This window comes from Struthio camelus, chromosome W (genome assembly GCF_040807025.1).
Source record: "Struthio camelus isolate bStrCam1 chromosome W, bStrCam1.hap1, whole genome shotgun sequence".
In the NCBI taxonomy this organism is placed as follows: Eukaryota; Metazoa; Chordata; class Aves; order Struthioniformes; family Struthionidae; genus Struthio; species Struthio camelus.
This window is the reverse complement of record NC_090981.1, coordinates 41,721,679-42,010,036: the sequence shown is the minus strand read 5'-3', so window position 1 is coordinate 42,010,036 and position 288,358 is coordinate 41,721,679. Positions and strand designations below refer to the sequence as shown.

Here is a 288,358-nt window from a genome sequence, read left to right as displayed (position 1 = left end):
TCTTTGTTATAGGTTCTAGTCATGTAAGTCTAGGAGAGTAAATATATTTATTTAAATAAATTAATAAAGATGATGCACATCTTTTGAGGCTCTTTATGCTCTTCTGTCATCTCGTTTGAGGATGGGTGATACTGTTTTCTTATGAAAGGCGTGAAATGTGGGAAGAGTTGTACAGTTCTGTACTGCTTAAATATGCTCAAGAACATGAAAATGTTTGCGTCTGTGAGAGTGAAATAGATCCACATTAAAAACCTCAAGTGGCCCCAGGTCATGCACTCACTGAGAACTGGGAGCTTCCCAAGTAGGCTTTTACATTGTTCCTTATTTGAAGGTACCGTAGAAGGAACTCTGGGCAAAAGAATATCATAGAAATGAGGAAAGCTCGGTTCTTTCCTTTCTCCAAGTTTCCTCTAAAGTCTGCAGCAGCAGCAGTCACAGCCATAGGTTGCACTGGCTTTGTATGCTTCATCTCCTCTTACTTGCACTGTGGCTTCTTGGCCATTAGCTTTATGTGGTTGCCAGTGTTCTTCTCTTTCCCAGTGCTCCACGCTGTCTTGGCTTGTCTCCTAATTATCCCTGAAAACTTGCTCCTGTAATAGTACATAGACCTGCATATCATGGCATAAAATAGTAACATCACCTCCAAATAGGGACTGAGCAGCATTACGTTTGAGAGAAATAAGGTAGCAGTGTAGGATGTCTTATGTTTTTTTTTACCTCTCCAAACCCCCAAAGTAACCTGTAGCTGCTCATGGCTTGTACTCTGAGTACCTGACTCCTGAGGTGGCTTCAGAATAGTAATGCTTTGACTTGAGCTAATTGTCAAAACACATCTTCCTGCTGATTCTGTCAGTGTATATACTGTATCCCTTCATAGGAGGCAACTGCTGGCAAAGATCAAGATATAATCTCTACAGTTTAGCTATAGCATTTTTTTTAAAGTTCAGGAACTAAAATTATGGTGCTTGCGAGGTTTTCATTTTAATGTTCCCCTTTTTATTCTCTGATGTTGCATATGGAATCAGTATACCAAAGAGAAGCTTCCTAATGGGATTAGTAGGTTTTTGTTCCCCATGCAGCTTTTGACATTCCTTAGGTATTCTGTCTGGTAGCTCTTCCTGCTATGATTCAGTACAGGAGAATGTTTCAAGCATGTGCATGTGTACATATGTAATGAATCAGCTGGACTAGACTGGGGAAGGGTGAGAAAATCAGTTCTAGCTCTCTTCCTTTCCCATCCAACTTACTTGCTTACTATACTGTTATGAAAGTTGGAGATCAGGTTTCCCAAGATAAACCTGCTCTTGGGCAACAAGTTTAGAGTATGCCACTTATGAGATTTGTCTTACAAAAAATAAACAAATGCCAAAGGTAGATGCAAGTCTTTGTCCGCTCATCTCTAACTTAAGGCTTTTTTTTTCTTCTTCTTCTTCCAGTGAATAACAGCTATCTTCATTATTATTTTTACATAACAAAAAGTGTAACTGTCTCATTAATCTTATTACATTTTTCTTTGTTTATAGGTGTGGAAGAAAATGTCAGTCAGCATGCATGAGAATCGCAAATCTAGGGCCAGTACTGGCTCCATAAACATATATTTATTCCACAAATCATCCTATGCCGATAGTGTCCTTACTCACCTGAACCTTCTGCGTCAACAGCGTCTCTTTACAGATGTGCTTCTCCATGCTGGGAACAGGTCATTCCCCTGCCATAGAGCTGTTCTAGCTGCTTGTAGCCGCTATTTTGAAGCAATGTTCAGTGGAGGACTCAAAGAGAGCCAGGATAGTGAAGTCAACTTCCATAATTCCATTCACCCGGAAGTCTTAGAGCTTCTTCTGGACTATGCATATTCCTCCAGGGTTATCATCAATGAGGAGAACGCGGAGTCGCTGCTGGAGGCTGGCGACATGCTAGAGTTCCAGGACATTCGGGATGCTTGTGCAGAATTTCTAGAAAAAAACCTTCATCCCACCAACTGTCTTGGCATGCTGCTGCTGTCAGATGCTCACCAGTGCACCAAGCTTTATGAACTCTCTTGGAGGATGTGCCTTAGCAACTTCCAGAGCATCAGTAAAAGTGAAGACTTCCTCCAGCTGCCAAAAGACATGGTAGTGCAGCTGCTTTCCAGTGAAGAATTAGAAACTGAAGACGAAAGGCTGGTATATGAGTCAGCTATCAACTGGGTCAACTATGACCTGAGTAAGCGTCACTGTTATCTGCCTGAGCTATTGCAGACAGTCAGACTGGCTCTCTTGCCAGCCATATACCTTATGGAGAATGTAGCAATGGAAGAACTTATCACCAAGCAAAGGAAAAGCAAAGAGATTGTAGAAGAGTCAATAAGATGCAAGTTAAAGATCTTACAGAATGATGGAGTGGTCACTAGTTTGTGTGCCAGACCCCGTAAAACTGGCCATTCACTCTTTCTTTTGGGTGGCCAAACCTTTATGTGTGACAAGCTGTACCTGGTGGACCAAAAGGCAAAGGAGATCATTCCGAAGGCTGACATCCCAAGCCCACGGAAAGAGTTCAGCGCTTGTGCCATAGGTTGCAAAGTGTATATCACAGGAGGACGGGGATCAGAAAATGGAGTCTCCAAAGATGTGTGGGTGTATGACACTCTTCACGAGGAGTGGTCAAAGGCTGCTCCCATGCTGGTAGCTAGATTTGGGCATGGCTCTGCTGAACTCAAGCACTGTTTGTATGTAGTAGGAGGACACACTGCAGCAACTGGTTGCCTTCCAGCTTCCCCTTCAGTATCCTTAAAGCAAGTAGAACAATATGACCCTGTGACCAATAAATGGACCATGGTTGCCCCACTCCGAGAGGGAGTAAGCAATGCAGCTGTAGTCAGTGCAAAGCTGAAGCTATTTGCTTTTGGGGGTACCAGTGTTAGCCATGACAAGCTGCCCAAAGTTCAATGTTATGATCAGTGTGAAAACAGATGGACAGTACCAGCCACCTGCCCCCAGCCCTGGCGTTACACGGCTGCAGCTGTTCTGGGTAACCAGATTTTTATTATGGGTGGAGATACTGAATTCTCTGCGTGCTCTGCTTATAAATTCAACAGTGAGACATACCAGTGGACTAAGGTGGGAGATGTGACAGCTAAGCGAATGAGCTGCCATGCAGTGGCATCTGGAAACAAATTATATGTTGTTGGAGGCTACTTTGGCATTCAGAGATGCAAAACATTAGACTGCTATGATCCCACGTTAGATGTATGGAACAGCATAACAACTGTGCCCTATTCATTAATTCCCACGGCATTTGTCAGCACATGGAAGCACCTCCCCTCATAATTGTGTGTATGTTGCAATTACAAATTATCAGGTAAGAAACAGCACCTTTGAATTCCACTGTAATCATGCTTTTCACAATGCTTTCCAGCAGCAGCTCTCAAGAGGAGGGTGAGTATATTCAATCCAATCTTATAGCTGGAGCAACTGAGACACACACATTCAGGGGCTGTTGCAAGTCAGATGTCAAATCTGTGACAGAGCCAAGAGCTGAAACTAGTTTGCCATGCCTCCTGCATGAAATTCTCCTTATGGGCCCTTTTTCTGCATGATTTAGATGTTGAAAATGTTCTTCTTGCTAGGCCCTATACTTGTGGGGAAATACAGTTAAACTATTGGAAATTGAATCCTGCTCTGCATTTAAATACTATATGCCTTCTGAAAAAGGGTCGGGTGCTATTTTCCTGATCATGCAGGACAGGTCACTCTATATATGCAGTATCAGTGCCCAAAAACGACATTGTAAATTCCAACTTGAGGCCTGATGGTGAATTCACTTGAATTTCCAGGCAGACAGCCTTCCACCTTAGGGGAAGGTTGCTGTCCTCCATCCATGAAAGATGTTTGTTAGTGCCTCGGGCCTAATTTGCTATCTCACCCAGACTGCAAGGGTTGCTTGCACCTGCTTCGACTAAGGTTGAATTTGGCCCACTGACATGCTTCAAAATACAGATTTTTTTTTTTTCAAAACAGTTACGGTCATATATGTTGAACTAGATGTAGTGTCAGGAAGACATACAATCAATATTGCTGGCTGACATAATTACCCAGTCTATAGCACGCACTGTTCCAAAACAATTTAATTATATGTAATGGGCCAAGCTCTCACCAGATGCAACTTGAGCGTTGTATCTCCTCACAAGCAAGTCTGAATTTGGCCTTGCTTGTTTGGTTATTGCACATTCCTGATCTTTAGGAGGGGAGAAAAGGTTAATGAGAAAACAATAAAAAAGCTGGGTATCTGCAAGTATTGCCAATATTTTTCAGATCTGTTTTGTCATGCTAGACGACTAACCATTGCTTCAGCTGTTTCTAATTTTTCATAATTTTTCATCTTTTTCAGAATCACATCACTTAAAACAAGTCATTGACATTTTCCAGAGCTATTAATCTAGTTATTTTGCAACAAATCTGGCAGACTTCCTTCAGTATTGTATTCTTTCGCCACCTCAAACTACTTGAGACTTCAGTACAGAATCATGGTTACAACTAGCCAACCAAACAAACATAGTGGCATGCTTAATCCTAAGTAATCCATGCCCTGTGAGTGGTAACTTCTTTTTGAATTTGAACAGTGTGTAATGTAACCATGAATCTAGGCAGGTTAGAAGGAACAAGCCAAATAAATGCAGTTGAAGTAATTAAATGAGCTCCGCATTTGCTCTGCAAATCCAGACTGATGTAGCTTCTCTGGAAAAAAGCAAGAGCAGCTTGTGTTTAAAGACTCCCTAGACTCTTCTTTTTGGGACACATCCTATTTTCTTCTGGGTGTCTTTAGCAGCTAGAGACATGTGCCTGACTGCTGCAGTAAATATATGAAACCCAAATGTATATGAAGCAGTGTAGGTATAAGTATATATCTAGACATATAGTAGTAGTTGTGAAAGACCTCTCTGGGGGGGATTCGTCTTGTAATCTGACTTTCAGCTGATCAGGAGCCTTGATTCAGAAAGGAATACATGGGCCATGCGAAGTAACAGGTCAGAGTAGAAATCTAGTGTGAAACTGGGCAGTATTGTGCCCCTTACCTTTCTCTTCAAGCTGAATAACCATCTGAGACATTGCTATCGCTCCTCTTTGTTTTGTTTTTTCCCAGACTTGCTCTTGTGAAAGCAGGGCTGTGGATTCCATACAACCTTAACAGTCCCTTGAGACTTACCATATCCGGAGCGCTGGGGAGTAATCACGTCCCCCTGATAGAGGGCAAATAGAAGCCTTGATTTCTTTGAGATGACTTCCTCACTAGTTGGGAACGACATCTTTAAATCTTCAGTAAATTTCTATTATTACTCGCTCGCCAGTGTTATCAGAACAGTAGTATTGAATGCTCAGACTCAGGTCTGTGCCAAAAAAAATATTGACTTATTCTTCTGAGACTGACTTAATTGTTTTAAAGCTTACAGTACATGAGACAGAGTTTTTTATTTTGAAAAATAGTCCTCAGAGTATAACGGTGTAAAAAACTTCCATTTGCTTTGCAGTATCTTGTTAAATGGCATTATTTTAGCTTCATTAACAGACTAGATAACTGGATGAACGCAACTGTAAACTGAAGTCTCTCCAGCGCTGTGTGCTCATCCAGAAAGTAGTGTTTTTTGTTTTTTTTTTTTTTTCCCTGACTCCTGCTGCTTTGTCAGTGGGTGGGAGGGACAAAAAGGAAATTACTTCTGATTACCCTCTGTTTTCAAGGCGCTGTGTGGCCCCAGTCTGACAGCTTTTAGGAAGATTTTAGTCTGCTTTGTCCCCTTTCTCAAACTTGAGGTTTTGAGTAGGCTGGAGATTTTTTTTTTTTCCCCCTCCTCCTTGGAATTGTTTATAACTTTTTTCAAGTTCATCCCATGACAGGAAACATTGTTTTGGCTTCAGTGTTGATATGTACATTTCAGTGGGAAAAATGACACGCTACCCTGAAGAATGTCTAGAAAAGACTAATCAACACTAAGTACAGAAGACTTTTTTGGAAGTAATGACGATGGTCTGTTTTCAAACCCGCAATTGCAGAGACTTGATGCTTTAGGCTGTTATGTAGGCTGCTGTGTTTCCTGTGAGTGTTCCCTGTTGTTCTTAGGCATCACAGCTTGAAAGATATTTGGTATGTTCAAATGAACTGTGAGTTCATTGGAGCTCCTTTGCATTGTAATGATGTAGGATTTGCCCCCCAAAATTCTTGTAGCGCTGTCAGAAATGATCCTTATAAGCTGATGATGGTTTGGAAGTGGACATTTTAATACAGCTTCATAATGAAAGAAGAAAGCACAATCTCGGCATCAAAGGGCTGAATTTTTCATTGAATAATCGTATTTTTGTAATTCAGGGTGGAATTGTTGGTGCATGGTGCATTGCTATATGAAAAGAAATGGAGCAGACTTCTGCTGTAACGAATAGCAGAGAAGTTTTAAGTAAGGGGATTAGTATGTCCCTTTCTATATGATGAATAAATTAAATTCAGAGTTCTTAATGGTGAGTGTAGGCATTGGTGTGAGACACCTTTCCCTCCCTTCTGCTTTACTCCAACCAGGTTTACCTTGGTCCAGGGATAGAAAAAACTCTTTACGCTATATGTTCAAGTGGAAGAGAAGTTGTACAAGGTTATTTTCAGTTAAACCAAACAATTCCACAAACCTTTAACATTTTTGGGGAGCACAGAGTAGTAGGATGCAGAATCTATCAGACTGAGCTGTATTGAGCCAATGTGATTTAGCTTCCAAATGACTTCCATATCCAAAAAATCAAGTAGTCTTTCAGGGTTGATGGGATGGCTTGCTAGTTGAATAATAGAGGCAGAATCTGACCCTAAATAACTATGTGCTGGGCTGGCTTATTTATCAGTAGTTGGCTATTAAAACAGGAACGCTAAGCTGGGTTGGGGGCAAGGGGAGAAGCCCATCAACTGGGTAGTATCCTAAGCCTAGCTTTTAGCTTTTCTCTGACATCTAACAAAAACCTTATGGAATACTGTCTCAGCAAAACTCCTGAAGCCTTTTCTTTTTCTTTTTTTCCCTCCCTATGCTTTTAGTTGTACTCCATTATTTAGAGAAGAAAATTGGAACCTCAGATCTGGAGAAACGGTTTTAATGAAGAAAAATCGTTCAGTGTCTTTTGCATTTGAAGAAAATCATCTGCACCTTTTAAATTATCTAATCTAGACATGAAGGAACGGGAGGAAAAAACTGCCTTCGGTGCTTCAGCACATGGTTTAAATATGAATGAATGAACCTGTGATCTGGTCCTTGTGCTAGTAATTGTGGATTAATGCCAATGTTAATCAATCCTTCAAAGGAGAAAAAAAGAGACAGAACTTCTCTGAGCTGTGCAGCACACAACTCGTGATTTTCATGGACTCCACTGTTTGTGTGTGAAATTTGAAATGGTTGTCACCTCTCTTTGTGATGGTTTGAAGTGCCAGCACCAGCTGCAGAGGAAGCAGGCCAGGTCTGAAGCAGTGAGATGTTGCTGTGAATGAAGATGCAGCAGAATTGCTGCAGAACTCTGCTACTGGAGCGAGCTTGTCTGTGGGCAATGCCTACAGCAGCTTTTAGGTGCCTGTGTTGTGTTGTCCTGTGTGCAGTGAGTAACCTTCTGTTTGATAAGGAATGGCACAGTGGTGAAATGTTTTTGCAACAGTGGAGAGCAAAACTGATGTCCCGCAAATGCTTATTGTTCCCTTTCCTCCCTGTATTTATAAGTAATTCAGACTGTCCCATTCCTGTTACGTTACTTGTTGTAGATACAGTTATTTATTGTTCAGTGTTTGCATGCTGAAACAATGCCTGCAATTGTCTTCATGTGGTCAGGGCTTGTGTGAATTGTTGTATGTTTTGCACATTTTGTGATCGCTGACTTGCTCTGCTGCACAAAGAAAGAAAATTGTTGAGTAACAGTTGGAGGTGGGAGGGAGGGGTGGCTTCCCCGTCAGAACTGGAACGATTACAAGGCAGGATCTTAAATTACACATGTACTAAAGGAAGAAGCCATGGAGGTCACTTTCTCAGGCCACCAGCTCCCCAGGTTGCATGTGGTGTGTCTTGTAGATGATGTCCCTGCTACATTTCATTTGCTGGTCATACCTTTGAATTTCTAGTCTGAAAACAGCACAAATCACTTACAACTCTCTCTTTGTGCAGCTTCCCGATTGCAACGCAGATACTGTGGAATAGCTTCTGGATACCAAGCCCAGATGAAGTCGTTGTCCAAAGTTATTTATTTATTTATTGGGTTAGAGGGTGGGGTACTTAGTATAGCCACACTGACCTGAATGAGTAGAGTACGGCTGATTCAAGAATAAAAACAAAACATTCAAGGTAGGTTAGTGATGAAGTCTTAAAAAAAGAAAAAGAAGCAGAACAGCAATTTTGCACTGACTGGGTTGGCTCATCCCTCTGGATTTCAGAGGGGGCAGCTGAGTGGGCAGGTGTCGAAGACCCGAGCTCTCTAGCAAAATTCCTATTAGGATAGAAAATGAATTTCAGAACTCTTAACCTTAAAAATAGCCCTCAAGCTCTGCTGTCTCTTATTCTCCATAGCCAGGTATGTCTTTAAACATTTGGCTGCTCAGAAGTGTCAGGTACAATCCTGAGAAGCCAAACTTTAATTTTATAAATAAACTTGTTTCTTTTTATCAGTCTGGTCTTGAGACAGATAGGAAGCTACTTTCTCCTCTGAATTTCAGAAGCTTATGTTTCACAGATGCTTTCTTTGCCAGATTCTGTTATGAAGCATGTATTGTATTGTGTTTTTTTCCTAAGTGTTTATAGAGCCCAGTTTAACTGGCACATTCAGTACCATGGTTGATGTGTGCCACAGGATAAGTAAAAAGTTTGCATGCATGCATGCAAAACAGAAATAATCACATTGGTGATGCTTGCTTTTCTCTGTGTGACAGTGGTGTAGCTGTATTTGTGAAAATTTTATCATCTGAAAGTATTAACACTGGTCACTGAAAATTTCTCTGTGCTGCCTTATGTTTGACTTGCTGTTTGGAGTAGATAGACCCTTACATTTGAGAAGTAGGATGTTTGGAGTTCTGCGAGTACTGAAAGAACATTGCTTAATTATTGAAGGCAATGGCTTTTTTGGGGGGAGGGGGAGGAAGGCCCAGCTAGATGTGAACGGTTACAGTTCCTCTGGTTAAGTTGATCTGTTGAAAGAACAGATTTTTTTTTTTTTGAAGTGTTTAAGCTCACAGCCTTCCCCTCTGAATTGATTCTTTTCTCTTATATGTCTTTTAAGCAATAGAAAAACACCTTAGATAGGATAGGTCTTCCTATAACCCTTTACTTGCACAGGTTGTCCTGTTGAAGTAAACAGAATTGAATTGCTGTTGCCTTTCATCTTGTGGATCACTCCTGTGAATTGGAAGTGAGCCGTAAAATCAGATTTCCTATGTTTTGCATGTCCTCTCCCCAGGCATTAGTCACTACATGAGGTGCAAGGAAGTGAAGAACCAGGTTCCTAGGGGACCCCTTGCTTGAATAAGGACATAAAGGTTCAAGACCTGTTTTCTCCATCAAATTGCTTAGAGTCCAGACGTGAAGCTGCACTGCGTCCATTTAGCTTACAACACAATTCTGTTTTGTAGCACCATGCAACTTCCGGAAGTGAGATGAATTTTCTGCAGCTGTTTCCAAAGTTGTGGTCTGCTTTCAAGTACTCGATTAATTTCTGTGTGTAGGCTGAAGGAAGCTGAAGTCAGGGTGGGCCTCTGGCTCTGCAGGGAATACGCTGGGCTCTTGCTTTTTGAATTGATGTGGGAATCCTGGCTAGCTACTTGACCATTCTAGTCCTGCAAAACACCCCACACTTTGAAGCAAATGCAATTTACAGCGGAGTGCACACAAAAACCTTGGCATAAGACAAGAAGGTTCCTCTTATTTTGCAGGCTGGTTGCTGTAGAAACATATAACAAAGGACAGCCTTCCTCTTCTGGTATAATTGTGTAGCCCCTTTTCTCTAGGTCTGACACCTGTCTGAATAAGAGTGATTAGAGCAGAATAATGTTCCCTTTCCTGGCTATTGAAGATGTGGTTCACGTACTAAAAGAAAATCGTACAAGTGAAGAAGTAAAATGTCTGTGTTGTGTCTTTTTGTTTGCTACTACATCTTAAGGTTTTGTAAAACTTGCATTTTTTTTTTTTTTTTCACAATGTGAAACTGAAGGTCAATAAATTATTAGAGATTTTCTCTTTGGATCATTTCTTTTAAAGGTTGACTCTCTTTCTCCCCTCCACTCCCCCCTGCAGAAATGTTTTAAATCCTTTATAATGTCCTTTTCATGTCCTTTTCATGTCCTTTTAATAAAAAGACATCAACAACATGCAGTTTGCTGCTTTGGTTTAAGCTTCTGCTTCAGCTGCACTTCCCTTCCCTTTGTTCTGTTCTGCTGCTGTTCCTATGATCTATATCTCAAAGTTCAGTAGTTAAAACTCTGAGAGCCTCAAAATCTTTGAGAACAGGAAACGCAAGTTTGTTGGTGCTTGCAGTACAGTTTAGTGCCTGATATGACTTGGAAGCATAATTAGGCCTCTCAAATCCTTCATAATTATTCTCAAGGAAAAAAAAATGCTGGCTGTGTATAAAACATTCCAGTTGTTTTATATAATGCACACGTATAGCCAAACTCTTTGATCTTTTAAGCTCATTTACGTTTTTTATTTTGTTTTTTTTTAAAAAAAAAAAAGCGCTATTGATTTTCTTTGTTGGCTTAGCACCTGTCTGGCTTTAAGGTGTCCCTAGTTGCTGTCCAGATCTAAAATCAAGTTCTGTAGTGGTATTTGTACACCACCCTGGTAGCCCAGTTGCCCAAGTCTGCTTAATATTGGCCTGTTGTCCTGCCTCAAAAAGGCTGTTCCACAGATGTCAGTCCATGCCAGTACTTTGGAGTACAGGAATAAGGCATTTCTTCCTTACTTGGGTTGTCTCCCTGCCTGACATCTCATCCCTTTGCCTATACAGCTCTGAAGAAGGAAGTAAAAGCAACAAGTCTTAGGAGGTGTCTGCAGGTCACAGCCCAGTGCAATGAAGATATCGATACTTCAGTTGCCATCACTAGTCTGTACAGCACGGCTTCGGGCACTGAGTGCACAGCTTTCTGAGCCTGGCCCTGGCAATGAAATTGTAGTGCTTATTTAGCAGAGATAAGAGAAAGGTAAGGCAATAGCAGGAGGAAGTATTGTTTCCTGCAAGAATGAAGATTTCTAAAATCTCCTAATCTTCCTATCAGTTTTAAAATTCCTGTAGCTGCCCCCTGAAAGCCACAGGCTTTTTCAGGGTGGTTATCTGCCCAAAAGAGTAAAGGTCATAATATTAAGTGACTTAATTGCCTAACCACTGCTCAGTTACCCTGTGTTTGAGGTGTCTGCAATCATCCTTGGATGGGGGTGGAACGCTTATTTTAGAGAATTTTGAAATGCAAAAGATACTGGTAGAAATCAGCCTTCTCCCAGAGTACGAGAAGGTTAAATCAGTCACAGTGCTCATTGCAAACTCTTTGCTTAAAAATAACCTGGGTCTTATCGGATTTGCATTTTACCAGGGCCTAGGATGCTTATAGTAGCACTGGGCATGAACAGGCTGCTGTAGCCCGACTCACTGGTGTCCTTTTAGGGTGTCAGGACTTCTGCGGATTCAAACTCCCCTTTCTTGGCTTTGAACGTGGAAGGCTTCTTGTACTGGCGTCTGATATGTATGGTGAGAATTTAAAATAGATAATTTGCATTTAAATTTAAAATAGATTGCTGACAATCTGTAAAATAGACACCTCCAAGGCATCAGTGCTATTAATGGTAAGTATGAATACTAAATGCTTTGAATGAGTAGAAAGGAATCAGTTCATTAGCACTGAATAAGGCTCCATCCAGCATACCTGGGTGATCAGCCCTGACCTGAGAAAATCTCAAAGGCTTTGTCTGTGCTAGTAAATTGAATGTGCCTGGGAACAGCCTCTGGTACTGAGGCCAGCTGGCCAGCCAACATCTCTTTGAGCAACCCCTCTTCCCTGCAAGACAGGGTACCTGCATGCGAGCTGTTTGGGGTGGCCACTGGACTGCTCTGACTTCTGAACCCTGCCCAGGAATGCTTTGAATGAGTTCAACTTTGCACGGGCCAAAAACATGCCAGGGACCGTTCAAACAATGTAGCAGAACCAACCATCGTGCTCCATGGCCTGGGAACATTTCTGAGCATGGTTTAATTTATTGCTATAGCGGTAGTCAGGATGTCCAAGTAACATCATGTTTAGATCCTGGATAACTGGGCAGAAGCTGTCTGACATAGCATTAGTGACTTAAAATGCTGCTGAAGGTGAGGGAAGGAATGCTGTCTTGGAGTCACCAGGACCTTGATAAATGGAAAAGAAAGGATGGAGAGATACTGCTTCCTCCAGCACTGTGACATGAACCTTAGAACCTTTAGAAGTGCTGAGAGAAGAGAACCACCCATGTGTATATGAAGAACAGCTTGTGCACCTGAAGGTAAGAGGTGGAAGGATCTTTAGGGCTTTGCAGCAGCAGGTGTAGTATTTTCATGTTCTGGTTTAAAAAAAACCAAAATGCAGTGAAGCTTTGTCACGAAGAGACAGCTTAAATGTCCATGCGGGTATGCATATATGTGCTTGTATCTTGACTAGCAAATACTGAGGAGCAGAATGAGACAAGCTAAGGCTCTTTCATCTTAAAGGATCACTAGTCCCCACCTGAACTGTCATATCATTCCTTTTGGCACTTACACCTCTAAAACCTGCAAAATGTACTCCCCTCCATGGTATGGTACGGCTGAGATCTGGGATGATAATGTGGCCTGTAGTGTGTGTGTGTGCATATGAAACATACAGAAACATGCACAGCTGTCATAGAAAATATGCAGTTTATTCAAATCTTTACATTTGTGTATAGGTGTGGCACGAAATAAAACAAAAATTCCCTCAATGGTTAACTTGCACATGCACAACAGGACCATCTGTCCTGTATGCGCCTTTAATAATGGTCTGTGAATTTTAAAGTATCAGTATTTGTTAACAACTGTGTGTTTAAATATGAGAGTTAGCCTTAAGACTAAAAATGTGCATAAAGCATGACCGTGAATTAAAATGAGTGTTTAAATAAATTACAAATCTCTTTCATAATCATGTTTAGGCTATGCTTCTGGCTTGACAATGCTCTGACAGACTCAGGAAACCAAATTAGACAATGTGTCCTTTTGTGTGTGTGTGTCTAGTTACCCTAGAAACCATAATCTTTATCTCTGAAGCGATGGGGAGCTGTGAAGGAGGCGAAGCAACTGGAATTTCTGCAAAGATCCTTCCTAATCCTACTCCTGTGTTGTCAGATATTTAGTAAATTATTTCACATGCGTGCTGGATGAAATTCATTAGATATTTTCTAATTGCTGTGAGCAATTTGTGGGTCATATCCAGTGCTTGGATTTAGAGGTGAAGTTCATGGTTTTGACTCTGACTCATTTCAGTGAAACAGATATTGAAATAAGCCCAAGTCACAAATACAAGGTATAAGATTTAATGAAACTGCAGTTTCTTCCATGAGATTTCAATGCATCTCATCACATTTCATCACAACAGTTTCATGAGGGAGTAACAAATATTTAGTCCCAGCACAAGGCAGGGAAGCTGATGTGTGCTGGATTTTTCAAAGCATGCAACAGGAGTCATTGTAGCAGAGCTTCCCTGGATATTTTCAGCACCTTATCATAGAGCCACGGTAGGCACTATTCCAGTGAATGATATTCCAGGTTTCGCTGTAAGGCTGTCTGTGAAAACCGTTTTTTTATTCACATGGTTCATTGACTTGAGAAACAGTTAAACTGTTTACAGAGTTGATGTCTCCCGGGATTAGCAGAAATAGAGGGGACTTGTCACAAGGTAAACATAAATGGGCTGATATTTTATACAGTGGTCTCACATAAAGAACAATAGTTTTCTCAGGAAAATGGTTACTCTTTAGCTAAAAACAACTGATAGGAAGTAGACAGGTTTAGAGAGCTGTTGGTAGCAGAGTATTTACTTAGAATCAAAATGTTATTATGCTCTTTAGTATTCCTTAAAATTTTGAGAGGTACTGAGCAAAAGAAAGAAAGATTCAGGTCTGCTTTTTTTTCTTAAAATGATAGATTTTCTTCTCAGTTCAAAAATATAACCATCTCATCTTAAAAATATTTTAGAGTAGTTTAAAGTCTGGGGATCACTGTGAAGTGACTCATGCAACTCAAATTTTCTTCTAGGCTGAACTGTTGGCTGGAATGGATGGATCGAAGTACTCAAACTGGCTGAAGGGACAAAAGATTAGTGAGTGGATTGGTAAAAGTTTCCCTGGGCACACAGAATACTGCTTCAGCTCCCATTTACAAACAGACTTGGTCCATATTTTCTTTCATTTCTGTCTTTGCTCTTCCTGCCCGTTCCTGCATAGACTACTGCCCAAGCTCGTCTGGTTAGTAGGCAAGAGCAGTAAACCTAGCAAAAATAAGGAAGAAGAGAATTAACATAGATGAAAAGCAAACTGGTCTGAAGTCATGAGTGCTTGTGGTCCAAAGAGGCTCAAACATCGCCCTGGGAGACATGCCTTGTCTGCAGGCCCTCGTTGCCAGTGCTGCCCATTCACCTTGCCCAGGAGCAAGGCCTGCATAGATCAGAATATACAAAAAGTGAGACTGGGGCAATGCGATGCTCCTGGTCTTCCCTGAGAGCCCTGCTGCCTGTCGTGAAAGCTAGCACAGTTCAGACAGTGATCTCATCGAGGCAGGACAAAATAAGGGAGAGAGAAGCTGTCTTCTACGTGCTGCTGTGCCTAGCGCAACTTGAGTTCACAGGTAAATTGCTTTTGATGCATTCTCTTGCACATTGCCATTGAATATGGTCCAGCAGCCGTATCCCATGGCCTGATAATCCTGCAGAGGATCAGCCTTTGTCTCACTCTTCCTGTATGGAAGAGCTTTTGCCCCATTTTCTTATGGCTCACAGCTGTTTGAAACTGTGTTTGGTGCAGGCCTGTATCTAGCTGTTTCTGGTTAACTTTGCAAACCCTGAAAATACCCGTGTCATAAGGTAAGAGCTGATGTGTTGTGTTAGCTAATGTTTTGTTAGCTTTAAAAGGGTTAGTCATCAGTGCTGATGTATGTCCTCTTCTATCTAGCTGAAACATGCCTTTCATCTTTGTTCCTGAATAAAAAGTTCTGGAACAGTTCGATGCATATGCTCTTGGTAAAAGTTTCAACAACCACTTTGCTGTGCTTTCAGGCTTGAAACGTTTTCTGCAGGTGTTTCATATTGGAATTTATTTGCTATCTTGTATTTTCAGCACATAGATTAGAGTTGATAGAAACAACCCCCTTCTCCCCGTCCCCCAACTCAAATGAAGTTGTCATGGTTTTAGTAACAAAGTAGGTAAGTCTTTCTGGCACCAAAATGGTTAAGGACAAATCACTATTCTACTCACTGATATCTCTTCCCACTCGTTTAATTGTTTTCTCCCATGTATCTTTCCTCACATGGTGCATTTTTCAGATATTTTTTGCAAATCTCCTTGTGATGGATGTTTGATTTACTTGGTTTGCCATACATAGACGTTGAATTTTTAAGGGTGTGACTTGGCAGCAGACAGAAAATCCGCCTATTTTTGTTCTCTTGGCTGCGGCATTGCTGTTAGGTGGAAACTTTTGGAAGGAGGGAGAGTTGCTGAGGTAAAAAGCTACTGCATATGGGAGATGCTCTGGGTATGCAGGGTGGGCAGGCAGGGAGAGAACACAAGTTTGTAGCACAAGTGATGACTGGGAAACCTTGAGAAAAACAGGACTTTTTTGCAGTTGGAGCAGACCTAAAGCAAAGCCTCCAAGATGCTGAAAGACGAGAGTTTCCTTGGGATCCAGAAGGGATCGTATGGGACTTGTTCAACTGCAGGAGTTGCTGGACTAGAGGGAAAGACTGGAGGAAAATATATGTATTTTTTTGTCTCATTCCTTCTCCAGAAAAAAGGTAGCATTTGTTTCCAAATATCTTTACTTAGATCACCTCATGCAGGCGATTTGCATTTTTCCTGTCTAAAAGGTTACCTTATTTGAAGTTGTAATGAGATATGACTTAGTGATCAAAAACCTGTGAGTATCAACTGGCAGGCTGGCTTTCAAGAACAGGTAGGGCTGTATCACCTTAAGGCTCTGCTTCATTTCGGGGTCACGTCACACAGCCACTTGGCATTGTTTGCCGGGGCCACAAACAAGGAGCGTGGAGAAAAGGCGTTGCTGTAACCGGCCAGCCCTCACGGGCAGATGGTACAGAGCAGCATTTGCTGCTGCGTCGCTCTCCGATACCTGCTGGGAGTTCCCGGCTGCCAGAAGGTTCTGATAAAGCCAAACAGGCTTCCCAGGCCCACCTGCAGCCGCGGTGGGAGACAGTCAAAAGCCCTCGCGAATACTCCTAGTTCAGTCTGCTGGGGTTTAATCCCTTTTTGAACAAGGCACTCAGTCATTCAGGCTGGCCCCCTGGCTATGCAAGGCTGGGTTTCTCTGAAGGCTTTCTACCACAAACATAGCTCTCCTGCTTTCAGAGGTCAAGGACTGATTGCAGCTCCAGGAAATGGACAGGTAGACTTGGATCCTGACTCTAGACCTACATTCAACTGTAGATAACTACAAATACAGCTGCTAATAAGCACAGGCACATTTTCTTACTCCTTGCGGCTTGTTCAGTTCTTAGAAGAACAAGTCACTTCATTCGTCTGCTCTGATATATTTCAAAGTCATAAGAAGGAAAAATATTCATGATTAAAAAAGCCACCAAAAACTGTGAATATTTGTATTTATATAAGCTTTATAAATTCAGAGGTAAACTAAATGGATTTTTAGATAATTCTACAGTCATGACGAATAACAAGAATATTTAAATAAGAAGGCATGAGAACAATTTTTAACTTAGTTAGAATAGCAGAAAAAGATTCATTTTGATCTCTAAACCAAAGATTTTTTTCCTATTTTTGTTGAGCTATTCTAGCTAATAATTCTTGAACACTTGGCCTATAAAACACATAAGCTTTCTTCCTTCCAGCTCAGATGTAGCCTTTTCCCTGCAAGCATGTCTCTGTGTTCCTAACTACACAACCTGAGTACTCCTATTGAATTCTGTGGATTAATTCAGAGTACAGAGCACTAGCGTTTGTAAGTTGCATGATTGAGGCCCATGTTAATAAGAATAATTTCACAATGTAGCACTGCGGGGTACTGGTTTTAAGGGTTAATGAATGGCCAAACTGTTTAATTCTACTATTGAGGGCATCAAAAAGATAGCTACTGTGAAAAACAGAGATTACGTCTCCTGAGGGCACTTGAACTGCAGTAGATAACCACTAAGACAGCCTGGGAAATCCTAATTTAATAATAATACCAAAAATATAGACAACATAATTTTAATAGTTTCTGTAAAGTATAAAATGCAAAAACATAAACATAGGCATTCACTGAAATTTCCCCTGTCTGAACAGTGGTGTGTGCATTAAAAAGAAATGTATAAAATATTTTCCAGCAGGTAGCCAAAAATATAGTAGCAGAGAGGGAATGGCATTACTTTTTCTTCCCTGAGTAGACAGAAATAGACTAGCTACTTACTGATTCGGCGAGCTCAGTCTTGAGTGTTCACAATACATATGAAGAATCAGATGTGCAAAAGTCTTAAATTTACTTCTGTCCATTCTTACAGCCATGACAATTAGTTAGCAATCTCTCATTAGTGATTCATCCATTCTCTGGTGCTGTTGAATACCAGCAAGCACCTCTGCTGTACATGTGCTCAGTGAATGCACTGTCAGAACTGAGCATGTCTCGGGATCAGGTTTACAGACTGGGGCTATGGTCAGGTGTGGGTAGACAATTTTTCCTCTAGTTCAGCATGCTATATGGATTTATTGCATTACGAAACCCTGCAACAGGCAGCTGTGGCATAACTAACCTTCCTGAGAAATTTTTCTTTGAAAGCTTTCCTGGATATAAAAGGGTTCCCTTGAAATCATCTAGATTGATGCCTCCCCAATGGCAGACTGTGAATACTCTCAGAGTTATCCAGTCTGCAAGAACTCATAATTCAGGGAAATGCTCTACCTGCAAGTCATTTATCACCTGAACCTGCAACAGCAGACTGAAGATCTCAACTCGGGATCCTTGGGCATGCAGGGCCTGGAGAGTGGTGGATATAGTCTTGTCCTAAAACATGCATGCATTTGCTTCTTTATCTCAGTTTACCAAAACAGATTTGTGATGGGTTAGAAACCACAACCAATACAAGCTATTAACCTTTGGACCTTCAGCCATTCCAGTGGTAGCAGCAGATAGCCATGAAAAGGACAGCAACTGGAGATATTTAAAGAGTGGTATCTAGAAACACATCCTGTGACCTGTCTTCATACCTTTTGCCCCAGGGTCTGCTTACTTTAAGTTCTGTGGCTGGGAGGGATCAACTCTGGTCGGTGCTCTCTGTTTTGGATGTCCCCAGAATAAAGCACCAAGACTGTCATGCGTAGGTGTAAAATACAGGTATGGCTAACTGAATGTTTGCGAGGCTTGAGTACAAATATGGGACATGCAAAGTGGAATGGGTATATGTAACGTGGCATTCTCTGTAACTCCAGTTAGTGTAAATCAAATAACTTTACTATTTATAATACAGATTTTTGACTGTAATCCTTCTATTACCATCTCTTTGCTACAACAAGGATTTTTTTCTACATATGAAGATAAGCTGAAAATGAGTGGATATCCAACACTTTTATATGAAAGCGTCATAGCATCATAGGATCACAGAATAGTTGAGGTTGGAAGGAACCTCTGGAGGTCATCTAGTCCAACCTCCCTGCTCAAGCAGGGTCAGCTAGAGCAGGTTGCTCCGGATCCTGTCCAGTCAGTTTTTGAATATCTCCAAGGACAGAGACTCCATGATGTCTCTGGGCAACCTGTTTCAGTGTTAGATCACGCTGACAGTAAAAAAGTTTTTTTTTCTGATTTTATGTGGAATTTCTTGTAGTTCAATTTGTGCCCGTTGCCTCTTGACCTATCACTGGATACCATGGAGAAGAGTTTGACTCTGTCTTCTCTATACCATCCCATCAGGTCATTGACTATATCTTTCCCATTCACCTTTGCTTTTAAAATTGATCCAGGTAGCCAAGATTTGGTACTAATGTGAAATGAGGATGATGTATGCTAAACGAGCTGCTCAGTTTAGACCCTTTTTTGGGACAGGCAGAATTTATTAAATTACAAACTCTGTGTATTGTGTCTTGTCATGTATTATCACCAAGACAGGGTGAAATGGGTCCTGAATTTGGGTTCTGAATATATTAACCATGTATATGGGTTTCAGAGATACAGTCTGCTTCTGCTCCACTTAAAATGTATTTTCAGAATGTAATAAAATAAGGATCAATCATTTTATGACCAGGCATAAACCTAAAAATCAATGTTATTTTATGGATAGGCTATATCTTTCTATCGACAGGGCAGATAATGCAATATCTTTTTTTTTTTTTAATTAGGCTGGCAAATACATCAAAGTGTGCAAGATTTGGAACAAAAATATTTCCTGTCATTAGTTTGTAAGAGTCCTCTTCTGCCAGTAGCCAAGATCTTGATTCTGTATCTTTTTTGTAATGTAGTGCTCCAGAGATATTGGTAGGAAGTTGGTGTGTGAAACAGTGCTGAACCTACATAGACCTACAGTCAGTAAGGTCTAAAACTTGCTAATACTGTGTTGTTGTGGCGTTGAGATATTGCAGGCAGAGAAGATGCAATTGTTACAGCCTATAAAATGATGATATGAGAGGCTTTGTTAGGGAGCAGAAGGATACCAGCAGGTGAGTAAATACTGTATTGTGTTTGACACAGAGAGTAGAAGATGTGGCTTATTCACCCAGCCCAGTGTGTGGAGATAAAATGCAAATCACCAAGGAAGACATGAGCCTTTACGCAAATAATGCTTTCTGACCTAAACCTTCCTCTTGTGTTTCAGGCCCCCATAGCTCCTATTTGGAGTTGCTTGCGAAAAATACGTACTCACTGTTTGGTAGCTAGAGTGTGGGAAAGCAAATACTTGGACTATGCAGGAGCCTTCTTCTGGGGAAACTGCAATGATGGTTCTGTTGGGATTTTTAAGACTTGGAAGACTGGTTTTATTTAACTGGATGACTACAGTCAAATACCTTGTATTTCTGTGAGGATCTGGAAGTGTCGTTCAGCTTCTGTATGATATTAGCTAAATCATCAAACCAAAGCTAAAAAAGCAATTTCCCATGAAGGCGGAATAGTCAGATGGTTAACTGCTGGCATACTGGTAAATTAAAAAGTAGATTAGTTAACCTGTATTGTAGATCAGAAAGAGAGAAATTGTTGTTTGTGTTTGATCTTGACTGTGCTACTAGCACTGAGTGAATACTTCCAACAGTACTCTTGCAAAAAATCACTGGGAAAAATGTGGGGTTGACTATGGCCATTTTCCACAGATATTCTCTCAAACAGATCTGTTGGTGGGTAAGGAGATATCCGGAGCAGGAGAATATTCTAGGAAATAGCCTTTGCAGATTCAAGACTGAGATATGTATTTGCTCTCCTCTTCCATAAACTGTAGCCACAACTTTCCACTTTGGGGATTTTTCCTCCATGGTTTTCAAAAGTAATTATTTTCCTTTAAAGAGCTGAATGCAGTTTCTGCCAGATATCCACCATTCCACAAACATACTTAATAACATGCTTAACAATAATCTTAGATATTCCCTTTTTTCTTTTTGGGTTAAAAACATGATTGTAATGATATAGGCAGTAGCTACGAAATGGTTAATCAACTGTAGGAAGTTGCTAGGAGTGTCTGATCAGTGAACATCCATCCCAGTTTGCTCTGTTCATACACAGTTTCTGTGCATACTTGCTTCAGTCTTTACTGCTAAGGCCAGTCCTGAGGAATTCCAGACCCTGGGGACAAGAGAGGAAGGCTGGAGAAAGGAAGACTCTCCCTTGGTTGAGGAGGATCAGGTTAGAGATCTTTTGTCCAAACTGGACATCCATAAATCCATGGGCCCCGATGGGATGCACCCACGAGTGCTGAGGGAGCTGGCGGATGTTATCGCTAGGCCACTCTCCATCATCTTGGAAAGGTCCTGGAGATCAGGAGAGGTGCCTGAGGACTGGAAGAAAGCCAATGTCACGCCAGTCTTCAAAAAGGGTAAGAAGGAGGAGCCAGGAAACTACAGGCCTGTCCGCCTCACCTCCATCCCGGGAAAGGTGATGGAACAGCTCCTCCTGAAGGTCCTCACTAAGCATGTGGAGGACAAGAAGGTGATCCGGAGTAGTCAGCATGGATTCACCAAAGGGAAATCATGCTTGACCAATCTGATAGCCTTCTATGACGGAATGACTGGCTGGGTAGATGAGGGCAGAGCAGTGGATGTTGTCTTTCTGGACTTCAGCAAGGCTTTTGACCCTGTCTCCCATCACATCCTCATAGGCAAGCTCAGGAAGTGCGGGCTGGATGAGTGGACAGCGAGGTGGCTTGAGAACTGGCTGGATGGCCGAGCTCAGAGGGTTGTGGTGAATGGCACAGAGCCTAGTTGGAGGCCTGGAGCCTAGCGGTGTCCCCCAGGGGTCAGTCCTGGGTCCAGTCTTGTTCAGTGTATTCATCAATGACCTGGAGGAAGGGACAGAGTGCACCCTCAGCAAGTTTGCTGATGATACTAAACTGGGGGGAGTGGCTGACACAGCAGAAGGCTGTGCTGCCATTCAGAGGGACCTGGGCAGGCTGGAGAGATGGTCAGAGAGGAACCTCCTGAAGTTCAACATAGGCAAGTTGCAGGGTCCTGCACCTGGGGAAGGATAACCCCATGCACAGTACAGGCTGGGGGTTGACCTGCTGGAAGGCAGCTCTGCAGAGAAGGACCTGGGTGGGAGTCCTGGTGGACAACGAGTTAAGCATGAGCCAGCCGTGTGCCCTTGTGGCCAAGAAGGCCAAGGGTATCCTGGGGTGCATGAGGCAGAGTGTTGCCAGCAGGTCGAGGGAGGTGATTGATCCTGCCCCTCTCCTCAGCCCTGGGGAGGCCTCACCTGGAGTGCTGTGTCCAATTCTGGGCTCCCCAGTACAAGAGAGACATGGCACTCCTGGAGAGGGTCCAGCAGAGAGCTACAAAGATGATGCGGGGACTGGAGCATCTCTCCTATGAGGAAGGCCTGAGGGAGCTGGGCCTGTTCAGTCTGGAGAAGAGGAGACTGAGAGGCGATCTCATCAATGTGTACAAGTATCCGAAGGGGGGGTGTCGAGAGGATGAGGCCAGTCTCTTCTCTGTGGTGCTCAGAGCGACAGGACAAGAGGCAACGGGCAGAAACTGAACCACAGGAAGTTCCATCTAAACCTGAGAAAAAACTTCTTTCCTGGGAGGGTGACAGAGCACTGGACCAGGTTGCCCGGAGAGGTAGTGGAGTCTCCTTCCCTGGAGACATTCAAAACCCGTCTGGATGTGATTCTGGGCAATATGCTCTAGATGACCCTGCTTCAGCAGGGGGGTTGGACTAGATGATCTCCAGAGGTCCCTTCCAACCTCAACCATTCTGTGATTCCCCACAGTCTGCATTTTGTTCAAATGTCCTGCCTGAGGTGTTGAGGAAGTGGAATCTCACTACTTGTGATGGAATAATCTCCAACTTCCTGGAGATATTGAATTTGACATTTAAGTTAAATTTAAAATTAATGTGTATTAACTTGAGAAACTTCAAAAGCTCTCATTCTGCTATTCATCCTCGTAATATTATATTAAAATCTACAGAATGTCAGTACATTCTCTATGAAAGTCTAACATTATATAAACTCATGTTCTGTGGTCGGGACTGGCTACTGACTTCATCACCAGTGAGATTCAAGCTCTAACTGTAATGTTAAAAATCTTAAAGTGTAAATTCAGTAGAATCAAGTGAAACTTTTCAGAGTGGGAGCAACTGACTCTTCTTATCATGTAATCTCTAAGGGACAAGAAACAGCTCTCTCTCCCATCTGGAGGCAACCATAACTGTATTTAATTTAATCTAATTATCTTGTTTGTATCACACTATTGCCTTTATACTTTAATTGTTGACAATGTTACAGAAAACATGTCTTCTTTTGCGCTGTATTTCCAGGGAGATGGAGTTACTTGGGAAACACCAAATGATGGCCGAGTATGTCTGAAAACTGAAATACAGAGTTTAAGAGACCCATCCGAGGATATATAACAGTTAGTGGCGGAGCTGAACAGTCTTGACTGAAGAGTGGTTTGTTAGTACTGCTTGACCGTACCTGCTGTCGGCAAGGAGAAGTTTGGGAAATATGTGACTACTGCTTCAAAACATCCCCCAGGAGTGCACAGGGATGCTCTGCAACCTCCTTATGCCTTGTCCTGTGACTAGTGGAAAGGTGAAGTTACGTAACTTTTTGATTGCTTTGGCCAGGAGAAGTTGACAGGGAACGGTGATGTGCTCTAAAGGGAAGACAGGACTTTGTTAAGCGCCACTGGAAAATGCACATTTTGGAAGAATTTAGGGGAAAAGCAAAAAGGCTGCTTGTTTACTTGAGCAAAAGAAAAGGGCCAAGAAAGTAACGGAATGAGGAAAGGTTATGAAAGGTGGCCTTGTCAGCATCTTTCACTTCTTTGACTGATGCTGGGCATAGAATAATTTACACAGAGGACACTGCCTCCTGTAAGGGAGCTGCGTGGCATAGCACTTGGCCAACTTTTACCACTGCAGGATCTGCCTTTTGCAGGATGTGAGTAGTTTTTCATGCAACAGATCGTTACCATAGGAAAGTGTGCAACAGAAAGTTAAAACTTCAATCACATTACAAGAATAGAATCTGCTAATCAATCAATAACGTACATAAATCAGTACTATTTGGGAGAATGCTAGTTGGCCCTGGCAGATAGTATGCCAAGACCTGTTGTAACAGTTAAACACTACAGATTAATGGTTTAAACTACTGGCAAACCTGTAGCCCATGGGTTCTAGCTGGCTTCGCTGTGGGAAAAGGTCTTGCTGTCCGTCCCTCTTCCCACCGGGTTGGGAGCTGAAGGTTTACAGCTGAAGGTTTACTTTTCTGTCACACTTCCCAGCTATGGATGTGAAGGGTGTCCAAAGGGAGGATTAAGTAAGAAGAATGACTGAAAGGAGATATATAGTGAGGGCTGAGGAGACTGAGGAAGGGCTTTCCAAAAGCTAACCTTGCTAGTAGAGTTGGAAACTTCATAACAGCAGGGACTGTGAGGAGGACAGGGAGACTTCAGTATAGGAGGTCCTATGAGTATAACTATGTCAGCTGAAATTCGCACCTCGTCTTACACCATGATAAAACAAGGGGTCACAAAAGAAGCTTGTGGCACAGGATGGAACCCAATCCTGATCTTTCGGAGCTCTAAATAGGACCTAGACTGCCAGACCGCTCTTATTCTGAAAATTAATGACTTCAATGGCTGGAATGAAACATAGGAAAACCTGTTTAAAGTGAAATAATTTTGACATCAAAAGGTATCAAACAAATATGTTTTCCTTGATTGATCTGACAGTCATGAAGTTGTGCTACTATTGCACAATTACTATTGTGCTAATCTGTCCCCTCCCTCTTCCCCCCTTCTTTCGTACAATATGTTCCTAGACATTTGGACTCTCCTACCGCATCGGTAACAGAATGACCTTCCGCACAGCCTGCGCATGCGAGAGCGCAGGCATGTTGGCACCTCAGCCGATCATCCACACCAGGTGTGGTGTGTGGGTCTCTGGTAATTTCAGTTGTGCTTGTGAAGCCATTAAGAAATACGCACTTTCTTTCTCACCCTCAGCTATATATCAAAGAAACAAGACATTTCAAAACACAGACATACATGAGGTAGTGGATAAATACAAATCTTTGCTTTTGGTTAGAGCCTAACCAGTAATTTCAGCCTTGCATTCTCAGTATTTTTTTTTTCCCCTGTTCTGGAAGAGCTTAGGAATCAGTCTTTAATTAACTAGTAAACAGAGTCTCTTGCCACTGAGGAGGAGATTTAAAAGTTCCCTTTAATTACTGGAACCAGATTTATATTTGATTCCAAATACCGATTTGCTCCTTGTTTAAGCTAGGCCTTTATTCAGTGAAGTGAGGTGCTCTCAAAGTGTTACAAAAAGCTTTAATTTGCATTCTCCTTCCATCCCAACTGAAGCTGGTGTTATGTAAAGGGAGGACTTTTTAAAATCTATATATGCTATTAGCTCTGTTGCTTGAACTGGAAAGACAGGTGAAATTGGTTTCATATGATCATGAAATTTAGAGAGGTCTTCTTTTCATGGCTGATTTCTCCTTGTTATGTGATTAATACCTTGCAGTGTGTCTTTAGAGTCCAACGATATAAGTCAGAACTGGACTAAGAACATTGTTATAATAAATGGATGCTGTAGGTCATTGTTTATAAGTAGTTCCAAAAACTTCCTAACTAATCACATTTTTCTAGGACTCCAGACGGAGAGCTGCTTGTCTTGACTTCCAAGTAAGCACTGAAGTTTGTCATTGCATTGCTATTTTCCTCTCATGTTTTGGGCCTCCTGCTTAGATATATAAAATTATTTTAATCCTGCTTTTCTCAACGCCCTTCCTTTTTGGAACCATCTGTTTTAAATTTTGCTTACCTGCTTAGTGTGAAACAAGTCTTCTCTGCCTGACTGCATAAGGAAGTTGCAAGTCATTAACAGCTTATGTTAAAATACCTAGTGGGAATATGCGCTCTGCCTACAGTGATGTTTACCTAAGATGGGAAAATTTATATAAAATGCAGCAAACTAAGAATAAGGATTGAGTTGGGAAGATAGCTGTAGGACTGTGCCTGTCCCAGAAATCATTTATAGTTTTCTAGAAAAAGTCCAAATTGGTGCAAAATACTTCCATTTGAAACACCAGTTCCTCTCTAGTAGCAGCTACCTTGGTTTGAGTTGCTTGCTCTCAAAGCCAGAAGCTGCTGTTAGAACAGGTTTGACCGGTTACTGCAATTCAGAGAACAGTTTAAATAGTTATATACTAACACTGCTGGAGGAATCTGTGTGAAAATACCCCCATTGCTCCAGTACCACCACAATTCATGAGGGTGAAACTATACCTTTGTTTCAAGAGTTACTGAGCAGAATTGATGCCTGCGGTTGGCCCAGTTACCGTGTCAGCAACATTAGTGCCCAAATCCCAACCCTACAAACATGAGACTGAGAAAAGCTAAGAGGAAAATGTTTAACTGACACAGCTGTGGAAGAATATGATGAGGGCTTGTGGGCCTTTGTTTAGCGGAAGGCTGTCTCTCTTTGGTGCTTCAGGGTACATCTCAGCCAGCTCTGCTTTTAGATGTGATATGAAAACAACTAGTAAATAAGGAGTGGAGGAGGAAAAGGCTTTCAGCCCTTGGTAGTGGCCAAATTATGGAACAAAAAGTGAGGATCAGTGGATGTTGTGGGACAGGAAAGGAATGGAGGGGCCAGAGAAACTGTTGAGTAGGAAGATATGTGCATTCAGTAGTAAATGGTAGAGAACAATAGAGTCTTTTGCTATTGTGACAGGTTATTTGTTATTGCTAGGATGCTATGAAATTCAAACCATCTTTATTCATTCTCTCTGTGTCATATCTTCAGCTGTTAATGTTTGATGTTAGGTAGAAACGTTTCCTTGAGGCAACTTATTCTGTAGGAGTCCTTATGGTTTCCTTAACCTTCCTCTCAAGCAAGTGGCTCTTTTCACTGTCAGAGAGAGAAGAGAACACAGGATTAGTACTAGCGTGATGGGAGTTCCTCTCTTCAGTGCTTTTGTTATTATGCTATAAATTGTCATAATCAAAAGACAATATTAGCAATATTTCCAGCTTTTGCTGTATGGTGTTGGGTTATTCCTGATACCATTATAATATAATAGTATCATGCAGGCTGATTCTTCAACTGCTTTTCCTCTTTCACTTGCGTATAGAGGGTGCCAGTCAGGTCAGAATGGTAATAGGCAGCTCTCTCCACAAGTGAATAAGTAAAGGTAAAACAGGAGATATCCAGGCCTGCTGGTTTCAGATCATAGCTGGGATTAATAGTTACAGTATCTCTATCTCATTTCTTTAATATGAGAAAAGTAAAATGTCATTTCTTTTTTCTGTAATACCATGTGTCTAGATGTCCCACCCCACAGAACAAGATTTTCTAAATCTCTGGTGCATGGTAGTGTTCCAAGTGTGGAACAAAAGATGATTCCTAACCCCAAGGAAAATGTCTAGGACGAGAAACAAAAGAAGAGTTTTGTCAGATGTCAGAGTATAAGGAAACAATTGAAAGATTAGGTGAAGATACATTTTGGAGGCTCTGCCTCTACTCTGCTGGGGAGGAGTTATGGTCATCAGTCCGGGGCTCCAAAAGCTCATTTTGAGACCTATTGCTACATTTCCAGAAGTCTGAATTCTTTTCTTCCCCTTAGCAAGACACAATAGGAGTGTGCTCTTCTCCTTGCTTCTCCAAAATCTGGTCAGAACATGCTAGAGTAAAATCAGGTCAGAAAATATAAATCAGCCTCTGCTTTGGCCTACCAGCCAGACTGCTGCAATGGCATGTGATGCCAATGACAAGGCTTATGACAATGACTTTGTCTCAGAGATCTCAACAACATCTTTTGACATTTGAATATAGTATTCTAGGATTCATATCACAAATGCTGATGCAAAATTTCAAAGAAATTAGGATTAAGTATTTTGGAGGAAGAAAGAAGGAGAGTAGGTGAAACTGATTTTCTTGGATAGATCAATAGCAGGAAACTGGATGGCTTAGGCTGAGGGTTCATAGATTCCTGGTTAGAATTGACTGAAGAGTCTTACTTCTCATATATGATTTGAAAATTGTTTTCCCAGTAGACTAGTATCCATATTGCAGAACCTAGTTAAAGTTCTCAATCTATGGGTATGTGAAGAAGTCACTCGAGATTAAAGGTTAGTGTACCTCAGCTGGTCTGTTGGTCCCTATGCCTGTGCTTCCTCTATGGTAAGCGAGAGGTAGTTTGCAATGGTTTATCCATTTTTCAGCAAAGGATACACAACTTCACATTTGCCAGGCAATACTGTGGGATTAAAAACATGTGCAGGGGCAGTTTCTGTGGGGAAAAATTGATGACTGCTAGCTTGTTATCCAATGGTAACTTGTTATGCCTCCTTGCATTCATATCCTCGAAAGTGTGTAATGGAGTGGAGAAAGTGTTAATGGGTATGGCAGCTGCATTGCTTTTCCCTCATATGTGAAGAAATCCAGAGCAGTGAGACCTGAAGGAGTTACTGCTTAAGATGTTCATCTCTTGGATAGAGGAAAGATGAGCGCTTCCAGGGCTATTGATCTAGTTTGTTTTGAGAATATCATAAGAACAACAGTCACCCCTATGCCTGCTTCTGTCTCATTAATATATTGGCTGCTAATAGCTTTTAAACATAAACTTCATATGGCAAAAAACACAAAGAATTCCTCAGATCTTTGAATCTTTTAAATAATTGCAACCATTTCCATTTAAGAAATTTGCTCTTGCTCAGCTCTATCCTAGTAGTCACCATGCTGTCTAGGTAAGCTATTAGTCTGTCATCTATATAATACACTTGTGGCCTGAAGCAAAACAGAGTTGCACAGGGATGTCAGGAGAACCGCATTAAAACAAACATCCACTTCTGATCTCATTTCTCCAAGGCTTCCATTTGTGTGTGAAATAGTCAATGTCCAGTTGAAAGCTGGCATAACTTCTTGAGGCAGTGGCTTTTGCTTTTCTATTAGGAGAGAAGGTTACAAGGATCATCACTTGAAGGGACAAGGCCCTGCTTCTTCTCTCATTTCCATCAGCCTGAATTAGGACTAATTCTACTGACTTCAAGGATTTAGGCACTGTGAGGGAAGAATCTGCGTGCAAAGGTGTTCATAAAGCTGCGGCAGCATTTTGGTGCTGCTTAGCACTGTTAAACGCTAGCAATCTGCTGTTGCCAGCGAGTGGCTTTCTGGAATTAGCGAGGGTGCTTTGAGCACAGCAACAATCAAGAGTTCACTTGCAACATGGCCAGGCTTTTAAAGGGATATTTGATAAAATTTACACCTGCCTCTATCCCTGCTTGTTCTGTATTGTCTTTTGAAAATCCACTTTTTCTATTCTTTTTTGCTCACATGTTCTTAAAGCATTGATCTTTATAGTGGCGTTTAACATTTCATTTCCTATCTTACTTCCATCCTGTCAAATACACTTTCAAATAACTGGAACCACTTGTCTTTCATGATCAAAGTGATACAGAGATTTGTGTTCTCAAGCTTTCTTGGCAACATGTCAAGAACAGCCTCTTCTTGTGTGTAATATATAATAATCTGATTTGCTGCATGGACCATATTTGTTGGAAGAAAGGGTAACTGCATAGATTTTAGGGAGCTTGCAAGAGATACAGTTTAAGGAATAGAAGGAAAACTAAAATCAGATCCAGAGGGACAGCCATGCCACTGGGGCACAACATAGATTCATTGACTGTAAAGTCGGATAGGACCTTTATGATCTTATATTTGACTGGCTATATAATTTAGGCTGTAGAATGTCATTCAGTAATTCCTGCAGTGAGGAGAATTACTGTTGCCCTTCATGAGCTTTCCTGATTAGTGATAATTACTTAGTAATGTATTTAAATTCAATGGCAATCAAATAAAATGCGGAGTAAATTTACCAGTCGTTTTCCTGATTTCATATGCTGTGGGGTCAGTGACCTGCAAACTCCTTTATGATCCCTGTGTTGTGAGAAGAACTCTAGGGCTGAAGTCATAGTGCCCTCTGAGTCTCAAGAAAATCTACAGGTCAATAACCTTTTATTTCTGACCTTTTAACTGGCTCTAGTGGTCCATGAAGACACAAATGCCAGCTCTTTCAGATTCCTGGGAAGCTTCAAGCCTCTTGAATCTAATTCTCTCTGAGAGTTTTGCTCTCATATATTCAGGTCACTGATATTGCAAAAGCAACTCGCAGCCATGTGTGAGGGGGAAGCTTTGGGGCATTGAGTGTTATGCAGCTAGTGCTACATGACAAATTCAGGGCAGTCATGTAACTCAGGAATTACATTTCTCCCCAGGAATAACTCTTAACTATGTCTCACCTAACTATGGCTTTCCAGGGAGAAGACAGTGATGCAGATTCCTCACATACTTTATCCGGATGAGGCCAATGAATCCATCAGTCATACAGGAGCGTCTCTCCCTCTCTGCTGTGTACTCCGTAATAAACTCTACTACTTGCTTTTTAGTCTTCCTCTCTTTTCCCTTCTTTCTAAGAATGGCTTGTCTAATTATACTAAAATCAACTGGCTCTTCTCCTAAGTGTTGTATCAATTTCTATCCTGCAGGCTTCCAAAAATTTCATAAATTACCTCAAACCCATTTTGAAGCCAATGACAAACTCATGCTAACTTTGAGGGAAACAGATTGAAACTCTAACTGCTTCAGCTCCACCAGTGTGCAGCAGCTTTACTCATGGAGAGAAAGGCTACATGAAAGAATAAACGTTATCCTTTTCTGGCCAACAATATCAAGGGACAACCCTCTTTTTTAGGAAAAGTGTTTTGAAATCACATAGGAGTGGTGTTTTAAGATCTCCTCCACCTGAGTATACTCGGGTAGACCACAGGTACTTTCTAAAAGGCCTGCAAAGCAGTAGTGTTGGTGGGGAGGAAATGGAGTAGTACAGAGTTTTGGCTATTATTTCAAAGCAGATCAGCTCTGGCCTACACTCCTTTGTTGGCTGGTCTGGAAGTCCTCTTTCTCTTTCAGTAAAAGCATGTGAAAGATACTGTGTTGTCAGTCTTGTATCCATGAGGACCTTCCTTGAATTCAAGAAGTGAAATCACATTCATATATCTAAAACTAGACACCCCCCCATCTTTGTACTTCAAGTAAGTGGATACATCTGTTGATCTGAGTTGTGGGAAATTAGAGAGAGTTATTATTTTCACTGCCTAGGGAGGCTGTGGAATCCCTGTCACCGTATGTTTTCAAGAACAGGTTAGACAAACATCTGTCAGGAATGGTTTAGGTAGAGTTGAGCTTGCCTTGGGGCAGGGGGATGGATGAGATGACCCCTTGCAGTCCCTTTCAGCCCTGTTTTGTATGATTCTTTGATTCTCTATGGAAATGCAGGCAATGTCCAGTCTGGGCAGAGCAATTCATGTATTCAGCGTGGCAGAAAAGCTTGAGTTCCATGAGCACCTGAGAGCTGTATGTGTTTTAATGCACTGTGAAATGCTGCCGCCGATACTGCTCTACCACAAGGTTCATTCAGTGTGACTACTGTCTTCAGTGCAGTTGTTCCTGATGGCTTGTAAGTAAAAAAGAAGTCAGCTTTACTAGAGCTGTAAGAAGCCTGAGTCAGAATGACAATTCTACATACTGTGAAATTGCCTGTTGTAGTTATTCAAGGACTCTCTGGTCATGAGTTTCGAGCAGAACAAATTTCTAGGGTCACCGTTTTGAGTTCTGGGTCACTAGAGAATGTATTAGAGGAATTAATTGATCTTTTCAGGTTTGGCTATTTGGGTCACTGAAAAGCAGTTAGTTTCTAAGGACTGTTTCAGGGCCATGGGATCCTGAAGCATCTATGGCCCTTTTGTGACAGTCCATTGCTCTAGAAGCCTGGAGAAGTCTCAGATATGACAGCTCTACCCTGACTTTCCTTCCTATTCTGAACCAGGGACAAGCTAGCAAAGGCTTGAAGTTTGGCCTGCGCAGCAGTCTCTCTGTTTCTGTCCAGACTTACGGTTGCAATTCTTGGGGCAACTCCAGGATTGGAAGATGAAGGAAGAGTTACTATCTTTATCCATCCTCTCTGTATAGGTGCACAGAGTACCACATTTAATTCCCACGAGGAACAAGTCTATTTTATATTCAATGTAATCGCAAGGGCTGGATCTTGGGAACACTCCTGAAGCAAGCTGGATCCCTTCAAGGGAGCTACATAGGTATCAAAGTAGGATAATCACTAAGTACCATTTGTTTTTGAATGTTAATACACTATGATTTTTAAATGATTTTTTTTTTTAATGCAAGTAGGTGTATATCTTATACTGGCCTAGTCTGATGGTTATGCAGAGAGAGTCTAAACCGAAGCCTGCTGAAATCCATAGCAATCGCTTCATGGACTTTGGAGGGACACCAGGAACATTGCTGCTTGAGACAGACTGTTGCTGTATAAGAGAAAGCCAGGGATTTAACTTCAAGACTTACATACCCAGTCAATGAGACTTTATGTGCATGACAAGCTAAATGGGTATCAGTAGAGTGTAAGGATATACTGCTTTTCTCAGAGAGAGTTCCTGCTAAGACTGGGTTGGAAAATCTGCTTGTCATGCAAATGTTTTAATTATAAAATGCTGATTTGTTGAAAAGAAAACTTTCTTGAGAAACCTATCAGCTTTGTTGAAGCTATGGCTAGGAAAGGCTCCTCACATGAGGAGTGGGACTTTGGGAGAGGGAACAGGGAAAGGGGGAGAATTAAATGAGGTAGAACATAAATCTAACTCTATTGGATCAGACCAAAGATCTTATTTGGTGCCCGTAGCTGGGACCAGATGCCAATGGAAAGAATTTAAGAATATGCATATGGTGATGCTTTTCTTTGCATACACCCCATTGAAAGGTGACAGGAAGAGAGGGAAGTTGAGCACCTAAGAGAGAAAGCACACTCAAGCCAGCCAGCAGCCCAGTGGTAAGAGCTTGCACTCAGAGACCTGGAGACTGGCCTCAGATCAGGTATAACAAAAACTGCAGTCTGGACTTCCTGGGTGAGTGCCCCGAAGAGTGTCACTGGCAGCATGTATGTGCAGCTGTGGCCTTTCATCAAAAATTCATTCTGGTTTTAAAAGAAAACAATTTCTAAAACCATGAAGTTTCCCAGGAAGTAGAATTTGCATATTGTGGCCAGTTTGAGTCTTGTTCCACCACTGGTGTCACATGCTGTCTCGCAGTCAGTCAGTGGTGTCCTTCCCACTCTGGTGGCAGGGTGCTTTGTACAGCAGTGCTGTCTCTACCATCTCTCTCTTTTCTCTTCTCATCAGATCATCAGATAAGTTTCTTCCTCATTGCTCTTGGGTGTGGTAGTGCCCTATCAAAAGAGACTAGTAGAGTCTTTGATACAAGGGCGGTGCAGTGGTGTGATCTACCTGGTTAAGAAAATAGTGCCTTATAATAATGGCCAAGTGCTAAAAGCGACACTTCTCACAGTCTGGGAAAATTAGTCTCATAGTTATTTGATAAATGGGAACATATTAAATCTGGAATTCACTTCCAAGTTCTGAGGTGAGCATAATTCTGTGGCTACCTCCCATTCAGACATTCGTCTAGCAAACTGTCCATTTCTCATCCCAGATTTTGGTCCATTTCCTGCAGGGTCAGAGAAGACATCTCACTGGCCTCATGACATATGCTGATCTTGACAAGAAATGGAAGATTTTTGGAACACAGGATTTATGTGAAACAATAGCCATGCCATTTTGTTATGGTAGGCGAATTATCCGATATTCTTGAGGATGTACGAACCTCATTAATACTTCTGTGCTCCATTTTGTATAACTGAAGGACACAACAAGAAAAGAGATTATCCCTTGTTCCACTGTACCCCCTTTTTTTTTTGCTAACTTGCACGAAAATCAGATGTGTATGAGTTTGGAGTGCAAAACTGAAAAGTGATGTTTTGCTAATCATCCAACAGTATGAATGAATATGTCTTTGGTTTCTAGCTGGCTTTAGACTGGCACCTTGACACACAGTATTGATGGGCCTATAGCTAATGATTCGTAGTTCCCACATGCATTTTTTTTGTCTAATATCATATAATACAGTAAAAAACTGTAACGGGAAAGGTTACAGTCAAAGGTATCCTTGACTTGTTTCTGCACATGTTTTTTCTCTTGATAAAATACTTTATTTACCCAGGAGACTTCTCCCTCACTCCAGAAATGGAATACTCAGGTTTAACTTAAAGTGACAAGCAAAGTATCATGAGGAAAACACAGGCTCATCAATACAAGAGAAGCCATGAGAAATGCACACTCTTGCGTGAGAGATCTTATGTGTGATATACGTGTTCACACTGTACGGATGACCTGCCAAAGCATTGCAGGCCTGGAGGGAGCAGGGGGATTTAAAACAGGATCAAGAGAGCTGATGCCTGGGTCTGGCACTTTGACAGTTTAATATGACCAGGTTAGGAATTTAACCTCAAGTTAAGTCCCACAAATTATATTTGCTAAATTGGGTCCAAATGAGAGTGGGAATAAAATACACATGAAAGGGGCTGATGTGGTGTAGGGAAAAAGGAAATTGCTTGCTTAGGTCTCTGAGCCTTTGTTGCTGTCCGTTTTGTTGTAGTGGCTAAAGAGATTACTGTCCCCACCTCTCCAGCTGCCTGCTTGGCAAAGGGTACCACTCTCTGGCTCCACATTTCACAGCCAGGCCTACTAAGCTAAAGCATTATCCATTTGGATTTTTGTTGACAGCTGGTCTATGGGCTCTTCTGTCTCTTCTGAAGTGGTAACTTTTGACTGAAGGCTGGCAGACAGTGGAGGTTTTAAACCCCCTCAACCACTGACATCATTAAAAACAGCAGAGAAGGAAAGTAAAAGCTCTACATCTTCAGGCTGGCAAAACAAAGCTAACAGAGCTACCCCTTTTCTAAACAAAAGGATAAATAAAATGCTACCATTTTCCTCTAGGCTTTGACTCATCAAAATTGGCAAAGTGGATCTTTACGCAATTCCGTAATTGTCTATCTTATTCTCTCCAGGTAAACCTGAGAAATTCCAACCCAAATTTCTTACTCACAGACTTTCTTTCCTGCAAAAATCATACTGTAGATTCACTAGAAGTGACTTTAAATGACAAACTATTGTTGTTCTTGTAAACATCCAACATATTCCATAGTCTGCCCTTTCTTCCAAATCACCTGATATAGTTCAATATGTCACCCTGAAAAATGTATTTTTAGTGACAACGATAGTACATTGTCATTATCTATGGAATGCAGGAAACACAATACTTAATCCTTTGGCCAGTGATTCTTTCACAAATTCTCCAAATATGTAACAATTTCCCATTATGTCATTCTTACTAAGATAGATGTGGTTGAGAGATAAGCCTTGGGGGAGAAGTTAAAGCTGCAAAATGAACCCTGCTAAATGCACGGAGTAACCTATGGTTGTTGCCTCTTATTCACAATTTCTCTGATTTATAATAATGGATTTTATACATTAGATCCCATATCCTTAAGACATGAGGAATGAAAGAAATGAAGATGTCATTTGTTTCGTACGCTGGTGACTTATGTTTTTTTAAGTGGGTTTTGCTGCTCAGTGAAACAAGTTTTCTGTGACAGATTGCTCTGCTACTGTATTTGATTTCAATTTCCCACTGAATAGTGCCAAGTGAAATCTGTAATGCTTTAGGTTAGTATGACTTTCTCCAGTACTATCCTCATATTGATCATCACAAATCTTTTTTCAGCTAGATGCTTAAAAATGAAAAGTATGCAGGGCACCTATTTTAATCACTTTCAGGCTGAACTCTGCACAAGTAGCCTTTTGCCCTTCATGATCACCAAGAAGAAGAAATCAAAGAATGCTGGTAAAAGCAGTTTCACCATGGGAATCCAATTTTGTTGTTTATCACAGAGATACCCTGCTTGTTCCCAGTGAAATACCTTGTTAGGCATCTGATCATGTTTACCTCATTGAAATTGAAACCATCCTCTCTTCAAAATAGAAGCCTACTGCCTAGAGGAACTTGTCTGGTAGACTGCCAGACTTTCTGTTTGTTTTGTTCGGATTTATTTGTGCACTGTTTTGGAGAAAACTCAGATGACTCTTTAGTAGTAAAAAGCAGCAGGAAAACATCAGGAAAACATTCACTTATCACAGACTTTTGAATTTTTTAGCCATGGATTATTCTAAAGCTGCCACTGGGTGATCTGGGACCTTTTAAAATGTTTCCTGCAAGTGGCTTATCTGGTCAGCAGTCATTACCTTCAGCCATGTTTCTTTCTCTATACTCTCTTTCCATTACCATATATTTTTATTTTACCGTATCTCACCCCTTCAGTGTTAGTATAAGAATTGCTTACTTTGGAGAGGACCCCTGGTTATCCTGTGTTCAGAGATGGTTAATATAAAGCTTATGTTCCACACGTCCTTTGTTCCCCTTCTGGGCCTATCACCTCATTGTCCATTGAGTGAGATTATTTCCCTATTATTTGCTTATCCACCTGATTGCTTCCCCTGAAGGTTTCCTGGAAAAACTTGTTCTATCTATATTGCCTCCCACTATGTTCTATCATTTCAATGTGAGTTCCTTCCTTTCTTGTATTGGTCAATAATTGCCTACTATCTTGAAATACTCTCTTTTTCTTTCTTTGTGTAGCTCTAGATCGAAACAGGCAGGCAGCTCTCAGAAGACTCATGTATTAATCCCTAAAAATTTAGGTAGTTCTACAAAGAGCCAGTCAAGAGCCAAAGGCTTGTAACAATTCCTGGCTTTTATATCACTGTGCTGTCTCAGCTCCTTCTGATGTCAAAGAAATCTGTTGTCATGTCCCTGTCAATTCCTTTCACAATAGAGGGTTTTTCTCTGGGCATTTTTTACACAGTACTTCTTGCAATGCAGCATTTTCATGCTTATAAATCAGATTATCTGCCAGTAAACATGTGATTCAGCAGCAGTTAGGGTTATGCAGGTAACATAAAGAGAAGTTTACTGTTAATTTTGTTCTGGTTTTCTGAAGTATAATTCTCTTTTACTTTTTAATGATGCAAATTTTGTAATGCATGGGTTTCATGCACAGAAAGACAGTATTACTCCGAGAGCTGTTCAGTCCATCTAGAATTTTAGTACTCAACAGTTTAGTACTGTTGTGTCCTTAGCTTGCCTGTCCCACATAGCTTGGGTCATGTAGCTTTGGGTCCAACCAAAGTCTGAGGAAAAGCAAGCTGTTTTTAAGGAATGGGTAATATCCTGACTCCACTGAAATCAATAGAAGCTTTGCCACTGGTTCCCCGGAATTAAGCTTTCATTCAGTATGCTCAGCTGAACTGTCTACTTAAAGAGATAACATGGCTGACCAAAATATAGCTCTCCTTGTATGCCATTTCTGTCTCAAGAATGGCACAGAATGTTTCATTCTCTTTCTATGCATTTTGCTTTCTCCATACTGTGACTGTGGTCTCTTGATCTGGTTAGCATGTTACTTATGCGGGACTGCAGTACTTCTGTGCTGTAATCCTCAGACACAAATATAAAAGCAGGGGCATTGTACCACCTGAGACTGCAGCTGGTGTTGCACATGTTCTACACAGTTGGTTAATGCAAGCATAGTAAGTTTGATGTGTTTGGGAGATGTTGGCTTTATATGCATGCCCAAATCCACTGCACAACATATCTGCTAGAGGCCTAGTGCCTTCTGGGTGTACTTGAACACACTGTATCAAATTATGTGTTCAAATGGACTTTTATTAGGCGCTTTAGGACATTAGCTGACTAAGATTTGCTGTTCTAATGGGGCTGAGGGACATGCAGGCATCCTGAACAAAGGCACTGTGCTTGTTTTTCAGTCAGTTTGAGGTTTGCCATTAGTCAATTGTGAACTGATTTGGTGATACCATCTGATTGGGTTTGGCTGTGTTGGTACAATTCCTTTGCCCAGAACAGAGCTCATGCATCATGCCAGTCTTTGTGGCTGTAGTACAGCTTGAAGGTAGATATAAAAGCCCTTTGTCCTGAGAAGTCAGACTGTTCAAACTAGATGCCTGGCAATGGTAGTTTGGAAAGAACCGTACAGTCTCTTCTCTTATCGAACAGATTTCCTAAGAACTGATCTGATCTGAGGCCTCTAGCAGTAGTTAAACTGATTATTCTGCGATCTCCTGCATGTTTGTGTAGCTGTGCTGGCTCATGTTATGGATATGGGAGGGGTGATAATCGGCAGGAGAGCAGATAAGGGAAAAAAAGCAGAAGTGCTTTCCTATCTGAGCGAGTCGTTCCATGATATGTTTTCTTCAACAACAAAGTCAGCTGAAGAATCTCTCTTCCTCCTCCCCCAGTCAGTCATTCCCATCCTGCTCTGCAGCCACCACCCTTTCAGTGGTGTTGGCAGAACTGCTTGTGGGTTTGCTGCAAACCAGGTTGCTGAAATGGCTCCATGGACTGTTAACGTGGCACAATTGAGGGCATGCAAAACTGTGGCATGGCAGAGAAATGAACAGCTCTGGAGAGTGGCAAATTAGAACTTCCCAACCAGCTTCGCCAAGAAGAAAATATGTTGTGAACTACATCCTTAAGCATTGCTAAGATAAGCATTCCCATGTGCACACGGCTGCCTAAGTCATGAAAAAAGCTTTTGTCCAAGGAGCACACAGCCAAAGAGATATTTTCAGGGGCCAAGAGAGGTGAAGCAAGTTGCATATAGACTTGGAGAGATGACAAGGCAGAATACTGACTAGTTTGGCTGCCATGGGGTAGGGCTTGGGATTTATGTGAAAAAGAAGTACTTGGGAGGGATTTGATTCATTAGAAAGCCAGGTCTGGTGCTTGGTCGATTACATAGAGAGTCATGGCAGAATGACGGAAGGGAGTCAGTGAGCTGGTATGATAGGACAGATAAGAGAGCTATTGCAGTCAATCAGGCAGTATTAACGCACCCAAATGAGACTTGCTTTATGACAGGTCCTGTACAGCAGACCATCATGATCCTGGAATATTTGCATGGTAAGATATAAGATCCAATCTGCATTGGGTCACGTGAGGGGTTATGCAGGGCCTTGAAGATGAGAAGTTTAAAGAGAACCGTGCAGTGATGGCTATCCCAGCAACAAATATAAACAATTTAATGAATTCACTTTAAATGCCTCCTCTTTAGAGAATTCATTTGCAAACCTCTGAGGTATGAGAGAGCTTGCTCTCGGAGTAGCTGTTAGATGCGTATTGGGCAATAGTCTCTCTAGCTTACTCAGAGTTTGGCAGGTAACTTTTTTTCATGGGTACCTGAGCTATTTTTAGATTATGCAGCTGGCACATTTCTAAAGGCCCATTAATGAGTTAGGAATCCTCATCTCAAGAATGTGTATTTGTTCCCTCTTTTAGGCAAGCAAAACTGTCAGGAATCACAGAAAGATTTATGAGCCTCCCTGAGAGTGGTGGGTTTCCCTGGTATTGTTCTCAGTAGGGAGGGTATAGGAAGGGACACACTCCCGCCTTGTGAGACCCCTGAGGGGACTTTTACAGATAGTGACTATGGGAACCCGTTCCTTAGTACTTGCCTGTCAATGAAATATTCAGTATCCCCTTTGGAATGTGCCTGCAGACCATTCCTTGGGATTTAGAAGTTCAGAAGATGATAACAGGAAATAAAAAAGCCATCACATTTTGGCAAGGGCAGCATGCATTCACCTCTAGGGAGATTTTTTTTTTTAATTTTTCCACACACTTTATAGAAAGTCTGGAATCAAAACTTCCTATCAGCAACTGGAAAAAGGTCTCGTTCCCTGTTCTGACTGAATGGCCTTTCTTCCCTGTAAGCAGTCCAAGCGAAGGAAGTGTAAATCCACAGATTTCAAGTTGAGTGTATGGTGGCAAAGCCTCTCCTTTCTAATTTCAAGCACTCATATGTTTGCAAACTGAATGTCTGGCAAGACTTTATTGGATTATTTACTATTTTGGTGACTATGAGCCACAGTCAGGAGACTGGGACCTCACTGTTTTTGATGCAGTACGAGAACTGGTTTAAAAGACAACCCTGGCCGCTAGAAGTGTGCACTCTGAATATTAGACAGACAACAGATGCATACAGACAGGCAAAAGAGCACAGTGGAGACCTTGTGGAAGCAATCTCAGAATGGGAAACAGAGGACTAAGCCCCTCCACATCCTGAGGTCGGGATTTTTGTATACAACTTGACAAGAAAGAGTTTTTTAAAAAAAAAAAAGTGGCAGCTCTGCAGCTGTGCACCGGGCATCTTCCAAGCGTGAGGGGCTGCAGGGGAGAGCAGGAAGGTGGCCATTATAAAGTGGCAGTCACAGCACACGACAGTAGCACCGTGGGAGGAGGAAGCTGGTATTGATTCTGCCCTTCAGGATCTGATTCCCTTTTCATTCAAATGCATGGCAAAACTCCCTCTGAACTGAACAGGACCAGATTGAAAGAGCTAAGGCCTGGGGACCAGATGCCATCCTTGAAGCCATTTGTTGGGTCTTCCAGGCATCTGGTAGGCAGTGTTTCAAGACTGGTTGCCTGACAGGCAGCAGCTGGCAGGCTTGTTGGGACACACCTCATTCCCATTCCTGAATTCCTGGGTGGTCGGGCCTATTGCCATATGCATACCAGCTAGGACCTGGGTGGCTCCATACCAGCTATAACGCATACCTACTGTTCCTTGGCAAAAGTAGTTGTGGCATTGGGGAAGGGATTGAGGCTTTAGGAGGATGGTGGGGACGGATCTTGAAGATACTCTAGGGAGTACAGGAGAGAGAGGGATAACTGAGGCTATGGGCTGAGCATACTGCCTATGGGAGGCAGGGGATATGGGGAGGTACTGAGGTGTTACGGTATTGTTGGGAAGCTAGGGGACCCTGGGATGCTGCAGTAGGGATATAGGTGAGGTGGGTCTAGTGCAGGATGAGGGTGACCTATAGTATTGGGTGGGAAAAAAGAATCAATAAAAGGACAGGGGCAGGCCAAGGACATTGCAACAAAGCAGAAAGGGGCAAGATGTGTATAAATGGGCAAGATGTGTATAAAAAAGATGAGGAAGTGATTATGAAGGATATGAGGATATTGTGGAGCGTAGGAGACAGGGAGGGAAAAGTCTCCTTTGTATTATGCCAAGGATTATACGTTGGCAAATCATGGCCCTTAATGGCCTATGGTGTACCTTTAACTGGAGATTCTTTGAGCATTGTCCATAGAGATTCTATTCAATCTTGGATCGGATGCTGCCTCCCAAGTAAAGTAGGGTTTCTCTCCTCATTTTGAAATAATAGTATGCAGACTACTAGCCGTGGCACAAGCCATAGGCTTTAAGGGAATGGATAAAGTATGCCAGTCAGAACTAATCCAATTATCACTTAAAGATTTGTTTCAATTTATCAAAAATGGTATATGCCTACGCTCCCCAACTCCCAGCTCCATCCTTTTCATTTGTACTTTATGAGAAACGCTAAGTTTCCACAAGGCAATCTGTTCTGACTCCAGTCTGGCAGGCACCTGGAAGTACGAGGACACTTGAAAGGAGAGAGCCTGTCCTTACAGATTTTCAGCTGATCATAACAGATTTCTGTGCGTATCTCCCTAAAAATATGAACACTAGATGATTATTTTTTAATATTTAGTAATTTTGTTCGCATTCTTTTGAGGAAGGATGCCTTGGAAGACATAGCTGCTTCTTCACTCAAGGAATGGGGCAGTGACTAGCAGATCACAGAGAAAGGGCGGTGCTCTGTCTCCTGAGCTATCTGCTGTGCCTGTCACTGTAGTCTCTAAATAACATATACTGCACCAAAAGTACTAGGAATTTGAAAGCAGTCTTTTGTTGTTGTGCACTGGTTATGCACTTGTTTACTAGTGACTCAGATCTAGAAAGTATTGCTCCAGATTGACTTAGAAAACAAACTACCAATAATTAAAGCGAAAGTTAGGACAAACATTTTTCTACAAAGAAATACCAGTACTGCAAAGGCTGAAGGAGCTGCAAAGAAGGATCAGAATATGGTCTGGTTCAAGTGTGTTTTTGATGCTGAATAGATCCTGTACAAGGATTGTTTTCCCACTACCTTCAGGAGTGACCCTAAACTATTGTTTCTTTGGTCCCCAAGTTTCCTGCCTCAAATTCCTACCTTTGTACATGTCCTAGGAGGATGAACATATCAAAGATTGCGAGGTTCTTTATTATGTTACAGGCAGCCACAAAACATATCACTTCCTTGGACTATTTTCCATCAGTTAGAGTAAAACGAGTAAACTGAGGATGGAGCATTGCTACCAAAAGCCCTGTTCTTCAGCAAAGAAAACCCACTGGTCCTGAGCCCCAGACACAACTGAAATTCTTTGCTGACTTTGTCTTTCACAGAGTGACGAGAGCAGAGAACTTGTCTCAGTCTCTTCCACTCTACTCCAGGTAATCACAGAATTTTAATTCCCTTCCTTTATTTTCATGCTTTAATATGAGCTGTGGACTTGAAGTATGTACCTTGAAGTGCCCAGGTGAAAAAAAATGCTATCACTGAGTTTTTGTAGACACTTGCCTTGCAAGGGGATGTCTATGTAAAATACATTATGAACCTCTTCTCCCAGGTTAAGAATTGCACTATGAAATCAAAGGCATTAAACTCTGGCTTGTCATCTGTCATAGCAAGATTTTATACTTTTTAGCAGCCAGGCTCATTGCTAAACATACATAATCCTGAAATATAATCCTTAACTGTGATTTATGATCATGCTTAGATTTATTGTATCAAGTTGCTGTTGTAAAATCCCTTGTTTTCCTAAGAAGGTGGGGCTGTAAATATCCTGAGAAGAGGAGAAATGAGATGAAATTTCATAGTTTCTTCTAAAAGCTTTTTCGTTTCAAAGCCAATTACAAGAAATAATAATAAAAAAAAAATCCACACCAATCTTCACATAACCAAATCCCATGTAATGTTTAGTTATCTAATGGCAGGAGATAATAAAAGGAAGAAAGCTGAGCGAAAAACAGCCTGTAGAAGCCAGAAAAAGAAGGCACAGATTCAAGTTTTAACTGTGAGAACAAACAAGTTTTCAGAGTGACTGTCAGCTTCCCTAGATAAGAAATGCATAGACTGTAAATGTTAACAACGCTGGGAAGTCGAATGGATCTTTCACCCCTTCCCCTCACTCACAGAGGGCATTGTGATAAAATGAGATTACTACAGATATTTTACAAAATAAATTTTTCAACGCCTCAGCCTGTGGTTTGCAGCTGCCGAAGGTCTAGATCGTATTCAGGAGATCATAGGAAGTCATGCAAAACATACAAAACAAATGTTTTCCCAACATAAACCCTTGTAGTGATGTTTTCACTTCAGAGCTGCCATCTTGCTATAGCCCTGGGATAGTAGCTTGTAACCGAGTGTGTGTGCATGTGTGGAGCAATTTGCTGCAGCCTTACGGAAAGAAAACTATTAGTAAGTATTCCTGGATTGAGCATGCAGAGCACTGGGGAGCAAATTCCTAACTTGCAGCGGAGGAAGAAAAAGTGCTGCATTTCTCCCAGCCTGGATTCTGTACATAGGTCACCTCGTTCACATCCAACTTTCTGGACACAGCTTCCTCTCTCATACCTGATATTCCCTCTTTGAATTCTCATGCTTATGAGGCAGTTTGAAATGGGGTCATAATAATAGAACTTTGTCTGCTCTTCCACAGGTTTTGAGTGAGCAGGAGAGCAACAGAGCAGCGTTTTGTAGTATGGAACGTCTACAGACATTACATGGGGAATGAAGATTTAGCTTATTTCTCTAGGGGAGAGAGAGAAGGCAGCCCTTCGACTGCAGACCACGTGGGGCCAGGGGGGAAGATGGGCCCTCCGAGGGGAGGCCGCACAGTCTCCTCAGCTCCTCCAAGAGCACCCTTGTGGGGATGTACCTTGACAGTGATCGTGCTGCAATAAATTTACAGCCCTATTCACTAGGAGGAATGAAAAGTTCAACCAGGGTTCAAGAGATGTCCTCAGTCAGCCAGGGCTCTCCTGGCCTTTTTAACAGACTTTTTGAAGAGTGTTTGACTCTGAAGTGCTCTAATCACAGGAAAAGGACAACAGGAAACGTTACCTCAGGAGCAGTGGTAAGTGGGAAGGCCTGGCCTAGCAAAAGTAAACAAAAATATTTTAATTACCTGTGAGAATACCAAACACGCAGTGGGAGGCAGATTTGGGCAGTTTGGCGGTCACTGAGAATGCTGAAGTCTCAAAGAGGTCAGAATAGCATAGCTGGATTTTGGTGTCCTGTGCCATTTTCATGCTTAACTTTTGGGTTAAAAGAAGGCGTAATCTTTTGTTGAACAGCTGCATGCTCTGCACTCTAGCAATACGTGAACTGAGCCCCGAAATTACAGTTCTGTCTGGTCCTTTTGTCATTCCACTGAGAAACAGCCCGAGGGCCTGACATAATCATTTCCCAATGTCTTTACTTACAAAAGCAAATACATCACTTTTTTTTTTTTTTTAGAGCCAGATATTTGATTGTGACCAGGATTCACCTTACTTTTAAAAGGATTCACATTACTTTTAAAAGTAAGGACCCTATTTGTGTAAGGCAAAAAAAGCAACAAGTCTAATTTTCCATTGGGTAACATCATAGACTTGTTTGCACACTGAGTGTTTAAAAGCATACTATGATTTTTATACTATAGACAAATAAAATATGTGGCTGTGCCTTGAGGAGTCAAGACTGCAATTTGTTTTTCTGCTGGAAAGGTGTTAAGCAATCTATTTCACAATAAAAAAGCTCTTGAAACTCTAACAGTGCAGTCCAAAACGATGAGCAATTTTCTTCAGCTTGAGCTACAGTCTTTAAACATTTTTAAGGCAGTTTTAAAGCAGTTTAAATTTCTTGGACTGCTGAGCAGGACAGGGGTCCAGAAATGAAACAGAGCAATGCTCCTCTCCAGTTCCATGAAATCTCTGTCAGGGCCAAAGGTTTGAGTGAATGTATTATATGAAGAAACAGCTTTCATCTCGTACAGAGGCTTTATTGTGCTTCAGAAAGAGTTTTGGAGCCATCTGAATTTTTACGTTTTCTTACCCAGGAGTACACAGCCTCAAACAGCTTGTTGTGAAGTTAGGAGTCTTTAATCACATCTGGTCAGGACAGAATTGCTCCTCCAGTATTGGTATGAATTATATTTTTACCTTAAACTGTAACATAATCTGAAAAGACTAGAAGCCTGCCTAAAAGGTTATCAGATCTAATGCACTTTTACTGGGATGCGGAGGAAATACAGCAGTGGTAAACAAATATAAGAACCTATTGTAACTGCGGCTTAGAATCACCAGGAGACCAATTAACACCTTTTTGTTAGGATTAACCATTATGATGTTTGCAGCAAGAGCTTTAAATTGGTACTTTCTTGTAGTTCAAAGTGTGACTACATTGCAGTTACAAGGGAAGTAGAGATCAAAGCTTCCAGAACAAATAATTACATGAAGGTAAATTCCATCTGATGTAGGAAGCTGCAGAAGCCTCCAAAGAATAGCAAATAGTTTGGCACAGAGTGGCATGTAGGAGTGTGAGCAATACAAAAGACAGGCTTTCAAAGGGAAAACGCCTCTCCTCAAATGATCGAGTGAATCGGCTGGTCTAAAACCATTTAGTTATATGGGGCTGCTCTTTGCTGTGTCAGCAGCTCCATTATGAAGCTTTATTTTCTGAGGTTCATCACTCAGATGAACCAGTGCTAATACGTAGCACAGAAAGTCTGTGTGGGGTCTTTTTATTCGTCTGGGAATTTTAAAGGTAATTAAGGAGGAAAAAGCCCATTGTGCTATATTTGGTGACTGTTTTATTTTCTTGAGGTTGGTTCTATGCCTAGGAGAGGAGGTTGGGGGGTGAGAATAATGGAGTTCCCCTTACTGCCTCCACGTTCCTCTTGAGGCCTTTCAGTGGTAGTTTGCCAATGAGGAACTTAAATGTAAATAAATAACTCTAGAATTAATTGAAGTCTCCGCTTTGATGTAGTGCGTGCTTAGGCCATATAGTCCCTAATTTAGACTAAGCCTAAAGTAGAGGGGACTTTCTTTTTCACCAGAAGAAACAAACACCAAACGAGCTCCAAGCTCCAGGCCCGCAGTGACAGTTGTGGTATCTTAGTGGTTTTTTGAATTAATCGTTGCTGTTGTTGCTGTTTTACTGAAAAGTGCCAATGAATTGGGAAAATGACAGTTGAAGAATTCATAAATTTGCATTACTTTAAAGAATAATGGGTTATGTGAGGAGGAAAAAAAAACAAAAGCAAAATCATATTTTCCATTCTGACACTTTCAAAGCTTAATATTTCTTTGTTATTTATTTTTCCCCAATTTGACAGGTGCCAAAATGTACTTTTAAATACAGAGTTAAACTGACAGAAAATGTGTAGCGCAAATGAAAAAAGGTCTCATTTTGGCTAGCATATGAATGAAAATTATATAGCACAGATGTACCTGTCCTGAAAATGAAATAAATTATTAAGACCTCTATAAATGACCCTGCAATTTCTCTCCTTCTAATTAGAAGCTGGGAACATTTAATTTCATGAACAGCCTCCTCCTTATTCTGTTAGGTTATAAAAGATGTATTCCTTCAAAGACTAGGTGTCATGGAATAACAAGTTAACACTTCAGCATGGAGTTGACTCACCTGTTTTCTCTCAGCTTGCACGAAGTTGATCACCTGTGTTCCTGTCAGCCTCCTGAGGTAGATAAAATATTTGTCATACAATTAAATATTTATTGTGTCCTAAGGGTGTTCTGGGTGAGATCTGCACTGGGTTAGGAAAAACTATGCGTTAGCTGAACCGGTCCAAAAAACTGTGCTGGCCATCTTAGCACAGCTTGGTTCAGGCTCCTTTCAATTTAACTTAAACTGACAGGAATTAGTTTAAATACAACTAAATAAATTGTATTTTTAATGGTAGAGGTTTGAAGCTATTTAATTAACATAGTTTAATTAATACACCAGTTAAGATGCTGCAACTTTTTTTCCTAGGACATCTTTTAAAAGAAAAGAATTTAGGCCTAGATACCTTTCCTTCCCTCTCATGGGCAATGCAGGGATTGGCTGTCACCTTGAAACAGAGATGAGTAGTGGAGCCCACTGATTTTATATATGTGTATATATGTATGTGTGTGGGTGTGTACATATACACATATATAACATCCAGACTGGAACAAGAAAAGCCATTCCTACAAAAGTAAACAAATTTCTAGGCAAGTTCTACTTCCCCTTCCAAATCCTCCATTTTCCCATTGGGAAAATCTAATTACAGTATTGCCTGGCAAGTCGACCTTCATCAAAATACTTTGATTTTTAGCATCAAACGGATGTTTTTCAAGCCGTTCACCTTTGGTCTGTCTCCTGGAGGGAGCGGAGAGCTTCCTGGGGCGGTTGCTGGGGCGGCTGCGGTGCCGCTCGCCCCGGGGCCGGGCGTCACGGCCGACCGGCGCTGCCCGGGGCCTGCCCGGAGCTGGGCGGCTGCGCTCCAGCCGGAGGACCCAGCGCTGGCCTCATCCCTCCCTCTCGGGAAAAATGGGGGCTCAGAGCACCTGGGATCTCGTGCGGCCCGGGGATGCCTGAAGGTGTGTGTAAATTCATGTCACGCCAACTTAGACTAATCATTTCAAGTAGGGTCTGAATCTCCAAACCGAATTATTTAAACAACTGTCCGTTTTTCCAAAAAGCTCTCTTTTTCTGCTCACGGCGTAGCAGAGACATGTTGTCAGTCAAGCAAGTAGCACTAACCCGCCATTTCTGTGCTCTGCCACGTACAAGGGAAGGGAGCGCGCGCGGCCGCGTGCTGGGGCGGCATTCGCCCGGCGCAAACACGCCGTCGTCCCTCCCGCCTCGGCCCCACCGGCCTGGGCTCGCCCGCCTGCCCCGACATCCCCCCTGCTCAACGGGAGACCTCCGCTTCACAGGGCAGCGCAGTGTAGCCCTTAAAAGCTTGTACGCATATAGTTACCTCCTGCCCAAAAGAGCCAGCGATGTTCGTGAGGTGAAGATGGGGCAAACTTTGGCATGTCTCTAGAGGCGCTGAAGCTCTTGATTTTCTCCCTTAAGGACAAGCTAAACAAGCGACACAGGGGAAGCATGTCCGTGTGTGCGCTAGGAGAAGCCTCGGGGGGTGGCGGAGGCGCTGCGGAGAGCCCCGGACCCGCGCGGAGCGGCGAGGCCCCGCTGCCGTCGCCTGGCCACGGCTGCCGAGGGCCGCCACGGCGGCGGGGCGGCCCCGCGGGGGTGCTGCCCCCCAGGCACGTCCCTCGCAGGGGCCTGTTGGGCCCTAGCAAGGGCCGCTGGCGCGTAAAGCCAGTCCCAGGCAAAACCGGGTTTCCTGAGAGCACCTGAAGAGCAAAGAGCCGATGTAAATCCTGAGGGTGAAGGCTCAGCGCGGCCTAAGGCCGGGGCGCTCCTGGGCAGGGGCCAGGCCCAGCCGCCACCCAGGGAGCTCCTCAGCACAGCTCTGCCCCTCCGGCCTTTCACAAGGGGGTGAGTATTTGTTCCTAAACGCGCTGGGAGAAAAGGAAGCGCTCCCTGAGAGCCTGGCAGGGCACCTGGGCCGCACCTCGCACTCGCCAGCCGGGCCCCACGCTGTGTCCCTGGGTGCCAGCCGCGGTGCCGTCCCCAGGGTGAGCCCGGCTGCGAGCCCCGGGGTGAACCTGGGTGCCAGCCGCAGCGCGAGCCCGGCTGCGAGCCCCGCGGTGAACCTGGGTGCCAGCCGCGGTGCCGTCCCCAGGGTGAGCCCGGCTGCGAGCCCCGGGGTGAGCCCGGGCGCCAGGCACGGTGCTGGCTCCCACCGCTTTGCCCCACAGCCCGCCGCACCTCTCTAGCAGGCAGGAGGGCTTGCGTCCCACCGCTGATTTCGGGGGGGGGGGGGGAAGTGCTTTCTACAGGTTTGTTGGAGCAGGCAACAAATGAAGGGCACTTGTGTCTTCCCCTCTTCCCTGTAGGCAAGGTCATTTTTAAAACCGGCAAATCTTGTGTTTGGGTAAGGTTGATGTTTTGACATCAGCTGACAAAAGCCAGGAAACTAACACTTCGTGCTGACCCTGGGCAACTCACTAACTCCCAAATGTTTGTTTTCACAACAGTGTGAGTTAAGGACTGAATGTAACTTATGAATTTCCTGGCTTTTGTCAGTTTGCCTTACAGCCATAACCTGGTTTGAACATATTTCTTTCTGTATTTAATATTAATGCTGGAAGTGCTATTTACAATAGCCATCGTCTAATGAGTGGGAAAGCGTACAAAGCATTTCTAGAGGGGGAACATAAAGTGTTTGAAATTGGTAACAGGCATAGAGGCTGTTGGCAAAGGATCACTTATAATAAATGATCCTTTTGTTTTTACTCGTTAAGAGGTCAGTTCCATAGAAAAGGAACATTTTTTACTCTTTTAGATGCTCTTATCACAAAAAAGACTATTATTTTACTTGCTATCTTGCAGAGGCAGAAAGGGAATTGTTTGTGTGAAAGAAACTGATTATGGAGCATGTCTTAAAAGATCATTTACAAATAAAGAATACATTTACTGAAACCCTTAAAGGAGGGACTCTTGCTTGGTTCACTTTGATGAATTTGACTGCAGCATCTCTTGATGGCTCTTTTTTCCTCTGTTTGAGGTCCAAGTATAAAAGCTTGCAATCCCCTTGGAAGTTAATGGGAGGTTCATTCCTGTATAAATTGGGCCAAATTCATCCTTCTCTTGAAGCCAATAGAGTTACTCACAGGAGATGAATTCCCAGCAATGAATTATCACAGAACTCAGCTTGCACGTAGAACATAATTTTATACACAATAAATAGTACTGACTTACTTGATTGCTCATTCCATTGTCTTTTGTTACATATGTGGTTCTCCAGGAATTAGAAAAATGAAAAGGGACCAGGCAGAAAGAATCAGATACATGTCATTAAAAAAATACTGAAACAAGACAACTCAGAACAGCTCTGAATTATGGTTTCTCAGAAGGAGTACTGAATTCCATGGCTGCTGAATCACCGGCACTGCGACCTTCCTCTGCGCCTCTCAACCGGTTCTTGTAATAGTGAGTGCTGTGCATTCACTTCCTTATGGCCTTTGCTCTCATGTGATGCATCCATGGGACACAGGATGGCCCATGTGCTGGAGGTGCTTCCTCTGCAATTCTTCCACCTTTTGATTTCATTAGCTCTTTTCTATATATATGTTTTTAGTGGGAGAAGGTTCCTTCTTGCCTTTACTGAGATGGATTTAATAGAGCTGCTTTGCAGAAAAATGACTTCTGCCTCTCCTCCCAGTCAATCAAGAGGAGTTGCTTAGAAAGCTTAGAGAAATGGCCCCCCTGTGGCTCACTTACTTTCTGATGCTAAGTGACTTGCCCTAGAGCAGCCATCCAAGTTCCCTGACCTTCTCTGGGCTTGTTACATGCTGCACAAATTCTAGTCATGCTTTTATCTGGCACAAGCCTTACATTATTTTACAATATAATGACTATTAATGCAAAACATTAAATGATGAACAGGACTACATGGCATGTCCTAATGTGCTGATACTGCCATTATTGGTGCTTGATTGTTTCAACACAGCTATAATTTGCTGTTATTTAGGCCATCAGCCAGCCTCAGTGGTGCTGAGAGGCACCACGCTGAATAGCCCACGCTAGGGAACATTGTGCCTGGGAGCTGGGTGAGCTGCTTTCCCGGAGGAGGAAGCTTGTGTTCTCCCAAGCAGACATCCTGGCCCATTGTGGAAGGCTGGCAGGGCAGCAAGCTGACACAGGGCTTGACATTGCCTACAGAGATTGTGCTCAGGCCCTAGAGATAGAAATTGTCATTTGCTTGTTAGCCTCCTGCTGGCAGAAACTCTATTTCCCTTTGTTTTGAGCTAAAGGCTCCCTTTCCCTCTCTCCGCTCTTAAAGGTTTCTCCCTAAGAACAAAATAAGGGGTCTCTCCATAGAAGAAAAGGTTTTTCTAACAATGAGTAGAGTTACAAAGGAGTGAATGACAGGCCTCGTCTGCCTGACAAGCAGCTGGAGTGAGGAGCTTTTGAGTGTGCAAATAGAAATCATTGTGCTGGGTGTTTGTGGAGTTACTTATTCATTAGATCTCTTTTCACTAAGTTAATGAACTTATGCAGCCTGATCCTGCTTCTCCTTTAGTTGGTGCCAGTCATAGTTCTGTGGAGTTTGAGGCAGAAGAGATCACTGGATTTCTGAGCTAATCCTGACTGTTACAGGCCACTACATTTTACTTGCATGCGGGTGTTTGGCTGAGGTGAATATCTTTCAAAGATTCTTTCAGGAAGGCATTTGGTCTTGATTTAAAAAGGCTGAGATGGGAGAATCTACCCTTGCTTTGGTAGCTTGTTCCAGAGGTTAACAACCCATGTTGGCAGACACTCTATTTTGAGTGTATCTGTTTTCGTCTTTTAGCTACTGCTTCTTGCTTTGCCTTTTCCCATTAGATTAAAAGGTGTTTCAGTGCCCAACACTACTCACTCTAATGGAGTCTTTTTCAATTGCACCTTTTTTCAAATTAATTTTGTGATTCTTTGCTGCAGCTCCTCTGTTTTTATAATGCCCCTCTAAAAATAAAGGTACTAGAGGACTGTGCAATATTCTAGTATATTGCTCTCAGCAATGCTTCACTCTCAAGGACAATTTTTTTTTCTATTTACTAGCCCCTGTTTATGGGATTGCACTAACACTGTTTGCTGCTAGGGTAAAGCAAAATCCTATTTATTTCTGAAGGCCTGTATATTTGGCACTTGGGGTTGCTTCAGTGTTGAAAGCTGAGGGTTTGAACAAGCGTCCCTCCCTCCCACTTTCCTATCCAGAGCAGTGTCTTCAGAGCCTGGGACTGGCAGGGGTCAGAGGTTGGTAAGTTAAACAAGACCGAAATAAGGTTTCTCTTCTCCAGTTCCACAGAGCAAGAAAGTGATTTTGAATATACAGAAATGATCATAGTATTGAAATAACCTGGGCAGAGGTAATAGATACCTCTGCACAAAAGGCTTGTGTAATTGCAAAGTGCTGCTAGTTTTGAGAAGGCCAAAATTTTGGCACCCTCATTAGTCTAATTTTCTTAGTGTTCATGTATCTTCAGCTGGGGATTTCCACTTCAAAAATGTGTAGGTACTATGAAACTTGTGTGTTAACCTAGATAAAAGTGATGGAAAGCTTTAAAGTGATCAAGAGTAATTCTCATGGGATGGGCGTTCATCCAGGACCCTGCAGACCTAGCCTGATAATGGCTGTTTGCTGCTTCACCTCTCTGGCTCTCTGTCTTGTTTTCCTCTTGCATCGTTTGTTTGCCTTGTCCTATCATTTCAAGAAAAACCTGTATACAGGGCCTGCTAGTCAGTCAGGGTCTGCCTGTAGTGGCATTGTGGCCATGTGGGAGGAGGTTGTGGGCTCTCTCTGGCCTTCGGGCTGCTCACAGAGCCGTCAGATCTGGGATGTGTGGGGCCGAGCGCATCAGATGGATGTTTTGAGGTGAGGACGTGGGTTCTGCTCCAGAAAGGCACCAGAAAAGAAACCTGTCAGGGCAGCTTAGGCTTTGTGTGCACTGGAAGGCCTTACCAATTACACTTGAGGTGGTTAAAATGCTGTAGTCACATAGGTATAAAGAATGCCTCCCTCCAGTTCCTCCATCTGAGTTTATTTCCAAAATAACATAAACTAACTAAGAAAGAAAAGATGTGCTTATGAGAATAGGGCTGTCCAACTCCTACATAAGTCTATATTGAAATCCAGCTTAAACTCATACAAGTTTCCAGTGTAGACAAGTTATGTGGTACAAAAGGTGCTGGAAAACAATCACCAGACATGAGGATCAGTTCTTCACTCGATTTTCTTAATATTTCAAATGTTGAGAAATACAAAAAAATATTCATTGTGGAACTGGAGGAAATGCAATAGTCTCTCTGAAGTAACACAGAAGGAATACTATCAATGGTGTCTTGACAGTGGTTGGATCAGCACATTGTGGATAAAATCTTCTTAGTAGTAGAAATGTCCAAGCTGATCATGAAATGCTTAAGCTCTTGTATTTTGGCATATTAATTGATCCATTAATTGAAATGAGTATGTTTTGATCTCTGTGGTGTCAGGAAGGCAATGATTACAATGTGTAGATGACAGAGGGGTCATAGCATCTAAAGGTATGGTGTGTACAAGCTCTGTGCTGGCCAGGGAAGGGTTAGCCAGAGCCAGTGAATAAGGTGAGAATGCAGCTCAGCTGAGAGCTGATTGATATGGGGGACAGAGCAGCTTGCGGCTTTTGGTGGGAGAAACTGGTCTTAGGAAGCTGAGGTGGGCCATGACTTATTGGATCCTTCCTGAGACAACATAGTCCTGAAGCAGGGGAATCCTGTTTGCAACAGCTTGCTTGTGAGTGCTGTGAGATATTGCTGCCAGTCATGAAAGTGTCTGCAGGGTATGGTGGTTGTGTAATTGGGGGTGAAGTTGAGTGTTACAGGTTACCCCATGGGAGAACTCACTGTCTGTGGAAAAAGGAGGACTTGCTTCTTCCTCTCTACCTCCCTCATGGCTGTATATTTTCTGTCCTCACTTTGCTTTGGTCCCTTGGGTTCCCTGTCAGGTGGTTTACCTGACTCAGCCTGCAGAGCATTAACTGAGTCATCCCTCCCCCCGACCCCCTGGAAACAAAAAAGTAAACATGTTTCCACTGGATTAGCAAGGTGAATCAGCTCAGGAAGGACTCTGACAAGTACTGGAGGAGTGGGAAAAAGTGGACTTAAGTAGGAGTGAGAGGAGGGGGGAGAAAGCAACTAGGTGGTGTAGGGCTCAGAGATTCACTCAGCTGGAATACCTACCCTAAATCTGAGAGCTGTGGTGAGTGCTCTCTGGGAAACATATATGCTGAGTAAAAGGATGGTGTCCAGCTCTGATTTGCATTATGTTTTATTTCAGAAGGTGGGGAACTGAGGCAGGAGCCAACCAGAGACCTGCATCTATGGATATGGTTGCTGGTGGCTGCTTATTTCAGAAGGAAAACTGAGGTAAGTGACTAAAGCCATGGAATCACAATGGGAAGCTGCAGAGGCTAAGCTTGTTGTTTGTGAGTTCCTGAGCTCTCTTTCCAGATACTTGATGGAGGTCTTGTCTCTTGGAGAGTTAGGGGAATTGAGTTGGATAGGTTCTGCTGAGGATCTTGCATGTGCCTGAAACCTTCTGTCTAGAGTTTTAACCTTGTTAAAATGCTACTGCTCCTCTTATTGAAGAAATGAACATGGCTGAGTAACTTTCAAATAATTTATAATATAAATATAGGATCTCTCCTAATGTCTATAGTGAAAAGTGGTATAATGAAGTAGAGAGTGTACCAAAATGTTGATATCGAAGGCCCAGTGCATTTATTTATTTATAAGTGCACTGTAAGTGCATTTTAAACTGATTATTTTAAGTACATTTTGTTTATTTATTTATTTTTACTTCAGAGTAGCTCCAGTCTGCTCCTGTGAGCTGAAAGCCCATTGGTGCTTGAATTGTACTGGGTGTGCTCTCAGAGTGTATCTTCTGGTTTATTTTCATCCAAAAGGAAATCAGTTTGTACGCTCTGAGACAATCTGTGATGCAAACCAAAGTGCTGTTAAGGGTGGACTATTGGGATATTTGCTTCAGAAGTGTATTTCTGATCCACACTAAAATGGTGATGTAGGCACACTCTTCTTTTCTTGACGAAGATGTAATTTTGAAGATGAGAGTATACAGTTAAAATAAAATGGCTTTATTTTCCTGATACGCTACAACGTTGTGTGTCTGGAGACTGGTCAGGAGCCCTAACTGTGTTTTGCAAAATGATCGTGGCTATGGAGGATTATCATTTGCTTCTGCAACTTCAGGCAACGTTTGGGATTTGTTCTAGTACATGGTAACCAACAACACAGAAGTGAAAAGGTCTCAAGGCGTGGCTACTGATAGATAAAACTAGACCTAAAGGTGGGCAAAATGCGAGTCTGAAGTGCAGACCTCAGTGATCTAAACTCAGTTCGGAAATCTGCAGCAAAGTAGGTGGATCATCCTAAGAACCCAGAACAATCGTCCTGTTACCTGTGCATGTAATCCCTGGCAAAATATAGTAGGATACTTTGCCATGACTTGAATCACACTATGGGCTCATGAACTAGCCTAGAGCCAGGAGCAAAGAGGGACCTCATAGTAATAAAGCAGTTTCTATAAAAGAACTCCATTTATTGTCTTTACAAGCAAATCCTGTTTGTTTGTTTGTTTTTTTTAATTAAAGTCCTCAAGGAAGGAAATGAGAAGATCACACAGGAATTTATGAGATTTCTAAAATCAGTGTGTACTCTGCTAATTTTGAGTTGTAGCTCTACTGACCTTACTACTTGTGCTGGAAATATATTTGGATCAGCTATTTAACTATAAACCTTAATGTATTCTTAATCTAGAACACCATCATAAGAATACAATCGTATAATCTATTTACCATCTTGGCATAAACGGTTAGCTTACCAGCCTTTTTCTTTTTCCTTTTTTTTTTTCTCCTCCTCCTTTTTTTTGGTATCTTCAGGGTATCTCATAAATTCATCATCACTGGCATTAGTGCAACTAACTGAGTTTCATTTTGTTACTTTCTGTTCTAATTTTAAGTGGTACACTGTTTTCTCTCTGCTCAGGCTGACATTAATCACTTCAGGAAACACTTTGCTTTGTAGCCGGAGGCCCTCAGTCTTGCAAGTGTTCAGCCAGTAGTGATCTGATAAGCTTAGTGCTGAAAGTACTTTGTGAAAAGAGATTTCATTCATCTTGAATATTGGGTAACAAACTGTCAAGATTTCTCTTTCTGTTTAATACATCATTTCTATACAGCTTAGACATCAGACAGAACAAATATCCAGACCAAAAAAGTGAAAAGATACAATTGAATCAAACACACTACTGAACTCTTATTTTGTGCCTGGAAAGGAAATTCTATATAATTAGCTTATCGTGTTTGACTTGTATCATCCAGTTTACACATCAAATAATACAAACGAAGCATTATTGCGTGACTTCTTCAATCTGCAGTTCTACACACCAAAACACTAGGACTGAACTCAGTTGTCAGGTGTGAAATCAAAGTGGGAGGACAGGTGTGAAAAAGATGAATGGCTTGAATTCAAGCCATGCTTGAATTTGGACAAAACTAACAACCCAAAGACGAATGAAATGGAAAACAGATTATGAAAGAATTAAAAATACAAACAGCCTTTGCCAACCGGGCATATCAAAATCTATGAATTTCCTTCAGAGTCCTGTTTTGTTCAAAGCTAGTAATGATTTGGGCTCCCAAACCTTGAAGCTATTTAGAAGGCTCAGACTCTGTGATGATGGCTCCTTCCTTAAGGAGTTCCAAATTAGGCACCTAAAGCTCTGGTTTGCATTGAAATAAGCAACCTTGGTATGTGTGTGTGTGGTGTTTTGTTTTTTGTTTTATTTATTTATTATTTATTCACTTCTACATTAAATGTGCTCACTGGCAGGTACTTCACTAATTTTTGGGACCCTATCCTTGCCCAACAGAAACCTTACTGTGAACTGGTGGACAGGCAGTTGCGTGACTCAACCTAGAGCAATGGGGAACTCAGGGCTATAATCTGCCTTAGTCAGAGATGTTCCCATGAAGCCTAGTTTAATTAATTTAACTAGACTAATTTTTAAATGGGATTAATTAAGTGGGTCAAAACTCCTAAAGCTTGCTGAATGTGAAAAATAATGTGGTGGGTTATGAGAAATGCACTGGTGGGCAGTAGGTTAGGATGTTCATGAGCCTTTTTCTGGGCTGCAAAGCAACTCTTGTCTGAGAAATGCTACCATTGCACTGTGCAGCTCCATTTATGTCTTAGTTTATCCGTAGAATGGTCTGGCTTGTTCCGCCCTTTATTTTCAGTCTAGAGTCTGATGCTTCCTATTTGCATATCGATAGGAATAGTTGGAAACACTCATTGTGGAATTGGCAGCCATATGGGTGGAAATCATGAAATACAAATGTGAGGCACAAAATATCAGCTGTATAGTATACTTTCCAAATAAAACCTCAATTTGAGATCTGTGGCAGGGATGAGCTTGGTGGGCTTTTGACTTTCATGTTAACAGGGGTCCAGATCTCAGCACATTTGTTCGCTGGAAGCTTGTTCTGAAAGGGATTTAGATAATCAGGCTATCTCATTAAGGCAACCATAAATCAAGATGTGGTAATAGGTGTCCCCGGAGTGTTTCACACCTCTTGTACCATGTTATCAGATTTAACTTATTTTACTGTACACGTTCTCTGTGGTGTCCTATCTCAATTTGTATTATAGCATTTTACCAGTTGTTGTGCAATTAGTATTCAGTTCTTGTCTTGATTTTTTTTTTTTTTTTGCTAATGTGTTAACTGTTAATCAAGAGGAACATTAAACAAACAGCATCATAAACGTGACCATTGCGTTGCTTATTTAGCCTCTCTGTTGTAGGCTTTAATGCTGGTTGCAACAGCTGTTGACAAGCTATGGTTCAGTCCTCTGATGATAGTAAACATAGGACCTGTAAAGTATGTGCTGACGATAGTACAATATGCTACAGAGATGAGGAGGAAATTGAAACAGTCTTTTAGGATTTTTCCAAACAAAGTGTCTTATATGGGATAAGGAAATTTGTAATTAGCAGTGTACTGTCATTCTCTTTCATTTCATTTCTGCAATTATATTGACACTGGGGAACTATAGAGACAACTCAAAAAAAAAAAAAAGTGAAAATCTTAATATTTAAATTGATTTCTTCTTTCTTCTTCTACAGTAAGATATGTGGCTATAGATTCCAGGTCATTCTTGAAAGAGCTCTCTTTCCCATGCATGAGAAAATGCAGCATTTAGAAAAACAGGTCCTAATCCCTAGATGATACCTTTAAGTGTTACTGCAATACAAACAAACAATACCTCTGGGCATACAGTTTACAAACCTTGCTCTCACCTGGGCCAGCTGAGGGATTACTAGCCTACTGATGCTGAAAGAGCTGTGTATTGCAGGCTTTTATTAAAAGCTTTCTTCACTTTGTGAAGCAATCTCTGCGCAATTGGTTCATGATCTTGCAAAGCAGGCAGCTGGTTGACAGTATTTCATTGAGCTTTAAAGGAGAAAAGCCAGGTCTGAAGAAAAATAGCGTAGTAGTTTCAAAGGTTTCAGTGAGATACAGCCCTTTTATGAACTCAGACTTACTAGGTTTAAAACTTATTTTTGAAAAAGAAATGTTGAAGAAAACACCCAACTGTCTGGAGGAAAAAAAAAAAAGAACAAAAACAAATAAAAAAACATTGAGTGAGACAGGCTGTGATCTTGTTTTAGTCTAAACTCAAATATGACGTAACTTAGGAAGTTATTTGTTGTGGCCAAATGGTCACAAAGCTAAAGCTCACAGGATATGCAACTAGTGCTGATCCTTTTTATTAATTTCTCTAAGTGAATAGATATATAAGGATGTTCCACTAATAAAAATGATCCATCAACCTTTTGCAATTCAAATGTCTACTGTCTTTGCCGTCACTTGGTGCTGCATCAGAGACTAGACTTGCTCTAGGGAAAATGCTCTTATTTTGAACTAATAAAACCTGTCCGGTCTGTACTTGATTTACATTAAGCTGATATTGGGCAATGGTTCTTTACCTGTATTATATTGACATTTTTCTGCTTCTGTTTCAGACCTCAGAAGTGACTTTTGTGTTTGAAAGCTTGTCCATTTTTCCCAAACAGTAGTAGCTAGTCTAATAAGTTATTACTTCTTCTTATAAAACTTTTGTAAATGATCTGCTTTAGGAATGTAAAACTGTAACAGAGTATAAAAGAATCGGGTTTTGAAGTATTGCTTTGGGGCAATAGGCTTAGGTTCAGTGTTTTTATTGTTTGATTTGAACTAGGGGAAACAGATTTGCCAGAACGCAAATCTTGCCTACCAAAGAAGCTGGTTGTTTTCAGTGAGCAGAGCACCATCCCAAGGCTTTGACCTTTAAGACCCATTTATTTGCTCTAGGAAAAGTGCTTTTCTTGTGATTGCTGCGCTATGCTGTATTTTGTTCAGTCTGTGAGAAAGGCACAAACAGATGGGTTAGACTATTTCTGAACTCAGGGGCTTAGCTGAACTGCAGTCTAGATGCATTTGTGTATATTTTGAACCATTACAAATCTTCTCAGCTTGCAAGTCAGTGAATGCCAGCAATACATTCTGAACTCTACATATATTTGGTTTGTGCACATATGTATTTCTGCATTGATTCCTGCATATATTTATTTTTAAGTTTAAAAGCTGTAATTTAGCAGTACAACTATATCCAGCTGAGAAAATGACTCTTTAGTTTACAAAGAAGTTTTCTGGCTGTCTGACAGAGTCTGGCACTGAGGGAACGTCATGGCTGGCATGTCTGCCCGCAATGCACAGCTCAGACATAACCAGCAGAGGGTCAGTCTGTCTCAGGGCCAAAAATGTGGTGTGCCTGAAATTGCTGGTCAGGACAAAGAAATACAGCATCCAGGGAAATGATGAGCGGGAAGAGTTTACTGTGAATGTGTTTATGGAAACAGCGCACACAATTTGCAAACAAGCTTAATTTCCCTAATCTGTTTACATACCCTTCTAGAGCCCAACTCAGTTTGGTGCTGGCAAAAGACATTGAGAGTGACACCGCCCATAATCCTTCCTCCTGGGAAGGATTTCACTTCATTTCTGACTTCAAAAAAAAGCAGAAACTGACAGTCATCTCTGAGTTATGTTGATACCAACTTTTGCGTTCCACAGTGTTCAAGTTATCAATTTGTATTAATGTTTGCAAGCATCTCTGAAAGAAGACCAGAACAACTTCTTGGCGCTTAAATGGACTTTGTATATGGCAGGTTTTCTTGGCTGCACTGAGCTGTTAACTTGCATAGCTTTCACTTTTAACTGAAATACTTTTGTACTATAAAGAGGTACATTTTTGTCTTGCTCTTCTGAATGCTCTGTTGGCTGCTCCTTAACTAGCAAAGAATTCATGAGGAAAAATGTCTTAAGTATACATGAAATTCCCATTGCCTTTCTCAACTTTAATATTTCTGTAGGGCAGAGAGATGCTTACCTCCCTATGTAGCTGGTAAGAATACAGGACCCAAAGAGTAAGTGACTTGCCTGAGGTTATCTGTGGTGGTGTGAGGCTGTGAATCTGAGTCTTCCAAGTCTTAGACAGACGTTCTAATCACTGGACTGCCTTCGTCTTTCCTACTGCTTTTCAAGGTTAACATTAGTTCAGCTCTGCTTGAATTGGCAATGCTGGGCTATAACATAAACAAGAGAATAGCTACTTCTTTTAATCATCTGAACCAGTCCTTTTAATCTGTTAAATCTATTAAAATTGGACCCAATGGCCAAGTTGTTAGAAACAGCTCTGGGAACCATAAGTCTTCCTATGGGGAGAGGGGCCCCTTCTGTGCAACACTGAAATTGAAAATGGTCATTGTGAAGCCTAGGATAAAGTATCTCTCCTCCTCTCACCGACCCTGGTACTTGTATTACACTGTTCAGTGTAGAAGCCAGGTACTCAGCTCAGTCATTCATCTTACCTGTGTGTTCTAGGTTATGCCTTGGCTCTGTGGACTTTAAGTAGACTGTACTATGACTTCACTTTTATGATTTGTGTTATTATTGTGTGTAGTGAGTAGGCAATGGACTACTTGGTCTTTTTAAGTGTCTTATCTGAGTCAAAAATATTCTGTAAAGCCCTTGCCCACAATGGCAAAGGAAGAGCTAGTTCCAGAATATGGAAGTGTCAAGATTTTCCTTAACTAAAGACCACCTACCCTTTTAGCAATATGCTTCCAAAATGTCAGGGTACGGTCAGACGGTATTGCTAAATATAATTTAGGTTTCAATTAAATGTTGGTAGGCATGGATATTCTTTAACAGCAAATCAGTACATCTGCTTTGTTTAAAATATTGAACTATCAGGCCAAACCATTCTCAGCAAAACCAGGTCTGGATAATGGTTTTCCTCTACAGACTGGAGTTAGAAGCAAGTCTGGATCCAGAAAGAGCTTTTCCAGTGTTGCCACATCTGCTGCCTTACTGCAGAAAATGCAGAAATGATGTGGATAAGAATTTGTCTGGATTTCAGGACACGGTAGTATTTTGAGTTATGCAAGTTATGCCAATTAGAAGCAGCAGTCTTCACAGAATTTAATTTTAATAGATCTATGCTAGTATTTGTGATTTCATAAAATTTTAGGTTACTATTCATAGTTTGCATGAAACATTTTTTTTTTTGAGAGTGGTATATACTCTCAAAATAAGCATCCTGAAAAAGAAAAATGTAAAATCCTTCTTGGACAGGGTACCTAAAGAAGGAGGAAAAAAAGTTATTTTACATCTTGGGGAATAGCTGAAAGTTTAGCGGTGTTAGACAAAGTGGATGAGGTACTGAACGTTTAACTTTTATATACAAAGGCCCTCTTTCTCAAGGCCCTCTAGAACGAGTAACACTGCAATGATGGACTTTGATCTACATCCACACCAGGCTCAGACTTTGCTTAGCCATTGACATGTTATTGTCTCCTGTGAGTCTGGGGGAGATCTTCCATTTCTGAGCAGTCTGTTGAGGAGCAGCAGTAGGCTGCTGATGGCATACAATGCTTGGCTGATCTAATGGCTGGCCTTCAAATGAGCAAACTTTGAAGAAAACTAACTATTCTAGATTCCTTGTAAGCCTTTACCCTGGCTGAGGTCAGTGGTTCTGTTCACTTGGAATTCACTGTGAATCTTCACTAGTCCAAAAAACCAAACCAAACCAAACAAACAAAAAAACAAAAAAATGATGATGATTGGGAGCTGACAGTGCAGGAGACAGATTTACCAACAATTCATGCTTCAGAGATCCTGAATTCTTGCTAATTTTGAAGGCGAAGTTGACTTCTAGTTGTAGAGAACAGAGCAGGGTTCACTATCAACTCAGACATTTGAACACTCCAGTTAGGAGGTTTGTCTGGAGGTTGTGAAGTCCTCATTAAATTCCTGGCTGTGGGTGGTGACTTCTTTAATGAGCTGAGTCTGCTCAGACTGTCTAGACGAAGACTATTTTCATAGGATGACATGGTGTTGTGCTTTGATCAGTATTCATACTGTCACTTCTTTTTAATATGGCAGAGAATTAAAATGTATTTCTATTGCATCAGCGTACCACAAAGGGTGTACTTTGAGTCTCTCCCCACTGTCTATGTGTATGGGTGCTGTGCAATTCTGCAAGTCATAATCCATGAAACTCATGTAGTTCATAATCCGTGAAACTAATGAAGCCTGGTTTCCCAAAGGGTTTCTGTTGTTTGTGCCCTAAACACTACTGGCATCTCAGCTTCTTTCCATGCGCTTGATGTTACTGTCTGCAGTGCGCTTCCACCGCCCCAGTGCCTTCCCAGTTCCCCTCATGCTGGTCTGGACGTGTACTGGCATGCATTGTTGCTGGCTGGAAGCTGGGAATGTTCTGACCAGCTGCCCAGGACTTGTGTGCTTATTGGCCAGCTGGAGGATGTTTCTCAGACTAGATAAGGGAAAAGAGGTTTTAGTTCAGCTTCCCAAAAGGTGATTTGATCAGTCTCCCGGGCATGAATTCTCACAACATTTCTTGGAGCTCTTTATTTTCAGTCTTCATCCAAATCTGACAGAGGGGTACAAGCTGGTCAGACTTCAGAAGTTATTATGGGTGAAGGGAAGGGTCAGACAGATGGACAAACAGAAGGATTGTGTAGGTCCCAGGTTCCCGGGGAAGTTTGTGTTGAAGCAAAAATATACTTGCGCGTGTTCCTTGAATCGTGATTACTGAAAGTCATTGAAGTCGTACCATGGGAGTGGGATGGGACAGTGAAGGGTGGACTCTGGCTGTGTCAAATACCTCTCAAACACCAAGGAGCGCTAAGGTGTGCTAAGCAAGAAGTGCTAAGTGCTAAGAATTTGGAATTCAAAGTGCTTCTCTGAATCTACAAGCAACCAATGCAGGCAAAAAGGAAGGCGGTTGAATATTTCTAATAATTCTTGATTAACTTCTCTCTTTTGAGTTATCAAAGAAACTTGAGGAGAACTGCATTTTTCCCTAAGTGACATTTAGAAACTGTGATTTTAAATGGGCTACAGAAAAGATGATGAAAGCATAAGGCATAGTGCTGCTGTAGTTGTGAGATATCCGAAAGAGTAACTTGTTACAGTGCAGCACAGACAGACACGTTAATTCTAGTCCCAAAAGCTGTACTGGTGTGTCATCATGGCACTGGGCATGAGATAATTAGTGTGGCTTCCCAAGCTGTTGCAGCCAGTTTGTGCATCTTCAGAGCTGCTTCATGGTGTGCTCAAGAGTAGGTGAGCCCAAGTCCTGATGGATTCTTATCCCTGGTAAAGCAACAGGCATTTGCCTAAACAAAAGATGCTGCCTAACCCTGAAGGTGCTTGAACGTCAGGCTTGATTGAGAAGCCAAAAGTTGACAAGAGACCTGAAGCAGAAAGGCCTCTGGCTTCTGCAGCTGCTCCTTTCCTTTTCTTTGGAGCTTTCTGGCCCATTCCTCTCTTTCAGTCTTTCCCCAAGGTGATAATTTTGTGTGGCAGATTGAATCCCTGCCCTGCCCCCAGATTGAATCTACTGGGCTGCACTCCAGCAGTTCAAACTTGAAATCAAGGTAAATATCAGCTGAAGGCATGGCTTCACACTCGACCTGGGCAGCTGAATCCCACCTGCATGTGCAAGATGCAGCTGTAGCTGGTTAAGAAAGGTTCTAGTCATAGTAGAGCACCTATGCCCACACCTGAGGGGTTGCTGATGACCTCAGCCACCTTCCAGACCTCTGACAACTTCTCACAGCCAAAGCATGCTAATAATCTACTCTCAAGATCTCTTTCTTTTGTTCACTTATTTTGCCCACCTACTAAGTTGCATGATCAGGATAGGCAGTATTTCAGTCTACTCATTTCGTTATCTGCAAGGACAGAAACTGGAGGGATATCCCCATGGAGACAGAAGCACATCCTCTATCTTTAGACTGTACTAAAATGCTAGGCTTTAGATTTGTGAAAAAATGTTTTGTTTTTTTTTTAATGTACAGACCATATGTCAGGCCTGTTTTGCAGGTTTTTTTAAAAATACCTCTTAGGAGAAGTGCACTAGTATTGTCAAGTCTTAGCATTGCAAATCCATACTGCTCCAGTTGAGATTACTTTAAAAAATTCAGTGGAGTGATTGTGTGTGGATTTTTTTTGTTTCTTTTTTGTTTGTTTTGGTGGTGGTGTTTTGGGGCTTGGTGGGGGGGAGGTTGGACCAATCACCAGTACAGAGGGGGGAAAAAAAAAAACCACACAAAGAAATTAGTCATATTTAAGAGCCCAGGAATTTGCTTGCAAGAGAAATATCTGATACTGTGGCAGATAGCATTTTTTTGCATCCTTTAAGAGAGCTGCTTGGCAGGTGAAAGAACATAAGACCTAGTACCAATGTAGTTCTCAAACACTACCTAGCTCATCAGTGGCATCATCGTTATTGCAAATGTCACTTCAAACTCATGCCATAAAATGCTTATTTCATGGTGTGCTTTTATAACATACAATATAGCATACAATTTATAGCATATATCTGTATATTGAAGATATCTGTGCAAGTATAATTAGAACTGGTTGTAATTTCCCATATGGTAAAAATGCTGTTTTCTACTGCTGAATAAAGGCAAAATTCTGATTTTTTTTTTCATAGCTTGCAAGATTTTGAGCATTTCAGTTTGGAATCACTGAAACTTACTGATACTTTTCCCAAGGAAGATGCTTAGATTAAAGAATTTTTTAGAAAAGGAAGTAGAGCACTGAATGGCTCCCTAGAATAACATACGTGCCCAGTAAGTGTGATTTATAGCAGAGTGAATAAAAACTTTATAATTAATCTTTCAACATCTTTTTGAGTGACAGGTTAATAAATGTTATTTCCATCAATGTAGCGTCTGACTAGCTCCAACAGTAAAAAAAAAACAACCACAATGTACATTGTCTTTTCCTGCCAAAAGAGACCAGCTTGTAAACCTAGAAGACTGGGAGATCTGGTACTAAGATACCATTGTGTGGGTGTTTGCCTGAACTGGGTGGGGATGTGTATTTAATTCTAAAGATAGCAATGGAACATTACCTAGTAAAAAGTAAAACTAATTTTTTATTTTTTTATTTATTTTTACTGCCAAACCTTGTCTCAGTAGTAGAGTTTCTATGGATTTCACAAATTAGCATATTGCTGTGTAGGTATAAGGAATGCCTAGAACAGGACAAACGCTCCTGAATGATATGTTCCCCAAAAAAAGGGTGGTGGCTATTGCTACGCGGCTCGGTTAGAACAGCAGGCTGTTACAGGTCAAACAAACGTGAGAAAATGACAGCTGACTCCAAAAATTGACCTGATGGCGTCCTGTAGCAGAAGCAGATGTGAAACATTTGAGCTCTACACCTTTTTTATATTGCGCATTATTTACCTAAACTGACAAGCCTCACCGGGGCTGGGTGCGATCGTGGGTGGCTGGGAGGTTTCTGGCAGCCCGGTGGGGTGTCCGTGCCATGTGCTGGCGAGCTGAGACAACGGAGAACAATTCTGAGGAAGTGCCGTAAGAGAATAATTTCAGACAAATTCAAACCCTTTTCTAGCTCATTCATTATGATTTCTATGGCTTCCCCCGCTCTTAGGGCAACAGATAGTGCCACACACTTATCTGAAGTTAGTGAAACGTAAGACCTTTTAAATATTAATACTTCTTGGCCTCTGGGTAGGTTCACCATCTGCTGTCTTATATAGCAGCTGTCTGAAGCGGTTTTAGTCTCTTAGTTTTCCTATTTTAAAACTTTCATTTTGCTGAACTCCTGCTCATAGACTGATAAGACTTCCAAAGACTGAAAACTATGCAGCTACCTCACTACAAGTGTTGTGACCCCCTAGGCTGTACTAGTGGATATACTTTATATTCACTTGTGCAGTTTTAAACTGGACAGTTAAACAATACATCTGCACATGGGCCTCAGAGTCCCAGATTACGTTGCAGTGACACACAACATCCACTTCTCTCTGCCTGTATCTACAAATGGTTTCAAAACATCCACGTTTCACAGTAATTTTCTGTTGTCACAAAGTTAAAGGCGTCCTGCTGCCCCGAACTTACGTGTGGGCAGTTGGACACTAGCAAAGAGCAACCCGAGGTCACACAAGGATGTGGTGGTGGTGGTGGATGGCTCTGAACTCAGACCCTGAGTCCTAGACTAATAGTTTAGCCATGCTGGTTGTGAAATTTTGGGTAATAAACATGCAAGATATTATGCAATAAAAGCAAAGCCAGAAGCTGTGACAGTTTTTCCTTCTTTGTCCATTACTCAGAAAGATTCAGATGTGACCTTTTAAAACACTTGTATAGTTCAATTTTGTGAAGATTTGTCCAGTTTCATTGGCTTCCTTTGAGTTAATTCCCTATTATAGATGTCCACGATGGTACGCGGACATCCCTTCCAGAACACTTAATTTAAAGAACTGAAATATAAACAGTTCCGTCTACTAATTAAACCACATCCAAGTTGTTGCATTAAATAGCTGCCTGACCCTACTGTATCAGCTCCTGTTAGCTGTGGCCTGAAACAGTATTCTTAATATGTAACTTTAGAATAATTCCAGCTTTGCTGCTGGCATCGCTATAAAGTAGAAATTCTTAGCCTGGGTCGTAATTCTATTTCATACAAGAAATACCATTCAACTAGTTCAACTGTTGTTCCATGTACAAGCCTTGGCTAAATCATCGTTAACGTATTAGTCGTGAGAGCTCCGTTAGCCTTGTGAAGACTGGGTGTAAACCTGTGTAATAGCTAAATGACACCTTCCAAAAGATGGAGGCATTGGCTCGTGTATTGCTTCCCAGGTGCTTTCTTGGTATATAAAGTCATTGACTATTGCTCACACAGCTGTAATTTTAAAACGGCATTCTCACGTTGTTAAAAATCATCATGAGGAAAGAGATTTTTCTTTGGGCATCAGCTTCTAACTTACTGAAGATCATATAAGAAGAGTAGAGAGTTAAAGGGAAATCTCAAGTCTCACTCTTAAAAGAGACCAGGTGGCTGTGTGGTTATGGAAAATAGGGCTGGGGGCGCGCGCAGCACAGCACAGCTTTGAAATGCTGAGGGTGGTCTGGAGAGAGACTCTCATCAATGCATAACTTTCCTTCTACGCCTCAGTGACTTATCACCAGCGTAACTGAGAGTTTCTAGTTAAAAACAGGCTTCCCTTCATATTAAGAAGTATAACTGAAAAATTGCTTATGGACAGACCAATAAGAAGGACAAATAGCTAGACTAACATCACTGTACTCTGAAAACGAATGTAAATGGAGCCCTTCAGAGCACCACATGAAACCACAGATGACAAGTCTTTCTAAAACATCCCAGGCAGTGCTTCTGTAAGAGCCTGGGAAACCGTTGCCGTCTCTCTAGTACCCAGTCCTCTTTTCAGAAAAACAAAAACTGGCACTCCTAATTCTACAGGAAACTAACACCTTTTGATAAAATGCCTACCAAAGCCCTGGGCAATTTGGGGGATTTACCACAACTAGTCAAAAGTATTTATTCATCTTTTTGAATGCTGACTCTAACTTTATTTTGTTGGGTAAGTGTTTTTTTCCTGTGGCCTCAAGATATGGTCCTAATGAAGCAGGCTGAGGGTATTGAGTGAGAAGCCCATAAATGAAACCATTGCTTTCTTTCAAGGCATTGCACTGCTCTTGCTCCATAATAACTGTGAATGGGGGTGTGGCAGCACAAAGCATTGTTTGCTGTTTCTTATGATGACCCCCAAAATATTCTGAATATCTGTGAACTTAAGAGGATCTAGCTTCTTTCTTAATACAGGCTTGATAATTTGAAGACATGGTTAAGAATCGTTACTTTGCTTAGCTTAAGCGTTAAAGGCACCTAACCTGATTCATGACTAAAATCACTGAGGTTGTGAAAGGTGAAAGTCAGCCCACTGGGCTGCCTGAGTACAACAGAACCTTCTCTTAAGGGCTAGAGATATTGTTCTTCTACTTCAATGCTGTCACTGCACTGTATTTTTTTGTTGTTGAAAAATTTAAAATAAAAACCTGCTTTGAACTGACATCTAGTTTCCAGCTTAAACAAAAATGGTGGGGCAGAGACAGGGAACTGAAGTCTCAACCTATTTTTATGATGTCAGTTTAACAAAAAAGTAACTCTAAAATTCTTTGGAATATAAAGGGAATCAATTGCAATTGAACTATATTTAATAGAACATGACCCCTGAAATATTTGGATTCTGATTCAACTCCCAATTGTAGGGGATGTTCAGAGACATAGGTCTTGGTTCTGTTCTTGGTCTTGGTTTTCTTTTGTGTGAATAAAACATGAATATGCTTTTCTTTCTTTTAGAATCTCTTACAGGTTTTGATGGCTTTTCAATCAAATCTTTGTATCTTTTGTTAGCAGAAGCAAAGCCATATTCCTGGGCAGCCAGTTACCTGTGAAAGATCATGTATCCAATGCTACTGAAATTTGATAGATGAAAAGAGAATTTGATGGCTTCCAGGCACATTTTGAAATCTCCATATTTTCATTACTTTTGGCTTTAAAAAGGTACCAAGTCCATAATCAAAGGAATCCAGAGGCAGATGGACAAGGCAAACACAACACATGCATTTGGGGACTTCTGTCAAAGGCATTCAGAGTCAATTTACTTAAACGTCCTCTAGTGTTAATTTCATCTGATTTCCAAATTTATGAACAAGAATTGTACTTTAGGACAAAAGTAATGTACATGCTGAACAATCAAAGGCGGCCATCCAGTTGGTAGCCAGGCAAGATTAACTAATTTATCTTTTTAACATTAGATATTTAAAAAGAATAGTATTCCTTTTAAAGGTGACTGCTGAAGAGAGGGTGTATTCTGAATTGGTTTTAGGTGAACTATTTCTCTTTTCTGCCTAAAGCAGGTGCTGTAACTACCAAGCCTCCACACTTTGGCTTTCTAATGAATTGTGTGATAGAGGTAGGTGACTAAGAAGGATGCATTTGCTTTTGTTGTGGCCTTGAAGTAAGATCAAGAGGCAAGTTGCAAAGAGGTGTCAGACAGTTTAAGAATAAGAACAGCAAGCCTGTAGAAATCTAGTACTGTTTGTAATAAACCAGAAAGGCAAAAGAGTCTTCTAGTACTGCCTAAGGGGTAATTTAACAGATTTTTTTCTTTTCCCCAAAAAGGATTTGCTTTTCCTATGAGGTGTTAGATAATATCCGTTGTTCTGAAGCATACCTTAATCCTAGTGGTTTTTAGAACTGGACCTCAATTTTTCTTTTCAATCAGTTTGTTATATCTATAAAAATCCAAAAGTTAACTGAGCAAAACAATTATAGGGAGGATATATAGTATGTCATGTACATTTTCTTTGCATAATTGGTTCACATTTTTATTTTTCTTACCCAAATATTAAGAGATATTCAACACCAAATCAGTATCAACTTTAGTAAGAAAATCAATGCTAGGGCTTTTCCTGCTCTAATTCTAAAAAGAATCAGTTGATCACCAGAATTAAGATGGCAAAAATCCAGCAGCAGGATTAATTGCGTTACTAATTGAAAATTTCCTATGTAGATGTTTTATTACAATTATTTTTGTTGCTGTGTGGAGAAGCGAACTGAAAGTTAAGGATAACAAAACTGAGGACTTTTAATCTTTCTTTGCCATCCAAAGGAGACCAAGCACATTGCAAAGCTGAGTGGTGTCATCTATACTTTTTACAAAGGAGAAAATTCAGATAAAGCTGAAATGAAGGGAAATATACAGTGAACTTTCCCCAAGTTATACAATGTGGGGGGAACTCTGGGGTTTTACGTGGACTTGAGGAGATGAGATTATTTCCAGGTGCCTGGATCCATCTCTGTGCTAAGGTTTTTTTCCTGACACTATGTCAGATGAAACCTGGCATGCATCAGGCCCTTGCCTTGCCACATGGTTTCCATCGGGGTACGTGGAGGTGCCTCCGACAGGAGCTCGGTATGCTCTCACAGATCATCAGTGTGCAGTGTGGGGCAGGGAAGCCTAACAGAAGTGGACGTGGCTTAAGCAGTAGTCACAGCAAAGTGGGCTGTTACCAGCAGATCATTAACAGCCCACAGTGATGCTGAGGGGAACTTTTACCCGTTTAAAACACCCATTTAGGGAGGATTACTGCTATTAAGAATAGTGATCAGTGGCAGCAGCGTGTTTTATATAAATACTGGGAGCTATAGTCACGAGTGGCACTCTCTACTGTAGCCATATTATGTCTGCTGAGATGCAAAACACTTTTCCCTGATCAGTGTAGTGCATAGTTTGATACTTACCATATTTTCAGAATAAAAAAAGCCAACAAAACTGCTAGCTCTTTGCAAATTAAAGTTGCAGAAAACAGGGGCAAATATCCAAAGGCAGAAAATATTTGAAATGTGGTATAAGTCATAGTTCTAAAAATGCTCATTTTTTAGTTCTATTGACCTGCCCCTGTCTGCTTGGAGTCATAGCTAGCAATTCCTGCAAGAAGTCTTTGCGGCTTTCTTATGAGGCCCAGCACCCAAGAGTAAGCTGAGTTACATACCTTCTTGCAAGCTCTCTGCAGGCACGCTCCAGTCTCGGGCTGCTGCTAGGCTGCCAACCAAAGTCCCCTGAGGCCTGGGCTGCCTGTGTACGCGGAGAACCGCTTCAAATGATGGAGTAGATTACTTCTGTAAATGATAATTTTACAGATGTAGAGTTTCATTGGTCAGGAGTTATTCTTGAGGTGTATATTGGTATGAGAGAAGAAACTTCTCTGCTAGGTCAATGTAGTTGAGCAGGGGCTCATTCATGTTATGGAGCTCCAGAGCTTGCGTTGCTGCTGATGCAACAAAATGAAATCCTTTCTTCCCTTTCACAGGATATTGACTCTGAATCTTAGATGTGCTTTTAGGAGGGAGTATATTTGATTTGGGGTCACTAAAGTGTAATAAAAACCGAACATGTAAAATAATTTTTGCAGAGTGGAGCCATACATTAAGAGTAATTATCATTCTCACTCATTGAAAAAAGGCATGTGTGTGTGTATTGCAAAGAAGTACAGAGCAACTCCCAGCTCTCCTTCTCATCGTGCCCTTCAGTTCTTACAACATTCACTATGTTCTAGCAGTTAAGTCTTTGTCAAGCAGAGCTTCCACTCAGAAGAATCTTCCAAGAGATACGCAAAGAGGGAACAAAATGGTTTTATAGTTCATTCAAAAAGGTCTTTCTGCAGGATCACTTTTTCAATAAACCTGCACAGAACCAACAAATTACGTAAATATTACTAAACAATTGGCCTCTGGCATCTTGCATGAACACTGAGGCACTGACTCTTGCTCAAAGCAAATATGTGAACTTGTTGCTGCAAAACAGTGACAAAAGCTCAGCAGTGTCTTGTTATGTCTCCCAAGGGCTGCCTTACACATACAGGCATTGTTAATTTTCAGTTCCACTTGAATCTCACCAGCCTAACTGCTGCGACTGAGAATTATGCTTGTTGATTGCAAAACCAGCAGTTAAGCCTGTGTTTTGGAAATCCCACTGCTGTCTCTGATAAAAGTCTAGTCCCTACTTGGATGGAGAGAGCTCCTCCTCTCCAAGCCCTGTCAAGAAGGATCAGAGCCCTGTTGCAGCCTCCTCTGGAAGCCAGAGATTCCTTGGGTTCAACATGGCAACTGATGCTAGGCTGTGTAAGAGACATTATAGATTTAAACTGAACATCTGTAAAACTTTGCAGTACAGTTGCTTACTGAGCGCCAAAAGCCGCATTCCTGTCTCTGACTCTCTTTCCTCATTCCCAAACATAAGCTGTATCATTGAAGTTGGAGTCTATTCTTGTTTGTGGAGAAGCAGAGATATGTGGTCAGGTTACAGTGTGATGCAAGACTGTCATTAGCAAGCCTACAGAAGCTGGAGAGCCTGCCAAGCTCTTATTACCTTATGACTGTTCCAATAGAAAATGCAGCTTCTCTTTTGTGACTTTGTCTCATTTTAGTCATTTCTTGTGCTGGTACAAAGCACTGTGAAGTCATACAACATGCCTTTGTCCTGCAAATAACTATGTTCCAGCAACATTCAGCTTCTAGAAATGAAATGTGAAGAGCACTAGCACTCTGTGAAGAGCCCTCAAGGTAGACAGGCAGGGAGCTCTTCTCATTGCCATCTCTCCCCTTCTGTTCTTTTCTGAAAGCTACTGGCATTCTGCTGGGATCCCCATAGGTTAGAAACCAGCACTCGGTGATATGCCATTGAGTATCGCTGATCTGCCAGGCCAACAGCATGAGTAGAGGAAGGTTTGCAGACTTTTATTTCTGTGCAAATCTACTGTCAAAAAACTTATCAAAATTTCACTTAAGTATCAACAGCCAAATTTTGCTTTCTTAACCATGTCAAACCCTTGTTAAAGGAAGCAGGATTGCTAACTGATCAAGAACAGGTATTTGACTCAAAGATATCAAGAAAATTAAATAACATTTCTGTATTGTGCCTCAGAAATTGCCATTCTTGAGCTTGGTATGAAACAATGATGGATTCTGGCAAGACATGGGCTGTACTCTGCCTTATTTCAGTTTTATTGCTCTCCATCAGTCAGAGTAGATACTCTAGCTATCGCAAGTTTGGGCTTCAGTTGCCTGTATTTATGTCCTGGTTTCATGGGAGCATGTTTTTATCTGAAATGTTGATATAAATGTAGCTGAAAGAGCCTGTTTATGCTTGTTTTGCCTGTCTTTTTGACTGATGATTATGTTTTCCATGCCTGTCACTATGTTCCATTGTTGTGACCCCTGGAAGACTCATTTTGTTCAACTTCATATTCATCCTGTTACCGCAGCAACCAGGGGAGGCCACTGTTTGCAGAGCTGATTTTAGGTACTTGTAGTGGAAAGTTCACACCTGAAATAATAACATGCCAACACCATGCCATCAAATAAACAATATAGGAAAAAAAGGCTTTTTTTAGTGCAGAGGCTCATCTGTTTTTGAAGTTCTCTGGGCTGTTGATAGATCCCTTCTGCCATCTCTTCAGTGTTACCTGACATGATATATTTAATATGGCATAAGCCTGTTGCATCTACTTAGAGCTTCACATTCCAAAGCATACTCAAACGAAAAATAAATCTGAGTTAGAAGCAAGCAAAGCTCTGTCTTATCTTGTTTTCCAGTTTGCAGCCCAAGAAAGAAGCTGATTTGGTGAAGTGCAGTGTTCTGGGTTATAATAGTGTCCCCCCTGAAATACAAAATGAATGCCATTAGTCATGGAAAGTTATGGAATAACTTTCTTCTATGTGTTCAAGGCATTTGCTGTTCAGCACCTAATACAGTTTGCTTTTGGGAAAAATATTGGGACAACTTTATTATTTTTGTCAAAGTATGAAAGCCGTGTCTGAGTAGCCAGTGAAATGGCCTGGTTACTTAGAATATGCTCTTCAGCAGCTCGATATGGAAAACCAGGGATTGCTTAGATAACTTCTTGGATAGCTTTTCTGCCTCTCCTGTCTTGGTCTGAAAAAGAGACTGTTAATTATGAGAATTCAAAAGGGTGAGAAGGATTCTCTGCTGTGGATTTAGCCTGTGTAAACACCCTCCTAAATTCAGATAAGGAGCCTAGGCGTCCTCTGTAGTCCGTGGGCTCCTGTTCTCAGTGCCAGGGTCTCTCTTCATGCTCATAGCGGGAGCATGAGGAGATGGTGTACCTGGAGTTGTTGTGAGGTGCCTTAGCTTTCACTAGCTTTGGTGAAAGCTGATATCTGAATTTCTCTTGTGTTCTCTTTGGGGTTATGCCCTGAAAGGACAGCAGCCTAAATCACAGGACAGCTGGGACTCTCAATGCCAGGGAGTTGTGCTGGGAAGCTCAGGCTGCTGGAGGTATTTAAATGCAGTGTAATAGGAAGGCAGAGATCGGCTAGTGTCAAAAGCTGGTGCTCCTTGTCTTTCTAGAAGCTGGTTTGCACTGAATGAATGTCCCTTTCTGCTCCAAGAGAGGACGCAAAAGAAGCAGCTTACAAAAATGTGAAGGGGAAACGTAGTGCTTGATGACACATGACAAAGCATGCCACAAAGTCAGCTGTGTAACTCCTTTCTTGTCCAGTGAGGCTGTTCAGCTGAGCTGATGTGACAACCACACCTACCACAGCTACTGATGTGCCTCCAGCTTCACTGGTGCTGTGGTACTTCCTACAGTGTGCTGCCTCCCTGATGCTACAGTGCCTATTAAATTGCACGTGGTGCAGGGCTATTTCATCCATTGTGGTTACTGTACATGTGTGGCTAGGTTCAGTAAGAAAAAATGGGGACTGGTTTAATCTCGTAGTGACTGTCCTGCCCATGCACGTTAACCCTGGAGCCTGCTGTTTTTCCTGTATCTCACACTGACATATCCTACACTTGATGACATTAACGGGAGTTTTGGCATTGACATCAAACACCAGAGGCAAAGAATATATTGCAAAACAAACAAACAAAAAAAAGATTGTTTTGGGACAGAATAAATATCTCTGGCCTAGAGAAAAGAGTAGTCTTTGGCTACACTAGAAAAGGTGGTTGTAAATCATACTTGCTCTTTGGTGCTGCTGGCCAGAGACAGATTAGACCTTGATATAAATAAGAGCAACTCCAAGGTAGCTCTTGGATTTATGCCAGCTGCTCATGGCCTCAGCCAGAGACTGCTGGGGGTCTGTGTCTTTTAACCAGGCTCAGAATACCATGAGCTTCCGGCAATGGAGGGAGCATGCCTTATTTTGTCCCAGTCCTTGGAGCAGCGAAACTCTTTTGTGGTGGCAGTGACTGGGTCCTTTGTGGGAGGCAGCAGGCAGAGGGTTGAGAGAGGGGAGGAATGAAGTGCCAAGGGGACTCTGGTTGAAGAAGAAGAGTGAGGAAGAGTCAGTGGGGAGCTGGGAGGAGAGGGGCAGTGATCTCTCCTTTGTTTCTCTCACAAAGCCTTCCCTTATCTGAACTGATCTTAACAGCTCTAACTTCCAGACTCTTTCCAGCTCTCTCCTTTCAGCTCCAGCTTCTCCCGCTTCCTTCCCTCTGCCCAAAAAATGGCAATCAATTCACCCTTCTGGGCTCTGTGAGTGGATGCAGTGTGATGAGCCTGGGATGCCTGGACTGCCAGGCTATTTTTCCTGTAACTTGTGTAGAAGGGCAGCAAGTGCCCTCAGGAATGACTCACTGCTTCGCGCACTGCCCCACTGCAGTGGTCTTTACCCCATCCACGTCAGCCCCAGCACCTCTGGCTCTCCAGAGCTCTGGCAGGAGCAAAATATTCAGAGGGATCTTGTCTGTCAGTGACTAGGAGGCCTTCGTTGCTCTGGTCAGTGCTGCTTATGCCTCCACCTCAAGTAGCTCCTGAGCGTATTCCTTTCTTTGTCCATGTGCTACAGACACACACATGCATATGTATAGACACACATAAACACACACCCACGCACAAGTCCTGAGGCTAGTAAGAGGGGCACAGTCTAGGAGTCAATACATAGATGAAAAACTTAAGGGATTTGCTCCACCATTTTCATAGCTCTTTTATGTTGTTAGAGTGACATCCCTTTCCTGAGGGAGCTTTAAAATCTCATGCATAAGGAACCTCTGGAAGACCTTGGGGCTCAAATCTTTGAATCTGAAGTCGTCTTACCTGCTGAGGGCAGAGTAGGCAAATTCCTACAATACCTTTCCCACCCAATCTGGAAATCCTTGTGTGGAAGGAGATGGTGTTTCACAGATGTCTCCAGGCAGTCCTGAGGCCCTAGCATATATTCTAACAAAACTGTGATCATGATCCAGTTAAACACACACAGTCAGGGCATACTACACAGAAGCATGTTACCTGTAGAAAGAGTGTGTGCTAGTTTTTTTTCCTATGTAAGTTTTAAGTAAGCATCATATTCTAAGAGCAACATCGTTGTGTTTGTTACAAACATGTAAAAGCACATGTATTGTTTTCTTTTAACTTTCTACAAAGCTTACAAGAGAGTGCTAAGGGGAAGGAATTGTCTCATAATCTGTTTTAATGTTTTTTGCTCCTGCCTGTGATCTAACAGTGAGGATGTTTCAATCAATGAGCATGGATATTCTGGGGGTCGTCCTCTGGAAAACGTTTATCTCCTTATATTATTCTATTTTAATTTTGCAAAGACATTTTAGGAACTAGGTAGTTTTTTTCAAAGAAAGCACACAGAGACCAGAGATGACTAGTGTAGAAATCCAGAGTCACTCTCACATGCTAAGCATAGGTTGCTGGATTACCAGAAGCATCAGTTACCTCAAGGAGTTGTATTTTCAACAACCCTGAAACCAAACAGCTTAAAACACAAAAAGCAAGGCTGGCCTGGACTCAGTGCTAGCATCTCATTATCAGAACCATTGCTAACTTGAAGTGTATGTGACCAAAGTGGGAGGGAAAGAAGGGAAACAGCCTGAACAGCAGTGAAGTAAAAGGAGAAAAATATCCAGAGCGGGCTCGATGTGCTGCATATGCTCAATGACTTCCTTCTGCTGAGATAACGGAGGTCCATGCTTGCAGTGGTGCCAGCAGAGAAACATCATCTGGCAACTGAGGCTGCAGTACTCAGGCACGTGCGCCTGTTCTCATCTCACTGGTCAGCCAGGCCGTCACTAAGACTTCGGGATGTAATGCAGATGGTTTGTGCAGAAGGAAAATGAATTTTCCTCTGCCCTTCAGAGGTAATTCTCATAGTCTCATCCTACTGTATAAATCAGAAGGGCAGATATAGGCTGTATTTTTCATCTGGAAATGAAGCCTTTGCATCTCCAGAACACTTCAAGGGTCTGATGTGCTGGAGAGTTACACTGGTGTTGGTCAGCTGCTTGCTAAAATGGAGGTAAACTTCCAAGTTTCCTGGTGACTTCCAGGGGAGGCGGATGCAGGTACACATGTGAGAGCAAGGTTGTAAAGACTGGAGAGCAAAATGTTATGCCTAGGGGAAAGCCGCTCTGATTTTTGGTTTTCCTTCCTGTCGTTCTGTTTACATTTAAAAAAATAATTTGGAATGGCTCTGGTTTTAAAACAGGTGGGAGCAAGTCTGAAACCCCGCCATTATCAACACTTTTAAAGATCTTTTAAAAACTTGGTGAGGTGTCTAGGTCCAGCCAAATGCTTATTTGTCTAAGTAGTTCCCTCAGTAAAGATCTGTCAGATAGAAATAAGCATAATGGGAGGAAATAATTAACCGCATCTCAGAAGATTTACTGCCCTTGGGAATTACTCTGTTTTTGCAGAGAAGGGTGGATCCAGTTAACAAGAGAGATGCCCTCAAATGCAATTACGTGTTACAAACATTTCTTCTGTCTGTCCTGAAATGTTACTTTATTAAGCTCAAATACATATATTTTTTCTGCTTTCCACTGCAGAACACATTAAGAATGAAATTCGTCATAGGAAACTAAGGAAATTAGTTTCCTAATGTTGGATACTTCCTGACTATAATAATGTCCACAAATGAATAGTCTGCTTAGCTGGACAAAAGAGGATTCTATCAAGTAGAGAGAGACCCCTGCCAAATCCTCTGCCTAGCATTTAAAGAAAAGTGAAATATGCATTTGGGAAGGGGAGTATATTTTGTCAGTCAAGATAAGATAGGATGGCTGAACTTCTCAGACATACGTGACTTCCAAATTCTGCCACAGATTTCACCTTATCTTGGCCTTTTTACTATGGGCGAGGTAATGTTTCACCTTTCCCCTACTCTCTGGATTATTTGAACAATAGCAAAAATTTTGGGTTTGCTTTGAACAAAATATATTTTTGACAAAAATATGTATATAATTTCAGCACATTGCTTCAAATAAGGAAACAAGTCTTTAAAGAAGGAGGAAAAGTGGAAACGATTTGTTTTGGCACATTAAAATATAGATATTTTGAAATGAAAATGTCGGTACTTCTATTTTAAAAAATTAAGACCTTCAAGGGAAACAGTGTTTCATATTGGATCAAAATAAATGTTCTAGCCTGTAACATTAATTCATTCTCTCTCTAATCAAAATTTTCAAAAAATATTTCAAGTTGGCTTGAAACAAATTTCTATTAGAACTCTAAGCAGTTACTGACCTAACTGAGCCTGTCATGGATCAATATGAGATTCATACTAATTTTGTCTGGCTCTCTTCAGTCTTTCTAGTCAAATGAGAATAAACATAGAAAGAACACTCATGCGATCTATTATAAAGTCTTCATCAAGCATCCTCTTCACTGTTTCTTTTGTATTTGGACCCTTCTGTCCTTCATTTTGCCTGTTTGCTTCATTAACTCTGCAGTGTGACATCTCTACCTTGCTTGTTTGCACAGTCTGGAAAGGCTCTCCCATCTCTGCGTGCCTCTAACTCCCGTGGAAGTCTCTTCCTGAGGAAGTCACTCCTGCTTTAGCATGTAACAAACTGACGCAAAGAGTTGTTTTTGACATTCAAATTCCATTTGAATCAGGGAAAGTCACTGATGACATGTATGAGGATACGTGGTTGTATGCACTAGTTGGTTTGTTTCCAATAGTATGAAAATAACCTCTGGTAGGTTGCTGGGCTTTGGTATTTTCCTTTATTTATTTATACTTTATGACATTCTAGAGCTATCTTGCGTTAAAAGATGTTCTTCTGGCTAACGAGCAGGACTGGGACCAAAACCTGGCTTCTCATAGCGGTGCTATAACAGATCTCCTGTGCTGCCTTGAGGAAATAATTTAAAGACTTCATTCTCTTCGTTAGTTTCTCAGACGTTTAATCCCAGTGAAGAAAATCATAAAGTAAGTTAAATTTCTCACTCTGTAAAATAGTTTGATATCTATAAATACGGTGTTAAACTTAATAGAGGGGAAAAAAGGAGCAGATATGCATCTGTTGCCAAATACTGCTCTTGGCTATAGACCTGCACTCCTTTTAAAGACATTTCACTTCTTGAAGTGTTATAGAACAGATGTTAGGGCATTTCTTGTGATTGTTCTTGACTGTAGGAGAATTTGTATAAACCTGTCATCCTTATCTTGAATAAGACTTTAAATAGAGCTCTTCACAATTTCTTCTGTGGTTTCCAAATCACTTTCTTATTTGGAAGCCCAGGCATATTTGAAGGCCAATAGTTCTCAGGCATTGCACAATGCAGCAAAGAGTACTCGGGGAAAAGCATCAGTAGATAGATAGTGTGACAGTCTATATGAATGCTCATACTTTCTGACAGCTCCGTTTTCTCCTGCCATCTGTGTCCTCGGTCTTTCTGGAAATTATGGTGCATCAGCAGTTCTGTTTTATTACCCAAAGCTAAATCCATTTAGAAGGATATTTGATATGGCAGCAATTTCTTGAGCTTTCACAGAAAATCTAGAATATTTAACACTTAAATAAAAGCAAGTTATACACTGTAGAATCAAATTTACTACTATGTATATGCTTAGTATCAGAAAATAATTTCCATATTTCTAAGCCTTCAAATCCTTTTGCCAAATTACTCTGAGCCTTTTTAATGGGCTTTGGAGCAAAAAATTAGAAATTCTAGCTGTTTTATCCTCAGAGGAAAAAAGCAGAGAGCCATGTTTAAGCCTTGCAGAGTCCTGGGAAAATCCTTGGGACTCCTTGCAAAATCCTGGGGAAGAAACCACTGCTGTCCTGTTTCCTGCTATGCTAGGCTGTGCTTGTAGCGCCTCCTGACCAGCAGTAGGCTTATCCCGTGGTCTGACCCCATGGATTTTCTATCTGAATCAGGATGAAATTCGTCTTGGTGGGAAGGTCAGAGATAAATATTGTGATTTCTGTGGACACAACACTTATATTGGGATATTCAGACCCTGCTTTATTCAATAGGTGGGTGTTAGCAGTGTGGGGAGCTAGAACTGCCTTTCACGGCATTTCCTAAGCTCTCTTCTAAAGGTTGTCTCTACTTATTGAATCTTTGTGATTTCGTATTCCTCCCATTACACCTTACCTTCTTCCCAAGTGATCGTGTTTTTCCTGTTACGGGGCTATAATGTAGAAAACTCATCTCCCATTTCTCTTCATTTAGTTAAAAACAATATAAAACACCCGCTGGCTCAATGTTCTCAGACCATCTGCAGACAAAGTCTTTGTTACCTTTCCTCCCTTTGTTGCTTTTCATTGGACCTTTTTGTTCCATCTTTGTGGACGTCAGCATGCGATTAGAGGCACCTGCATTAATGCTATTGGTTGTGAACTCCAGGGTTTAAAAAATGTGGATGACAGATCCTCAGGGTTTATAAATCAGCATAACTCCACTAGCTTGCACTACCTGAACAGGTGATGCAGGAACAGGTAAGGTAAAGTTGGCAGTTTTTTTTGTTTATGAAATATGGTGAAATATAAAAAAGAGAATTGTGGCTCATTTTTCTAACAGAATGATTTTTTTCTCTTTTCTGTTATTTTCATGCAGCTTTTAAATATAATCTGCAAATGATTTATCTCTAGTTATTGTAAATTTTGGTTAGAACTGCCCACCTAAGCTGTTTCAAAACCTATTGCAACCTCATGAGATGAGAATAAACGAAACCCTCCTCCCACTTGTTTGTATGTTCCAGCTGCAGCTGCTACCGCACCCCCTGCTAGAAGTGGGCTGCTGTAGCACATGCGTGCTGTCAGCCTGGCTCTGCTGCTGGGCTGTGTAGCGTGTGCTGGAGCGTGTGCTGGCGTCACTCCTCTGTCTCTTCCCGTGGATGGGCTGGCCCGCAGAAAGGTGCTTGCTTCTCTGAGCCCTGTGACAGAGCTGTGCGTGGGAAAGTAAAGGTTACAAGACTCTGTTAGCTATGATAGCTATGACAGGTGAAAACTGAGCCCCCCGGGGCTTGAGTGGGAAGCTCCTACAGACTTTGAGGTTAGGTGATAATTCATGCTTGTAGATTCATTTGGGATTTCAAAGCATTGTTATTTTGTATGGTATCATCAAGAGGCCTGGTGGCTTATGCACAGTGTGGAAGTGGGTTCTCTCCGAGGGAGCACTTGTTCCTACTAACTCTTCCCAGGTCCTCCTCTGGGACCTGGAATCAGCCTTTCAAACTTGTGAGAGGCCAAAAACTGCAGTCCCAAAGGAACCGTTTTGTGAGTAGCTTCCACTTGCTATATTTTACTCATCTGACTTGTCAGTGTTTTTGCTCCACTGTGTTTTCCCTTTATTATTGCTGAGGAGATGATGCAGTCTCCTTGGACTGCAAACAGAATGTGCCGCTTCCAGGTTAAACACCCTATTGTTTTGAAGTAGATTCCCTAGCATCTTTGAGATATGCTTTTGTCATGTTAAGATTATTCTGATAACAGGTGAAGGATAGTTTTTCTTTTTGGAGCTGACTGTCTCACTCTAGAAAGTCTTTGTGCTCCTTGAGTTTGCTTTGACACCTTGCTTTCATAAGGCTGGGGAAAAACAAACTGACCAGTCTGAAAGAAGACTTGGAGCAGGGGTTGAATTGAAAGAGAATAAGCTTTAAAAAGTTTGGGAGATGGAAAAAGAAGTTTCTCCAAGTCAGAGATGACAAGGGACACAGCACATGTTTTATAGCCCATAGAGTATCTAACTGAAAAATTATCTTTGTTCACCAAGACAGGCACATCTGACAAAAGTGTAACTTCTCAGTAAAGTCCCCTTTATACTAGTATTTTGATAACAAATCTCTATTAGCAGGTTCTAAAGGGTGCAACTTTCTGGAATGACTCTGAAGATTTGCAGGGTCATCTTATGATGCTGAATGATGAACTGGCAAATGACATTCAGTGTAATGTGCTAAGACATATATGCAGGACAGAGGGAGAAAGAGGGCATTAGTTATATACATACATATGCATGTGTATATACATGTACACACACACTGAAGTCCTGCAAAATGTCAGCTTAACAGTTGGCTGTGGTCAAAGGGACAAAGAGAGCACTGGGAATTCTTATGCAAGTCATAAAGAACAAAGCAGAAAATGTTGTTAATGTGTGACACAACTGTCTAGCACATCCACTTTTTGAATACTGCGGGCAGTTTTGGTCACCCCACCCCTAGAAGAACAGATTGAACTAGAAATGTCACAGAGAAGGGAAACAATGCTGAGCAAATGGTCTCAAATACATGGAAGGACTAAAGAGAAGTCTGTACTTTGGAGGAAGGGGGTCTGAGAAAATTTGGAGAAGCATATTCCTAAGCATCTGCTACTGGGCATTGCTGGAAATGGGACACTGGCTGAGATAAACTTGTTTGACCCAGAAGGGATCTTTCTTTATATCATGATCCTAAAGACTAGTTTTGAAGCGGCTGCCAATTTATATTGAATCTGATTCAGAGAATACAAAACGGCGTACCTTACCATGCGGGAAGGTATTCCTTTCCTATGAATGCAGTGAGGCCAAAGAGCTCAGAGGTCTGCTGCGTATGTGAGGGCGCAAGGGAGGGAGGCAGCACATCGTGACGGTTGCTTAGGCAGGGGCATCGCAGCCAGGAACCCTGGCTGAGGGCTGTCCCTGAGAGGTGCCAGCGTAGTCACTCCCACAAACCACCAGAGAAGTGTTTTAGAATCTAAAAATCTTTTGGATTTCAATTTGTAACTATATTTTCATATGTGAAGCATTCTGGTTTTATGGAAAATCTTTTGTTTTCTTACCAGCCTTTTCCCCCAACGCTAAAAGAGAAGACAATTTTTCATTACATATTTCTTCATCCCCACTTTTCCCGTCAGCCAGTCAAGTTTTTCTGGAGGCCAGAATCCTGTTCTGGTGAACATCAGAAATGTCTTTTGATACCTGTCTTAAAATAGAGTTTTGAGGTGTCTTGATGGTAATTCTAAATAGAATATTTGGAATGGCTTTGTTTACTTTAGTGACACTGGTGAGCTCTAATTTTATAAAGACACGTAATATATTTAGGCATGACTGTCTAATAATATTTGCTATGAGGCTTTGCAGCAGACATTTAAGTGTAATTTAAGGCAATACTTGAGTAAATTAAATAACAGTATCCCCCTTACTGAAGGCTACAGTCTACTGCTGAAAAACAGTCATTTAGCTTCTTGTTTTTGTTAACCTTTTAACATCCAGATGCAACATCATCCATCAAGGAACAAAGAATGTACATCCCACTTGTAGCATACAGCCCAGAGGTTGCATTTCGCAGAGCACTGGCTCTGACAGGCTGGAGGGTTCTGGTGGATAATCACCAGAACGTGAACTTACAACGCGAGAGTGCATGCAAGCGAGTTTGTTTCTTGAGGATGTGTACAAAATGACAGGGTGTAGAAACAGGGAAGCTGAGCAGGCCTTATATATGGCATTAGTGTAGCGTTAGGAGTGCTCTCTGTCCAATCTTTTTAAAAATGAATCAGACAATGGGAAACAAACTTCACGAAAATTAGTGTTTTGGAAGAGCTTTTGGATGGTGAGAGATTTATGTATGTGGAGGATTATGTCATTCCTGAACAGGTAAGGAGATGACTTGATCTGGGTACCCTTGTTTTAGTTCTTGTGCTGTGGCCACTAAGAACAATTCATTTGGGCCATGGACCATTCTGAGGTACTGTCTTTATCCAGTATCAGGCAGATGCAGGCAGACGAGCTGTTTAACAGCCACAGCCACCTCCTAGCTTTTCTCCCCCTCAGATGTGGGAAGAAGGTGGGTATCTCCTGCACATTTGTGAATTTTGAGTGCTCTGTAAAATAATACAGTCAGGACTCACTCTGCATTGCTGATGATATATGTTCTGTGCATTCAGCCAACAAGTGCAAGGCAGCCTGAAGGTTGTCAGTGCAGCTTGCCACAGCCAGGAGACTCCGCCCATGTGATCTAAAAACATCTAGCTATGGAAAGGAGTATTTATGATTGAAGAGGACTCTCTAAGGGATTCAGTCAGTGGCTAGAGACTGAGGCTATATTAGAAACAAGGATGATTATCCAGTGAACAATACGCTTAGGGATGCTATGGATTTTGTATTGATTGATGTTTTCAAATCGAGGCTGGATATCTTTCCACAGAACCATATTCTAACCCCACCAGGAGGTACTTGACTTGACAAAGGAGCTACTTAATGACATTCTACAGCCTGTGTTATGCACAAAGTCAGGCTAGATGATTACAGTAGTTCTTAAAATCTGTGACTTTAATGAGGTGCTTTGTCTTCATAGTCAATTATTTTAATTATTCAAATACTGGAACAAAATAAGGTATCCTTGGGATGCTTCAAAGGAAATTGCATCCTTTCTTTGCTGCTTAATTTTGACATACAGTCTGCAAAATTCTAACCATGTCTATCCTTGTGTGTTGTAAGACCATGCCAATAGCTATAATAGCTTTCTGTTCTGCCAGTGCTCATTTGGTTGTGAACTGCTTCCGATCAGGCTTTGTTTCTGGTCCATTGGCAGCAGCATGAATGACTTAATTCTTTATCCAGAGAAATATTAAAGTTTCAGGCTTAATTGCACATTCTCTTCACTGTGGAGTACACACAGTAAAGTCCCTCTACTGAGTTCAGTAGAATTCCCCTTGTGCAAAGTGGGTGTGACAAGGATCAAAACTGATGTCATATGGTTTGTATTTTTAAATTATTTTTACACACAGCTCAATAAACTGCTTTACTTTGATTCCTGTAAAAAGCAGGCATTTGGGTGAAATGTAATTTAGGGGCGAGTTCTTTGATGAATGATCTGCTTTGGAGTAGAGCTCATCTGTGCACTCATCATTTTGTGTGAAGAAGTCTAAGCAACTCTACTTACAGAAGAGTCATTTTAGGCCCAGTGTCTGAATTAGCTGCTCTTCAAGGCAAAAGTTTTGGCATTGTCTTCCACTCTGAATCACAGCTTATTCAGACATATCTAGAGTCAGAAGCCAAAGTGCCTCAGAGGCATACTGGAAGGGAGGAAGATTTAGTCTTTGTAATGGATCTTCTCTACTACTTTCCTGTCTGAGCAAAAAAATGGGAAACCCTTATCCCCTTTCATGCACTATTCCCCTATCCTGTCCCCACCCTTCTTACTGATCTCAGCTTGCCTCCCTCAGCCCATTACCCATAGATGACCACACTCTTGTCTCTCATCTTGTTGCTTTGTTCTAGCAAACCACTGATGCCTCCACACAGTCTTGTCCACATGGTCACAGTCTTGTACTGGTGCAAAGAATCTAGCATTGCTCTCTAGAGTGACAATCTGCGAAATGATGTGCGTCTCATCAGTCTCAGATTTTACATATGTAAGCACATGATGAAGAACCTGTTGAGCGCTTGACCAACTTTTTGCTGTCTGTACGCTCAGATTGGGGGAGAAAGTACAAGAAATGATACTGAAAGGAACATGAAGTTAGGTTTAAAATCAAATAAGTCGCTGACTTAATTTCCTAACTTTTACAGAAAGGCTTGAGAATAAACCGCTATGATTCCGTTAGAAATCTCTTGGGAGAAACTTCAAAACCTTTAAAATTTGTAAGTATGTATATGTTCTGATCTGTAGAAGATTGTTTTGAAACCTTTTGGTATATTTGAAATTCAGCATATTTCAAGCAGGCTTTGATTCTACAGCAATTTTAAAAGTAATTTATTATTGTTCTAGAATTTTTTTTTAGTGTTAGCTGAGAATAATACCCCTTTGACATAATTTTAAACCAGAAATTACTTTTTTCATACATAACTATGTCCCTGGCAACAAATGCCATGGCTTCATTAAAATGCTCCATATAGTTCTATGAAATTGAGTATGATTCATAGAGTATGATTTTTTCCAAACAGAGCAAGGGTATCCAAACAGTGATAGGTTTCGGGTAATCGATCCATACATGAGATTCTTTTTTGAGAACTTTTCTTATACATATTTCTACAAGAGATTGGTCAGATTTTTGCTATGGATCAGTACATCAGATTACTGTATAGACTGGTATGGAAACTCTTTCAAAGAATATTGAAAAGACCACTATAGGGATGCCCTGTCTGCTGTTGACAAGACATGGAGAGTAAGGTCATATTTTAAAAGCAGAAAAGAGAATTACAGCTCTCTCTCTTTGTTAAATAAAACTGTTACGGGAGTGTAACATAAGCCATTGTTTCACAGCTTGGACTTGCAGAATTTAGTGTTTGTAATGCTTGCTTTATAGAAGCTTCTACAAAATAGTTCTAGCTTAAGGTTTTGTTTTTTTTCTTTCTCCTTGACCTAACAAACTACTCTATTGGGAAAATTTAGCCACAGCTGGATTGCTCATTAATCAGTGGTAAATTAAGAAAATGACCTAGGACTGGTTATCAGCGGGATTTTGCAGTATGTAGAAAAAGTTACATCAGCCTCCAGACACCGCAACATAAGGTAGTATAACACAGATATCCCCAATTAGGGATCTCCTGGGGAGAAGGGAATAGAGAAGAGATTGATGGCTCCATGTTTAGTTAAATGTTGTCCATAAGGAGTTCACATAGTAGCAGTCTAATTTATGGCTAGATGGCTGTAAATTTAATTCCCGTGCTGGCACCTGAGTAGCTGTACCATGTTGACATCATAACTTTGTACTGGTGGAAAGATTCTAGCATTGCTTGCTAGAGTGATAAAATCCTAGCTCCACAAAACACACTCTATGAGATGACAGATCTCTCATCAGTTTTTAAAAAATGTAAGTGCACAATTCTGTCCTGTAGACCTACAATGACTGCCTTCCTGCTGACAAGGAGCACCTTGAATAGGTTGTGTAGAGCCCTTTCCTAGAAATTCCTGCAGGGGTGCCTACATAAAACTGCCATAAACATTGTACAATAACTTTGATTTATCATTTATTTCCTTAAACTTTAACTATGAATTGCTTAATTTTCTAAAATCTTTTTTTGATAACTGTAATGTTCATGTATCAACTTTTAGCCTGGTTTCCTAAGGAACTGAGGTTTCTGTGGTAACACTGTGTGATGCTGCAGTTGTGTATCAGTTCTCTCTCCTGCTAACTCTGCAACCTGCTGGCCGAGCTTTGAGGGAGATGATAGAACTCTTAACATGAAATATGTCCCAGTGGGTTTTTTGAAAATTAGTAGCTGGATAGAGGAAGGAGATATGAATTATTGCCTCAGAGAAAAAGGTGGGTATAACTCAGCTGCTTGACAATCTGTTTGGCAGCAGCCAGCCAATCTTCATGCATGTACATGCAGACTAGTCATGGCATACCGGTGATGTGAAGGAGGGGTGTGACCACAGTTACTGTGTTGGGAGAAGATAAAGGGATGCTGTAGGAAATCTGACTTTTATTAGTTCTGCCGTTCACTGGAGAACGTATATTCTTTTTATTTCGTGTTACGTTCTTTTAACTTCAACACAGTGACTGCCTGTGGAACTTAAATTCACTCAGTGTTGGAAGTTTATGCAATTTTCATTTTAGAACTAATCAGTATATTAATCTCAAGTAGTTTTCATGGTTGGAATCTCTTCTCCCTTTGTTATCTTAAGACTTGCTTTTTAAAAAAACAAGAAAAGTGACAGCACTCACTAGGACGATGCATCAATGGAACTGAGATAGTTCTTCTTCACTTCCGATCTTGAATTGAAGCCTATGTAAAAGATACAGCCCTTGACTTGCTGGCTTTCAACCTTTTTTTGATATGCACATCCCTTAACATTTTTTCCCGTGGACATGTAGTAATTTAAGCTTACTGATGATAGGTTTGTTTTTATTAGTTAGCTTTGTAGGCCTCTGAGAAGTGGTCCATGGACCTGCAGAGGTCTGTGCACTAAAGGTTGCATATCTGTGCATATGTCAGCAGTGAGTGTTAGGGCACAGCAGCGGGGTTACTGGATGAATTGGCGTGGCCCATGCTACCTGGGAGCTCTGAGGAGGACCACAGTGATTCTCTCAGGTTTACTATCTATTGCGTTTATTTTTGCTTTCTTTCTCTCCAAATCCCAAGCTGCTGTAACGCCTGAATAGCGCATCCCTTCCTGTTTGCCTGTTGATATCCAAACAGCATTTGAAGGAATGTCAAAAATTTCACCCACAGGCAAGCCACTTCTGCTCTGGTATCTTCTCCTCTTTCCTGCTGCTCCATGGGGATGCAGGAAGAGAGCTGGAGCAAGACCAGTGGAGGAACTGGGTCCTAAGGAAAAACAAACCATCAGGCTCCAGTGTTTGGGGAAAGTGGTTGATATTTTAAGGGACTTGGTCCTACCTGAAGGTGAGTGTTTGGAATAGGTCCCAGCGTTGCTCTGGAGGCTGTGGCTGGCAGAGATGTGAGGAGATGACCTGCGGTACTGCTGAGCCCGAGGGCAGGGGGGGCACTGAGGGAAGTGTGCGGGAGACATAGGGGCAGCTCAGCTGCCTGCGTTGGAGGGCAGCCTGTGCTCCCCTGCTGTCAGCATGGGGTAGTCAGCTGGTGAACAGGAAAAAACAGGCTCTTCCAAATGACCCATGCTGCCGGCTGCCGAGCTATTTTGGGTTTGTGTAGGTCAGCAGCATGTCGTGACCCCTCGATGTCAGGTCTGGGGCAGGCCAGGGGGTAGTGGTGTGGCTGCCAGGTGAGCACGCCTAGAGAGAAAGGGCAGAGGACACGGATATCTCTCACATGTGTTTCCTCAGGGAAACTACAGTGCAGCCTGTGAAGATGCATCCTCCACTTTGGACCAGTGCATGAGTTTGAATAAATCTTTTCCCTGAGGAAAAGCTCAAATCTTTGTATGAAGCTTTGTGACAGTAGAGAAAGCTATTGGAAGGAAAAATAATGCTGCATAATTTGCTTGCTCGTCCAAGTTCTATAAACTCCTTTGTATACAGTTATTGCTTTTGCACAAAATAAACATCTCTAACAGTAAAATAGGTTATTGGAGACTAATCTGCTTTCTTTGATTGTTTCTTAGCAACAACTGTGAATTAGTTGCCAAGCAGCCTAGCTGGATGCTTTGCAATGAAACAAGGAGCAAAAAAATGAATAAGTGAAGTAAAAAACGACAAGACTGAATTGTGAAGTTAAGTGCAAGCTAATAAGCAAATATTTGTTCTTTGTTGTGCAAGTCATCAACCATTAGTTTTTCCTCATCTTTTCTTAAGATGTGCTTAGCTGTGACTGGAAGCTTGCGTGTCGTCCCCGGGCATTGGGTGCAGCCTGCGCTGGCTGGCAGAGAGGTGCTGCCAGGTTGTGAGCTTCACCTGCCTGGGCAGGGGCTGAAAGCTGAGGAGGTCGGCGCTGGGGCCTCCTGAGACTCTGGTATGAGAAGCGTATGCTGGAAGTGCCACCAGATGTGGTCTCTGTACTGGTGATGGGCAGCATTTACATCACAAACACAAATGATTCCATTTTTGGTGGAAGGCTAAGGTTTTTGGCAGAGGCAAAGGTCCTACCTTTCTCCATGGTGAAAAGGTTTCATCTGCATCCATCCTCTCCTCCTCAGAGGACTAGAGGTTATTTTTCAGGCAAGTCTATGTGGCGAGGGAACGAGGTGAGGCAGGCCTCGGTCCCTGGTAGCACAGTGGGGACGGAGACCTGCTGAGGGGTGGGCAAGCCCACTTAACTAGGGCTAAGAAACTGTGGAGTTAAGCTGGGGGAGGTCACGACAAGAGGAGAGAGAGAAAAGAAAAAGAGTTGTTGCCCACTGAGTTGACCCAATGCCTCTGTTGACCATGTTCTCACTTGGCAGCGCTGCTGGGAAATGCTAGGTGGCTTCGGGGTGGGAGTTCAGTGTTTCCTCCTTCTGCAAGGGGCTGCAGCAGATACCTGCTGGCAGGCTGGGCAGCACCTTTAGCCATGCTGGTTGCTCAGGAACAGGGCACTGCCGAAAGCGCAGGGCTGGGCCCCAGGGTGCCGTGAAGCTGCTGGGCAGCGTGCTGCCAGGCCTGCAGCAGCCAGGCGTCCAGCCCTGTGATGGAGGGAGGAAGAAGCAACGTTATCAGAGATTCGGTAATCTGTCCTCCTCAGCTGGGGCCAGCTGTAGGCCACACTTACACCGTACGTCTAAGGTCTGGTCTTGATATAAATTGGTTTAGGTTGATGCCTTCCTCAGGGCGTTTGCCTCCACGCTCCAGATGGCAAAGTGCCCTTGGTACAGAAACCGTATTGTAGCGCATAGGAAAGGTTCAGAGGGGAGAAGTAACATGTTGCGCTGTTTGTATCTCGTGACAATAGGGTCAATGACGTTTGTCAGCATTAGTTGATGGCACAAATGACACCGAAGTCATGGGCTGGCATAATTAATGATGACAAACCATGAGTACAGTTCACACACAGACTGCAAAAATTGGGCTGCAGCACAGTATTCAAAATAGATTTGCGCTTTAAAGGGCAAGACATTTTCAAGGCAGGACACAGCACCCAGAAACTGTGGAGAGAGCAATTTTATTGCAGTGTATCTCACTTTGAGCATTGACAGGTCTTTGAGCTGGGAAAGCTAGCACCGCTGAATATTAGACCCCAGGAAGCGGTGGGTACAGCAATGTCTGTGTGGCTGTGCAGGGAGAGAAACTGAGGGTATGGATGTGTATGTTGGGAACAGGGGGCCACAGGAAGCAGGGTGGAAATTGCCTCAGGGACTGTCCGCCCAGTACTGTATTTTTCTTTTCTTGTACTAAACTCCAATATGTTGAATAGAGTGTTTTAAAACTCAGTCTGCAAAATGTGTTTTTGTTTTACCACAAAAAAAGGCATTTTTGTTATCTGACCTCACCAGAGCTACATCCTCTTGCTGCTGCTGCTTTTTAATGATCATTTAAAAATGATTAACAATGCCTGGGGCCATGACAGCCTGACTTCCTGTGCTGAACTTCATACATGTCTGGATTTGCAGAAGGGAGTTCCTGACAAGAGAGTTTCCTATAAAACAAGGACACTTGGGTCATTGTTTAGAAAAACTGACTGCATGGAAGAGATATAAGTCACGGACTAGGACAGATGCTCTGGCAGGGAGATTTTTTGCTTGTTTAGGGTTTCTTTTTTTAACACCGGAAACACATTTGTTTGCAGTTTCTAAAGGCATCAGAACAACAGAGTGACTGTCACTGGCTGCATGAATCTAATCTTCAGTTCTATCTTCTTTTTAAAAAAAAAAAAAAAAAAAAAAGGAAAGAAAAGTGATGGGAAAGACTCCTTTAAGATCAGGTGGGATTACTGAAAGATTTCATGCAGCAAGAGGCATGACAAAAGCTCACTTATACCATGGGGAAGAAGGGACTCTGTAGGGTTTCATTTCTGAAGCAGTCTCTTCAATGTGTGGTTAACTGCTATCTCAGTAACAAAAACTCCAGTGTTTACTGTCTGCTCCTATAAGGAGGGATCCGTCTTCCACTGGCTACAGGACTCCTGCACTGTCTGAATCCCTTTTGGTCCCTGTCAGGGGGACAGCGTCGTGTCAGGGTTTTCTCAAAGCTTATTTCAAGGAATCAGTTCAGGATTCAGTCATTTAGGCTTATTTCTAAAACAGTTTGCTCATCTTGAAAGGGAACGTGGCCGCTATTGGTCAGTTTACTTTTATTTTGAATGGAAAGCTGTTTATATATAATGACAGGAAAGAGGAGGAAACACAGTCGTTGCATATTTTCTGCCATCTTTGTCCCTCCTCTCTAGCCAGCATTCTCCTCGCTCTTCTAGAGGGCACTGAATAATGGAGAATCTGATGCTCACACAGGCGCAGCACATTGGGATGGCAGGTCTCTGTACAGGGAGTTATTCTGAAAAATCCTGGCACATCTCCTGGATGCTAACTAGAAGGGCCGATGGAAGGAGGGAGACTTCCCTTCTTGATTCCAAGTGAACAAGACGATGGAAACGGTTCATATCCAACAGTAGAAATAGTGCTGGGCTGCAGTGAGCCACGTGTCATATACGCAGTGCCGTTACAGACACACAAGGGTATCCTGTCTAGCTTTCGACTACTGCTCCAGAAGAGTGTGGGCTTCCCTTAGGTTTCCTGTACAGTCTTCACCAAGATCACGCAGATCTCTCAGATATCTCAAGCCGCTTTAGATGCCTTTAGGCAACTGAATCCTGCTCACAGTGCCTAAAGATAGGCCCTGAGCTTCCCTGGAGGCCCCAAAATATGGATGTTTGGCTTGGCTAGCACATGTGAGGCATCCACACTTAACTCTGATCAGGGTTAATTCCTCTGGGTTTTAGTGAGAGATCTCAGGTGATTTACGTGCATAGGTCTGAAATCTGTATTCAACGCTAAAAGTGTCAGATCTAATTATATCTAATTTTAGATGATTTATTCAGAATTGTTTCTAATTTCAATAGAGATATTAAGGTTGCCAGAGCTCATAACCAAGATTCTTACTGAACTCGCCTAAAAGTGAATTGACAAAACAGGTGGAAGAGGTTATGGGACTGCTGATGACCCAGAATTTGAACATGCTAAATAATGAATGCACGCCAAGAACTGTTTGTGTTTATTAGGTTTAAGATCTCTGTTAATTTGGAGGTGTTGACAATGACTGATTTCAAAACAAGACTGGTAGCATCTGTGAGATAGCACAGAAGTCCGCAATAAGTTCTGAACAAGGAGCATCTCGGTGGTAAAATAGGAAATGAGTTTTGGAGACCATTACACATCTTTCATGATGAGGAAGGTAAGCTTCTCATGTGAAACAAATTTGTTGATGGGAAAACTTCATATAGAAAATCTACTACTGCAGTTAGAACAGAAAGCAGCAAAATCAGCAGAAACAGATCTCCAAGCAGCTTTCAGTAGAATATTATTACAGTTGAGATAGAGCATACCAGTGAAAGATATGAGTTAGTAATAGCCTCCATAGCCTTCAAAGTTGAATGGAGATTCAATCACGTACATCTTTCATTTGCATACTTCACTGCTGGGCTTAAACTCATCAACCAAACTAGAGCAGCCAGTGGACCACTTCAGCCAAAAATCTTTGTTTCTGCAGTCACATGCAGAAAAGAGCGAGGTGTCCTAACAGAGGGACAAGTGGTTACAAAAATTCTGAGAATGGAAGTCGGGCAAAGCAGGAAGATTTATTTGAAAACCAGTTAATTGTTGTCCAGAGCAGAGGACTTCCTCTGGCTGTTGCAGACCTATTGGCATGACTGCTAGGCTCAAATTTCATATACTGACACACAGGGCAGATTGCCATGAAAACTAAACAAGGCAGAAGCCTTGCTGAAAGCAGCCCTCCCAGAGTTTGTTTCTGTTATTCGTGAAAGGAGCCCGGCCCACAGAGAGCATGGTGCTACTAAGACACGAGCAGAGCTCGCAGAAAGGAGCAGGCTATTAGCGTGTGCGCACGCGCACACCCACGCTGAGAAGGACTGACTGCGTGGCTTCCCTATGCCGTGCATGAGCCCCTCTGCTTCAGGCTAACCAAAGGCAGCAAAGGGGACAGCAGACTTATCAAGTAATTTCATGAGGAGGCTAATGTGTGGTGTTTTTGTGACGTCTGTATCTCAATGAGAGGTACAAATCTACTGGTCGTTCCCAGTGTATCAGATAATTGGACTGACATATCATGGTATGCGCTGTTTCATTTAATGCATGCAGAACATTGATTGACCTACAAACCTTTTTAGGGTGTGACATACAGGGACACTTTTCTTAGATATTTTTCAGGAACTGTAGGAATGCATGTGCCATCTGTTTATCCCTAAAACTGCAGTCAGATGAATAAAATCCATTATTGGCTCTTCTGTGTAAGAAAAAGATCAAAATGATTCTAACAACTTTCATCATGCAAAATCTTTCTATTTCAGTATGTACAAACTACCCACCTGCAATTTGGAGACAGTCCCTGCAATGTGAACCCACTGTGCTGGGCCCTGCTAGTTGTTGCTGGATAACTGTTGCCAAGGGGAATTTGGTCATTCATCAATTGAACAGATCAGTGAAGTCTTGGATTCTAAAAAGTGCAGTTTTGCCCGCTGCTGCCAGATCTGTTGAATGGAGATGTATGAGAAATGGGATCTGCTTCTCAGATATGTATAAGTTTCAAAATTATAGTGACCAAAACATTGGTGACAAAGGGAAGTCCTTTTTTCTGAAGATCTGAAAGGAAGAATAGGAACTCTGATGATTTTAGAAATCCGTGTCTAGTGTTTTCAGAAGCATCTTACAGCATATTTGAACTGCTTTCATAAGGAAAAATATTAGATTCTTTATGGCACCTTTACAACAGTGAATATTTCACTTTGTTCCTTATTTGCATTAAGGATCTCTTTTTGATCAATAAATAGATAAAAATGTATGTGATTTAATACAAAAAAGTATTTCTCAGCAGAAGCGGAAGTGTCATCATGACAAATATAATTTCTACTGCAAAGCTACTCTTCAAGAAAGGCTATAGTATCTAAACAAAACCTATACATTTAAAAGTCTTAAAAACATGTTTAGATTTTGCCTACTGGTACCAACAGCTGAAATTTCTGACTTTGGTGCGTTGGTGGTAGGGATCTCATTCTATATCTCTCTCTCTTTTTCTGAAGTGTTTCATAGCTTGCTTAGATAACAGCAGCTGAGCCTCACCTGCGTGGCTTGCAGCCAGCACAAGTGGGGAGAGCTGGCCAAAAAGGAAATGTTCCCAGTTTTTGTGTTCACCTGGTAAATGGATTCCCAGGAGATAAAATTAGAAATTGAGCTATCTGGGAATTTCCCTATATATATGTATGTATGTGTGTGTGTGTGTATATATATATATATATATATTTTTTTTTTTTTTAATCAGAAAGTGTTGTTTTGTTCAGACCAAAACTTTGTATGAGGTTATATTCCTCTATTGACAGGCAAAGTTTCTGTAAAAGAAATGGATTTTCCCTATGTCCATTGGGCACATGAGCCTCATTCTCCCACATCCCATACGAGGGGCTTGATTACCTGGCTATAATGTCTTTGGTGCTGGGGATGTTTCTATTTCCCCTGCTATAGGTGTTCAATTTTGTATAAATACAATTCTTCTGGATCAGGGACTTGATCTCTTTCAATCCATATGACTGCTCTCAAGTCATTTTCCCTGGTCCAGTGAATACTTTCTCCTTTTTTAAAAAACAAACAAACAAACAAACACAAAATGTTTTCAAAGGTCTTGGCTTCATTCCAAATGGAACAGAAAAATCAGACTTTTTCAGTGTTCAGTCTCTGACTTTCTTCCATAGGACATGGGAAACATTTCGCAAGTATTCAAAATCTAACTGTAGAGCATTAAGTTGAGGGCTGAGCTGGCCTGCTGACATACCTTTCAGCAGTTTGTAGCAGGAACCCACAGCGTGTATGTAGGATTTCACTGACAAGCTATGAGGTACCATCTCTTTTTGCTTGCAAGAGTCACCTATGCTCTATCCAGGATGTGGTGTATCCTCCCACCTGGACAGAGCAAGTCCTGGAAGCATATGGTGGGATGCTGAGACATAAAGCTGGTGCTGACGAGATGCAGGGGCTGCCAGAGTTCAGGGAGCAGGGTACAAAGAGGAGGGGATCGCCCTTTGCCTTGATGTCCCTTTTCTTGTGGGACACAAGAAACAGGGAACAGGAGAGGAGACAGACAGGGAAGTCTGCAGAGGAGGGAGCAGGGCCATTTTTTGATCCCAGGTAAAGAGCCAAGGGATCAGGAAGCGGACACTGTCCTGCAGGGAGCAGGTCATAGTTTTCATGTGGAACTGATGCTAACCTATTTTTAATTTGAATTCAGGCACAGAAGCAAAGGTACTACACTCTGATAGGTGCCAGGAGTCCTCTGATATCACAGCTGGGAGCCTGGCTTACAAACTCAGCTACATACATCCTGTTTTGGCTCATTTCTAGCCTAGATGCATGTCTGAAATAACTAGCGACGCGGCTTTTGCCTGAGCAGGCTTTTCTCAAGATATTTCAACCTTGTCCCTGGACAAGCCAGATAGGAAACTTTTTCTTCTAGCAGAACCAAAAAACGTGGAGGGTTGTAAAAATGCAAAGAGTTAGCAGGAAACTCTAAACCTTTCCTGCTTCTGAAGCTGACTGATAATGTTGTAGAGTCATATTTTATATTAACCTTTCCTTTTAATGCTTTACCAACATCAGTTAAGGAGAAAAATCAATAATGCTTTTGATATAAAATGTCATTTTGCTTCTAGGCAGAACAGCTGTCACACATGGTTTCAGAGCAGGAAAAATGGATTACATTTATAGGAGGATATGTGTGCAGCGTAGCATATTGTCCTTATCCAATAAATGAAGGTTTTCCCATAGGATATGTAACTGATTCTCAGTGACACCATCACTTCTGCTTATACATCTGTTCTGCTTTTAACTGCAGTATAACTCAATCATTCCGGACAGATCTTCCTTTCAGATACATATTTCCTCTAAAGCTATCAAGTCACAGGCATTACAACATCTGAATCTACGCCAAGGCCGATTAATTAAGAGATTCACTTGCTGCTCCTCGCGCAGCAGCTTGTTTGTGGTGCCAGAAGGGCCGGCCAGTCACGCAGCCCCTCTCTGCTGTCCCGAGCGCCGCTGGCCGGTCTGCGAGCGCTGTCCCTAGGAAGTGGCCAGTGAAAGGCTTCGTACCACCTGCTTCTTTAGGGACTTCCTGCTTTAACTCGAAACCTTCCAAGTAGCACCATACAGGACCCCATTTTCAAAGCTGCTTTTAAAAATTTAAATACCTGAATCTTATACATGACAAATTTAGCATTTAGATGGCAGAGCTGGAGAACTGCAGTCTAAGCTGAATTTTGGTAGCAATGAGTAAAGTAAGAACAGAGAAGGTCCACAGGGGCTTTTAAAAAATCTTCACTGCTGGGCACAAAAATACTTTTAAAGGTCTGGCCCTTATTCATCTGAATTTATTCTGTTGCTGCCAGAGGGACTAGAGGTACTTCAGAGAATCAGGGAGGGGCAAATGTCTGATTTCAGAGATCCAAAAATATTAGTCCAGAGAACTGGGTTTCTGGAGGAAAATAGAGAGTATTAATATACGTAGAGTTGCGGCAATGACTGAGAGAAGATGTTGTATGGGTTGTGCTAGTCAGATTTCTTTATGACAGAAACTTGGTATTAAAAACAAACCCTTCTCATCATCATGGATCCGTGATCAGTTTGTGGAGAACCTGAAATGGGCAAACATGGACTTCTTTAAAATGTCCTGAAGCTCTACAAAGGAAGCAAAGGAAAAAAATAAAAAAAAAAAAATATATTGCTAAATATAAAGTGAACCACAGGCATAGAATATGTGGTGAGAATAAAAGTGAACTCTTATGGAATGTGAATACCCCAACTGAAAAATTAAGGATTGGAATGCATATGTTAATGGTTACTAGGGTACTGCTCCTATGAACAAATGCAGTATCCAGTTAATGATTTTCCTCCACATTTTCATTTCATTATATGTTTTCTTGCAGGAAGGTGTACATTGCAAATGAGCAAAAGTAGGATTTTTCCCAATGGTTCAGTGTGAAATTTTCTTGTTCTAATGTATGAAACTCATAGCTGTCATCTGTAGCTGAGTGATGATGAGGGTGTTTCATCAAAATCTGAACCATATGAGAATGGGCACCATCCATCAAGTGTTGGCTGCACTGGGACAAGATGAAAGGCACATCCACATGCTTACATGTATGTAAACACCGTTCTTGTTCCAATTATACTCTGAGCTGGTTAGACTCCCGCCTATCTGTTTTGGGTGGTGGAGAGCATGAAGCATGCGCACAGCTGTTTATCCGACTCTGCAGATATGCCCCAGGAGTGTTCTGGTTAAGTAATGGGGGCATTTTTGCAGCACTGGCTACATAGCATTGCTTCTGTGACTGCGAAAAAGTAGAAGTATTACTATAAATAAGGGACTTCACATGTCAGGACTGTTTCTTCAGTATGTTTTCAGAGCAACAAAATGAACAGGCCTCTTAAAAGAACTAAAGTAGCAGTATTATTAAGGCCACCAGAAATCTAGGTAATTCTGTTTGGAGAAAAAATCTCCCTTTGCCGTGCGTGACAAACATGCAATCTCAAGGTACAGAGTACTCCACAAAAAGGACAAAGAGCAACGCAGTCAGTGAGGCAGGACAAAGAGTTACCAAATTTTTTTAAACAAAGATGATCATGTAAAATGATAAATGGTCTCAGCAGAGAGTGGGGAGGGAAAGGTGAAAGTGTTCAGCTTCTTATAGGTTCAAGGTTTAGTCTGTATTTGGTTGGCTTGTTAATTGTACAATATACTCAGATCTGAGCGCAAACAACTGCCTTCATCTTTACAAAAGCATATATCCCTTTTGTTCAACATTTAAAAGTTGCAACAAAGAATGATGTATTCACCATTTTTAATCAGTCTTTAGAAATTTCCTTTAACAATCTTTTTGTTTATAGCTCTCTTCGTTCTCGGAAGGTAATAAATATTTTAAAAAACACAGATTATTTTACATGTAGTCAATGAATGTAGTGCTTTTAAAAGTGAGAAATTTGTAGCAATGAATAATAATTCTTCCCAGTATGAGTGAACAATAAATCTGTCCAATACTGTGATTTTTTTGTAAATTTCTGCAAAAACTCAATGATATAATTTTTAACATTTTAAAGTACATTTTTGGTGCAATGTTGTATACTCGTATATAAAATGTATCTTTCTGGCTTAGTATATAGTCAAACTAATATTAATATACTGCAAATCTGAAGAAGAATATATATTCTACTGCAGTCAGTGGGAATTTTGTCATTAGCTGCTGTGGATGCAGAATTTCATGTTGGCTGAAGTGCAGCTGTCCTAGTTTAAAAGCCTTATGGCCAGAAATGAAGAGCTATCTTTTTAGCTAGCAAAAAAGTGAGGGCCTTTAACAGCCTTTCAAGTGAACTCATAGAGGCAAAAAACCTAACTGCTTTTAAGGTAGGATATAAATTTATAAATAAGATCTGAAATGGGTCCCTTGTATGTTCCCAATTCCAAGCCTAAACCATTTGTGTGAGCCCCTAGATCTGTCCGGAACAGTACGCTAAAGGAAAATCAAGGAAAACCAATGAGTGTATGAAGTATCTGTGACTTGTATAGGAGCTGGTACTGAGACTCTCCATTCTGCAAAGTTAAGTTTCCGCTTCTTGTTCTGTCACTTTATCCTTTTTGAAAGGTGCTATTCTTTCTCTAGCTTAGGTTACCCAGAGCCCTTATGCTCAGGGCTTATCTGTAATGAGCTAATGCATTATGTTAAAAACTGTTAAGACACGTGTTAACAAGACGTTGCCCTCAGCATGGGCAAGAGCAGTTGTATTCAAACATGTTATCTAGGCAGGCTTGATTCTACAGTCCTTTTAGGTTTTCCATCTGTGAAGTATTGATGACTGTGTATACTTTCCATGAGAAAATGTTTTAAGGCATGTAGAGGAAATTAAGTTTATTATTAATTGGTGTATTCTGTGGTGGCTGCTATGTTTGTGCCTCCCTGATCATCTGAGAGGCTGAGTACTGTAGAAACCAGCATACGAATAAGAACTTTGTACCTCTCTCTTATCTTAGTGTTCCTGGAGCTAAAGGCATTTCTAGTTGAAGATGGCACTTATTCTACCAGATGTATGACCTTAGGAGTAGCATTCACTTCCTTTTGAGACAGCCTCCTGAGCGATGGTAGAGGCTTAGTATGACAAAATGTGTCTTTAAGAGAGAAAACAACTCAGCTGCTGGGCTGGTACTTTTACAAAGGTAGTTGTCTGCAACAGGCAACTTTTCAAACTCAGGCTCTTTCAAAGCTTGGAGATGCTTGGAGGTTCTGGGTCAGACCCACTCCTGGTACATCCTCAGGGCTAGGCTTTGCCCAGTCTGCTGTGCACTGCTCTGAGCACCAGCGTGCTGGTGTGAAGCCTTGAGGTTTATTTATCTACCTTCTGCCATAAGGAGTATGTTAGGAATGGCCTTGAAGTTGACACTTCCAACAGCTTGGTGCGGGGTACTGGGATGCCAGCTGTAGGGGAGGTCATGGGTAGTCAGTCTGCTGAAAAAAGCCTGGGGGCCTCCTTTGGCTGTACCTGCAGACCTGGACAAAAGTAGATCTACCCAAGCAAGGGGAGTGTGTGTGTGTGTACGTGGCATGTCAGTAGTGGTGCCTCCTGGCCATCCCGGCAAGGTGGATCCTCGAGGCCTGCTGTAGGGCAATGCTGTGCAGAGAAACGCCCACACTGTACACTTCATCACACTGTGATGAAGTCTCTCTGATAATCTAAGGTATGTGATGTAATGGGTGTGAGAGGAAAGCATCTCTTTTATTAGGCCAGAGGCTGTACTTTGAAAAGATGGACATGGTTTCAACCTCAGTAATAGGCCACTCTCCTTACAAACCTTCAGCCCTCCAGAGTAGGGGAAGGCACTTTTAATGACAGGAAAGAGAAAGTTATATGGCAGTATGCCATAGAAGTCCTTCGTTCTCAACTGAAAAAGTAATTTAATTAATAAAATCCAAGAACTTCATCAGCATCCTAGTTTCTTGTAGGCAGACAATAATTGTTGACAAATTTGTCTAACACCCAGCTCACAATCTTCAAAGGGAACTCATTACCAGGCTAAAAATTCTTCAAATTACTTTCTCATCCATCTGAGTTATATTTATAATCAGTTCGTAATGAAGTTCAAATCTCATCCTCTAGATCACTACAGAAGCATACAGCGAATGAGCTGTGATAAAATTATTCAAATCTGCTGTGATTATCTTTTGATAATTCTTCCTTAGAACAGCTCACCCACTGACTTAATGAGTTCTTGATTAAAAAAACCCTAATGAATGATAGAAATAATTAATTTGTCAGTAAAGACTCTTATCTGATTCTCTAATTCACAGCTGAATATTTTGTTAGCATTCCTCAAAGTGAACAGAACCCTTCTGTCTTTATAGAACTCCCATGTGAATTAATGAAGAAAACACGTATTTTGTAAAATCGTACTAGCCATGCGTTAGTTTGATGCTATCTGTAAAGTCAGAATTTCCTAGTGAGAAAACAAGTGGTCTCTGTTTTGTGTGAGATAGTATCTTTGAAGTTACCAGAACCTCCGTTACTCTGTCGGTGAGTTGGGCTTAAGGCTTCCTGCTTATAACTTGGACTTCCTCACTGACTCTTTCTCAGTCAGTGCTGGAAATCACTGGTGCGCTTGCTGATCTGTAGGTTAAAAAATGAGAAATACGTGGTTATTTAGTTGTATTATTTTTTAAAGAGAGACACAAAGCTAACCCTATATATCTGTAGCAGCAACAGGATAGTTCCAGAAACAATTTCCTCTTTCTTATTTTCATGTCTTTCTGCAGAATTTCAGAGGTAAATTTAGCGCTAGGACTTGGAATTAGGGGCAAAAGGGACCCAGCTCCTACACTGTTAGAGTAAGTGGAAATCTCACCTTTGCATTCAATGGGCAGAGTCTCTGGCAAAAATAAATGTTTTTTCAGGGAATATTTCTGTGAACCAGAGGCATCTGATCCCTGACAAGGGTAGTCTAACTTCATCTAGAGGCAGGAGTGAGTGCCAGAAGAAAAGCAGGAATCCTCTGTTAGTCCAGCTAGCCTGAATAATCAGAATGTCCACTTTTAATGGGTTTCAGGAGAAATAACCAAACCAATCAGTTTGACCTCAAAGTGAAGTAGCGGTGCTGAAGGAGGTGTGGGGAGATAAAAAAAATTCATGGGAAATAAATAGTTTTGCCCAGTTGACAGTAAGAGATGACATGCCAATAAGACATGAGACTCTCATCAGAAATTATTTTTGTGAATTGTCAAACCTATTATAGATAAAATAGCTTAGACTTGTTTTGCTTTTTAAATAAGCAGTGCAGATGGGGAGAAAGAGCAACATTATCTCTCTTCCCCATTTCTTTATTGTAAAATGGTTAGGGGAGAAGGCTATAAGGCAGAAGAGATAAGCTATCTCTTTCAGAACAGCACAAATATATTAATGTGGCATCCCCATAAAACACCACTTTTTGAGTTTAGGAACTGAAAGGCTTCTCCGTAATTGCAGATAGTCCAAGTACAACAATCTAGATGTAAGACCCAGCAAACTTAAAGTTTTACAGGGGCACAAATAATAATCAGGTATCTAATGTCCTTTGAAAAGTAATGGGAATTAGACACCTGTCACTTCTGCCTTCAGAATCTCTCCTTCATTACTTTGGACCTTGGAGCAGCAATGTTGAGTACAAAGGCTTTTTTGTTGTTGTTTTTTCCAAAGACATTTATTTAAATCATCTTTAGAAAGTGGGTGGAATAAATCACTCCAAAAAATTTTAGCCAGGCCAGATGTTCAGGGCTGTGGTTAGGTAGGATTCCCACTGTTTTGCAAGTGAGAACAAATGGGCATTATCACACAGCAAGCAAGCAGTTAAATGGGCAATTGCTGGGATTGTGCTCACATATAAGAGTGGGCAGGGTGGCAACATCAGTTTGACCAAATGACCCTCCAACATGGGGCCTATGAAGAATGTGGCTTGGTTTACAGAAACACCTTCTTTCCTTCAAACTTTTTTTCTTCCTGGCAGGATTGGGTAAAGTGGGATTCCAAGATGAAGTATCTCTGACTTTTGGTTCTGAAAATCAAAACTGGACCAACACAGTTCTGGAAAGTTAGGATGAGGAAGGGGCCTGTCTTTTTGAATCACACAAATGTGATTCAGTCAAGCAAATAGACTCAGGTCCTGGCTCTTACACAGATCCCTCGTATGACCTTGGCAAATTACCTAATCCCTGTGCCTTGGTGACTTAGTCTCTGTGTCTTAGTTCAACATTTGCAAAACGAGAATAACAGTACTGCCTTTGTCTTGTCTGCTCATATTGAGAATTCTTTGGTGCAGGAATCATCTCTGTGTGTTTAGTGAGGTTCTTGGCATGCACCTCTAGGTGCTATTTTAATAACAGTACATAATTGCTGCTAGTTTTATCCCTAACCTTTTTGGAACAGAGCTAGGTTTAGAAAATCCTTTCTTTTAACCCCATCCTCGCTTTGGGGGATCCAAAGGCTAAAGGAGATCTTAGTCAAAGTCACCTTTGCTTTGCAATACAAAACAAATACCGTGCCTTTGGTAACCTTGCATGACCTGGCATTCAGCTCCCTTATGGGCAGAATTCCACCAAATGATCCTGCTCAGTCTGATCCTGCCAACTTTGAAACCCGCATATTGCATTGGCTTATCTTCCAGGGACTGGATTTGCGGAGAGCTTGTAGCTACAATAAATTTTATTAACTGTCTCCATGGAGAAAAACAAAACAGCTCCAAAGTAATAAAGATGGAAGGGAGTCGCAGAGCCCATGAGTGGCACTGGAGACACTGCCGCATCCTGAAAGACAACATTAGAAAGGAGAAGACCCCACCTCTCCAGCCATAGCCTGTTGCACATATTATTGGGGTGCACTACAAACGCTAACAGGCATTAAGCTAACGTGACCTGAAGGCTCCTTTGTGGAGACGTGGGGCCAGAACAAGTGCCACACTGACCACAAGTTTTTCAGATACGTGGGTCCTGTCAGTGTGATGCGGGAGAGGTGTTTTGCTCCTATAATGTATGAAATGCTCTCAACCCTCAAGTGAGAAGAGAAGATGCTTAACATGTAGCCAGATCTGTGTTTTTAGTTTACCAGGGATGAGATTTCGGGACTGTTGAAGTTCATGTCAAAATTCCTACTGATTTCAATAAGCCTAACTAGCATTTTAGCTAGTTAGCTGTTTAGGAAAACAGTGCAATTCCATACACTGTGCTAATAAATCCTGCCCCTCTGTACTCTCTGCAGAGCAAATGCGCAGCTGCAGTTTGCAGTTGCTGTAGGAAGTAGTTTGCTGACAGCTGACTATGAGGGGGTTGCAGTAATGAAGCTTGGTGTGATAAGGAGGAGGAGAGGAAATACTGCTGGAGAAGGGGTGCACATTCTGTACGCTTTATCAATGCAAACCAAAAAATGTCAAGACTGTGACCCCTTTTTCTTACCCTGCCTTCTTTAAGAATCATTTAATTTTGTTCCTGGAGCCTTGGTAAATTGTTGCTGCTTATAGCACTTCTCTGAGCTGGCTGGAACGTACCCAAATCACTCCCCCATACGTTTTGCTTAAGTAGGAGACCCAGAGTCTTCCCCCTTTGCAAAGTCAGTCTCTCATTGCGGCTGTGATCACCTGAGGATACGGAGGAAAAAAAAGTTTTTAAAAGCAGGTCCTTGCCCAGAAGGTTTGCCAGGCTTTTCTAGAGTATCAACTAGTTTAATTGTTCTTCATTCTTTCTCCAAACCTTTCTTTCCTGAACTATCCTCCCTCTACTCTTTCATCAGATGGAGAAAAGGAGCAAAAGGGAGGTAAGCAAAGTCTTTGAAGGAGCTTTCAGTTTTATACCAGCTAGATGGAGACTTTATAAACATGCACTAGTTCAATCTAAAGAAGACTAGTTTTGAGCCTAATCCAATTTGCGCAGTGCTGTTATACATGCCACGATGTTAAACATCAAAAACACTTAATATCACATGATGCTTATTTTAGCCATCATCCTGCTCTCTTTTTTTAAAGTTTGAAATATCTTAGTGCAATTTTAAATGAGATGCTACATGCATATAAAGCAAGTGGCTAAGCGCGTGGATGAGCGAAAGTGTCACAAGCAATAGCAGTCAAACTGCTTTATTTTGCAGTTGAAGCTTCTTAACATCAGGGATGCGGTAAGTAGGAATGGACTGGATAAGTCCAATGCTTCCTGGGGATAAATGCTGAGCCCCTCCCTGCTCAGCCCTTCCTGAAATAAACCCCTGGGAGGTTACAGAGAAGAAGAATTGTCCATTTCCTCTTGGCAGCTTCTCAAATACCTCATTTGAGCAAAGTTTAATTTTGACAGTAGAGCAGGCTGGAAGTTCACCCCTCACCTCTTCTGGGTCAGCACAGAGGTCACTGGAGAACTGGGCTACCCGCATATGGGCCTGATGCTCTTGTTTTCACTTCCAGTTGCTGTGAAAAGTCTCTAACAGCTGGCAGGATCCCTGTATTTTTCCTGTGAAGGGAAAACCTAATGGATAGGGCAGTGTTAGTTCTCTGCCTAATTTCAGCAGGCCCACATGGAAAATAAAGTATGCCTCAACAAATCCTGAGCTTTACCTGCCCTTTCCTTCTTTGCTTCACTTTGTCCTCCTTTTTTAGCATGGTTATCTCTGAGTCTGGGATCAGGTAAGAGGGGAGGGGGAGTACGATCCTTCTCTCACATCACTGGCATAGGAAACACACTTTGTTACTCTCTGGTCTACAAAAGAGTCTGTCATCTAACTCATCTGCCTGAACTGAAGCCATTTAGAAGCTGAGTATCTAGTCTAAGTTGATTGCTGGCTTGAAGAGAGACCTGCGTAAATAAAAATCAAGTGTCTGGATCAAAGGGAGGACAGGAGAATTCCCATGTGCCACCTTCTATATGTAGCTGCTCTCCTGCACCCACGTTTTTTTCCTTGTTTTACCAGTTCTTTGTTTTAACAGCTATGCCAGTGGCTAAGCAAACATTTCAAATGCCTCTTATAATGAGGAAGAAAGCCAGGCGATTAGATATGAACCTGGGAATCTCCCATACTAGGCCTAAATGCACTGACAACAAAGCAACCTCTATTAAGCGTTATACAGGCTGGGTGATCTATGGCAGAGAGAGGAGGGTTTATTGAAACATTCTCCCTGTCCACAGTGAAATCCTTTTTGTGTTTATCTAAAGGCTGGTATGTGCCTAGCAATGGTTTTGCTATGGCAGCAGGGCACCCTGCACCTCCCGCTCTCCACGTGGGCACTGCCCCGGCTGCTGCAGGTGCTGTGCGGCACCAGTGGCTGCCCTACTGCTTGCTCTGCCCCGTCGTGCAGGAGAGGACGTGAATGTCCGCTGAGGGACAGATGGGAGGGTTGCTGTTTTCCTTATCAGTACAGGGTGTGCCTCACAGAATCCTTTGCAAACTGAGCTTGCTGCTTTTGTTCTGCAAAGGCAGTTAAGTGCATGTTCAGAAGCTAGCGTTCCACCACGAGCTCCTCCGAGGCTTCTGTGGACCTGCCAGGCCCTCAGAGCTGACCTCGCAGCAAACTGTCCTCTCTCTCTCTCTGTTAATTCTGATCAATTTTCTTATGACGGTAAGCCTAACACTTGCAAGAGAAATTTTCCCAGCCACGCTCTTTCCTAAGGGAGGCTGTTTCATCTGTTTTCTTTGGGCTCTCTTAATCTTTAGCCACCTGGACAAGTTCTTTCAGACATACTGAGGGGGTCAGGAGTTGTGTCCTGTTGGTCGTGGTTTCCTGCTGTGTGTCCATGGCTCCTTGACTTTTGTCAAGGCTAGACTTCAGATAATTTTTGTCCAGATGGTATCCAGCAGCTGGAGAACTGAATGCTTTCATCTTCATAGCTGCAAATAAGGAGACGGGCTGTGTTTAAGGTAGAGATTGTCCAAGGAGGCTTTGCTTTCTGGTTAAATGATCTGGACCATACCGGATCTCCCACCCACCAGTGTCTGTAGAAGACTTTCATTGTTGAGGACTCCCTGCCCTCAGCCGCACTTGCATAGTAACTCACTAGACCATCTGCTTAGAGCTTTCCTTCCCCATAGCCTGCTCCTATTGCATCTTCAAGATCCCGCCTAGTGCCATAAAGTCCAGCCACTGTACTTCACTATGACCCCCTCAAATGCTAGTATTGGACTATGTAGAACTCCAGAGCAGTGGCTTTCACTTAAACTTACTGCTCTTGCCCCCTCTCTTGATGTCTCTTGTCTTCCCTTGAGAAATGGGAAAAATGTAGTTGCTTTTCCCTATGAGATTGTTTATTCATTCCAAGCTGCATTCGCTTTTCCCTTCCCAGGGTAAGTGGGAACCTGCTAGGAAAAAAAGTGGGTTTTCATAAATGTTCTAAATAGAAATGATCTGAATTCCTATCTGGATAATAAAATGTTAATAGTACATAGAAAAGAATTCAAACAGCTCGGAAATCTAAACATAATTACTTATGAACACAGAGCGTTTATTGCTGTCAAAATTAATCACTTTTCAACTTCCAGCTGTTAAAATCCTTCTGGCAGACCTCCAAGCAATTCCCCTTCAGTTACTTTTCCCTCAATTAAATATTAGTGCAGTTCTCAGGCTCTCGTTACATAAGCAGCAATTTCAAATTGTGCTTCTCTGTTCTTTTAACCATAAACTGAGAGAAATTTGTTCTGCTGTAAGGTCTTTCTCGAGTTTTACTTGAAGTTTATACCAAGGAAGGAAGAACATTAATTTCATACGTGGCTAGGCCTTAGCTGCAAAGTTTAGATGCAAACTTTCCAAGACTGACAGAAATGAGCTTCGGGGTTACATCCTGCCAGGTGCTGAGCACCTGTTGAGGAAAATGGAAATTGAACACACTTGGCATTTTGCAAAATGTGTACTGCTTTATCAGAAACAGGATATTTGGAGAGCTGCAATAGAGAAGGGAGGGTATCTGTACTGCCTCATATTTGGTATCTAAAAGTCATGTTCCAGTTGCCTTCTGGATGCATCTCTCTCTCGCTCGAATTAGAATATTAACAACTAAACATCTAAAATGTAGGCGCTGTCAGTTGCTCCATCGTAGGTATGATTTGAAGCTCCAGTTAAAAAGGTTACAGTCTAGAAATATTTGGATCTAAGACTGCTGTGTGAGCTGTGTTGTGCATTTTTATGTACATTTATTTCCGTTCAGGCACTTTGGGACATTAGGGACTTGGACAGTTTCTTTGGGAATACAGGGTTAGGAGAAGGACATGCAAGAACCCTGACAGGGTCGATCTAAATGCAGTCCAAGCCATCACCATTTTTCTTGCAGGAGAGACAGACTGTTATTTCTTATCTGCCTCTCTGTGCCTCGAGTCAGGAATTGTGGTACAATGCTTTTTTCACACCTGAGTCATGGCTGCTTACACAAGGCTGTTAGTATTGTATCAACCTCAGGACCAGGGTTTAAATACAGTGAAAAAGAGCGATGTGAGTCTGGACAATATCATTTACTTACTTTACTGCAGTCATCTAAGATAATCATTTTCCAAGTGCAACATTGGTGTCTGTATTTAAAGGAGAGTAAACTTAAGATGTAAAAAGACAAAAGTGACTCTTGTAAAATCTACCACGTACTCTGCGTGAGCGTGCAGTACCCCGATGAATGGCCATGGTTTTGGCTGGCACAAATGTGATGGGCTCTAGTTTTTAAAAATGTGTGTATCAATTACCCCTCTTTTCCAGAAGCTGCAAAGCTAGATGATCTCTTACTTTGGCAATGAAAAAGCATCTATGTTTGCACAGTGGGTATTTGTGTGGCATCTCAATTCAGGGAAGCCAAACCATCACAAAAAATAGTAAAATATGGCTTCATTATATAGCTGGAAGATTGTACTCAATGTCTGGTTCTGAGTGGTATAAGACAAAAGTCTTTGAATCCGGTTAAACTGTTAAGTGAGCTACCCACGTCCAGCCAAGCTTATATTATAGAAAGCCTCTAAATTTCCTGGGAGAAATATGTTTGAATGCCAACAAGTACATTTCTTTTTCACCTGCTGTTCCTTCAGCAGTCCCTTTGTTAACGCACTGCTGCACCTGTTTGTCGACCTCCTGTGCTGGTGATTGCATCGTGTGCGATGTCAGGTCTGCCGCAGGAGATTATAGCTGTAACGCGGAGGGAAGCCATGGGCTGAGCAGTGCGTGTGCTCACGTTTGATTGCTAGCTGTAGCTAGTGCACTGCCTCGAGTTTGCTTGTGCTCTCCTGCTCCCTTTTCTTTCTCTCTCCTGACCACCCCTTCCCAGAAGAGCAGTTGCAGGTGAGTGAGCAAATGTAATGAGAATAGAAGCAAACTGCAGTCAGGGGACAGCTATACCGTGTGGAGAGCAAACCACCTATTTTCATGAAACTTAGAGACTCAATATTTTTGAGAACTCTTGCTGTTTTCTCAAACTTAGTTGAAATTGGTCACGGGGTTCACGAGTGATTCACGTAGGAGAGAGCACATAGACAAAGGAATTGCACAAACCTCATATTCTTGGAAGACAGACCAACTATTGCTTTGTCCCCAAATTCAATAACGGTCAATGCAAAGCTTTCTTGTAGATGGTGGGAGGAAACAGCTTGAACGTAAGCAAAGGTTTCAAAACCTTAGTCTCAACAATTGTATCTGGTCCAATATCATCTCAGAATCTTAAAATTGCCCTTTTCTGGCAGAAACAAGCTTTGATACAGGAACTCACTATTAACACAAACCAATTCATCTCCCAGGGTAAGAAATCTCCTTGCAGGCAGTGTAGGACTTTAAATGTTCATTTCCACATGTAAGTATTTGCATTTACAAATGGGGGCTCGTATCATTCCATGTTTCTGAGGACCTGTGCATATGAAAATTTAGAAATCATTGGGTTCATCAGTTTTAATAAGAAAAAGAAAGACGCAGAAACAATTGACTTGGCACTGACATACTTTCTGATACCCTAATTTCATCTTAAACTGGCTTTATTGATTTTAATTAAAGGCAGTAAGGAATTGAATTTAAATTAAACTAAAATAATCCAGCCTAGACTGAAACAAGCATATTGCTCAGGACTGACCAATAACCTGATCTTTAAAAAAAAGAGAGAGAAGGCTTTTTATCAAATTTGGTTCTCAGCTGAAAACAGATTTCACAAAAAGTATCCTTTATGGTGGAAAATGCATGTAGTTGTTGAAGAACCACCCACACTTTTTGACTTTTACCTGAACATGAAAAACTCTGTGTTTACTTTTTCTTTAAAAGAAAAAAAATCACTACTTTTCCTGGCAATATATTCCCTTTTGTTGCGTTTCTTTCTTTACGGAGAAGAAAATTCTCCCTATTTGCACTATTTTAATTAAATAGGTGCAGTAGGTATAGTGTAGACAGTTCCTTTAAAAGCTGAGGTTTTAAAATGAGGCTGCTCTTGATGCAGAAGGGAAAAATGCCTTTCCTGAGGGAGAGAAATGTAGTACAGTTTGTTAGATGGAGCAAGAGAGACTTTGCAAAGCAAAAAGTTGCTGATCTGGCATGCAAAATTGCAGTTTGCTATCATGTATAACTTTGGCAGCCATAGGGCTATAAAGAGAGCGAGAAAGACCTTGATGATATGCAAGAGCCTGACATGTTACGAAGTACCGTAGGCAAGAGCTCTAAAAGGAACGATGCTGCAAAGCGTGCGGTGGGAGTACTAGCTGTTAGCTCCTCAGCTTCTGTTGTCCCTTATTTCCGATGGGGAAAGCTGAGAAGAGAACTAGGCTCAAAATTTTCTTTCGCCCACCTTCCTCTTGGTATCTCGTCCTCTGAGTGCAGAATAAACTTGCTGTTGGATAGGGTGACACAAGAGTGGGCCTGTATCCTCCGCAGGGTATTTTTCCCAGCCGAGCTCGGGGTTTGGGGAGCTGAGGAATCAGCGCAATGCTGCCAGCTGCCTCCTCAGGCATTCTTTCACGATGCCGTACTTCCAGTACCCTGCGATTTGGCACTTGACAGTAAACAGAGTCGCACGAGAGCATCCGTGTGGGCAGGCAGTAGGAAAGGGAGATCCTGAGGAGGTTTTTGAAAAATTCCAGATATTTCATAAAAGCCTGAAGAAATTCCTGGGCCTTGTGATCAGTACATTGTTTTCCCTCTCTTCCTACTTCCCCCAAGGAGGGAACAGCATGTTCTCTAACAAAGCCGGGGGGTTGTGTCTGGTGCTACCTTGCGCGCGCTCACCCTCCGATCCCTGCGCCACCAAAAGAGCTGCCTCCGTTGGCTTGCAAGCACCACTTACCACCAGTGGCAGCAGCAGGGGCGGTGGTGCTCTGAGCTCTGTGATCTGCCCGAGGGCTACTTCACAAGGCCACCAAAACATAAAATGCTGTTAGGGACCGTTCTCCCGTTGAGACTGTCCCTCTGGGCATGGCAAGGCAGATGTCCTCCTATGGTGTATGTGCTGACAGCCAGTCTGGAGCATGCCCACAGTTTGCTGCTTTTATAGTACGCTTAGGGGGTCTTCCAGGAAGAGGACGTGAAATGACAGGAGCTAAGGAGGTCACAGAGAGCCGGGAGAGCACAAGGAGAGGCTAGATAAAGAAGTCAGCTCCCAGTAGGGAAGTACATAAATTAAAGCAAGAAAAGTATTAGTGAAAAGAGGAATTGCTATGTTGAGACCTTTTTTCCTTTAAGCATGAAAGCGCTTTAAAAATGGCATGTTTCAGCTCTCAAAACTGTTAATAAATAGCCATAGTTACAGTGCTATCCATGTGTCCCTGCTTTAGCAGCTTGCACTTACGTCTGAGCCATAAAAATTCAGTGTTGCTCGGCAGAAAATTGTCCCTATGAATGTTGGCTCAGCATGTGGGCAGAGCTGATGGTTTTTAGAAAGAGATAGCAGTAGTGCTGTGCTGAGCAGAGGCACAAATTGGTGCCTCTAGAATGAATCTCAGATCTAAGAAAATAGACATGGTTGCACTTCTTGCTTGATCCACGTTGGGGGAAGGGAGACCACCCCTTACTAGTTTTTCCTTGCCACAAAGAAACATAGATTTACTTAGGAATTTCAAATACAAATGGTCTTATCCTGTTCTCCCATTCACACATCACCTTAGAAGGTATGACAGAGTTTAGTGGAGTTGCTCCTGATTTAGTCAGTGGAGGAAATTATGGGCCTATTTCTCACGCAGCTAGTGAGAGCAGTTTGTCACTGGTGTTGGATCTCACCCTGAAAGGGGCCTGGATCTGGCCCTGCCTGTTTATGTCACTGGAAAATTCCTTAAATTGCTTTCCTACCATCTCTAGTAAACAGTGGTCCCAGCACAGCTCTAATTGTGTGAGTGTTCTTGGCCTCTGGGTTTCCTCCACAAACAAAACAGTTATTCTTTTTGCTCTGTTCCTCCTAGCAGCAAAAGCACCAGTGGGCTGGGGAAAACCCAACTGACCCACTGGATACAAGGAAGGCCCAGGGTTCAGGCTGGCATATATTTTATTATTTTCTCTGTTTTAACTGCTGTCCGGGTTTCCTCCTCTTCCTTTTCTCTGATGCAGGTAAACAGCCTCTCAAAGGCCGAAGCAGCCTGTGCAAATGCACCTGTGGAAATTTAGAGGTTGCAAAGACCTGCCAGGTTGATACATGTATTTGGCCAGATTCTCATTTGCAGTGACCAGCAAGGCTGTACTGGTTTATTCTAGACCTGTCTGAGCCTCATGTTGCCATTATCCCTCTGTCCCAGGTATTGCAGGGAGTGCCATGTTGCCAGTGTTGTTGCAATGAAGGGGAGCGCTGCAGCGCACTGTGGCTGCCCCGCTCTCACCCTCGCTGCTCCCTGGCAGTCAGTTCACTGGTCACAGCCTTGCAACATCCCTTCAGCTCCTTTGGTGTATGTGTGGTAGCATTAGGCATGCTCTGCTCCAGCCTTAATGATCTTGTTTTGCATTACTGCAGCGTCTGTATTTTTATGGAAATAGGCACCTCATTAAGTGAAAACCTGCTTAGGCCATGGATGCGTGTACAAGTTTGGCAAGTCGGGTTGCAAACACATGACGCTACTTTTCAAAGTCATTTAGTGCCAGCAGTGGCAACTAACCCATGCAGTCAGTAGGAACGACATTTCTCACGCTTTCAGGTGCCTCCCTTTTGATGCATGGCTTGTTTATGGCTTTGCACTTACAAATGGGCAGGGAGTGCACATGAAAAGGCAAGCTGAGGTGTGTTCTTCTCCAAGTTTGCCTTTGGGAGGCCTCTGTCAATAACTCTAGAGCTCAGTTCTGTTACTCTTGCGTGGGCTGTGTCATTCTCTCAGTAGCACCTACTGGCTCCAGTTGAAAACTAAATGGGCTTTAAGGGGATCTTGTTTCAGAACAGTTATTCTTCAGTATGCTTTTTACAGCAATTTTAGCTCAGTATGCTTCCATTTTACCAAAAGCAGATTGTTTTATGCACAGAAAGTAATGTGTATTGTTCCCATTTGGGAGTTCCACACTTGTAGACTGCCAGTGTTACGAATCCTGCTGTCATGGGCATCTAGGCAGTGAGCTCTGGGTAGGTATCCACAGTGCTCAGGAAACACACTGGTGTTGCGATAAATTCTCCTTGTGAATGGCACTCAAGGAAGTCATCTGGGCTTCTTTAGAGTCACCAACTTTGTGTTAAGAGAAAACTGGAGTGCAGGGACGTGTGAACTATAGGGGGTACATGTGTCCTGTGAGATATCTACCTCACTGAGAGGCTCCTTCCTGAGCCAAAGGTAGCAGGTCCCTAAATTCCATGGTAAAGCCAAACTTTCTAAATAGACATAAGCTTTTTGCTAACTGCAGCCTGGGCTGTGAGCAGGATGAAAAGGTTTCAGTGTAATTGCTTCAGGCTTTTTTCCAGAGCCCTGGCTCGGGATGGAAACAGGAAAAAATCCCCTGTTAGGCAAAAATCCAGGACAAAATAACCTCCAAATAGATTTTTGACAGGAGACTAGGACAGTCCCAATAGTCCTGGCCTGTTCCAGCCAAAACGGGATGTCAGGTCACCTTTAACTAATGTAATGGTGTTGCATTACTGGAATTATTTATGGCTGGTGTTGCTGAATGGCTTAGATACCCTCACTGAGGGTAGAGCCTCACTGTGTAAAAAGCGTTTTTGCAGGCGCGTTTACTCTGAACAATCTAAGAAGACCAGAAGTGGAAGCAAGGAACTATTATTATTCTCTTTAATAAATCGTGGACAGAGTGAGTTGCCTAGAGTTGCATTAGAAGCATGTGTTTTTGCCATTCATATTAGGTCAATTCATATCAGGTCCACCCCAGCAACTGAATTTGTGGACCTTTAGGTTGGAAAGTCTGAGTCCCTTCACCTTGATCAACGTTTTCAAGTTGTGAGTGATAATACAAATTAGAGTGAGAAAATGGTAAGATGAATATTGACAAGCCACCAGGATTAGACTTTATTGACCAAAGAGCTCTATAAGTGCTTGGATATGAAATTATTAAACTACTACTTGGAGCTTTTAACCTTACACTAGCTTTGTACCAGGTGATTAGAATTTAACTGAGTGTGACACCAGCTTTTAAACAGGGCTTCTGAGGGAAATCAAGGCAACTATAAACCCATAACTCTGACTTCCATCCACAGAGTAGATCATCCTGTAATAGAGGATGCAATTAGAGAACATGGATGTGTATGAGAAAAGTCAGTATCGCTTTTAGAAGGGGAAGTTGTGCCTTGTGAGCCATTAGGGTTCTCTGCAGGAGTCAGTGAGCACATAAGATGGTACATGTGGTTTTTCAATAAAACTAGATTTTCGAAAGCTCAAGGTTACTAAACTGCCATGGCAGAAAAGAAACGGTCCTTTCAGGAATAAATGACTGGTTAAAATACAGAAGGAATAAAAGGCTGCTTTTCCCAGTGGAAATGGAGGTCACCAGTGGAATTCTGCAGGGGTCTGTGATGAGATCTGTACTGTTCAGTATGATCTGAAAGGAGGGTGAACAGTGAGGTGACAAAATTAGCAGATCATGCAAAATTATTCTGTAGTCCTCAGGATCTGAGTGAATGACTGGACAGTGAAGTGACAGATGAAATTCAGTGCTGAAAATATGAAGTACAGCCAATATGGAAAATAACTCTCAGGCAGTTGGTTTACAACAAACTAAAATAGTATCTTTTTTTCACACTGTATGTAAATAATTATGGAATTTGTTGCTGACAGCTTCTGTGGATGCCAAAGGTGTAAATACTTTAAAATACTGACTAGACAAATTAAAGGAAGAAAGGTTCAAAAAGAGGGCATCTCTGGCCTAGAAAGTCCCAAGCACATGCTGATGATACACAGGGTTAATACAGGGCATAATGTGAACTGTATTTGTCTTGCTAATTCTGTAAAACAGCAGCTTTTGTCAGAGATAATATGTGGTAGAGATAATATGTAGATAGTCTCTTGGTTGGATCTAGGTGTCCTGCTGCTCTTAGGTCCCAGATCTTGCTGACCATACAGAGAATGGGAGGCTGACTAGAAACTACAGTGGAAAGAACGAGGAAGATGTTCCAGGTCAAAGTCGCAGATTTGTGATTTAACAGGATCAGAAATTGATCCATTCTGAATGTACCTTGGAGGGGAGATAAGGTTACCCTCTTAGCAGAGCTCCCCTTACATACAGCCTGGAACATCTTTCTAATTCACTAAACTCGGAGTGATGGTGTTCAGAATCATATTGTCTTAACCCCATGTCCGAACCTCCTCTGATGTCCTCAGAGTTTAGTGGCAGTCCTAAAAACTAAATGAAATCAGTGAGGAGTTTCCCAGGAGTTCAGCTGACATCTGGACACCAAATGGAATCCAGATACTACATGCTAAAAGTAGAATCAGTAGGTATTAGTCCTCCTAATAATCAAGATATATACCATGGAAAGGAATCTTTGCAGCCCTCCTACTAATTTTTTTTTTAACCTGAGGGAAAAGGATGCATTTAATATGCCTATTTGTTAGTCTTTAAGGAAGTTACCTGTGACACTCATCTTCCTACGACTGGGTATTTAGTCAATTCCGCATTGACACCTGCCCCAAGATTCACATCCTGTGGCTAGATTCTCCTCCACAATAAAGTATGAGAGTTCCTATAATTGTGCTTCCAGAGTGGTATTCTAGTCCTCAAAAGTGACCAGATATATTTACTATTGAGCCAGAGTCAGTGAACGTTAGACAAAACAGTAGAAGGGCAAATCTTGCTGCTCTATAACCCAGGAGACACAAGTCAGGAGAGAACGGAGAAACAGCAGGGCTCCAAGAGCACGTCGACCTCTGCTGTAAAATCTCTTTAGTGGACAGAAGGCCTCATTTTCCAGTGTGACTAATCAGTTTTGTGCCCCTGTGAATCTGTTGGCTTCACTAGAATCTGTATTTGTGGATTCAGGTTAAATTTTGCCAGCTGAAGTTTCTTTTTTTTTTCCTGACAGCACTCATGAACTAGGATAGGTGTAGGAATCTCTTTTTATTCAGCAGATAGCATTTGGAGTGTTTGTCTGTTATATGAGAACATGGAATTCAAACCCTGACGTTCCCCCACCTTCAGAAGGGTGTCCTCTGCCCTGGAGCTGTAGGCTCTTTCCTCAAACTACTTCTGTTTCACTCTCAGTCTCCACTGTGCGTGTTTTTTCACTCTGTGGAAAATGTTCCTTGAAATCAAGATGGAAGCCTGTATCCTACCTCTCAGGGGGCATCCAATTTATCATGAAGTTATAGAACTCATTTTTCTTCCCAGTAGTTTCTGAGTATTTAAGTATTTTATAGCAAAACGGAACATCAGCAGGATAAATTGAGAGCAACCTTATATATGTGTCATGTGTCTTCCTCCACTGAATACCATTTGAAACGTTATTCAGGGAGATGGAAATCAGGAGTGAATTCCCTGCCCTCTGGGTTATTGATTAATTAGAGAGACTTGTTCCACCTCACCGGTTTCGTAAATGGGGCCTAAGACTAGCCTTTCATTTTCATTGCTTTTTGCTAGATGTCTTGAACAGGATCTTTTTTGTTGTTCTGTTTTTTTTGGTTGTTGTTGTGTTGAGATAACACTTGAAACGTTTAACTTCCATGTGGACTGCCTGTAAATTCTTTTTATAATTTGACTACCAAACTAAATCTCAGCTATTTGTTTAGACCACTTTTGATTTATACCTGTATGGAACTGAGACACAGTCTCTGTATCTGCTTATTTGTACCAGTCTTTGATAATATAAAACAACTAGCCATACCATCATTCAGTAACTTTCCCAGTCAGTGTCACTTCCTATATAATTTGCTGTTTTGGGCATTTTAACAAAGCTCAGCATTTCTTGATCTATAGTTTTTCATTCTATTTCAGCTAATAGGCAGTAGTTCAGATGAGTCTGTTCAGTTCAGTTCAGTAAACGCGAGCTATGCATAGTTCTGCTGTGTTCAACATTATTTAATACCTCTCAGAAGACGTCTTTGTTGCACTAAAATCTATTTGCATGCTAATGATTTTCCCTGCTACAAGATGCCTATGTCGTCCGTCCCCCCCCCCCCCCCCCCCCCCGAGTGAAGTTAACTTATTTCCCTCAATCCAAGCAGCCATATGTATGTATACTCACAGGTCTTTATCTGGTATAACTCTTTTTACACCACTGTACATTGCCAGTTGCCAGAATGGGTTACAGCCTTGGGATCTTGATGAATCCTCAGCTGCTGCCAGACTCTTATTTAGGGTATGTGTCTGGCCCAAAGGTTGCAGTCATTACTCTTGAGGGCAACGCTTCTGTAATTTTTCAAGGTCTTGTCACTTTGCCAGTAGCAGCAGTATTGCTGCCTCCTCTGGAGAACTCCCCTGAGCAGCTCCAGCTCTGGCACAACACACTGCCAGCTGTCTGAGTGGCATGGGCTACTGTGTGCGTTTCGTACCTTAATCCAAGTTTCTGTACTGGCTTCCTCTTTGCTTTCCAGAGCAGCTCATCGTATTGCAGAGAGCCAGGCTCCTGGAACGTGCTTATCAGTGACTCACCTGAACGCTGATGAAACTGGTGCCTCTGCTTTCTTGTGGCTGTTCCTGTTGCAAGCTTTGTTCTGTCCATATGCTTTAAAAGTATTTGCTTCGTTCATTTTTCAAAATACTGATTTTCATGTAAAAGCGCTGAAATCATTGTATCTCTAAAGAACATGCGCCCACACTAGCAACCACCAGATTAACTTTGATTAAGCTACCAGGTAATAAAATGTTCAGATGACTGAGATCCCACTGTTAGAGACAGAGGCCTTTTTCTTATATCCCCTTCCTGTCATATATTTGAGGCAAGCTAAGAGACTCACAATGTCCATTCCCAAATCTGAATTCTTGTGGATTGATGGCAGGATGTTCTCAGAGAAGAGTCCTGTTTTTGTCATTTGTTCTGCTTGGTAGGTCAGTAGAGCCCAAAGCTCAGATTTGTATCAATTTCCTTCCTGTTGTTAGACCATGCCAAACTCTTGCAATGATGGGAGCCACAGAAATTAGACACCTGCGCAAGAATACTTTCCCGATAGAGTAACTAAGAACATTGTCACTCCTTGCAGGGTGCTGCAGATGTTGAGTGTCCCTTGGCAATGATGAGAAGAATTCACAATCTACATCGGGCAATCACAACTCAATGGACGTGGCATCGGAGGCATGAGCACAAAGGGATCCTGTCCCTGAGAGGCTGCGGGAACTTGGTCTCTTGGTGATGAGCCTGGCATCCATGGCCACAGCAAAGCCACAGAGAACAAAGGCTGGCTTTGAGAATCAGCCTTTTTATGCATGCAAACCAAACTTGACTACCACTTCAGCAGGCAAAATAGGCACTAATTCTACAAGCGATTGCAAATCTGCATGGCAATAGGCACTTACAGAGCTTGTTGAAGACAGCTAATTCTTTATCTGGGTATCAGTGGCACTCTGAATACCACAGTAGTTTATTAACAGCCATAGCCTGCAATCATTATAGACTTAAGTTTCCAGGCTCTTAAGAAAAGATTTGTGTCACAGTTCTTTGTGTTTTAATTTATTACTGAGTAATACTGCCCTACTGAGGATCTGATACTTATCTTCCAGCTGTGGTTGACTTAGTGGGCCTAATTTTAAGCTGGGGGGGGGGGGGGTTAGAAAAAGGTTGTGTGCTTTCCTCATTTCTTCAGGGCCTGAATAACCTAAGGAACATAAAGACAATGCAGAAGGCCTGACTCCCCTGTCCCCTTGGCATAACTCACTAGAAATCTCTGATTTATTTCTGATTTATATTATCAAAAGCATGAGGAGATTCTGGTCAGTGAAATGAACCAGTGAAATGAATACAGTTTCCATGTTCACACTCACCAGTGACTCTGTGGGGTCAAAGATGAACTGGGCACCCTGGTTTTCCCACTCTTCCTTTCACCTGTCTTGACCCCAGCTCAAGAACAACAGGCTCATTGATTCACCACACTCCTTGGGAGTGGTGTAGGATGCCAGCTGCAGGCAGGGCTGACACCTACCTGAAAGCTTCTTGCATTAATATAGTGAAAAGCATTATTCTGGAAATCAGGCTTAATGTGCTATTTGAAAGCCATTTAGTTTGTTTCTTTGTCTCTTTGCCTTGACTGTGCAGTTCCATTGCTCTCACTCTGGCCTGCTTTCTACCTCACTGTTGAATTTTCCTCCTAACATTAGGAGTATCAAGCTAAGGAGAAATAAACTCCTCAAACTTTTCAGGCTGTCCTTTCCCAGCAAAGACATGTGCTGGCGAAGGCTCAGACTGAGCAGGACTGAGCCAACCCCGATGAATGCTAGTACTGTTATTTTTGACAATCTTTTCGTAGCTGTCTGAAAGAAGAGAAAAGATAAAGTTTAAATGTTAATTGTTTCCAACAAAAGCTGCTAAGGAGACCACTGGCTTGGCACTTGGGGACATGTCTAAGGCTTTGACGGGCAGCACAAGCTGTTTTGAAACCTGTTGAGTTTTTATTGTTTTTGTCTTTTCCCCTCAGAAGTCACCTGACAAGAAAGAGCCCTCGTACCAGAATGAGATGTGGTCAGGGGACAGGGTTGGAGCCAAGCATGCTCCACCCCTGTGCTCTGGTGCTAATCCTCTCTCTGGCGTTGGCATGCTGCTCCGGTTCAACATGAGCATCTTGTCCAATGAGGCTGTAAAATGGAAATAATGATATTTAATGAGCTACGTTTAGATATAATGGATGTGCTTTCCTCACTAGGAGAGACCGGTACAGTCATCAGCCTGCCTGTGCCCAGGAGAAGGGCTATGCTTGCAGATGCCCAGGGCATGGCAGGTAGTAACTCCCCACCATGTGCCATGGGGAAGGTCCCTTGTCCTCGCTGCTGGTTTGAGACTAGTTGCTGGTGCTTCGTAGGAAAGGTACAAGCTAGGTTTGTGTGTCGGATATGCTAGGTTGGAGCCACTTTTCTAGGAGATCCCCACTGGCTAACTCCATCCACTATCCATAAAGACCTTCCCCTCTGGGGGTGTGCTGGGAAGAACAAAGCCAGTTTTAATGGGTAAGATACAAGACGTGTATATCATCATTCAGCATCCTCGTGGCTGCGCCATGGCCCAAATGATCCATGGGCAGGACTCTCGGTTTCTCAGAAGGGGATTCAGAGCAAGATAAGTGAAGCAAGGCAGGTTGATAGCGTGGTATGGGAAGGTGAGAATCACTGCTATACCTGCTCTTTGAGGCAATGACTCCCTTTCACTCTGTCCGTCTGCCTCTTCTGTAACCTTCTAAGTTTTAGTACAATGTTTGTTTTGAAATATTAAAAGTTGCATGAATCTTTGGAAGGAGGTGCTTCATGTTGCTTCTGTTGCAGGAATTTGTTTTCACATGAGCATGACATAAATTCTGTGTTAAATAAATAAATTCTGTGTTAAGCAAAGTGAGATTTGCCCCTGTTTGAAACTGGAGGAGTGGAGGCCGCATCTTTTATTCCATTTGGCAAGCCAAAAAAATCTGCAGCTTGGAGCCCACTAGGCCTAATTCTCAGCCTCTCATGAAATACACACCAAACCCCAGTCACATAATTTGTCTAACACCCCATCCCCCAATTTTTGGTCCCCATTGCCTCTCCTCAAAGGAAAGTAAGTATTGAAGTAAGGAATAATAATAATAATAAAGCAGAGCCCAGGACGGAACGTATCCATGATAGATAATATCAGTTCTAGCTGAAGAAGCAAAACTCGATGGTCTGATACTGCCATCTGTGAAAATCCCTTGTAGGTTCCTCCATGATGTTCACCATTTTCATTAGCATGCAGGGATATTTCTCTTTACATCCTCTCTCTCATTCCATTCGCAGCCAACTGTCTAAGCAAGTGCTTCTATTGAAAAATTAATGATGAGGATTGCTCAAGTCCTTAAAATTAAGCACACGCTTAAGATCTTGCATGGCCTTACAATGCATAACACCTTGCAAGATCAACCCTCTAGCAGCTGTATTATTTCCTCACATTATGGGTCTTGTGTGGGCTGCTGGGAAGCTAAACAGCTCTGCATGTGATTCACTGACAGTGTGATTTGCATGAGTATATGCTTGAAAATAAACCCTTTCCATTCAAACATCACCCCTTGTTCTTTCAATGCAACAAGAAACTAAGCTGACACCCTCTACTTTGCCTCATACTGAGGTTTTAATAAGGCTGGAGATGTGTGAGTATCAGATTACTTCCCAGTGAGAACCAAATAGCTATTTCCTGAGGGCACTTGACCTACTTCCAACCATAGTAAATAATGTAGTCTTCAGATGACAAAACTAAGTCTTATCCTTTATGCATTAACGGTTCTGTTATGTCCAGAGCTTATCCTGTTTTACCCAGTTACACTAATGACTCTCCAGGTTCTGAGAACTTCTCAGGGTGGTTGTGATAATTAGTGACAAAGACACTTTTATTTAGAAATCAGTTTTCCTTGAAGCCACATAAGCATTTTTAAACTAGAAATATCTGCAGTGTGGAACAAATGGATAAATTTGGAGCTTGTCTGTTTATTAAGGCCGGTGCTTACGTGGCAAATCTGACTGCTTCATTGTAACGTGTGTATACCGCAAGGCCTGCACTGACATTGTTTTACACCTAGGAATGAATTTTCCTAAGGCTGTTGACTAGTTCGTTATTTGCATCATACAGATTTTTATAACTAGATAGGTAAAGAAGGTAGAGATATTTCCACAGAGAGATAATGCTCTCTCCCAGCCCGCACCCTAGCTCTGCTATAGACCACAGCTTACGCCTGGAAATAACAAGAAACTAAAGATAACGACTTCAGCAGGGCTTCCAGAGATCTTGCCGCACTAGTTTGTCTTGCTCTGTGGTGTGCATGTCTCAGATGATTTTCAGCAGACAGAGTGACAAAGGCTGTGAATAAACAAAAGGGCTAACTGAATGTGCATCCCAGTGGTAGGCCCTGAAGATGTGTCTCAAGGTATTTGGGATTCTGAATTTCTCAGTCAGCACCAGCATTGTCTGACTCTGCAGGGCTTTGTGTAGGTGTCTCACCGCACAGCCTGTAGTTTGTCCATAGTATCTTCTTTCCCACGCACAGAAAAAACAGAGTAACAGTCTGCTTGTTGTAACGGACAGTGTTCCTCCACTTGCAGCACCTGCTTGGGTGGAAGTGGTTGACTGTTTTCTTAATTCATTTTAGGGGCAGTATCCACTTCATTCCAGGCTTGTTATTGTGGGACTGAGTCATTGACGTTAATAGAAAGACTCCTACTGTCTTGTGTAGACTTTGAATCGGCTCCTGCATTACTAATGTCCTTGATGTAGTGGGAGGGAGCAGCATCAGTTTGATGGGGTTCAGGAGGCTGCAGGTTTTTGGTTGTTGCTACAGGTTCCTTGGGACCGTGGACCCTTGACTTGGCTGTGCAGGACACTTTGCTAGAGTGGCAGTACAGTGGGCTCTGGGGGAGAAAGTTTGGTTCCTGTGTATATGTAATTTATTATAGGAAAACTTAGCGCTGTACAGTTTCCTCCAGTCCTTTCTTCCCATGCTGTAGCTTGAGATCTTTCCCTGGTTTCCTTCTCCAGATAGAAATCTTTCAAGCCGTTACTTCTTCCATTAATTGTTTAGTCCAGCATCCTCGTAAGTATTAACTTACTTGCTGCATGTTGCTGGTTAGATATTTGTCTAGGAATTCTCTATTACTGGAGAAATCCACCCTGTTAGGAGGTACATAGTTTCATCAACTGCAGGGGCGATTAGCTCAGGGTAATTTGTCTTGGCATAACAACACTGATGGCTGAAGTCAGACAATTTGCAGCCAGCGCTCTTTTTCATAGAGCGCTTCTGCGGTGGCACTAATGGGTGCTGACCAGCTTCTGTAGCTGATCTCCCAAACAGCAATGTCTTAACTTGTTTGATAGCACTCCAAAAGGTTTATATTGCATACATGCAAATGCTTGAATTTATCTGGCCAGCTGTGACATCAGTGAGTTCTCTGGCAGCTATCCTGATGTAGGGAACAATGCAAGGAACCAGATTTGTGATGTAAAGAGCTACTTCCCCCCTTCCGAGGCAGCCGTCCAGCTCCTTCCAGCCAGAAGTCAGCCACCTTTACCAGGGACCTTCCCCAGCACAAGGGGGTTTCCTAGTGCCACAGGGCTGATGTTACATCTTGTGTTAACTCTTCTCACTTACTCAGGATAATAAAGAAACTCAGTAGGCAGCACTCATGCGTCATCAGAGTTGTAGGATCTTTATGTCCAGTTTTCTATGAAGGAATAATTGCACCAATAAAGCTCATATGTGCCCCCTTTCTCTGTGAACCTACCAACACTTGCTTATAAGCGCTAACACTAATATAAGCTATAACACTTGCTTATATTGTGCTCTGAGAAAAGGCATAGGGGCAGCAAAAGGACGCAGAGGGAGTGAAACACAGAGGGTTACTGGCGTTACACGGTAGCTGCTTGGGACTGGCTGGAGCAAGGTGGGGGATATTAGCCTTCGTCCTTGGGGACAGAGAATCTTTTGGCTGTGCTTCTGCCTTTAGCTTCAAGCTAAGAATAAAACAGGGTTGCAGAGACTTCTGTTGCTACCTCCAGTAGAGTTGTGCATTATCATTCAGATGGGTTTTCAAGATGCACTTGGGAGCAGAGCAAAACAGCAGCCTGTTCTGTCCTGTGAGGTTTGGAGGGCTTTGGGACATTCAAAAGGAAGAAGATCATATTTCACTATAGAAAAATTCATAAGAAAAGCAAGCTATGGTTTGAATTTCTACAGACCAAACGGAGAGCTAATGAATGAAACATTACCAGCAGATAGCGTGGGCACGGGCACATGACAGAATGCAACTGAGATCTGCCTTACCACTTACCAACCACTGCAGCTGACCACATGCGTGCTGTTAGTCCACCCCAGTAGCCTAAAATGTTCTTTCTCCCTTTATTTGAATGTTGCCCTTTTTTTCTGCTTGCAAAATAACTGTAAAATGACTTTGAAAATTTTCACATTCCAAAATATACAGCGAGTGATTTATACAGATTCATTTTAGCTGTCTATACGCAGCTTGCCAGTTGTTCTGGACATTATTATTGGTTGTTTGTTGTTAGTGCTGGTCACTTAAGCATTGTGGTACCATTTCTGCAGGTGGACTGGCTGCCTCTATACTTTGGCGTTCTGCTGTGGATGTGGCTCTGCAAGGGTTTCTAACCTGAATTACTTCATGAGCCTTTCTGGAAATATTCTTGTGAGTTAGATATTGCTAGGGCTGAAAGCAAACAAAAGAGGTTCTGAAAACCATAAAAGCAAACCTGTGGGAACACAGGAAGTTTGGATGACTGTTAATGAAACTTTCTATTTCAGTTTTAACTCCAATTCAGACTTTGGCCATATTCAGTAGAACAGTTAGGTAGACCTGTCAGGCAGAAATATCTTTAGAATGTCCTTTATTGTGTGCAATAGACACTTTTGAAACTCAGCAGTGTGATTTGTTGCTGCTGGCTAAATTCTGTGTGTGTCCAAATTCATTTCTTTTGTAAGTTTATGCAAACCTACTGGCACACACTGTGTATTGAACTGGAAAGTTAAAATTTCTCTAAAGCTGTTTTAAGAAAATGAAAGTGCATTTCTGATGGATAAATATCATTGGAGATTGGAAAGTGTTTCTATTACTGATCTGTGGCTTATTCATAAAAGATTTCATACAAGACTGAAATCCCATTCTCTGCAGTTAAGTCTGTAGGAAGGATTTTGCAAGGAAATTTTGATAGCAGCAGGACTTTTTTTGTAAGCTGATGGCTTCTAATGTGAAATGGTGATTTGAAAATGGTTTGAGAATGGATGCTGCTCTTTCAGCTTTTACATTTTAGTCATTGAGGGAATTAATCTGAAAAATGATGGAGGCTTTAAAATAGCATTTAGAAAAATCATTGGGTGGTCTATAGTGAAGCAATCAGGAAGGCCTTATCATACTCAAGTAACGTAAAATGCATAACAACCGTGTATCAAGAGCTCCTAATGTTTCATAAGTACGTAAGAGTTGTAGCAGAATTAGATTGCTTTCTATGGGGCTAATTTGTAGTTTAGGGCTCATGTGGATGGAAATGAATGGCTTATATTCTGCAAACAATTCAGACAGGGTTTCTGCTGTTTCTCCACAGGGCAATTTGATGAGCAGAGATTAGCTGCTATGGAAATGGTGTGGGCTTGTTCTGCTGCAGTCTTATGGCAAAGCTTTGGCTAAGCGGAGTGTAAGTGGAGCAGGATATGGAGGAACGGGAGCCATCCAGGCCTGAGCTGGGGCAGTCGGCCAGAGCAAGAGAGGAGTAATTCAGCTCTCTGTTATAGAAATGAGCAGTGCAGAGCTCATTGCGGTGGCGGGTAGAGCTTGCTATTTACCTTACTAGTTACTGCTGTGTGCACTCAGTATGCCACGCTGTTCAGCATGCCATTGCATTTTATGAAGAATGAGCAGAAAAAGGGTAAGGGCTGGAATTTGGACACGTGATGTGAAATTTACCTCGGATGGCTCAACTGACTGGGGTGGAAGGTCTGCTGAGCAGGGGGTCTGTGTGATCCAGCAGAGAGAAGCAGAACGCCTGTTAAAGCTCAGGCCTGAACAAATATACTCAGTTGTGGTTCCAGATAGACTGGCACGGTGGAAACTGTAATGCAAGTGTGAAGGGAAAGTGGGCTCGTGAAGATGGATCTCAAGTGTAAATAGCTGCAAATACAGCCAAGAGAGAAATACCAGCTGCAGGCAGCCTGCAAACTCGTCCATGGTCTGCTGAGGCTGTGAATTTCACCTCAGGATAACCCATGTATGTGGAGGCAAACTTTCTCCTTTGGGATTGCCACTGTCCTCTGGGCATAACAAAGTACTTGGAAATTGAAAAATAAAGACATTCCAGGAAACCTTTCTGCTCCAAAGGGACGACAAGATATTCCCTGAGATAAATGACGAGCTATACTTTCTGCACTCCTAACACCTGCAGAAACAGCACTTGATTTGCAGGATGAACCAAACATGCCTTTCTACCAGCAAGTGTGCATTTGTGTCAGCAAAATGGGCAGTGAGAGCTCACAGTTTAATTGATTTCAAGGGCACCTTTTGCATGTATGGAAACTGGAGGAGTGTTGACCACGTGCCCTTGTGTGAGATAATCTGTGAAGTTACTCCACATAGATGTTACCAGAGTCACTGCCCTGCATCATTAAAGAGAAGCAGTGTCATTTCCCAAAAGCATCTTCTCCACTGGGCCAAGTCGGGGGAGACTGGGAGTACTCACTTGTTACGCATGGGTTTGTCCCAAAGCAGCCTCCTTTCTTGATATTCCATTTACTCAGAAGTTGAATGAGAATCGTAATTAGTTTCCAAGCATTACAGTAATGATAATGTTATAGTGTCCCCAAGCATGCTACACGCTGTTCAGAAAATACCAGGTAGAGTGACAGTATTGAAGATCTCTGCAGCAGATGCAGCACAGGCTGGGAGCTGACTGGCAGCTGCAGGGGAGCGGCAGAGGAAGAGCAAAAGATGGTAGCTGTGCAGCAGAGGCAAGGGAGCAAGAGGGGCAGATTTGTTGAAGCAAGCACCCGTCGTTTTCGGTGCAGTGCCTTCTCAGGGAGAGGGCTCCCAGGCGCTGGGAATACCTGGTGTTCAGGCAAGCTGCATGTGGTTGAGAGTGGCATGTGCTTTGCTACTCTCTGCTGGTCTTGCTACTCTTTGACCACCACTCACGATCTGGACCGATTTCGGTTGCTACCTGTTACTCAGGAAAGATCCTGCACACGAAATGATTCACTTGCCATATGGCAGCACATTTGGGTCCTTTGGCATTGACAATTGTTAGTACATGGTCCGGTTCACTAGGAAAATGCACTGAACTAAGATGTCTTGAAATGGTTAAGGTCATTGGATGGAAGTGCTAGTTTCATGTCTGTTAGATACCTGAGTTAAACCAGGTAACAATTTTTGCAAGAACTCTTTACTCTTTAGAAACAACAAAGTCTGCTAGTACAGAAAAAACCTTATTGAACCCATCAGTGCTCACTTGCCCTCTTCTGTGGAAGTGGGGATCCTGTTATGGAATAGGGGGTAGTGATGAGCCTGTGGGGTGAAGCCTCCATCTCTCCTCCCGGCACTGATGAGAGCGTGTTGAGCGTTTTTGTGTTTTTACCCTTTTCTGCAGCCCTTCTGTGCTGCAAAGCTGGGAGGGGAGGGTGACCTTTTCCCTTGCACAGTTCATTGATTTCCACGCTTGATAATGCAGGTCTTTCCTCTGCCCTTTGACATCAAATTAAACTTTAATTCTGATGAAGGTGGAAGCACTGCTGGGTGCAGGTTCTGCTGAACGTGCAATGAGATCTTCGGGGAGTTAATTACACTGCAAGTCTCCTGGTCCTCACAGCTCATTAAATCCCATCCCCCTCCCCGGTCTGGTATTTCCAGCCAAAGACAGCTCCTTGTCCCCAAGCGGCTGCTATCTGTCCTAGCTAATAACCAAAATTTGCCTGTTCCTTTTGCGTTTTTATAGTACAGACCTCTCTTTCTGATAGCAGCTTGATTTGCATGCTGTCAGGAAAGCTTATCGGCATTGCCATGCAGGACAGTAAAACAGACCGGTCAATTAGTCATGTACAGCTCGTTTAGATTCCTATGACTAGTTATTAACATAAGTAAACAGAAAACCAGCTTGAAACGTTGTACTTTTAAAAGGCAAAATGAACAGCCTATTAGCACTCCGGGGCAAGTAAGAACAAGGAGATCAATGGCAAGCGTGTAATTCATCACGGTAATTAAACGGGTTTAAGTACTGTACTAATCTCAAGACTGCTCAGGAAGGGCTTTTTTTTTTTTTTTAATATCACAGGGAAATAAAAGAGGGTTGTGAGAGGCACTCTTCGCAGCTCCAGAAAGTGAAACAAAGTGTTTCATCAGCTGAATTTTTTTTCTCCACAGCAATTTTATTATGTGCTGTCCTCTTTCCCCTCTTGTCTAACCACTGAAGCACTCTGTGCTAGGAACAAAATCCTTCTAGGTCAGCAGCTTCTGCCTGAGCTGCACAAATGAGAAGTGTCGTAAGGGCCCTGGCTCTTGTAAGCGGAAGACAGTGTTTCCTCTTTATTTCCGTTTCTGTTAAATCTCAGATGACCTTTCTAAGCCACATTGGTTGCTTTGATGGAAACACATGGCTCCTAAGCACTGGAGATGAACCTGCATTTAGCAGTTGTTTTCTGGACTTTGCCTTAGATTTAGGTTTTTACAGCTCTGGGAGCTTGATTCCTTAAACTGTAAAGTCAGGAAGGACTCTAGTGGTGCGTTTCCAAACTGCTAAAGAGAATTTGGCTCAAGCATATTCTCTGTATATTCTCTGTACAATATGGCTGACCACAGGCATCACACAATCAGAAGTGAGGCTTTGAAAAATCAGGGGACCCATTTGGAAACCCTGCCATTCTGCTTGTTTGGCTTTAAAACATTCTGAGGTCTTTTTACTTGTCTTCTAGGCGCTCAGCTGTCTTTCAAGGTAGTATTTGCAAGACTGTTTTCCCACAGCTTTCTCTTGTAAACATAAACTGAAATTCTCATGAAATTGCACAGCTCCTTTAAGAAAAGTACTAAAGAAAGATGCTCATGATTAAAGAGTTAGCTTCCTGGGCTCTATAAACTGTAGTACTTTATTTCTATGAGCGATCCCCTTATGAAGTCATTGCAAACCTGTATTTACAAACATAATAGGGCATCTGTTATGGAAGAGGATCCTAGCGACTTCTCAAACCATGGATACAGTTCAAAGGTTTGCCCTTTGCTCCAAAGTAGGAGTATCCGGGCTTTTCCAGCTCTTAAAAGAACCAAACTCCCCACCCTCTTGACCCCTCCATTTTTAGTGTGATATAATGGCATTCTGGATGGTATCCTTCCATACATATCATATAAATCATAGAAAACTGTAGGCTGGAAGTGATCTCTGGAAGTGTCTAGTCCAGCCTCCTGCTCAAAGCAGGACTAACTTCAAAGTTAGATCAGGTTGCTAATGGAGTTTTCCAGTCAAGTTTTGAAAATCTCCAACAACGTCTTGTAATTTCCCACAATATCTCTGGGCAATCTGTCCCAGTGCTTAACCACTGCGATGGTGAAGATCTTTTTCTTTATGTCCACCTGGAATTTCCCTTGCTGCAACCTGTGATCATTTCCCCCTTTGACTGTACATCTCTGGGAAGAGGCAGATCTGTCTTTTCTATAAACCACATTAGATAATTGAAGACTGTTATAACAGCCCTCTTCCCTTTCTTTTCTCCCCGCCTCCCTTAACCTCTTAAATGTCATATGCTGTAGCCTAACCATCTTAGTGTCCTCCCTTGGACTCACTCCCAAGACTGAGAGGCCCAAAACTGGACACTACTCCAGATGCGGTCTCATGAACGCCAAATAGAGGGTATAATCACTTTTCTTGACCTACTGGCGATACTCTTGCTAGTGCAGCCCAGTATGTGCTGCACTCTGCAGGAGTGTACCGCTGACTCATATTCAGCTTGTTGCCCATCAGGACCCCCAGTCCTTTTCTGCAGAGCTGCAGACCAGAGTCCCCAGCCTGCACCAACATGTGGGGTTGGTCCTTCCCAGGTGCATGACTTTGCATGTCATTGTTGAACTTCACAAGATTCCTGTTGGCCCATTTGTCCAGCTTGGAAGATATCCCTGCCCTCCAGTGTCTTGACTGCTGCTGCAATTTTTTCTAATCCGCAGAATTACTGAGATGGAGCATGCTGGCATAAATCCTACCATCTCTTGCAAATATCCAAAGTATTTCTTCTCTTTTTGACGTCTTCTGGCAATACACAGATCCCCAGATCTGATGCCTATAATCACTCTCCCCCTCTTCACAAAAAAAAGCAGGGGAAATAGTTGATACCCGTATCAATCTATTGTCCGCAGTTAGAAAGGAAAGCATTTGACTTCAGTTCGGGCCAGGAATTAATTTCAGCAGGGAATGGTGTAAGGGACAGGCAGGAATTTGACAAGATGCTTAGCAGGGTAGGCAGGACAAACTTGCTCTGTGGATCCCTTGCCTCACTGGCAAGGGTTACTTTAGTAAAGAGCTGCCGGTTACATCAGGTAAGACTTCAAGGGTCTGTAAGATAGCTTGTTTTTCCCATCACTGTGTGGCACAGTGGTCATACCCGTAAGTATGGTATTGGAATCATGCTGCCTTTAAATCTGACACATTAATTCAAACAAGTATCCAACAGGTGCCATAATAGCCACAATCATCTTAATTGCTTTGTTACTAATGAATTAATAATAGCCACAATTATTTTGCAGATATGGGCAAAAGAGTAAGAATGCAATGTTGAGCTAGTGAGAGATAACTTCTTGCAGGAGAGACTGATGCTGCAATCTGCAGAGTTTATTATCTCATGCATACACACTAGCATGGACTTTCAAAACCTGCATCTGCAAGAGAGTTCAGGAAGTGGGATAGTTCCCAGTACCTCTCTCTCTCTAGTCAATGAACAAAAAGCAGACTATTTAGGGTGCTTTGGGACCGACTACTGAATGGACTATTACTGTGGTCCTTTTCTGTAAGCAGCTTCCCTTAGGGCATACAACAAAGAAACACTTCCAAGAAGTGGCTGTTTTAGTCTTAGAGAGAAACACTTGCACTGGCTTTGTCTATGGCCCAAGTTTCCAACAGTGAGCAGTTGACAAGCAACACAGAAACTGGACTTTCCATCAACTTTGCAGGGGACTGGCTGGTTTCTGGGCAAGTGTCCAAGGGAAGGGATAGCCGAAAAGGAGCGTCTGCCCTGCTTTCCAAGGTTCTGTGGGGCTATGGAGGCTGTTCCTCTTTCCTGCTCTTGGTACAGCCCAGCTACCAGAAAGAATGGCTCCAGGGATCACTTTCCATTGGGATCAGTTTGTAGAGTGGATTTGACACAGAGCAAGCAGTAGCAACATTTTGCTTTCAGTGTCTGGGAGTGTATTGGGACTCACAGAATCACAGAATGGTTTAGGTTGGAAGGGACCTCTGGAGATCATCTAGTCCAACCTCCCTGCTCAAGCAGGGTCCTCTAGAGCAGATTGCCCAGGATCACATCCAGACGGGTTTTGAATATCTCCAGGGAAGGAGACTCCACTACCTCTCTGGGCAACCTGTTCCAATGCTCTGTCACCCTCACAGTGAAGAAGTTTTTCCTCAGGTTCAGATGGAACTTCCTGTGGTTCAGTTTCTGCCCATTGCCTCTTGTCCTGTCGCTGGGCACCACGGAGAAGAGGCTGGCCTCATCCTCTTGACACTCCCCCTTCAGATACTTGTACACATTGATGAGATCGCCTCTCAATCGTCTCTTCTCCAGACTCCCCTCACTCCAACTCATAAATGCAGCTTGCTCTAGAGATGGCTTTTCTGGGCTGACACTGTGGCAAAGACTGGTGAGTCTGCAGCGTGGCTCTCTATGCATGGTGTCCATTCAGAAGGCAATGAATTAACAGCAGACAGCTTTGTTGTGACTGCAGCCTTGCTATTAAAGGACAGGCAAGGGGAGAGCTACCTGCAGACTACCTTAGAAGCTTTAACAAAGTCTTTCTTTTATATGAAATACCTTCTTCAGTGGGACGCTTAGAACAGAATCAAATGCCCATTATTATGGGTTCCTGTCCTCAAGGGCTCATAACAAATACCTGTTGGGACTTCTGTCATGGGGGAGCAAAAAGGAATACACTTCTCCATCTGCGAAGACAAAAAACCCTGGATTTCTCCTTAAGAGCCCACTGTTGAGAAAGCTAGTATCAGTGAGTAGTGCTTTATTCTGCAAGCGGCAATAATGTCTGGAAGGGCAAGATCCTGGGAGCAGTGGACAAAAGAACTGATGTTTCTAAGAGTTACAGTTCCCTTCTTGCCCTACTTTTTGCTGTGGAGATGAATCTGTGCTGCTTTGTCTTTGACTTAAACTCTGCAGGCCCCCAAATACCTTCTCAGGGGAAGTTTAGCACCATCCTGGCTCTACAAGTTCATGGGCAGCTCCTATGCCTTTGTATTGGCATGCAGCCCAAGTGAGAACTGAGCCCCAGAAAGAACAGCCTCAAATTGTAGACGAGCTAGGATTTGGATCCTGATAATTATACAGTACTCCCAGATAAGAAGACAGGGAGCTAATAAATAGCTCATTTTCTCTTTCCCCTGGCTGAGCAGAATGAATTGGGGAGGGGGAATTTCAGAAGCAGATTTCTCTACTTTGAGATTTCTGAACATAATATTTAGTATTTAGATTTAAAGCCTAAGGGAGGGCTGCCATGCATGGGAAACAGTATCACAGTAAGGAAAAGTCAGCAAAATTAATTCAGCTGGAGCAGCCATTTATCCTACCAAAAAAAAAAATTTAATCCCTTGTTTTCTTCCTTATTAATACATGACTGTTTCTTAGCCCTCAGCCTGTAGCTAGGAAGAAAGACAAGAAGTTGCTTGTTTAGCTGTCAGAAATACCACTCCTTGGCTAGCTAGAGAGAGTCGATCATGCATGGGAATCTGGCTCTCTCCATCCAGAGAATGATCAAAGGCACAGTGATTTAGCCTCCTGCATCCACAGTCCAGCACTGTTTGCGTTCATCTTCCACAAACATCATCACTCAGCAGCAGCTGCAAGAAAATCATTAAAAGAGCTAAACTGAAAAGAATGACATAAAATGCATGTTAGAGATCCCCCTTTTTGATAAAGATTAGGCTCCTTTTGGCTTTGCTAATTATTGAGCAAGGCCAGCTGTCACCATGGCTATGGGAATGATCACACTCATACTCCATCTCCATGGTCCCGTAAAGAGAGCAGTGAGACCATCCGTCCTGAACGCTTGTTACTGCCAGCAGCAGCTGTAAGCTTCAGTCTGAAGCAGGGCTGCCCAGGGACTAAGGGGGTCAGCCACAACCACCCTGTTGCCCTTGTGTCCCCGTTTCATGCTAGCACTGTTGAATTGTGGGGATAGCACAGTGGTAGACAGCAGCTCTGCTCCCTTCAGAGGGTTCACACCACAGATCAACAGCAGTGCTAGGAGGACCACTACTGCTGGGTCTCCTATGGGCAAGGGCTGAGCAGAGCTTGGCTTTCCTAAACCCTTCAAATCCTATCAGAGTAGAGTTCTGGGAAGAAACCCCATCCTCCATGTCTTGAGCAGCCCTTCTGACTGACAGAGGGACAAATATTTGAGAAAGGACTGAAGGCACTGAAAGTGGGGATAGGGCAAGGAAGAGGGCGTATCTGCATAGTACAGTGCTCAGCGAGGCACTCCTGCTGTGGAATAAGAGTGTCCACATGGGGCCTCGAGCAGCGAGACCCAGCATCAAAGCCAGCCCTGCTTTGGGGAGTGCTGTGCAGTGTTCTTTGGGTCTGTGTATGGCCTTAGTATGGGGCCAGAAAAAAAGGCCGGGAAGCCAGCTGAGCACAGTGTCTTTGAGCTACACAGACCATCAAAACGAGTCGTAGTGTAAGAGGAAACACATATCTTTATCTGAGACTTAAAGATCTGAGGCTCAGAGGAGCTGCCAGGACTGTCTGTTAACGGTGCAGGCAGAGGTATTTTCAGCATCTCGGCCTTGATGGGGGGACTGTGGGGGGTTCTTACAGGGGACCGTGCTGCTCAGGGACAGCAAGGATCTGCTTGTGGTGTGAGCCCTGGGGAGCTTGGTTTCTCTGTACAGTGTGAGAGCTTGGAGGAACCTTTCAAAAAGGAATTCAACTAACTTCATTGTTCAGCAGTTGATTTTCGAGATGAAGAGCTACCCAGGCTCCTTTTTGCAGAGAGCCATGCTCCTTGCCTCCCTCTACTCCAGTCTGCTAGGGTGGCTGTGCAAGTAGTACAGTGTCAAAGTTGAGAAGAAGTCTGAAGAGGGTGAGGTGATGCAGAGAGAAAACTAAAAGGAGAGAAAGGGAATTTGGAAAGAAACAGAGATGATGGGGAACTAGAAGATACTGGGAGGAGACCTGAAATTGAGAAGATTGTTTATCTTGAACAATATAGAGATCTTAAAGAAGCAAGAGGAAACAGAATGGAAATAACAACTATAGGAGTGAAAGAAAGGGGGATTTGAGGTACATAAGGAAAGGAAAGAAGAGAATAGGAGAAATAGGGAGAAAGAAAATGGAAAGAGAATGGAAGACAACTGGGAAAGAGTGAAGAAAAATAGATGAAGTGGAAAAGTATGGAACAACTGCAGAGAAAGAACATTTGGTAGGAGAGAAAAGCCCATAGTTGGGTTGTGGTAGTTTGGGGAGAATGTTTGAGGGAAGAAAGATTGAAGGCAAAAAGTAGCACAGAGCAGACTCAGGGTTGTGGCTCTGGAGAGTATCAGAAAAACAGACGTCGAGAGGAAGGAAGAGAAAACTCAGTGCAGGAAGGCATGAAGAAAATGGCCAAAAGAGGAAGAGATAACAAAAGAGAATGCAACGGATGGAATGAATATGAGTGATGAGAAAAGGGAAATAGGGAAGAGAAAAACCGGAGTCAGAAAGTATATTCTGGTCAATTTTTGTTTATTGTGTGCCTTCACTGTCATTGTAGTCCATGCTTAGGCACAGGGGATGTGATTTATTTCTTTTTAATAGTTTTCCTTTTTCAGTGCTACCAAACTTCTGTTTCTCTCAGGTTTCTTTTGATAAAAAAGTCTTTGCCTGCAGTGCCTCTGTTTGTTTCTGGCTGTATCTCTAAACTGTTCCTTTCTTTAGAACAAGAAGTCTAGGTTATTCATATCATCAGAGAATATGTTCAACTGAAAAACAAATACATTTTCAAGAAGAATATAGAGACTAGTACTTATTATTGAATTGCACTATTTAGAGTGGAGGAAATGCTCAGTGTATTATCTCCACTCATAGGTGGCAAAAAATGTGCCTGTGGCTTAGAGAAACAGTACAAAAATTGGCTGTTCTAAATCCTTTTAAGGACTGAGTATGAAACTTTGAGCAAAAAGGATCATGACTGGGATCTAATTTACATGCATAAATATATGATTTGAAATGTATACTTTTCCTTTGTACTAACAAAAGCCGAGGTGGCACTGGAGCTGCCTTTTGGGTTCTGCCAAGCTTGTACTGGAAAAGACTAATCTGATTGCATTTGACACCCTTACAAGAAAGGCACTGAATTTAAGACAAAAAGGAAAATTGAAACTCAGCAGGGCTCTGGACAACACTTAGCCAAGTGCTTAAATTCAGGTTGTCACAATTAATCTTGCTGAGAAGGGCCTGATTCTAAGATGGAGTTGCAAGTCCTTGGTAGAGTTGAAAGTGAGGCTATAATTTGTGCCAATGCACCTGGTAATAAAGTTGCACATAATTATGCAGCTGGCACAGCTGAAAATGCCCATGGGGTAGGATCCACTGTGATTTCCAAAAAGTGTGTCCGCAGGAGCAGGACCCCAAATAACCCACTCATAGATGATTTCAAGAAACTATTTCAAATTCCTTAGATTTCTTGTGAAGTATAACCTTGTACTGTTTCTGGACCCAACGTGCAACGTCCACAGGGTTTTATCCCATATAGGCTTTCCAGGTAGGGACTGACGCTAGTTCAAGGGTCCCTGCCCTGTTTTTTTGTTACTCAGAGTAGGTATGACCTAAAGTTGCTTATGTGCTTTACAGAAACGTATCCCATGTGAATCCATACTGGCTATTAAGAAGAAATTATGATTTCAGATTGTCTTCTGCAAGTCAATATTAAGAATCCTTTTTAAATCCAGTGATGAATGAGATAGCTGTCCCAGATGGGGGAGGCTTTGACAAATGGCATGGAACAGAATTAGGGTGTAAAAATACTTTCATCACTCTCTGATTCAAATATGATTATTCTCTACCTTCTTTGCATCCTTGGAAACCAGTGAGTCAGCTTGTTTAATATCAAATCAGACCAAATTCTGCTCAGAATTAATAACCGTCTGTCTTTTGGCAGCTTGCCTTCTGCATCTGATTGACTCCTTCACTCTGCAAATATATTTTCAGACTTGTATTGATGACAAGTGGATTGAATTATAAATCAGGGCCATGCTCTGGGGCTGGAAGTAATCTAATGAAAGAGATAAAATAGGCAATAAAGGTGACTTTTGATGAGTGCAGGTATTGATTGGGGAATTTACTCTGGTAAAATTTGTAATTACTTTTAACTGAAATATTTCCTACATCTCAGCAACTTGTTATCCTGGCATTTCCTTGTGGTTCAGCGTGACTTTGAATTTCCACATCCAGCCATTTCCCCAAAAGCATGGGGAAGGACTTCCAATTCTTCTCACTGTCTGGAGCTATCTCATCTCTTGACAGTCTCATCTTTGACTACCGCATAAGCTGCCACAGAATGCTCAACGGCGAAGCAGAGCTCTGAGAAGACTGCAGATCTGCTTCTGTGAAACTCAGTGGCAAAAATTCTGTTCAGCAGTGCCCAGTCTTAGCAGATGATGCTGGCTCATCAGTTACATTCAGGAACATTCATCACAAAGTCAGTTGGATGTGTATCAACATTACAGCCAATTGTGAGTTATGATTAAATACCACTTACAAATTCTTTTTTCTTTTTTAAGCTCAATTACTTCATAAAGTCGGAAGTAATTAACTTGTTTACCTGTGATTATCCTGGCAGGCGAACAGTTACTAGAGTACATGGTGCTGTTCATTTGGTAGAGATCCTGATATATGCTTTCTGTGGCAATAATGACCAATTTTGGTGATTTGCAACATTTCCTATATAAACACATTAAAGCTATCCAGGTGTGTAAGCTTAGAGAACATCCAGCCAAAAATGAGCCTACTGTAATTAAATTTTGAATAGAAGATGTGCAGTTTTTCTTCTACCTCTGCATATATTATCAGTAGTGGAATCAGTAGGAGAGAGAGAAATCCTTCAGCTGCTTCACTCCTTTGCTCAGGTGTTCTGTTCCATCCGCCATCCATTTCTTCACCTGAGCACTTCCACTGACAGCAATAATCCCCTGTTCCTCGCTTTTACTTGAGCAGAAATTGCTGCAAGCTCATGTCACTTCCCTCGCCCTCGGATGACTCCAGTGCTTTTACCCATGGCAGCGGCTCTTTTGCCCTTCAGGGGCTTCCCAGCAGTTAGGTAAGCTGGCAGATCCAGAAGAGTGCAAATCAGCTGGGATAGAATAACCTGATATCCATCCTGTTCTCTTTTCTTCAAAGAGAAATGTTCTCTGCCTGTCTTCTGTGAGAGTAGGCAGAGAAAAGCTCTCTTAATCTTGTGTCCTTGGAGTTTTGCAGTATAGACCTCCCAGAGACACTGTTACGGAGCCCATGGAGTTCCTGTCTAACATCACAAATCCTGGCATGGGTTTCATACTATGAAATTCAGTAATACTTTCAGTGCATGTTTATCTGTTGGCAACCTTACATTCCACCCCATAAAATAACACCCAGTCTGGAAGGATTTTTTTGACCTTATGATCACAGCTCTGGCCACAATCAAGCCTCACATAAAAAAAAATTCTTGTGGTTGATTTATAGAGATCACTGCCAGTCAATTCAACCATATGAATCGATGCTGACTTCTTCCACAGTGATGTATCTCCTATTTAACAAGATTGTGTTAACACAATCTCTCGTGTTCACAACAGAGAGTAACTTTGTATAGGATAGGACAGGATGCAGAAGCAGTGATTGCAAGGGGCCTTGCTGGTGGTGGTGTGAAGAAAGGAGGATCATGCTGGCTGGAGAAGAGCAGCTGTTGAAGTGGGGCTAATAATGCTGAAAAGCAAATCATCTGGCCAAGGTTGCTCAGTGAAAAGTGCTTCCTGAACCAATAAATGTGGGTGTGTAAGAGTTGTATTTTTAGAAAATTGAGAAGTAAAATTTCAAAGAGATATGAATGACAGTTATTATTTGATCTCATATATTGGGAAATAGTACTGGAGTCTTTCCTTTGCTCCCTCCCTTTCTCAACACAAAGGAGGACTGGGCAGTAGAGAAAGGACAGTTTTGGTCTGCGCAGCGCTTGAGGAGCCTTCCTACTGATGCTGACAGTTATTGTTCCCACTAGGAACACAGCTGAGACCAGCAATAAACATTTTAGAGGTTTCCACACAAATTAAGGAATGTATTTTAGAGACGTTTGGCCTGTATGGACCAAATATTTCTTGGATTGAAATGCCTATGGCTTTATCCCTAAATATCATTCCAGCTGATTCTTTTGTGCTTTTTGTCAGGAACAGACCCTCCTTTTGTCACCTTCTCATTACCTCTTAGTTGGACATGCAACTCCAGGTTAAGTTTTGACGGAGGTTTCAAAACAGTAGTAAAACAAAGGGATGTCAGTATTATGGGTGGGTTTACCCGAGATAAGAATCTGATTCTCACATAGATAAAAAACACAAAATAAGAGCAAAATCAAGCCAGAACATGGTTACGCACTATAGCTGTCACCTTGGTGACTGTCTCCAACAGAATAGCCAATTATTCAATGAGTATTAAGGCTGAATTACTTTCTGGCCTCTGGAGACAGTAATCCTAACAGGTCAGGAGGATGTGCAGGATTTAATGTCCTGCTTGACAACCTTGGTGTCACTACTATTTATCACAAGTTCTTGTCCACGCTCTTCATATAAATACATGTTTTTTGTTTTTTTTTTTGTTCAGGCCTTGTGGTGACAATAAACTGGTAAGAAAAGAGCTGTATGTAAGGGAAAGTCATAACCAAAGGAAGATACAAGGAAAAGTGAAAGGTTCTGCTTTTATCTTTCAAAGGTAAAACAACCACTTGGAGCAAATGTACAGATATTTGTGAATTTTGCAGCTTAGGTGCCCTGGAACACCTGGAACTGATTTCCAAATAGGATCTTTATGGTTAGTCATCTTAGCAACATGTTTATACCCTATTCTAATTATGTTTCTATTTTAAATGGGCCAAATATGCATCTAGTGACAAAGAAATGCCTGTTTCTAAATGTAGCCCTGTAGGTGTGTTTTGTCTTTTTCTCATCAGAACTTTTTGAAAGTGTTAATTAGGAGTGCAGAAGGAAAGAGGCTACTCCAGAATCCCACAGCCACCCTGTATGAGTAAACACACAGCAGTTGCATGTTCATCTTCAAATTATGTGTAATAGCTTCCTGTCTTGAAAAAACAGCAACTCATCCTGCTTTCCCGGCAAACATCCAGATTTCAGTCAACCCCAAGAAAATGTTATTTCTACTTACCAGTTTTAATAGTAGTTACTGTCTGTGATGACTTGGGATTGCCCACTGTCAGGAGCGTCCCTACACTGGTTTCTCTGTGGAAGAAAGGTACTGGAATCTATCTGTTCCGAGACTTGGCACCTGGTAATGCCAGCCTTCAGGCTGACCTTCTCCTAACTGGTAAGATGCTCACCAGGCTTTGCCTGCACAGACCATTTCATATGCCTTCACTGGTTTTGAGAAAATAATACAGTCTGTGATCATAACATTCCCTGAGCTCACAGTTTTCTCAAGGCCTGACACAAGAAGAAAACAAGGTTATCCTAACCAGGCAAAATGTTAAGATACGATTGCAAACAAACCTAGAACAAGAGAAATGTTAAAAAAAGGATTTCTGTTTATTTGATTTCCTTGATGTCACTGAATTTCTCAGCTGACAGGCCGAGGAGTGACTGAGCCACACTTGCCTCCTGAATGCCTCCTCACAGAGGAGACCTTTACCTTCAGCCTAGGAACCGTCACCATGGCCTGCCCCAAGGAGCCTCTGAGACTGCATCCTTCCTATCTCTCCTTTCCTCAAAAATGGAATCATCTCTCACTGTCTTTTGCCTGTTTTGATTCAAAACTTGCTTTGCTTCCTTTATTCAGTAGATAGACACATGGATTTGGGCTTGCACGAGTTTTTACACAATTCAACCACAAAAATTGACATTTTCCCCTCTTTTTTCATGCTCTGTGAGTTACAGAACACAAATGTAAGAAGCCAGTCCCCTTGTCCCTTTCTCAGAACTTATGGTATGCTTCTAATACGCATGCTTTAAACAAATGTTTCTTTCTAGTAAAAAGTCCTCCTCCTGATCCAGTAATTTCAAAATGATGACAATATATAAGGCAATGTCTATCATAAGGGCATAAGGCAAATTATAAGACAATGTGTCTCAGGAAGTGTTCTCAGTGGACATGAATCCTACCAATCTTGGTGTCTGTGGTTCACTTTCAGAATCTGAAATGAATCTGTGAAATGATTTTAGTGCAAAAGTATCAGAAAATCATGGAAAGTTTTCATGCAACGTAGGTTGCTGTGTTTTTCTGAGAACCACTTTCTCCAATGCACAGACTAATCAAATGCTCTTTCAGGCAGACCTTTGATTTTGAGGAAAAGTGAAAAACCACGAAGTTTAGCTCCACAATTGTGATCGAAACCCACTGAAGTTAGCAGAAGGATTTCCATACACCTCAGATCTGAAAGGGGGCTAGCAGAGAACACGCGTTGTGTCCCATTCGCAGTAACTGTCTGCATCATGCTCTAAGCACAAAATGGTCCTAAAGTTACACAACAAGAAAGCGCGCTTAGAAATGCAAAGGTATAATTTGCAAAGAATGACAAAGGATCATTCAACTTAATAAAAGATCTTGAACCCACACCCATTTCAGCTTCATTACAGAGTTCATTTTCTACCGTTTAATCAAGCACCTGAACTGTATGCTAAGTGAATTTCCACGGTGGCCCGCTGTAGACTTGTGTAGATGAGGCATATCAGAAATGTGGACATACTTTTTTTTGTTTGTGCTGGCACAGCCTGTTGGCTTAGGGTTGCAACCATTCATTGTTCTGTGGTTTAAAGCATGTACGAACAGTATCGTCTCTTTGACTTGTCGGGGCATGGCAGGCTCAGCTTTTGTTTGTGTTGTATTATATGTTTGTTTATTTATAGCAGTTAGGGCTTTCTTACGCACATCCAAAATGAGCAAATTGGATTTTATGAGGTAAAGATAAGCTTGGGGGCAGGGAGGGGAGAAAGGGGCTCTTTCTAATAACGTTCATTAGAGGCATTCAGAACAAACGATTATCAAAGCAAAGCGAGCTGTTTGCAGGTGCAAATTTTCCAGCTGATTTATGCAAGAAATAATACTCAGTAGAGCTGTCTTGGGCCCTTTCAGAATATACACATTTCTTAGAAACATGCTGCTGTGTTGAAACGAACCCTGTTTCTCAGAATTGCTTCAATATTGATAGGAAGATTTCTGAGAGCCAGGTGGCCTCTCTGCTCACCTGCAGACTCAGAGGAGGTAAGATAAAAAGGTAACCCTTTCAGTCAAGTGGCAGGGCACAATCAGTGCCCAGTTCCTTTGCACGATTGTGCTCAGAAGGGTTTTCTTTTCACTCAGAGTGACACAAATGAAATCTCACAGGTGAAAAGCTGTTGCAAAATAGAGCTGGCCATTTCTGATCATCAGTGCGTTGGTGCTTTGCCCTGCTCTGCTGAAGGATATACAAAACACATTTCCTCTGAAAAATAAACTTAGTCTTCCCCGTAGCTTTAACTTGCATTTCTTTGATTTTGCTCATAGAATTCCAAAACTCTTGTGTTAGTGACATAAGTATGTTTCCATTTTTTCTGATTTTTTTTGTATCTGAGGTACCTGTGTGCAAAGTATTCTGTTGTGTTACTGAGTATTTCAGTAGGAACACACCATTAAGGCTAAGCACTCTGAGGCTGTAAATTGTCGTGGTCACGTCTGAAATCTGTTGCTATACTCAGTTTGTAGGTCTAGCTCATTGACATCAGTGGGATTATTCCTAACTTACCTTGATTTGAGAAACGGTATGAATACATTTGTCAAAAATTAATTTTCCATAAGCGAAAGGAAGAAACATTTAGGGGTGGGAATTCATATATTTTGTATGTGATGGTTCTTTAAATATTATGCAGTGCAAAAGAGGAGAATGAAGAATGATAAAATAACCCGGTGAGAGAAGTAAATCCTGCTTATAACAAGCTGGAGAGCTCCAGCTGGCAGTCCCCAGCCCCACAGTGCAAGAACTGTTCGCCTGGCATCTACTCTGGACTTTGTTTCTGTAGCTGGAAGTGTAGGGTTGTATTCCTGATTTCAGCGAGCCCAGCCTTCATGTCCTTACTCACCTGCGTAGCTGTACCAGCTAGGTCCAATGATCTGTTTGGCCCCCTATCCTACCCCTGGAAGAGAGCAATAGCGGATGCTTAGAAAAGAGTAAAGCAAGGAGCAAGCATTAGGGAATACTCCCATTTTTATAGTCTCCGAATTTCCACAGTCTGTGGGTTAGGGACTTCCTGGCTCAGAGGCTCTATTCAATGTCATGTACGTACGAGCTCTCGATGGATTTTCTACCATGAATGTATCCAATCGCTTTTTGAACCCACCGGTAGCGTTGGCCTCCTGTGGCAACGCGCTCCATGGGAGCAGCCGCACTTCCCAAAGCTCTCACAGCTGGATGCAGGGTTACAGAAGGGGTTTGAGTGGGCTAGTTTGCAAGCTGGGAATTGTGCTGTACGTACACTGTGAGCAGACTGACAGGCTTCTGAATTACAGCGTTTGATTATTCATGTCAGTAGTTGTGCTTATACGAACAGGCCGGGCCTGGCTGCTTGGTGAGTGTGTGGTGAGGAAGGGAAGCTTCTAACGTCTGCAAAATGGGCCAGAGTCCCGACATAAGATGTCTCAATGAGTCTATGGCCTATGTTTGTGAATATTAGAGGAGGGGGGGAATCAAAATCCCTTTTGACTTCAAAGAAGTAGGTTGAGGTCACTGGGGAATAAATATTTTGACAAACTTTTGGAATGAGTCATGTTTGTACAGAACAATCTGGTAGTTTATAAACACATGATCGAATCAGTTCACATTATTTTGTATTCCCAGTGGCAAGGAGTCTTCCCCTAGGAGGGGGAATTGTGCTTAACTCCCTCGTTTAATGTCTTTGGTTTTCCTTGTAAGACAGCCATTTGACCAACAATGGTTAAGGTCTAGTATTGTTCAGAAAAAGGCTTTTGAGCTCATTTCCCTTATGTCATCTGTCAGTCGTTGTAATTCTTTACTATGAATTAATGCCAAATAATCTCTTTAAATTTTATGAGCCTCTTCTTTAGGATGAACAGAGACCGACTCCATTCCACACCCCTTACCCTCTGGGAAAAAGAGGGAGAGGAGGAGGATTGCAAAGTAGATAATGGAGCTCTGTATATTGTAAAAAAGTTATTACCCTTCTTTATTACCACAGCATTACCCAACTGAAGTACCCTTTGCAAAACAGTTTATTCTACCGGGCTCATACAAAGTATCTGTTTAGCTAAAATGTCATATCTTCTCTATTGCCACTTTTGCATTAATGTTATTGGAAGGCTCATCCAATGACCTTGAGACACTCTCTTCCTGTTTGCTCACATAAAATATTTATATTCTGTATAAATATAGTGCTTCTTAATTGACCTTTTAGCATATATTATTATAATATACTGGAACCATTATCCCTTATTTATTTATTGCAGTGTGCAGATATTTTTATCGCTCATAATTCAATCATTGAAGAGCAGAGTACACTTAAACAAGTGCTTTATTTTTCATTTTAATTGATCTGATGCACTTAAAATTTATACAAAAACCTATGATGAAGAATTCTGGTCTTTGAAATGAGCATAGTCATCACCTTGGGCCTGAAGAGTAGCCTAATTCTATAGAAACAGCAAACTCTTTCCAGCATATCCTCCAAAAAATATTCCAAGATGTATCTAAGTTTGTCCTCTTCTAGGTACCAGAGCCCTGATGTGAACCTAGTTCCTAGGGGGGAAGGAAATAAATGGGAAGTTCCTGTCTAACAAGTCTTTCCTAGTCTTTCCCTCAAATAAATCCCATCGTATTAGTTCTTGTATAAGAACTTCATTGTGGCATGTTGTTCTCCTTGCCCTTGTGCTTCTCTATGAATCCAAATTTCATTTTCATTTCATTTTCATGTGGATTTTCACATATTGTATTTGATTTAGTCAAAAGTGAAATGTCAAATCTGGAGTCAGATCTGGTTCAGAATTTGAGAGCCCTTAAAAGAGAAACATAAGAGGTCATTCAGATTCAGTGTTTTGTTTCAGTCTACACTTTTAACCTGGAGATACTGTCTTTCATGGGGATAGAACACTGTTCTCTTACTACTATAACTAATGACATCTTTTTGTAAATTCAGATGTCTTATAATTCATTCACTGTAGTGCTTTCTACTGTGTTTGTAGGAACAGTTTTATCTTTCATAGATTGTGTTTTTCCAGCTGCTCAGAAAATCAGTCTATAGAAAACAGTTATATGTTTCAAATGATGGGATTTTTATCAGATCGTAATTTTTCTGTGCAGGCCTTTGCATTTTAAAAACAAATCAATGACTATGATGTCAGAGTGTTTATCATTTCAGTCCTGGGAACTTTTTCTTGGCATCTGGGTTTGATCTTATAGGTGTGTCTAATTGTTCTAAAGCCACAGCTGTGTGATTATAGTTCCTCGGAAAGTCTGCCGTATCTTAGGATTTCAATGGAATACAACTTCTCTCTCATTTCTCACCTTTGGATTATTCTGAAGCCCAGAGCATTTTTATAATTGAATTATGGGTTTTGCAGGAGAACATAAAACAACACTTCCTACAACCTCAAAGGCCATTTTTTCCCCCTTTGGATTCCTTCAGAAGAACAAAGAGAGTTCAAAGTTGGTCTCATTATTTAAGCCCTGGAGCATATTTATAGTGTACATTAAAAAAAAAGACTTTTTTTTCTGCTTTGCATATAAAGTGCTAGAGTTTCCTATAGGTGCTTGCATATGCGAGTTAAAGTAAAAAACAGCACTCCAAATTCAAAACTTAGTTGTCATTTGGGGTTTTATTTATATTTTATTCAGGGATGGGGGAGATGCCATAGAGAAATCTACTTTTCTCAGAAACTGTTACCTTTGTCTATATTTCTCTTAATTTCAGCTTTGGTCCCATTTAGATAATAAGCTGTCATTTTTAGTTTAGATCAATATGCGTGCAACCATTCCTGTTTGGTATACAAGATACAAGCAAATGCATGTGTGCAATAGGCAGGTACTGAGGAATTTGATCCTTTTTTGTTTCAGTAACATTCCAGTGTGAAATATTCAGTATTAGCTTAATTTCTAAAGCAAAACCTAGGTAGTTTCATTTAGACTGGTCAACCTTCCATCCTAGGGAGCTGCATGAGGATTCCTTGTTTACATGATTCAGAGTCAGTGTGGGGGTCAGGAGACCGCTGTCAGAAAGGCAGAGCTTCTTCCTACCAATTCATGTGTTAGGATGCTGGAAAAGGGAGGCTGGCTGTTAAAATTCATCCATGAAACATTTTGGCTCAAATTAAAGCATACTGGGTTGACACGAGATCGAGTGAGGGACAGCAGGCTATGTGGGCAGCAGGTTCCTACTGGAGTGGAAGAACGGGGCAACACATGATGGCATCTCCCAGCTTCCAGCAGCCTGCAGCTGAAGGGCTCCCTAAACCAGTGTTGTCTTTTTATTTAATAAAAGTCTGTGTATATTTCTTGAATTTGTCTAGCCTTTTTTTGAACCTGAGTCAACTCCTGACATATGCCATATGCTCTGTCAGTGAGTTGTACAGTTTAACAAAGAACTCTGTGAAGTTTGTTTGGAGCTTGCCACATGACCGACAACCCTTACTTTGTGTATCATGAGTGTCCTATTGATTTTCTCCATGCCATTCAAAATTTTATAGACCTCTCTAATATGCCCTTCAATACAGGCTCCTATTCTCAAATTCTCTTGTTTCTAGTAAGCGTTTTGAACTTATTTGAACTTATCTGTGTGCTTCCCTGGCCAGTTGACCTAGGTAGGTGCTCTCTTTCTGGGATTCTTTGCTGTGGAATTAATGATGGAGTATTCAGTAACTTTGTCTTTCCTGTAGCCAAATTTCCCTTTATGTTTTGGGCTCTTTCAGTTCTGAGCTCCCCACTGGAGTCTGGTGAGGGCTCTCACTGTGCTCCCATACGTACATGGGTGTCCATCACAGTCAGAATCTTCGTCTTGTTGGGCAGTTCCTGCAATTAATGGCTTCTGCAAAGGAGGTATTAGTCAAGGGTGATTAGTCATCTATTGCAAGGTCCAGCACCTCAGTGCAAGGCCAGGAATCACACAGGCAGACTCTCTCCAGACAGTCCCCATCCCATGAGACTACCTTTTCCCCAGGCAGCCATTCAGGCTTTCCTACCATCAAGGTGTGGCAACGTCACTTCCTTTGACATTTTACTGCAGCTTGTATCAAAAGTTAAACCAGCAGAATTTCAACTACAGTTAATGAAAGCAACGAAGTTTAACGTGTCAGAATTGATTACATTCAGAAGCAGAAGAGTTGAGACCTCTGCAGGATGCTTCTGCTTTCTGATTCAGGGTCCACATGTGCTTTAGCTATAGCCAGCTTAATGCCAACCGTGATAATGTCAGTTTTGCTGATCTGCTTGCTGAAGAGTTACACTTGCTCCCTGCAGCCTATAGTAGCATTTTTTCATTTCCTGTAAGTTACAGTGCTGTGTGGATATCTACCCCATAAATGGTTTGGGGGAGATTTTGAGAAGTTGCTTATGCTTTATGGGAAAGCAGTGGGCTGCTGAATCCTTTCATCCAGGCAAGGACTTCCTCAAACCGAGCAGAGAGTCCTCTGCTCAGGAGCTATGTTGGTGAGGGAACAGGGTTCAGCCCCACAGAGGGATGGCTGCTCTGGGGGTGGCCATGGCAGCTTGCAAGCCTTTGTGGCACACTTCCCTATGCTATGGCAGGGTTGTGGTAGCACTGGGCTGACTTAGAGGATATGGGCAGAAGTGAGCCCTACGTCTTAGCTGCTTACCCAACCTGTGCTGCAACGGGAACTGTTATCAGTTGCCTGTGGGTCGTTCCCAAAGGAGGGAAGGGTTTCCACTTCTTTAAAGCAGACAGTGTGTCCCTTGTGGCTCTAGGCCATTTCGAGTTTTCTGACATACAGGCCACCCCTGGATTAGCCTGTGAGATCATTAGTAGGCACATCGCTCACACCAAAGCTGAGAACAGCCCTACTATAGACTGCTCTGAGCATCACCCAGCCAATAGCTCTCTCTGTACATACGGCTGCTGCATACGGCTGCTGTTAAGGAGCAGCTTGTACCTCTTTTGTGACCTTGTGTCAGGGCCCTCAGTTGTAAAGGCATCTGAATGCAATGAGGTTTCTATATGAGGCACATTCTGGTTGGAGAAGGCATTGCATTATCCTTCTGTTTCCGTTTGTCGTTGGACAGAAAGGAAGCTGTTCATCCAGCTGCACTGTGTTATCATGCAAAGAGTTTTCCAAATGAAGGGCATTCAGAATACATAACAGCATTTCAGTCTTCAAAGGCTATTTTTCATTCTTATTACACGAACTAAGAGAAATCAGCCAGTTGCATAGAGATGGAGCTCCAGGCACTTCAGTAAAGATGCATCAATTTGAGCTGAACTGTGAAGGTTTACATTGGGACAAAGGGTGATAGATTACATCAACGAGGCTGTCACTGAGATCCCACAGGATGCTGACCTCACCTTTGTGCCTATGCTGCTGCTAGCCTGTATTATTCCTTGTTCCCAAGCAAATAGTCCTGTGAGGATCAAACCAGCAGCGTGGAAATCTCACGAGTCTTCCAAAGAAAAGGAAGGGACCAGCCATGTCCATGGTATAACCCACGGCTCAGTTTGGATAGCTTGTGTTTGAATCCTAGCTGTACCACTTCTAGTGTTTCTGAAGTCAGTGGACTTGCAGCTGAGGTGAACTCATCCTCTCATTGGCTGTGTTGCTCCTTCCACTACCATTTGATGGCTACAGAAGAAAAACAACAGCAGACTGTAATTTCCATGCTGTCAATTCCATAACTGTTACTTAAACTATAAAAGAAAAACATGCAAAGCAGATTTTTTCTTGCTGAGGTCTGATAGAGAAAAATAGGAACTTCTGAGGTGCTAACAAAGACCTATTTAGCAGGAAATCTTCCAGATGCCTTGCAAGCTTTAGCCTTATGATTTCCATTAACTGTAGCAGGAGTCACACAGGTAAATCCATGCACAGTACTTTGAAAAGTTACCCCACTGGATTTAGACTTAGTCTTCAGTGGCCTTTCTGACATTTGCCATCATTTGCCCCAGACTTTATTTCTACAGCAAATTTCTGTGTTTTGAGATGTTTCCATCAGCTGCTTCTGTGTGCTTCTTTTCTAGAAACGTGCTTTGTTCATTTTTGGTCTGATACCATACTGATTAATATCTGAGTAAAAGCCTTCCCTGACTGATGCTTTCAAATGTTGTTAGCTGTGTAAGTTGGCACTCTCCATTCAAATTGTATCCTCCAAATCTATGAGAGATTTCCAACTTCACTCCATCTTATTGTAGAAGGAAGATTAATATCTTGTAGGACTGTTGATAGTGCAGGTCAGGAATGTCTACAGAAAATAAGGGAGCTGGAAAGGAAACTAGGCTTTGTTATTTAGACACTAAGAACCTAGAACACACTGGATGATTCCAAAAGAAAGATGAAAGCAAACTATCATTTAATAGGATATAGATATTGTATTTATTTGTATTGACAGGTTAAAATATGGGGGTAAGGGATAGTTTACCTGTTTTTTTTTTTCATTTTGCTACTTATTTCCAACTAGGAGATGTACTTATTGTTTAAATCTCATATTGATGTTCGCGATCCATATAAAAAAGAAGGCTTTTGTTGATGCTCTCCAAGTATTTTGGCTCCTGTCTGAAAGGTAACTGCCTTCAAGTCCCCTGACTTTTTCAAAGAAATTCCCAAGTGTAACTCTTAGTTATCCAAGCAGATAAAGCCATCCGTTATCTGGTAGGTACAAACATTAGTAGTCACGTGCCTGGATTACCACTTGCTAGTGAGATGGACCCTACAGTAGCCAGTTCTAGAAGTGTTCTGACAGCTCTGGAATAAGTGGTAATGTCTTAGCTGTTTATATTTTGCTACAATAAGCTCTGCTAATAAACAAACCATATAAGAGGACATAGCCCATAGCAATCTGGTTTGGCAATGGATGTAGCCAGCTAATTAGAGAAGCAAGTTAATGATGTTGTTTTTAACAGACTGGGGGAAGAGTGGAAATGAACAGTGACACTTAAAATATTTTGATTTGTAGGCAACAGATTGGAGATGGAGTTCAAACCACATTGTTTCAAATTGCTTGATGGCAATCAGAGCTTCTTAATGTTCCTCTGAAGCAAAATAAGTTAAAAAAAAAACCCCTCAGGATAAAGTAGACATCCATTTCACTTCAGAGAACGTGAGGTAAATGTTGCACCCAGAGCATGCAAGGAGTTAGTGAGGTTTGACTTCCAACACAGGAAGAGTCAGCAGGAGACCTTAAGTAGTAATGTCTCCTGTCAAGTATGGTGAACTAAAATACCTTGGGTACATCCCAACAAAGGCAAATACATTTGCACATGAGTGGACCATTTTGTTTTCTGCCTTACCACATCCAAACAAGCATTTAGGTATTTAAATCCCTAATGATTCTCAGTTTAGTTCCTAAACAGGAGTAGACATCTACCTAGTTTCAGATCTGGGCCCACTGTGAACTATCCATACTCAGCTCCAGTATTTGTTTCAAACAAAGAATGGATGTGGGAAAGTGTACATATATATTTACATATATACATATATATGTGCATTCAGTTCACTTAAGTGGACTTCAGTACTTGCTCAAGGTAATTGCATCTTTCTATCCCTTATGTTTCTACACTTAAGGTTTTGTTCATTATATAGACCCAAATTTCAAAGCATCAGTAACTAATGTCAGTGGGGCAGGTAGAAAAGTGAGGGAGGACACAGGGAGCAGACAGGGAAAGACATGAGATTTGGCAGCTATTGGCATAGAAGTGGCTGGGGAGCAGGAAGAAATGTCTAACCACAGAGCAAAGCTGAAGGCAATCTAGCTTGCCCTTGACTGACTGTTATTCTGAAGAAAGATTCAGCTGTCAGTGATGCCATCACCAATATTTCTCCATTTCAGAGTAATTTTAGGCAGATTTGTAGACAACTACTGATGATAAGAATGGCAGGTGCTGTTTTCCAGAGAGAAATCAATGTTGTTATCATTTTATTCTTTTTTGCCTCACAGTAGGTCCATTTTCTCTCAACACAAGAATGTAAAAGCAGACCTACTAGTCTGGAACAGAAGTCTGTCTTGTCCAGTGTCCTGTTGCTGACAGTGGCCAATAACAGATGCTTAACAGATGCAAAAGGCCATGTGCAGGATAAACCTTCCCCAATACCTTCTCCTAGCTTCCAGCAGCCAGTGGTTTAGAGACTTCCTCCATGTTCTTGGCTTTTGCAGCCATTTCACTGACTGTTTACACCGTACTGGTCCAGTTTGCTATGCCCTGTGGAGAAATTTTGGAGGTCCCCTTTGTCCCCATGGGTGTCATCTTCTATTTCAGAATAGCAGAGGAGCCAGGCTTGGGTCTGACCCTATGCCCAGCTGTCTTGCCAACTGGAACCTCTGTTTGCAGTGATTTCCTCTGTTCTCTTGTCATTTTCTGCTGCACAAATAATCTGTTGATGGATGTGACAGGGGAACCTCAAGCCTGCTTTTTGAACGTAGTGAATAAAATGGAATATTCTCCATATAAAAATTACTGAACCATGACTATTTATCATAAGTGTTGATAAACTGAAAAGAAGAAATATTTAAAACTTGCACACATATCTGTGTTAAACCTGCCTATCAACATTTTACAGTTCATTCTAATAGCATCATAAAACTGAATAACGAGCAGAATTTTGAATAACAAGTAAATTAAACTACATTACATATGTATCTGAATATAGATATGTGTGTGTGTATACATATGTGCACACAGATACATGCTTACATATCTATATAGAGAGAGAATTTATTCTCTTGTCTTGGCATTTCCTTGTGTTTTAATCATCATGAATAGCATAGCAATAAACAAAATCTAGATTTTCTTTTGAGATTTTGACCCAATCAAAATACAGTCCCTTTCTTACCTAAGAAAAGAAAAGGATGGTATCTCTGGAGATATCTGAGATGTGGTATCCTAACAGCTGTGTATGGATAGTTATAAATTGCTAGCTATGCAACTTCTGTAATTATTGACAGGAAAAAGCACAATTTACCCTGCCACCAGTATCTCAGTTTTATTTTACTTAGAAATAAAATACCTATTCCCTTTCGGTTTGTGACCAGACTGTAGCAGCCCATATCAGTTTGAAACAAATGGGAGGGCATCTGTACAAACTGGAACAGAAGTAATCAGATAATAGTCTGTCCTACACCATCACTTTTCTCCCCGGAATTGGCCTTCATTCAGAAAGCTCAATCTTTTACGATTTAATGAGAAAGCTGTACAAGCTGGCCAGATCCTGAAGCCCTGTTGGTTTCTTAGGCATTATTAATAGCCTTCTTTGTGAGTTCTTATTCACATGACTTGCCTTTAATGAACTTCAGATACCCTTTCCAGTCATGTTGGTCTCCCTGGCTAAAGAAAATACTAGAGTTTCAGCTACAGAAGGTCTGAACACTTCCAGAGAGGGAATGAAACTGAAGGTGATTTCTTTTTTAAACGCTCTGAAGAAGGTAGATTGATGAATTTGGCACTGGGGAACTAAATCGGGACCTTGAAACAGTACTGTTACAGCCCTAGAGCTGTGTCCTAGAGTCTGCAATGCAGAAGGCTGGGAGCATGTAGTTCAACACTACTCCCTTTAACAAGAGTTCAATATATGGTCAAAAAGATTCAAAGGAAAGTTTAAGTTTGACCTTAAAAAGAGACCCCTGTACGCAGACTCCAGCAGGCCGAGGAGATGTCTTTCTAGCCTTGGATATGATTATTATGAGGTAGACTCTCAGTTATGGCACTAAAGATGTCATTGTACTCACGATTCATATTCATGCTCATGCACTCTTATAACCATGGGGTTCATATCCATGGGGAGATACAGGATTAAGCTTTAAATCATATAAGTGCAGCTGAATTCCAGATTTTTAATAATTTTCCAGGAATGGTACCTTCTCATGTCCTGTATGTTCATCTGTAAACTAAATGTAGCAATGGTGAATTTGACTGAGAATATTATTTGAATTAAGCCAAAAGACAATATTGTTTGACAATAAATTGTTTGGCTCTTTGAGAGACAGTGTCCATTCGCAGCTCGATGAAATTTGTTGAGCCTGCTGCCCACAGATCCTCTGTACTTTTTATTATACAGGCAATCTGTGGTGGTCATTTGGGTCAGTAAGGAAAGGACCTGTGAAAACCCAGTCTCCTTTCTTTTAATCTGTAGCTTAAATAAAAACAATGTAGTTTGCAATGTTCTGCTTGTCCCATTTTCAAGATTTTCTACTTAGCAGTCTTATTGAATAATTTAGTAGAATTCTTCTTCAAAAGCTTTGACACCTCTGTGCGGTGGTTGAAGGATATTAAGTTTAGTGGGGCATGGCGTTTGGTCTGAGAAAGTCCTTTGATTCAGATGGACAGAAGGCAGGAGACACATCTGTGGGAACAGATTTTTGCAGTCTTGATGTTCTTTCAGCTCTCCTCTTCCTTCTCCCTTAATGCCCAGCTCCTGCCAGATCTCTGCAGTGCTGAGCCCAGCCTCGCACTGGAGGAGCTGCTGCTGCCCGTGCTGCCGTTTTGCAGCTGCGTTGCAGCCGTGTTGCGGCCATGCATGAGTGCTGCGCCAGCAGGTTCCAAACTGGTCATCTAGGCTGTTCAGTGCTGGAGTCAACCCTGTCTAGAAACACCTTTCTTCTGCCCCTCTCTCTCTGGTTAAGCGTCTGCCCATAGTTTGCCCATATTTTCTGCTGTCTCTCACCTCTCATAATGATTTTTTTTCTTCTGAAGATGATCTCAGTCTTGTTCTCTTCTATTGCAGTAAGAATACAATGGCTCAAATCATTTCCTTTGCCCGTGACTTGGATTTAGTCACTCCTCTTTGAATGCCAGACTTGTGGATCAGATTTTAGATTACAACCCTTACTTCCAAGATCTCTACCAATTCTCTGCTTCCATTACCTTTCTCTCTTCTACTCTTCTGTTTCTCTGCCTATTTCAATCCATCTTTCAGTTTTGTCTTCCATGCCACCCGCAGTACCTTGCAGAACTTCCATCTCTTCAAATGTATAATTTCCCCGTAAAGCCCCACACAATCAGTAACTAATATCAATGAACTAATCCTTTCTCTCCCATCTCATTGCCAGACTCAGCCTTTGATCTGTCACTAAGGTCTCAAAGAGTTTAGTCCAGGTGGAATACGGCCACGTGAGAGAAAGAATTCTTCCTTTGCGGATCCCTGCAGGAAATGGCAGAGGTGCTTATCCATTAATCCATTATGCTCAACCCTTTTAAGGAGTGAACTTCTTTGATTTTTCTCTTGTGGTTATTGCCCAGAGTAAAACTGACAGATTCTTTGAAAAACACAGAGCAAAAAGCCTAGCTATGGTGAGACCAACTCCATCAAAAGCACTGGGGCTGTGAGCGGAACCCAAGCCTTCCGTACTAAAAGGAAAATTGCTGCACCATATGATTACGATTTCAGAGTGAGAGAAAATGTAGGAGGAAGCATGAAAATAGGCTGGTAATTTACACGTTAGGGTTTCCCATGAGAGGAGAGACATAGCTATATATTTAAAATAATTTGTAATGCTTTACTTCTCTGCCTTCTTATGCACCTTTCTTCCTTCCATTTTTAATGGTTGGCTCCAGGGCTTAATCTCTGTTAGGGTGCAATTGAGGATCTCTCAATTTACTGCTCTTTTAACTCATGACCACCAGGAGTGAAGGAACGCCTTAGTAAAGTCCATACCAAGTGCTAATGATATCGTGTAGTAAGTGGTAAATCAGAGCCTTGTCCTCTTCAAAGAGGACATCTTTCCCATCAACACACATATAAAATTAGTGACTGCCCCTTTCATACTGCCTTTGTTTTCCTGCAGAAAAAGCTTAGATCAAAAACAGTAGCATCATAAACAGCCTGTGAAAGAGGTCTCTTTTGCATGTATGTGTGCATGCATTCATGTATGTGTGTGTGTGTAAATATACCTTTAATCATTGAGCAGATCACCTTGTTCACCAGCTAAGAGCCTGAGCTCATTATTTAATTAAAATACCTCTTCTCTCCATCAAAACCACATGGATCTTCTTTGCATGTGGCTTTATTTCCCCCGCCCTGGATGTGTCTGTAATAGTAGCTGCAGAGAAGAATTTCTGTCATTTTGTATTGATGACTAAAGGGTTAGCAGCCATTCAGGGGGAAAAGAGGGGGGAATTATCTGGGTAGACTTACATTAGCCAGTTGACATAACAGCTACTTGGGTGGTATGAGGTTTCTGGGATGTATATGGACATTTACTGCTTTCTCTTGCCAAAACATCTGGAATCCAAAAATCCAGTCGTTAGCCACACATGTTAACAAAACAACCGGACAGAGAAAACAGGCTGAAGGAAAAAAAAAACATGATAAGGCATCATTGTTACCACTAGAAAATTAGACTTTTAAGGTTGTACTTCAAAGCAAGTATTTTTATTATAGCATACTTGAACGGTTTGATTTATTGTGCAGCAGAGCAAGACTGTAGCAGATCCTCCTGCCTCACAGGGGAAAATACATTCATTGTCCAAGGAAGCCGCATGTTAAGTAGTTTTAAAAGCAGCCTGCAGATAAGAAGAGAACCTTGTTCCTCACTATAGCACCTCTCCCTACACACACAAAGCACTGGGAGAGGCTGTTTTTAGGAGCACAAAGTATCATCTCTGCTTTCTGATACTACAGCGTTTTGGTTTTGAAAGCAAGTAAAAGAGATCATGGTTTTCACTGCAGGGCAATAAAAATAACAACAAAAGATAATGTCTCAGGCATTTATAGGGATGATCTTACCCAAGGAGCTAAGGGGTAAAGAGGACTTTTTCTCCTTATTTCTCAACAATTCCACAGCCGTCCATTGCCATATCCTAGTAGATGGGGAATATGTTGACCCTGATTTAGAGCATGTACTACACCTAGTAAATGCTAGCAGTTACGAAAACTCCTAGCACACTCAGAGGCTGTCCTTCACACAAGTTTCACCTCCAAGCTGTTGCTGACAATGGGAGGAGATGCCAAGAAAGGGCAATGAGGAGACAGGGATATAGGGTACTCCTGCTGCTTCCAAAATCTCATCACTTGATGATTATCATGCTTTTAACTGTAATCTTAAAAAAATGTTTTGAAAAATGTTCATAAACATGTTTCTGAATCCCTTTATGTAATTGAAACATTTGTATAAGATTAAAATGTGGGGAAAGCTGGCACAAAGATTGTTTGAACAAGTGTGCTTGTGATTTCTTTTCCTAAGGTAAGTGTAAGATTAGGAGACTTAACTGTGCTGGTGGAGTTCTGAGTGTTGTTTGTTTGAGAACATGAATACATTGCTTGCAAAGCCAGGAACTTTGGGAGAGTGAAAAACTGAGACCTAAGAAACATAGTTGGTGTCACAGAGGAAACCTGAGGAAGAGCATGTTTGCTAAGGGCTAGCACAGGAGGCTTGGGAGGCGTTCTGCTTCTCCTTCTGCTGCTGACACCCTCTGACCTTTGGATGAATCAATTAGCTTCTCTGTACTTCACTTAACATTTTTTTAAAGGGTAACTTCCTGCCTCACAGCAGGGGCAGGAGAGAAAAGGAGATGGGAAATGAGCTTTAATTATTTGAAAAAAATAAGATCCTTAGCTAAAAGTGCCCTCTTTTTAAAGTATTATTATAATATCAATGAAAATCAAAGACAGTTTAGAATGTTAAAAGAAAATTATTTTTCATCTCAAATCAGAAGAGAGAAAAACAACACTCCAAACCCTACTAAAAGAGATGTTCCACTGCACACACTCCTACCCTTGTGGAGGGGGTGAGAGAAGCAGCGGCATATGAAAGTTTAGGCAGGCTGGTGCTTGCATTCCTGGCAGATGCTCAGAGACTACCCTGACAGTCCTGATATAAGAGATGCTGTCCAAGGAGAAAGAACAGAGTGCTCCACACTTCAAAATGCACAGAATTAATAGGACAAAGACAAGATTCATTTTTTGGAGGGCTAAAAACTTCTTCAATTTCCATGTTGTCAGAGGTATCAAGAGGTCGCCAGCATGTCTCAAGTTACTTTGAGGGGAGATGAGGGCTGATCAGCTTTGGGGTGGTATGTTTATAGAGTCTGACCCTCAGTCTCAAAATTCAAAGGCATTCCTCTTAGCCTATGCATCAGAGAGAGATTTCCTCAGAGTCAAAAGTTTCATCCTATGACAAGAGGACCTGTGAAGGATTGTTTTATTATGAGAAGGACAGGGAGAAAAAGTAGGTGATTTATTTAAGTAGCAAGCAGTCAGTCTGAGAGAAGAGAGAGCCTATCTTACCCTCCACCTTTGCGGCTAATGAATGAGCCTGAGAAATTGGAGCGAGATCAAAGTTGCTTTACAACAAAATTGCTGACATTCCTGAAATAGCTGACAGTTCCTCTGTTCACACTAAGTATGACTCAAGTTCACTGACACAAAAAGAGCTCTCGCAATGGGACCTTTCACTGCATTGTTACCTTGACTCTCAGCTTATTGCCCTGCCTGACCTCTGCCTAAAGCAGTTAAGAAATTACTGCTTCTTCACCCATTGTTCTCTTCCGTATGAAGATGTCAAAGGCCAAGATGTATAGCCACAAAAAAGGGGACATTTTCAAAATACTAGCTCACGAATACAGGGTGAAATATTTAGGTTGCCGTAGATTGACAGGGTAAATGATCTTAAAAAAAGAAAAAGCCCCAGAAGACTTCCAAATCCAATATATTCTCTGACATAGGCGAGCCAGCAAGGTGGGGTTAAATTCTGAAAGGGACGGTTATTAATCTTAGATATATTGAGGTAATATGGGAAGCTGCAAGTTGAAAGATGACTCCCTTTGAAGAGCACTGTCCCAGCTCACAATCAGTGTTCCTGTAGTCTGACATGTGCTAATGAGCTTCCAACCCAGAAGCTAGGTGAACAGGTCCAAGTGCAGTCTAAGGCTTTGAAACATGCCATTCGTTTGAAGGCTAGTGAGAGAGAGATATTACCAAATACAGGCCTTTTGCACAGTGCCATCTATTGCATTTTAAAAATAATCCTAAAAAGCATAGTCTATTTTAAAATAATTCTAATATAACTTTAGGTGTTACCAACGTAGAATAGTACACATTTTAACTTCTTGACTTTTTAGAGATGACCAATATTTTATAAAATGAGGGGAAAAAAATACATCTAACTGAAGGGCCACGCTCCATGAAATGTAGCACTATTTTAAAAGTGCCGTTGCTGGGTAACTCATTAAACCTCCAGAGGTTAATGATGACTTTCCGTGTATGGTACTCTCCGATTGCATAGGCACAAATGACAGTCTTATCACTTGCGCCCTGCACCTGGCCTCAGAGTTCATCATTAGGAAGTATTAACTTATCCGCTGTGCTCCAAGGTCAGGTTAGTGCAGCCTGCGTTGTCACGCATTGCAGTAAGTTCCTTAATGTTGCAGCAGACATCTCTGGAAAATTCAGTGTTACAATTTCCTCTGTGTTTCCATAGTAATTTTTGTAGTACAGCTAATGTAGATAATGGTAGTGTTAGCTTTCATCCTTTTATCATTGATGACTCTGCATACCTTCTATCGAAATGGATAGTGAAGCATTTCCAAGAACATTTGGGAAAATGCTGTCCAACTCGTACCTTAAGGAACTGGAAGATGGCTGTGAGGTATATCTTTGAGAGACTGAAAGGTCATGTAGTGGAGGGTCCACAAAAGATGAGCTGTTACTTGCCTTGAACAAAAATTACCTGCTGTGTACTGCACAACACGGGCATAAACCATGGGGAATGTCCTCAACTGTGTCTGGCTGTGGTACAGATGCTGTCAGGACAGACTGTGTAGCGTGTGTGCTATTCACTTCTACACAGCAAAGGCATGAGTAATGTTGCCAAGATACTGGCCTTCTTATCGGCAGTGTGCCTGGGATACTGGTCTGTTGAGATGCTCTGTGCATCTTTTCAGAGGGAAGAGCATGAAGGCTTGGTTTGCTCTTGGTGAGTTTCTGCTGAGGAGCAGGGGACTGCTTATGCCTGGTGTCTTCAAGAGTTTTTAAAAAGCTGACATCTGTCCCTGACCTTTGCCAGGGTGTTTCTCTGGGATGAAGTGGCACCATGAGGGGAAGGAGGACAGTATCTGCTCTGGGCACTCCGGGCGTCCTCACAAGCTGCACTCGCAGGCACCTCCAGCCCTGGGAGCACCCAGGCCCGGTGCACGGGGTAAGCTCCCTGCCGGCAGCCACACACAGCGGCTGGTGTGCAGGGCCACCGGGGTTGTGAACGCACCACCCCTCTGGCCTGTCATCTCTGTCAATGCCTGAGGCTGGACACTGACAGGGACGCCTGCGAGGTGAGAGAGATAACAGGCAACTACTGGTCACTGATCTGTCTCCATAGTAGCAAAGCTAATACGATGTTCCTTTTTTCCCCCCCTCTCCTTGCAGTTTGGACAAGTGACCTTTAGAGTGTGAGGGACTCTAGGATAATAAATCCCCTCCCGCTTTCCTGACAGGTGCCTTGCCACACCACTGCATGGAAACAGGGGCGCCTCAAGAGGGGGTAGTTAGCGGTATTAGAGGTTGCTTTGTCGCACTAACTTTATCACGTGGGGAGGGGTTGGACCTGGAGCTGTATTTAACTGCTGAAATGTAGGGGATGCTGGGGATCACCGATGGGTAGGGTCCTACTGAAGTCATCACAGATATTTGCTCTGAAAAGGCAAAGGGAGCGGGGTAGGCCTCTGGGAGTTAGATCATGGGATGGTACTCCTGGCTTTTTACAAACCAATCTGACTCTGTGTGTGCTGTGGCTATTTGGTGTGTATCCCCTTGAGGAAAAGGGTTCTCCCGTACTCACCTGCAGCACCCAGCCCAAAGGGGTCCTGGTCATATCTGAGACCTCTGTGAGTCTCTGTCCTACAGACATAGAAATATGGTTTTGGAAGTAGGAAGCATATATCATATATGCTGCTTTCTAGGTAGGTGTCAACATTTTTACATGCCCAGAATGCTACAATAATGATTTCACAGGTCATTATCTTGAAGCACTGACATGTATGGATAGTAAAAGGAAATGTGTTGTCAGAGCCCAAGGATTTTCAAGAATTTTAGTGCTAGAAGGAAATTCCCAGGCAGTGACGTTTGAGTGGAAAAGGCAGCAATTTTCATCTTGGAATTGGATGACGCTAATTGTTTCAGCAAAGAATAATTTTCTTTGCAGCGATTGGTAAAAGCTTGAAAGAGGTGTTCTGTGGTAGCTGCGGTATGTTATTCCATTAGCGTAAGAATTTCCTACAGTGAAGTATGTAGTGGCAGGATGCAGACAGATCTGTTTGGGAATAGCCTAGATTGGGAGATTCTCATTTAGACCCTGATCCATAAAGCCCTGGTGTCAGTGAGAGCCTTTCGATATCCTGTTTAGCAGAGTCCTATACAGATATAAACAGACTCAGGGCCTTGAGTAATTCAACCAGACGTGGGTTTTCTTTGGGAAAAGAGTAATCTATTATTCAAAAGATGCTGTGTATAGGATGGCCTTTTGATTTTATACATAGCGCAGTCTCTATGACTTGTGTGACAGAGTCCTTACCAGGGTCTTTTCTTATAATGGAAGCATATGCTTTTGAAAGGGCAGCTGTTTTCATACGGTATTATTCGGTTGTGTCCTTCCCAGTGCCTCCCCAGCTGTGCAGTGTAACTGCTGGGGCTCTGCTGCCTCTGTGGCCTTTGATGCCCCACCAGGCCTCCGAGTGAAATATACTGTGATCACTCTCCCATGGCAAAATAGGACATGGGACTTCAAGGTCTACTTTACACAAGAAAACATTTTTCAAGTACTAAAAAGCACTTGGGAGGATCTGCAAAACAATCATAGCACTGTCTTGAAACTCCTATCACACTGTATTGCATAAGTCATTAAGAGAATGGTATCAGTTTTAATGTTTTCATATTGAAATATATCAAATCTCTAATTCAGGATCTGATTTTTTTCCCCACTTCAGTAGGCTTTGAACCCCAGGCTAAATGGCATTTCCTCCTTGTGGTGGGTCCATATGTGTCTGAGTGACAATTCCCTCTCACAGGCCTTTGTCTCCCTGGCCTAGTCAGCCTGCTGTCACAAACAAGGCCCTGCACTGGAAAGAGAGGAAATCCTCTCTTTGTATCTGCTCTAGTCTATTGACTCCTGTTTCAATCCCAGAATTGGCTTTGCATGGGCAGATCTTCACATACAGCAATTCTACTGATAAAAAAGGGATTTCCCTGCTATGAAAACCGTCAGGACCTGGCTTCTCTGTACTTGCTTAGGGTGAGCACTGTGGACCTTGATATCACAAACAATTACACTACCTGTGTCAGAAATCTCTTTGATTTTAATGGCAAAACTGTCAGGTAAAACTGTGGTCAAAAATCCTGGTTTCTCCAAACGTTCTACATTTGAAGCTCCATGGACCTTCACACCGTGCTATGGAAAATGATGAGGATCCTGGGGCTTTTGTTTGCTCTTGTGTTTTCAGAAACTAGGGCCAGAGTTTTTTTGCTTTAATAAAACAGGGCAGCAATTCAGTAAGTGTAACTTAGACATAGATTTATCAATTTACATCTGAATGCCAGGTACAAACTGCAGCCTGGTCAGTGCTATTGTTCATCTAGAGAGGCAAGGTCTTAGGTCCAGCAACAGCGGCTGGAGCTCAAGCATGCTGGGCAGAGAGCTCTGCTCTGGAAAACGCTGGCTCTGTGTCTGCGCTTGTCGGGGAGAGAACAGGGAATATATAAGCATGGGAATATTGAGCAAAGATGTTACTTTTCTACACAAAAATGTAATGAGGCCATTTGTGGAATACTGTGTCCAGTCTGATAGCTATATTTCAGAACAGCAGTGGAAATTTAGAAAGGGACCACAAAAGATGAATGAGAGCGCCCAAAGCTCTTGCAGGCCTGCCTTACGGTGAAAAATATCAGCAAATCTACTTAGGTTAACCCCTACAGAGGGTCAAGAGGTGACTTACAACTCTTGATGCATACCTACGCAGAAAAACAATTTTCTGATAGGAGAGGGGTCTTTCATCAAAGACAAAACAAGATTCAATGGTGGGACACCGATGCTGGATAGATTCACAGAGATATTCATGAGAGTGGTTAACGGCTGGGACTGTTAATCCAGGGACATAAGGGATTCAAAGCTGTTGATTCAACAATGTGTGGTATTCTGAAAATTGCACTGTATTTCAGCCACAAGATACAGACTTGACAGAGGATTACAGGTGAATATCCTTGGTCTGTGTTGCACAAATCAATCTTTTCCTGGTCTAAAGGCTCTGAATCTATGAAAAGAGGTGGGGAGTGTAACAAGGGCATTTTTTTCCTTTCCCCTTGACAGATCCACCAGTATGACACAGACCACCAGATTACACCATGTTGAATGGCAACTGCTTTCTATTCTACCAGCTCCAGTAAAGACATAACGAAACAAAACATAACCCCGTTACCACGAAAGCTGCTGACATTTTCTGTTGACTCACCTGATGGAACTTGCGGAGTGTTTTGCCTGCAGCTTCTTCCCACTTTGCCCAATTATTAGAAAGAGACACTGGCAGCTCTTTTGGCCTTTCTCACAGTTATCCTTTTCACTTGAGGCAAAATCTTGTAACCCTGTTTCTGTTCTCCTGTGGGACAGCTGAAAAACTGAGGGCTACGGTCCAAGTTATTTTTAGATACTGCGTAATATGTCTCATTGCGAGCAGGGCGGGAAACCTACAAATGAAAAATGCCTGTAGTTTAGCACTGAAGCAAGTGATCAAGAGGTGATCTAAGAACTGAGGCAAGTCTCTGCAAAATAGCCAAACTATATTTCCTACTATTATTATATTTATTATATAATGCATATTACATATATACATATATACATATTTATTATATAATACATATATAATATGTATTATATTATATTCTTACTATTCTTACTATTTCTTGATCAGGTCTAGGTCTGCTGAAACGCTTCAAAAAGCAATCTTCCGCTGTCTATTATGACTGCTTGGATGATCTCTGTTACTAAGCATCTCAGTTAAGCCCCTTGCCTGGTAAGGAAGTGCTTGCAGTCTCCTATTTTATAGATTTACATCTATAGCTATACCTATGTATACATATATATCTTGCACAAGGCAGCACAGGAAACCTATTGTGAGGAAGGAACCAAACCATTTTCAAAGGCCTGCCTGTCTTTCCTTCTGCACTTCTACAGCTATCCAGAAATGACAAGAAAATGTATTTCCCTGACAAGGGGAGGAGAAAGGGAGAGGGAGAGGGAACTCGCGCTGCTTTATCCTGGCAGAATGCACGAAGGGTAAAGGAGAGTGGGAGTGAGAGGGGACTTAAAGCTTCTGTGTGTGAAATGCCATTTCATGGCATGTGTATTCAGCTGTGAGGCACCTGTCTGTGTAGGAATGTCTGTAGGATGTGGGATTTTTGTCTAGTTCGGTAAAAGGTAAGAAAATGTGTACTTTATTTGGCAGGGAGGCAGCATTTTGTTCTCTTGTCACCTTTGCTATTTGTCTCCAAGATGAGTTATCAAGCTGGTTATGACAGTGATTTAAGTGTTGTAATTTATGGAAAAAACAATGCTGTCGAAACAGGGAATGAGCATTTGCAAATATGTAGCAAGCTTTGTCCACAGGAAGAGAAATATGTCTTATATTGGGTGTGAGGTGGCTACATGCTAGTGGCAAACAGATTTATCTCCACACTATAGTGGAGGAAAAACATCCTCTAAAACTATTTTTTCCGCCTCAAAATCAGGTTGGACATTTTCGGTTTGAATAGCCATGGATTGTGGTTGCAAGAGCTTCTCTCTAAGGTGGAGTTTGAATAATCGTTTTCAACATGAGACCCCCCTGGGATAGGGAAGCGTCGAGGCTCTGGTGCCTGTGCAGATGCCCCTGCTGTTTGATCCCCGTTAAGTAGAACTTGATTAAAATGAAACGCAGAAGACCTGGGACTCCTTGGCTCTAAGCGAACAGCGAACAAATCATGATGCCAGGAGTAACATAAATGAAGGAAATCCCCTGAATGGAAGATAGAGCTATTCGCAAATGAAGCAGATTCATCATAGTTCAGACTTGCTGGAAGTTTGGAGGCAAGCTGGCTAGCAGTGTTTTTCTGTGTGTGTAATCAAGATGATGCAAAAAAGAATCTATCAATGGGTAAAAAGGTATCAAGCCTTCGTATCATAAAGAAAACATACTTGGTAGAGATCAAAATATCAGAAGCAAAATTCGAGGACTTTTCCAGAGAAATATCCCATGATTCATGTCTTAGGAAAGCTGCTGTCATTTTCAAGCAAAGCTGGACATCCTCATTACTCTCTTAAAATATATGCTATTTTCAGTATTTATGGCAACACTGGAGATATTTTTTTAGTGTGGCACCTTTTTATAAGGTGGTTTGCCAAGTGATGGCAATCTCTGTAGCTTTCCCAAAACGAAGTCTTGAAAAGGCTAATGCTAATTATTGAGCTTTTTATAAGCTCCCAAATATACTGTCTTGCAGGAAACTGAAATCAAATTGTTCTGGTATGTCCAAAGGGGCCAATTTGTTTTAGAGTTTTTGCAAGTCCAGTTTCTCTTTTCACTAAAATGATAATATGAAAGCATACTGTGAAGATTATCTAGGAGGAATTATTCACATTTTTTCAATTTTTTAAAATGGTTTTATGTCCCTTTTGTTTCCATCTGCAGTGCCTCTTGTAGCCAATAAAAGTGCTTTTGAAACTATTTGCCAGAACAGCAAAATTGAAGCAAGTATCGTAGACTCAAGGCACAAAGTGGAAATCTAATTCAGGATTATGAGTATGTGCAGAAGAAAGCTCTTTGGAAAAGTTCTGTTTATCTGGTCAGAGCAGCAAACAATGCTGCTTAGGAAAATGAGTCCTGAATATTGAATATTCGTATCCAATTGCTTGCTCACAGCCTATGAGAAAAGAATTGCCTTACAGAGTTATTCAACAAGTATTTTTAAACAGTGAGGAAGAGGACTGTGATTAAAAAAAGGCTTTTAAAAGCACATTGTTAGTTACTTGTCCAGCTCTGGAAATTCCAATATACCTAGTAATGAATTTTGAAAAGTATATATTTAAGTTTTCTTGCCACTTCAGTTGGAGCTATAACGCTCTAGTTTTCAGAAGACGTAATACTGGCCATCTTCCACTGAATCCCTCTTGTGATCATGAATGTCTCCTTTGAGTTGGCATCACTGAGATGAGTCCCTTTCCAGGACTTTGAGAATATTTCCTGCGCATTAGTAGTACGGGATCTGCCGCTTTTGTCTGAACAGCTCAGTGAAACCAGAGGTAACCTCATATTAATGACTTGGAACGAGAGCAGTTTTTTAACACACTTCTAATTAGCTGCTGTGGAGATGGTAGAAAAAGATTTCAGTAAACTGTTCAATAGCAAGGAAGAAATGTCTGCAAATCCAGGGGAACAGTTTTATTATTGGCAAGGGCAGCATTAGGCATTGGCTAAGTATGTGGTTGTCTGGAATACCACAACTAAAGAAGTATATCGGTTTTAGGAGAGATGTGGTTACTCCGTAATGGTCCTGTTGAATCACTCTTCATTTAGAGGTACTTGCTGTTATTTGACGGTGTAATGGAAGAGAAATTGGAATAACCTATCTAAAGGTGGAAATGCAATAGAGAGGGAACTGAGTAGATTGCTGAGCAAAGTCTGAGGCAAGGCATTATTAGTATTTTAAATGCTCTTAAAGCTCATTCTGTGCATGGATAACTTCAAAATAAACAGACTGAAGCCCTCACTGTTCTTGAATTAACTGAATTTCCCTGGGGCACAGGTCTCTATGGGCACCCCAGCTAGGTCTTGCCCCTCCAGTTGCCACCTTCTCCTCCCATGGATGTCTCTGCCAAAATGACACCCCTCCACTGCAGAGCCCTGCTGCAGCTCCCAGCGAGTGCTTCAGCAGGCTGGGCTCCCCTTCCGCACTTCAAAGTCTGGTCTCTAAGGACCAGTAAGGCCAGCGCCCCAGCTGCTGGCATAAAACAGTGTAATTTTCTCCGAACTAACTGTTTTAGGGATGGATCAAAGTAATAAAATGCTTATAAGCAGGGCAAAGTTAGTAAGGAGAGTTAGCGCATTTTGGTCACGGAACACAGACAAGCTTGGAGGCACACGAACTCTCTAAATATTTGCCTATTTCTGGCTCCACCTATTCTCCACAGGGAGACCCAAATAGGTGAGGAATAGCTGAGGTCAGCCCACAAAGCCTATTTATTTTGTTTCTCACAGTCTCATGCTTCCCAGCTTTTGACAGTCCCCCCCACCCCCAGCCCCTCATCTTTCCATAAACACACACACACACATAATACTTTTGTCTCATCAAACCTTTTGAGCAAGGTGAATCCAGATTGTATGAGTCTGGCCAGAGAGTGAAGCTTCAAAAGGTTGTTATTTGCCTTGTTTCATTATGAGGGACCTAAACTAAATACCCACCCGTGCCTTCAGTTCCTACAGGAAGCATTATCTAGTGCATTTAGCCAGGAATAAAATCACCAACAAACTTATGTAAGTACATAGAACAAGGATAACACTGTTGTCTTGGAATTTTTTTCATGACTACTTAGTGCGTCAGAGCAGTGTTATCAGTCAAGCAGTCCCTGAAAAGTGTGAATATCTCGAGCAAAATCATGAGCACTCAGGGAGAGAATGCAAAATAAGCCAGGAATGACACAATCTGGTTTCAATAGGATACAAACGGTGGGTTTTAACTACAGGGTTGCAGACTCCGAGATGATAGCTAGAGCTGTGAGCTGCTGCATCAGCACAAGCCCAGCTGCCTTGTGCTCTTATCAGCCTCCTCTAGAAGTGGCAACACTAGTCTGTTGGTGGGTGTCCAGGGCTAGCTGCCGGCATCACATCCACTGGAGTCAGGGCATGGTCAGAAAGACCCAAGAACACTGTTTTCATTTTGATAGTCCTAAGCATTTTAGATTAATTTTCCCATTCTCTTTTCTGTTTTGTTCTAGTTGGTCGCTTCCTCGTGCGGCCCAGGCAGCTGCATTTTCATGACACTTCACGTATGTACTTTGTGCCAAGCTTTGAGAGCCATCAGAAGGGCAGGCTACGGAAACGTAGACAGTTACTGCTAACAGCAGAAGCAGCAAAGAGCTCCATGCCTCAGATGTGCTATCGTTGGGTGCATCGATGCTCTATTCCCTTGCATCTACTGCATAAACTTTTGAGATGTTTTACTTGTTGCTGTGTCACTGTTACTATAGCAGACTCATGCTATAGCCAGTATGTTGCACAGCCTAGAAGTCCCTCTTTGTTGGAGGAGAGAGGTGCATTGTAGCAAACTGGAGAAAAACAGAGTGTAGGTAATTAGAAAGTGCTATGAAGCAAATCCAAGCATTATGGCATTGCACAGATTTATTAGTGTTCCCAAACCAGGGCTGGAGTCAGCCTAAAACCAGTACTTGTTATTGTGCAGGTGTGTGCAGGTTCACGGCCATATGTTTTGCTACTGAAATGGGTCTTATTCTTCATCTAGATCATGATCCTGTAACTGAATATCCATTAATAACTTTTAATAATAATTCCACTTGCATGAGCTTCGCGGTAGGAATGGCAGCCAAAGCACAAAGCTCCTTCTTTGTCGTACTTCAGCTGCTCCTCTGGGACACCTGCACAGAAGAGTCTCTGTAGCAAACTTTAAGCTCATAACAACATCCTGGGTCTGCTTATTAGCATCTGCAAGTTCCAAAGTGAATGGCCTGAGATACGAATCCAGTATTTTTTAAAAAGATTGAGTGGTTTTAAAGATGAGCTAGCAAGGAGCTGAAAAGCCTTTCAGAAACTTTTTTCAGACGGTTTTCCTGTGGGAAGCGAGATGGAATTTGAGCAATGAGATCTGTGTGAGAAGAGGAGCACAACCAGCCGCACTTAGCATTCATGCCATATCACCCTGCAGTGCAAACAGGAGAACATCTGGAGGCATTAACAGACACTGGGAGCCCAGCGTTTGCATTACTTCATAGTAAGTGAGAGATTACGTTTGTGTTTGCAAGAGAAGATGGAAAATTATTACAGGGAGTGGATGAGTAAAGACACATGGTGAGGAATGGTACTCTAGGTTGACTGTGGGATGATTTAAAGGGGAACATTCACACAAACCCATCTCATTGTGCTGTAGAGCTGAACCTAAAGGAGATGTTGACCAGGAAACCCGCTGCTGTGTGAAAAAAAGGGCTGGAGCCTGCCTTGGGTACCAGGCATCTTCTTAAGACCATTGGTCACACGACCTTTCATAATCCTATGTGGACTAACTGCTCTTATTTCCCCAGGTGGCACCTGCCCCCTGAGATCCATCGATGATCTGAGTTGTAACCCATCTTTTCCCTGACTGATCAACATGACCAGAACATGCAATGCCCTCTGCTCCCTATCTTGAGATCTGTTATTGCTAGCAGAAAGGCTTGTCAGAGAAGGAAACAACATTTTTCTCAACTGTTTTTTTTTAACCTGCTCTAGGTGAAACAAAAAGAGGACATTTAAAAAAACCTGTAATATATATGAGAAATTTACCAGCTAATGATACCTCAACTGAGATGTGAGAAGAGAAAAGAAGATCTATGTTTACCTAATAACCTGTCAATAATGGCTTGGGAGCCATCTCTTTGATGTTTAGCATACCTGATCAAATGGTTTTGTTTCTGTTACCCTTCTTCTGCAACCATTTATTTTTCCCCAGATGCTGTGCCCTTTTCTTCAGTGACACTTTTAAGTACTTAGGCACTTCAAGTTAGGCTGGTGATCTGAGGTTCACAGTGCAATCCCTAGCAATAGAGTTCCTACAGAGCGTGCACTCATGCTTCCTATGGTGCTGCAGACTTTCCACACCCGTGAGCTCTTTATCCCGGGGCACAGATTCTCCATATGCCTGGATTTTATATATGCCTCTGATATGTGAATAGATAACCTGAGTTATAGAAAATTGGAGACTGCGTGATTTTGTTTCTTCTCACAAAAGATACAATAATGTTCATTCTCGCAAAAAACATACTAATGATCAATAATTCTTTGCCTTTTTGCAAACAGAAACTTAGATGAGGTAACGCTACAAATGAAAGAATAACTTTTTAAAACATTTCTGAGACTGATGTTTAGGATCACTTGATCTTGTGTATTAAGGAGCTGAATACATGTTTTTGCAGTCCTCATTAATTGAGAGTATTTATGTTGTTACAATACATTATCTTGTGTGTGTTTTGTGTAAGAAATAATGGACTTGATGTTGTCAGTAGAAGATCAGCGCAGTGGGGTCCTTGGTCCACGACTGGACGTGCCACTACAGATCAGTGTCCTCAGTGCGTTACAAGCTTCAGTCTAGCTTCAGTGAAGGCTGAGTTAACACTTCCAGAGGCTTCACAGCCACAGAAAGTGTGCATTAGCGTCTGGATATGCAACAGAAAGTAGCAGATAAATGCACTTTCTATCAGAGTGCTGAGTCTGAGGAATCTGTGAAGATGCAGGCTGGAACTTAGATATCTGTTCTTAAAATGCACTAAGAAGAAAGATTTCTTACTTCATTTTGGGTAGGTAAGGTAAGGAAGGAAGAGATGAGCTGAATTAAATAGAAATGCCACACTAAATAATGTTAAGATGATGGTCTATGTTAATAAAAAACAGGTAGGAGGAGCTGAGGTTGATATTCTACTGTGAATTTATTCTCCCTCTCAGTGTCATTACCTCATGTTGTACTTATATAAAATATTTCATTATGATGGCAGGTGAGGACATTTAGAACAGAAGAAAATAGCACGTAGAAAGGGCTGCTTTCTCTTGAGGAAACATTTAGAATCTTCCTTAGAAAGCTTACCAACTGTGAGCTCAGTTACATCGGCATAAATCTCCAGGAACACTTTTGAAATCAGTGCAATTATAATGGATTTATAGGGATATAATCTGCCTTTTACAGATTATTTACCTGATAAATGCTAATGACTCCTTGGAGGTGAAAGTGGAGGGAATTTGGGATACTACCCAAGGAATACAGAAAGGGACTCTAATGTATAAATCTTCCTGAACTTTTGGATTGTTGCCAGCAGATAAATTCTTCAAAGGGAAATGCTAAAGAAAACCTTTTTTGAATTTTATGTACTAACTGTAACAACGAAGCAAAACTCCACCCTGTTCTTGAGCTGCACCAGAGACAGATTTGGCCCACTGCAAATCCAGAGAAAGCTTGCATTTCCTTCAGATATTTTCCCGTTTCTTCTATCCCTGCTTGACCGCAGTAGTGAGGAGGATTTGAGGTGCAAGCATGTACATGCAATTTGCTTTCTGCTCTAGTGCGATGCAGTTTGGCATTCCTCTCACCCTATTCAGGGCTTAAGGAGTCTCAAGCCTCCTGCTTACTTATGATGTTCAAGAGTTGTTAACTTTCATTTTATTGTCATTTCCTGTGGATAACCAGAAGTCCATTTGCCTCTACTATTAATATGAGACAAGGGAGACGCGCGAGATTTTTACAAAGCGTGCTCTATTTTGCAATTGGTTTTGTATGCTGGTCTCAATGTCAGATATTCATGTGTTCATGACTGACAGCAATGCCCAATCTTATTCTAGGTCTAAATCTGCATTTATGAATAAACTAAGTGCAGAAAGGAAGAAAGGATAAAAGATGCTATCTCCATTCTCCACACCCCTTTACAGAAGAAAATTCAGAATTGACTTTCTCCAGATGAGCCCCATAGTAGAGAATAAGATTGTATGTTGTCTATTAGCGTAATGAATGCACATTGTATTATTTTTAATTGCTTACCTTATGAAACTGCTAACACCCTAGGAAAAAATGCATATTAAATTAGGGGTAGTGTGATAAATACAGAGGAAATAATAAAACTCCAGAGAAAGGAAATGCAACAGTCTGTTTTATCTCCTGCAGGCTCAAATCGTCAGCCCCTTGCAAACATAAAACAAAAAATACTGAAACTTATCTTTCAACATGAAATAAATCTTGCCTAACCATTTTGCAGTTTCATAGTAATAAAATAAATAATAGCCTCATATCTTAAATGCTTACTTTCCCTCACGCTCACAAAAACAAAACAAGTGAGGGGGAGCATCTAGTTCTCTGTGAAGATGTACTTACCCACTGTTGATTTTACAGGCAACCTTTTTTCAAAAGTGTCCTCTGATTTTACTGGCTTCTTGCTGGTTTCCCAGAAGCACGTTGCTGCTGACAGGGCGAGGGCAGGTTTGCGAAGGGCAAGTCGTGCTCCCGTGGGCTTCCAACCCACTAAGAAAAGAACCAGTTGCAGCTATTTCCTTGTCTTGTTTGCATGCTGGCGTCCCAATCACGGATCATGACCTGCTGATAAGCCATTGGCGTGACCTAGGGCACCCACTGAATTTAGCGCTGAGGGTGGGAGACCAGCATGCTCCATGGTCAGCTAAGCCGGCCCCAAGCCTTTACCGCAGTCTCAGGGCGCAGCCGCTGAAGTCGCTCCCAGTTTTCTCCTGCCTTACACGGTGCTTGGGATCGGGCTTTTAATGAACCCTGCAACTTTCCTCCTGCTGCTGAGAGGAGATTTGCTCCTGATTTCTGTTAACTGAGAATTCTGAAATGCCAGTTCTGGGCGCTAAGAAAAACCAAAAACCCAAAGACCTCTTTCCATCCCCAAATGAAGAATTTTAAAAAATAATGCACATGGTGATCTGTAGTACTTGTCATTGGGCTTAATGTTTTCAAGCTCTTTTCCAGAGTGAGGGTTAAAAGTTCATTTTAAATGTGAAAACAGATGTTTGAGTAATGACAGGAGTTTAGCAGCAGCAGTGGTAAAAGTCGTGAGGTTTGCTAACAAAGAATTAACTGGCATCTTCAAAAAGTATCCCTTAGGGAGTGTCTTCTTGGGACATATTTGCTGATATAGTAAAGGTCAGCAAGTTTTTAAACGGTTTTTCTGTCTCAGCACACACTCCAGTGTAAATCCAGCTAAAACTGTCATAAAATAGTCTTCTGGTATTTTATAGCTTGCTTGTATTTGTTGTTTCGCAGTCACACTGGTAATGTGTGTATGTTTATACCAGCATAGACTTTGACGTTGGTCCGTGATCGGGGAGAACCAGGGAGCCTGGCGCTGTGTTATCCCCAGCCCGGGACTGTAGTCACCAGCGCCGTGTCACGGGAGCCACCGGGCAGTGCAGCCCGCTCCACCATGCCCTTGCACGGTGCTTGCGAGGCCCCTACCTGCCCTAAATCGGAGTCAGAGCCTCACTTCCCCAGTCTTCTATTTTACAGACAGTGCTTTGCTCTTCTCACACTTTTCCATTAGCCTTGAAAGTTTGAAGGCACTGGGATTTAGCTGTGATATGCCTAAATCTGTATTTCGGTAATTGTTTTCAGTAGTACCCACTGCAGTGTGGCCTGTTGTCCGATGTTATTGTGTCTCATATGTCATGTTCAGTTAAAATGAATGTGGTGTGCGTGGTAAGCTGTTTGGCTGTGGTAACTTCTAGAAAGGCTATGCTAGGGAATTAATAATGGCAATATATTTTAATCATTGTTAAAAAATAAGTAAAATGATAAGCAAAGGTATGTTTACTCTTCATTTTTCTTTGGCATCAGCATGGGTTCTTTCCGGGGGGGTTGTTCTGTATTGCTGGCAAGAGCAAAGTTACTCAGTGGTACTGAATTTCTGTAATGTCACTGTTGATTTTTCTACAACCTCTGGCCATTCTTTTAGAATTGTCATCCCTTACTGATTCTCATGTACCTATTTCTAACACATGTAAGATTCTCCATCCTAGTTTCTTTTAAAAAGCTGCATCTACTATTCAGGCCTCTGTACAGAAGCATAATAGGGGCTAGAATATGGGCCTGGCAGCTTTGTGCCAAAGCATTAATTACCTTTCCCAGTAGCTCAAACTCATTAGTGATACTGGCAGTCAGAGCCCACATTCTGCCTGGAAATAGAGAGGGTTTTATTTTTTTAGTAGGCTTGGCACATCTCTGATCAATGTTGGAAGTTTTTTGAAAAGATCTGGAGTTGGCCTGCAATGCCAGATCTCACCCAGGCTTACTCAATTTATAAAACATACATTTGTAACTGAAAAAACAATCTGTGTATTCTCCAGGAGGTATTTATCAGAGGTATCTTGGCAATAGCAGTACGTGGTTTACGGTCAGTCTCAGCAAACGCTGGCCTCCCATAAATAAAGACTTTTTTTTACTGTCATGGCTTAAGGCCAAAGCCTCCTTCATTCTTTCAGCGTATTTACATTCAGTTGTTGTTAGTGGCCATGAGGCATTAGCCACTTGTCTCCAGCTTCAACTGTGTTATTGAAAGAGTATTGTGCCAATACTCTCCTGGGATGCGGCCATAGACAAGTTACTTTTGTGCATATTGTCATAGTATTTCAGGACTGGGGCCTCTTTAATTAAATCCTTCAGTTTCTCAAGCTTTCTCTTAAGATTTGCCTCTGTTGTTCTTTGAATGGTTTTGAGCCGTCGTGCTCTGAGGCTGCTGTTGTTCAGACAACTGTATTAGTCATAAATTTTTCAATGTAAACCCCAATTCCAAGCAATCATCGCACCCTTTCTTTCATTATTCAAGTAACTGTGTAGTGATGGCCATAGCATTATTATGATCTTAGCTGGGCTCCCATCTCTTCCACCTGTGCCCTTTACATGACACCCTCTCATCATCTTTGTTTAGCTTTAGCTTAGCAGCAGCAATTCTTTCTAAAGCTGACTAAGGCCTCTGATCATGCTCTTCCATTGCTCTATCAAAAGCTAAGTCTGGGGCTCCCAGCAGCTTTATTTTGAATTGTCAGTCCAGTTCCCAGTCATAAGCTAGTGTCTCTTCAGGGATGCAGCACCCTAGAATTGCAAGACTGGCTCTTTTACCTCAAGCGCTTGTTTTTCACTTTCTAGACTTCTGCTTAAGCATGTTATGTTCCTCTATTTCACTTCAGCACGTCTCAGATTTCTGGATTAATTTCATAGTTACCTTCTCCTACCTGAAACCAACAATATTAAAAACTTCATGTGCCCTGGGGACAGCTATTGTCATCAATAAAGATAGGGGCCGCCTGCCTCCCTTTCTGCTGCCAACCATCATCTGCAGACGCACGCACCAAGGAGGAGGTCTGTGTGCTTTCCTGCCCATTTCCCAGGAGCAGTTGGTCACCATAGATCAGCTGCAGTGTGCTGATTTGTTGAAGCTTCATTAAGCTAATGGAAAGCCTGAACACGCAAGATGAAGGACCCACGGCTTGAAATAGCCTTGTTTGCCTTCGAAGGGTCCACATGTGGGTCTTTCACCTGCTTCATTTTCCACTCAGGATTTCCTGAGTTTGCTTTACCTCTGGGTCCGTGCTTCTTTCGTTGCTCACTCAGAGCCTGACAGTGGGCTGCTTCATTCAGAGTGGGATTTCAATAGACTAACGCGGGCCGCTGCGTAACAGAGCACTCTGTTTAACCAGCTGTTATGAAAATGTTTCAAAAGTGCGTACACTGGAGAGGTTTTCCTATATAGCTCCCGTGTGCAGCTACTTAAACTTTGTGTAAGCCCATCTTAGGAATCTAGTAACGTAGAGGCACTTGTTCATTTAAGTAGTCAGTGGTTTCACGAAATACAAATGGGCGTATGTTTACCTACATACAAACCTGATCTGTTGTACCTCCGTTTCTCTTTTCTGGGTATGGTAAACTCTGGAGACTAAACTGTGCTCCTGACAGAAAAATACAAAAATATGTTGATGAGCTGTGTTTTCTTAGCTGACAAGTGTTCTTGATACTTGAAAATGCTTGTCCTTATGAGGTCAAAACATTTTAGGTCTTGGAGGCAGGTTGTTGGGTTTTTGTTAGCTGATGAATAGCTACTCAGCCTAGAAGCAATGGAGTCTAATTCTATATTAATAATAAGCTTTTTTTAGGCAAAGTGCTAGAAACATTATCAGTTTTAACCTCAATAGCTAAGCTATGCTCTGTAATTCCTGGTAGAAGACCTTCTGCAAAGAACTTTAGTTCCATTTCTTCAGTTCAGGCAGGCAATTCACACTGCTCTTTGGGGATTCAGCTGTGTCGTAGAGTGTCATCTGTCTGGCATATTTTTCTGGTATGGTGTGAAGGCCAGCAGCAAGGAAATGACTGCATTTTCTCACTGTTAATTGTTTAGTTTTCTCCTCTTTAAACTGTGTGTTTGGTGGTCATCACTTATTGAATGATTTTCATTTTACAAATGGAAAAATCAATTGTACACAAGCACCACACAAGCATTTGGACCTCTTCTAAATTCTTATCCAGCTGGAGTCTTTAAAGAAGTAGCTCTGGAGACAGTTTGCTTAGTGTGCTGCTCTGGCTAGTCAACTGGCAATTTGGGAAAGTTTATTACTTTGTACTCTCCTTTTTCTACATTGAGGCTAAATCCTCCAGGCCTTAACTTGGGAAAAGCTCTCACTGATATCTCCAGGATGCTTTGAAGCATGCAATCATCATGATTTGGCTTATTTAGCGTAACAGTTGTTTTTTGTCAAATATACCTAAAGAAAAAAGATACAAAACAAACTATTCTCCAGATATTTTGGGAAATGTAGGCTGTGGATTGGAGTTAGGGATTTTTCCAGTACATTATGCAGTGTTGCCAAATTTCCACTCCATGAATCAGATTTGGCCTGTGGGCTGATTCTGCTGTGGCATAGGAGCTGCGGGAACGTGCTGTCACCTGTCCAGCCTTCTCAGGGCTCACAGACCTGCTACCCAATGTGTCAGCCTGGCTGTCTTCCACCTTCCTAGGTAGTAAGAGAAAAGGCTGCCAAAGGAGTGACTGAGAGGAGTTGCTGAGCCGTGAAGAGCTGCCACTCCTTCCCACTCCTTTCTGTGCTATAGCAGCCCTCACCACTGTGCACATTGCTATCTTCATGACAAGCCAGCAGGGCCTGGGAGCACACCCCTCCATCCTCTGACTTGTAAGCCAAATGCAATTAATTTTCTTTCCAGTGAAGTATCTATATCCCCACAGCCAACAGCTGTGGAAGCTAGGAGAATTTAACAAATCTTCTCACTAGACCACACAAGTGCCCTAGCGCTGGCATCTTAAACCTCACCATCAGAAGAGTTGAACATCCAGCTAAGAGTTTTGAAGGAGCTGGTTGTGAAACACCAAACAACTGGAAGTCATTAACTTCCCTTTTGAACAAAAAAAATCAGCTTTGTTGTGTCTGTGTGCCTTCAACTTCTCACTCTAAAGACTGTTTGTATTCTTAATACTTGTTGCAGAAAATAGTTTATTCCAAGTAAATACAGGAAATTCCTTTTTGATATTCCAATATGTCTTGGACAAACCTACTGCTGCTGTGGGTTGAGATATTTGTGCTCAGATCGGCGATCTAATAACCTCCCTTCGTTAAACAATAACCAATTTAGCTTGTTTTTTTCTGGAAGTAGGTAAGTGAAACAATGGAGGACTTGCCCTGAAAACACAACTGTTGCTGCTCAGAACGAAGAAACCTGCAACACACATGGGCGTTGCAGCTTTGCTAGGTATTTTAGTGAAAGATGGGATTAGAGAATCTGTTTATCGGTGTGAGAGTATCAGAAGAAACAGCTGGAATAGGCCGGGGATGCTTCCAATTGGCCTATTAGGTTGTTGGACCAAAAACAAATTTGAGAGGAAGAAGAATTTTCTGTGTACTGGAAACCCCACTTTCCATTCAAATGTAATCAGGGCAGAAAGGCCGAGCTTTGGTGAGTGATGCTGACCACAACCATCTCCAGCTGCTCTGAGCCCCGTCAGGGACCAAACGGCTGCCTGGGGAGGGGAGAGAAAGGAAGGGAAAGATGAGTAGCATTCTGGGGCACTTAGGAATTTAATTGCATTGAAATGCATTTTCAGGGTCAGTGTTTGATAGTTTATGTCTACCCAAGCTGAATGAAAAACATTTAATTCGATGGTTTCGACTTTTCCAGGCCAATTCTTGTTTTGAACCGTTATAAATTAGCAGTAGTACCCTGGAAGCTAATGGAGCTACACAAATGTATGATCCCAACAGAAAGATGGATCAGACTCGTTTAAGCAATATACTTTATGCTAGGAACCTTACCATGAACTCAGATGGTGAAATACTTGTAAGTTGGTCTGCTCAGAAGTTGAAAGATCTTTTTGTAAAACACCTCTGTTGTACATGAGGGCTTTATTATGTACCACAGTGTATTGGATTTTTGTCTTTGGCATGGTTTGCATTAGTGTTCCTCGGTACACATCCAATTTAGATTTAATAAGATAGTACTTGTCTGTTAATAAAATAACAATAATTAAAAACATATTTCTTGCCATTCAAATTCCATACAGTCAATATATTTTCTGTTTCTCTTAAAACATGTTTTTAATGATCAGCTGGAATTACTTTTATGCAGGAAAACTGTTTTTAATAAATGAAAATTAATGATATATTTGTAAACATTAATTTTATAAGAGAAAAGGGACTAAACAAACGCTGTGTAGTTTGGGCATAAATAACAAGCTACAAGAAGATTAAAATATCAAATACTAAAAAATGAAACTAATTTATTGACAGAGTGAAAGATGGTCCTAGTTATTCATCTCTATTTTCATGTATTTCAGTGTGTGAGTAATTATTTCTCTTTCGGTAGCCCAGTTAGAGTTCTAAAGGAGCTTTTTTTTTTTTTTTTTTTTAGTTTCAAAGTCCCTCTTATCCTCAGCCCACAGAAATGAGCAGGCAGAAGCGGTTGGCTCTGCCCCACTTAGAGCCCCCTGTGCACAAGTGACCACAAAGCCTGATGCTCTGGCCGGCCAGCCCACCTCCCCGCTGGAGCTAGGAGTGGGCTGTCGATCACCTTCTCAGCTGCCCGCTGCAGTTCACCCTGGGACATCTTCCACCACCGTGGATTTTAGGCCAGATGAAAAACCCAGCAGGGAAGCACGGAGGCAAAGGCGAGGACATGAGGTGCTCCCTTTCCTCCTGCCCGAGAGGCGCGGAGGACTTCCTAAATCACCCCAGCACACATGGCCAGAACTCACCTGAAGTACTTCTCTGTTTTCACAGCTCCTGGCACAGGGATGTGTAGGAAGCCTGATCAGGGAAGAGGAATGTGTTTAACACACAACTTTTGGGGGTATTTCTGGCTGGGCTCAGCTGTGGAGCTTCCCTGAAAAGTATGGGGTCTAATCAGCAGCCCATTTTATCGAGGGTCAGGGAGCCAAAAAGCACGGACAAAGGTAGTGTAGAGTCTCTTCCCTCCCTGCACAATGAACTTCTTTCTCCGTTCCTAGCAGAGTTTAGCTAAGGATCAAGACATTACTTTGCAGATATTTTGAAACTAATAAGAAATGATAACTATGTCAAGCAAAATACTTGCAAGGAGGTTTTCTTATGGGGGGGATCAAAGGACAGATGAAAGAGACTTTTATTTATAAACCACTTTTATTCTTTAACCCACTGGGGGCTGTCATAATATAAAAGAAAACCCTTTCCTTGACCTTTCTATGCAGCTTTATAAAAAAGTAAGCATGAGAAAAGTTTATAAAAGCATTACTTGAATTCTAGAAATAAAAAAGTCATTGTACTGGGTGTCCCAGCACTATAAAGCTACAAACACGATTAGCATCATGTGCAAAATGTAAAAATAACTTGATTAGTTTATCTTAAAACTATTAAAAGGTTCACTGTATTGTAATCTGCTCATAGAAAGAGTATAACATATGTAAAACATTTTATCTCCTTTGTCCCAATCACACTTTTAATGCAAGCTATTTTTTTGTCAAATATCCTAGCTTTTTCTGACTCTCCAAAAATGCCCTTATTTGTACTTTTACTGATAGAGTATGACTCTGCCTCACTCACAAGACTGCATTTTTTATTGTTGCTCTAAACCATGTGCTTTGCATTTTCATTAATACCTACAGTAGCATCACCAGTATAATTAAAATGTAATTCAAAAAATGTTTGCAGACTGTTAAGGTTTCTTTGACTACGCACAGTCACTAAATGGTACTCTGAATTGAGAGTACCTCTTGTTCTGGTATAGGTCTGATATGCAGATTCAAATTAATCTCTTTCTAGGCTACTAGTGTAGCTACATCCACAGAGACTGACACTTTAATTCTCTGACCAAAATTTGGATTCTCCTGTTCAGCTGCTGCCTAACTTGAGAAGAAGCCAAACTTCCTCCGCTCTTTAGTTTTTCCCAGTAAGATCTCCAGGGTGCTTATGTTTCTGCTGCTGTGTGTGTGCAGCCAGCCAGCACTGCTGTGCCTCCCTGCAGCGCAGCTCACAGGGTGTCCCCCTCTGCCCTGCCTGCCAGGCACCCGCCACCTGGGCCGGCGTCTTTGGGACTTGACTGGCTCTTGCACAAGGTAAGCAGAAGGCCATGGCACTCGTAGCAGTAAACAGAAAATGAAGCCGGGAATGGGAGGAGGGAAACCTGGGTCCATATTCCTATTTCCTATAGGCAGAGTGAGATTTCAACCAAGTTCCCCACAGTAAGGGCATTAAACTACTGGGAAAACTGGCAGCAGGAGTGGGACTCTAGTCATATCTTTTCTGGAGTTTGCCGAAAAGGACCAGTGTGGTTTAGGCTCCAGGCTCATTTTCTGACTCTGAATCCAAAGTGAAGGGATTAGATACCCAGCTACTTTTGAGGAATTGCTCTTAGGCTGTAGACCTCACCTTGGTATTTTGTGCTTAGCTTAGAGCTCCCCTGACCTCTGGGAATGCCGCTCTTCTGCCTCTCTTTCTGCCTAAGCATGATATCAGGGTTGGGCTCCTAACTGAAGGCTGAGAAGTCTGCTGATGATACGTAACCTGAGAATAAAGAACCAACTTGCAGAAGCCAGGCTCCTTTTTGTAGACTTAGTACTAAATCTTCCTTGCCTATTGTACTGATTTATCTATATTCTATTAACTTTTCCTCCTGTGCCTGAAAGCCCTAATCATGATTATAAAGTATACTAAACTCTATTTAAACACAGGATCCTTAGCCCTGGCAGTTGAATCTCTGTTCCCAATTGACTGAAGTCAAGATGTTCGGGCTATGTGGAGCAATTGATAAGATCAGGTGTTTATGCTTCAGTCTTGAAAACAGCTTTCATGTGTACAGTGTCTTGAATCCAGTGGGACTTCTTAACTTTGTAGAATAAGACAGTGTTTGCAGGCTGAGGAGATCAGACAGCTACAGGGGCTGCACACTTCTTGTAACTGGGAGAACTGAGGCCAGTTTCTCCATTTAGCACCTCTGAGCATCTTGGCCCTGTTGGAGATGGGAAGTGGAAATGCTCAATTGCCACATGGTAGACAGTTTTCTTAGTATCTTTCTGCTAGACTGCTGCCAAAAGATCTTCATAGAAACTTGCTCTCCTGAGGTTTTTCTAGCCCAGTTTACAAATCTGCACATTCTGAGAAAGGTCAAAGACATTTCTGTTTTGTCTGCTTCTCTGAGCTGATGGAAACCTTCCAAGATCCGCCCAACATACCTCCAAACAGACTAAAAGCTGGAGTCAACACCACACTCAGTTCATCTCACTAGGTTGAACTGAAATTGCATTGATATGTGTTTGTTAGTGATGACAAACATGACTGAAAAGTTTTCTGTTTATTGAAGATCTGAGTTAGTGAGGGGTTACCGCACAGGCACAGCTCACTTAATATATCTGGGTATAGTTCAGACCAGGAAGAAGGGTATGAAGATAGACGGTTAAATTAAAGAAGGAAAGAATAAACTCAGTCACTGTAGGATTCTGGAATCACCTTCCTTCAGAGACATATGTTTCTTCTTAAGCTTGAACTCTCCTTAATGCTAGTGCTTCAGATCTGAAGATGATTTGTGCTGATATCAACAGGAAGTTCTGTTATCATGCCAATGCGAGTATCGTGACTGAAACTTAACCTGACTTCTGCTCAACCACGGGTTATTTTGCACTAGAATTAAAGTCTTTCTGCTTCGAGGTAAAACTCAAACAAAATTCTCACTGAAATCAATACCGTTTACCTGAACAAGGTCCACAGGACTCGGCCAGCGTAACACACAGATCTAAGATATGATTTCATATAGCTGGAACAAAGAGGGGAATATACTCAATGTCAAATAAGACTACAGATTATGTCAGTGTCCTGTGTTGCTTTCCATCTTAAACAGCCGAAGTGATAACAACAACAACAATGAAAATGAACTAGTTCTACCATCTTTCTGGCACTCTGAGGCATTCAGGGAGTCTCAGCCTCCAGAGACAAAAAATGCTATATAGCAACATTGACAAGGACAGACATTCCACTGGAAAACTCAGATTATACATGGGACTTGGTGGTTTAACAGTGGCAAAGGTTGCCCAGAGAGGTTGTGGAGTCTCCATCCTTTGAAATATTCAAAACTAGACTTGAAACAGTCCTGAGCAACCTGCCCTAGGTGACCAGGGTGAGCAGGGGGCTTGGACCAGACGATCTCCAGAGGTCCCTGCCAACCTCAATGATTCTGTGACTCTGTGATTCGTAATCTGTCCCAGGCTCCTTCACTGAACAAATTCTTATTAATAGTTCATGCATCTGAAGCAGTTTGTTTGCAGTTGTGCTTCCAAAGAAAGCAACCGCATATTTGGGGGAGAGACATGTCGTGCAACTGCTAGGTCCGCATCCAATTTGAGGATAATCAGAACCCGACACTGACTGTTCAACAATTAGGAGTATTTTAATCTGTTGATGTTGCTTAGATGAAGACGAGCATGAATAGGAGTTTTCAGACTAGTTACACACCGGGAGATATGTATGCAGAATTTACTCTGTAGTTAATCTTTTCAGTCTTCCACATCTGTTGGAATGCATACTGACCCTTCAACCAGGCTACCTCTAGTAAAGTGTTCCTGGCTCAAATAACCACTTGAAGTGTCTCAATAGTTTCCAAACAATTTTCTTCCTGTTTAGTTAATGTTAAAGACCTACATCCACCAGGCAGCTAGAGATTGCATTAATTTTTGATGGTGGACACAAATATTTTTCCCCGCCTTGGGAGGGAACCAAATAAAAATCATCACAGAGATGGAGGCCCTCCTTTATTTTCCTGCAAAGTGTTAGAAGGGAGGGAGAGCAGGAACTTGCCCTTCCCCTGTTGCCCAGGAGCCTGGCTCCCTATTTCCATTGGCTTTAGCCTTGCCCGTTTGAAGCACTGCCATACTCAGTGGTGCCATACTTTGCTGGATACAGTACTCCCTGCTAATAGCAGCACTGAAAGAAGCAAGCATGAGCTGTGCTCTCCTCTGCCCAGTATGAGCCTAAATCTACCCTCTGCTATGGTTCACACTAAAATCTGATAGTGGCAGAGGACACCATATGTCCCCCTCTGCTGCCTCTGTTACGGAGGCAGTAGCTATTGCAGATGGATGGTATAGATGATCTACAGTGCCTCCATTAAGTCCAGAAAGGATAGTGAGTCAGAGCCTCTGGGTTCATGGGGGAACGTGCCTGAGCTTGAACCAAGAACTAATTTGAACCATTATTTTTCAAATTGAACCTAAACTGAAAGCTGCTTCAGCACAAACCCACTTGCATATTGGTATCATTTCAAAGAGTAGCTTGACTTGAAAACTGCAGGCATAGCCTGCAGTTTTCAAAGCAGAGCTGAGCAGAGAGATAGACTCAGGAGCAGGGGCAAAAAAGCTGCGAGAGAGAGCTGCAACACATCTAATCCGCTGCCAGGATACGCCACACTATTGAGCTCTAGTGTCACGTTAATGCGCTCCAGGACCTGCAAGAGCCTCCTGGTACAGCAGGGCGCTGAGAAGTGTGAATGAACCCGTGTGCAAGGAGCTTGCTGGGGAGCTCCTCACAAGCTCTGCACTGTGCCAGGTAAACACATCCTCAGAAGGATGCCTCAGTGCTAATCCCCATTACTGCGAAAAATGTTTATCTTCTGTCTATTACAACCATGATGAGCTTCCATCCCCTAGATCATGTTCTGCCTTCCGCTTCACTAAAGAGTCATTTGCTATCAGCACACTTTTCCCTTTTGAGTTGCTTTTTAAGATAAAGCAGATAGATTGAGTGTATCGGGTTTCCCACCACCAGGCATGTTTTATGGATCATTCATTCACTGAGTCATGTAGCTCTTTTGAACTATTCCCCATTTTTCAACATCAATTTTAAGTGGGAACACCAGATTTGGCTATAGTATTGCATTTGTTCATGTCAAGTTATAACAGTAACTGGGTTAGCTTGAGTGGCTTAGAGATAAAATATCTGCTTTTTCCATATGTTCATGTTCAACCTCATCAAACTAATGACCCTGGCTGAAAGAATAAGACTGTTGCTGGTATTTAATTCATTTATTTTTATTTACCAAAGAACCTGTCCAACTTTTAGACACCTGTATAAATAAGACTTGAGAAAAAAAATATATGCTGTGGCTCCATTTGTTCTAGTTCATTCTCCTTTGAGAAAAAAATGTAAATATGCGTCTTAGTTTGCTCTGCAAGTCAGGAAATCTTAATTAGAGAGGTGAGGTCCAGAATATGGGACCTTCCATGGTGACTTTCCCTTTTAGTCCTGCGCGAGGGATTCTCTTTTCAAATGCAAGAAATTGCTACCCCCCTCAGATTTCTGTCATCCTAGGCACCATAGCATTGCAAAGGAGAAAGTGCGTGATGAGTTAGGATCAGCAGAAGGGACTGAGCTGTCCGATGGCAGAGAATCACCTGAGTTTCCTATGTTGCTGGAGGAAGACCCATTAACATAATTATTGGAGTCCTTGAGCTCTGGAGGAAAACTTACACTGAGACATTTGAATTCTGGGTCCTGTTGTGCAGTGTCTCATGGCACTTCATTCGTACGTAGACATACCACTCCACCGGGGGACAGCACAGGTCTGTTGCTTAGTGTCCAAGAAAGTCAATATTCTACTATGTAGGTGGTTTCTATTCACTTCTTGCCAAAAAAAATTAATAAAAAAAAAATCCTTCCTGTCTTTTTTGGCAGTGCAGCAAGTCTGTTTCTCCCTATTTTCCATTGTTATGGCTTTTGAAGAGGTGGGTGGTAGAGGAATTTTGAGTAGGGAGTGAGGTTTTCTGTGTGTTACCTCTTGCAAAGTCCCCAGCCAGCAACAATGGTGAGTATCTCCGTTTCAGCAGGTGCATTTTCCAGAAGCTAGCTGCAGAGTGGGGGAACAAGTTTAGTCTCTGCAGGACTGTACACCTGCTTCTGCTCAGTGTATTAGTTTCATTTCTCCTCCTTTCTGCCCTTCCTATAACACCCCCCTCCTTGTAGCTAGTTCTCTACCTCTGAGAGGTTAGAAGTAGCAAAAATCTATATGATCACCTAATCTATTTCCCCATCATTTAAAATCGCTCCCTCCAGCATATTTTCTCATGTTTTGTCTGTCCGGGGTCTCACAAACCTTGCAGTTGGAGGCTAGAGATGATCATGAGGCCCCAGAGAGTACTTTCATCTACTCCAGAAATTCATCTGCTCTTAACTGAAAGATGTGTGTGTATGAATATATATGTGTGTGTGTAATATATATATACATTTATATATGATGTTTCAGGTTTCTCACATTTATTTCCAGAAAAAAAAAGTGCCAAAGGCATAGTTCTTATAGATTTAATTAATAAAACATATGCCTGATAGAAGTTCACAAAAACATCTGTTATTTCATTTTGAGAAATGCCAAGTCTGCAGTATGAATGGCATCCTGGCCTGCTTCCAGCCTGGATAATTGCATTCTTCCTACCTGTGAATCTTCCTGCCATTTCAGTTGGATGTAGCATTTCTTCCAACCTCCTTTGCCAAAATATTCTGTACTATTGCTGTGTATCCTTAAATGGCCACCGTGTTTCAACCCAAAGATGACTTTCTATCCACTCACAGATTCGGTAATATCAGGTACAGACCAGGTAATGCAATGCTTCTGAGATGGAAATTTCATTTTCAGAGATATTTAGAAACAGTGGCTATGCAAATATGCAGTAAGAAGTACTGACATAAAGATAGTGCTAGGCTCACCTGGCTGTCCGTCTTCCAGAGCAGACACTGGCTTAGGCCTCCCTGGCCTGGCACGTGGGTAGAAGCAGCACCCACAGATCTGTGCAGGGACATTGCTAGGCTTCTCTGCTGCAGAGCTTTCCATCAGGCCACCTCCTGCACAAGTGGGGAGACACTGGAGCTGCGAGAAGCTTTTTTTTTCCAAATTCCTGAAGGGCAAAAGTTGACATCTGGGCATAAGTGTTTTTTGCTGTAGTTGTTGAAAAGATTGAGACTTCAAATGCAAATGAACAAATGAAAACATTTTAGGCCTCAACTCTTCCTCATACCATTCTGTTTGTTCAGGTTTCTGGCTTGCTGACGGGCTAGTTCTGGAGCCTCTTGGCACTCCGTGGTCTGCACAACACATCCAAAGTGGCAAGAATGCTCTTTCCCAGTAATTGGTTCTGACTTCTTGGTGAAAAGAGAAATGAGACTGATACCTGTGTAGAAGAGTGAGCTTACAGCCTAAACAGTAGACCAAAAAAGACGGAAGGCATGAAGAACCAAAACTGAGAACCTTTTTTACCGTAGATGTGCATATAATAGTGGAGCTGCTCCGCAGCACAGCCCCTGCACACCCCCAAACCCTCACCAGGTGAGCTGGCAAGAAAGCAGAAATCTGCCCAGGGTTTGCAGGAGATCTGTTGGAGCTGCTCACAAAACCTTGTCTTGTCAAAAGCTGTGTGTGGTTGTCTTTGACTTCCCCTTTGCCCCCGGGGTGAGTGACAGCAGAGGGTGCCAGTGTGCTGAATCGGGGCTTCTGAAAGCGCTGGAGTAACTCTCCTGACTCTGGGCTTGCCTCTCCTCTGCCAGCAGAAGAGTGGGACTAGAGAGGGGCTCTTTCAAAGTCTTTCCTTGGTCTCATCTTTTCAGGTATTTTCATTCCAAGAAGCGGTAAGGGGCAACCGCTATTCCTATGGCTTAGAAAAATGCAGGGATTGAAAATATCAGCGTTTAAAGTGAGAATGCTAATCACAAAACTTATTTCCCTGGAAAGCAGGAACAATTTTCAAAAGTGATTGTGCTTATTCCAAAATTTTATTCCAAAACAACATCTAGAGGAAAAAATCAACCTCGGTATTTCTCAGAATTTGATTTATTTATATTCCATTGTTTTTTCTCTGTACAATACAAAATTGCAACACAAAAGGTGGATACTTAGTGGTCTTTTCTTCTCAAATTAGTTATTAGAATGATATAAAGTGTGAAGGGGAACATCTATGTAGATTCCCTTTAGATTCCCAACATCAAGTCCAGAAACATGAATGACGATAAAAGTGGCTCCTAATCAGTCACTAAGCAAGGTTTATTAACAGGCAAACTGTGGGAAAGGTAAACTTTAGAAAAGTTAAGTACCTGAGAAAGGAGAGCAGCTAGCAAACAGTATAAAATACAATTTCACAGTAAAGTGACAAGTGAGTCACTTAAATGACATGAAATTGATTTTTTTTCCACTGGAACTGTGCCTTGTTTTTCTGACATACATAATGAGGTCCTGAAAGTTTATTTCTGCTTAGTTTTAACTGTTTTTTATGTGCTTGGCTTTTGTCTGAGAAATAGGAAGAAAGTATTCCACGGTTTTCTGCTGAGCTATCAAGCGGGTGACCTACATATTTAATAATGATGCTCCTTCTTCAGAGGTATTCCTAAGTGTCTGGTTGCTTCCTGCGTATATGCATATATGTCTACAGAGTGTTTTCCACAAGTGAAGGATATCATAGCCAAAGCGCTTAAGTGACTTGAGTTACCTTTACATAGCCAGGTGTGCACAGAAACGAGCTCTTCTGCCTCTCCTCTGCGTAGGGCTGACAGGATTGTAGAGCTGTGCCTGTGTGGTGTTAGCAGGGCTTTATCACTGCTGGTGATAACCTTCACTGGCATCTCTGCTCAGCTCTGCAGTGGGCAGTGAAAACAGGTCCTGAGTTCCCAAGACCTGTCAAGCATTAGATTTAGATTCGTATCCAGCTAAACTTTGAAGACATCGTTCCCTGTAAACTTCTCCCCAGCTCTTTTTCAGGCTGTCTTTGTAGTGTGCCTTCACTAACTTTCAGCCTCCGTAGAGGTTACACAGAAAAAGAAAATGTGAGTTTCTAACAAGGAGATTTTGCAACAAACTCCTTTCAGGCTTTCTTCCTGCATGATAAATGAGAAAGATGAGGAAAACTGCCTTCTCCCCCTTAGAGCTGTGCTCAGGGCAGGCTAGGTGTTTTGGACACAGAGGAAGGGCAGAAGTAAGGAGACAGAAGTACTTCTTTTCTTTTTGCTTTTAATATTCTGTTTACCAACAGACACTTCCCCCTCAAAATCCTTTGTAATTTGAATAAGGAAGAAGGGAAGCCAATGTGACTGCACTTCAAATAAAAGCTTCTCGTGGAAAGCCTGAAGTAAGTGCAAAGGTACACAAGGTTTGTTTAGCTTGAAGCAGAGAAGGAACTTTTGGAAATAACCCTTCAAGATAGCAAACATAATTTGATTTACATTTTGTCTCCCTCCCTGTCTGCAAATGCCCCCATTTTAATGGCGGTTTTGCTTTGTTATAATCAATGACAACACAGTCAGTTGGGCTCTGTTCTTTGCAAACTGGGGCCATTCTTTTATGAAGGAACCTGGTTTCTCCCTTCCTTACAATACCCTTTTGTCGTGCAATGGACATCTTGCAATGAGTTCTGAAAATGCATGCTCATCCACCTGCCGCTGCACCCCAAAACCGCTGGGCCTGGGTACACACAGGCCAGGGCTGCAGAAGTAAGTACTATCACGTGCAAGTAGTTCAGGTTAAGCATGTGCTAAGGTTGAATGGTTTGAATCTAGATGTTGTAAACACCGCTCACATCAGGTCCCAGGAATCTCGTGCGTGCCTTTAGATGCCCGCTCGGGGGGGGGTGCAGTAATTGAACTGTTCAACATGCAGGTTATATAATTGAATACATCCTAAGAAAAAAGGAAATCTCCCAGGAAATGTTTATTCTGTGAACAACAGAGTCAGATTTTCTTGCTTCCTGACACACAAGGAGATGGAACTGCAGACGTCCGCTTTTCTCCAAGGCAGCGCCGTCGGTTCGCAGCACTCGCTCTCCCACGCTCCCCTCCCACTGCGCCTCGCCTCCCTTCCACCTCCCGTGCAGGCGGCGGGACGTCGTGGCAGGCCAAATTCGGTATCGCGTGTCTGGGTAACCTTTCCTCTGCTGTTTGGGCCCTCTCTGGCTATGCCTTTATTTTGCCCAAACTCTGCCTAACAAATCTTGCACAAACTGCAGGCCTTGCACAGCGCCATGAGCACAAACTAGTGCAGCTGGGTTAAAGAAAACATTCAGCCACCCCATATCAGAAATCATGTGTGTCATCAGCGTGGTACCGCTGCAGTTTCTCCTGCCGTCCGTGTGCAGAGCGCTCTGCTCACCAGGCTCAGGGTGGGGAGCCTAAAACGTCAGACATGCCACAGAGCTGTTGTGGTTTAGCAGATAATGGTGTGTCAGCTGAGCCGCGGTAACCGGCTCTGTCTCTGAGTGTGCGTGTGTGTGTATGTGCGTGCTCTCAGCCCATGGTAAGCACAAGGTGAAATATGTTAGTTTAACTCCCAGTAGAAGAATTTTAAGCTAGTGAAATTCATCTCATGCCTGCAGCCAGCTAAGAGGGCAAAATATGCTTAGTTAAAGTATTTCACATGTTAAATTGTGTGTTTGGGCCTCTAATCTCTATATGACTCCGTCTGCAGGTTTCTCCTTTCCCCTCACAAATGCCCTGTGTTTTCCCCACAGAAGGGACCTATCCACTTATGATCTCAGCCTGGTCTTATGAACACTTGTAGGTTTTCAGAGGAGGCCAAGAAAAATTGGGGCTGTCGTCATGGTGCCCTATGGCATACAATTTTGTGTTAAAGTCGCATTAAATCGGAGCCAGTTTAAGACTCTCCAAAGCTCCTCCAGCTCCTAGCTTGTACCTTTCTTGTTTAGACTATGTAATAACTGTGATGTCTTGCTGGGATAGGAAATTATTACCCTTGCAGTTTCTGATCAAGCACACCATAGATTATGCAATGAGTACTGATGCTAAGTTTCAATTTTCTCTTCAATTATTCACATTTCACAGTATTTAAAGGGAAAGCACATCATTTGCAGGACAAGATTTTTCCCATCCCTGCCAGTCAGGTAACAAATATTTGCTGCAACTAGTTCACCCAGCAGAAGAGCAAAGAGCCTTGCCTCCCTCTTTAGGTGAGGCTTTAGTGCAATGTATGCACTAGATAAATAGCTTCTTCGTGGGGTGAAAATTATTATTGGAGGGTACTCTGGAGAAGCACTGCCTGGGGGAGTCACCGTTTCCAGTATTCAGTGTTACATCACGGCTGGGTCAATGACCTTTTCAACTTGGCTGGGAATCCACTGAGAAACAGCTGTGGTGTTTTTTCTCTTGAAATGCAAAAAGGAAATTCCTTGCCTTAATGTCTAGCATTGTTAGCATCACTGCAGTAAACTTCTTGGGGATTTTGTAGAACACTCGGTGTTGTTTTTTAACTGTGAAATGCTGATTTGTTTGTCATTTATAGGGGTTACCCCAGGGTGAGCCAACACAGTTTAGTCTTGAGTTACTTTGGTCCTTGAGCCTGTAAAAATGTTGCAGACCTTTAAAACCACAATGGGAAACAGATTACACAGAGACATATTTTGCTCCCAGATGCTGAAGAGTTTTGTGCAGAGGCAACCAAGCTCAGTATTTGGAGACTGCAATTTTTCTGCTCTCATTCTAGCTCTGATAAAACATTTGCTAAAGTCAGTCACTGATATACCAGGGAAATACCTGCTATTTTTCAAGTAACAGTATTACAATATATTTCGGAATCCAAGAGATCAAAATGTAAAACATAAGAAATTGCTATGTGAAACAGCAGTGAAGTCTCCAGAGTGGGACTAGAGACATCCAAGAGCTTTGAAGGAATGAAGAATTGATGTGACTGAACTTGTAGCAGTAACAGATGCAATAGGTGGATTTTCAAAATGTTCACTGATAGGCAAGTTTGCTCTGGTGAAGTCAAAAGGAGTTTCACTATTTACTACGAAGGCAGAAATAGGTTGATGGTGTGCAATTTGAAAAATCTTACCTGAGACGTCATTAAAGATGGCTGTTATCCTGGAGGCCTGGATTGCAATGAATATTTCACTTGTCACATAGAATAAAAAGGTCGGTCTGGTGTTGCCCACCTTACTTCTGCTCCTTACAACACCTGCACCACGACTTACTCCCTACCTGCCTCTGTTGCCATCTGTCTTTGCTCCTGGCCAGTCCTGTTTGGGAATACCTGCACAGAGAGGTACATGAGCTCTTGGGAGATGGAGGGAAGGGTCGGCGTGAGTATTCAGGGAGCATGGAGAGGAGCAAAGGGGCATGCAGACAGCTGGAGCAGGAGCTGTACGAGGCGTGAGCTTGCTTAGAGATTGCCTCCTTGCTCGCTATCTAGGCTAAAGGAGAAAGCACTAGCTGTAGGATGGACTGTTTATATTGGGATGGACAAAGTCATTTTATCACTTATCATTTAGCCAAACTGGAATCAAGGAAATGTAGGGAAACTCCAGTATCCAGTCTCAGAAGGGAGCTGCGCCTGGCTAGACGTGTAAACCACAGGTGAAAGGCAGCCTCCCTGCCGCTCTCATCGCTCTGCCCCTTGCTTATCACCACATGTAGGTTCATCTCTTGTTTCTGCAGCTCTGCCACTCAATATCTAATTTTCTCTGATATCAGGATTCTTCTTCACACTACAGAACATAAGCCCCCTTAGATTTAGTGCTCCCATGTTCACAACAGTCCTGTGGATTTTGTAGCTCTGAGAGTGACATCCTTACAGAAAATCCTGTGTGAGGTTGTTTCCAGACCTCTGAGCCTCTCCTTCCTGTTGGGGGACAAAGATTTTCCCTTGTGTTTCAACTTGGTGGAAAAATTCTCACCCTCAGGAGACGATTGGCACCAGTGTCTAAAACTCCATGGGCTGAAGCAGGATAAGGTTTGTCAATATATCACAATTGCTGAATTTGTGCTTAGCATTGTTTCTCTTTCATTCTACCTTCAGGTAAAAGGCTATCACACTAAGTTACTGTGTCTGTGGCCCTGGAACAGGTGCTCCTGCTAATTCAGCCAGTTCCACAGAAACAGTGTGAAGAGAGGGTCAAAATTTCTGATTTTCAAGACAGGAAAAGAGCCTTGCTAAGAATGATCCTAGGAAAAAAGTGGCACAGTAATGAGGTAACATTTGGAAATGACGTGGACAGATAGATAAGATAGTCCAAGTGAGAGGAATCTATGAAGAACTTCTGCTGGAGTAGAGAAATCTAGGTGGCTTTATGGCAGACAAAATTCATTGCAGACGAAGGCAAATTAATGCAAGTTGGAAGGAAAAATCAGAATGACGTATTTCTTGGCACTAAATTAATCACAAGCATCCAGAAAAGAAGTGTCGCAGCAGACATCTTAGCCAAACCATCTGCTCTGTGTGCATCAAAAGTGTTGGCAAACTGTTAGAATGTAGCAGGAAAAGGATAGAAAACAATTATGAAAATAATATAATTATATAAACCAGTGACATGTCCTCTCTCTTCATTCCTGGTCACCTAGCTCTAAAATATTAGTGCAAAAATAGTAAGAGCCCAGAGAAATACGTGACAAACATGGTTAGAGAAACGGAAATGTCTTTTATGTAAGGAGATCCTGGAAAGTTTAGTGATACTTAGATTAGGGAGGAAGATAAGTGACAGCACGACAGAAGCATACCAAGTAATGCTGTAAGGAAGGTAACCTTTCTCATGAAACAAAAGCACGTGGACATGAAACTGAATAACAAGACATTTAAAACTGATAAAACAATACTGTTCATATAGTGAATAATGGATTAGTTAGACATCCATACAAGCAATGGGAACAACTAGATTCTTTTAGAAAAGGCAGGAAATATAAAGGGACTTAAATCTTTGTGATTCAAGGCATAGACCAACCATCAACTGATAGCATTAAGGAGAAATTTACCCGTATGTGCAGGTTATACTCTTAATATCCTTTTGGAACAACTTTTCTGACAAGAATTTGGGCACACTTTGAAGCAAGGTACCATAGTGGAGAGGACACATCGTATGTTGGACAGGCCTTTGTCACTACTGAAGGTAGCTATGTCCACACTGCCTGCTGTGGTGGGGAAGAGCAAGACCTGCACCATATATAAACAGGGTAGCTGAGGCACTGGAAGTAGATGAGGTGCCAGGGTGCCATATCTAGGATTTCTATGGCAGAAATACCTGTGGATATGCATGGTGAGTCCAGTGCTGCTAAGAGGCATTGGCCTTAGTGTGCATGTTCTGCTTGGGGCAATGACTGATAGATATGCTATCCATACAGTATAGGCAGTAGGTTTAATCTCTCCAAGATTTTCATCTCTATGGTGGCCTCTGATCCAACCTGACAACCTGAAAAAGCCATCAATTCTGGATGGAAAAAGGAACCAAGTCTGGGGAAGCTGAGATGCATGGTAGCCTTATCTAGACTTGGCTGCATAGAGCGTTGTGGGGGCTAAAGTACTCTACTGAGAGCAAACATCTGTGGAGATGCACCCTCAGATTTTTCTGTGTGAGTAAGGACAAAAATTTCTAACAGATGTAGTGCAGCAAGTAATTGTTCAAGATCACTTTACCATGCCTGACGTCCTTGTATAAACTACATGCGCTTGTTTATATGAAAAACCTAGAAGCGTTTCTTGACGACATGCTGGTGAAGTCATTTTGTTCAGTAACTGGAAATGATGTGTATGTTTTGTCTTACTCCAGACAGGAAGTTGTACAGTTGCTTGTCAACCTTACCATCTCCTTTTCTGAGGTGCAGTGATATGTTAACTAGAACTGATTGGCACTTTTTTACTCCCAACAAAATGGTATTTTGGTAGGTGTTTCCATAAAACTTCTGCCTGGAAGATTTATAAAAAATTAGATGAAATGCTTTCTACCTGCACTCTTCGGAGTATTGTTCTGGCCTATAGGAAACCCAAATTCTAAGTCCTTGATCTTCCTGAGATGCATTGTTTCACTCTAAAAGAAGTGGCTGAAGTGTTCCAGTTTGAGTCAAAGGGTATCTCCTGTGTCTGCATCTCCTGTGTTTCTGGTAGCCAGTGGTGCCACAGAACACTTGCACACACAGTCAGAAGTTTCATTTTCACTCCAGTATGAAAATCATATTTCAAAAATCATAAACGTTGCCAAAGAAATGGAACAGTACTTCTCTGGGCACTCTGGATGATTTGTCTCCATTTACCACTCACCTTGGTATAGTATAGATAGTATCTACGTATCTGGTCCACCCAGCTTGTCACCTGGCAGAGCTCTTTTCCCAAATGTCAGCCTTTTACAAGAAAAATCTATGAGACAGTTCCTCGAGCTCTTGGATGAGAGCTAGATCTCTCCAATTCTGCAAGCCCAAAGGTACCCTGGATGTCGTGGTACTACTACTGAATTCGCAAGGGTTCACAGACTCACTGAGGCTGGAGGGGACCTCTGGAGATTTTCTAGTCCAACCCCTTGCTCAGACCAGGGACACCTACAGGAGGTTGCTCAGAACCATGTCCAGTCAGATTTTGAATATCTCCAAGGATGGAGACTCTACAACCTCTCTGGGCAACCTGTTCCATTGTTCAGCCACCCTTGAGTTAACATTTTTTTTTCATAAGTTAAAAATGAATTTCCTGCCTCTTATCCTTTCACTGGGCACTACTGAGAGAATCTGGCTTTATTTTCTTTGGTAGGATCCCCCTGAGCCTTCTCTTCTCCAGGCTGAAGAGTCCCAGCTCTCTCAGCCTCTCCTCATATGTCAGTCCCTCTCCTCCAGTCCCTCAGTCATCTTTATGGCCTTTTGCTGGACTCATTCCACTATGTCCAAATCTTTCCTGTACTGGGCAGCCCAGAACTGGACACAGCACTCCAGATGTGTCTCACCAGTGTTGAGTAGAGGGGAAGGATCACCTCCCTCAACCTGCAGGCAACACTCTTCCTAATGCAGCCCAGGATGCTGTTGGCCTTCTTTGCTGCAGGAGCACATTGCTGGCTAATATGCAACTTGTTGTCCACCAGGAGCCCCAGCTCCTTGTCTGCCAAGCTGCTCTTCAGCTGGTCGGCCCCCAGTATGTACTGGTGCCTAGGCTAATTCGTCCCAACGTCCTGGACTTCACACTTCCCTTTGTTGCACTTCATGAGGTTCCTGTTGGCCCATTTCTCCAGCCTGTTGAGGTCCCTCTGAATGGCGGCACAACCATCTAATATATCAACCACTCCTCCCAATTTTGTTGTAGCTATGCTGATGTCCTTGGGGCTTCTCAGGCAGCCAGGGGGCAGGGGCAAGGGGACAAAGGTGAAGAAAGGAGGCTTTTGAGGGACTGATCAGGCAGGCTGAGACCAGCCACCGTCTAAGCATTACACATCTGGAACTAAGGGTGAAATCCTGAGGATACTGAAATCAGAGAAAGTTTCACCACTGATTCCTGCTAGGCCAGGCTCTTTGGTCTTCTTTTCAAAACTGTACTTGCTTTTTGCTTTCTTCACATATATCTTAAACTCTTTTGTTTGACTACTGGAGAGAGGCCTTTGGTCCCTGAGACAAGGACACTGGGTCAAATCTCCATGGTTGTTGGGCACACCTTGGCTATAGCACTGTTGAGTTCAGTGGCTTTCTTCCAGCAGTTCACCTATCCATTATGTTTTCCTCAGAGGATCTGAGGAATAGTTGTCATTCCCACTTAGGTTATCCATATATTTCCAGAATGCAGGTGAACTGCTTAATTAGAAACATCTTCTGTCTCCTAACAACACAAAAATTTCCCAGCTGGAAAAAAGGGGTTTCTTCATCAACAACAAAGCAGACGATTATTGCAATAGGACTTGCTTTCCTGTATTCTTAAATTGAGTTGTTTAGACTGTGGTCAATGAATATATTTCCTACTAAGCAGAAAGAGCACCAAATTAAAATTTCATTCTGTGAAATGATTCTCCAAAATGTCTAGCTCTCTCCAGACTCCTTTAGCTATCAGATAATCTGGGCAAAAGCTTTGTCTGAAATCAAGAGAGAGCTGGAGTTCTTACCTCTGTCACTCTCTCCCTCTCTCTGTCTACACACACAAAGAACAAAGTTTAATAGATAGCATATGCTGTTCGCCGAGCCTTTGTTCCTGCCCCAGCAGAGTCGATGCACTGCCAAGTCTCACTGAGTTTCAGTGTGTCTCCCCATTTTTGGCTTCGATTTCCTGCAATCTGAAGCAGTCTCACATAAAACTCTGAAGATTCACAGTACATTGAAATGGAAAATTTGAACCATCACTCAGAGAGTGCATTTTTCAAATCTGACTCCTTTCAGAGACCAAAACTTGGCAGGTCTGCCTACAGTCTGATAAGGATAAATGAGAGACGATTAAGTCTCCTCCTTGTCTCCATATAAAACCCTAAGCAATGATCTTTGGAAACTGACATATCTCATAAAATTAATGAGTATGCTGTAAAGTCCTCTGCTTTTATTTTTTGCAGGTTTTTTGTTTTTGTTTTTTTAACACTATTTCAGTACTGAAGACATTAGATCTGCCGTCAAGCTTAGGATATTAAAAAGGTGTCTAGTCTGTGGTCTAAGAAAGATCTTAGGTATGTGGAAAGATATGGTGGCTTTCCATCAATGGCTGTGTAATTCTTTAACCTGCCTCCTCCAGGGGAATTTCCTGGGTGAAAAAAATGTTGAATTCCTCTATATTTGGCCTGTTGCAATTTGTTATTCTGTCTCTTTCCTTTGATTCTCACTGATAAATTGTTGAAGAATTTCACAGACTTTTAGCTTTATGACTCTTATTAAAGGTCAAATTGATTAAGTCACAGTGCACTGATAAAACTTCATGAAATACTGTGAAAATGTGGAGGCTAGAGACTGTAAACTGAGATGGGCTGGTCCTGAAAATCCCAAGAGTTTTCTTTTTTATGTCTTCAGGGTAGAGAAGAAATATCTGTAACTGTGTGGTTTGCTGATGAGTTTTTTTATATCAGATGTTTTCTACCTGGTGGAGAACAATACTGCATGGTACGTGCTGTTTGTAAAGTCTACTTGAGACAGGCTGAGATTTTTTTTGCCTTGAATTTGACTAATGGAATATATTTGAAAAGTCTGCAATAAACCTTTATCTTTGTGTATTGTCGCTGGCACATCAAATGGGTGTGAACTTGCACGCGGACGTGTCTAATGGCTTGAGAAATGCCCTGCTAGACTAGCAGGATTTTGCAGTCTAATGATTTAAATACCCAAATTATCTTGAAATAATGTTAAGGAAACACAGTTGACAGAAGCTGACAAAAGCAGGGAGATGCAAGGTTGGGGCTGGCATTCCATCCCCCAGACATCATATTGCCCTATGAAGAATAACAAAAATGCAGTGATTCAAGTAAGGGAAGGTCAGTTTGTTAATTTTGCGTGTCCTGGATGCCGACTCTCAGTCGCCTTGCTTTTACAAAACTGAAATTACAGGCCAGTTGAGTGAAAGCTGGAAACTGCACTTGCTGCCAAGAACTTTATTCTGAGATTCTTACTGCAGCAATGAACCTGCTCTTGGGGTATCCCCATATAGTCATGGGTTACAGATACCAAGTAATTTCCAGGAGGCACAAACGTTTCAGGAGGCCTATGACAAAAGCTGAGCTTGTGACTCTCTAGCTGTTAGGGTGGTTCATAACGTTCTAATCCGAGGTCCTGTCTAACCCCTCAAAAGATGTCTTGGGGCACGCTTGTCATTTCTGGCTCTTCCTCCTGGGAAGCTCCAGGTAACAGTCTTCTCCCCTCTTCTTCCCTCCCTGTGCACTTGGATTGCACCACCTGCCTTCATTTCCGTCAGCAGGAGGTCATCACTAGCACAGTGCAGTAGAAACTGCACCTGCAGGTAATGAATCTGCGGCATGGATCACAGAGCAGACTTGCTTAAGGTGTTAGACCCATACCCAGACACAAACGTGATCCAAAGATAGGTTGGGTTTCACTGCGTCTTCCCCCCTACCAGGACAAAAGCAGATTCTTGGTAGCAATGCTCATAGCCTCAGCAAGTAAAGCTTCTTCCTCTGCATGATCCAGGATGCCACCTACACAAGATACCCTGAGGTGCGACCCTCCCTGGACACCTGCTTTATGAGCAATGACATGTTCTGAGTTTTTCCTGCTGAGCAAGAATCAGAGCTTTGGTCTGTGGTGGATTGAGTAAGGCCCAGCTTCGTTGTTGTGGTATAGGAATGATTCATTGCCTTTGTGCCACAGCGAGCACGTGTGAGGAAACCTAATAAATATCCCTATTCAGCCAAAATAATGGGGAGAATTAAATTGGTTGGCACTTAGATCAAAGCTCATTAATGTTGCATCTAACACTTGACAACCAGAGATAATATCAGAAAGGGGGTTTTCTTATGCCATTTTCTGCATGTGCTGCAGTGATTGTTCATGTGTAATGAGATCATATCTTAGCAAAGAATGAGAAATAGCATTTTTGCCGGTTGTCAAGACCTATCTGAACATAAAGTTTGTTTAAACGCATTTTTTTGCTATGAGCTCATATTAAGTATCAGCAAGTTTATCCATCTCTAATTTAGTTATATGGTCATTACATGGAAAATCCACTTCAGATAAAGCAAAGCATTTTCATCCTCTGGTTACACAAGTATCAGGTCACAGCAATTATGTGCAAATATCAGATACCTCCTATGCCACTGCATGGTTAACTTGTACACGTTCTGCACTAATAATGAGGAGCTTATTCTGCACAACAATGTAGTGAATGCAGCATTGCATCAACAGGATGAATGCAGTGGACAAGTCTACTGAATGAGCTGTGTGTGCCTCTACGCGGTCCTTGTTGAAGCGCGCCAAGTCTGATAAATATCCCAAATAACTCCTTCCCAGGGGCTGGCCTTCATGGATAGCAAAAGCAATAGCACAAAGCAATGCAATGCTTACACTAGCAAAGGCTAGTGTAAGCCTCCCACAGTGTGTTTGACTGTCCTTACCCTACTGAGCTTCATTCCTTTTCTGTGGACTCCCAACCTACCTCTTGTGTGCAGGAAGGAGTAAATGAGCCACACCTGCTACAGCATTTCAGCCATCTAGCCTTGCCTTTCCATCCCTGCAGCCGAACCCCTCACACACACTTAATCACTTCCCTCCTCAGCTACTGCTGTCTTCGTCGCAGGACTGCTTTCTCCCTTTGCTGGTCTGTCAGGATTTTGCTGCCAAAGTCATCTTTCTTATTCTGGCCGTGACATCTGTCTCTCTGGATGTTGGCCCATTTCCTCGTTGCTCTCTAAAGAAGTCTAATGTCCTAGTCTGGAAGACCTTCTGTTGTGCAGTTCCTCTCCTGAAATCTAACCTGGTTTCTCTACCCTGTTATTTCCACTCAGTCATGCTGGCTATCTCCCTTCTCCCACAAAAGTCTGCATCCCCTCTTCCCCTTGTTTCACTGGCCTCACCAAAGCTGCTCCTTCTGGCATTTTGGCATTTTGCCCACAAAAAGGAACTGAAGAAAAACAGCAAAAAGAGCCATCCATATGCCTGTGTGCGCCTTACTGACACCACACGCTCTTGCTATTGTCACCTTTGTGCTTTCCCTTCCCCATCATAGCCTGTCCATCTGTGACCTGCACTTGCATCGTGTATGTTAAACATATTAATTCTTCGGAGGAGATATTTTCTAGTGTGCCAAGCTGACTGATCAGACATGCCCACAGAAGAATTTTTGTCATATAGCAATATTCTCCTATAGTACAGAGCTGCGGTAGACAAGCATTTCGGGTATGGTGAGAAATGACCAGATATATTCAGGAGGTACTTTTTAAACTGTTATATTAGAGTAATGCTAACTGCAAACCTAAAGGAAATGGTAAGGCAAACAAATTTAAAGCAAATCAAATTTTGTAATAACATTGGAACAGAAAATATCATCCTTTGAAACTGTGCAAATTAATCTTGACTTTTTTTCTGGAACAATTTAAAAATAAATGGTAAAATAAATATTGCCATCTGGGCCCACCATGTGAGATGTATTTTGAGCTCCAGTAAAGTTGGATCTTGACAGAAGAATCTGACAGTGCAAATGCCAACTGACCGTTAGCTAAAGCAGTCTGATCACAATTCTATTGTTGCTTGTCTCGGTGGCCCTGTTCAGAAAATAGCACAAGCAGCGCCAGACAGAAAGCGAGGGAATAACAAGCTTCAGTCTGCAGTCGCAGCAAAAGCCAGTGCTCGCACTACGTTGACCATAATCAAGGCCATCAATCACTTCTCTAATGTATTCTTCCTGGCTCCTGCCACATCCATATTTACCAGATCTATCAAAATCTGCCTTTTGTTTCCTTTTTCCCCTCAGTGGCTTGAAGAAAACAAAACCGAAGCCAGCCAAAATCTAAAAATTTGTAAGATGTATTATTCACTCCATACAATCAGATCACTCCGAGAGAGCTGTTCCAGTCTCCTGGCTGAAGATCCCAGGGAAGAGGTAGGCAGTAGCTCAGGCTCTTCATAATTCAGACTGTACATTTGTTCCTTTTAAACGCATCCATTTTATCATTTGTGTGCGTGTGTGTGTGTGTATGTGCGTGTGTCTAAGCCGTGGAAAAAGCTCACACAGCAAAGCTTTCACATGGTCCTCACCTGACAGTCTTACCCATAATCTTACCCTGTGTCTGTGAGGCAGGGAAATGAGCTCATTTCTGTTTGTACATGTAAGCACCTGCATTTGGTGCATAATCTCTCTCATCACCTTTTTTGGTCAGTGTTTCTAAATCACAAGCCTGTCCATATCTACTTGATATAGAAAAGCAACTTAAGGAAATGCAGAGAGCCCCAGAGAAAGAAGCGCTAGATGTCCTGTTTTATAATCATGGCATCCCTGCCATGAAGGCTATCATCTATCACAAAAGGACCAAAATTCAGTGAAGAAGCCAAAGAAGGGGTGTTATGAGCTGGAAGGTGGACTGCCTTCTTCCCTAAACAGAGGTCCACATCCTCTCTGGGAGGGAGCAAACCCACACAACCCACACACTCGTTCGAGAGTCCTTCCTCTCCTTCCAGCATCGGTCTTACCTGAACTGAGCAAAATCCTGAGATCCCAGCTTAAATAAGAGGTCACAAAGCCCAAGTCTATTGACTGCAGTGATAACCACCAGCAACCTGACAGGCTCAGGCTTCTTGGAGGCATCATGGGTCTCTATATCCAGACCCTTACCTCTGAGAGGTCGACACACTGGTAGAGTGTCTCTGCAGTTAACACCTCGTATTCACTGCCACTAAATACTTCCAGCGACATAAAAATCACATTCCTATAACATTTTTTCAGAGTAAAGACATATTTATATATTTTTCAGCCTTTTTAATTATACGCATTGAAAATTAGTTCAATCTCAGACCCATGTTTCTCAAAATAGCCCTGCTACTTTATGTTGTCTCTTCCTACCCCACCAAATATTTTGGTATATGACCATCTTCTGAGTGGCCTTGGATGATCCATTTTTTCTTTGTATAAATCTGCTTCTCCATGTCTAAGTAGGATTAATAATATTTAACTTTTTCACTGTGGTTCCTTGTCATGTACACACTTCTGAGATGTACAGAAAAATTGAAAAGTTTAATGCCACTACCTTTACACAAGCTATATTTTTCAAAATTCTGTCAACAGGGCTGATTTTAGAGGGACTCTCAGAATGGAACCTAAACCTTTTCAAACGCCTTCAGATTATTTCTGTTTTTATGCAGTACATATATTTTTTTCCATTAGCAGTAAGTTCTAAAACAGGGCTATTCACTTGTTGGTGGTTGGCAGGAGCTCAGCGTTCCAATGTAAAGTGATCTTTTTTTGTCTGCCAATAATGCAGTATTAACAAATTTGCCTTGATATTTATCTGTTTTTGTGTCTGTTGTTAGACTGTATGAAGAAAATAAAACTTGGAACAGCACAGCAACCATAATTTTATGATATCTGATATGGCACTGAAGACTTTCCTTCAGCAATTACCAGTTTGAGGCAATGCAAACTCATATCATGTAAGACGTTCGCTTGCACGCTTTCCATCACTGGTCATTTCAAGATGCACCTTCTTTCACTGTCCCAAGAGCTCAGATTTCATTCCTGATGGCTGGAAACTTAGGTTTGTTCCCTGTCTTATTATTTTTTCTAGCTTCAACATAAAACGCAGGGGCAGCTGAACCCACTGTGAAGAAATATATATCTTCTCACATCCAGTATTTTAATTTTCACAGTAAGAATATTCGGTTCTTGTCATTCTAGTGCTTCCAGCATCCAAGTCAGCATATATTAGTGCTGGACAAAAAGTGCAAAGAAATGGCATGGTTAGTGTTTGGTTTGTCAAAACTTTGTGGTTAGAACTGAAAAAGACCCCAGACGGAGATGTGAATTGCCAGTAAAGACTTAGCTTAGGATACAATGAAACCGATTAAAATCATCATTGAAATCGCACAGTCAAAACACAGCTAATTTGACTGACCAAAAGCTTCTGCAATTTTGAGATGACAACCTATACATGTTCTAAAAATGCAGACTAGCCATTATCAGCCTGATAATTAAGATCTTTTGACAAGTAAAAAACAGCTTAGTTGAAAGAAGTGGCTTTAAAGAAATTTCTTGAACTAGAATTTCAGAATTCAATATTCTTCTCAGATACTCAAGTACTCACTGCTAGAGTAATTCCAGCTCTCTCTCTTGCCTTCTTATTCTACTGCCAGGTATCTGCTTGGGATAGGATCCTGCATAGCTTCCAAAAACAATTGGAGTGCAAAGAAAAGCATGCACAACAAGAGGCTGACAGTGCACCAGTTTATTATTCACAACTCGGTCAGATCAGTGGGCTGGAAATGTAAAGAAATTGTGATTTTTATCCAGATTGATGACTATTTTTATTGTAATATTGGTGATCAGCAGAGGCTTAGTAATAGTTGTAACAGATGTGGCCTCCCTAACACTGCACATAGGAGTCTTCTTGCCTAAGAGGGAATAGTAATTATCCTATGTTTTTCAAAACCTCCAGCCTGCAATTGAGTTGTCACAGCCTCCCAGACACTGCTCCAGGCACCACAGATGGTACCAGCTGACACACTTGGGGCATATCATTATGAGCATGTGTAAAGCACATGATCTCGACTAGCTTCCTGATAGCTAATGCATGGCAGTGTCTCAGAGAGCAAGATCTTTCAGGAGGCAATACAGGCTTTGCGCAGCAGCGATATGATTGCGGAGAATGTTCAAGAGAGGACACATCTGAAAGAAATTGTTAGCAGAGTTACAGCAGGGAACAATCAGCTTCTGTAACAAAATGCTTGTTTCCAGCCTGAAGTATCCAAATTGTTTTTATACGAGACCCAAGTCAATGCTAACGAAGGCCTTTTCTGTTTATTTTTAATGCTTCATCTATTGGATTTGCTGAAGATCATTGTTTAAGCTGAGGGTGAATGCATTAACAAATACATTTAGCAGCCCATTACAAATGATTTGTGTGCCAGGGGAGTAATAGGTTTGTGCAGCTAATAAAAAGAAAACAATTGCAAACGTTCGCTTGGAATTTACAACACTTTGTTTTTAGATATTCGGTTTGAGGCAATTGGTTTCCTAAGTCTGACAGTAACATAAATCACAGCTTGAAACTCACTGGAAGTAAAATTAAGTCAGCCTAGTGAGAAATGGAAAATACAATAAGTGTCATAGCATACAATCTTTTAGAAAAACACCTTCAAAGTAATTTATGCTGGTTAGAAATTAGCATTCAGTGCTGCCTCTCTGATAGCAGCCGTGCAGTACTACATGAAGTGGAGCAGAATGCACAAATGGTTCCACCAAAATGTATTTTGCCTCTCTTTCTGTCCACAAACTATGTGTAAGCCATATAAAATTCAGCTATTTTTTGAAATTATTCACACTTCTCTTGGCAAATTGGTTTTCCTATGCAAACATCATATGGACAGTTCACTGCAAAAAAATGGATATTCAGAATGTGAAGAATAGGCTGTGTTGGTTATTTATACTATGAGTTGCTTAGTAATGGCATATAAGTAGTGCCTGGAAAACTGTGTCCAGGTCTTGACATTATTGTGATATAAATGATATGTACATAAACTAGGTACATGCATCTTGTGGTTTCTGTGAACTGAAGGACTCAGATGCAAGCAGTAAACAAAGGTTAGTGTTACACCCATACATAAACTTGATATGCATTGTCTTGTAAATCTTTAAGAGTACAAAATTAGAAATAATGTTTGCAAATACCCCTAGTCATGAGGTTTCAGTGCTTAAAAAATCTGAGGAAAGTGAACTTGGAAAGATTATGGCCTTGATCAAATTAGCTTTCACTTCTGTGTCCCTCCATTCTGTTTTTTTCCCCATTTTCATTCCTATCTAAGCCTGAGTCTGCATGACTAACACGTTCCTAGGGTATTCTCCATGCCGTCGACATGAACAAATGCATGGTCTGCTACATTTCATGAAAATTCAAGAAGCCCTGTAAGGGCCGTAAAAGGCACATTGGGCCACGTTCTAGGTCAGTTTACGTTCCGGCTAATCCTATATAAATTAGAGGGACTTTCTGTATATGAAATCTGTGCTGGATTAGTTTCTCATACAAATTGGTTAGAAAAAGGATGTCAGTAGTAAATTAGTATAACTGTTTTGAACATGAATCAGGCCCTGCATTACCGGACAAAACTCTAAGATAAACTGGAGGCCTCTTTGATTAGGTTGGACCCATTTCTTTTTGATGTGACAGCTAGAAGCTCCAGCTTCTGCTTCCAGCTAGAGTCTAAGAGATCTTGGAGTCAAACACCCGCCCAGGATTAGGGACCAAGTCTCCCATAACTCAGGAGGCCATGCCTTGGGCCGGGGGGGTACCGGAGGGGCAGATCTTGTTATCTTTTCTGTTGGCATGGTCCTGCTCTGCGTAAAGAAATACTTACTCATGGGAAAAGGGAGTTATTTCTGTGGAGTGCCCCAAGGCAGTGTCAGCACAGATATCCAAAGAACACTTTAACCAAATAGATTTTCCGCTCTCACCATAGTCTCATGAATTTGACTCCAGTATAAGATCATCTTGTATGTTGGATACATAGGTCAACATATCATCCCAGTGTTGTGTTACCATAGTCTTCAGTTCCAAAACATGTATTTGAAGTAATTCAGTCCTGTTGGTCAAGATAGATCTAACCCTGAAAGGGCTTAAACAGTAGGATGGCAGCTTCCGATTACTGAATATTTTGAACTTCATATTTGTGCATAATAAATTGACCTCCATCTCTTTTTCAGATATCGGCTGTCCCTCAAAGGCATTGGTTACAACTTGTTTGTAAGCAGACAGCTGTCAATTGCACGAGAGCTTTCTGTGAAAGAGGTAAGCATCTGGAAAGAGCTGTGAGAGTATCGCAGCTTTCATGGCTGACTGAGCAGTCCCTTGCTCTGTGTTCCCTCGCTCTTTAGATTCAGATAGGGGACTGACCATCTCAGGACCTAGTTATTATTTTGGTGTCTCAGATTTTCCGTTTGAGCATGAAGAAAAAATTGTGAGGGTAGCCAATGTGAAGTAGAACAGTCTTTGAACGACAGAGGACAGTACTCTGGGGCAAAATTCAAATAAGATTATTTTCCACTTTTTAGTCTCTATCTCAAAATGAGACTGAAGTTTCCTAAAGAGCTAAAGTAGTTCACTGAACACTTTTACCACCTGTTTTTCATTGTTATGTATCTTGGCACTTACGAACTATGACTAGAAGTTGCTGTGCTATGAAATGGGCTATCATTATTTTTGGATTTACTGGACATGAGGAGCAAAGTTTTTAGAAGGTTTGTGGCACTATTTTATACAGGCTGGACAGGCTAGGGAATTTAAAAGATTGTCATTTAGGCAGAGCTTTCATCTGAATCTGAAGGAAGGTTTCCTGAATCTCAGAAAACTTTTTCTTCCTTGTGTTGCAGTCTGATCTTATTACCTTTAATTACACCATTTACAGCTTGATCATTTCCAAAATTCTTGCTATTCTTCAACATCCCCCGTTTGTGATTTGGGTTGATTTGATGATTTGGGTTGAAAAGAATCAAGATCCAAATTATTCCCAGTTCCAAGGTGTTAAGACTCTATTTCTTGCTGAACTACCACACTGGCTTGCTCACTCTATAATAAAGCTAAAACCTTGTAGCTAAGCCACCTTTAACTGTGATTCGCTATCTACAGTGAAATCCAGCTCTGAAACTTCCCTGGTTTGAGGTTTGGTTTTACAGAAACAAAACTAAAACCAGAAGTCTTCACCCCATGTGGAGGGTCATACTTAGAACAATAAATTCTTTTTCTTTATTCTTTTCTAATATGATGAGAAGTTGTGTTGGTGTGAGACGAAAGCATATCTAAGACCTCCATTTGAAGTTGCAGTGGGAATCTTAGGCAGTTAAAGTGAATCACTCAAGCTGATAGCAAGGTTTTGGCTCAGTAGGGCTCTACATATGATAGATGACTGTGAGACTCTTAATGATCACAAGTTCCCAACTCTCAGCTTCAGTCTCCAATGAAAGTCTACCTCTTTCAAAATATGAGACTTAACAACATTTCCTTACTGCTCATATGGAAAAAATCTGGCGCTCTAATCCATGTGTGTGCCTATTTTGAATCCTGCTATAGTACCTCACTTTTAAATTACTTTGTTTCTAGGCAAATCATTTATCCATGCCTGTATGTTTGGAGAATCCTATCTTTCCATAGGGCTGTGAGGACACACATGCGTATAACCGTTTCCTGCACTATATACCTTATTCCTTCATGCTCAGGCAAGACAATATGATGAAATATCAGATGTTAAATAATAGCACAGTTATATGTGAAACTTGAATCTTCAATTCTATGTTTTATTCTGCCAGGCAATCCTGACACAACCAATTCACAGCAAGAGAGCCAAAGACTGTAGTTTCCATTGTCAAACTTTTTGTGGTAGGCATAGATCTCAGCACGATACTGAAGTCATTTTGTGTTTCAGATGAGACTTTTATGCTTATTTTTCGCTCTTTTCTTCATATTGCATATTTTATAGTTGCAGGAGCTCTATCACAAAAACATTGTTAGAACTAGACAGCACTGAAAGAATTGTTCCTGTAAGCAGTAAAGCAAAGAATTCTGTTGCCCTGCAGTGAACAACAAGGTAGAGCAAAATCTTCAGAGACAAGGTGGGGGGCTAGGAACTCCCAACCCAGAGGCACAGCTCCTGAGAGCTCTTCCTACCAGGAGGTATGACTAAAACACAGAGATTCACTGAATTAGAATAGTCAGAGGGAGAACAGAAAGAACACTTGCATTGGAAATGAGCCTGACATCTTCACTCAGAGTAGAAAATAACACTTCCCAAAAAGTGGATTGTCAGCAATGCAACACTGTCAAATAAGGACAGGCTTTTGTTCAAAAGGAAAAGGTAAACTAAAAGAATCTGTTTAGAGATTCTGTTATCTATCTCAGTTGAGGTGGCTGGATGACAAAGAGGTCAGGATGTGAAGACATTCAGTCTAGTAAGATGTATCAGATTTATGTACCTACTACAGTGCTTAAGTTCAGGACAACAATGAGCAATTCAGACCTCATACATTCCAGAACTGCCAGACCCTAATTTCTTATGCAGTCAGGGAGAGAAACATGTCTTTTGTAGGAATGCAACAGATTTTGTCACTCTCTGAAAAGCAGAGTGGCTGCGTTTGGGAGTATTTATTTTCTTTGTGATATTACAGTTATTAATTGTGCAAGTAATTAGATTAATCCTGAGATGAGTTTTCAGGAAGGACTTGTGTAGGATCCAGCTAGAAATCTCATGATTTAGCTCACAGTGTATAGGGGAACAAGTTGTTTGGGCAAGAATAATGTTTTGTCTTTTAGCAAGCTGCTTGGTCATTCTAATCCACATTCTTGTTTTAAACAAGAACAAGTTTTCTGTCTCATGACTGAATGTTATTTTTAGGACCTGCTGAGCTTTTGTAGATCATGTGATACATGTTGAAGATGGAATCTAAACACATGAGAAATTTCTGGGTAAGAGTTCCTCACTGCTAATTTTTAGATTTCACATCAGCCTATTTCCAGTGTCCTGCGATGACATAAGGAGCCCACCTTGGGCCTCTGTATTTGATAGCCTCCTACAAACAAGTTCATGTAACTCAAGACTTGGTAGAAATCAGTCATTCTTTCCTTGTTTGGATTATATCATTTTAGTGTAAGCTAATATATACTTAACTCCAAATGAAAACGTAAAAACCTCCTTTGGGATGCGCTTACCCATGGAGAAGCTGCGAGTTTAGCTGTTGCTCAACAAAGGAGGAAGAGCCTGTGTTTCAGCACAGAGTGTTCACTCACAGGGAAATATTTGCTGTTACAGCTTTTTTCTCCTCTGTTTTGCAGTCCGAGGAAAGGCAAAAGACAGGTGAGAGAGCAGCTGGGGAATGAGGCCTGGGGTTGCACCCAAAAAGCAATAGAATAGATTGGGTCAGGAACAGGGAGTGCTCTTGGCTCTCATCGTGCTTCCCTGCCAGCCAGCACTGCTCCCTAGGAAGCTGGCAGATAAAGCCAGAAAGGGCCAGCAGAAAGCACAGCTCCCACTTGATCTCCTCTCTCAGGCCATGGAAACCCTCGGCCTATTGAGAAAGAAGGTTTCTCTGCTTGTTCAAGGGGCTCTAGCTTCTGTCCTCTGGGCAGTTGGGGAATTTGCCTGATCAGCATTTCCCAGCTTCTGGGGTGCCCAGTAGGACACAGTCTATAAATGACTTCTTTAATTAGTACTCCCAGAACTTCCCTGCACCATTAATGCCCAGTTAATGGGCTAGTTAATTCAGAAGAACCTGAGCAGGGGAAAAGCCTGGAAACTGTAACTTTGCTATATACAAGACAAGATTATCTTGAAGGCTCAGCACACAGATATGGCTAGATTGTGGCTACAGCCACTTGAACAGGTTGGAGGGGCTAAAAAGTCACTACATGAACAGGACATCAGAACATCCCAGTTCTAACTGCCAGTGTGGGGCCTTTGTCCCATGGTAAGAGGCAGGTAATTGCAGGTTTCTTATCTGTCAGTGAAAGAGGATGTACCCTCACATTTTTCCTCAAGTAAGAGCTGGTGCACAAGCAATTACAGTAGGTCAGCAGACACACCGTAAGTTCACCACCTAATTCCTCCTGCAGCGAGTCATTCATGTGCCCATATCTCATGCTTTTACAAGAAGCACTTGAGGGCTTTAGCTCCTGTGTTTGGATTCGTGCTAACGTTAAAGGCTGTTTCCTGTGCGTTGGCTGTACATAAGCAGTGCCTAGCTGCTTTAGAGCTCCACTACTGTAACCCTCAGCAGTGTCAGCTGAGAGCAAGCTCCCGTGAGAGCAGCCAGATTACATCTGAGACCTGGGTGGGGATGGCCAGTGGATCGGTTTGATTTCCAATTTTATAGAGTATTTCCTTTTCCTCTTTTATAATTTTTCCATATTAATTTCTCCCTGCACTACCTAAAGAAGAAAGCCAAGAATTCTTCTTGCCCTTTATGTCCTGCTGGAACACCTTGGAGTAGTTGTCTGTTGAACTTAATCTTGCAGACCAAACTCCTTGTTTGCATACTGACTTGAGTGTTGGGAGTACAGTGCTCTGATTAGATAGTGTCAAGTTGCTCAGATGGCATCCAAGATCCAATTGCGTTAAATGGATGACACTGTAAATTAGATAAACACAGAACATAAACATCAAAATACAGGGCCATATCTCTTGGAATAGTTTCTAAGCAGTACCTGATGAAATAGGGACTGTATCACATTTTTATCATCTACTCCCAAATCTAACTACCAGCTGTAGCTGAAGGTCTGTTCAGGTACTGAATAATATTTTATTTTCTAAAAAAAGTTTCAATAAGCAAAAAGTAATGGAAAAGGAAAATAATAGGTGATCTGCCCATTTCACCTGGATCCAATTGCATCTAATCAATTGTTTTGGATGGAAATTGCTGAGTTATGGGCATTTGGTGTGAGATAACTAATGTCCTTTACGTAGACTCAAGTTCTGACCCTGGGGACAGAGATCTGTTAAAGTAAGACCTGACATTTTGCCCTAGAAGTGTAAAGGAATATGTGAGGTTATAAATGCTTTTACTTGAAACATTCTCAGCTTCCTCGGAACAGATGGGTCTCACTAAGAAAAGAGGCCAAAGCAGTCTATTAGTGTAACTCATCTCTCTGAACGCAGAGGCAGGTAACTTTCCGTTTTCTCTTCAATCGCTAAGTTTTCTGTTGGCCAGTGTAGCTTCTGCAGTTGCCTGGTATGGCTGTAGAAGTCAGAGTGACTAAGAGTAACTGAGTGAGCCTTACCCAGTGCTGTGTTTTGCTCATTAGTGCGTTTTCTTGTTTTCAGACAATATCTTTCTGAACACCTGAACTCCATCAGGAATCAAACAGAAGGCCAAGAAAGGCCCGGAGTCAAAGGGCTTCTGGTGCTGAATTCACAGCTTCGCCCCAGACTCTGCTCTGACTTGCTGCAATTGCCAGGAAGTCGGGAGGGGAGTGTGTCCCAGAGAGTGCAGGAAGGCAGAGCTTCTGCTGCCTTGTGTCACCATGCTCACAGTAAAAGAGAAGAGAGGAGGCCAGCTTTACTCTGCTAGGTACGTAGCTCTCATGAAACCTCTACTCAGGGCACTGAGTGCAACAGCATACACAAGGAAACTTAAAAGGTTTTCATGTTCAGCCTGACTGCTTTTCTGAGGTGTAGCCAAATTATAAGTATCTCTTGAGCATACAGAATGAGCTGGAAATGCTGTGCATACAGTCCTACTTCTATAAGGCTTTTACCTTCTGTTGGAAATGGAAACATCACAGTAATAACCTTGTGGTGATGTGTCTGGGTTTCCAATTTTAGTTGTAGCCAGTATGAAGAAAAAGATAACTAAGATATGTTTATTTTTTAACCCCTCTCCCTCCCACTCCCCAAAGGGTTTGCATGAATTTTTTGTGAAGGTCTCTGTCTCTTCTAACTTTATTCCAGTCACTTCACCCATCTGTAGGGAATAGGAAACTTTAGCATAGGCTTGACTCTGTTCTTGCTGGCATTCAGTGGTCTGTGCCACTGATGACTGGATCACCATGGCACACCTTGGCTGTTCACACAGGTCTCGGTATGCTTTACCTGCCTTTTGGAGGCTTTATATAGAACTGCCTGAATTGTACTCTTGTGCTGGCAGGCACCTTGGGTTTCTGATACAGTATTTTGATAAATATTCTTACAGTATTCTAGTAAAGGGCTTTAAATTCCTGAGAGCTTGTCATCTTGGGCTGTGGTCACGTAGTCTCTTTCCACAGCAACCGTGTTGCCTGAATGAGACTCCGATTTCTGCCTACTTGCTGCTCTTTCCCACACCAGATGGAAGTTACTGGCCCCTCGTGCCTGTCAAATGAGCTGATAGCATTAGGCCGTCTGTGAACCTTTCAGTCAAAATAGGCGGGATTAGCACAAGCCTGTTAGTTGTGCCGTGTAAGCCCGTGTAATGGGAACATGCGAGGCAGGGCTTACACTTGGAGGTGAGGAGAAGCAGAGGCCAGCAGGCTCTGCAGCTGGCATGCTGCAGCCCTGTGAATGCCGCCTCCTGGTCATCTGTGCTGCCCCGGGAGGGATGCCCTTATTCGAGTCTTGGCATCTGTACAAATGCTTAGCATGTGTGGGCTTGTGTAGGTAAGGGGAGAGTTTAGATAACAAACGAATTAGCCCTTCTCCAATTTGTTTCTTAACAGTATTCATTCACAAGGAAATTAAAGAAGAGTGCATATAGACTGCAGTCAAAATAGCAGTGAAAACTGCCCTTGTACTAGTGCCAATCCCTTTTTGCACAGTCTTCTCAGATTTCTTTATCTCACATTCTGCGTGTAACTTTTCAGTGCCCAGCCTCAACACTACTGTTTTTCAAATCCTACGGAGCAATTGTAACCTTTAATAATTACAGATGCATGAGCGTTTTTCCCCTAAGGCCAGCAGAAGACAAGGATGGTAAATCACCAGCCAAGGCACTCTGTGTGAAATACATTAGACAGCTCAGAGCTGCAGCTAGGGAGATTTCCTTTACATTGGAGAACCACTATGTCCTCATGAACGTAGTGCACATAGTGCATGACGGTTTATGTACGTGGCAACTCCAAATATTTGTAAACATGGATATTCATAATACACCTGTCATCAAAGCAGTTTTGAGTAAATCACAGCACAAAAGTACCACTGGGACTGACTGACTGATGTCTCAGCCCACCTCATAGTTGAGTGCACACAGATTTGGGGATGTTCTCCGCAGACAGTTTGGTCACACAGGCAATATCATTTACTTACACTAATTAAATGTTGATCATGTTCACACACAACAGGTAGACTCTGCTAACCTGTGTGTGCAGAGACATTTTTTGACAAGCAATGCGTGTAAGAACACGTACGTGCACAGTTTCAGGGATGCTAGAGGAGTATTTATGCATAACAGTTTCAGACTCATGCTTACCCTCTCTAATGAAGGCAGTAAGGATTTTTTCCAACAGTTACTTTCAAAGCAGAGATACCCGTTTTAACCTTTAAATAGCAAACATTGAAGAAAGCCTGTAAAAAGGCAAGATATAAAATATTCTTCACAGTACAGGTGAGAGTGAAGCTGTGCTTCACAGGGAAGGTTTTACACTGTGGTGATGCTGCATGGGTAGGGCACACAGCAGTCTCTTGAACTCATGTAAGCTTGCATTGTTCAATTGAGGCATTAGAGAAAACTGGGTTTCTACTAATTTATATCAGCTGAGGATGTGGGCCACTTATGTCATGCTGGATTTTCATTATATTTAGCGTAGTATTGCTCTGAAATGTGCAGTTAATTACACAAGTTCCTGTTTTAAGTTCCAGAGTAACTATTTTCCTGCCAGAAGTGGATTGCTTTTAATAGGATCGTGTCCCTCTGTGGCAATATGTGGTTATGTATACTCCATTCCCATCCTTATTATTAATGCTCTGTATCAAGAGAGTACAAACTCAAGGGGAGAAATTCTGCTGCTGATAAAGCCAGCGGTGTTCAGTAAGACCAGGTTCCCATCAGGGCTTTGCATTCCCACCACACCCTTTTGCTTGTCAAGCTAATGAAGCATCTCCACTAATTGCACTGGAGGGGAAAGCACTGGTCTGCCTATAGCCCTAAAGCACAGTCACATCATTTTTCCTCAAAGCAAGTAGGTCTGGCTATATCCTTTGAATCTCACAGTTGCTCCTGCACTTTTAACCCCTGGCTGTAGATATGTAGAATCCATCAGGAGATGCCTCCCTTCTAGGACAGCTCTGGAGCAACCAACAACCCCCCATTCCACCCCGCCACTGCCTAAACATATAGCAAATGAACAGAGCATCCCCTGAGGAATACGTGAAAGACACAGATCTGTCATCACAGACTTCACCATCACTCCCCCCCCTCCCACTTTGCTCTTCTGCTGAATAGTTCCCTTTGACATGAGGGTAATGCCTGTTGGTGTGATCTGGCAACCTTGCAGACTCAAAGTAGGCTGTGAATCATTTTTCTCCTGAGTGGATATTCTTTATTTTCCTCAATGTTTTGATGTGCTTTTGTAGTGAATTTCACTTTACTTTTGTGGCAGGCATAGTCGCTACCATGAGTAAAACTAAATGCAGACTTATTTCTTTGTGAAATGAAATAAATATATATAGGCATATAGGTTCTTGTCTTTGTACACTTATATACACATGCATACATACAGAAACATGTTTATATATAATAAAAGAGAGTATATTCTACTTATCGTAGATATCTAGTAAGGCAAGATTGCAATATTTAAAGGTACCTGATTTACCTTTGTGTTCATACATTAGACCTTGCTCATGAAAATATTGTTTGAAGAATTCGCTGTCAGGGAAATATTTGCTGCACAACTTTGCAACAGGAAAATTTTTGTAGCTCGATGATACAAAACCTATAAATGCGTGATATCCTTCCAGTGAAGGGGCTTTCCAGATGGGGGAGAAATGGGATTTTTTTGTGTCTTTTCATATAAAATATTGTATGCTATAGACTTGATACACCATACTTGAGATGGATTCTCCTACAGCATATATGCATCTCCTCCTTTATAACTGCTACCTCTAGTCAAACAGCAAGGCAGCTTATGTATGCCTGAGTCATTAACAGAGCCAGCATGATCCGTTAAAGGACAGGGAATACAGTGTGGAGCTTTAATAGATAAGGAGAAAATAAAAGTAAGGTCAGAATGGAAATGTTCAGTAGAAGTCAATATGGCTATTAGAGAAAAAGATTCAGAAATGTCCTAGAGAGACAAAGAAATCACATCATTATACCAGAAGATGTGACAGCCCATCCTGAAATGTAGTTTTTTCAGAGAGATGACCCCAGGCAACGTGGCTGTGTCCGAAGGCATTCATTCGCAAAGTTTCGGACCAAGAAACTATTGTGAATGTTTCCCATGGACCACCATGCCTCCTCTTCATAAACCTTGAGCTGAAGATGTTTGGAATTGAAAAGGAAATCCCCCTGCAGATCACATACAGTGGCCTTGAGGGCCACCGACACCCACATTGCACAGCAGGGGAACTGCTGCCCTGGGGGAAGAGACCATACAGCAGCCACCTCTGACTCACCTACTACCTGACTACTGAGAAGAGGAAAATGAAGTCTATTAACTCCCATTCTCACTGGAAATCCTCGGTTGTTTTGCCTACATGGGGCCATTGGGAAAATATGCTGGGCCATTAATAAAAACCATATCGATCTTGCTGTGCCTATTTTTGCTCCTCTAAGTGCAATAAAACTGGCAGCAGCGTTGCACTGAAGGAAATGTCACCTCCGTCTGCTCCCTCCTGCATTTGTGTGGGAAGGGAGGTGGCAAGGGCTGGTTATTACTTAGACAAAGCTTGAGTTGTTTACACTGAAACCTTCAACATACTGCTCATTCCGGTATAAGCGGATCAAAGCAAAGGGCATTATTACGTATTTGTGTAGGCCCAACAGAGTGTTAGGCACTTAATTTGCCATCTTGGCCTGTTCCTTTTGCTGTGATATTTCAGGCAGGGATTCCCATTCATCAAGTTGATCCCACTGTGGGACTGGAGCACAAGGTCAGCTATCACTGGCTCTGTCATGCTCAAAGGCTGCAGTGCTCTGGTAATTAAGACTGTTAGATGGGAGGGCCTCTTTTCCTGCTATTTGATGTAGAGTAGGTGCAGATGAAAGATTTATAGTTTTAATTCAAATACAGGACTTGTCTTTGACAACTTAATTGTGTTTGCAGAGAAGTTCTGGACCCTTTCTCTTGCCAAGTCATTACAGAAAGGCCTCACATCTTGGATCTACCAGGAAGCTGTTTGGATTAAAGAAATAACCAAAGGGACTCTGCATTAGTGCTGATAGAAGCAATAAACATTTGCTTGTCCTTCTTGTACTTGTAGTAAATACGTTCATGTTGGCTTTAGATGGTCAATTTTCATACTTCAAGACCAAACTAACTTTTCCCTAACTTTTTGCTGTGTCTATACTCATCTCTATAAATCAAATTTTCTTTTTTAGAGATCCCTTATTCAAATCAGTTAATGAGGCTGGTAAAATGAAAGGCTAGACTGAACAGGATACTAAAACCAGGTACTCATTTCTTTAATAAAAATGTAGTTATAAATAATAAAACCTGGTTTAATTCTACAAGGAGAATTGCTTTTACATTTACTTTATTATGTAAAATCACTGCAATATTTCAGTTATTCAAATCTCCTTGCACCTATCTAGTAGGACCTAAACATACCAATTGCAAAGTGAATTACCTAAAAGTTAGGAATCACTCAAGCCATCTGGCTAGTACACCATATTTCTCAAAGGTCAGTATGTCGTGTTTGACTTCATGCTAATTTCCTTGGTCACCCGTTTTGCTTCTGTCAGTGGCTGCTGGGAGAGGTAGGCTGTTACACGCTGAGTGGACAGAGGGAGGAAGATGATGCACTTCAGCAGATTATGGGGTAATTGCAGATGGTGAGAAACACTAGGTACTGCAGTACCTGGGTGCTGTGCCTGGCTCTGGCAGCAGTGACTATGGTCAGGGGGTGGAGACAACATACCTGCAGGTTACGTGGTTCATTTGTTCTGAAATGGGGCCTGCAAAGGTGCTTGAGAGTCTCAGGTTTGCAGTCTGGGCAGTAGCCCCTGTTCTGTTTGGGATAACCTCTCAGACCTTTACACAAATCAGCCCTTTTACAGCAAGGAAATGCAACATGGTCCATAAAAAAAAATGCTTCCTACTTTTTGCACCCCTCTGCACAGATTCACACTGGCAATGTAAAGGAAACAAAGCTAGACTACTACTTACACGGCCCTCGTTACAGACTTGGAGGTTTTACAAGCATTGCTGCGTTTGTCCTCAGAAAAAGAACTGAAGTGTAGAGACTTAAAGGCTGGCATTTAAAAAGACATTTCAGCCCCTAAAGTGACTGATGGTTTCCCAGTGGGATTATACAGAAGACCTCAGGCAGACGTTTTTGTCAGTACAGATGTGTATCTTCAAGCTCAGAAGAGCCATTTGATAACTGGCCCAGAGTCACACAAGAAGCCTGTGGCAGAGCAAGGCCCTTAGCCCCCATCTCCTGAGTTCCCAAGATCCAGTATTTCTCCTACATAAACAACCTTCTGCCAGCAAAGCGCAGCTTGCGGTACGTGGTTTGCTCCCTTGCAGCTCTTCTCCAAAGGGAGAGTGGAGGCAGGGGGCTTGCGTATACTGGTGGGAAGAAGCACAGGCGGTATCAGCAGCGACATGCTTGCAGGGGAGAGAGGGAGGAGAGGGAATGCCGCCTCTCCAGTACATGCAATTCTTGCTTTATGCGCTACAGTGCAACTTCCCCTTTGAAAACAGTAACCCAGGGCCTGTGGAGAGCAACAGACCCCTTTTAAAACTATGAGAGGGAATGCGCGAGGGGAAGGAAAGACAGACATTGGGCCCAGACATTTTAAAAAAATAAAGATAATTGCATTTATGCTGGGTGGGGGAGAGAGGGAAGAGCTTTTTGTTTTCATTTGAGTCTAGTTTCCAATTTCTGCCTTACAGAAGAGAAAAGCTAGCTTCTGAGGAAACTGAAGGCATATAAAATGTTTGATGAATGCACCGGGACCCTCCCCATGCAAGCAGCTTTGCCTGTGGCTCGCCAGCCTCCCACCAAAGAGCACCGGGACGTGTCTGCCTCGGTGAGTTATGTTGAGAGAGGCTGACCTGAGGCGGTCCCCGTGAGCCCGCAGGGGAGATGGCCTCAGCCTTCCTGTGGAGCTGGTTTCCTTCCGCTCCCGGGGCAGCCCACGTGGCCCGGCTGCGCCTGACCGGAGCACCTGGAAGCCAGGCAGTCGGGGTCAGGTGTTTGGTCTGGGAGTGGAAAGGGAAACAGCCTTTCAAGGGGTCGGGTGGCAGGAGGGGACTGCTTCTGAGAGCCCTTAGATGCTGCTATGACCATCATCATTTAAACTAATTGCAAACAGATCACTTATAGCACAATGATTATATAAATCCTCTGAAAGCTGTCACATAGGTTCAACTTGCTCTATGCAGGCGTAGGAAGCAGAAGACTAGTGCGAGTGGGAGAAAGATGACTTTTCAGTCCTTCCCAGATGAGTTCAAATATAAATTTCAAGTACTGTGCATACGCTTTGAGCATGAGAGAGTTCACCAGCTTTTTCTTTTCCTTTTCCTTTTTTTTTTCTTTTTCTGCTGAAATCGTATACAAAGGAGTAAGTATGAAACAAGGGTAATGACCTTCAAAGACACTCGCATACTTGCAGTCAAAAGTAAAGAAAGCTGAAGTGTATGACAAGGACACAGATGCTCCGTCTGTAGCAACCTCTTCACCCAGAAGGTAATGTAGCAGTGGTGGCTCCTTTTTCAGGGGTTAGCAGAAGCGACTAGGGCAGCAGAGCAATTTCATGGTGTCAGCGATGTGACTCTCCATGAAGTACATTAAACTTCTAGTCTCTTGTTTATATAAATTCTGCAACTAACCCCTCCTAATAGCTTATGTTAAGAATAAGTTTGTCAATTTTACATGGCTAATGGTACCAACTGCTTTGTATGTGTTGTAATCTAGATTCAGCCCATGTATCAACATGATGAAAAGGGGGCCCTTCAATCGAGAAGTGGTTTGCCCTCATGTTCAAGCATTTACCAACCTGGTTGCAGTGTGACCTCTGCAGGACACAGCTTAAGATAAAGGCTTTTCTGCCTTTTGCAAAAAAAGCAGCTCTTTAAATAAAGATCTTTCCTGCTCAGTGTGATCTGGAGCCAAGGCCGCCCAGCAATGTTTACATTCAACCAAAACACTGGGTCTGCGTTCATATGTTTTTTTACCTCAGAATATCTTTTTAATTTATACATCCATGGATCTTATTCATCTTCCAACTGGGTCCAAAATGCAACTTTCCTCTGCTTTTGCTTAGTGTTCCTAACAATCTGGCAGCGCACAGTAATTGTACGCACGTGGTTATAGAATACAGCTTTATAAACTAGGGAGTTTTGCATCCTTCAGTTCTACAGTATCTCATCATGTCATTCAGTGGTAGAGCAGAACATGTGTCATGAAGTGACGATGCCTCTGCTTAGAAGAACACTACAGAAGCAATGAGAATGTATCTGAGGACAAAGTTGGCCCAAGTGTTTAAAAAGGACTTGAGTTATTTTCATGAGCAAATGTTGACAGAATTTTGAGGCTTATTTTCAGTGTAAGAGAGAGAAAACTTCTATAGGAGAGGAAAGTTTTGAGATTTTTGAAAGTTTTCTGACTGGGCTGGCTGTCCTTGATACAGAAAAAAGGGTCGTGAGAAAAGGCAACTTTTCACCTTCTCTGAAAACCTTAGCATTTTTTCTCTATAAATACCTGAAGGTGGATTTAGGAGCATACTATTAGACATCAAGCTTTTTAAGTGCTGACCAGTAATAATGCCAGATTTTCCCAACTGCATCTTAAATCCATTGCTTCTTGTTATAACCTCATTAAGTCAGAAGCGTGATAGATATTCCTTTAGCACATCCCTTTATATTTCTGTAGTCAGTTGTCATCTGTCTGTTATTTTTCACATCATTTATTGTATGTGTTACTCTCTCCTGAATTCTAGAGGAGACCCCAGACAGTTCTAGCGCTGTGGGTGTATGATTTTGGCAGGACTGCTCAGTTGCTGTTCCTCAGAAATAATCCTGCCTTGTTGTAGGGCCGGAACTGCTGCAGCAGAGCCTTTCTAATTACCTACAAATGCTGAAGGGAGAAATGCCTCCCCAATGTAGCAGTTGCACTACTAGATTCTGCTCTTGTGGAAACTGGTGGGAAGTTCCCATTGGCCAAAATGATACTGAATCATATGCGAACCGTTTGGTGAGCCTTTTGGAATGTAAATATAATTTCAAATGATTATTGTGCATCTCGATTGCTCTTTAGCAGGGTAAATTAGCTGGCATTGAGCTGCCATGGAAAGACTATTATCAGTTACAAACCAATTAATTTAGAGCTAGCTCAGACTCTCTGCACTGTCCCTTTCTTTCTGCAAGACAGTATAGATGTCACACTCTCACATTCTCTGGGTTTTAATCAAATACATGCCTGAAAATGCCACGGTGTATTGCAAACCCTCAAAGCTATTTAGCTGTTTTCTTAAACAATCAGAATACCTGGAGTCCTGGATGGTTGCAAACAGCAGGTAACCATGGACTAAATGTGTGCATATGTTTCTGACAATAATGCATGTAGAGTTTCAAAGCATATACATGCCTGCAAATCTTTCTGGATTTCCCACATCTTTAAAATCAGGCCAGCCATTTGCATCTTGCAAGTATAGAGAAGATGTGCCAGATGACAAAATGAAAGGATATAATAATGTTGTGGACAGGAATATATATCTATTGGATTATCTCCCACACAGATCTGATTGATTGTTTTTTATATGGACAGCGTATTTCTTTATTGGAGAAATAGCAATTCTCACATTACAGAGTGCCATCTTTTAAAATATACTTTTGATTAATATCACTCAAAAGTTAAACATTGAGTTAGTTCAGTTCCTTCCAAGGAGGAAATTCAAATCCACTGGGGAAGTCACATACAACATGCGTAAACTCTTTTGCGGATGGAAAATGATGAAACATCCCAGAAACATCATTATTCCTCCCTACTTCCTGAAATCTGTTCCTCAAATCCCCCAAACTAACAACCCAATGGATTTATGATTTACAGAGAGGTCCATGGGTTTCTTAGACCATTCACCCAGCTTTGTGAGGAAGTGAGGGATTACAGCGAACTACACAAGTAGGTCAGCCAAGGTTCACGTCTTGACTTAACTGTAAGTTGATGGTGACGTTTTCCAGATATTTATGGGGAGTTCATCTTAGGAGATGCTCATTTTATAGACACAGGGTGGAATTTCCTAAAGCAGGTGTTTCCAGTGCCATGTGCATCCTTGCAGAGTAGTGAACACTTCCATCTCACTGGCTTTTTCAAGGATATTTGAAACGTGACAGAATGGTACCATGCTCAGTAGGTGGGAGAGGAGAAGGCTAAGACTTTTGCTTTATCCCCATCAGCAGCTCATCCCCGCTCACCACTCACACATGCATCTTGTGCTAGATAGGCTCCCAAAATGATGCAGGAGGGAGGTGAAAGTGTAGTTCCTTCCTCTCCACACCAGGAAGATGCTGAGGTCCTTGCTAGCAAGGGATGGACAATGTCTCTGTAGAGTTAATCCTGAGTCAATGGAGCTCTAAGTCATAGCATGTTCCGTAAGGGAGGTCTGTGTCTCCAAGGCAGGCTGGCACAAGTCCACCTAAAGCTCTGGAAAGCACCGATAACTGTCTTCTGCTGTGAAATACTATCGCTGTAAATTTTAGGGTTGAAATCAGCAGCAGTTCAGGCAGGAGACTGCCTAAAAGCAAATGGTACACTTCCAACTCTAAATCTCTTGCTACTCTTTAAAATGCCAGATGGTCGGCTTATCCAGCGGTCTAATTGTGGCTGATAAAAAGCCAGGGGTGTGCATGTTGCTTTGCAGATAATTTTAAAAGGGCAGGTCTGGACCATGGATGGCTTCCAGTCTGAATCAGACGTAACACAGTACAGGATGGGAGTAGCCCAGCTGGGAGCGAGGGCTGGAGAAGGTGAGGACTGAAAGAGTGAGAGATCACTCAAGACCCTTCTGGATGAAATTTCCCTAGCAATGCTGGTTGTATGCATTTTGAGGAGACATTTTGACTGGTACTTTGAACAGAGATGATTTTAAGCGAGTCAGTGCTCTGTGGGCGTGAACTGGACCCCCTAAATCACTAGTCCATCACTAGTTGGAAAACAATGGTCATGGTTGTTGCAGATCCTTGACTTCAGAGCATTTGGAAATAACATTTATTGAAAGATAGGAGCAGTTTTCCCTTGAAGAATATATTATTGCTGCTTGTTGCAACTGTTAACAAGTGTTTCTAAAAATTGCCACTTCTTGCTATCGTTCTCCTTCATGAGGCTTAGAAAAATTCTGGAGGCAGCATTTCAGATTGTCTTTGCTCCATTTCCCGCTCGTTTGCACCTACTGAGGATCTGCCTCTCTTCTGTGTTAATCAACAGCACCACAGATGTTGTTGGTAAACCTTGGAGCACGCTGGGGTCAGCCTCAACTGACCCTGTAAGATGCCACTACAACATATAACAAGATATGGCCTTTAAGATTTCTATGAAATCTATTAGAGTATTTCTAGGAATATTTCTGTAATCTAAACACAAAATCTATTGAGTGACTGATGCTGAAAGTAGCCCAGTCTTGCAGATCGTTAAGAACAAGGAAGATTGTTCTTCACAAGGGCAGGATGTTTCCCATTAGCACCCGCTGACTTGCCCAGGAGCAGTTTGCAATTAGCAATACTCAGAGCGATGATGCAGCATAGAGAATACCATTCAGCCCAGTGGTGGCCAATGTATGTTGGAGGAAATGCTGCGGTATGATATTAATGCATTAGCTAGAAAAATCTGCAGAAGGAATATAGTCTTTCTCTCTTTAGGACATCTTTTTTTTCTTTTTTTCTTTTCTCTTTTCACATGTATTTGGCAATCTGGTGCCCACACAACTTTATAGCTTTGACAAAGGGAGCTGTAAATTTTTATTTTTAATAAAATCCTCTGGAAAGAGAAGTGAAGGATTTGAATTCTTCTGACTTTAGCCTGCTGTTGCATTGATATCACTTTAACTGATGATGAAGCTCAATTATTTTGCTTCAACAAAACTTGAGTGTAATTTACCAGGCACAATCTTTTGTGTATAGGAGAAAGAGCCCAAATGCCATTACCTGTAAACAAGATTTGTGCCACTACGTCCCATACAGAGATTTGGAAAATATATTCACATAGGCCTCTGCCCAGGGAGCTCGGTTGTGTTGCTGGTTTTAAGGCCAATCTAAAGGCAAAAGCATAAATCTAAAAATGTATGTTAGCACTGGGGCGTGCAAGCCCTGAATGAGGGGCAACAATGTTTTAACAAAAGGGATTCATATAGGAATGTCATTTCCTGAAGTTGTATTACCTCTTTAATTGAATTAGCTGTACTGAAAACTTTTAAAATCTGGAAATCACTATCAAGAATGCATTACTGTGGTCAGGGTAACCGTAACAGGTTTTGGATCCCTTTCCCTAACACTTTTTTTCTCTTCCTTTCTCCTTTTGAGTGGGTAAGAAAGGTAGAAGCAGCATCCCTAAGCCATTCCCTGACAAATCATCCAGGCTGGGAATGAGGGGTGCCTCCCTCCCTCTTTTCTGCCTGCATGCATTCACTGCCTGGATAGCTGCTCTCTGTTTTCCCTGAGGACAAGGTAGCATGCTGGATGAAAGCATCTCCTGTACTGGATCTGGCCTGCAGGCCACTGCCTGAAATACACCGCAGCGGCAATGTACTAAGGTATGACCCTTCTTTATAAACAGAGATCGCGAAGGCTGGAGCTGCAAAATGCGAATGGTGTACCTACGTTTACACATACCAAGATGTAGTATTCTCGTTCCCTTTATAGTACCTTCATCTCAGCTTCTCTCTTACACAAACTCAGTGTTGTGTTATGCTGCCAACAAGCTCTAGATAGTTTGCAGAAAGAAACTGCAAAGATTGCCAGTGGACGGGGCTTTAAGGAAAACACGTGGTTATCCTGTCCCCCTCCGTCCTTCTGTCTGTGAGCACTCACATCCTAAGGCATAGGGACTGTTAGAGGGTAAGGTGGGAATCTCTGGGGAGTTAATTACTGCAGTGCTGGAGCACTGAGAAGGATGGATGTGCTCAGTGAGTCTGTTTATGACAGATAGATCCTGCCTCTGAGCACAAGTACCATGCACTGCTCCACAAGCAGGCTTCTCCCACGGCAGGTAGCCAGGGCCGCTCCTACAGTTTTCCGGTAGAACTGTACCAGTAGCCGTGGGGGGAATCGTCTGGCTGCAGTTCATTCCATACTGATGCTTCCAACTGCAGAGATCTGCATCTGAACTAGGATCTCTTGGGGGATCTGAGCAGATCTGAGGATTCATTTAGAGTCATTGGAAATCTGGTGGATACGGTCAGCTGAGTCTAAAGTGCTTATCGCCTTTACTTAAACAAGGTGTCTACACTGAGTCAGTATAATTTAACTTCTCTATATTCAGGGATAAGATTAGCTAAGGGTATAAAGAGTTTTAGTAATGAATGACCCAGGAGGAAGACGTTCCCAGACTTAGTAATGGTGGAGTAGCAATAAGAGTAATTAGTTAATAGAGCAATTCTGTGTGTGCCATCACCCCTTTGGGTCCACATCAAGTGGCACTGAGGCCTAAATACCTTCTCACTTGAATTAGGCCAGAATTCAGAAGCACAGTTTTGAATTTAAAACATTTCCAAATTTGCTGGTGCACAGAAGGAGCTTGTGCAAAATGGGTGATTAGATGTGTACCCCTTCATCTGCTTGACTGCAAAGAAAACTGATGGACACAAATGCTTTCTTTGCTGATTGGACTTTTACAAGTATCAGCTAGGTGATGGCTTTTTCCAAATGCCTTTTGTCATAATTGACACTACACCTCATCATGAAATCTAGTTCCAAGAGGAGAATCAAGTGACAAGGAATTTTTAAAACGGGTTTATTTAATACACTTTGCAGTTTAATCGTGGCAAGAAATGCTTCTTTCTTCATGAGCATTTGGCTCTCTGGGCTTCGGATCTCTAGGCTGAGCACAGTAAGAAACTTTTATTTCTTTTAGACTATCGGCTTTCGTCCCATCTGGCAATCAGGAAAACACAAAGTAAAAGGGTGTTTCCAACAGACTCCAGCTTCAGCAAAAGCTTTTTCAAGGTTTTTAACCAATTTTGGGTCTGCATCATAAAGCAAAAGGAACAGGACAGTAAGTGAAGAGCTGTGCTGTGTAAACAGATTGCTGTTGATGTGTGTTCCACAGCTGGACTTACGGCTACAGTAACTTGTTCTGATGTGATAAAATTTTAACATCCAGACTTCATGTGCCAGCTGATAAGCGATGAGGGATAAATTAAAAACAGTTTCATTAGCAGTAAAGAACACTCTGTATCAGGAGTCTGTCAATTAGGTGCTAGCACAGAGCATTATCATTATACAAGTGCCTTTTGGCTGTAAATGACTGTCCAGCACCTCCATTAGAAACTTGGGTCTTGAGGCTCGCTAGTAGGAGGCTCATTTAAAAGTTCATTAGGCTAAAACTTGGCAGACTGCTTGGCAGGCCAGATGTGCATTTTTTTATTTTTCAAAAAATTATATAAATCAGTTCAAGGAGCTTTGATCTAGAATTTGGCAAATAGCACACAAATCTCATGGTTTTATGGGGATGTTTTTATTCCGGTTAGGCTAACAATAGTCTCCTTAAAAAAAAGTGCCTTGTAAGCAGCTAACCATTCAAGCTAACTATACTGGCCTCCTGCATTTTCCCCTTCCCCCTTCTCAAATACTGCTTGGAAATGGCTGATAAAAAATACATGAACATGTCTAGTGGCCTTGTTGCCATGCTTCAGTGCCAAATTGAAACCATGCCACCCCATAACAAACCTTGACCTGCAGTGTAATTGCTCCATTTTTCATGGTTTCCTATTCTATCTTGGCCATTTCAAATTGCATTGACCTGCCACCCACTATCCCCGACAAGTTACCAGTCAGGAGTCCAGCTTTTAAATGAAACAAGGTTTTAACTCCAAAATGGCATGAGGAATGTAACTGCTTCAAGATGTATCATGTATTGCTAACCAAAGCCTGTAGTGCTACCTAATATATGACATCCCCGTGGTAATGTCAGCAAATGCTACTGCAGTGCAGAAATAGCTGAAGCTGCCTACAGTAAAGGGAATGAGAGGAAAGGTTATAGCTGTACTGGTGAACTTCATCTCTAGAAGCTTTCAAAATAAATCTGCTATTAGAGCTAAATTTTCACTGAATCATGTCATAGATTTCCAGAGGATTTTGTAAACTGAACAATATAATCTGTGATACAATGAAAAAAGGTGCTGGATGGCTAAAATATATTTTCAGTGGACTACTAGTCTTTTAAAGCAGTGGTGAGTAAGCCTCAGTAGAGTCAGAGTTCTCCTGATACTTTTGAAGGTCTCTCTTTATACTTAGATGCAGGTTAAAATATAGGCACTATAATTGCTCTTTCCAGGGTCCAAGCTCCTTCGGATGCAAAATAAAATGAGGGTATAATTTTAGCTTTCATTAATTTTTAGAATATAATGACTGTTTCTAGCCTACCTTGATACAAAGCACACCTTGAAAATCTAATTGTCCTCCTTCGACTGCTGGCTGCCTGAAACAAGAATTTGTGCGGTATGAACCATCTGTGCATCTTAATCACTAGAATATTGGGCTCCATCAGTGTGCCAGTAACAGGACTTCTGTGGCTGAGCAAAATGCTGGATGGCCTGAAGCATCCTCTGAGACGTATGATCTGGTCTTAGAAGAGTAAGCTGGGGGCCTCCTCAGAGCAGGCAATGCTTTAAGCTAGTGCTGTGGGCAACCAGAAAGTGTAAGAGGCTCTCCAGCCCTCTGAGCTCCCCCAGTTTCTTATGCTATCCTATGGCAGAAGGCAGAGGAAAGGCATAATTTTGGAGGAGAAGCACCTGCTTCTCCCAGACGAGGTCTGCTTGGCCCAGTAGGGACTCTTTCAGCTACGAAGAGGGGCCTTGCATTTGCTTGCTATCAAGTTCTTCAGTGTTGTTTCTTGATGTATGGTATTAATAAGGCAGGTGTTTTACCCAGTCCAACTGGTGTTTTTTTCCCTGGAGAGGTGTAATCCAGGGGTGTGGGAGAAGGATGTTCGTGTAGTAAATATTTTTTTATTTAAAAAGGAAACATTTTTTTATGGGGGATATGAGCAGTGTTTAAAAGCTGCAGAGGTAGACACTCCAGGGATCAGCTGTAAACGAAGGTTAAGCCTCGTGAAGGCTCCTACCTTGGCTTTTTTATTGGGATTGCTATTGTGACTGAGGCCTTGATGTTTTATTACCCTGGCCATATGGTTATGTGGTTTTGGCGAAGGGTGTTTGGCGAGGGGCAGGGGAAAGGGAGAAGGAAGGGAGGTTGTTGTTATTGCTGCAGTGGAACAAGTATATTCAACTTTCCCATTCTAGTGTGTCCTTACTTACAGCATATGGACACCAATTCCACATTCTTTATGGGGAAATCACATGGGCATTGTTAAATCATTTAATCTAAACTTTGAAAAAGAAAAATAATAAGGTGATTAAGGGCAACCTGAAGCTACTTGATAATGTGATGCTGATGGGATGGGATCGTCTTTCATTACTGTGCTAGGACGAACACTAGTTGCAGAGCGCAGGGAAGAGGTAGGTGGTGGATTTTTCTGAGTTTTTTTCATATGGCAGCTGCTTATGTTCTTTCCATTAGAAGAGAGACAGATGCACAGAGAGAGAGCTTCAATGCCTTCTGCAGAGAGCTCTATTAGTTCTGAGCTGAAATTGAACCATGCTAATTTTAAAGCACTGCAATATAACCATTTTATTTCCTCCAGCTGTGAGTCTTGACTTTCAGCTGGAAAGAGGGGGCACAAAGGCAGAGCGAAAGGAGGACTGGAAAAAATAAAACCACAGGATGCCTGTCAATACCTGCTCTTGAGTTAGGAGACTCTGAGCATGACTAGATTTGAGAGAAATCATTAAAGTACTGCCTCTCGCTGGAAATGAGCACAACCCTCATTCTTGTCTAAGTAATCAGGATGTACAATTCAAAGATACAGAGTCAGAACTCCAGAATTCATTTCCTCTAGAAAACCTTTTTAGGGCGTTAAAGATACTGGGAGGGCATCCCAGTATCCTAATAGAGTGCATGTGATAGACGTGCTATCTCAGTTCTTATCATCAAAGAAGCATCAGTGAGAAGCCTTTTCAAAGAGACAAAAGGGAATTGGGCACTTAACTCCTACTGAGTGCCTAATTCCCCTCTGTGCCACTGAAAACCTCTCCTTAGAGGAGTAACCAATGAACTCTGAAGAACCCATTTCCAGATGTGGATTTATGAATTTATGATACTGGAAATTCTCAGCAGTGAAAAAGTGCTGAATTTATAGTTCATGTTTGGATTCTTTCAAAGAGGCTCACTTACTAGAGTATTGTTGGAGGTTTCCCTAATACCTGATATAAAAGTTTAGATGATTAGAAACATGAAGGAGTGATCAGCAGATGCCCACAGGTTTGCAGGAATTTGCTTTGGTGACATTTATGAAATGTTAGAGAAGTTGAGTGTTCCCAAAGTATCAGCGTGCACTTTGCAAGACGTCTGAGCGATTTCGTTCTACAGAGAAAATGAAAAGCGTCTGTTTTTTTAAGTCATTAATGAGATGTGGCACATGCTGCACCACAAATTTAAAAGCCAAGTGCACTTTAGGACCTGCTTTATCTCTCTGTTCTTTGACCGTCTACAGTAAATTAATGTAGTTTAACACATCGCACTCAAATGATGTCATTATTCATCCCATTATTTTTTGACATGGTGTAACCAAGTCACTGGACACTGCACACTGGTAGTGTGCAGTTTAGGTAGTGGAAAGGTTCTTCACAGTTTGAAAGTGACTGAGCCTGAGCAGTAAAACTGCAAAACTGCACTGTGAGTGGTAGTGCTCTAGCACTGCCTGAGCTGATACTTTGCAACTGCACACTAACTGCAAAGCAACAAGAAAGGACGAACATCATTGGTTGAGAATAACTCTTGGAAGTGCCAGAAGGGTGGCCTACCGTCTCTCACTAAAAGGAGAGGGGAGGGAGAATTGCCTTGCCTTCTTGGGGCCAGAACTATGGCATTTCTCTGAGACCTGCAAATTTGTTCCAGGCCGTCTATGATATTGCAGTGCCAAACCACTAGCAGCTAATTACATTCCTACTAGCAGAGCCTGGCTCTGGCAACTCAGTGCTTTAGTGGCCAATATTTTAGGTATTATCCTAGGTAAAACTATTTGTAATACATGAATGCCAGACACATTTCCAATCGTGTTAAGTATTAAAAAAAAAAAAGGAGGGATAGGCAAAAGGTGAATTTAGGCTGATGTCCAACAAAGTGCATAAATGCATATGTGCTTTCAAACGTGTGAAATATCTCATTGCTCTTAAAAGGACAAGCATATGTCTTTGCATTTAGTTTACCACTTTACAGTTGTTTTTTTATCTCGAGTATTGTGAAAGAGCTTGATCATCAGGCCTAGAATCTCCTGTCTTGGAGAGATGCTAAATCCAAAGCAGGCTCTTTTTTCCTGTGAACAGCCAGGAAGGCTGATGGGGTAATATGCACACTTTTATGCCCTCTGTCTGGAAGCAGGGCCAAAGGCAGATTACAGACTTACAGGGACATGGCCACTGAGTCTACCTGTTTAATGTGACCTCTGGGTAGGGGAGGAAATACGAAGCTTTATCTACTTGTTTCATCAAGTGCCCTGGAGCTGCTGCTACATGGCTGCTACTGGGGTGACGATGCTGAGCCAGGCTTACAAAGCCCAAAGTCTCATAGAGGTAGGCTGCAAAATAAGTATACAGACTTCTCAAAGGATGGTGCCGGCCTAGCTATCGCGAGGTCCTCTGGAGACTTACAACAGATGCCAGTACAGTCTTATGAACTGAAAGGTGATCATGACTCACCTCCAAAAAACGCTTATCTTCCCCCTGGAGAGCTTCAGCATCTGGTCGTAGCAACTTGGCTGCTCTTTGGAGCGGTACATTTTTCAGAAGAGAAAAGAGATAGTGTGTAGAGTTGCACTCCTTATTCATTCCTTTCTCTGTGGTGCTTTTTATTGAAAGAGTTTCAAAAAGAAGTTTTAGTCAGGGCTCCCGGGTTCTGATCCAGGGCTTACTAAGCATTTTAGTGACTTCCAAGAGCTTTAGATAGATCGCTGCATTGTAAACTTTCTGTGACAGGCGTATATCCACTACTGAGTAAACTCTACCTGTAGTGCAAGATGTATCACATTGGCAGCAATGAATGCAGGCAGGACTCAAACATGCATGGAAAATTAGATTAGACACTTTGATCTAAATTCAAAGGTGAGCAGAAGTTAAACCTTCTGGCTGCTGGTAAAGAAACATTTGCTCCTAGTAACCAATACGAGGCAGGTGCTAACTTGCTGCCATATTAAATGTTTCTCGTCCTGTTACCACCACCAGAGTATTTGTGCCTGGCAGAAATACTTTTCAAATATTGTCAAATTTGTTTTGTGTTATGCCAAAATGCTTGTTCTTTGTGGAAGGCACCCCCCCATAGTGCACCTGCAGGCTGCAGACTTCCATTGCAGCCACCACACTGCCATTGTTTGAACTTTCTCTACTCTGAACTCAGAGAGTCCCAGAGAACTTGGGTTAGTGAAATTCCACTGTCATAGTAACTGCTAATTATTTTTAAATAAGTCTCTCTTCACCCAAACAATAGTTCCTTATTATATATCGTCACAGATCTCTCACGTCCTTGCTCCTCATAGGATTGGAACAATTCCTTGTATGCCATGAAAACACTTCAGGAGAAACATAAACCAAAATCTTCTGGTCATATGGAGAAGGATTAGGTTCGCTCCTGTGCTCCTTTTTTTAATCTCTGTCACCGCCTGTATTGCATAACAATTTTCAAGCAGAAATCCCCCATTACTTTGATTAGTAGTTCCACTTTAAAATCAGTGACATAATATATCCTTTGGGAAGGAAACACATTCTGAGAATAAATGAAGGCCCAGCTTTCTGGATCTTGGATCACTAAAATAGATCTTTTAAAACACAAACCAACTATTTAAGAAGCTCCTAAGAGGCTTCCAAGGGAGAGAAATATTTGACAACTGGTTGGACACATTTTTAGCCTGCTAATTTCCCTGTTTTCGTTTTGTACTATTAACCTGCAGGAAACAAATACAGTATGTTAGCTAAACACCAACTGCACAACAAGGAGTGAACTGACATGACACAAATCATAAACGATATGATTTCTTAAGAGGTCTTGTAAAGGGCAAGAAATAGCTTTTGTTCTGTTCATCTGAATGCATTTGTGCAAGAGTGCTCACGGTTATGCTAGCAACCTGAAGCTGCCCTTCCAAATCAGCGAGCTTCTGGGTTTTAATCACTTCAAGTACACGAGCTATTCTAGTTACCAACAGGGAAACAGTTGCCAATCATAGTAGAGAAAAAAGCAGACCTACTGCAGGGCATGAAATTAAATTTTCCAGGTAGTAGCAAGTAATTGATACCACAATATGACCTTTGCTTAAAGCAGCCAATTTAGAGCCGTATGGAACAGCAAATGGGGTTGGCCAAAGCCTGTGACCACCAGCAAGGCTGCTGAGGAAAGAAATGACTCTAACAGGACTTTCCACTTCCACTGGCAGGTAGCTCAGTGGCTTTATAACCTACATGAAGTGAGGCTCTCATCTGATGCAGACCGTGGCCCAAGAATATTTTTATATAGATTTATTTTTAATAGGTCTTTTTTTGTAACGTGGCTTGATAAGACTTCAGCAAATATGCATGCAAATGACAATTCTTCTTGTTACTAGCCTATTGTTTGTAGGCAATGGCAATTTTTCTCCTGAGCTGATAGCTCAAAAATTACTTAAGAGCTTGTCTGAGTAATCCTCATCGTACCCTGCTATAGAAATCATGCATAGCTTCTTCCAGGAGGACTCTGAACATCTCTTTCCATCTCCCAAAGTCCCTGAACCCCTACTGACCCAGTAATAAGTGAAGCTGCTGAACTGTGTGTACGATCCACACACAGCCTGGAGTTGTCCCAATAAACAGAGGTGCCTGGGGAAGGCACACAGTCTGCCCGGCCATCCCAGCAATCAGGAGGGACAAGCAGTGACCAGAGGGGTGTGATCTCAACTGCAGCCTCCCTTGGCCTCCAGAGGTGCCCATCTCACCAGCTCTATTGCCCAGAGACAAAATCAAGAGTGGCTAAACCTCCAGAATAGATGCCTCAGCTAAATGACCAAAGCAAAAGAGGATGAGTTTTGGTCCACCTGCTGAAGCCAATAAAAACTTTTTCCAAGAACTGTGCATCAGGATCTGAACTCTCATCCTCTATCAATAAAATCAAGACGAGCTTTGTCACCAACATGACTGTATCCAGAATCAGGCTATAAAATTCCAGCCACACAGAAGGGAGCCTTTGCAACGTGACTGCCTTTCACACCTTACGAAATCCAGCAGCTGCTTAAAAATGAGTCCTCATACCCCGATTCCTGAAGGCCTTTCTATGTGTTTTCTCTAGCATATTCTCCATAATTTTAGTGGGACTACTTGTGTGCCTAAGATTAGGCACAAGACCAAGCAATTCACTGAATTGGTGCCTGGAACAAGCTCAGTGTCACTGAGGCTTCCACACCGAGTACAGTGTATAGTACTGAATATCAAACCCGTTGCTGACATTTTTGTTGCTCTGCTGTAGCAACAGTAATGCATTCTCTCAGGCCACTAGCATTTAAAGCTATGTACTGAATACAAATCTAATACAGCCAAGAAATGCTGAAAATGCTATCAGCTGGGAGAAATTAGATACATATCATTTGGAAATGCTCCTCCAACCCCATTTATTTCCCAGATTATTTCTTCTTACAAATATACATCCATAATCAGACATGAAATTCTAGCTATTTGAGTAGAAATGCTTCCTGATTTGGGGCTTATTGGAATACAAAACCAAGTGCAGAAGCAGGAAGAGATTTAAAAAAAAATCCCTACACAATTAGATTTAGCTCTTTCAGCCGTATAATTTTATGATTGCAGAAAACTGAAAAGTCACAGCTCCTCTATTCAATTTAGATTGCAGTCAGATTCTAATTCAGATTTCAATTAACATTTTAATTTTAGAAAAATTGCCACAATAGTAAAGAGAAAAATGAGCTGCAGGGACTCTCCACACAAAATGAAATGAAACTCAAAGTTCAAAAATACAAGGCTGAATAGAAAACCGTTGTGGTTCATTATGACCACTGCATACTAGGGAAGGGTAACAAAGTAGGACCTGTCCTTTTCCCTTTTGCTAGGATTGCTACAAAAATAACTGATCTTGCCTTCCTGCAAAAGAGACCAATAACTGGTGTAAACTCCTTAGCTGTGGGTAGCACCACAAAGGAAAGACGACCCTCGACTGTCCTGCTGTCATAGCTAGACCTCGCCCTCATCCTGCCGTCGCTGAATTATGTTACTCTGGAAGTGGCAGGGATGGCTTGAGTGTCTCTGAAGCAGGGAAAAAAAAAATTTTTGCTGCCCCAGGATGAGGACAAAATGATCTCCTGGCGTGTGTGGACGTGTGTGACCTGTTCCCTCGCATCCTTGCACGCACACAGGGCCCTTGTTCCCTCCCTCGGCACCGAGCAAATCCTTCCTTTCTGCCTCAGCCCCCGCCGCTGGTGTGAGGCACCTTCCCCTCGCAGGGAACAGGAGCACGCCGCGCGCTCCCCTGAGGGTCCCCCCTTGCAGCCCCCTGGCCCTACACCCATGGTGGGGCCACCTCGCTGGCCTTCGCCGCCCCTCCGTCAGCTGTGCGGCGCGGCGCCTGCCTCGGGGTGGCAGAGCTGCTCACACGCAGAAACCGCTGCGGTTCCCTCCACTGGTGTTTTTTGCCCTGGCGAAATAAAGCCTGGATTTGGGCCAAGCAGGTGCGATATGCAGGTGTTTTCACATTGGGCTTGATTTTCCCCTGCCAGCACTGCCGCCAGCGCGCCGCGCAGGAAACTGCCCTGCAGTGATGCAGGTACCTTCTCCACCCACTTTTCAGGCCCAGAGGACTCAGCGAGGGTTAGGCAGCGAAGCACTCCGATCCGGCAGTAAGCCCAAGTTCAAAGTGGATGCAGAGCTGTGCTGTCCAACTCTACCTGAAACCGCCAAAGCAAACTCGGCAGAACACCCCCGTTTACAGCTATCGTTATTTTTCAGCCATCACATACCACATACGACGTGGACGTAACGGCAAGGGAGGCTCCGCGTAGCGAAGTTTCTCTCTCTCAATTTCCCTTGCTGGGCGAAAGCCCGCTCTGCCTCTGGCAGCTGCAGCGGCGCCCCAGGCCCGGCAGACATCCCGTCTGTGCCTGCCTCACCCGCATCCCCGTCCCAAACTGGCTCAGAGACCATTAAGGCCAGGCAGGGCTGCTCGAACCTTTTCACCTGGCTTCCTGCAGAACAGCCGATAGATTTTACCTAGTGTTGGCCTAGGAAGCCCTGGCTGGGCTGGGAAATGTCTTTCCAGAGGGGAAGCTGGTCTTTGTTTAGAGCCTGACTGAAAGGAAAAGAAGGCAAGCAGCCAGCTCCATGGAAAACGGCGGCCGCCGGCGAGCGTCAGCGGGAGCGCCGGCAGGCGCTGAGCGGTGCCGGGCCTCGCTGGGATGCAGCTCACAGCGCTGCTCGCCACGCACTGGTTTCCAACTTGAAATGATGAGATTATCCACAGGTTTACTGCGGATCCTTCTGGCCAGTCTGAACCAGCGCTCAGCTAGTCCTTTCTTAATTAACCTCTGTCCTGCAGACTGTATGATTAAATAGGCCGCTGCTTCTACTCGGCTTTCAAGTTACCTGTGGTCTTCTGCTCCTTCAGAAAGTTTCACCGCCCTGCCGAAACCAACCCATGCTGGCAATGGGAAAGCAGAGGGCTGAGAATATGTGCAAAGAAATAAACGTTTTCCCCTCGTTTAACAGTATAAAGGCCAAAATACATTTTCTGTGAAGCGATCTGACGGTTGGATATGCTACTGAAATGCTGCTCTGGCTAGAATGGGAAATTTGAAGAAGCTGTTTGAAATTATAATCTGGACTGCAGACTGGACACTACACAAAGCTGACACATAAAGCATAGGATGTTTTTTAACTCACCCTTTAATATTGATAGTGGGTGGTCCTGACGCCAAAAAAATTGTGGCATAACACTTTGCTACTTGCCCTAGATTACTCGTCTGGATGTTGGGTGTAAAGCGGGTAAAAGTACCCCTGGGTAAACACGATAATCGCTATCCCATGAGGCGCTCAGAGCCGGTGTTTCCCGGCAGGGAGAGCAGAGGCCGGCTGGTGGGGCGCCTTGGCCAGGGTGTGCGGAGGGGAGCGCAGGCAGACGCCTGCACCATAAGCAGAGGTGCCGGGGCTGCTTGCTTAAAGGCCAACCTGGGTGAGGAGGCTATTAGCCCAGCAATGGCCCAAATCGATCAAGCCTGCAAAAAATTAGGGCTTATTAGCTTGAGATTAATTCCAGACTGAGAAAGCTGGAGCGCAGCAGGCCCCGGACGCTGAGCCTGCACAGCGCTTGCTGCGCGGGGCGGCCCCAGCTGGCTCCGCCGGCTCCGTTCTGCCATGCCCCCTTTGGCAGCTGGCCGTACCCAGTGCCCAGAACATCTCCAGCCAAGGGCGCCCGAGAGCTGGAGGGACCGTCAGCGGGGCTCAGTGCGCCGCAGAGAGGTGACTGCGGTCAGGAAAAAGGTATGAGCTGAGGGCTCAAAGAGGTACGAGGACAGTAAAACTCAGCTCATGAGTTTCTCAGTTCCCTTTCACTGTTGGCCTGTTCTAGCCAGTCTCTCTCTCTCTTTTGTCAAGCCGTGAAATTTCAGCGCTAATCCCTATGAGAGGCTAGAACAGACAGCCTGTCTCCCGAATTTACTCATCATCAGCTAGATAACTACCTCATGAAAAGAAATTCAGCAAACGTATTATTTTTGTCCTAATGAAGTGCTCTTTCAGTTCAGTGAAGGGCTGTATGTCCTCAGCCAGCCCTTGGTAATTCTGACCTTTTCTGAGGTGCAGTGTCTTGGAGATTGGCAGCTAGCCCGGGGCAAAAGCCCTCCTAACAGAGCCCCACTGAGACCTAGGCAAACCAACACAGTAAGGAATTCAACAGGCAATCAATAAGACAGCCATCAAAATTAACATTAAGGGTGTCTTGTAGGGAACATAATTAATTTTATGATACCATCTCAGAACTAATATTTGAGTGTCATTAAGAGACTACATTGCTTTCAGAGCTTTTGGCTAAAGTAGTTATCTAGCAGTGTGCAGGTTGTTGTTCCGCCTAAATCAAACGTTGTGGGAAATAATGTGTAAAAAGACCCAGAGTTTTTTATAAGCTGTGCCACAACTCGCTGATTATATTTGTGTAGCCATCAGAAGCTTAGTGTTAATTTTTTGAGACCTTCTTGTATAATCTCTGTAATCTCTTGTCCACAGCAACTAGCAGCACCCTTGTTCAGTTCACTGTTACGTGCACTATCCTGAGAGCTATATTTAGAAAATTTGCTGTAAAAAGATATCAGTATTAAAAAAGTGCTAGAAATAGACTTAATTTACTTAACATTTATGACTGAAATTAATATTCTATATGAAATGCTATAATGTCTATATGCCTATTTGTATTCTTTGTATGTATAAATATGCGTGAACATGTGCACGTCTATATGCACACAACATTTTGTACTGTTATAGGCCATCTTTATTAAAAGGTAACAACTCCTTTAATCTCAAAAAATGTCCTGATCCATAACTATAGATCTACACTAGCCAGAAGAAGTTTGATTTGGGGAAAAAGCAGGTATGGTTCTGAGGTTCACAGCTGTCTCAGTTTTCTTTACAAAGAAAATCCAAAATTCCAGATTTTAAACGTTCTTTCCATACAATTTCCCCCCACAAGAATATGCGTGGATCAGAGTCACAAAATCCTGACTTTGAGGCTTCAGTTTAAACTCTTTGCTTGCCCCTCATTTAGATACAGACCAAAATGTAAGAAAGAATAAGAGATTTTCTGCTTCTCAAGATGGCAGGGGTCTCACAAGATGAATGATCCTCATGGTGTTTTTATTTTAGGATGAAATCTGACAGTACAGATTTTGGAATTTTGCCAGTACTAAGCCTTAATCTGAATTCAGCCTCAGATCTGAACACTGAGCTACACCTCGTGCAAAGTCTCCTCCAAATAGTTGCCTAGTGGTGAAGAGGAAAATAAATGTTTTCCAGTCTTATTTAGGACAGTACTCCATTCTATCTCACAGCCTTTTGTTGTGATATTGATTAATGCACAAATCTCTGTCTCCTCAGCCATCTATCTCAGCCATTGCAAAATGTGAAATGGCTTTCCTTTTCCCATCATAATGATGGCACAATTGATTTCTTTTTATCTTACTGGTGAGGTGACAGGAAGTGGCAATCTTTTATTAATGATGTTTTTGTGTCATGCTGGTCTTCTTAATAATCTTTTTACCTGACAATGGGCAAAAGTAACACACAACGTATAATATTTGAGTTGAGATCCTCTAATTAGAAAGTATTCCATTTTGACCTGCAATATGCAAAGAATAAATGGAAATGTTAGCAGAAGCAAAAATAATTTTGTTCTGCTAGAAAAAATTTTATCAAAAAATAAGCCTATGGTGGTATTTCATAGGATCATCTGTTGTTTGTAACTTTTCACAAAAGCATCTGGAAATAGAAAGGGGCCATATATAGACAGTGCATAGGCTCAAATTCCTAGAATGTTTTGAGGAACCCTATGAGAGCTGAAATCTCCGGGGCACCAGCTGTACAATCGCTATTGTTCATCCGCTGAGAATCTTTACAGCAGCCTTCTACAAAGAACCACTATGCTGTCTTAATTACAAGTTTAGAAAAAAAGCCAAAGAAAATTTCTGGCAGCACCCAGACTGACAGGAAATTCAAACATCTTCAAGTATATAAGCCAATGAAGCTGTTGAAACTGAACCCGTTTGCAAGGGGATTTTTTTTTGATGTGTGCGAGATGAGCCTGAGGCTGGAGGTGACTGTGTCAAACGGAATGAAAGAGCAGGAACAGGAGGAGGAGGGAGAGGATGAATAGAGCACCAAAACATGTTTTTTCAATGAGTGTTTGGTGGGTGTTACCATGCCCCGTCTAGCAACGCTTCTGCCTCCGTGCATCCTGCATCCCTGCACAGCACAGTTTGCCCTGGGCACAATGCCAGCCGTAGCTGAGTAGTTGGGACTTGCCGGGCAGGAAATCAGCATTTCCTGATGCCCTTTGGGCAGACCATGCCCACAAGGCTGGCATAAATTCTCCTCCTTTCTAGCATGTGCCAACTACTTACAGAGACTGACACTGTAGTTTTATTCCCTTTCCACATTTCCTCTGCTTGACACATGAGGTGCCATCTCCTCAAATTTTAATCATCGGTATAAATTCCCTCTAGCTTCCCCTGAGTTTTTTTCAAAAAGATCTTGTATTTTTGGATCTAGCTGTATATTTATTCTTCTTGATCGCATTCACATTCATGCACATACACATAGGCACATCCATTTTACAACTACGCTTAGCATCTGCTTAAGGTGAACTCTGGCAGCCAGACAAAACACAGCCCATTTTGATCTGCCAGGCTTCAATGAGTAGAATCTATCGAACTGACAGCAGCGGCAGCAAGATCACACAGCACATTGGGAACAAAACCTCTCATATATTGGGAAATTAAGATTTTTGGGACCCAACGTACTTGGAAAATGGAAACGTACAGAAATATAATTTGCTTTCCTGAGGGGGGAAAAAAAGCTAATTTTCCCATTAGTTAGCTATTCAGTCCTTTACTCACATTCAGTAATTTGGCTCAGGTATAGAGCATTTCACTTCCTATAGCCATTGTGTCCTTGATACTGCATTTAAGTGCTCTGCTCTCTGTTCTGAGTGGGTTGTTCTTCACAGCTCAAACCAATAGCTGTGAGGTTTTGGTTTCTAAAACAAGAAATCTCTTTTTCTTCCAAAAAGATTTCTATCTTGGCTATCACCAAGCAATTTCTTTCCTCGCTCATACAGCAACTACATAGTTCTTTTCTGCCTGAAATAGAATATCATCTGAAGAACTACTGGAGCTAAATTAACAAGCTCAGCTAGTGACTCACTGTAAAGTAAGGAAGGATTTGCACAAGCCGGCTCCCCACACAGTGCTTCCTGCATAAGAACTGGCAATGATGTCCTCCTTCCCCAAGCTCTCCACATGCTGTCTGCACTAAATAAACAAATCATTCAGGAAGGGACACAGTTGCAATGACCTATGGGCCATTCCTGCTGCTAAACAACTAGTAAAGCTGGCAAGGTGCAAGAAGGACTGCACCTGCAAATTTGGAGGAACACTCAACTCATGTGGCAGTGTGCTTGCTCGGGGCCTTGCAGCTGGAGGGGTTGAAGGTGCTGTTCCTTTTAAGAGAGAGTTGAGCTCCCAGTAATGAACGAGTTCTGCGGAACTTAGCATTGTAAAATATTACCAGCAAAACTATGCAAGATGATGCATTGGTGTCCCTGCATACTCCACGTATGGACGTCTTTGAAATGCTGTCACAACAGTCATAACATTAGTCTCAGGAAAATCATCATTGCAAATCACTGCGCTACCAGATCCTGGAGGACTAGGAAAGATTAACATCTAATTTCCATGCTTTCCAAATGCACAAATCAGTTCCTCATGTTGTAGGGAACAACTACTGTTCTTGATTGGGGTGAATGCAATGAGCTTGCACTTCTGTAGCTCTGAAAGAAATACGACCCTTGATCATTTTTTCTTCTTAGAGCCAAATGCTCTTCTGATACGTTCTGCTACTGCTGTTGTGGGTGCTTTCCTTTAGCCTTGAGAGAGCTGGGCTGGCCCTATGGTGACAGTGATAAACCTAAAACTCAGGTAAGAACAGGCCCCTTTACCTCAGCTGCCCTTTGCCACCCCAGACTGCCTCCATCCTGTCTCAGCCTTTCCTGGGGGAGCAATCAGCCTGCAACACTGCAACTGGCTGGCAGTCCTCACTATTCCCCAGCTTTCATGCCTTCTTTCCCACTTTCTGCTAATGGCTCTCTTTCCTAAGCTCTTCAAAAGCAGAGTATTACATGCTTTGCAATTTGGTTTGTATATGTCTTTCATTAAATCTGCCTGTTCTACTGAACTAATCTCACACTTTCTGCGCCTTGCAGATTAGTTTGCTGTTCAATTCCACAGCTCTCTGATGAGACAGGCTTTTTTTTCAGGTCTGTGATATTGCTTTCATGGCTAATTTGCTGTCCTCTGTTAGAGTAGGAATTGATGAATCTACTAGCATTGCAAATCTTCTTCATCATGTTCTTAAGGATTGCCAGGCCTCTAAAAAAATAAAACCGCTTCTGTCACTCACTCAGTTTCATAAAGATTACAATTTGCCATAGTGTATTTTATAGTGCGCTTATGTAGGAATATCTGTGGTAATATGTATTTATAGGACACTAATAATTCTATAACTTCGCAGCGTTAGCCAAAGAACGAGTCTGGGGAAAATAAGGATGTGAATATGTTCATCTACTTCTTAGATTGCTCTTCACAGTTTATAAAACACTTGGTGTCCAGACTATAACTTAGGTGGAAGCAGAGGGTCAAATCTGCAGCCAATGAAAGCAAAAAGAGTTCTAATAATTCCAGTACTTTTATCTGTATACAGTAGTTGAGACTCGTTCACAAGTTAGAAATATTTGGCTTCCTTAAAAAGAGTGAAAAATCTTGCTCTCAAAGTGTTATTCCATTTTATGTTTTCCAAAACAAACAAGCAAAAAGGAGGGTGCAAGGTTCAGCCTGAATCCCTGACCTGGCCTGAAGCAAAGTCACACGGTTTCATTGGCCCTGCAGAGAGAGTGACCAAGCGTTATTCAGGGATGGCAATGGGTGGCTAGAGGCAGGGAAAGGTGGGCATCTCTTAAATTAGCTTGCTGTAATCAGGAGCTACACCCTCAAGCCAGGAGAAGTACTTATAGTGAGCAACTTCTCTGCTGTAGGAACTGCTGGTGACTCTCGCTCAAATACATACAGGGAAGGCAGTTGTGACTTCTATAGCATGAGGGAGAGCTACAATTCAGATCTTGCCATCCCTTCCTAAAATTGTAACAAAAAATCCCTTTTATCTCCTATTTTTGTTTGGGAGCCAATGGGAAACCTCTCCCAAAAGCTGAGGCCTTTGAGAAAATCAGTTTTCAGATATGGGACGGGGATTTGGCAGGATGTGGAAGTTCTTCTAGTGGCATTTTGCTATCTTTTAAAATTCCTTATTTTAAAAAAATCTGAACAGTTGTTCAAAGTAGTATTGAGAGCTGGGTCAATGGTCCACAGCAAGTTCTGCTGAGCTTAGAAAGTTTGCAGGAAAGCCAGAGTAGGCATGAGGAGGGGGATGTCGAAGGGAGGAGGAGCATGGAGGCGCAAGTGAAGGCTTAACAAAGAAAGGGGAGGCTGAGGACCTCAGGTACCCCTGAAGATTAGGAGTGCAGCAGTGCAGAAGAGCAGGACCGACTTATTCCGAGCCCTAAGACATGTCTCAGATGTCAGCAATGCAGGTTAAGAGCTGTGGTCAACAGCCATCTACCTGCTCTGCAATGAGGCAAAGCAGCAGTTGCGAGCGGTGCCTGGGTAGCCAAAACCAGCTGAGTACTCATGGCTCTGCAGATACTGCACCTTCTGCTGGGATCTTCTCCCCTCCGACTGCTTGTGGCACCACCCAGTGCAGGGACTGGCTTTACAGTGGAATGGTTGACATTTACTTTCCAGGACATAATGCTATTTGTGTGCTGTCAGCTAGTATGCCTATCCCTCTTCCTCTGTTGCTTTGAAATGCTAAATATTTACTTTCTTGCAGTAGGAGCCATAGTCCTTGATGTAACGCTATCTGCCGTATAAAAGCTAGGGAAGGTGTCAGAGTGCAGCAGGCCCAGGATAAAACCCAACACTTCTCCGAGGATGAGGGAATTATAGTGCCCTAGTAAACCAGTTTCTCTGGATACTGGCCTCAGGGGCTCCTTTCACATACATGGGGGCAGGCTCTGTTTTAGGAAATTGGCACCAGCCTGTGCCAGTGGGCAACTGTTCAGAGAGCCACGCTTACATGCCCCCTCAGCCCTGCGAGGTTCTTATTCTTGTTAAAGTAGCAGCCTTTATTTGGCTGTAAGATTCATCTCTATTCCTAGCTGCAGGCACTTCCCCTTGGCAGTTCTTATTTATGGGCTGAGGTGCTGCTGCAGCCATGAACGGCGGAGGGTTAGGACGCTTTCTTTGTCTGAAGTGAGAATGAGGTGGCAGCTTTTGCAGCCTGATTCTGGCCGTTTCCCTCCTGTCGGGGTGCAAATGCCAGCTGAGGTCTGACACCTTGTTTTATTGTGTGAAGACTGGAAAGAGATTTCTCAATTAGCTTTAAATTAACTGCCTCTTGTCATTATGAGTTCCCCAAGGATCGGTGTGAGGGTGCGCTTGAAAAGGTTGTTAGGCAGCCTGCCTCTGTGTCCACTATCTGGGCATCAACCAGACCGTGCCTGCCACTTCTCATCCCCAAGTTTAAAGCTTTAATTAGGAACCTCCTGCATGTCCAGTCTTCACAAGCACCATCTGGCACACCACAGAAAATATGCTCTGTTTTCATTAGAGGCAAATCCTAGGAAAGTCGTCTGTGTATGTTAGAGGCAGGGACTGGAAGGACAGTGGACGAGGGTGAAAACTTCCAAAGCATTTCAAAGTGGAAAGAATCTAAAGGGAAAATGAAATCTGCATCCAAGTCTGGTCTTACATTCAGAATATTTATGATTATGATGTTTTACACAAACATTTTCATTGTCAAGACTTCTGCATATGGACTAAGCTGCAGCATGCTGGAACACGACCACGCTTACTACTTCCAACGCCAGACTTGGAAAATATGAGACTTCTTTGTATTTATGGCTTTGCTTTTCAGTGCACATCGTCACCAAGACTGAACAAGTCGTTTCCTCAAGATTCACAGCAACACAAAAAGTTTTTTACAAACTAGAGAGCATCTGGTTAAATGCAAATCCTTGAACTGACTCTTTCTGCAATTTTGTAATACCCTGCACTCAGAAATGTCTGTAACTTTTTCATATTAATACACACATCTATGTTCTTAGTAGGCTGGTAAGTTGTAGAGCATAATTCTAAATACCCAACTGTAGCTACTGAGACACAACTCTAACAAAAGTAGGAATAAAGAACAGACACTAGATTGACTGAAATCTTTAAAGCATATTAGAAGGTGATCGCCTGTGGTCTTTGTGTAATATCTGTCAGTCTAAGAGAGAATGAGGAAATTATCCAGGGCACACCTTGCAAAGCTTAGGGAAAGGAAAGCACATGAACTAGGATTTGTATTTGTGATGCCTCTTCCTTTAGTAGAGTGCCATTGGGCTGAAGTGTAATTGCTCCAGCCCTGCATGCCACCCAAAAAGCACACAAAGATCATGTCTCATCCAGAGCTGGCTGCCATGGGCTGACCAGATTTATCCAGGGCAAGCTCAGAGAGAGCAAGCAGTATGATGGAAGAAACCAGCAAACAGATCTTTCTTCCATGCTGCAAATTACATAAGAAGAAGTTTTAACAATTCACTTCAACAGGAGAAGCACGAGCCCAACTAGCAGGGTAAAGAAAATATAAACAGGAGAGGCGAAGTCTAATGTGTCTGTACCAATTGTCATTTTAAGATATGGATACAGGGATAGAGCCTTAGAAAAATAAGCAGCATGTATAAGGGACAGTGGCAAAATACAGAGGTGTTTGGGAGACTTTATGATGATTAGGTTTCTTACTGCAAGAAGTAGGTGTCTCATTTAAGCTTAGTTTGGACCGTTATCTGTGCATGGAGCTAGTGAAGACAGCTTTTCACATTTTTCGCAAAATGTAACATGAAAGTGTTATTTATTTCTAGTCACTTTGCGTGATACCTACAGTACAAGTGGAAGCACTCAGGCTAAACTATAATTGAGAACCAGTTTCTCTTAACCTTTCTTTTCCCTGTGTTCAAGGCTGTTTTTCCTAAAATTGGATACAGCATTGCTGTAGTGTCATATTTTACCCTGGAAATGGATGCATTTTCATGATGAAATTTATTTTATATGTTGGAGGACTTCAGGCTCATTAGCCTAATGTATGCTAAAATATTACTAATGTTCAATTTGGTTTGAATTTTGGATGCAAATTCCATTCTGTGCTTATTTCATGGGAACTGCTGGCCTTAACCCTCAGGGTTTAAATCCCCAGATGATAAGAAATGCCATATAACCTTTAACATTCAGGAAATTGAAACATACTGGGCCATTATGCTTTGTGGTTACACACACAGAGGAAGGATCTACTCTTTCTCATCCTTAATCTTGTTTGCCCAGATCCCGTGGGGAGCTCCCAGGGGCCACTGCGGGCACATGTGAGAACGGCAGTCTAGCTGTAGGTCTCCAAAATTCACCTTCAATGGCTATTCCCAAAAGCAGCTGGAGGGCCACTTTCCGCAAGTGCTCTGCTCCCACTGAGAGCAATGGGGTGCTGGTGGGTGCCTACCAGCTCTTTTGAAAATCCTAATTGCAGGCACTGAATGCTTCAGCAAATCTGCTCCTCTCTTCTCCCTAGGAAACTCTCACGCTTTTGAACTCTCTGGACACAATTACGGGTCAAAGTCTTTGTGACCAGCTCTGACATTATGGTTTAAATGACATTTTGCCTAGAGGCATTAACATGTCCTTCTCTCAAGTCGAGCTGAGAGGACCTTTATTAGCTCCTAACTGTTGTTTTGTTAATCTAATGAATGGCTCTTTAGGAAACAACAGAGAAAATGCTTATTAATGGTAAAAGCTTCATCCATTATAAAGCACCCTGCCCCCGAAGAGGTCAGAAAACGATGGAATCTAGAAGAAACTCTTACTTTAAGCATACCCGCCAGTCTCAATTATTCACCATACCAAACAGAGTTGTCACAAATTTTGTCTGATCCTTAGAGAAGGTAAAGGCCTGCTTCTTACAGGCCCCTAGTAAAAACCACTAAAACCCAGAGACAGCAGAATGGTTATTGAAATGAAGATTTTTATCAGTGAAATAACATTTGCGGCTGTGTTTGGCTAGAATACTGCACCTCAAAGATTAATTGCTCCAAGCAAAAAGTGGGCAGAGAATTGGGTATCATGCTACTGATGCTCTAAGAAGATGTCTTAATCATATTTTAAAAGATCTTGAATGTATTAATCATCTCATCTGGAAAAACTTTTTTGCTTTGGAGTGAGAGCCATTAACTCAGGCACCACTTATAGTGACATTAGCTTTCTAACAAGAACAAATAAAAGTAAAATTATCCCTTACCTCCAAACCAATGTATAATTTTGCACAAGAATATCTGATTTGATCTTCTCCTGACATAATGACTCAGCTGCATTTCTTTCATATTCTGTTTTCTGCTCCCTCAAGAGAAAGAGGAAGTAATGCACTTGCTGTGTAGGGACCTCTTTCAACTACAGCCTCAGAACAATTAACATTATCTCATTAGCTTTTGTGGTTCCTTGGAAGCAAAAAAAAATCCAGATTTTCCTCTCTCCATCTGCCACTATTATTCAGCACAGACAGTTGGGTAAGAAGTTGCTTTAATTTGAACAAAATCTTCAGGGCAGAACTCCACGACTAAGAAAATGAATGTCTAGAGTATTCTGCTGCTCCCAAAATGGCTAACTCGGTAGATAAAATTCATTTATACACTGTTAAAGACAAAGGACTATTTATTTCTCTTTTCTCTCTCTCTCTCTCTCTTTTTTTTTTTTCCCTTCCACAGTGGCAGTTTACTTGTGTAAAACCCCCACAGAGTTAATGCACAGCTTGTACCACAGATGGCTGGCAGGATGCATTGCACTCCTACCCTTGAATCCTGAGCTATGGACCTATGGTAGGTTGAAATGGAGACATAAAGAGTATGCAGGCGTCTCAGAAGAAAAAATCTGAGATTATGATCCTGTCTATATTTAGATTATGGGTTATAGTGAAACAGGGACCTCTAAGTTTTCTGAACTGCAAGGTCTGCCTGGCCAGGGTCCGGGCTGAAATGGGAGGTGCCAGCGGTAGTGGGTGCAGGCTCCAGCTGAAGGGGTGGCCAGGCATCAGGCAGTGCCTCCTGACCATTGTAGGACATGTAGGACATGTCCGCACTGCACTCGGAGGTGTGACTGCAGCACTTGGAGCCTTCCAGTTCCAGTGCTGCTCTATCCTGGCGGCACAAATGACGTTTAACAGACACTAATTGTGTCTTAGCCAGCCTTTCAAGGTAAGCTTTTGCATGGGACTTTTGCGCTCATGGGCCTTCAGCACATTATACATTTGTGAGGTCCTGTAAATGAAACAGCAAAGCACTACAATATATTTTGCCCTCCATCTCCACATTTCTGGAATTACATCGAATTCACTCCAAGTAAGTAAGGTATTGTAACTCCAAGTAAGGTATTGTAGCACCAAGAGTTAGGAAAACGTTCAGCATATACATTCCTAAATATATTTACTATCAACACTCTCGGTAGGCTCAGTGTAAGTCTCTACAACCTTGTCTGGAATTTTTCTCTGGAACATCAAGGAAAACGATACTACTGCTCCTCAAAGGAGACATCCTGTTACCAGTGAAGTTCATGCCTTTCAAATCTTTGGTTTTACAGGGCACAGCAGTTTAAAGTAACTGTTGTATGTTCTGTCATCCTTCCTTGCAAGCAGATGAATACAGCAAACATCGCCGTAGCAGTGAAAGTCCCTCGTACAGTCAGGATCAATACCTTACTCTTGTAAGTGCCGGTTTCTAGCGGGGGGTGTCCTTGGTGGGATGAACAGCTGTCCTCAGCTCACTGCTCTGTACTTGTACAAAATTTACCTGAGAACTCCACACCTGCCCTTTTCCTCCAATAGACAATTTCTAACCATGGTCAATCTTATTTAGGACATGGTTCAGTAAAGCATATAAGCAACTACTTAATTTAAAGCAGATATGTATTACCATTGTTCTTAAGGAGCTAGGTTAGAAGCCAGCCAAACAGGCCTAATAAAAATACTCTTGAAGCTATAACAGAATAGTTATTTCCGAAATGATTTAAGTGGTCTAGAAACTCATTGAACAGACAAAAAGTGAAAAGTATATCTATTCTTACCCCTTAAAAAGCTTTTCTGGAGTTACAGCTAATTTATAGAATTTCTTGAGTAAAGAAATGTATCCATTGTCATTGTCTGGAGAAGATTAGACTCATATCTAGCAGAACAGTGCTATGGTGACAGCTACTAAAGCAAATACTGTAAGAAACAGCTATACAATTTTGAAAAAGTGGACACAATTTGACCTTGCTGGGAGAAGGCATAACCATAGTGACTTAAATAAATTACTGCTGTTTTTTCAAGGCTGTAAGTTTGACCTAGTAAGTCTAAACAGTGTCAGAGGCTGAATGCCCCCCTGCCACTCATCCTCCATGACTCGACTGGCTGTCTGAAAGGGAAGGATGGTGCTTTCTCACCCTTACAGTGTGTTAAGAGGACCTCTAGGATTGCTATAATCATATTAAGATCCTTCTGTGCCACTGCTCTTTACACCATACCTATGGAAACTGCAGCTGAAATGTCTCCAGAGCTCTTGCAGGGTCTTTCCCAACTGCAGTTTTCTGGATATAGACAGTACCTTTTAATCACCTGTCTAGTCACAACTTCCCACTTTTCTGATAAGTGCAATGGGAGACTAGTTATCAGTTCCACAGAACTAGCATAGCTCATGGATATCATGTTTGTTTTGTTTGCCCAATTAAAAGATCGGGTGTGAGTTTAAAATTCCCAGAAACCGCAGCAGCAGCGTTGCACTGCATATGGCAGAGGAAATGCAATTAATATGTCTGTCTGGAAGCTAAGAGGATATCAGCAATTGCTATCAAAACCAGAATTCACATGGAGATCATTGCAATTCAAACAGCTATTTGACCTGACTTTCAAAAGACCAGAATAAAGTAGCCTGATTGGATTCCTCAGGGAATCTGGTGTTCAGCTGGGAGAGGCTTTAGCTTTGTTAACTGTCTAAGCACTGGCAAGTGTTTAAACTGGAATAATAAGGTTTAAATTCCCAGGGTCAGCAGGCCAGCGCAGAGAGTGTAATTTTAAAAGAAAAGCATGCTTTATAAAGCAATTAATAAAAGTCAGACCCTAAGGTGGCATCTGTTCCATTTATTTCAAGAAAGGCATCGCAGAATATCAGCAAATTGCTTTATTTCTTTGCTTGAGTTCATTTCAAAATGTATCTAATTGTAAAAGATTCCCCAGAGGACTGCCATCAGGTATAGAAGTCATATGCAATTCCCCAGGGTTCAGCTTTGTCTAAGAAACTGTAAGAGGCATTTCACTGAAACTGCACACCAAACCAGTTATATAAAAGTGGCAGCCACACATGCTCACGTTCAGGTAGGCTGAGATTACCAAACAAAACAAGCCATTGTACAGTGTTAATTGCTAAAAAGAACCACTAAACCTTATTTTATTTCCCCTTTTCCTCCATTCTTAGTTGTGTTAATCCAGTAAGTGAGCAGAAGTTAAATATCACTGAAGATGCTATTTTAGGACATCTCAGATTGGCAAGAATCATAATTAAATGGTCATTACAGTCTCTTAATCAGCTATGTCTTTTCCTTCTGTGTTTGAAACATTAATCTCTTGCTTGTTTCAGTACAAGTTATGCTATAACTTTTATACAACAACCTTTGGTCTGATCATATAGCTCTACTGCAAGTCAATGGCAGCTTTAGGTGACCATGGAGCAAGCCTTGTCTTCTTACTTGTGCTGTAAATGCCACATAGCTCCTATAAATCAAATAAACTACTGGGCATTGGCAAGATTTTGGCTTTGTGCTTCTGCTCTCATTCTAGACTTGCAAAGAATACTTCAGTCTCAAGGACCCAGCCAGCACTTAAAATAAACAAGCATTAGGAATTCATTAAAAAAGCAAAATAAATATATACGTTTCAGTCTAGAAAACATTGATTTAAATTTCCCAGCATTGTCTGATACAATTGTGATTACTTATGTTACTCATTTCAGCTCACCTGCTCTGATGCCGATTTAGCCGCACCGCAGAGACTGTGTATGTAAATTATCTACATAGATTTGTGATCTGACCTCTCCACCAGAGCTTGTGCAATGCATTCGTATGTGCGGAGCACGCGTGTGGGATCTGAGGGGTCTGTGCAGAGTGAAAATCAGAGAACATTTTCAGAAGTACTCCATATGTTGCCTGCAGGATCCATTTTTAAAACAGACATAGCTACCTCTCTCCTGTTGAACTCAGCATAACGAGGTACCAGAGTATTTCTTCATAGGTTGGCCTAGTTCTTGTGAAGATACGTACCGTATAAGTACACAATATAAGACAATCCATTTGAACTGGTAATAATTCAGGTTTTTACCCTGAGTTCACAAGAACAGAATTAGATCCTTAGTGGGGCACACACGCAACTGGCAAACGTTACAATGTTCAACCAAATTTTCTGTTCAATAATTTATACTAATTATTCTGCAGTGAAAGTGTATCATGATATGGAACAGATTATGCTTGAAAGGACAAATCTGAGACTTTCATTTTGAGTTATTCTCTAGATTATAACCAGAATTTAAAAAATAAAGGGTTATTTTACAAAGCAGTCTTGAGCAGCAGAATGCTCCTCGAGCAAAGTGCTGCTCTGTGCCTCAAGACAGTGCTCTTCCTTGTCTATCCTTTGAAGATAACTTCTACTGATCTTTGAAACGTGTCTACCTTGGGGGTTATGATAGTTCAGATGTGTGTGAGCCTGCTTGGGAGCTGCAGTATTTACCTGCTAGTCATAACAGTCTTGCAAAGAGCTGAAATTGAATACCCAAACAGTAGAAAGAATTTTGATGGCATTTTTTGGAGGTGAGATAAATTAAATTCAACATAAATAAGGGGCACAGGTTTTCCATGGCTAACTCGCTTTGTATCACTAGTTAATTGACTTGTAATCAAGGACTAATCATGCCAATGATGTTAATAACCCACTATCCATAGTTAATTCTTCTGAAAATTGCATATAGAGGAATTAGCCTTGTTCAGTTATTTTTAAAGACTTGCTCTCGGTTTAATTGATCAAAATTGTCTCTCAATTAAGATCTGTGTTTGTAAGTATGTACAGAATAGCCTGCTGTCATAATACATAAAAGTACACAGTGTTTCTCATCCTAGGGGAAAAAAATTCCTTTACAGCAACCTGAAGCCCAAGGCAGGAAAGCTGAATTTGCTTCCATGTAGTTCCAGCACTGAATGTGCTTTGGCAACATCTTCCATATATTCCAGAGGCAGGAGGAGGGAGATGGTTCAGATTTAGTTGTCAGAGCAGAAGACTCCTCTCCCTCCTTTTTGTCATCTCAACCAGTCATGAGGAGGTAAAGTGGAAGGCATTAGCTTAACATGAAGAGCTATGATTTTCTTCGTTATCTTCAAAGAAGGCAGCATCTTGTCACCTGCCATCTGTTTTACCTGCCAATTAAGGTAAGATACCTTTACTTTGATGTTTAAGGTTGGCCAGCAGCATAGCTTCTTCCTGACACTGCTGCACAGTATGAGGAAACATTTAATTCAAGGATATTCAGTGTTTATTGATAGAAAAAGGAAAACTCACCCATGTCTCACTTCTCCGTGTATCTAAAGCTCGCATTACTATGGCATTGCTGACCTGTAAATTGGCCTGTAAATAGTATCAGTCATCTGACTTTTGGAATAGGGAAACACCACCAAGACTAAAGTGCCATTACCTCTCTTGACCCTGTCTCCCGACACCAAATATGAAGCTTGTCATTTCCAACACCATGAAGAAGACCATCTTTCTGAGCTTGTCTAAATATTGACCCAAAGTGGAAGAGTACAGTTTGTCCTTGTGCACTTTCCCCACGGCATTGCAGCTGGAAGGTTACAGATCATGTCATTCATTCCCTGTGAGCTGTTGGTTGCTCAGCAGTTTCCCAGATAGGGCGACGTAGACAGCCATACAAGGATTTAGAATGGCAAGTTAAAATGAAGATTTCCAGGTACATTAGTAATATGACTTAATAGTTAGAGCCTTATTTGTACTGGCTTCAGCAAAATAACTGTATCTAAATATGGAATCCTTTGATGAAGAGCTAGTGTCCTCCCTCAAGACATGGCCCTACGTAGAAATAGGAGCTTGCATAGGATCCGTACCACTCGGGGACTGAGAAATGACATTGCTAAGGCCGTCAGTGCAAAAAAGGCTGGGGTATGGCATGGGTTTTTGTGCCTGGGCCAGCAGTGTTCAAACCTTCGGGATACCAAAGATTCAGCTGCAGTCAGCCACTGTGGCTATAAATGCAAGGACAAAATTTTTTCTCTATTTGCCTTCTCCTGCACCCATATGCAAAAGTTAGTCAATCCTGACCCTAAGTGATTAGCTGATTGTTGTGAAAAGTTAAGAACAAGGTAAATCTTTACATCCCAGTCTCACTGTGATTACAGCTTCTAAGACAGCAATTAGCCATCCTTCCCTGCGTCCCATCTGGGAGAGAGAAATAACATGTTACCTTCTGGAATGAAGCCTCCCTTACATGTTTTAACCTCTCTAGGAAAGTTCATGCTGGGATATTTACAGCCTTTGAGTCACTGCAATAACTTTTCCTTTGAAATCTTCAAATTAAAGGAAAGAGGTTGATATTTCATGCCCTTTAGCTCTAAACAGTGGATTTAGAAAATGGGTTCCAGTAAAGTTGCCTTATAGAAAGAATTTTACAGTATTTGCTATTTTTGCTATATTCTATTATGATTATCCTAATTTGATATGTTTGACTTGCAGTGGTCCACAGGGAGCCATACAAGGAGACAGCACCCAGCTGGGCTCATCGGCACTCTCAGGTACAGCACAAGGATGTTTGCTGCTCCAAATGATCTATAATCTAAGTAACATTTCAAAAAATAGTATAAATCGTGCTGTTCAAAATAGTGGTGGGAAATCAATACCTGCTGTGTTCCACAGCACACAATATCTGTAAAGAAAGATTACGCTTGCTCTGTACTTGCTCTCTTTGTACTCCCTTGTTCTGTTTTTTTACAGTTCTCATTCTGAGGTTATGAACCCTCAGAGGATGTAGCACAGTTATCCATGAACCTTAACTCACCTTTTGCATTGTACTACATAGTAAGCTCTATCATTAAAAATATTGTCAGAATCTGTCCTGTGTAACAAACAATGGTAGTAATCAAGTATTTCATATGTGCACATAGCACCTCAGTTTCCAAAGTGCTGGAAATGAATCTTTACAACACTCATGAGATAAATACGCCATGCAGTGGGCGAATATTGTCCTTTATTCAAATAAGGAATTGGAAACAAAGATTTTTCCATGCTGTAGAGTTAATGCGAATAGTTCCCAAAACATGGTCCTGAGGAAAAGCCATGATATGTGGTCTGCAGAACTGTAGCTCTTGCAGTTTAATATTAAAAAAGTTTGGTTGGAGGAATCTTGGTGGTTGGTCCAGAAAGTTTGGGAACCACTGAGCTATATTAAATATCACAATACAGTAATTTGACCCTGCCCTAGAATTTGTGTCACCTTGTAGTGAAAACAATTAATTGTGATGTTTGTGAAAAGGATCTGATTTTATTCAGAAGGAGTTTAGAGAAAAGATAAGCAACGTCAACCTGCTGCAGCCAGTGTCACAAAGCAATAATGTGATTGGGTTTATTCCCTCTGCTTTGTCACTGATTTGTAATGGTCTTTCTTGGGATCTCCTCAGGACAGGAAGCAGATCTCCCTCTAGATATTTGCTGTGCATTTCCTAATAACATAGGCAAATAATATATTTCCTAATAAAATAGGAAAATAATAGATATTTCACAAAGTGAAAATTGTATCTAACTAACTGTGGCATTAGTGTTAGAAATTACTTCATTATTACCTCTACAGCCAACCATAGTGGACCGCTTTAAAAATCCCATCTTTATCTGCCTGCCTGCAGAGCATCCTGTGTTTTAATTCTAGGAAGAAATCAAGTTTATTGCAAGTAGTTTGGATGATGAATTTGGCTTTTTAAATGTCATTCTGTTTATAAAAGTGCCAGTGTTGCTTTTATTATCACTCATACCAGCTAAAAAGATTCTTAATGGCAAAACAAAATAACTGAGAGAGACCCTGGGAACCTCCATGCCAATGAACTGACTGATGATAGAGCAGGACTTTTGGAAACAACCTTCTGGACATCCAGATTGCATGTAGGAGGGGGAAAATATTGGGTGGGAATGGGCTGCCTCAGAGCCCCTTCAGGTTGCTCAGAAGAGACCCTTAAATCAGTTGCGCTAAAGGCAAAACCTCTCTCGGTACCATATGCGGTCACTAGACTCATAGCCAGCAAAGTTTCCAGATTTAAAACAGGTATTAAAAAAATCCTGAATAATGAAAGCAGAATTCTGCAAATGAATGCAGCAGCTTCTCTAGGAGCCTTGGAATATATTTGCCTGAATATAAGGATGGAGATGGGGTTCAAAGAGATTGCCCACCTCTCTGGCAAGCTAGCCTTCCCTTTCTCTTCCTAATTTTTTTTTTTTTTAATCACATTTTGATCTGCTTTTGAGGAGCGCGCCATCAGGTGCAGCGAAAGCCCTTTCAGTGGCCTCGTATCTCCGGCTGCAGGCGGTAGCAGTAAATCAATACCTCGTCCTTCAATCATTTACACAGTGCCACGTTTCAAGGAAACGCACCAAAATGACAACCAGCGCCAGCCACCCCTCCTCACGGCCAACCCTAGAAGGGGAAAAAATCGGGGAAGGCAGGTCGGTGCTAGCGCCGCGGGGCGCCACGCAGCTGGGGTCCTGGCCGCCCGCGGCCCCTCGGGGGCAAAAGCCGAGGGAAAGGAACAGGGTATTAAAATAGCTCGTTACAGTCAATGACCCTCGCAACCGGCTCTTTTGGCCTGAGCCCCAGAGAGCCCTAGAACAATCTAGAAGCTGCCGGTGTTGACAGAAAAGCTATTTACAGCGAGGCAGCGAGTGGCGCACGTGGTGCTGCTAACAGCTTTCCCGGCCCCACGCTAGCTGCGAGCGTCCTCAGACGGCTGTCGCGGCCCCGGCGGAGGGCAGCCGGCAGGCGGAGGAGGCCGCCGCCTCTTGTGGGCCCGGCCCTCTCACCACGGGGAGGCGCTTAGCGTCTCCTTTGCTTGAGTTTCTGGGGAGAAGAAATGAGAACAAAACACGGGCAGGCAAAACAGAGCTCTCCCGCACATCTCCCGGCTGTCAAACCTGAAATCAATGGCTAAGGGAAGGGGCAAGAATGATCAGGCACCGGGAACCCCGAACGCAGTATTGCAAAACGTCCTGGAAACACGCTAGCTTGGCCTGACGTGTTCCCGCCTCCGGCCCAGGGGAGAAGGAGGGGTGCGGGAGCCCTGCCGAGCTGCCTGGCCGAGGGCCGGCCGCGGGCGGTTCAAGGTCAGCTAGTCAGAAACGCGTGCCAAGGGTTTTGGCTGTCCTCGACCGGCTGGTGTTCAAAACGGCTGCTCAGGGAGCGCGTGCGGACCTTGGCGTGCTGGGTCTCAGGCTTCGCTGCTGGGCCGTGCGGCCTCGCTCACGTGCTCTGGTGCAACACGCTCTCTCTCCATCCTCTGACAATCCACGTGCGAATAAAATATGAAAAGAGGATGCTCATTTTCACACTGAATGCCATTGCTTTAACTAGGTATTTTGTCACATGGCCAGCATTTGGTCAGAGTTGTCAGGCTGTCTGAAAGAACCACCCAGAAGCGAGGCTATGGGAACTGTAGAGCAGTGGTACTTTGCATTTCTACAGCCCTTCGTGCCAATGGCTGTCAGCGTGTGGATGCGCCCTGCCGCGTACCCCCGTCCTGCCAGCCAGCATTACGCTCTTATCAATACTGTGCAGGCGCCTGCCCTCGCCCCTGGTGCGTGCGGCTGCGTTGAGCAGCACCGCTCCCTTCCCTGGCTGTCGCTGGAGTCGCGCATAGTTATGCAAAGCAAACGTGTCAGCTCCTACAGCAGCAGTCTTCGGAAAATGAAGTCCCTGCACTTGCCTCTTAGCAGGAGGAAGATCACAACTTTTTGGTGTTTGAGTCTCATCTCATTCTTTTTCTCTGCTAATGGAGCTGCCTTGACTTCAAAGGAGACATGATTTACAGCGCAGTGAGATCCTCTTATGGCCCTGTGAGTGTAAACTGCTCTCAGATGCTCACGCGGATTCTCCAATCGTCCAGCAGGGTAATAATCACGCCGGGCCTAAATTCTGCCACCCCTTCCATAGCTGAGATCTCACTTAAGTCTTACTAACAGTAGTGAGTAAATGTGAATCCTTCATCTACCAGCATCTGACATCGCATGAACAGCAGTGGGATTAACCAGCAGGGGCCAATCACAGCAAAAAGTACTGTGATGTCAGCTGTTAAACCTGGCGTCAATGCTGTGAGCTCGGTACTCTGTTCCAGTGGCGGGGTGAGGATACACACTCTTACAAGGGCTTATCATCACCGACGTTAACCACAGTGTCCAGCTCAGGAGCTAGGGATCCGTGTGAGCATTATTATGTGCTCATGGGAAAAAAAAAAAAAAAGAGGCATGAATTAATAATGGTAGCAAAGAAATAAAAAACATGCACAATTTCCTTTTCAGCTACATTGTGTGTGATGCTAACAGGCATCGTTCTGCTGAAAGAGTCAAAACTTTCCAAGGGTTTCTCCTTAAAGAGAAGTCTTTATCACTCTATCTCAGACTTGGGAATAAAGACAGAGCCATTAAGGAGATATAGGGAAAGCAGGGTTGCTGTTGGTTTGTGGAAACACAGATGCTGTTTCCTACAGTGAGAATAAGCACATGTCAAATTTTACAGAACCCATAATACCATTTCTTGAGAGGAAGGAGGACTTAAAATATCAAGTCAAATTTTTACCAGATAAATTATTCTACAAGTGTGTGAATGTCTACATCTAAACATTTGTTCTTAAAGAAGCCCCTCTAGCTATGCTGCAATAGAAGCTGATTAAAGGACGTGCTGGAATATCAGTTTGAGACAACAATCAAGATCTGTCCTGATAACTGCAAGTTTCCACAACGAAATTCACACCAATACAATACATGTCAAAAGCAGTGCGTTGGCAACGCAACAAACTGTAGGAAAAGGACAGTAAAGGGTATCAGAGACTGATCACAAGGCTTCAAACTGGAAGTGCAGCCAGATGAGCCTGCAGATAGCTTTCAGGCCCTGCGTTTTGATGTACAAAGGCAGAGAAGTGCCCCTGTCACTGGGGAGAGGAGCTGCCTCTTGTTTTTCACAGGGAACCTCCAGGCAAGAGGGTGCAGTGCTCTGCTGGCCTAGCTGAGGCACCGCAGGCTCACACCCTACCTTACGCTGCAGGAACTTGTTCATGCTCCAAGAGCAACTTCTGAGCATAAACTGTAAAAACAAGGCAAGCCTGTTTATTGACCCCATGAACAGCATACCAAAATCCTCATATTTTTGCAAACCACAAGCAGCCCACAGGAGTCTGAGGGGAAGGGAGGCTCAGGGAGTTGCTCGCAGGCAGGAGATGACCATGGCACTGTGGAAGTCCCACTGCTTTACACCCGAGCGGGCCAGCTGGGGCTTGCTGCTGAACTCTTGACTCAGCCTCAGCTGGGAGCCCCAGCAGGCGCTGTGGAGAGCCCTGGCACCACCATGAGCTCACGGCCTCCCAAAGAAACCTCACCCAGAGGCTTTCACAGTGACACAGCCCAGCCGTTGTCACTTGGTGAACCTCCAATCTGGGAGCTGCACTGGTTCTCCAAGAGAGCTGCATATGTCTCCAATGCCACAGCTGGCACCTGTGTGGGCAAATGAAGAATTTACATAGTTGTTATGGCTGAAAATAGTGGGGAAAGTTCATGAGATTTGGTGCAGAACAGCCAGTACAGTACTAGTTCCAATGTCTTCTATTGGCCTTTCCAAAATCAGCCTCCATGAGATAAAATCATAGGATTAAACTATATGCATACTATAAACTATGCATAAATATATGCCAATTATACAGCATAACAGGGAAGGAGTATAGGATGGGTACTAGGGTGGAATAGCTGTTAGGCTTTTAAATTCCCACTTTCACCTATTACACGCTAACATCCCCCTAAATACCTTGTGTAGCCAAGCTCATAAAACTAGTACATTAAGCAATAGCTTTTGTCAGACTTTTTCCGCTATCCTGAATTATCTAGGTTCAATAAACACTAATGATATCACTTTCTCAATTTTCCCACAGTCTCACCTGATTAGAAGAAGAAAACATTAGCTTTGAACTACAATAGCCTTTTCACCTTTTAAACAGAGTTTCCCCCATCCAGAGGAGTAACTTTTGTAGAATTCAGCTTTCAAACATTGCTACAAAAATGGTATCCAGAACCACAATGCCCCGAAGCCTCTGTTCTGTGCATCTTGCAGTGGATTTTCACCCTGGGGGCCTCAGAGGCCCCGGGGTATCTGTGGGCTACCTTTATGAAGTCTGTAAAAGGTAACTAAGAAAAGCATGTCCCTGTCAACAGGCTAAAATTTGCTATCTAGGTGTCTGCACCTTCACTGAAAAAAAAACCCTGAAAACAACTGTTATATAACACAAATATAAACTATGATAATTTTTTTTGTGTTAGTGTGTACAGAGCTGAGATTTATGCACATATGAGCAAAGAGGAAACAGTGTGTTACACATTAGAAAGAGGAAGTGGGTGAGGTTTGTTTGTTTGCTCTTTAAGGCTAACAATAATCTGCAGTCCCTCTCAGAAATGTATGAACTGTAGAGAATCAAGAACTGTTTTGAATTTGGGTAACACTGCTACCAATTTTGAGGGTTTTCAAGGCATAAGAGGGGATGGGCTCGTTACTGGAGGCTGAGAGTTTAGCTGTGGTATTCGAGTGGTCCAAGTGGTTTGAATTGAACTATCCTAACATTGAGCTGGACTCAAGTACCTTACAAGAGGAAAGATTTGCAGGGTGGGCAGGAAACGGTTCTATTTTCCAATACTAACATTTGTCTTCAGCTTAGCCTTAGTTCATCTATGGCTGCAGCAGTTATCGTGACACATGCTTAGGCCATGAGCAGGCATCCACTGCAGAAACAGCTGCCGCTCGCTGCTCAAGCCCAACTCACATTTTTCCCCGTTTTCCCTCTCTGCTCCCTTGGACTTCTTCCTTTTGCTCTGCCCGGCACTTGGGGCATGTCAGCGCTCCTCATTACTTCAGTGCAAGAGTCCAACAGTCAACCTTGCAGTCAGTCTAAAGTGAGCATTGTGTCAAAAGAGTTAAAAATAGAAAGAAGGTTGGTGAGCTTTCCTCAGTAGTCTGTAATACCTGTCAGAAATTGAAGTGGCTTGTGCCTCCGCTAATGTTTGTCGACCGGTGTTCCTGTATGGGGCAGGTAATCACTGAAACCCGTGTTTGCTCTCTTAGTCTGGCTATTACAATGAACAGAGCAGCCTGTGATAAGGTAGTTATATATTTTAGAGTAGGTCTAAGTGACAAGATGCAGGAAGGAAGAGAAGAGCTGAACTCTGGAATTTGCACCTGAGTTTGTTGAAATCCCCGTACATAGGAGTTAGCCATGCAAATACTTTAAAGCACGTGAAGTGTGATCAGTTATTCAGCCCCAGCTAACACTATATTATTACTGAATGAGTAATAACACACTATCAGACCATATTTGCCTTGGCTGGTGGGTGGCAGAAAGCCATTATGGGCTTTGTTAGTATTAGTTTGCCTTGAACAACTTCACCTTATGGAAATATATTATTTCGCCTTAAGACATGACATGCCCTCGGAGGCAACCAGCGCGTTTTACTTGTGCAGCTACAGTGCTTTTGACTTCTCTGTTCTCCTTTTCTCTCAGCTGGCTTGTCTTTAGGCATATCTGGTGATAGGAATGTGATATAGTTTAATAGAGGGGAAAAATTGATGAGGATCTAACACTCTCAAACTGTGTAATCTTCCTGTCCAATTCAGTGTACTACCACTTAGTCAAACTTCAATACGATAATTAGCCTCTGGCCCCTTTGTAGCCTGCTCCACCTAACTCGCTGGAGATTTTGAAGATTGCTGCTGTTCTCTCCCTCTCTCATTACTGCTCCTGCTGCCTGAACGCTAGCTTCCAGTCACTGCACGTAGGAGGCTTGGGAGCGTCTGGACACACAGAGTTAAATCAATCCAAAGGTGATTTGTATCACATTAATTTTTTTCATGGAATTTGCCATATACAACAGAAGAGGCTCCCAAATGAGGTAATGCACATGGAAGGCATTGATAATATATTATGACAGGTACAGTAAATTAATTTGGAGGCTACTATAAACAGTGTGAGAACATAGATTTTATTGCAGTTTCTTCTGTGGAAAGATGGCAGAAGTATCTCTTTTCTTAGTAATTTAAGAGACTGTAGCTGCTTCCAAAATACTCTGAGGAAAACTTTGACTTCTTAGACAAGGGAGACTCCACTTGACTGGCCGGAGTCCAGTGGAGCTTTAGCAATTTAAACCAGCTGAAACCATGGCCCATAATACTGTGTTTACACCCTCAGCCCTGGAGAACATTTAAACAGGACCGATCCAAGTTTCTACAGCCAGTGGAAAGACTAACATTAATTTCAGAGCTAAATTGAGCCGTTAGCCAGACTGGGTTGATTCATTTCAAATGAAATGGAGGCATATACAAACACAAGTAAGTCAGATTTTCAGTTTCAAAAGGACGGCTCTGAGAAGCTAAGAGAACTGATCAGTGAAGCCAATTAGGCCAAAGAGTTCAAAACTATTTACACCAAAGGAGACCTGGAATTTCTTTTCAATAAAAACTGCAAGGAGCTCTCTGGAATTTGCAGCACAAGAAAGGAGGGCAACTTGCAGGGAAGGGCTGCAGACTGAACTGGATGGAGAACCACCTTAGGCAGTCCGGCAGAGTGTCTATTTGGAAGGGAGGAAAAAGCTAATCAACAAAGAAAACTTCATTTTGGAGGCCAGGAAGCAGAGCGCTGAAGTAAACATGGCCAAAAGTCAAAGCGAGTTAGAAGTTTGCAGAGGAAATTAAATAGTAATAACAAAAGGAAATCATAAAAAGTTATTTAGCTATTGAAACACAAAGATTTTAAAGGGGAAAAGAAATGGTGTTTTTATACCGAGAGGATTAGAGCTGGTGTATGTGTGTGAAAATACTAAATGAAACTTTACTTGGGTTTTCCGGAAGAATATTAAAATACAGAGAAAAGCAGGACAGATATGGGATGAGTGTAAGGAAATAGAAAATACCTCCTCAAAGGAGAAGCAACACTCTGAGGGCTGCACACGCTCCGCCAGCAGGGAGCAAATCGCTCCCCACAGGACTCGGAGAGCTGGCAGTGACTTCTACTAATTTTGTCAAACCATGAAGGAGAGGAATCCATATGGCCTGAGCACAGTAAATATAGTAACCATAATTAAGAAAGTGAACTTACATTTAAAGACATGTTAGCTTGATTGTAATAGTATGCAAGAGTATAGGACAAATTTCAAAGGAAGGGCATCATTAATGACACAATGATTAATGGAAAATCAAAAAAACAACAACAGCCTGGGTCTGCCAGATAGAGTACTAGACTAACGGAATACTTTTGTTTGGTAAGAGAACCGATTGCTTTGAAGAAGGAAATTGCAGTAGAGCTAAGATGTTTGAATATCAGTGAAGCACTTGAAATATGGGAAATTGTTAGTTAAAATGAAGAAGCAAAAAGGAAAAGCACAAGAACTGTAGTAAGAAGGTAAGAAGTGGCTTTAAAGGGAGATGTCAAATGCTTGTGCTGAAGGAACTGGGATCCTTTTTTAGCTGGTTTCATTAAGGACTATGATTGAAAAAGTAGGTGCATGTTAATGAAATTTGCTGATTAGCCAAATGCAGGATGCATCTTGGCAAAAAAACCCACATCTGAACATGGTACATGGAGAAGTAGATAACCTGCAAGCCTGAAATAATAATAATAGTTTGAAATTTAACCCTACAGATTTCAAGATCATGCCTTTAGTAACTAACAGTAGGATTTCTACAGTAGTCTAGGGATTCATCAGTTGGAAATAACACAGAAGGAGAAAGTCACCAAGTTTGGTATGACTGTGAAAAATGCAAAAATGATCGTAGAATTTATAAAGGAAAGTATTTCTAGTAGACAAAAGGAAGTATTCACAGCTTTGTACAGCACATTGATCAGATGTTATTTGGAATATTGAGAACAAGACCGGTAACCTACACTCACGGGAAAGGCATTCCTGTGGGAAGAACTGAGATGAAAAAGCAAAGGGGCAGTCTAGTCTCTGAGAAGAGATGGGAAGGGTTTGTCTTCCTTAGCAAAGGCTCTAGCGTGCTTGAAATACTGATGTGTTGGCTGAGTAGAATATATATACCAATGTGTGCTTGGGATTCAAAATCCAGGTGTTCTTGCACATATGTCCTTGTAGGGACCAGCCCTCATCTTCCTGCCTTAGGTTTCTCTAGGGTGGTAGCAACCTGAGGGAAGGCATATGCCTGAAGGTGCCCATCTCCATCTCTGGAGAGGAGATGGTAAGGCCTCTTCTGCTCTCCATCAGGTTTGGACTGTCCCACCTGACACACCAGGGAAGGAGTAAAAAAAGACACCTTTAAGATAAATGGATGCACTAATCAGAGATGTTCGTTTTTGAAATCTGTCCTTGTTCTTGAATTATCCCTCTGGGTACAGATGACCAGAGGTCTGACTTACAGCAGGCTAAGCTTAGGATACAGGAATCCTGCCTTAAGGGCTATATCCAAGGGTATGCTTTCTTATTCTAAGACATTGAGGTAGGGAGACTTTTTTTTTTTTTTTTTTTTTTTAATGCAACAGGTCAAAGTCAAAACTATTTGTCTGGGCAACAGGGTGAGGTGGGCTCAGCATCCTCCTCAGCCAGGAAAGTTCAAGCCCATATTTTCTACTTCTCATAAGAGAATGTCCTAACTGATAAGCTACAGGTGAATCTGGGATATGGATACAGCCCGATTCTCCTATAAAGCCCCTCCACTAGGCATCTAATAATGAAATATTGTGAGCCTATGGAGAGAGCAAGCCAGATGGAACAGCTTATTAAGAGGGCTTGACAGAGAGAAAGGTAGGCAAGCAGAGTGATAGCCTAAGCCTTGTTCCCTTATGCCTTTGGGATAAATAGAGATAAAAGTAACTGGTTTGCCCTTTCCTGGAAGCATGGAGGAAGCCTGCAATGTGATCTTTGTTATAAATAGATGACGATTCTGTAAAAGACCTGGAAGGGCAATGTATGTGCCCCTGTGCATAAAATCAGGTGGTGAAATGAGGCCTGTATCACATTCCTCAAGGGACTTGTACGCGAAGCCCCACAGCAGACACACACACACACACACAGGCATGCGCAATGGGTCATCTGGCTGCCATCTGGCCAGCTCAGCCAGGATGGTAGCATTCTGGGCACAGGTATTAGGCATCAAAGCGCTGGGGAAATGTAGGTGCCTCTCGGGCATCAAGCGTTTTGATGAGATCACTGTGGCTCAGTCTCTTGAGTGCAGTTGTCTAAATTGCATTACAGGTGGCTGAGGTCCTGGTTTTAGCCCTTTGTGGGGAATTCATCTCACCTAATTAATGTCAGGCATCAAGTCTAATCTAGTTGTCTGGGCTCCTGCAGGAAAGGAGATAGATGATTCAGCGCTCCTGCCTTGTACGCTCCTCTCCAGCAGACACATCAGCCTTCCCACTTTGGAAGCCTCTCTGCTGATTACAGAGACAGCTTGACAGCCAGCTTGGATGACACACCTCGCTGTTTGAGAGCCAACATTGAGTGGGACAAATCCCACAGCGTGGGCCTTAGCATGTAAAAATTAGAGTCCTGGGGACTTGGGCTCCTTTGGTGTTCAGCTGCTTTTGAGACTCGTACCTGGCAGAACACAGACAGAGAATCAATGATCAGCTTGCCTTTAAGAGACTTCATGCCAAACAGATGTGGATCAAAGAGTTTATGAGCTCCATTGGCAAAGATGAGAGATTTTTGCATGTTCAGCAAACCTAATCTCTTTATTTAACTTTGAAAATTTACAAGCTCTCCTGGCGCAGTCAGTGGAGCTTGTAACCTTTGTGATCAGATGAAGCCAATGGAACATATATTATATGAGTGCCAAGTAGTTCAAATGTTGCTTTCCCTCTTTCTTTCTTTAAAACAGCAGGAAAATAAAAGTAAACAGCCACCATTAAGATTTTTTGTTTTTAAAGAGCTTTCAAACCCCAGGAAATCTCCCAAATTAGAGAACCCGCAGCAAAAAATAATTCTGTCCCACTTATCTTTCTACCTTTTCTGTAAAGTATTTATTATCAACACATAACAAGACTACAGAGATTATCATTATTCTTCAATTGGCAACATTCACTTCAGGGATATCTTGCCTGTTCTAGGGCTTGATTTCTCAACCTGAATTTTTTCATTAACTCTAATGCTTCACTTTTAATTATCCTCATATTGGGAAATGACTTGATACAAATAATTAGGAATGCCAGTTTGATGTAGGAGTTCACTTACCACACACCTACTCATTTTCCTGTTTGCATTTGTGTAACAGGGCCCTGCATGTGTAGATAAACAAAGATGAGTGCAGTACGTCTGAGAACAAGTCAAATAAAGAAAGAAGCAGGTAAGCCAAGCTAACTCCTTATTGCCAAAAAATTCTGAGCCCACTGGATGCACCAATGGTTTAGAAGGAGCTGAAGAATATTACCAAGGAAAATGCTAAGATGGAACAGGACGGGGGGGATGGGGGGGTTATGTGCCCTGAGGGCAGCCCCAGCTGCCCCAGGATCTCACTCCCAGGCTGCAGAGGCAGCCAGCCCAGAGAAAGGAGCAGCTCAAACCAGCCCCCTGGACTCAATCATCCTCAGCGAGTGAGCCCACTGCCTACTGCACACATCTGGTACAGGCGGGCTGCAGGCTGCCTCGGAGGCATTTTGGTGGGGTGGGGTGGGGTGGGGTGGGAAGCAGAGCTGCTCTGGAGACCATTTTCCAAGGCAGTATATAGCCTTGAGTCGAGAGTTTGATTGAAAAGGGCTCACCTTAAAATGCTTCAGAGTGGGGGGGAAGGGGGAAAGTCATAGCAAAGACGTTTCAACAGCGGTTAAGGTGGAACTTCTGGCACCCCGCTTCAAAGGTCACATTGCTGGGAGAGTCTGACCCAAAGCCCGTAATGAGAAGAGAGCAGTCACAACCCTTTGTGTGTGAGTGTAGCTGTACATAGCACTGCAAAGGTGCTATCAGAGAATGAAGCAGTGTCTTTCACCTCTCCTTCTTAAACTTTTCACCCTGCAATACTTGTGAGGTTATTTTAACTAGCAGAGTTTCCACATCTCCTATGACTCTTGTTGCTCCAGAAAGTGACACCCGAAATACCTCCAGTATTTGTAACACATTGGTTAACTGAAAAGGGCCCAGGGCCACTGGAGTTTCATAGACAGGTAATTTTTTCCAGAAAGGATGGTAAGCCTTGGCTTCTAGGAGCCAGGATCTGTGAATGTTTTGTGGAAGAGTATGTGTGACTGTAAGAGCAAAGAGGTGATCATAGGAAAGGAGTCACAGGTTTTGTGCTGTGTCGGGTAAAGTCTCAGGTTTTCCACACATCAGGGATCTCAGGCTCTGCAAGTTACACTGAGTTTATTATTGAATCAGGATATTTGAATCTGGATCTAGATTTGGATCATCTTTTCCATAAAGTCCATAAAGGCTCAGAGCTAGGACTTTGGTTTCAGCTTCAGGTCTCCAGAAAGCTTTTTCTTTGTCCTCACTGTCCAAACTCAATTTTAAAGCTATCTTGTCAATTGTTCCTAGGCACCCATGAATACACATATGCATGCACATATATTTCTTCTCTATCTTTTTTTAAGAACAGCCATCTTTTTATAACTAAAAGTCAATATACATGCCTGTATTTGATAGCTCATCTCTGCAAGGACAGGCAAGCTGGTTATTTTTATCTCTATTTAGCCCAGTCTCCTAAGGAAACAAGATCTGACTACCTTTCTCTCGGGCAATCTTTCATCTTGACTTTTGAACTCGCTACCAATCAATCACAACCAAATTTGACAGAAAGAGAGGTCTTAATTTCTAGTTTTGTAGAAAACAAAACTAGAAAGTAGCTGCCTAGAGGAGATAGATTAATTTCTCCAGTGAAGGCCAGTCCTCAGCGTGCCCCCTCCAGCTAGGCAGCCAGCACGCCGGACTCCAACGCCAGCCGGCCCCAGTAGCAGCTGATGGGGGAGGCGAGGAGTCTAGAGGAGGAGACTGGGGAGGGTGCGGGATGGGAACTGGAGGACTCCGCGGGGAGCAGGAGTGTGGGGCACTGGAGCTGTTGCGCTGATGTACAGGTGGGCTGATCTCATACGTTTAAACTAAGTTTTAGCTTACGACACGTGTCGTATTCAATAAGAAACATAAAACAACCTAGCCACCTTGTAAAGGTACAAAGAAAGTGGCATCACCCTCCCTTCAAAGAGACTGTTCATTCACGTAAAAGGTTCCCAGACACTCTTTTTGTGTTTAGCAAAACAAACTCCCATTTATCTCAGTATTAGCAGGGGTAAACCAAGAACGTACCACTTGGAAGTGATTTTTCTGTTTCTGAATGAGAGGGAATTTTGCTCTTGTGCTTCTTCCTGATTGGTGGGATTTTATGTACAAGCACCCAATTTCTGTGCCTAAACATGGAATGAACCTATATACAGGCCAGCAGTACCTGTCTTTTTGATATATTTCTGGAATGGAGTAATAATGGGCTCCTCACTAGCCCCCTGATTCTGTCTGTTTTTAAAATGAAACATAGCGCAAGGGTCTTTTGTGCCCTTCTTTTGACACGGTCAGCAAGAGGACGCTGATGACAGGTAGCTAAGTTCAAGGGCAAATTTTTTACAGACTATACAAGCCAACTTTAGCAAGAACAAAATTATTTTTCAGCTCTTCGTGTGAAAGTGAGTGTGTTCCCCCTTTTGCCATTTGGCAGGTGCAAGCCTTCACTGCTGCTGCCCGTGGTAAGGTCTGTTACATTTCTAGGCACCAACTTGAGCGCTAATGCTCTGTCTGCTTCCGCAGGAAGTCATGCTATTCCCCGTCAGTATGCGCCTGCGTACTTTTGCTTTTAGTTACCTGAAGTAGAGCGCAAGCTTTGATTTGTCATCTCCCTGCATGGTAGCGTTTCTCTGCAGACACATACAATCCTTCCACAGAACCATTGAGGAGACCTCTCGTGGCCAGCTGCAGCATTTTCTACACTGTTTTAATTAACACTGTTAAAGGTAGCATTATTAGTCGTTGAACCTACTGTACAGGGGGGAATCTGAGAAAGGAAGATGTAGTGATTTGATTAAGGCCACAAAGTCACTGTAATCCAGGTCCCCTTTTCTGCTGTCTCTCAACTCTACTACAATTTTGTTATTACTTGTAAAGCTCCACCATAGGTAAGCTTGTAGTTCATTTGATTTCAATTAATAATGGCTTTGTAATCTCTGTGACAGCTTGTTTTAATTTTAGTAGTGGCTGAATGTCACCATCCTTGTTGCTATTCATGTCCTCCCATCAGTTTCCAGGCAAACTCCTTCCTGCAGCACCTTAAGTCACCTGACACCTATACATTTCTTATAGTGCCCTTGCATGCAAACACAAGCATTCAGAATCATGAGTCAGGCCTCAACACTTCATGAGTGTCTCTTAAAAATCAGTAATTTTGGTGATTTTTTTGGTAATTGTACTCTTTTGGAACGGGGGGAGTTCCATTTAGGGAGTTATGGCTCACAACATGTTTTGACAGAAATGTAGGAGGGTTTTCTCACACATTCCTGTGAATCTGGTTGCCCAGTCCCTGTCTGAGTCCACGCAGACCACTGTTTTCAGTTCAGCCGCTTGTCCTCATTTTCAGGTCTTGCGTGGAGACAGTGAAATTCAGCTAGAGCGCTTCTCCCAGAGATGGAGTTAGGGCACAAACTCGACCTACCGCTGCCGAGAAACACAGTGATGACTCAGGCACCAACAGAGGCACTACTAGAAGCATTTCAGTTTGGCAAATCAAGATGAAAGAACTTGAATTGGGGGCATCAAAATGCAGTCTTGGGGCTGACAAATCCTTACTGAACACACAACCCAAAAGTGAGCACCTCTCATCCCGCAAAAGCACTTTGTGTTTCAGCCTCTTGTCTGGACCGAGGCCGAAGGCAATGGGAGAAACGCTGACATTGCCTGCAGCACTTTTTGTTCTGACCTGCTCTTGGGAGGAAGGCAAGTGAAATGATATGGTTAATCTTTACCAGTGAAGGCTGAAGAGAGGATCCTGAGCTATCTAGCTGCCAGCTAGCGCTGCCTTGGCAACAGTTTAATGGGCAATGGCCTGTACTTGAATGACTTCAAGAAGAGATGTAATCAACCATTTGCTATCTTTCTTCTTTCCATTAAGTTCAAAGTACTATATAATCACTTCAATTTTCTTTCAGCAGTGATAAGGCTCAAGTATAAACCACAAAGCCTGAACTCTCAGTCAGGCTCTATGCTTTATCCTGGATTTATCTTCAGCCATCATCAGGTGCTGTCTTTCTGCCTGACCCCATATGGAAACCGGCCTCCAAGGAGGGTCAAGCACTCACTTTCATGCTCATTTCTGCTGAAATGCTTTTCCTGGCAAGATTAGATAAAACAATTCCCTTTCATTTCAGTCCATCCCAAGTAAATTCTTATAAAAATCTACTTTAAAGCAATTCTTTTTCTTATTTGCTATAGGTTTATAGATTTAGACTATGGTCAGGCTATTTTTATGTTCACTATGCCAGGAACAAAGCCCAGTAATTTACTTGCTTGTGGGAAAAAATGATTTTTATCTTAAAAAGGCATTTAGAAGATATTGTCAAAAACTCCTCTCCCAGTCATTACCTGGTCAGAATCTGCAATGTGACTCAAAGCTAGACACAGTAAAGCAGTTAGGGGTACAGTAGGTCTTAAACAAAATTTGCATTTTTCCCTGTACTTTACATTAAAGAGTCGTTGATAAAATATAGAAGCATCCTCCCTTAGCGATGCTCCTGGGCATCTTCCAGTCACACTGCTCTCCTGTCACTTTTCCAGCAGCCTGTAGCAGGGATTTCTGCATCCCTGCATCTCTGATGCAGGACTTTGGTGCCAAACCCCAAGCGAGGGTGGCCCGGCAGCCCCTCTCACATGGCCAGCAGGCAGTACCCTCTCCGCGCTGCCTAAACAGAGGCCAGTGTGGAGACAACGCATGGAGACGACGCTTCCCTGTCCACATTGTGCCTCTCCATTCAGGAGGGTTAGAAACACCCCCGAGCCGCCCCCGACCTTCGGTGTGGGGTGCGCAGGGAGGCTGCACCCGGCAGCAGGGTGTGCATCCTCACCGGGGAGCTGGCGTGGCGGTGCAGGGGGCCAAGTCCTCGCTCACAGGGAAGAGCAAAGTTTCACTCCATAAGCCAAATGCCAGGATACACGCATAACTTGAAGTGAAATCAGTCATGTGGTAAATATTTCCTACGGCCTTACACATGCACACGCGTGTGCCCACATGCACAGGCATATACCCACATTTTCCTCTATATGCATACAGATGTGATCCCGTGCACAGCTGGTGGCCAGAGCACATTTGAAAATGAAATACAGGTGAGTATTCACATTTCAGTGTCTTCATCACATAAGGAAGGAGGGAGCTTCTTGGTGTATGATAACATGACAGGACATGCAGCGAGGACACAGAGCATTCAAAACATTTCATAGAGTTTGTGGTGGAATTAAATATTGCAGGTAGGGCTAGTAGCTCCACCCATTCTCAAGGTCACCAGACATTTTCCATTGTCAGACCCTGTTTTCACTTCCTTATACACCAAATGTTGGCCATTCGGACAGATTTTATGTGTGCCAGATGTTTGCATCAGGTTTCTGCAGTATTGTTTTTTTTTTCAGTTGTAGAAAAAACAGTCCAGGCACTTAAAAATATAAAACTAGGAAAGATATGTTTCTTCTGCAGTTATTAAAAGAATATTCTTGAGGCCCTTTCTCTGAGCATCTTTGGTGTCCTGTCACCTTCGGGAAAGATTTAGCAATCTGAGTGAGATTGCTTTCCCCTTGTGCACTGCTTTCTGCCATCCCACAAAAACATATGCAAATTCGTCCAGCTTGTAAAACTGTAAAATCAGCTATACTGAGTAGAGACTTTGATCTTACTAAATGATATATTGAAGACTATTCAAGCAAAATCTGCCCTGCACACCAGGCTGCAGAGAGCTCCTGGGTCAGCTCTCCCCAGTCCATCGCCTTAAGTGATTGGGAGACCAGCCCCCAGCTGGGGGAACAAAGTCAGCTCTCCCTTTTGTCTGCTGTGACTGGGCACTGAGGATCAGAGAGCCCTGACCACTAAACATAAGCCCAAAAGGCAGTGTGCACCCAGCTGTGCTACATGCACCCTAGCACTTCCCCTCACCCTGTTTTGAGCTGAAGGGAAAAGGCCTGATGAGACCAAGGAACCTGGTTCGACCAAGGCAGGAAGGAAGGACGACGATTCATAGGAGTGAAGGGGATCCCTGTGGTTGGACGCGCTACACATATACTGCCTCTTCCAGGCGCTCACCCAGCTGCCTCATAAAAGCACCTTTCTTTGCCCATTGTCCGGGTGGAAGGCCACTCCATACTCTGATATTTAAGCGTCTTCCTTTAAATTACAGCCTAAATGTCTCTGTGGGAAGTTTGTAACCACTTATTCTCTGCCAGTGCTGTCCTTTAACGTTAAAAGTGGTTTTCTTTCTTATGTATCTTTTCTTGGCTACCTTTGTAGACCGTTGTGATATTGCTAGACTGTGCAAAGACAAAGCCTGGGTATGGAGCTCAAGAGGAGAGCCTGGACCTTCAGTATGGGGAAGGAGAGGCCACGGGCTGGAGAAGGGGGAGTCAGGAGGGGAGACAAGAGGTTTACGCAAGAGAGGGAAAGCTGCTGTGACTGTGCAAGTAGAAGAGGAAGGAAAAGTATTGGGGGAAATACATTGAGAGACCGTGCTGTTCCCCATGCAGGCTGTATAGTCCTCTCATAATCCCCATGAGTGACCATATGATACCATCTCTTTGTTTAAAAACCTAGGAAATTGAACACTAAATCCTACGTGAAAATTGCCTGAACAGGCTCCTTCTGCTATGGCTTCTGCACATACAGCATCCAGACCTCCCCAGGCTAAGTGCCGAGCCAAGGAGAGGCTTATTTCTAGCCCCAGTCCTAACTCCAGTAGGAGATGATGGAAGTGTTCACCCTTCATCCTCTATCAGCTGCTCAAAAATTCCGTCTTTCCTCTAAGGACAAAAAATAAACAAGAAGAAAGAGTGGACTGTAAGACACATACTGCAAGCCAGATCTAAATATCTGGGCAGCAGCTGCAGTGTGACACAAGCGTCAGATACAGTCACAATGTTTTTCTCGGTAGTATCCAGTGTATAGGATGGACCATCCTCAAGCATGAAGCAGGAGAGTGCTGTGACTGACAGTATTGTTTGAAGAAACCTGAAAGAGCAAATGCTCTGCTATGTAAAAACTCCCTGGCAATGAAAATGCTAATATCCCGTGTGTTACAAAGTGCATATTTAAACTTAGGAACGCCTTCTGACCCAAGTCGATCTGTACCTCAGCTTGCCTGCTCTGAGCTGGCCATAACGCTCACCATCGCCTTACAGACCTAGTGGGAGGATACATTCATTGCTGTTTATGAAACGTTCAGGCTTCATAATGATAGGCACCACAGAAAAGCCCATAAAGCAGTTAATAACTTCATCCTCGCAGCAGGATTTACAGGGATGAGTAGTAAATAAGATATAAAGCCTCATATTAAATAGCAAGGATGGAATAAAACACTGAATAATTGCACACTAAGGTGCCCCATCTGCCCTGTGCACTTAATGAGATCTAGGGAAAAATTACTATGGGATCTTCTGAGAAACACAGGTAAGAATGTACAGGCAATCTTTATCCCACATACCCTACATTTTGATTACTTGATTTTGCCCTTTGATAATGCACTTTAGCACAGTTTCTGGTGTGTTCATGCATCATGTGATATAAACAAATGAAAAAAATAGCCGTACATTTGTCTTACCCTTTGCACTGCTTTACCATCGCTGGCCATTTACTCTTCTGGAAAGAATTACGCAGGGCCGCTGCGTAAGGTAGCTCAGGTTTCCAATACAATATCCTGGCTTTAGGTGCTTGTCCCTCAGAAAGCAACATACGCCAGACTGGGTCTTAGCGAAGCACAGAGGGAGGACTGCAAAGCTGTAGACTTTATTAAAACCCTCTCACGAATGAGACATCTGCCCAAAGTGCACGTTTCAAAGGCTTCAAAAAAGGATGAACTGCTAGAATTCACATTCTGCCACTACCCACAGAGCCAGCAACTTTCCAAACGCAGCCCCCTGCCTCTGTTTGAGGTGGTTTCATGGTAATGACAAAGGCAGCTGCGCACCTCAGGTTCGAAATGGCTGTTTTTTCCCTGTCTGCTTATGCAGCTGACTTTAGAAACGGGTGTTCTCGCCCGGGAAACACCTTTCCAGGGGCTAGCTTCAGGTGAAGCCCCTGAGGGCAGGCGCCACCACAGCTGCCGGAGCTGCACTCCCCGCTGCGCCCGTGGGGCAGCCCCTGCGCCCCGCTCTGCCCCAGCCCCCTGCCACAGCCATGGTGAGGAGGAGGGTGGTCCAAGACTGCCACCGCTCGCGCACCAGGGGCAAGACGTGGACTGCCATGACCTTGGCCGAACCTTCCTCCTTCCCCTGCGTGGAGCCAACTTGGAGGTTAGTTTGAGGTCTCCTGGGGAGCTGCAAAGTCCCCCCCAATGGCCCAAGGACACCAGGGTGCTCAGCTCTGCCAGGGCTGCGGTGTGAGAGGACATGACCTGGTTGTTGCTGAGGTTTGCACTGTCTAGAGGGTGTCCAGGAGCTGTGTGACGTCTCCTGAGAAGGAGACGTTTTCTGAAGAGAGCTCATTGTCTCAAGAGAGCTGCTAGGTTTAACATAAAAATTAAAACAGTCTATATTATTTGTTTTTCTATGAATACAAACAACTTACATTAAGGATCAAGAAGGCCAAAAATGTAACACTATGTATATAAATATATTTTTAAAAAAAGTCTGTGTGTGGTAGAGCAGTGTGCCCACAGTCACACAGCAGGCCAAGGGCATATCTGGGTAGAGCACGCTGGTTCCCTGTTTCCCAGTTCAGCCCTGTTCTCAGGACTATGCTACATAGCGTCACGGGAAATCAGCTTGTTAATACTGGCAACCTGCAACTCAAGCAGCCTGCTGTAACTAAACGATGACTGTTTACTCTGCCGCAAGGAAGGACTGGGAACTTTGGCTGTGCAGAAAGAAAAAAGTGCTCACAGTCTGGCTAGCGCCTCCAGAACCACAGGAGCAATGGTGTGGACACAGTTGTCCTAGTACACAACGCTAGCTCAGGTTTCCAAGACGATATCCGGAGTTTAACGTGCTGATGTCTCAAAGTATAGGTTCCAAGCAACCTAGTATAGTCGCATAGGTTCAACATCGTGTTTAAGATCGTTTTTAATATATCTCTTTTATGGTCGTTCTGTCCCTTTTTTTCTTCTATGCTGGTATAGGTATTTTGTGAGGTTCCTTTGTTTTAGTCTTGATTTTTATACTTGTGGCTTCCTTTTTTTTGTTACTGTTGAACTTCCTGCTCTGTTGCAGCTCATTAAATTATTCTTTTTTTACAGGGCGACTTACATGCTTTCCTCTATCTCTCTCTGGAGATCAGAGTTTCAATAAATATGTTTCACATGGCTCTTGCAATGTTTCTCCTTTTTTATTTTCTACCCAGGGGATGAGGAGAAATAGGTCTGGAAATCAAAGAATACGTCCAAGGAGATAAGTAAATGTGAGAAGGAGCCTCATTCCCCCTGGATCAACAGCATCACTTCCCAGCAACTCCTGTTCAAGTCCTTCAAGACCAATGCAGGAGATTAGGCAGCGGCTGCATTTATAGCTAGCATTGCTCTCTCTCCTTTCTTTCTGAGTTGTTGGTTGTGGTCACTTATTCAGTTTATTTTAGAGCTACTTCTTTCAGGCCTTTCAATAATTTATGTCTCAATAGGGAAAAATGCCATCCAAAGTACCCCCATAAATTTACTAATGTCACCTCAGCTTTTGAAAGCTGAGACCACAAAATCCTGGACTATTGACCTTCCAGTGATACAATTTAAAGCCAAACTCTTAACTTATTGACAACTTATTGAGACTCACACAGACCATTTTAATTGTTTAGCCTGGCTGACTGACCACGGGGGGAGGAAATAAAGTTCCCTTGGAGTTGCTCAAAGCTTTGCACGAGGGGTACCAGCACACACTGCAAAGCTCTGTGCTTTTGTGAGCCTCTCCTGAAGCACCTTTTTTATCCTCTCCATCGTGGTAACAAGAGCTGGCCCTGCCAATGCAAGAAGACTTTGTGTTATCGGCCCTTCCTGCCCTCAGACACAGGAGAGGCCATTCCTGAGAGCTGCTGGTTCAGGTGATGAAGCTTTCCTGAAACACCAAATACTATCACAGCAACACAAAAGTTGTGAGAGAAATAAATCCCTGTCCTGACTGATTCAGTCATGTGTGTGTGAGAGACATATAACAATATGGAGGGCTTCATATCAGACCTCCACACCGCATATTGCATGCAGTGTCTAATAAAATATGAAACATTTAATTACAGTGAGTGATTGCTCTCATTTCTTCAGGACCCCTAGAGCTGTGGTAATTTGATGAGGGAAGATTTGAAAAATGATGCATGAGAACTTAAATGTGTTGATGAAGCACATCAGAAAAAAGTCCCTGCTACCTAAACAAGGGCACTGCAGTACTTTTAAAAGAAACGTGTAAATTTTGACCCAAAATAAAGGCATCTCTCTTAGAAAGAATGAAATGTTTCTAGACTAAGATACAACAAAGGACACTGAAAAATCTCTGGTTACTCTTACAGGCTTCTCAATTAATTTATTATTTTGCAGAATTAAAACGGATTCACTGGTAAAATCCAGTGAGATGTGATCTCTGTGATTAATCAAAATTATTATTCACTTGAAGGGCTCCTCTAAGGCAACCTTATTTTTCCTCCACTCGTCTGCTCTGGGCAGAAAAGCAGCCCCTGGGCAGGCTGGCTGGCTGATGAACTCGTTGCTGGTCCATCAGCCTGACAGCCATCATCTGGGCTCAATTCACAAATTAACCCTCCGCCCCAATATAGTACCTTAGCAGGGCAGAAAGGAAGTAGAAACAGCAAATGGAAAAAAATATAGGCAGGAGACCTCCCTTGGTGGGACGGGCTGGTGGGGGGCGCTTGGTCATGCCCACAGGACATGAGTAACAGCAGCGGGAAGAAGAGCAGAGCAGAAAGGCTGGAGCAGGGCATCAGTGCTTCCGCTGCTTGTGCTTTCAGACCATCAGGGTTACTCCAAACATACCTGCAAGTTACTGTCCTGTCACCTATGAAGAAACTACTGCATTGCCAGCCATGTTTTTATAATCATTTATGAATTTTATAAAAGGAACTTAAGAGAGAAAGAGCTATATTAATACAAATCAGAAGAATAAAAGAATTGCGGGGTAGATAGGTGCTAAAGGACTGCATTTCATCTTTTTAGTTATTTTGCAAAAGAGCTGTCTCCCTGCTCAGGGCTCTGAGAAGGGTATGCAGGACTATTAGAGGGGGAGGACATGGGAGACCACCTTTAAAGTGCACCCACGCTGATATGGCAGCTCTGAGGAGACAGCCCTGGGACAAGGCTGTGAAAGGAAAGCACAGAGGCTGCTGATGCCACTTCCACCTCTCTCCTTTGATGAGTTTTGCTTTTCAGTCTCCCTTTGGTGCAAAATACTGCTAACTGATGACAGCTGCTGAACACCAGCACAGTCTGATTTTTCACAAATGGCCACTTGACTCAAACACACTAATCTACAGCTGGACACGCAATGGTGTGGCAGCACAGGAACACAAGTAGCTATGATCGCTTTTAAATGCCAGTTTGCTTATTTGGACGGGGGAAGCTGGGCACATGCCTGAAGCAGCCACTTTTGTAAATGAGCCTGGTAATGAATCAGCTTTGCAAGGAGTGGTGCAGCTGTGGTGGCACCTGCCCAAACACCCCTGCTGCCCCCAAGCTGGCTACGAGGAAATCTAGCTGCTCTTTCCTGAGGGCTCTCAGTGTCTGGGGTCTAGCCCATACCTAGACACCCACCTTTTAACTGCAGGGCCTCTGGCACATGACCACAGTGCAAAATCTGTCCAGCAGCCCTTCCTGCTCCCTGTTCCTCAATCCAGTCCTGGCTCCTGAGGCTCTCACCTGAGCTTAAGCGCATCGTCTCCCAAAACATTGAGTCTTTTGTCCTACAAAGTATCTTCACAAAGCCTGGGGCAGAGAGGAGAGAGTAGACATGCAGGTATAAATAGCCTTTGCAGAAACCGTGTGAAGATGCTGTTGTACTTACTTACAAAATAAAACGGGACAGATTAGAGACGTCCTTAGAAAAAACAACAAGCTCCTGAAGTGCAAAAGCCCTCAGCCCAGCTGCCTTCCCCACAGAGATCCTTGAGAGTCCATCACGGTTTGACTTCTCTGACCTTGAATGACACCTATGCCAATCTGTCAAATGCTCACCAGCTCCACTCCTGCCTCCATCCATAGCTTCTGGTGTCCTTCTCTGTGACTTTTTTTTTCACTTTGTTTCTCTTTATCTCTATCTCTTTGTCCTGGGGTGGGTAATATTTCATTTTCTCCACTGCTTGCAACTCTTCAGATGTCAGGAAGGGCCATCTCCTCCCAGCTCTGGCAAGCACGTTGTCCCCAGGTGCTTTGTCTTCAATAGGTGGTGACAGAGTTTGCGCCATCGTCGCTGGTTTGGTGGAGAGCTTACCCAGCTTGCCTGCCCCTGCGGGTTACAGAAGCAATGCAGCAACTTCTGCCCCCAAAAATCTGTGTACCTGCCTGAATCGATCAGCCGTACAAAGGGGCTCCCCAAATTGCTACAGCATCTTTGCCTAAAAGGCCATAGCATTACTCCAGCTACAGGGAGGATTTCTTAGCCTGCCTTTGTCGCTTGCCTTTTGAATGGGATTTACAACTTTGATAACTGAAAGGAGGGAAGTTAGGACTTGCATTCCTGCTCTGGGGCTCCTGAGCCAGCAGCTAGACAGCCCTCTCAAGGAGGAAGGGAGAAGCCAGACCTTCAGTAGTTTGGACTGAAGGAGGTGGTGAAGCACAGCTATAGCTCTTGAAACACTCACAGAGCTGGCAGGGCTGAAGTTACGTTAGTGGATAGGATTGCCCAGAGATAAGATGCAGGGAGAAGCAAGAAGGCAGCGAACAGCAGAGCTTTACAGGGTACCACAGAAAGTTGATGAGGCTGCAAGAGCATCCCCTGAAGGATGTACCTCACTCTGAGTAATTAGGGGATGACAAATGACATGGGAAACAGAGAAGGACATTCTGATTCCATCATTAGTGTTGAAACATTTTCTTAAATGAAAAAAATTAGTTTAATGGACTATGAGGTAATTTGTTCTGCACGTGCTCTCCTCCCACAGCTCCGTGCCAGCAGGCAGTACCATCAGATATTCTCACATCGGTTTCACGGCAATTACAAAACACAGAATAACCTACAGAGACTGGTTACTTATTTTTAGCATTGCTGCTTAGATTGCTTAGAACTGCAGAACACGCTGAGTCTCATTGTGTCTAAGAGGGATTTAGCTACAGTTTAATCCCAAACCAGAACATCCAAGGTATACCCCTAATTTAGCACCATGAAATTTTCTCTCTGAGCCCTGTAATGCTCCCTTTTCATCCAAACTTTACAAGTTTTGTAAGAGCTTATCAACTGTTTTCAAGGTGCTGTGATTTTATAATTTGGAGAGCTTAGGTGCTTGGTATTTGTTAGTCATGGGCTTCTCTGAGCTAAATTTGCCTTACCACAAGGAATGCATGTACCCAGACGATTTCCTCCCACCTTTCCATCACACGCCTAGGCAGGCACCCAGTTTTGGGAGATGCTGAATTAGTCATGTGGCACTGCCCATGGCTATTGGGAAACAACTCGCACATCTGCTGTCTTGGCATCAGACAAAAAAATGCACTTACACATCTGAAACCCAGCTCTTAGGAACAGTAAAGGTGTGCATATTGTTTAAATCTAACCCCGGTTGTTGAGGCAGCTTTTGATTCTTCTCTCACTTGCACTGTGCTGTACAGCTGTGCTATTCCTTTGGCAGAAGAAATCCTTGCTCCCGACAGCAGCCCTTGCTACTATTGAAGTCAGAAGGGGAACATGCCATCTCCTTGGGCTAGAGTCTCAAGCGGTATAAATCAGCATAACTTCTGTCTCCACTATATTGGTGATATGCCAGTTCCCACTGGTTACAGATCTGCCCTTACAGGTTTGTAACTCATCTGCGCCGTAGTTTGCTGCTTTCCTGGATTAAGAGCGTGAAGATGGGAAGACTCTGGGAGGTGACAGGCACAGTTCGAGCAGCGCGTGGCATGGCTACGTTTACCTGGCAGTGCCAGACAAGCTGCAAGGTGCTAGAGAGCAACTGATGCCATCTGGGAGAAAAAATGTGCAGGAACATGCCAGCCTTCCGCTCTATCAGAAGTAAGGACTTGCACCTCTCCTCTACGACTGCCAGTGTTGGTAGACTTCAAAGCCTTCCCCTTTTTCTGAAGGGATCAGCAGTTTCTCAGCTCGAGGTGGCATGAGTAATCAAAGCTTTGTAAGCATGCCATAGCATTTACAGGGGATGTAACTCATACAGAAATAACAGATATATTTATGGATCTGATATTTTGAGCTTTGTGTAGCCCATAAGCAAAGAAAGAAGAGAATTAATGTAAAACCTCACCGATCTGACGTGACATGTTTTACAGTCAGAGCTCACTCTTCCCAAAAGCATAAATGACTCTACATGATATAGGAGAGTGAAGGAGTCAGATATAATTATCTACACTGTTACACAGGAGAGCTAAATAGCCTAAATCTTAATGAATTTCCTGTGGATGAAGCAAACTGTAGCTGGTTCTGAACAACTTGCTGCCTGCTTCAATGGCATTAGTAATATACCTTCTAATTTTAAAATATCGTGACATAGGACACTGAGGGCAGTTAATCCAGAACTGTGATCCCCAGTGTGTTGGCCGCATGTTTCCCTCAGAACCAACGCTTGCATTTTTTTCTCCCTGCTCACCTCATGCCAGCTCTTTGCCCTTGCCTCTCGTCCCCAGCAGTCCCTGCTTTTCTACGGCTGTGAGTACCAGCACGGACAAGAGAGAAAATGTTGCCCTTTCAGTAGTCCTTTTAGAGCACGCTTGCCCAATTCAAGCTGGCCAAGATGACTGACATTTATTAAGCACCATATTATGCTGGCCACCCCGCGATCCAATATGCACGTGAGTAACAGTGACTCCTTGCAGACTTCCCGCCTTCTTCGGAAGCAGCGACATGTGCAGTGAACAGAATTACTTCAGATGGTCCTGAAGAAAACTAAGCTGAATGAAAAGCGAAGACTCTTGTCCCGATCCCTTACGCTGATCTAATCATGTGCCGAAATGCCTGACACCTGGGGGGACAAACAGAGGTTTTACCCTAAATGGGTCTCTACTTTTTCCAGGTGGCATTACCATTTTTCCAGTCAATCTGCCTCCTTTGGGAGTTCCTCCTGCTTGGGAAGCGCTGCTGTTCCCCTGCCCCAGCTCCCACATCCGCACAGTGAGGGGCGTCCCTGCTTGCTCCCGTAGGCAGGAGCAAACTCAGCCTGGCTTCGTGGGCTGCGAGTCGGGTTGCAAAACCAGGAGCTAACTGCACCCAGCTCACAGCTTTCACATTCCCTTTCAGGCAATAGCCTGGACTTTGTCTCCATTTCTGCTGGCAATCTGCAGGCCACAGCTTCAGCCTAGGAACATCATAACCAGCCGTGGGTTTTCTAGACCGGCAATTATACACCAGCACGAGGCCATTTGGCCATGAGAGGGGAAAAATGATACATGGATTTAAAGAGCGCGCACATAGATGGAAAGAAAAGAGCACAACGCAGAGGTGTGGGGCAGGTAGGCACCTTGCAAAGAGATGGGTCAGAAAAACGTTCAAGCCAAGCCAGTACATCCTAGCACATGACTTTGCTTCCAGCATGGGGAAAAAGAAGTCTTTGCTATGGTTTTAGTAGGGCTGATTCCTGGGTGAAAGACCTCCTGCAAGAATCCAGGACTCTTCCTAGGACTCTCACAGCATCTCATCCACCACAGCGATATCAAGAAAATAATGCATCAGTAAAACAAGAGTAGCAGAAGAGACATCCTTCAGCAAGTTACAGTTGGCATTTTCCAGATTTTTTCTAAGTTTCGTGAGTTACTTCAGTGAGGAAAGCAAACTGGAGCTAGCTTTCTTTGCTGTAATTGTATTTGTTTGTAGGGCTGTGCCAAGCTCTGCTTTACCGAACAGAAATAATCCTACAGCCAGGGAATCCCAGCCCTGACCAGAAATACAGCCGCTAAAGCGTCTCCCCAGCCCCAGTACGAGTCAGGCCCTTTACTCTGCGTTGCTTTGCTGGGGCTAACAGCACGGCCCAGCCCCATAGAGGGGCTCAAGCAGCCAGACGCAGGCATTGCTGCTGGTGCACCCCAAAATTCAGCACAAAGGGAACCCTGTGGTCACCCTCATGTTTCTGGGGCTGCCTTCTTGTCACAAGGCAACGTTTGCTTTGTAAAGGTCCTTCTCCTCCCATGCTCTTCACAAAGAGCACCAAAAGCCGTTTTTCTTTCCCTTCTCAATTTTTTCTCACTTGGCCAGGTTGAACCCATGTCCCCTTTGGAGCTGAGCCTCCCCTTGTGCCTTTTGGCTGACCTGGAAGAGCCAAGGAGGCAACCCCATCTCGGCTCTGCACACACAGGATTTTCACTTCCTCATGGCTAGACAGTAAAGCAGCCTTCACACGCTTGGCACGCCGTCCTCCAGACATTAAAAATGAAGCTACAGCTCTAAGTCGGCAAGGCAAAGAAACACACAGGTGGCAAATCTGGAAAAGACGATTGTGCGGCTCCATGTAGAGCAGGGCAGTGATTGCTTGTTTGCACAGAGTCGCAGCCCAGCGCCTTGTGGGGGAGTGACTGGGCTGCCTTTTTTTTTTCTTTTTTTGGTGCATTCAGGAATAGTCCCACTGCTGAAGGACACAGCCCTGCCTCTGAGTCCTGCTTTTCCAGATATTAGATGGAGGCACACTGCAGCCCTCAACTCAAGCAATTAATCATGTTCCCTAAACGTTGTCGACAGAGGCTTGTTTCTCATTAAACCACCTGAAAGCAGATCTACTGACAGTCCCAAGAGGAAAATAAAGAAAAAAGGTATTTGTTTCCAGACACAGTTCAAAGGCAACAAAACTAAGAACTGCTGAAACAGAAACAATTATCATTAATTTTTTTCCCCAGCCTGAGACAAATTCCCAGTGCAATGTCCTGCTGAGGCAGAACAGCATGGCTGTCTAGAGATACAGTCCTCCCACATGAGGTAGCAGGATGTAGCTTGAGCAGTGGCAAATTAGTGGGGCAAAAATCATATTTTCAACTCCAGAGATGTAGATGAGCATTAATTCTTTGACGTCAAAGATACAACTATAGGTTTACATTAGCACAACCAAGGTTCTGGTCCTAGAGCTGTGCAGTGAAATATGTTTAGACAAGCACATATAGATGTGTTTAGAGATGGCTAGGCACAATATGCAATGCATATGAATCCTCATGTCCCTGCTTGGCCAGCAGGACGAGCAGATCCCAGCGCCACGTTCGTGTGAATTAGCAGAATGGTGAATACAATGGTCAGAAGTGTCAGTTCTCTTCTGCAAGTAACAGCTTAAAATCCTTACAGCTGGTGGAGGTACAGGAGGCCCGATATTGGCTGCAAGTCTGTTTTTTTCTGTTTTTTTGTTTGTTTATATGTATTCTCTCTACATAAGTAAAATGTACCTGTTTTTGTGAAAGGATACAGCTGCGTTTCCTAAGTCTAGACTTTGAATTCATTGCTTTTCTTATCTCTTGGCTGCCTGGAAAATTACTGCAATCTGGCAAGCCAAAGATCTAGGCAGTGATCAGATAGATAGGAAGGTCTTGGGAAATCCAAATAGCAAGCAAGTCCCAGAAGCATTTCTGGCAATAAGTCCTATGGTGGCCTTTGCAACTCCATTACAACTTTGCTAGGCCGTTGCTTTTCTAGCATACAACGCTCGCGGCCTTAGTGTATGGGAAGGGTTAGCTGGACGGCTCTGCGGAGAATATGACCTGCCCTCTGAGATCAGTCATGGGTACTGCTGAAAACTTTGCATGGCTTAGTACAGCACCTTCTCCTCAGTTCCCATCTATAAAATGGAAAAGATCTTCTCTTTCTCCTGCAGCTGCACCCATTCAGCTTTGCAACAGGCCATCTAGGTAATCTTTTAATGTGAGGTGGGATCGATGATCCCGCCCCTGCTGGCAGCGAGCAGCGCTGGTGTGAGAAGGGTCACGCTACAAACGGCCACGTCTTGGACGTGCACGTCAGGAATAAGGCGGACAACTCCCTTTCCCGCCCTTCTGCACCCACAGAAAAACTGAATACAGTGAGGTCCCTGGTGTCCCTCTAGGATGCGGATGGTTGAATGAGACCCAAATGCTAAAGCAGTTTCCCAGCTTTCTCCCTTGATGATCATACCTTTAGTCCACTTGAGCTTGAAGGGGAGAGTCAAAAAACTATGTTGGCCAGACTCCCATGAATCTTCAAAGTCTGTAATTTGCTTTTGTTTTCCAAATCATTTTTCCCGACTGTCAAGAGGGAAAGTCACTCAGATCCTCACAGTAGAATATCAAAGGAAGCAGTGACATTTACGAAATTGAACAAATGGGTACATCATCCTCAGATGTGACAGACGCCAGACATGCCTCCCTCAGCCTTTGCTCTTTCCTTTAGCAAGGCTGAAATAAACAACTTTCATGATTAATGAGAAAAAACATATTGAAAACATCAAATAATACATGATCTGAAGTCACTGCAGCCCTGACATCCCAAAGAATATCAGAGGCAGTCGGATTTTCCAATAAATTTTACCAATTGCTCTAAGTCCATCAGAAAGCTGATTACCTCCTCTGTGCCATTAGATCCTCAGCAGCCTCTCCCATGCCCGGGCGCATGGAGTCACTCCAGGCCAACTGCCCGCGTAGCAGGTGCACATTGCGGCAGAAGGCGTTTGCAAAACTTCTCCCCAGGAGTTATGTCACGGCTCTGCGTGCAGGAGCTGACATTCATTCGGTCGAGGCTCCAAGGGCAGCAAGCGAAGGGACAGGCCACCCTCCCTCTTCGTCACCCCGTGGGTCACATGCCACGTGCTCTAGCAATGGCGCTTGCTCGGCAAGCCCTTCTGTCCCTGATAAATACAGGAGCAACTGTGTGTCTGGCTGGCCCCTTTCCTAAATGCTCACGATGGGATTTGGCCTGGTCCCGCTGAAGCCTTCTCCTTCGTTTCAGGGGGCTTCTGAACAAGCTTTAAAAAAACCCAGTAACCTCAAACTACTCATCAGTGCAAGTGAAAGAACTTGAAATTTAATCCTCTACATTTTAAATATAATTAGTAGGATATAAATGATAAAAAAGAGATACAAATTGCTTTGAGTATGTACATTTGTGTGTAAAAATACCTATTAAGATCACAGGCTTTCAGCAGCAAATTCTAGATTATCTACAGATTTTATTGTATAGCTTTCATAAACAACTGACACAATGCGGACTGATGTATATCATGTTTCAGATCCTCAGTTGCCTTAGGTATTATTTCTAGACAGCATTTGAAGCCAAGGCTTATGTTCTTCAGTCGAAAAAGAATCTTTTAAGGAAAAATATTCCAGCCCACCTCCTGAACCTACCTCCTGCATAAGATCAGCTGAATTGAAGGTGAAATAAAACAAATAATCTGGAAGCAAAATTCCCTTTTGATATTGTTCTTAAGGTAACACAGTTATATATCATCCCTTACAAAGAGCAGTGAGCGCATAATAGAATCTAGGGTAAAGAACAGTGACCACTAGAATTGTATTGATAGAAAATAATGCTATGTAATTGTGTAGTATGGAATTTGAAATAAGAGTAGAAACTTTTCTACACAGCAGCAAATGTCTATTGAATATAGTTCAGAGCAGTAAACATGCTATCTGCCTTGTAGGTCAGAATCAAAAGAAAGGAGATTGTAAAACCCAAAAGAAATGCCAGAGCACTGGTAGAACAATGCAGATAATAAAGCTTTTATAGGCTGGTAGACAGGATGGGCCAGAATAAATATAATAGTAATTCTCACAAAATCAGAGAATAATTTAGGTTGGAAGGCACCCCTCTGAAGGTGCCTAGTCCAACCTTCTTCTCAAAGCAGGCCTAACTCCAAAGTTAAATCAGGTTGGTTAGGGTCTTGCCTAGTTAAGTTTTGAATGCCTCCGAGGGTGGAGAAGCCATGGCCTCCCTGTACAACCTGTCCCAGAGTGTGATCACTCTTATGGTGAAGAATTTTTCCTTTAACTACTTGTCTGCTAGGACCCACAGCTCCTTCTCGAGTCCAGCAGAGGGCTACGAAGACTATTAGGGGACTGGAGCATCTCTCCTATGAAGAAAGGCTGAGAGAACTGGGACTGTTTAGCCTACAGAAGAGAAGATTGAGAGGTGATCTCATCAATATGTACAAGTATCTGAAGGGAAGGCGTCAAGAGGATGGGGCCAGACTCTTCTCCGTGGTGCCCAGCGACAGGACAAGAGGCAACGGGCACACACTGAAACACAGGCAGTTCCATCTGAACCTGAGGAAAAACTTCTTCACTGTGAGGGTGACAGAGCACTGGAACAGGTTGTCCAGAGAGGTTGTGGAGTCTCCTTCTCTGGAAATTTTCAAAACCCGCCTGGATGAGACCCTGAGCAATGTGCTCTAGATGACCCTGCTTGAGCAAGGGGGTTGGACTAGATGATCTCCAGAGGTCCCTTCCAACCTAAACCATTCTGTGATTCTGTGATTCTCTAGGTCTCCAGGTCCCTCAGGTCTAGATCTCCCAGACCTCAGCCTGCACCATCACAGAGTTACTCCATCTGAGGTGCAAGACTTTGCATTTATCTTTGTTGAGCCTCCTTGAAGTTCCTGCTGGCTCATTCCTCCAGCTGGTAGAGGTCGCCCTGAGTGGCAGCACTCCAGCATCCTCATCATCTCCCCCTATTTGGTGCCACTTGTGAACTTTGTTCTGTCCCATCATCCAGGTTATTGATGAAGATATGCAACAATATTAGCCCCAGCATTGGTCTCTAAGGAACAGCACTCATGAATCACTGACCACTACCCTTCAAGCATAATGGTCCAGCTATGTTATCGCCAACCCTGTAATTCATGCATTCAGCCCTTATCTCCCCAATTTGGTTACAAGGATGCTATAAGAGACCATATCAAAAGTCTTGCTAAAGTCAAGTAATAAGTTTAGTAATAAGTTGCTAAGGAAAGAAATCAAGGCATAAATAGAGAACATGAATGAATGCCTGTTCCTGCCCTATGCAATAAAGTTTTAGCATCAAGCAGATCCTGAGAAAGCTCTTGGGCTTTTTGACATGGAATATGCAAATCTGTTTAACAGTATCCAAGCTTGATTTCAACAAGTTAGCTTGGATACCAGAAACAGTTTAGACACAGATGCACAGCGCTCGCTACAGGTCATTTTCCCTGCCAAGGAGTTTAGCACATGCAGAGCTTGAGGCTGTCACAGCTAAATTTTGTCTAGTACCCAAGGTAGCCGATTTATACGTAGCTGAACATTTTTGCACAGTGTTGATCAGTGTAGTCATATTCTAATAACCTTCAGATACAAAAGAACATTTCAAGAGTTATCTGAGATCTCACTAATGATGACATACAGTTAAGGACCTGAATTTGAATTTGAAGCCCAGGAAGAGAGAATGATACATGGAGAAGGCAATCTAGTGAGGAATTGTGGGAATGCTAATAAGGGAATCATGTAAAAATATAGTGACATTTTGATGTGCATTAATAAGGAAAGTGAAAAAAAATTCCTTGACAGAAATAGGTGGCAAGTAATTATAAGACTGGCCAGCAACATAGGGATCTGCAGAGCCAAAGAGCAGGGGCCTGGGGCCAAAAGGTTTCTGGGCACCTACCTAAAACTAAGCAAGCATCTGAATTGCCATTGAAATCAAGTAGCTGGTAACTAAATATGCATATTCAGAAACTACTTAAATAAGAAGAGTATTAAGTATTATATTAGGAGAGTATGCTGTAGAAGAAACTATTTTATGCGTTTAAGAGCACGTGGACAAAGCTACACTTAAAGAAATGGTACAGGTCTCATTCACCTAATGGTGCAGGATTGAGACAGAAATAAGAGCGATATTATCTGAGCTGAATTCACTGGAATTTCATCACAAATCTGGGGAAACTTCTCGTGGATGATTTGTTTCATTTCCGACATCTCCTAGGGACATGGTAGCTGAATCAATACCCCTCGCTTATTTCAGTCCTTTTTTATTTAGAAGGTTATGTATGTTTAATTCTAGCACATTCATTTCATCAAAACCATTCAGCCATTTCTGTTGATTTTTGAACCTTTTCTCAAAGATTTATTTTTTTTCACATTGTGGATAAGACTGTGCTTTTCTTTCTGCAAAAAAAGTTTTCTAAATCAAAGTAAGAACGAGCAAGCCTCTCATTAGCAACAAGAAAAACAGAAATAAATCTAGACTCATTCAAAAAGCAGGCTGTAATCGCTTCTAATTATTTCCATAACCCTAAGGAAGCCACACTTCCCAGGAGAGTATCTGAGATAATCCTTGAATATTAAGAAGAAGGAGGAAAATGCAGCAGATTTAGCAGGAAAAGTGGAGAGAGAGAAAGAGCGGACTGAGCACCTGGGGAAGAGACATGCTTCAGCATTTATTACTCTGACTGTTATTTCTTATAGTCTGGAAAAAAACATACATCCCTTTTCATTCCTTAGTCATACAGATGATTCAGACAGTTTTATGCTACAAATAATTCTGTTTTTAAAATACGTATTTCAATTACCTGATTATTATACGAGCTGCAGACTTGGGTATGAAATTTTGCCAAAACAGCTTAGAAAATCATTTTTTAAAATAGGATCCAAGATGAGAATTATGCCATAGAGATATTTTATTTAATAAGTCTCAGAAAGTTAACATCTTTGCTTCTACTCTCTACCTTTTTAGATAAAAGTATCTAATTTTGTCTTAAAATTATGTGTTGTAGTAATACATTTTCCTATTCAGAAATGCTGGATCCTTGTCCCCCCTCACACGGATCTTCTGAGCTTCTGCAAAATTTCACTTGGAAACACTGAAAATAGTTTTCTTTCACTGTAGAAATGTGTGCAATTTTGAGAAACCAATTTCTCTTTTTCACCAAAATACACTTAGGAAACATTATGAGCAATTTTTTGCATTTCTCTTTCCACTAGCTGCAGTCCCAATACAACCAGTTATGCACAAATCAGCCCAGATCCGGCGTGCTGTGTTCCCACCTCCTGAAGGCCTGAATGACCAGGTTCAGGTAATGTTTTCGCCATGGAATAGTTTTTGATTCCCCCCACCCCTTACTTTTGCACAAGGCTTTGGAAACTGGGGTGCCCCCCAGCACCTGCAAGGCCTGAGCGCTCCCCTCCGGCTGGGAGGACGGCGGCGGCAGCGCTGGCTGGCACCACCAGGTCCACCCTCCCTCTCTGGAGGTGACCGGTCCTGTGAGTGGTCCCTTACTCTTAAATAACCTTCCCAGAGATGTTAAGAATACACATAGAGAATTGGGCACTATTAGACAAAGCGGAAAGACTTAATGCTGCCTTAAAAATCTCAAGGCCTGCTGCAGCAGTGGGGTGACGCTGCAAACCACTGCTGCGCAGAAGGCGAGGACGAGGGCTTTACAATGGCCTCCTGGTGCTTTGAACTCAGCAGCGCTCCCCAGGTGCCAGCACGACAGCAAGGAGGCCTAAACTTCACAAGCACATGCATGAGTGTAAGCTTCTCCCTCTCTTCACATGCATGCGTTTATGTGTATATACATATATATATATATATATATATATATATAAATGCCCCTAAAAGCTAGGATATGTTTGAGTTTGTTAGACTGAAATTAAATGCCACTCTTTAATCCTAATCTATTTCACAGGTGAACCGGCTCTTCTGAATTCCTGGATGTGGATGGGACATGGAGGTGAGCTTGTGCCTTTGACCCGGGCATTTTCACGTGACACAGCATGACCCAAGATGGATGCTGACTTTGATGGTCCCTTTTTATTTTATTTCTTTTTTTTTTTTTAATCTGCATTTTTGGGCAGAGCTAGAGAGGAACTGCTTTTCATGCACCAGCAGTTCATTTTACCGGGAAAACTGTCAAACATAAAATATGCCGGCTATCTTTCTCTTCCTTTGTTTCTCACCCACATGCACATGCACACGCACACACGCTAATTACAAGCAGAAAGCACAAATGACACTACATACTTCACAGCATCTGCTCAGGCCTTAATTAATCCAGCCTTCACACGATCACCATGGCAACAATGCTTACCAGACTCCGCTGACTTGGAATATTCAATAGATAATCTTACACTACATATTTTATTCAAATTATAGCCGTAGAATTACTACTGCGCTGGCATTGTAATGTCAGCGCTGATGGGAACAGAGTGAGCCCTCGCGCTGCTTGACCCCTCCTTATGCATTACCTCATTATAATGTATAATGATGTTCAAGCTAAGTGACATTAAAGCAGACACACTCTTTTTCAGTGCCTATGAAAAAGCCCATTACCACGTTTTGTGTATGTTTAAAAGAAATGCTTGGGCTTCAGAAAATGAATAGGAATATTTTTCAATGCTGTTCCTGGAACTCATATCATCAGGCCAATTCCTCTGTGAAAATATCAACAGCAAAAAGACTTTCCCTGGTGTATTTTCTATCTGTCTAGTCCTGATGCCTTCCTTCTCAGCTTCGTCTCCAGGCACCTTCGGCAAGGTGCGACCCCCCATTATTTAAGCGTTAACGGAAGTTGGAGCAACAGTGGCCGCCAGGGCTAACGGGAGAGCTGCGTATTTTGGTGGCTGGTTTGGCAAGGGAAGCCCTGTCACCAGCCTTCAGCTATCTCTCCTCTTGCTCTGCTGCTTTCCGGCAACAAAACCTCGTCCCGGACCCCAGCGCACGCGGCCCCAGCGGCCCAGAGCAACCCGCCACAACCCGGCCTCCCTGGGGACAACAGCCGACTGGGGCAGGCAGCCTCCGCATGGGGTGACGCACCACGGACAATGGGATGGAGGGCACCCTGGCGCGGAAAGCCGCCGCGTGCTTACATCTCATAAACCATTGTGTCTTTCCTCTGGGTATTAAATTACAACTTTAAACACTGACAGCACATGCACAAGGTTGGAAAGAATGATTTTGCTATTGTACTCAGAAAATTATGTTGCTCTGAAGGTATGCACGAATTAAATGTTAATCTGAGTGCAGGGATAATCTAATTATTGCTTCTTTTTGAAGTAAGGGAAACAATATTTACTGAATAAATTACGGATCTTTAAAGGTAAAACTTTCTTTGAAGATTAAGCAACACACATGTTGTTAGTTATTATAACCATGGTTGACCCCTGTTGCTTTGTAAAAATTGAAATGAATTTTGAGCTTTCACAGAGATGTTACATATCCAAAGGCGTTTCACTACTGCATATCCTTCTCAAATGTCTTTAAACAGTAGGTGAAATGACAGCATAGCATCAATTACAAAATACATGAAAACCTGCTTGTGTGATCTGTGCACAAGCGCACAGCTAATCCACACTGCAGGAGAAACCTCCGTGGCAGCACCGAGGCCACTCACTGTGGCTGCACCCATGGCACGGGGACACGTGACATCACCTCTGGGGGCTGCATCACTCCCCTGGCGCCCGGGAGGACAGCGCTGCGGTCCAGCAGCTCGCAGTGCCTGCAGCGTGGCACCTGCATCTCACCACTCAGCTTCAAGCGAGATTCTTGTGGGAAAGGCCCACGTGCTTGGGTTTGTGCGGGAGCAACGCTCCCAGCACTGGCAGGGGCCTGGGGACGAGCCCGGGCTCCTGCTGGAGCGATTGGCAGGCACCAGCCAGACAGGGTAGTATAATCGCACCCTCAGACTGCTCCAGCAGCGGGTCCTCTGCCCATCGAAAAAGGCTTTCCGTGGAAAGAGATGATCCTTCTTACTACTGGGGCATGAATTCCCAGGCCTTAGTAAACCCAGTCCAGCATATTCAGCTTTGCTTTCAACACTGGTTTAGTCTAGAGCTACACAGTAGCTTAATTATACACAAAACCAAAAATTTTAAATAATTACAAATTATTGTGATGATAATGGAATTTGATGGAATTCTTGTATAGAATTTTTCATTAATAACTCTCTGGCCACTCTACAGAAGAAGCTGTTGCCGCTGTTTCTTGTGCTGCTTATTTCTCCAATTATTTGAGTCTGTATCACTTTGTCTGGTGGTTTATAATCCACATTTGAAAAACGTTTCATTCAGCCAGAGCATTTTGTCTCTAAGTCTTTAAAGTTTGGATTCAAGTCTGCATGTTCCAAATATTTGAAGGCCTTCAGATCTCTTTTATGTTCAGGCCCATCTCTGTAATTACCTAAAAATCGCTGACAGACGTTGCAGAAATAATAGGTTGGAAACATCTGAGCAACGTTTAGGGAAATGTTTCTGCTTATCAGAAGGCAATCGGGAAATTAAGTGGTGCACACTAATTGAGTTACATTTAATTGAAATTATAGATGGAAGGACTGCGTTCTGGGGAAATTCAGCTGCTCAGATGTTGCAAACTCCAAATTTCCCATAAGAAAGAATATTCTGAGGTTAGTATCTGTAAACCATGTCCTGTTGTGTGTGCTTTTTCAGAATATCCTAGACGTATTTTGACCATCTCAGGGGCTCTCTCGTTTGTGAGATTCCAGTGTAGTCCTGACCATGAGACAAGCTGAAGTGACTAACACCTTACAAATAAACTAAACTGCTTCCCCTCTTTTTGGTGGTCTTGGACAATGCAGGCATACTGCCTTTGAAAACTGTTATCCTGATCTTTTAGAAGTGTTATACTATAAATAGAATGAGAGCACCTGGAACCAGGTGCCAAATGGAAATTGAATCGTATTTACTGTGCAAACAGAGACGTCCAATAAAGCAACCGATTATTCCTACCATTTTCAATAATTATTTTGTATTGTGAGATAGTCTAGTACTCGGCATTCAGTTTTACATACCAAGAGTCATTTCCCAGAGTTGTAAGCCACCTTTTAAAATCTGTGCGTGACCGTTCAACCTCGAGTTACATACCTGCAGGATGACAGCCAGAAGGACTGGTGAGCTGGGGTGACTCACAGGCTCCTCCAGGGCCTCTCCTCTCAGCTGGGAGGTGAAGCAGGGTTGAGTATGTGGCCGAGTTCCAGCATGACTTGCTCATATTGGCCTCAGCAGCACCAAATGGTGTGCTCCTCCCACAGCTAGGTCTTCGGGTCACCAAATTTCCATCACTTTCCTACTGATAGTCCTCTGAGAGCCCCAGAGCTAGAACATTTTGCTACTCGTCCACTCTTCCTGTTAGGGCCAGCCAGAGGAGCGTGCCTCCTAGCTTGCCTTGAACCTCAGGGAGCACCATCAGTTTCTCAGGGAGTTCACTCCCCATCCAAGATCACCCCAAGCAGGCTTCGCCCCCTGTACCACTGAGTTTCACCTTCTAGTAAAAAATTATTTTGTGCCAGAGTTCGAAAAATATCAACGCAGGTCTATATCCTGGAGCTTTAGAGGTCTCCTGAGGACTCAAACAAAACTAAAGAAAATGATCTTGATGAGCCTTCCTACAGAAAGCCAGGGCAGCAACTGAAAATTAGATCTGACATGCTCCCAGTAACCTGTGTCGCTTAAGAGATGTGCCACAGCATTCAACAGCACCTAGGGTTTCCTACAGTCTTATGACTTACTGTCCAGATATTTTACATGAATGTAGTCTGGATATCAAATGAAGGGTAAGTGAGGCCAAGTCATCATTTTCAGAGTGGGACCAAGTCTCTAAAATATCTGGAGAAGGAAGAGAACCTTACTCACAGATACAACTATGTGCAAGCTTTTTCTTTCCATAGGGCATCTAGAAGTACTCCCAGATCTCAAAGTGAATG

At 42.5% G+C, this 288,358-nt stretch overlaps 1 protein-coding gene and 1 long non-coding RNA gene across 3 annotated transcripts in view; both read left to right on the top strand.

The window, feature by feature from the left end:
* The window catches only part of LOC138064139 (ectoderm-neural cortex protein 1), a 10,776-nt gene extending 3,479 nt beyond the window's left edge, over positions 1–7,297 (top strand). The window contains exons 2-3 of the mRNA XM_068925358.1: positions 1,524–3,336; positions 7,039–7,297. Coding sequence (XP_068781459.1) covers positions 1,536–3,305 — 1,770 coding nt within the window. The 5' untranslated portion in view covers positions 1,524–1,535 and the 3' untranslated portion in view covers positions 3,306–3,336; positions 7,039–7,297. The remainder of the gene's footprint in view (positions 1–1,523; positions 3,337–7,038) is intronic.
* Positions 7,298–53,709: 46,412 nt separating this feature from the next.
* On the top strand, positions 53,710–233,752 carry LOC138064238 (uncharacterized). 2 transcript variants are annotated; one of them, XR_011137516.1, is made up of 8 exons: positions 53,712–53,800; positions 198,100–198,228; positions 199,653–199,876; positions 203,035–203,119; positions 208,137–208,383; positions 214,844–214,980; positions 215,513–215,639; positions 231,035–233,752. It is a non-coding gene; the product is annotated as an uncharacterized lncRNA (long non-coding RNA). The 2 variants fall into 2 exon arrangements; XR_011137517.1 differs by lacking the exons at positions 198,100–198,228; positions 199,653–199,876 and having other exon boundaries at positions 53,710–53,800.
* Positions 233,753–288,358: the final 54,606 nt, after the last annotated feature.